This window comes from Sarcophilus harrisii, chromosome 2, assembly GCF_902635505.1.
Source record: "Sarcophilus harrisii chromosome 2, mSarHar1.11, whole genome shotgun sequence".
NCBI classification, from domain to species: Eukaryota; Metazoa; Chordata; class Mammalia; order Dasyuromorphia; family Dasyuridae; genus Sarcophilus; species Sarcophilus harrisii.
This window is the reverse complement of record NC_045427.1, coordinates 536,338,433-536,626,790: the sequence shown is the minus strand read 5'-3', so window position 1 is coordinate 536,626,790 and position 288,358 is coordinate 536,338,433. Positions and strand designations below refer to the sequence as shown.

At 34.0% G+C, this 288,358-nt stretch overlaps 1 protein-coding gene and 1 long non-coding RNA gene across 16 annotated transcripts; one reads left to right on the top strand and one right to left on the bottom strand.

Annotated features, from left to right (window-relative positions):
* Positions 1-81,768: 81,768 nt before the first annotated feature.
* LOC111719314 lies at positions 81,769-259,116 on the bottom strand. Of its 12 annotated transcripts, none has more exons than XR_004232418.1 (15): positions 258,968-259,116; positions 243,803-243,937; positions 237,344-237,512; positions 213,965-214,113; positions 205,267-205,350; positions 201,459-201,561; positions 180,395-180,430; positions 178,384-178,425; positions 169,059-169,143; positions 160,325-160,514; positions 156,373-156,474; positions 146,916-152,038; positions 83,657-83,821; positions 83,249-83,337; positions 81,769-82,168 (listed from the first exon to the last, which is right to left on the bottom strand). It is a non-coding gene; the product is annotated as an uncharacterized LOC111719314 (long non-coding RNA). The 12 variants fall into 12 exon arrangements; XR_004232423.1 differs by lacking the exon at positions 258,968-259,116 and adding an exon at positions 244,490-244,994; XR_004232422.1 differs by lacking the exon at positions 258,968-259,116 and having other exon boundaries at positions 146,916-146,978; positions 151,895-152,038; positions 243,803-244,993.
* Positions 257,986-269,938, top strand: NR2F2 (nuclear receptor subfamily 2 group F member 2). 4 transcript variants are annotated; one of them, XM_003755568.4, is made up of 3 exons: positions 257,986-258,401; positions 266,109-266,636; positions 269,644-269,938. In XM_003755568.4, exons 1-3 carry the CDS (start codon positions 258,359-258,361, stop codon positions 269,916-269,918), a joined length of 846 nt encoding a protein of 281 aa, XP_003755616.1. In that variant the 5' UTR covers positions 257,986-258,358; the 3' UTR covers positions 269,919-269,938. The 4 variants fall into 4 exon arrangements, with proteins under 4 accessions (XP_003755616.1, XP_031811387.1, XP_003755615.1 ...); XM_031955527.1 differs by lacking the exon at positions 257,986-258,401 and adding an exon at positions 263,972-264,507 and having other exon boundaries at positions 266,088-266,636; XM_003755567.4 differs by lacking the exon at positions 257,986-258,401 and adding an exon at positions 263,973-264,507.
* Positions 269,939-288,358: the final 18,420 nt, after the last annotated feature.

Below are 288,358 nucleotides of genomic sequence, written 5' to 3'. Positions count from 1 at the left end.
TGAAGATTTAGAAGGAAGCCAAAGGGACAATGGAAACAGTCAATCTCAGGGAACTAGCCACAAGAGAAATCAAACACAAGTCAAGCCAAACAGGATTGGACACTATGACCAGCAGACCCTGCTAATGGACAAAAAAAAAAAAACAAAAAAACAAAAACAAAAACAAAAAAACAGGACAAAACCCTAAAGTCAAAAAGCAGAAAGAAAAATAAACATAATTCTGTCATGGTGGTTAAAAGCTGTTGCATGTAAAGGAATATCATTCATGGCATTTAATTTTTATTTTTTTAATAAATTTTAAAAGTGTTGGGTCATGGCAGCCACACCAAGTCTGATGATTTAAAGTGTTTAACATTTAAAATTAAGTTTAAAAACTTCTATAGTGTTTCATTTTTGCCCTGTGATTCCTGATGCCCAAAAGTATAGAGTGTTTCCAAATTCCTTCTCCATTTAAATCGAAAGTCTTCTGCCTAGTGTCCAAGGTTGTCCATAATCTGTACCTATTACATCTGTATTATCATGTTCCTAGAATGAATTCTTCACTTAAGTTAGGCTTGGTATGTGTACATGATGCATGTCATGTGAATTCATATTTCCATGAATTTGCTTAAGTCCTTGTCCTAAATATCCCTAAATTGTTGTTTCATTGCACCCGATTCTTTATGACCCCATTTGGAGTTTTCTCAGCAAAGTACTGCAATGGTTCACCATTTCCCTCTCCAGATCATTTTACAAATGAAAAAACTGAGGCAAACAAGGTTAAATGACTTGCCCAGTGTCACACAGCTAGTAATTGTCTAAAACTAGGTGTAAACTCCTAGAATATGGGTGTTCCTAACCCCAGGCCAAAGGCTCTATTTACTACACTACCTAACTGCCCAATCTTTAAATTCCAATCTAAAATATCCCTAGGGCATCTTCCATACTCTAAATACAAATCCTCTCTCTCCTTCAAACTTCAAATAAAATTCAAAAACCCTTGACCTGCATTAACCACTCCATTTTCCGATCTCGCATTGACTTATATCTTCTGTAGAGAACTAAGCCAAAAGGTTAGTACATTAGGGAGAGTTCTGGATTTGAAGTCAATTCAAATTCTTAATTCTGTTTATCTTCTACATCTTCTTAGAACCTCTTATAAAATGAGGAGGTACCCTCCAGTTATAGACTGAATGATTCTATGACTTATGAACTATGTACTTTGTATTCTGGCCAAAGGGTGGTCTCTCTGTGACTTAGGCTTGTCCATTCATTCACCTGCTCAGGACATCAACTTCTTAGTTACAAATAGAGGATCTGGAGGACAGAACTGTCCTCATCTAAACATGATGATTAATATTTTAAAATAAGCTCTTCGTTGAGTTTTAAGGACTAGCAGCACTTCAGTGATGGATGATAAAGTAATTTCGGCAGTGCTCCCAGATGCTACTTATGCCAGAGATTAGACTTATCATATTGATTATTTGTTCAGTAACTACATTAGAAAGTTGTTGTGTGTGACTGAACTCATAGATGAAATAACAGAACAACAAAGTGTTGGGTTTTCCTTTCATGGGATTCATGGGACAAATACATCTTGCATGTTTCCTGGGCAAGAGGAGCTTGGTGGCACAGTGGATACAGGTCTGGAGTTAGGAAAATCTTAGTTTAAATTCAACTTCAGACATTTATTAGCTGTGTGGATCTCACCAAGTTACTCATCCCTGTTTGCCTCAGTTTCCTCACCTGTAAAAATGAGCTAGAGAAGGAAAGGGTAAACTACTCCAGGATCTTTGCCAAGAAAATACCAAAGGGGGCCATGGAAATACATCCTAGAGCAATTAGAGTGATTTTGATGGGATTAGATGCATTGTTCCAGGCCCTATGATTTTATGATTTGAGGACATATGCATTTAAAAATAATTAATTTTAATGACTTATTTGATAATACAAGCTAATTTTAAAAATTATACTAAAATATTTGAAGAAGTTTCTCATTCCAGCTTTATAGGTTCTTCCAATAAACAACTTTTGATGAGAAAGAAAAATGACATGTCTGGAGCATCATATTGTATTATTACAAATACTTTTTACATAAAAACATTTTTAATTTGGATGAACATCTCACTGTGAATTCTTGACATCTGAAAAATGTTATCCTATCTAGATTTGTGACATAAACCTAGTATATTTCTCTGAAATCTAACTTTACTTAGGTATTAGTACAACTACTCCTTTAATAAATCTGCTTTGAAACTCAAAAGATTTGTGCTGTTTAAAAGCTGGTGAAAGGTGATTGCTAGTCTTAAAATAAAAAGATCCTCATTTCATTTTGAAAAACAAGATTTTCCTCAGTTTGACTGAAATATATTAAACAGTACAGAATGACTATATCTTGTAATTGTCAGCAGATTGGCAATCTGACATATAATTCTGGCAAACCTGTACTTGATTGCTAAAATATGACTTCCTAGCAACTACAAGTATGTTCTGGCAATGTCAAGTTATCCCAAACCACATGACTTGACTTCTGCTTTAGAATTAAAAATGAAGATTTATCCCAGGTTGAAGCTATGCTCCTCCCACACTGCAAAAACTCTATAGAAAGCCAGCAGGAAAACGGGATATCGTTAAAGCATAGCAGTGCCCCAGGGGTCAATGTCAGATACAATCTAATTTAACATCTTTATTAAGGATCTCGAAGAGGGAGTAAGCCGCATATTAATGAAATGTGCAAATGATATTAAACTGGGAGCTAGTGCAACTACCAGTGAGGACAAAGAAATAATAGAAATGGACCAAAAGAGGTTAAAAATATGAGCAGAAAATTGCTAAATGAAAACCAGATTCTTAGGGGGCATCAATGATAGAGATAAGTGCTGGGAGACCAAAAACTCTTACAGGATGAGAACAACATTCATATGAGAAAAAAGTGTGGGGAAAAAAAGAACAATTATTGACCTGCATTTATCACATAGGCCAAAATGAGGGTTTTTTAAATTACTACATTTTACTATATGGATTTGTAGCTAACTTTAGTAATGAGAGATAACTTTAAAAAATATATAACATTTTGTAATGAAAAAAAACAACACTGAATTATGAATCAGAAGAACTTGGATACAAGTACTGATTACATTATTTACTATCTCTACTTTGGATGTCACATCAACTCTTTAGGCAGCTGAGTTTCTTGATCTATACCAGGAGAAAATTGTACTAATAGATCTCAAAGGTTCCTCCAGATCTAAATCTTATGATTTAATGGAAAATGTTATTGCTATAAAAAAAGATATAAGGATGTGAATAAATGCTAATATGTTGAGATTTTATATGCATGGTATTAAATAAAAATGCAAAATACAGTATAATAAGTACACACTGATTATAATCATAAGACTCATAAGTTATGACAACAAAGATCACAAGAGGTTTAGTAAGTCATTAATAGTATAGTTTAATGTTATTAGATTTCCCCCCCTAAAATTACATATATGGATAAGCTATAGAGAGAGATTTTAAATATAGATAGCACAGGGCTGGAGACAGGCAGACACAGATAGATACATAGATAGACACTATATAACTACAATAGAAGCTAATGATGTATATAACAGTGTAATTGGAAGCACAAATGACTGCCCTAAGAGCTGCTGACTGAAAATCAGAATCATTTTTTAAAAATTTATCATATTGTTATAGTAGGAACATTAGTTTGTTTCCATCACCTTACCCATCATCCTCTTCACCCTGCCCCAACTCCTACCTCACTTCTTACCAAAATTCACTGAATTAATAAGAAAATAGATTGTAGTCTCTTCTACACCTCCCTCACAAGTCTCATTTTCATTTTTTTATTAATGTTTCTAAGTTTTTTTCATTTTTCATTTTTATTGATATAATTTGCTTTTTCATCACTTTAATGTCTCCAAAGTATCTTTCTCCCCAAGCCAAAGAGTTAGCTCTCATAACAAAGAACATCAGAAAACAGTCCCAAGGAAAAGAGTAAAAAATGTATCCTTTAATGAACATTTAAAGAAAAAAATCAGTTGAGATAAAGGAAAGAAAAAGGTAGGAGAAATACTTACAAACCAAGACATGACCCACTAATGGAGAAACTCTGCAATGTGGGAGAGGGAAGGAAAAAACCCAAAACATCAATCTATAGGTATTGCTGAGGAGATTTCCTTTATGAGAGGGAACAGAGATGGGTCAGGCTAGAGAGATTGCCTAGTGTATAGTCACAGGTGAGGGCAATGAGGATTCACTGTTTCCTGGCCAAAAAAGTGCCACATCTAACTTTAGCTTAAACTATTTTTTCTTGCTAACTGGGTGCTAAATTCATTATTGTTTTCTCTTTCAAAATACAGTTTTTATCAGTGATCTCAACTTTTAGCACACTGGAACAAAGTTCCACTTGCTCTGTCTTAGAAAGACCTGTAACTGGGGTGAAAGCTCCATAACTGATTAGACCAATCCTAAAATAACACACTAGAATGTTGACTGTCTTGGTATTAAAATGATGGGGACAGATTAGAGTGGGTGTATAACAAAAAGGATTAGGGAAATGAAGAGATTGAAGTATGAAGAAAGATTAAAGGATCTAAGTATATATAAATGTGGTTAAATCATAGTTACTGGGGATAGGTAGGCATGATAAAAAAAAAAACAAACTTTCAAGGAGTACAGTTGGCAGAGAGGGAGAGGAATTACTTTAATATAAAAAGAAGATAAAACTTAGAATAATGGAATGAAATTCATGGAGAAAACACTTTGGATTAAAGTGTAAGAATTAGATTATACCCAATTCTTCTATAGGACTTGGGACACCCAAGGATGAATTCTAAGGGATATTGGTTGCCAGTACTGGATAATTATTTCTCCTTGTAATTTCTAAGCCAAAACAATTTAGAACCCTTCAGGAATAAGAAATGAAATAAGGTGGTTTCTAGCTGTTTTCATATACAGTCCCTGTACTCCCCTCTATCCTTGCACTTTCTAAAGAAAATGTTTTTAAACAATGGAATAAGAATTCTTTAGTAAAGCAATTAAGTTGTTTGGAATATTTAGAGAGTTAAGGTGGTGTTACCAGTAATTTTTGATGTTGCTCTTTCTATATAATTTTCTAGTAAGAACAAACAAACAAAAAAAAAATAACAAAAAAAAAAAAAAAAAAAAAAAAGAAGCTTCCCCACTTCTACCACCAGCAGCATCAAGAGGAAGAATTTATAGAGTATGGATTAGGTATTTATGTTCAAGATTTATGTTCAAATTTTGACTCTGTTACTACCTGACTTTAGGAAAGTTCTCTGGGTCTGTTTCCTCATCTGTAAAATAAAGAGAGATCCCTAAAATTTTTTGCAACTCTAAATTCTATGATCCATTCTTACTTTTACTAGCATCGAAATCAATTCTGTTCCCTTTGTCCAGATAACCTTGAAAATTTATATTAAAAACCATTAACTTTATGTAAAATTATAAATGCTTTTTATTTATTGAATTTAATATACTTAATTCTTCACCAGATTAAAAGTTTTATTTAAATTTTCATTCATTTCTTTTTACCACTGAAATAAAAGTTATCTATGTAATTATATTCTAAGATGGAAACATTAATTTTATGAAAAACATCTGCAAAAATTTTTATACAGAGGAGTTGAATAGGATAAGAACCACATCAGATATATTTTTTTTTTACATGACCAAAACATTATTTTGCTGTACAAAAAGAATCAGACTCTGAATTATTGTACAATTAGCTTGTGAAGGAAATCAAAAATGCAGGTGTGCATAAATATAGGGATTGGGAATTCAATGTAATGGTTTTTAGTCATCTCCCAGAGTTCTTTTTCTGGGTATAGCTAGTTCAGTTCATTACTGCTCCATTAGAAATGATTTGGTTGATCTTGTTGCTGAGGATGGCCTGATCCATCAGAACTGGTCATCATCTAGTATTGTTGTTGAAGTATATAATGATCTCCTGGTCCTGCTCATTTCACTCAGCATCAGTTCGTGTAAGTCTCTCCAGGCCTTTCTGAAATCATCCTGTTGGTCATTTCTTACAGAACAGTAATATTCCATAATTTTCATATACCACAATTTATTCAGCCATTCTCCAACTGATGGACATCCATTCAGTTTCCAGTTTCTAGCCACTACAAAAAGGGCTGCCACAAACATTCGTGCACATACAGGTCCCTTTCCCTTCTTTATAATCTCTTTGGGATATAATCCCAGTAGTAACACTGCTGGATCAAAGGGTATGCACAGTTTGATAACTTTTTGAGCATAGTTCCAAACTACTCTCCAAAATGGTTGGATTCGTTCACAACTCCACCAACAATGAATCAATGTCCCAGTTTTCCCACATCCCCTCCAACAATCATCATTATTTTTTCCTGTCATCTTAGCCAATCTGACAGGAGAACCACATCAGATATTACAAAAGAAATATATGACTTGATAAAAAGATAGTCCAGTTGTGGCAAGAATGAAAAATAATTGATGAACTTTCTACCTACAGGAAGGTTCGTTCCCAGTACATTGACTGGAAATAGCATGGTTTAATACAGAGAGCACTGATTCTCAATTGTAAGGTCCTGGGTTCAAATTTTACCCATGAGATTTATTATTAATTTAACTTTAAGCCTCAGCTTCTTCAGATTTAAAATGTGGAGGTTGGACTAGAAGATTTCTTAGGGTAGTCTATGCAGGGGTCCTCAAACTTTTCAAATAGGGGGCCAGTTCACTGTCCCTCAGACTGTTGGAGGGCCAGACTATAGTAAAAACAAAAACTTTGTTTTGTGGGTCTTTAAATAAAGACACTTCATAGCCCTGGGTGAGGGGGATAATCATCCTCAGCTGCCGCATCTGGCCCGCGGGCCATAGTTTGAGCACCCCTGCTAGAGCTATGATACTAAGATCCCATCACTCTCTACAATTAACTTATTGGTCAGGGATGGTTGACATAAAAGAGTTGTGATTTCTTCATTGAAGAGAATAAATACAAAAGAATAAATAATCATGTGATTCAAACACAGACTCATCAAACTACAAGTTCTGAGGCTGTGATTTCACTGGTGTAAGCCAGAAGTGTGTAACATTCAAGCCAGGAGTTGCATGCAGCCCAAAAGTATTCGAACAATAGCCTGAACAAGATTAAAATATAGTTCCTATATGATTTTAACATATTAATTTTTTGAAAAGAAATATATAAACGTGCTGCTCTCTAAGTCAACATGTGATCTGCAAGAGTCATTATGAAAGTTTAGAGGGCCCTATTTCTTTTTTTTTTTTTTTTCGGATTTTTTTTTCTTTTTCTTATTTATTTATTTTTATTTAATAGCCTTTTATTGACAGGTTATATGCATGGATAACTTTACAGCGTTAACAATTACCAAACCTCTTGTTCCAATTTTTCACCTCTTACCCCCCACCCCCTCCCCTAGATGGCAGGATGACCAGTAGATGTTAAATACATTAAAATATAAATTAGATACACAATAAGTATACATGATCAAAACATTATTTTGCTGTATAAAAAGAATCAGACTGTAATATTGTACAATTAGCTTGTGAAGTAGAGGGCCCTATTTCTACTGAGTTTGATACCACTGCTATAGAGAATTGTAAACTCTTTTCAGTGCAGATGAGCAAATGTTCTGTAATTTATACTCTTAACTGTTGCCTGGGGAATAGATATTCAACAGTTTGCTCAGGGTCACACACAACCAATATATGTCAGAGATAGGACTTAAATTCAAGTCATCTTTCCTGAAAACAGCTGTCTATCCTCTATGCCACAATGTCTCTTCTTAAAGTATGTATATGTCAAAGTATGAATAATAATAATAAATTGGAGATCATCCATATGATTTTTGTGTTCCTTTTCACTCACTCTTTTTTCTTGGAGCTAAAAATGTAGCTGCCACATAAAGTTACAAAGCCAGAAAATAACTAATTTGATTTGATATTATTTCATAATGGTTTCTTGCTAACAATTATTTGAAAACAATCAAATACTTACAAATGATTTTTTCAACTCATAATAAATATTATTTTCAAAAACTTTTTTGGCATTTTATTTCAAGAGATATACATTAGAAAAAAATCAATTGACTTACTGTCTAATATTTGTTTTCAAATGCCCCAAAACATGTTTGTTTTTATGCTTTTGTAGTCTAAAACATCAATAAAAGTGAAATACTATAATCTTTGGGAAGTTTCCTTAGATCCATGCCAAACAATGAATCCAAATTTATAATAACAACTATTTTAACTCTAGGTAAAACCTTATTTTTTCTTCAAAGATGGCCAATCACAATGAACATGTTTCTTCTACAGCAAGATATAGGCAAATCTGAGATACATGACTGTTTGTTAATTTTTGAAAACAAAACCAAGATATTCCCATTATATTTTTCTCCTATTTGCTTAAAAATTCCCATCATATTTAGTATTTATTTATTCTGAGAATACACGAAAACACTGAATAAATCTTTAACACCCCCCCCAAAAAAACTTTACAATATTAATTGGCTGAATAAACATTTATTAAGCTGGATGCTGAAGATTTAAAAAAAAGAGAGAGACAAAGGACAGTTTGTAATCTAAAGGGAAAGAAGGATCGCAGGTAAACAAATATATATGCACCAAACTATATACAGGAAACAGAAAATAATGGGCAGAGGGAACACACTGGACTTCTATGGAGGATGGAATTTTAGTTAATTAAAGGAAGCCAGGAAGTTCACTAGTTGGAGCAGAGGAGGAACATGACAGACATGGGATGAACAGAGAAAATACCTGGACTCAAGAGATGAAGTCTCTTCTTCCTGGAACAGTCAAAAGACCAGTGCCACTAGATTAAGCAGCACTAAAAAAATTGTATCACCTATAAGTCTATACCTATACATACGCATAAGGAGGTATGTATTCCAGTACTTTTCAACTAGTAAGCTTCTGAGGTGGAAGTGGTGCCCAATTAATTCTTGAATCTAGGATTAGCATTCTGTCTTACACTAGGCTCCCTCAGTTAAAAGTTAATAGACATAACTAGTATATAGTCTTTCAAGGTTTGCAAATAATTGGTTTTTTTTCCTGAGGCAATTGGGGTTAAGTGATTTGCCCAGGATCACACAGCTAGTTAGTGTTTAGTGTCTGAGATCACATTTGAACTCAGGTCCTCCTGAGTTCAGGGCTGGTGCACTATCCACTGAGCCTCCTAGTTGCTCCAACAAAGAATAAGTATTCAACAGACTCGAGGCTGAAGGATTCACAGACCCAAATGATCCCTTATGGAGAATTATGGTGGTTGTTTCCTTCCACCCAAGAAATTAGGAAGCTGAGCCTATTCACATTAGCCACATGGAGCTGTGCTATCATTTATCTGTTAAGAGTCAATTTTCTTTAAAGCTTACAAATTTTAAGAATTGAGACACAACAGTAAAAGTTTTACTGGCTAGTGAAAATTTGCAACGACCAAAACCAGTTAGGATAGAACTGTCATTGGACTATCATTGGTTTTAGATAATCTGCTCTGGGTCAAGAGGAAGGCAAACTGAAAGCAATCTTGGGAAATGAGGCTTTGTCTTTCAGTGTTTTATTTTCTTCATTTATAAAGTGGAAGTGAGAATTCCAATGGGTCTTCCTGGGATGCTAGGAAGAATAAATTACTGTGATTTTCAAGTACTAAATAAATGCTTGTTCATTAAATGAAAAACAGTGATTGCACTATTCAAGGATGGAACAAAGTGTCTTACTTGGGAAAAGCATAAGAGCAGGACTCTTGACAATTAAAGATAGAGATCAATTTCCTTGTGGAGAGAGGGTTGCCTGAATAATGACACAGCTTCCAAAGGCATTTCCAGTAAAGTCAGTCAGTTGCGTATTTAAGGGGTACTCAGAGAATATAGAATAATGTACCAAGTGATGGCAATTTCACAGTGTGAAAGAAATGACAATTCTGCATTTTACTTCTGTTTCTCTTGCAAACTTTCTACTTAATGGTAAATCAAGTCTTAGGCAGGGTAGCTTGGTAGGGTACTCAGAAAACAAGCAAAAAAAATCCCAACAAAAACCCAAACATAGCTACCTACTCTCATTTCCCAAAGCAGAGTGAACAGATGTCCAGTGATATTTTGTACAACATTTTGAGATGCTCAGATTAAAGCAAAGCAGTTCCACTGAGGCTTCTCATTCTTTGAAACTTATAAAAGTTTTTTGACAAGGAAAAATATTGTAAGAAATTTAGAAAAAACCTAAAATTGAATATATGGTTATAAGGGTGTATTTTGTGTGAAAATAAAAATAAATATTCCTAACCACAAAATAATTTATCATGTGAAATAAAAATGAACACTTACTGCATTGAAACTCATTCTTTTGTATGTAATTTGAAGAGATAGTTAACAAATAGTTTTACAAAGACTCCATTTCTATTATAATAAGTAATTGATGTAGACCTAACCATTTTGCCTGATGGATTTCAGAAACAAGAGTGACAGTTGCTCACTGTACCATTATTGAAAAGCTGTAGTCTAGATGATTTGTTTTTTGTAGTGTATTTTTTTTAAAGGCATTTGTGTGCTGCATGAAATGAGAAAACAATCTGCCCATAAAAGAGCATTGTTACAGCTATTTTCCCAAAGCACTGTGTGCAGTATTTTAAAAATAAGATGAGAGCTATGGCTCATCAAGATATTCTATTGGCAACATGGCCTAGGAAATAATCATGGTCAAGGGCACAGAAATCCAGGAGTCACATGAGTCCTCCTTCATCAGTGACCTACCATGTGACCCTGGGCAGGTCTTTTCACCTCTCTGTCCTAGTTTCCTAATTTAGGAAAAAGAAATAATAATTGCCACCTGCTTCAAAGGGATGTTGTGAGGATTAATGAAATAATTTTTGAAAAGTAGCTTGAGCTCCTTGGAAGGAAAGCACTATGTAAGAACAAAGCTTTATTGTAATTATTATGTAGTACCTTTCAGCAAAGAATCTCAGAGCACTTCACAAAACATTAACTCATTAATCTTCCCAACACTCCTGTGAGAGGATACCATTATCCTCATTTTACAAAAGAACTACAGGCCAGAAGAAGGTTAAATGATTTGCCTAAGATAACGCCAGTGATAAACATTTAAGTCTAGAACAGGTTTCCAGAGTCGTTGTGCACAGTCTATTCTCTGCACCACTAGTTGATATTTTCCTCTTCATACATGCATAGTCATTTGAACGGCCAAATAGGATGGCAAAGGACCAAGAGAACCAAGGGCTGAAAAGATGGCCAAGTTCATATTGAATAAAGAGGGGAAGATCACAACCTTCTTAGCTGCCCTATTGTAGAGGGAAAGAGGAAGAAATAACTGCAGTGTCTAACCCCTTTCATTTTCTAAAGGCTTTGCTCAAGTATTTTTCAACCCTCTTTTAACCTGACACCTTTTGGGATGTTCTGTCTCTTTGCCAAAAAAAACAACTCATCACTTTTGAATACAAAGGTAGCAGTTTAGTAACCAAAAGAATAATCTTAAAATACTTTATTCAAAGGAGCTTTCCCTTCCTAATACCATTTTTCCTGCTGAATCAAGTGAATATGTAGCTGAGACAGGTGGTACTAATCCATCTCCCAAAGAGGAAAAGGAAGAATGTTAACTATTTTACATATACTTAAGGAGGTGGGGGGGAACATTTGGAAGTATATATATACATATATATATATATATATATATATATATATATATTACCCAATGAAAATATTTATCACATCCGAAACCATTTCTACTTATATCTGGTGTGTTAAGGTTAGATTTGTACTTAATGCATGCTTCATTGAGATTATGGTTAACATATAGAGATGTTATACAAACTAGAAAAGAAGGCACAGTATTAAGTTTTGCAAATATTACCTCATTTGATCCTCACAACAACTCTAAATGTTATCACCATTTTCCAGTTGAGAAACTAAAGTAAATAAAGGTTAAATGACTTGTCTAGAGTCATACAACCAGTAAATGAATGAGATTAGATTTGAACTTACAACTTCTGATTCTAGGCCCAAAGTTCTATCCACTGTGCTACCAGCACAGGGATCCGTTAATCATGTTTAAGCATTCATGAATCAATTATTAAATATACTATTTATCTTAATCTGGAAGTCATCCCAAATTAGTGACTAATTTCTTCAGTGGCAACACAATTACTATGTACTTTAAGCAAGTTATACTATATATATAGTAGTACATACTTCAATATAGAAGACAGGAGCTAGAACTGTGAATTTATTGGTATGGAATATTTTCAGATTAGGAAATTTCTTCTACCCATTCAGGTCACTATTCACTCACTATTCACTCTACAACATTTGTATTAGAGAATAGCCTGGGACACGATGGAGTTAAATGATTGAATTATCCAGAATTCCACAGCCAGGACTTAACTCAGGTTTTCCTAACTCAAAAGATAGTTCTCTATCCACTCTACCATTTGGCCTCCCATTTTATTTATTAACTGTACAAAAAGTCTTTTTACTCTTGAGAACAATATTATTGTTGATTATTTGCAAAAAGAAAAAAAAATTCCCTGTATGTGTCCTCGGAAGTAAAATGAACTTTTAAATAAATAACTGTATTAGTAATTAATTATTCAATTAATATATTAATGTAGGTTGTCAAGCAGGAAGATTTTTATTAGATAATTCTTTGAAAAATACAATACAAAAATCAAATAATAAAACATGATTAATAAGAACAACAGCTTGTTTTCCTATATACCTATATACAAATAAACAAAAGTGAATTATCTTTGATTTCAATGTGCCAGAAAGTTTTCCACTACAAATCCATTTTTCTTCACATAATTTTGCTTAATGGATGGCATTATATCTTTACTTCCTATTCATGTTTAGATATTCAATAATGTTTTTGCCCGAGTGTGAAGAACAGCAAGAAAGCAAGTTTGTCTGGACCATAGAGTTAGGAAGGAATGCTATATGATGTTGGTTGAAATAGATTGGGGTCTGATGTGAAAGGCTTTAAAAATTAATCATTATTTTTTTTCCTTCCTTGCTTCCTTCCTTCATCAAAGGAAATGAAAGGTGAAAATAACTTGTTGGTCATTACCTTGAAGCACAGAGTCCAGTCCACTCTCCAAACAATTAATTTACTAATTAACTGACCTGAAGTCAGTTCCCAACCTAGGTTGGGGTTTAACAGCCCTATGGAGATCAAATACAAGAAAGAAGATGAAAGGTTGAGAGCTTATTCAAGCAAAAGATGGGAAGTGATAAGACAGAGTGGGGACAAGAATTAGACAGTAATCAGTATGTTATTATTTTGAAGATAAGATCCTTGTGAGGAGGGTGGGAAGTGACATTTTCTTGCCTTTCAAATGGTTGATCACACCCTACTGGATCATGCCATGGCCCCTTTAGCTTTGAAGCAGATGTTAAAATGGATAAACTACCAGACAAGTAGTTTTAAACTTTCTTCTTTCTATCCATGTGATCTTGGGAAAATTATTTTTAAAAAACCCTCTATTTGCCTCAGTTTCCTCATGTGTAAAATTAATATAATAACATTACCTTCCTTACAATGTCGTTGTGAAGATCAAATAAGGTAATATTTGTAAAGTGCCTAATTGAATGTCTAGTCACTATTCATAAGAATAGTGCGCAAGTTTGTTATGGGGAAGGGAGATATATCCTAGTCATGCATATCAACTCATTGATGAGGGACTTACAATGAAATATGATGAAGAGGAGTCAGCTTAATTGTAGAGCCAGAAGAGCTGATTACAAAAGAAACTAGTTTATTCCTTCTTCTATTTCTTTCCAGCTTCTAGGTAAGGGAACTTTTTCAAGTTGCACTCTGAGCTCAAAAGGACAATTAGCCCTTTCCCTGTTTAGCCTCCATGTTCCTTTCTGTCCCAAGCTTCCACAAGGTTAACTGTGGGAATGATAGGAATATTGCATAGGACAAAGGAAGGGACCCTATTACATGTGCTAAATTAGATAGTTATGGAGTAAAACTTTATCAACCATTAAATGACAGTCACTTGAAGCCCTGTTACTTTTACCAGTTTGGGTAGTATAATCAAAAGGCATCATGGTATAGACTAGAGTATATTGAGCTGGCCTCAGAGTCAAGATAATCTAGGGTCAAGTCTTGTCTCTGACAAGTACTGGTATGTAAGCAGAAACAAGTCACTTAACCTCTCAATATCCCAGGTAATTCTCTAGTCAATTAGTCAGCAAGCATTTATTAAGCTTACTTATTGACTTAGGGCAACTAGATGGCACAGTAGGTAGAGCATGGGGCTGGAGTGAGAAAGACCTGATTTCCTCAGATCTTCCTACCTCTGTGATCCTGAGCAAGTTACTTAAACTTTGTTTGCCTCAGTTTCTTAATCTGTAAAAGGAACTGGAGAAGGAAATGGCAAATCACTACATTATCTTTGCCAAATGAGGTCACAAGTTGAACAAGACTGAACAAAAACAATAATTATTTATTTAATATAAGCATTATTGTTGGCAAAAGAGAAAAAGAAGTAAAGTTGGCCTGGAGTTGGTTAGTTGTAAGACTCCTTCATTTCTTCCTTCCTTCTTTTTTTCCCTCCTTACCTCCCTCCTCTCCTTTTCTTCCTCTGTCCACATAGGGTATCATACCCTTACCTACAGATGTTCTTAAAAGCATTTTCTCCTCTTTTGCACCTCTGAACTCTCCTCCCAAGATATCTTGAGGGTTACTGGCTAGATTTCTTTCTTAAAGACTATAAGCATTACAGATACAAAGAAAGGTAAATGTAGTTCTTATTCTTAAAGAACTTATATTCAAATAAGGGAGATAACCTGTGATGACAATGTTGTAGCTGTTGTTTTTACAAATGAGGAAACTAAGACAAATAGTTAAGTGACTTGCCCGGGGTCACACAGGTAGTGTTTGATGCCAGATTTAAACTTAAGTGTTCCTGGATCCAGGCCCAGGATTATAGCTATGCTGTGATGACAATAATAGCTCATTTTTATATAGCACTTACTACATTCCTGGACTCTGTTAAGTGCTATATAATTATTATCTCATTTGTTCATTACAAAAGGTACTGTTATAATCCCTACTTTGTAGATGAGGAAACTGAGGCAAATAGAAATTAAGTAATTTGTCTGTGTTCACATAGGTCATTACCTATGTAATTAGTATCCGAGGCTATTGAACTCAGATCTTCCTGATTCCAGACCTAGTATATAGCCACTTTTGCCACCTAACTGCTATATAAATAACCAGGTTTGTTTTAGGAGAAGGCATCTGCATCTGAAGGGACTAAGAAAGGCTTCCTATTAAAAAGTTATAATTTGACAGGAAGGCAGAGAACTCAAGACAAAATAATGAAGAGGCATAGGGTACAACCAAAGTGATGGCAAAGAGATGGGACATGAAGTATCATGTTCATGGAATTTTGAGGAGATCATTGCAGCTAGATTATAGAGTAATGGGTAATAAAATATAAGAATAGAAAGATAGGAAGGGAAAAAAATTATCAAAAGCTTTAAATAACAGGGGAGCTTATATTTGAATCAAAAAGTAATAAAGAACCACTAGAGCTCACTGAGGTGATTTTGAAAAAAAAAATCATCTTGTAACCAGTGTGCTCTCAGAAAAACTTGGAACTGAAGAAAAGTGAAATATACTATGTACAAAATAATAACAATGTTGTGGAATCATCAGCTGTGAATGACTTTGCTCTTCTCAATAATACAATGATCCAAGATTACTCTGAAAGACAGCATGAAAAATGCTGCGCATATCTAGAAAAAGCACTGATTGTATCTGAATACACATTGAAGCCCGCTGTTTTTTTTTTTTTTTTTTTGAGAGGTTTTTTTTGGTTGGGGGGGGAATATATGCTTTCTTTTGCAATATGGCTTTTATGTAAATATTTTTTGCATAACTTGACATATGCCTTCTCAGTGGGACAGGGGAGAATATGGAACTCCATTTTTTTAAAAAAAATGTGAAATTGTAATGAGAAAATAAAAATATTAAATAAAACATACACAATAAAGAAAAAATCATCTTGACTGCTAAATGGGAGTTGGAATGGAACAGAGAGAAACTTGAGAGCAGGAGATTACTTGAAAAGTTATTGGAATAATTCAGGTGAGAGGCAATGAGATTCTGAACTAGGGTAGTGATTATGTAACTAGAGGGAAAAAAAAAAGATCATATGTATGCAATATGTTAAAGTAAAAAAAGATATAACAAATGATTGATTACATGGAAAGAATGAGAGATAGGAATAGAAGAGAACACCAAGTTTGTGGGTCTGGATAACCTAAAGGGTATATGCTCCCTCAACAGTAATGAGGAAATTCATTAAAGAAAAGTTTGGAGGAACAATATTTGTTCATGTTGAGGTTAAGATGCCTAGGTGGCTTCCTCTTTGATGGCAATTGGTGATATGTGACTAGTTCAGGAGAGTTTAGGGCTAAATATATAAATCTGAGAATTAAGCACTTAGTGATGATAATGGAACCCATTGGAAACTACTCAAAGCACCAAGTGAAATAACATAAAACAAAAAGATAAAAGAGACTCGGACAAAGCTTTCCTAGCAATGTACTAAAGGCAGCCTATACTGACTTATGAGAACCAATTAATAAATTTTCAGAGTGATCTCCTCAGAAATCAGTCAAATGTTATAAATCCAGTTTGATTTATTGTTTTGCTGGTTGTATAAACTTAAGAAAATAATGGAGAAAATATTTATAAATCAAATTAAACTTAAAAGTGTATCATATGTAAATTTTTATTTCTTAGAGCTTGTTGCTAAATATTTGTCAATGTATCCCTGGGAGATACTTACAGTTAATGGAAGTGAAACAAATGAAGAACCAGCAAGACTGAGAAATCATCCTCCTTCATCCTCCTTCAGAAATCATCCTTCCATCTCTCTTGAGGGTGAAGAGGGTGATCAAATGTATCAAATGCTTCAAAGAGGTCAGGAAAGTCAAGATTTGAGAAAAAGACAGTAGATTTGGCAATTTGAAAATGACTGGTAACTTTAGAAAGGACATTTTCAGTTGAAGGATGAGGTCAATAGCCAGATCTCAGAAGTTTAGGAGAGAGTGAGATAAAGTTAGAAGAACTGAGTATAAATGTTTTTTCCTTAAGGAATTTAACTATGAAATGGAGGGGAGATCTGGAATAACAGCTAGCAAAGAAGGAGGTATCTCTCAAACTATAAATTGAAGAACAGCTGCTTATTTACATTAGTATTGAGTGTTTCACTGAAAGTTCCCTAAGTCAGGTGTCAATAAATTACAGTTTTGAATCCCCACCTGTTTTTACATAGTTCAATGGTTTAGAAATCAAAATAAGAATGATATTTTGTCATATGAATATTATATGAAATTCAAATTTTATTCTTCAAAAGTAAAGTTTCTTTTACAGTCATGCTCTTTCATTTATATATTGTCTCTGACTGGTTTTGAAATATTCTAGTTCAGTTAAGTAGGTAGTGACAGAGACCATATTAGATACTGCCATATCTTTCCACTGCTATAACTAAAGAGCTTTTCCAAAGTATTGACAGACCATAACTTTTTTTTGTTATTATTAACGCATATCCATCATGTTAAAACAAAAAAGGGGGAGAAAAGTATTATGTTTTTTTTTTTTTTTTAGTTTAGGGTCCAGACTGAATTTTTCCTGAATGAGAATGGTCTTTAACTATTATTATTAAATACCACATGACTTTTGAAATTCCTTTTTGCTGATGATTTGATGCTATTTTTAATGAATACACCCTAAAATTACAAGGCAAAACAGTTCTTAAATATGACATATAATTCAATAAAGTTAAGCCTGTTACTTAAATCACAAATGATTTCAAACTGCTTTGGGAATTTCCTTTGTTCCCAAAAATTAAAACAAGAAGTGGTATTCTCCATTCTTCCACAAATTTGAAAGAGATATATTTCCTGAACTCAAACTACAGTTCCAGCTGCATATTTTTTTTCAAAATGAAAATTAAATTTTTGAATTTAAAAATTCATTTAATTGTTCCATTGAAGAGCTTCATTTGAAAGTGATTCATATCCAATATAATGACAGGCTAAAAGACAAATATGAATGAAAAAAACTAATAGAATGCTAAAAATGCCTTCAAACAGCCCTTTTTGTAGTGGCTAGAAACTGGAAACTGAATGGATGCCCATCAGTTGGAGAATGGCTGAATAAATTGTGGTATATGAATATTATGGAATATTATTGTTCTGTAAGAAATGACCAACAGGATGATTTCAGAAAGGCCTGGAGAGACTTACACGAACTGATGCTGAGTGAAATGAGCAGGACCAGGAGATCATTATATACTTCAACAACAATACTATATGATGACCAGTTCTGATGGACCTGGCCATCCTCAGCAACAAGATCAACCAAATCATTTCCAATGGAGCAATAATGAACTGAACAAGCTACGCCCAGAGAAAGAACTCTGGGAGATGACTAAAAACCATTACATTGAACTCCAATCCCTATATTTATGCCTACCTGCATTTTTGATTTCCTTCACAAGCTAATTGTACAATATTTCAGAGTCTGATTCTTTTTGTACAGCAAAATAACGGTTTGGTCATGTATACTTATTGTGTATCTAATTTATATTTTAATATATTTAACATCTACTGGTCATCCTGCCATCTGGGGGAGGAGGTGAGGGGTAAGAGGTGAAAAATTGGAACAAGAGGTTTGGCAACTGTTAATGCTGTAAAGTTACCCATGCATATAACCTGTAAATAAAAGGCTATTAAATAAAAAAAAAATAAAAATGAAAATGCCTTTCAAGCAATAAATATGCTTAGTTAAAATAATTTTTTGTGTACTGATGTCAGTATTTGACAATACATATCTGTATCAAAAGATCTTTTCATAGATGAAATATATAAAATCTCACTAAAGATCAGATGAATTTTTAACAGATGAATTTTTCAAATGAATATTAATAGATGAATATTTCAATTAATATTTATGATAGAGAATACTAACTTTGGTCCTTAGTTAACTGCAGTATAATTTCTCCAAAAAATTGCTACCTTTCTTCTTATAATTAAGCCCATATTACAAAAATGATATTATTATATTTTGAATTCTATCAGCAAAAATTTGTATAAATTTATTTTCTCTCTTGTTATATAAGCACCTACATAAGCTCCTTAATTTCACTGGCTTCTCAGCTTGCAAAACTTATAGTTTTTACTATCTAACCCTTTGAAGAAAAAGTTTGTCAATCCCTGCTCTACATCATTTATTTAACAAGTCTGGAAAAACCATAACAAAACAAACAAAAAAAAGCAATCATAAAATATTTTCATTTTTAAAGTTTTGTTTTTTTTTTTAAAGATACACTTTGTATAAAAAAGGTAGATAAAGCTTTGGACTATAGCTCTAATTACATCTGGATCCTTACATTTTCATTTCTAATTCTACCTCAGAAGTAAAATTGAATTTACTGGTAAAATTCACAGAATAAAAATTAGAAATGTGAGCTACCAAAAGATAAGTGTATAAGCATCTTTTTTCCTAGCTGTATATATTCAGCGAAGTAATGCAGTTTCTGTAACCTGATTGTTTTCTTAAATATTTTCCTGAACCAGAATGAACAGATCAATGACAAAAAAAAAAATGCGGTATTTTAGGGAAGAGCAAAATGTCATTGAAAATCAAGCTGATTTTGCATGAAACAATTCCTTTATATCTAACAGCCATAAGAATATATGAAGATAAATAATGCAAATTAACTATACTTAGAAGATGAAAAGTTTTAGGATTCTATGGAAACCATGATAGGATAGGAACTGAAGTAATAATATTGCTTCTTCTAGACAATTAACTTTGGATGAAAGACTAAATAAAAGACTAAAAGACTAACTTTCCCACCCCTCAGAAAAAAAGTATTCTAGATGTTTCTGAAGTGCTATAAACATCTTACTTTAAAGTATAATATTATGTAATATATCTGTATTAACAATTACCAATTTGGATGAGGGGTTATATCCCGGTCATCTACTACAAGGAAAACTCTGTGAATTCTGTGAATGCACAGGAGAGACAAGTTCCAAATCCAAAAGATCTGAATAAAGTGGGTAGATAGAAAGCAATATCCAAGAGAGTAGGCCAGGTTCGGAATCTAGGAAATGAGGAATGAACCAAGTAGCTAACAGGTTTCCTAGTAAGTAGAAAGAAAGTTTCATTTTGAAGTCTAGTAGAAGTGAATAGCAAAGAATAATTATGATCATTAAGCTGAAGTCTGTTCTCTGCTCTGGTTTTATGCACTTTGCTTAGTATGAAGAGAATTAGGCTAGCAAATATATTTATATACAAAAGGAGACAAGACATTGCCAATATCTGTAGCCATTCATTGGAGCATCAAAAAATGGAAAAGTCTACTGGAATGTTCTGAAAGCAAACTAGCCCTATCTTAGCCAATGTCAAACTAGCTTTTTTCTTAGTTTAACAATTATATTATTCTTACAAAAGGTACTGTTGGAAACATGGTTGCTATTTCAAGGAAGAACCAAGTGGAAAAAGTTTTTCTTTCCTCTAATGTTTTGAAAATTAGAAGAGGGAAAATGTGAATAAATAGATGATTTCTTAATATCTGAACTTAGAGGAATTTATACTCAACTAAAACCTTTTGTTCATAAATTTCATACTGTTATGGCTACCATGTACCAAAATGGTGCAGATTCAGGATTTATATATGTCAGTCTAGGCATTTGCTGGTGTTAGTGCATTAACTCAATCTATACATGTTGCTGAAAGAACACATACCTTAGAGGGCAGAATTTGTCTCTTCCTTCCTCCATCTGTAGCTCTGGTCTAAAAATACAAACCTGGGGCAAATACATATCAATGACATATGGCTCATAAAAAGAAAAAAAAAACCCATCTATGTAAACTCTTTCTGATGCTACTAAGTTTCTTTAACAGAGTAATAAAGTGGCACAGCAACAAACATATAGACATTTTGGTGTTGAATGGAGCCAGAAATCACAGCAACCAAGTATAATATATGTTCATCTATCATTGACATGTCACAGATTTCCTTTTAAATGTCATAATGAGATAGATTATTTTTTTAATTTTGAGAAAATCAGGATATTATTTAATTAAAGACAAATAGTTTATATTATAAAAAATAGTTTAGTAAAATCTATGTCTCTTTTAAATTAGTTTAGTACCAAGCACTCTGATACCATATGCAGAGACAGCTAAGTAACACAGTTAATACAATATTGGGTCTAGAATCAGGAAAACTGAATTCAAATTTGGCCTCAGATACTTATCTGGGTGAATCACTTAACCTTTTTTTGCATCATTTTCCTCAACTATATAAGGAAGATAATAATAGCATCTACCTCTCAGAGTTGTTATGAAATTCAAATAGAATAACATTTCTTCAAAGAACTTACCACAATGCTTGGCTTATGGTAAATACTATATAAATGCTTATCCCTTCCCTCCAGTTTCAGCAGAGGTTTAATCTCAATGTAGGAACAATCTCCAATGATGTAAACAACACCCCATCTGTACCTTATCCTTCAGTGTAAGAAACTCTTAATGATATCTTCCTGGAAACCTTCTTCAAAGGTCCCTCTGATTTATTAGAATGTAATAAGATAATAGATTTGTATCTAGAAGGGACCTTAGAAGTCATCATCTATCTCACTTAATTTTACTGACTAGATAACAAATTCATGTTAAATGATTTGTGTGGGTCACACAGATAGTAAACTTTGGAAACTAGATTTGAACTCAGATCCTCCCAACTCCAGGTTTAGTGCTATATTTTTTCATACTATGTGAATTCTCAAAACTCACTTGAAGACCCTCTTCTAAGTCTTTGTAACAAGAAGAATTTATCACATGCCAAGCACTGTGCTAATTTTAGTAGTTCAATAACAAAAGGGAAACAATTATTGCCTTCAAGGAGGTTATATTTTAACATAAGATGTATTTAGCTATATATGTACATATATAACATATGTATACCTATGTACAATATACATACACACATAATAAATAACAAATTATTATGGCTTACTTAGTATTGGGGAGTTGACTAGAGAGGTAAGAAAAGATTTTTTTGTAGAAGATGTTTCTTAAGATGATTCTAAAAGAAAACTTATGTTTCTAAGATGCTAGGATGAGATGGAAATGTTTTCCAGGCATGGGGGACAATCAGCACAAAACCAAAGAGATAAGTACTGGAGCATTGCATGGAAGAAATAGCAGTAGGCCGGGGTGCCTATGTAAGTGAGTGAATGCAAGGGATTGATATATAAGACTCAAAAGATGAAAAGTAGTCAAGTTATAAAAAGATTTAAATGCCAGATCTTAGCGATAAACACAAAGTCACAGGAGAGTGTTGAAAAAGAAATAACATGATCAGATCTTCATTTCAAGAAAATCTCTGACAGCAGTATGGAATGAAAGATGTATTGGAGTAGGAAGACACTTGGGGCAAGGATTCCAAATAGGAATCTTTTGTAATGGTCCAGACAAGAGATAATAAAGACTCAATTAAGAGTTGATCTATGGGAAAGATGTTTTGAAAGTAGAAAAAAGATGTTACAACTGACTAAATATGTGGAGTGAAAGTGAGGATTCTAGTGTGATGGTTTGTGAACCTGGGTAACTAAACGAATAAAGGTGCCACTAATATTATCAGGGAAATTTGAAAGTTTAGTAAGAAAGATAACAAATTCTGTTTTGAACAGGTTGAATTTGAGATGCCTATTAAATATCCAGTTTAAATGTCCAGTAAGCAATTCATGATCCAAGTCTCTCAAGGGAGAGACAACACTAAATTTGTCAGTGTGGAAATCATCTGCATAGAACTGATAATTGAGCTCATGGGAGCGGATAAATTCATCAAGTAAAAAAAGGAACCCAAACAGAGCCTTAGGGTACACTACCATTTAGTTAGTATGACATGATGAATTAGCAAAGACTCTGAAAAGGAGCAATCAAGTAGTAAAAGAACAAGAAGAGAAGGGTGTCATGAAGACCCAGAGAAGAAAGAATATCCAGGAGTATAGGGTATCCAACACTGTCAAATACAGCAAAGAGATCAAGCCAGATGAAGATTCAGAAGAGGTTATTTATATATATCTCAGTAACTTGGAAGAACCCATTTCAGATAAATGATGAGATCAGAAATCAGATTATAAGCAGTAGGAAGTGATAACAGAGGGAAAGTGAAAGAACTTAGGATAAGATTTTTCAATAATTTTGGTGGATAAAGAGGAGATATTGATGACAATAATTGTGATGGTGGGATGAATGAGAATTTTTTGGAAGGATGTGGGAGACTTGGGATGTTTATAGGCAGCAAAGCAGGCACTAGTAAATAAGATTCCAATGCATCATGTAGACTATCTGTTATCTCTCTCAATTTTCCAGTCATACAATTATCTGATGCTACCTCACATCTCTTGTATACAATTCTTCCTTGGTTATATGTCACATCCTATTTAGTACAGCATGCAATGCTCTATTGTCCTCTCTTTCTGAGTTAAATTATAATCACTGTAGAAAAAGAAAATAGGAGTAGTTAGGTGATACAGCTGGTCTATAGTCAGGAAGAACTGATTCAAATCTGGTCTCAGATGCTTACTATCTACATGATCTGGGCAAGTCACTTAAACTGTTTGCTTCAGTTTGCCTGTTATCTAAAATGGGGATAATAGTATATAAACTATGTCCCAGGGTTGTTGTGAGAATCAAATGAGATAACAATTGTGAAATGCTTAGCACAGTACCTGGTACATGGTAAGCATTGTATACATGTTAGATTATTATTATTTAAAAGATATTCACCTTCTGAGAGGAATGTATTGCAGTAAATGCAGTGCTAGACTTGAAATCAGGAAGAAAAGACCTGAATTTGACCCTGGGTAAATCAGTTTTCCTTTCTGAGTTTCAATTTCTTTATCAGTAAAATTAAGATACTGGTGGTACATAACTTCACGGGTTGTTTTGAAGCTGAATTTAAATGGTATTTTTGAAAATAACTATGATGTGCTTGACTCTATGCTAGGCTTTAAAGATGCAAGGACCAAACTGAAACATTCCCTGACTCCAAGTAGTTTGCAGTTTTCTTGAATGCCAAAATGAGATTGTGCATATAAAATGCTTTATACACTTTCAAGGTTCTGTTATTCATTTTTTTTATTTCCTCTTCTACATAGTTTGTATATAAGAGGGAAAGGAAAAGAAAGGAGACAAATGGGGAGAGAGAGAGAAAGAGAGAGAGAGAGAGAGAGAGAGAGAGAGAGAGAGAAACACAGAGAGAGAGAGAGAGACAGAGAGAGAGACAGAGAGAGATTAGGACCATCCAAATAGGATAGTCAAGAAACATATACCCTGGAGCAAAACTATATTCTAATTATCATTTCACCTGTGAATTATATGAGAATCATTCCAATTTAAAGGAGAAAAAAAAAAACCTTGCTGACTACAGTGATACAAATAACTTCTCTATCACTCATAATACAAGAAACTTGAGAATGAACTCTAAGTAACAATTTTAAGCTTTATTAAAAACCAAAAAGCCATGAATGTTCCTGTGGAACAATGTTCCTATGTTCTCAGTTACTGCAATTTGAAAAAAAAATTAAGCCCAATGTAGAATTTCAAAATATACTTCCTCTTATTAAAATATATTGGGCCATAAACTTACCACATTGGGGTAACACAAAAAAATCAAGCCAGTATAGGTATAAGCATATGTATTACAAAGTTCTGATGATATAATAAATCATTCCAGCTTTTATCTCAAGTGAATCATCTTGGAATGAACCTTAGATCAAATATAGGCACCTGCCAGTTCATTTCATTTATTTACAATATAAGACAACTCCAGTTATGACTGAGCAGTTTAAAATTGTTTCAATGTCCAAAAACCATTATAAAAGCCCTTCTAGCTGACAAAATCAGCTGGATGAGCAAATCCATTGGAAATATGCCGACTAAGTCAACTGATGCTAATGTCACTAATTCAACAGGTGCTAATGTGAAAATAATGATTAAACAGCTGGTCCTGGCCTTCACATTTTTCCTTAATGTGAATATAAACAGTTCTGCAGTATGGATAGATTAATATCTAATATCAAGAGGACCAAAGAAAACTTCTTTTTTGAGTACCTACCTATTCTTTAGCATTTACAACTAATACTGAGTTTCAATGACCTTTTACATCTACCTCTCACAAATCTAGCATTATTTTTCCTTGTAATCTAAGAATATGCTTTTTAAAAAATGGAAATACCCCCAAATTGATTTTAAAATAAATTAATCAGTGATATATTACCTGATATTTTTAGTGAAGTAAACAATTATTTTTACATACTATAAACCTGGCCTTATCCGAAGTCACTTTTGCTTCAAAAAATAAACCAAAAAACCCCCCACACTTTGGACTATATCACAATATCACATTTTGCTTTCCTTTTGTTGAATCAAAATACATGCCTAATTTAGAATATAAGCTACTTGAGGGCAGAAATTTTGTTTTTTTTAACACAAAGACTATTTGTCTTTATATCTGCAAGGAGTAATTTATTAAATATTTGTTGGGCTAAAAAGATAATTTCATGGGCAAACATTATCCAACTTGCACAAATATTACAAAAACCAACTTGGATTAAAGTGAGGAACTTTCCTCATGGAGTTTTAGGAATTAATCACTTAGATACTTAGTACAATTGACCTGAAGCAAGTGAGGATATGGATCTTGGCTTATCCTAAAAACTAGATTTGTACAAAGAACTTCTTAATAGTAATAAAGATCAATGGTACTCACTGAATGGAACATTTATTTAAGCTTCATATAGACAAAATGAATTAACAGTTCAATTTAATCAGAATGATCAGATTAGACATTCCATTCAGAATTTAGCCTTACTGGGGGTGGGGGGGGGGGAACACCTCTTAATTTATTCAGTTTAAAAAAATCTGGTAACTTTCTTAAGAAATGTTTAGCTAGAGGATTTTTTTTTAATGCTCATTTTTAGAACAATAGCAAAATACTGTCAAGAATTATCTTTTAAGGAGGTCTGGAATTTTTAGGAAGAGAATCCTATGCTAGAGAAGCTATCCATTTGGCAAAAGTGTTATGTTTATCCTTGTAGTGTATGATGCTTCCATATCTTTGCTTTAGAAGAATTAGTGTATTTCCCAAGATTTTTTTTCCCTGTTAACTTTATTCTTTTTAATGGAATGTTAAAGTTTCTGCACATTCTAATTGTAAATTTCTGGGTTTTAGGATGTTCCTTTCAAAACCATAACTTTGGAGTTGGCCAGAAATGCTTCCTTGACACAATGTTTGCTATCACTGCTTAATGACTGACTCTAGTCTTTGTTGTATGAACAAGGTGTTAATCTCTTTATAATAGCCTAGGATCTAAGTTGGCTGCAATTAAGTATTTGCTCTTATCATTTAGTGATACCATTTATTACAGTAATGTTCCCATCTCTTAAAGATTCTGGAATGAACTTAGAAGTAGTGTGTGGCTGTATGTTCACATACTCAGATACGGAAGTGAACATGTGTGAAGCACAAAAATGTCCACAAAAGCAAAGTGGGATTTCAAAGAAAACAATAAAGCTGGAAAATTTTGGAAGGAAAATGTGTGTGTGTGTGTGTGTGTGTGTGTGTGTGTGTGTTTATTTGTACTTTAAACCTGGATTGAGTTCACAGAAAACTCCAGACTTGAGAAATACTTTTGAGATCATATAATCCAACTTTTTACCTAATGCAAGAATTCTCTCTAAAATTTCTTTCACAAATAGTCATGCAAATCTCTCGCTTAAGCACTTCCAATGATAGAAAACTCACTACTTCTGAAGGTAAAGCAACCACCATTTTTGAATCTTAATTATTAGAAAGTTTTTCCTCATATTGAACTGAACTGTTTCCCTGTATCTTCTCCCTTTAGTTAGCAATCTCCTAGGTTTCCAAAGAGGGTACTTCATGATATAATTTCTAGTCTCTTTACCCATGGTCATTTCTAATCTTTGAGTTGTCGATTAAGAAAATTTAATGCAAAATAGGTGAACACATTCTGTTCTAGATATCTTCTAATTCGTGTTGAATATAGGGGGGCTAAGACCTCCACTGTTTTAGATAGTGATAAAGTAATTTCCTACTTTGTTATGACAACTCAATATAAGGTTAATCCACATACACTTACACTTTCAACATTGGTATTTTTAATGGTCAAAAATGTAGACATTTTACTTGTCCACAGGGCATGTGTGTGTGTGTGTGTGTGTGTGTGTGTGTGTGTGTGAGAGAGAGAGAGAGAGAGAGAGAGAGAGAGAGAGAGAGAGACTGAGAATTAGTTTAAAAGTATGTTAAGATAAGACAGGGTGTTAACTTGACCTGGAGCTCAGTTAACACCTATCTTATCTATAACATCCAGGACCAGTGATGTCTTTTGTCTTCAATCTGTCACTTTAATCATCATTTATACACAGGCTCAGCTGTCAATCATGTGTAAATCCAGGGGTCATCCTGATTAGCTGCTAATTAACAATTTTGGCTGGAAACATAACACATCAGTTAGAAGCAATTGTTTTTGATGAAACATTTTGTAGGGCAAAAGCAGTTATCTTGATAAGAATTTAATGCCCAAGTCTTATGCAAATGTTTGTGCTGACAGTCATTGCTATAGCCATGACCAAAAAGGACAATAAATAACTACCCTGCCTTGCAGCTGAAATAGCCACAATTTGCTAAGCTGAACTATTAATTGGGGTTCTGTCAGCCTAAAATCTTTGCTCAAATTTGATCTTCTTACCTCTTATTGATGTTCATAAGCATGTTTTATTTGCTTGTACATTTTCCCATTTCTCCCCTGTAATGTCATGATGTCCACAATTCTTTGAAGCATTGTTGTTTTTTGTCTACCTTGCTTATGGACACTCACTTGAATGACAACTTGTTGGAAATTCTATTATCATCCATTTTTTCCAAAATGTAGATAATAGAACTTTATTGCTGGTGATTTCACTTTACTATTCTACATTCATTTTAACTTATTATTGTGAAGGAGTCAAATATGACAATGGAAAATTAGATACCATGTTTAGTTTACTTAAGTTTGTAGTGATGCACATACCAAATTGGCTAAAAAAAAGTCCCAAATGGCATTCCATTCTTAATTTGCTTGACTTGTCCTATGTATATCAGTGCACCATCAAATATTCTTAAAAGTTCATAGGATTTAGAGAAAGAAAAGGATCTTTAATTTTCTAAAATCTGTCCCCATCATTTTAAAAAGAGGAAACTGAAGAACAGAGTCTGATTTGGCCAGAACTTGGTAACTAAGTAGTGTAATGGAGAGGACATTGGATTTATATTTAGGAAGATCTAACTTCAACACTTATTAGATAAGTAATTCTAGGAAAGTTGTTTAACCTCTTTCAGTGTAAGTTTCTTCATCTGTAAAATGCAGATAGAAATTACTTTATAGTTTTTTAATGATTAAATAAGAAGTATAAAGTGCTTTCAAACTTTTAAGCACTATAGACAATGTCCCTAATGTCTTATACAGTTTTAAGTTATTAGATTTATTAATGATTTAAAATTGCACTAAGGCTTTTGGGATACCATGTATAAAAATGAAGGCTAGCTTTATCTATTGCACTACACATCACAAATAGCACAATTAAATCATAGTTATTAGTGACAGAGGGACGATCTAAAAGTCACAGTGGGGAACAAGGACTATGATGATTTTCCTCCCTGTCTTAGTATAGTTTATGTGTGTCCATATGCTGACAGATGAACATATGAAAAGGAATAGCCAATGATGGAGAAGATGGCAAGTGATTAGGTCTCTTCAGAATAGTACTCAAATTTCTGAGAGTTCTAGAATATGAAAAGTGTTTGAGAAGGAGTTTTGAACAGTAAAATGGGACATCTATGGACCACATTGGAAAGGGAAGGCAGATGATAAGAACTAGGGAGAAACAGGAGGAAGAATTTACAGGGAGATAGTAGGGAATATTCACTTCTGAATCACAAATTTTATTTTTATTTCTTATTTTAAGGTTTTTATTTTCAAAGCTTGATAGTTTTCAACATTTACCCTTGCAAAACCTTGTGTTCCAATTTTTTTCTTCCCTCTTTCCCCTCACCTCTTCCCCTAGATGGAAAGTAACCCGATATATGTTAAACGTGCATTTCTTCTATACATATTTCCATAATTATCATGCTGCACAATAAAAATTAGATCAAAAAGGAAAAAAATATAAGCAAACAACAACAAAAAGGTGAAAATACTATGATATGATTCACATTCAGTCCCCACAGTCCTCTTTCTGAGTGCAGATGGCTCTCTCTATCACAAGACCACTGGAGCTGGCCTGCATCACCTCGCTGTTGAAATGAGCCTCGTCCATCAGAAATGATCATCATATAATCTTGTTGCTGTGTCAATGTTCTCTTGATTCTACTTGCTTCAATTACCACCAGTCCATGTAAGTCTTTCCAGGACTTTCCGAAACCCTCCTGCTGATCATTTCTTATAGAACAATAATATTCCATAACATTCATTTACCTTAACATATCCAATCATTCTCCAACTGATGGGCATCTACTCAGTTTCCAGTTCTTTGCCACTACAAAAAGAGCTGCTACAAACATTTTTGAACATGAGGATCCTTTACACTCTTTTTAAAAATCTCTTTGGGATACAGACCTAGTAGAGACACTGCTGGATCAAAAGGTATGCACAGCTTTATAGCTCTTTGGATATAGTTTCACTTTGCACTCCAGAATGATTGGATTAGTTCAGAACTCTACCAGCAATCCCAGTTTTCTCACATCCCCTCCAACATTTATTGTTATCTTTTACTGTCATTTTAGCTAATCTGAGAGGATGTAGTGGTACTTCAGCTGTCTTAATTGGCATTTCTTTGATCAATAGTATGAATCACAGATTTTAAGGAAAGGAAATAGACATTTTCTTGTTATATGACAAGAGAAGTATTAAGCATGGTTAGGAGGGAGTAGAAGCCAAGAATTCAAGATGAGAGGAGATCATGGATCATAGGTATAAAGTTAATTGAGAACTTGTAAAGGATCTAGTGTAGCCCTTTATTATATAAATGAGGGAATTGAAATTCTAAGAGTTTAAATTATTTCCCAAGGTCATGCAGGTGGGATAGACACAGCTAAAAATTTAACCCAGGAATTGTGTTTCTAAATCCAACCTTGTTTCCATTAAATTGACTTTAAGGTTTTAATTATAATTCTGATATAAAGCTATCTCACTTGATGAGGTCTCTTAAATGGCATTTCTTTGACTGATAAAAGCAAGGATGGGAAAGTTAATAATCATGATTGCTGCAAAAGCTGTTTGGCAAAGGAAACTAATGCAATTGCTATTCCTGCACTTTACATCACCAAACTTTCTGATTTTTACCTTCAAAATATCTAATAAAACAGAGTTATTTCAAATGGCATATCCTCTCATATTAAGGAAGGGATTTGTAGTCAAAACATCTCATGACTGGTTGTCAGTAGAATATATGTAAATGATACATGAAGCAACAATTTGAATTTCAAAACCCTAAACAGAATAAGCTCAGTGTTTGACTTGTGTTTTAAGCAAAGAATTAAGAAGTTTCATGGATTGAATTTTTCTTATATCTTTTTTTACAAGATAACAAAGAGTAAGATGCCAAAAGAATGGGGATGGGATGGGAATCACAGCTATTAATACTCCCCAAAATGCAGCAGGGAGAACATCAGTGGCTATGGAACTATATCAAAAATAAGACAGGAAATGAATTTTTAAATCTTTTCAAGTTCCTACAAATACCCATCCCTATAAGGTAGGTTAATAGCCTGCTTTGTCTAACCCCTTTTAATCTGTAATATTGAGCACTCCCATGTATATAAACACATGTACATGGGGCAAAATGTTTTGGACCAAAAGATTCAGTTCATTTGGAAATTCTGGAGTCATTACAAATTCCAGATCATCCATGAGCTTCTATGAGATTCATTATATATATAAAGATTAATAGTTAATCTCCTTACTTTAGAGAATGTTATAAGTAAAGTACTATGTCAAACCAAATGAATTATATAAAAGAATATACAAATGAATTAGTTTTATTCCTTTTGTGAATTCATTAGGTGCTTAACATGTACCAAGTACATGTGAGACCATCTGTATTGGCTTACAATTTTAAATGGCCTCTCTACTTGCTCTCTGTGTTTTAAAAATTCTTATCATTAGAATTCTGGGAAATTAAATTTGAAGTTTTAACAAAAACATTATTTTTCACAAAACATATTAACAAATTATTAATTTGTTAACAAAAATATTAATTTGTGCATTTGAAGAGTGTGTTAATTATTATCATCATGGGTAACTTTTAATCCTGAAAATTGGGCATAAATTATGTGGTCAAATCAGTAGCAAAATGGTTGATGAATATTTAACTGTACCTAGTATACAAAGTACAATTATAAAAAATCCTGATATAAATAAGTAAAAATCTTGATTTTGTTAAATTAAGATTGGTTATGTTATGTATGAAAAGAAGCATAGAGAATTAAGTTAAGGAAAGAATACTGATTGCTGAAAACCAAGGTCAATCTCTAAGAACTATTTCATAAGGAAAAAATGACCTACGTCTCTCATTTCTTAAATCTCTGCCCACAACTTTTCATACTATCTCTACTTCTATTACTATTACATAGTCAATGTCTGGAGAAGGTGAGGAAAAGTAAACAAAAAGATGAGGAGGAGGAGCTGAGTCATCAAGCAAAGAATTATAAAAAAAAAAAAAATCTCTTTTCTTATGACTGTCTAATACTATGACAACTTAGTAGTTGAAAATAAGATCTATAATGTTAAGAATAAAAGGAAAACTGAAAGAATGTAGGCTTGTCCCTACAATTGAATCTTCTTAAAAAAAATAGAATAAAAAATAGCTAGCTCATAGATTTAGAGCAAAAAAGGAAACTTGAGAACATTTATTCCAATTCCCTCAGTTTGAAATCAAAAGTCTGGAGATGGAAGGGTATAGGAAGTGAAATGATTTATCCAAGCTCACATAGATGATAACTTGTAGAATTTTCATTCATACTCTGGTCTTCTAATGCCAAATTGGACATTGTTTCCACTATCACTACAAAGAATAATGTATCTGATATTCTACAAGTGGCTTCATAATTCAGTAGTAGATACAGTAGAATGACTTTTGTATTTAACATAAGGAAATGCTTTTGTTACATTTATAATTGTGATGTCATCATGGTGCTTTGCATATCTCCCTGTTTTCCATTAACAGATCTATAAGCAGTAATGTAAAGTAATAAAGTCTATTATCTTCAAAGTGTTATAAAACAGATATAAAACATTAACCTAAGAGAGATCCTCATGGCAGATAGAGAACCAGGCTTGAAGTCAGAAAGACTTGGATTCAAATTTCATATCAGACACATAACAGTTATGTGATCCTAGGCAAGTTGTCATACCTCTTAGTTAGCTAGAAGATTTCTAAGAGTCTCTTTTGTAGAGCTATATGATAGAGAAAAATGTCTTACCTTGGAGTTTTCTATATTAATTAAGCCACAGCTATAAACCAAATTAAGGACAAAAAAAACTACTATAAAATAATATATTTGGAGCTTATACCTCCTCACCCCAATTTAAAATAATATTTGACTCATACTGTCAGAGTAAGGTCAACAGTAATAGCCCCAAAGCTCTTTTCCTGAAGAGTTGTTTTTATATTACTTAGCTTTCCATTTTCCAAGGATCTTTCTCCTGCTAGCATGAATCAGCACCAGTGTGTCAGTCCAGATTTCTTACTCTCAATCCCCACTCCCAATGTCTGGTCCTGCTAGACTCAAATAAAAGCCTTATAAAAATCTAGAATTTACCAGCTTGAGAGAAAGCCCCATATCCACCAGCCCAACCAGATTTTGTCTCTATTCCAGAAGATCTGAACTTTTTCCACGATCTTCCTTGACCATCCCTCATAAGAATATCCCTCAATTAAGCTGTATTGTTTTAAAATGTCTGTTTTGTACTCTGTATTTCTTAGCATAGGATTTTGTTATTCTAAGCATTCCTAAATCTGCATTAAGATAAAGCTTCAAGGGAATAAAATGACAAACCAGTACCCAATTTGGGGACATTCTCTATGTTCTTTCTAACAATGATGTAAATCTTTGGAATCCTAATTCTTGCTGGTGCTGATATTCTGTTGTTTTGCCCCTATCGACATTTAAATGAGAATTCACTTGAAATACATCATTTGATTTTCTCAACAACTATCAATACACATTTAAAAAATAAAACATATTGTATATCAAATACTTTGAGGATTTTTAATGAAATATTTTATTTCAGGAATAATTCAAATTATAATTAGCCTTTAATCTTTCTCAGGACCTTACAGGTTAACTTTGCCCACCGAAGAATTAATAGGCTCAGCAAACTGTAAGTATTTAGCTAATTTACTTATTTAAAACATTAAAAGCTTTTGACTTTTTGACACCCAAACAAAAGGCAAAGCAATCAAGTGACTTTTGACCTCAGCTTATCAGATGACTGGTGTAATGCTGTCAAACTCTCATAGAAGAGTAGGCAAGTAAGGTCGAATTTTATAGGTGTTTATGACAGTTTAAGGTTCATACTGCCTATCTTTGTCAACACCAGAATGACGCAGGTCAATTGGCCAGGTTAATGAGACTGAGCAAGAAGGAAAAATCACTGGAGAGACTGAAAGGACTATCATATCTCTATTAAGCATCAGACTTTTACATTTGTAAAACAAACACAATACAAACAAAACCTATGGAAGCATTAGTCCCTTATATTATTTCCTCTGGGGCAATGAATATTTTTCACTTAATTGCTTTCAATATTTAAGCACCATAGAGGTTTCCAGCTAATAAACTTGGACTCTATGATGCTCAAATGCCCCCTTTTCCCCTTGAGAAGTTCAGTACTATCTACTAAATCAATGAGTCTTTTTTTTTTTTTTTTTTTCAGTTTGAAGGTTGTGGGTATTTTTTGAGGAAAAGATTATTGCTTTGTTACAGTAAATGGCTCAAGGGCTTTTGTTGGACTAGTTTTTATAGTTGTGTATAAATGTGTGTGTGTGTATTTTTCTATTCTTGTCAGTACTCATGGAATGTGTGTGTGTGCTAACTAAATTACATACAAAGCACCATCTTATATAATTGTTCAGTGACAAGAAATCACTTACATTGACTCTAATTTTCAATGGAAAGAGGGGAAAAATTCCTTGCCTGTTTCAATATTCATAATATTAAAATAATGTCCGAATATGGTTTTCATTTATACAGACTGTCTTAATCAACTTTAAAGAGATATTCAAGGTTTGTTTGAGGCTCTAGAGATTTTAGATTTTGTTACGATGATAAAAAGTAAAAGGTGAAGCATGTGAACACTGTTTTCATGTATTCTAGGTTTATATATTATATGTCTGAAAGAAAGGACAACAAGGAGTTTAGAAAACTGTTTATTGCCCATCAGTTCCTTCTTTTCAGTAAAGATATTGAAATGAATACTAAATACAGTTCTTGACATATTTAAAAGTCTTTAAGAGCTATAGATTAGAGAGGTAACTGAGGCATTATGGAAAGAATGCTAGTTTTGAAGTCAGAAATATCTAGATTTCTATCCTGCCTCTGATAATATCTGTATAACCACTGGCAAATTGTTTAAACTCCCTGAACTCAGCCTCCTCTTTTATTAAGTGGGGTAATGATGCCAGCTTTATTTATTTTAATGGATGGATTTTAAGGCTAAAATGAAATAATACAGGAAAACCAGTGCAAATTTAAGGCACTAGAGAAATACAGATAGTATTATTATTTTCAGGGGCTGTGTTAATATGTAATTTCATTTTGGGGAACTCCTATTATAGAAACTCCTTCTATCAATACAGACCAGCAACTCATTTTTAACTTTTCTTGAAGAGCTGCCTAGAACAATGCGAAAACAAATCATATGTCCATGGCACTATATGTATCAAGAGAGAATCTGAATCCAGAACTTGAATTTTCTCTGACCACTTTGCCACACACTGCCCCTCACTGTGATTATTCATAGGATCATAGAATTTTGAATAATTAGTTCAATTGTAGTAACTCCTTTAGCAAACTCCTTCCCTGGTTTATTCCTACCTTATCATTTGCTTCCTCTGTTCCTACTTACATGCCTTTGAGTATTGCTGCTAGAAGTCACACATCAGTTCTAATTGGGCACATTACAAATTATAATTGCAATTACTTAATTACTTAACAATTGTTGCAAATATCTCATTTTATAGATGGGGAGACTGAAGGCCAGAGAAACTTCAAGACTCATCTATTTATTCCATCATGCTATTTGTTTAAAATGGCTATATCTCACTCTCATGAACTCTCACTTTACTCCTTATCTAGACCCCCTGTTACTTATCCTATCTCTAAACTATTATCAGCTTTTACTTTCATTCCCTATTCCCTCATTTTTGTTCCTCTCAATCCTAAACTTTCCAGGTCTTACTCTAACTCTGTCTACTCCTTCCCCAATGACCTCAAGAATTCCAGCACCATAATGAACAAACTTTCCTTCATTATGGACCTATTTCTTTCCAAGTCCTTCCATTCATTTCCACTGAGAGACTTGGCTTCAACTAAATGACACTGAATCCCTGGTCATGCTTCCTAGTACTGTCTGTATATTCTCTCACACCTTTTTTCCTATCCAATCACACTAGTCCTAAAGCAGGAATCAGAATATTCCTTGTTCTCCACAGCCACTTTTAAATTCTCCTTTTGCTACCTTCATTCAGAGAATGTTCTTCCTTTGAAATAAATTCCATTGACATTTTTTTTTATCCTATACAGATTGCGATTTACTAATGTTTAGGTTAATCTCTCTCTCTCTTTTTAGGACTTTAATATCTGGTTTATTGTTCCTTTCCTCCCCAGTTTCCTAAAGTCCCATATATAAGGGATTATTAACATTTGTGTTTATGTTCTCTCAGACACACTAACTCCCGATTCCTCAATTTCAAATGCATTACTCAGTACCTCTCCATTCTGTCTCAATCATGGAACAGGGATGACTGTGCTCTACTACTACCCACAAGTATTCTACTTCCATGATTAAAAAAAAAAAATGACTTTCTTCTATCTGTCCAATTACTTCTTTCATTTATTTTTCTATATGAGAGATCACAGAGATGAAAGAGGGGGAGAATCCTTCCAATTTTTTTTTTCTTTTTCATCATTGTGACTTAGTCTTTTATCCCTCAATATTTTCTAAGGCTATATCCCTGCTTCAACTTCACTTTTCTCCCTTCCCAATTTCAGTCTTATAGTTAATCAGTTCAATACCATACAAAACTCTATTCTTAAACCCTTGTACTATTACTGCTTTCCTTTGCCAAATCCCCATCCTGGTTTATTCCTACTTGCATGCCATTGAATGGCACTAGCAGACAACACACACCAGTTTTAATTGGCACATTACAAATTTATATATAATCTCAACTAAACCTTCATTGTTGCAAAACAATCTTTTTACTCACTCCTACTTGACTTCCTAGGGCAGCTAGCTAACAGAGTGAATAGAGTGTCAGACCTGGAGTCAGAAAAATCTGAATTCAAATTTGGCCTCAGATACTTACTATGTGTATAATGCTGAACAAATTATTTAACCCTGTTTGTCTCAGTTTCCTCATCTGTAAAATAATCTGGAGAAAGAAATGGCAAACTGCTCCAGTATCTTTGCCAAGAAAACTCTTAATGAGTTTACAAAGATTTATATATAACTGAAAATGACTGAATAACAACAGCAACAACAAAATTGACTCATCTCACTACCCACAGAAGCTATTCCAAACCTATTCTATCCTCAAGCTACCTGCACATCCTGCTTGCTTCCACCCTTTCAGTTTAGACTTTCTCTTTTGTTCCTATGAAAAGTGAGACTTCTCCCCTTTTCTTCATCTCAAAACCATTTGACATCATCCATCATTCTCTCCTTTACTCTAATCTTTGACCAGGAGGTGACCTTTCTCTTTGCTAAAGCCAGTCCCTTTACATGTGCTCTTAATCCCATCCCCTCAAGTAGATCGCTGTGAGTTGAGGGAAAGTGTCAGAAGCAAAAGATGTTGTAAAGGTCAAAATGGCAGATTTGGCAATTTTGTGGATATATTTGAGGGAAGGGAAGGTATAAGAGAAAACATTGTGGTTCCAAACGTGCTGGCAGAATGGACTCTTCTACTACGTTGCCCTACTTCTATGACCTATGTATGCATAGACTTATCTACTTAATCAGATATATTTCATGATTATATATTCCTTCTACCAAAGTGGATCACAACTACTTTAAGCAAGAGTATGAGACTTTTGTTAGTTACTATAACCCAAACCTAACAATAAGCCTGTTCAAGTTTTATTAGGGTTATTCTCAAAAGACTTCAAAATCTATCTCTAAACCTATATTTAATGGGTTTACAGCTTAGTAGGACCTATTTCAATTTACACTTCTCTGATATAATTTTCAAGAATTCCAAGTCATTTTCACATCACAAGGAGACATTGGGAAAAAAAAAAAAACAGACTTACTTGCCACAGATTTATACAGAGCTTAGAAATAATGTATAAATATTGTATTGTTGTTCAGTCATCTTTCAATTGTGTCTGAACTTCATGAGCCCATTTGGGTTTTTCTTGGCAAAGATATTAGGATAGCTTGTCATTTGCTTTTCTAGCTTATTTTGTAAAAGAAGAAACTGAGGCAAAAGGTTTTAAGTGATTTTCCCAGGATTACACAGTAAGTATCTGAAGTCAAATTTGAACCCAGTTCTTCTTAACTCCAGGCTTGGCATTGTGCCACCTACCTGCATGAATATTGCTAGTGAATATTGCTAATAACAATAATAACTTAATATTTACATAGAACTTTAAAATTGGCAAGGTCTTTTATATATATTACCTAGTTTGAAGTTCATAATCCTGTAAATTAGTAAACTTCCTATCTTCAAGGTGAGATGGGCAATTCGTATGAAATCATAAAATATCATTGCTGTAAAGGGCATTAGACATCATTAGTTTAATGTTCTCATTTTACAAATGAGGAGGATGAAGCTCAAAAAATGATATGCTGAGGCAGCTAGATGGTGCAGTGGATAGAATGCTGACCCTGAAGTCAGAAGGACCTGAGTTCAAATCTGGCCTCAGATATTTAATACTTCCTACCTATGTGACTCTGGGCAAGTCACTTAACCCCAATTGCCTCAGCAAAAAATAAAATTAAATTAAAAATGATATGCTATTTTGTTTTGACTTAAACCCCGATGGATCCATTTTTCACTCACTTAGGTCCTCTTTTCTGATGCAAATCACTTACCTTCAATGTAGTCTCATTTTTTTTTTTTTTGCATTTTTGCCATTTCCTTTCATATTGTCTCATCTTTTATATTTTTTGTTTTTTTTTCCTTTAAAACTTTCAATACAAATTCCAAGCAAAGCACTGGAAACTTTCTAATTCTATTGATAGTCTGGGGTCACCAATTTACCAGCAGCTAGGTGGTGCAATGCACAGTGCTGGACCTGGCATTAGGAAAACAAACGTTCAAATCCAACCTCAGACACTAAGTAGCTACATGACACTGGGCAAGTCATTTAACTCTGTTTGTTTCATTTTCCCTCATCTGTAAAATGAGCTGAAGAGCAAACTACTCCAATGTCTTTGCCAAGAAAGCTCCAAATGGGGGTCACAAAGAATCAGGCACAAATGAACAAAACAACAATCAACTTATCAACATTTATCTGTTATCTCACATTCACATGTGAGATGTGGGTCATGTGATCAAATTATCTTTTCTAATCACACAGTTCATTGATGATGTTCTCTATTCCACTTCTCATGTATATGTTGTTGCTGATAACATGATACAACTTACTCATGATAGCTATGTGTCTTACTTCAGACATCATGAAGTTTCATGATTCAATTATATACTATCATTGGGATAATGTTGATGTTAAAAAAAATGAAAATTTTTTAACAGTAAGCAGATTAAGATGATTGAAAGCATTGTACAATTTTCTAAATGCAATACAGCTCAATTTCTTCCTCTTTTTCAAATCATTTTCTTTCTACAATACCTATCTTGTTTACATATTGTAAAATGACAATAAATATGCATATGGCAGATGAAGTTGTATGTGGCTGGGGAACAGCTGACAGATGGACAGAGATGGTTCCTAATTCAACAGGCTAACCAGTTCTATATCAGAATCTGAATTAAGAATTTTGCATCTATTTTATTTTTGTATTTTGAAGGGTTAGACTACTTCCTTATCAATGGCATGGAGATTTTGAATGTTTCAAGGTTTGACAGTCATTACCATGTCATCCCTGAGTAGAGCTTTTGAGAGAATCCAACCCTACCTTTCAGTCTTAGCTCATATAACACCCTTTCATGCAACTTTTGTTCTAGTCCAACTGTACTGTTCTATGACCTCTGAGCAATGTTTGTTATTTTCTATGCCTGGAATATTTTCGTCCTTTTTTATGTTAAATTCTTTCTCCTCCTCCTCCTCTTCCTCATCTTTCTCCTCCTCCTCCTCTTTCTCTTCCTCTTTCTCCTCCTCCTCCTCCTCCTGCTCCTCCTCTTCCTCTTTCTCCTCCTCCTCCTCCTCCTCCTCCTCCTCCTCCTCCTCTTTCTTCTTCTTCTTCTTCTTCTTCTTCTTCTTCTTCTTCTTCTTCTTCTTCTTCTTCTTCTTCTTCTTCTTCTTCTTCTTCTTCTTCTTCTTCTTCTTCTTCTTCTTCTTCTCCTCCTCCTCCTCCTCCTCCTCCTCCTTCTCCTCCTCCTCCTCCATTAAGCCTTCCTTGATCATTCATTGGTAATAACTTTCCTCCCAAAATGTCATTACAAAATCCTAATGCACTTCTGTATTACTGCATATTATAGTTAACTATGTTTGTGCCTTCCCTTTATGCTAAAAGCTCCATGAGGGCAAGGGAAAATATACTACCTAACCTGCGTATTTCACCAAAAACTGTGTGCTATACACACTATAGATTCCTCATAAATATTTGCTGGATAAATAAATATTGACTATCATTATATCTAACCAATATTAAAATATGTGATTAATTCAGATAGTTCCAGACTATGGTGACTTATTGGATAATAGATTAGAATATCCAGAAGATAGCATAGTATCATTGAACAAATTTACCAATTTCAACTCTAACTTACCTGTATAAAAATGGGGGCTATGAATATGCCTACCCTACAATCCAGGTAACATAGTTGCAAGATTTAGTCACAGATGTGAAGAATTTGAATGTGGTAACAAGGTGCTAAACTAACTGTAAAATTTCAGCCACACCCTCTACAAATATGAACTGTCTCTGATTGAGACATAATGGCATAGCTGAGCAAACAAATTAACCAAGCTCATGGGGGTTTTAAATAGCTAAACTCTAGGGGTGTTGAGAGAGTTTAGAGTCTGCGAGCACACTCTGGAAATTGTTCTGAAGAAGGGAAAAGAAAAAAATTTTTCTTCTCCCTCCTTTATAACCCTTGGGTTCTAGCATAGTCTTGCATGAAAGAAGATACTCTAATAGTTGCAAAATTCCCTAGTGCCAGGGAGCATAAGTTAGGGGCATAATTTAGGAAGCAGAAATACATACTCCAGATATTCAGGAATACATAGAGATAATCTTCTAGGGAAAGGCAGAATTTTAAGGAAAGGGATCTCTAGCAATAAAGAAGATACTGGGCTCTGGCCTCAAGAGAGAACTAAACCTCATTTTGCCAATAAGAAAACTGATTATCAGGGAGGTTGTGACACAGTTAAACAGTTTACAAGTGTCAGAATTGGGATTTAGTAGCAAGATTCAAAACTGGGATTTGAACCTAGATCTCTTGATTTCAATTTCTATGCACTTTCTACCATACCATATTGCCTAGTTGCATGTAGCTCCCAGACAGTGAAAATTTCTTTCCTTTTTATGGTCTACCTTTAATACATAGAGATAACTGGAGTGATATATTTGTTTCAAAAAAAGACAAGTTCCAAATTTCATATTATCTGAAAGAAAATTAATATTTAAATCAAATATTCTGTTTTATAATTTTCTATTTTGAGAGCAAAATTCCATTTTTTATTATATTCCATTTCACTTCAAAAAATTCAGTGTGGAAACAACTTTTTAAAAATTTCTAACTTAGAATCACAGAATAACAGAATTCCATATAAACTCTACCTCAAAACTCACCCCATCCAACCCATACCTGAAGTCTTAACATTTTCTATAACAATCTTGACTCTATTTTAGTACCTTCTAGCAAAAGGAAGTTCATTCCTTCCTTAAACAATCCACTCCATTTTTTTGTTTTTTCAAGAGAATAATCCTTTTAATTATTCATTAAAACTACTAAAAAGCATGGCAATTTAAGAATACAAAGAATGAAAAAAACTACATAAAATTGTAAACTTCGGTTTACAGTTTATTAAATATATATTAATTTATATAGTACTAAAAATTCAATGTATTTTCTTTTGTTTTCTTTTTAAAATTTTTGAATAAAGAAAAAACAAACAGAAAAGGAATACAAAACAAAAGAGAACATTGTCATGTGCCCCGCATAACATTAGGGAGGATTCAAACTATATAATAAGGAATTAACAATTCAAGAAAATATATCTATGTAAAAGAAATTATGTTCATGAGTGTCCATCTTTTCTTTACTTCCTTTTAAATTGTTATTTTATTCTCTGCTACTCAACTTTTTTACTTTATTCATTTTCCTCCCTTTCATCCCCTCACCTCCCTCAAGCAAGCTATAGTTAAAAAAGGATATATTTATGTATACATATGTAGATATACATGTTATATATACACACACATATACTCCATCCACACACATATATGCACACACACACATATCTTTCCTATCTCTGCTAACTCTTCTGCTTTAATTCTGCTTCTTTACTTACTTTGCTATTTAATCTCCCCTTGTTTTTGCCCTTCTATTACTAAATCTCCCTCTACCAGTGGATCTCTCCCTTCTCTTCTTCCCATACCTTTTGCTTTCCTATCCTCCCACCCCTCCCCTCTTATTTCTTTATAGATTTTGGAGAATGCTATATCATTCATGGTATATATGTAGTGTTGCCTATTTAATCCATTTTTCATGACTCATTCCATCTTTGAATGGTTTTAACATTTTTTTTTTAAATAGTTCTATGTATTGAATCAAAATTTTTCCAATTACTTCTACTCATTGGCCCCATCTGTTCTCAGGAGACAAAAAGAGTAAGTCTAATTCTTCTTCCACATAATTAATTTATTCAAATATTTTATCTATAGTTCTAGTTTTTAAACAAAAACTGGACTAAAATATAAGACAGAAAATAAGGCTATCTAGATTTTAGAAGTTTACCTCTTAAAATCTAACAAAAATCATGGCCTTGACACTTATTGGGAATCATCCACAATTCTTTCCCTCATTTAGTTTATTTTTTAAAAGTCAGTGATTGTTGTCCTTAAAAATTATGACTGCAGGAAATAATAAAATCAAGAAAGAATAAAGATAAGGAAGAAATATACCATATGTCACCTGGCACCTAAGCTCAATGTAATGGTTCTTACGAGCTTCCTTAATGCATCTTATTATATCTGGGTTTGGGAATGACATGTGGTATAGTTCCCCCCTTAATTTTTTTTTCATTCCATTTGCAACTTGTGTGATCTCATAATGAAAACATTTTAATGACTATTAGGACAAAATTAAAGTTAATTATTTTAAATCTAGATGAAATATACTACAAATACAGTACTTACTAATATTTAAGAATTGAGAGGGGGAAGCCCTAGGTCTTACTATAATTTAACAAGCAAATATCATATATACAAAGAAGAGATCCTTCCCCCCCTCCCACTTTTCTTAACTCTAAGAAGGCTCAAAAGATTATAATTACAGTAAATTTAGATTTAGACAGAAATTTCTCCACCAGGAACTTAAGTCTGATAACTACTGGGATCAAATCCTTTGGTATGATTTTTTTTGTTATTTCAAGTGAATTTATAAATTAATAATGATACTGTTATATTGTGATACTTCTAATAGAAATATATTTGTTCTCTTTATATTTATACTGTATATAGATAATTTATATTATGAAAATATATTAATATAATACAATTTTAATATTAATATAATATAACATATAATATATATTGTATTTGTACTATTTCATGATTAAATGTATATATAGTATATAATTAATATGTAATACAAATATGTAATCAAGATAATGTAAAACATACAATGTACATATATGTTGTACACTAGAAGATGTATATATGTAGTATATAATATAGAAAATATATGCATATGCTTGTCTCCTCTATTAGAATATAAGCTTCTTGTCAGTAGGGATTGTTTATTTATTGTATTTTTGTGCCTTGTGCTTAGCACAGTGTCTCACATGTAGTAGTACTTAAATAAATACTTAATCATTTGATTTACAGTTCTAACTACTACACAGTAATATAGAGTTCTTGCCTCTGACTAAAACAAATAGACCACACAAGTAATTCAATGGATGAGTTTAGCTTGCAACCATCACTGTCTGAATTCTCTTTATCCAGAACAGTCATGCTAAGCATGCTAAGTCATGAATGGTTAAAGAGTTGTGCTTGCTATTGTACAATTACTTTGTTGTGTACAAAAATCTTGGATCAGTGGGAGTTTTCACAAGTAGCCAATATTTAACACAATGTGTATTACATAAGCAAAAATTAGATAAAATATTTTCATTTTTGTTATTAGTTTTAGATTTTGCCTAAAAAGTCATCAAACCTACTAAGTGTCCTGTGCTTTTATTAGATTTTTCTATAGTAAAAATGGCAAACAGTGGTGAACAAATAAACAAACAAAAACAATAACAGGAGAATTAAGTCATTGGTATGAATAATCCAGAAAACAAGTAATTAAATAATAATGACTTCACAATTGATTTGATTTCCTTAAAGAATTGTAAAATCAATTGGATTTCTGATGAGCATTGAATACATGAGTCTATACAAGTTCATCTAAATAGAAAGGATCAAAATAGTTGCTTCTCCTTATTTGTGACGTTTCTATAATAGGCAGTCCCTAATAGCATGCATACTGCTATATGAATGTCACTGACAGTCTCCTTGTAATCAGAAAGGTCTCATGCTTTAGACTCTCAATAAATTCAGCATATAGATAGATATGTACTATTAACACTGTGAGTCTCAGGACAGTTTCCTAAAAATACTTGTTGTTGTTGTTGTTGTTGATTGTTTTATGAGCCAATTTCTATAGTCAGTCAAACTGTCACATAATATTTCATATGATAAGGGGTCCTTATTTTTTCAAATACATGTAAAAACAGTTTTCAATATCCACCTTTGCAAAACCTTATGATCCAAATTTCCCCCACCTTTCCTTCTTTCTCCCCTCCCCAACATAGCAAGCAATTCACTATAGGTTTAATAAGTGCAATTTTTCTAAGCATATTTCCACATTCATCATGCTGCACAAGAAAAATCAGATCAAAAAGGGAAAAAACATGAGAAAGAAAAAAAATCCAAGCAAACAACACCACCAGCAAAAAAAAAAAAAAAAAAAAAAAAAAAAAAAAAGGTGAAAACATCATACTTCGAATCACATTCTATTTTCATAATTCTTTTTCTGGTTGTGAATGGCTCTTTCATAACAAATATGTTGGAACTGCTTTGAATCACCTCATTGTTGAAAAGAGCCAAGTTATCATAATTGATCATCACATAATCTTGTTGCTGTGTATCAATATTCTCTTGGTTCTGCTCGCTTCACAGCATCAGTTCATGTAAGTCTTTCCTGATATCAGCCTGCTTGTTATTTCTTATAAAACAATAAAATTCCATTACATTCATATACCATACCTTGTTCAGCCATTCCCCAACTGATGAGCATCCACTCAGTTTTCAGTTCCTCACCACTACAAAAAGGGCTGTTAGAAACATTTTTGCACATGTGGATCCTTTTCCTTTTTTTGGATTACAAGCCCAGTAGAAACACTGCTGGATCAAGGAGTATGTAGAGCTCAATAGTCCTTTGGATATAATTCCATATTGTTCTTCAGAATGGTTGAATCAGTTCACAACTCCACTAACAACATATTAATATTCCAGTTTTCCCACATCCCCTCCAACATTTATCATTATCTTTCCTTGCCGTCTTAGCCAATCTGAAAGTTGTGAAGTGAACTGTCCTTACTTCTTACCAAAGCCAAATCCTCTCTCTGCTAAAGTAATCCCTTTTCATCTCATCTCTTCCAACCAATTGTTTCCTCTATTTATCACCACTTTATTTCTCATTTTCAATCACTTCTGGGCTGTTGGTTTCCTCTTCATCGCCGCCAAACATGCCTATGTTTCCTTGTTCTCAAAAAAGTTCTTAATCCTTCCACTCTGCTAACTTTCATCCTATATCTCTTTCACCCTTTGTGATTAAATTCCTTGAAAAGGCAGTCTACAATAGGTGCACCCACTTTCTCTTCTCTCAAATTTTTCTTCCTTTCTTAAAATCTGAATTCTGATCACCTCATTCCACTGAGATTGCTCTCTCCAAAATTACCAGTGATCTTTTAAAGGCCAAAGTAGATGATTTTTCTCAGTCTCCATTTTTCATCTCTCTCAGCCTTTAACACAGTCAATCATACTCCATTATTTGATAGTCTTTTCCCTCTACATTTTCAGGATACCAGTGTTCCTTAGTTCTTCTTGTACCTATCTGATTGCTCTTCTCAATCTCATTTGCTGTATCCTCCTCCAGATCTAGCTCTTTAACTGTAGGTGACCTTTAATTATGGGGTACTGCCCATGCTCTTTTCATGATGATCTCATGATATCACCAACTTTCATGGATTTAATTACCATCTCTATATGCTGAAGAATCTCATATATACTAATCCTGCCCTAACCTCTCTGCTAATTTCTAGCTTGCATCTCCAACTGTCTTTCAGACATCTGGAACTGGATGTCCAGTAGACATCTTAAATTCAACATTTGCGAGACCAAATTCATTGTCCTTCCACCTAAATTCTTCCTACCTCCTATTTTTCTTATTGCTATAGAGAGCAATACCATTTTCCCAGTCCCTCAGTCATCCTTGACTCCTCACTTTCTCTCACTCCCTCCTTCTTTAATCTATCATCAGTACTTATCAGTTTCATCTGTGCAACATTTCTCAAATATTGTAGTTTATCATGTAGAATTCTGCACTTTCCTCCTTTTAAATATATAACCCATTATGTCCTTTTAAAGTAAAGCTTTCTAAGATAACAAAATTAAATGTAAAAACACCTGCAAAGAGAAGACAAAGTTATCTGCTTGAAAATAAAATGATATACTTAGAAAAACTTAGAATCAGTGAAGAAACTAATTAAGACTATTAATAACTTCAGTTAAGTATCAAGATACAAAATAACCCCCCCCAAAATAATTGCTGTTTCAATACAGTACTAAAAAAAATCACAGATAGAAGAAACTTAATTCAAAATAATTTTTAAAACATAAAATATGTTAGACTCATTTTACTAAGACACATAAAAGACTTACATAAATATGACTCTAAAACACTCTTTACAGAAATTGTTAGATTTCACTATCTAAAAAGATATTTATTGCTCATGGTTGGGTTATGTTAATATAACTTCTAAAATAATGATGCTATCTAAATTAATTCACAATTTCAGTGTTATGCCAATAAAATTACCAGGGGAATATTCTATAGAACTTATCAAAAGAATAACAAAGTCATTTGGAGAAAGAAGAGGTCTAGAATATTAAAGAAAATGGAGGGATAGAATAAAAAGAACATTTTTTTTAAATGAGGGAAATGCTCCTTCAAATTACCAGTAATTTCTTCCTAGTTCAGCCCTGCTATTATCTCCAAATCTCTCTGTAAGGGTAAGTATGGTCTTTCAGTGTTCTCATGTTCCTGAGTCTAATGCTTTCAGCCTCAGTAACATCATCAGGAAGGGGTTTCTAGAAGAGGAGAGGAGAAAGGAACATTAATGTATTTTACCATACACTTCATCTAGAAATAGTGAGGGTGCCAAAGGCCATCTCAGAGGGATAATAGGATTACAAGATTGTGATACCTGATAACTACAGGAATCTGGTCTCCTTGGGGCTTTGGGATCTCAAACAAGACCTTATCTCCTGGTTAGGAAAGGGAAAAGAGTCATAGATATGAGTCCAGTACTACCCTTTCATCTGAAATCTAGAGTTGTCCCAAACAGCCAAGAGCCTTAGTGATTGGAGTAACCCAGCAAATCAGTTAGCCTGGGTTATTAAACTTAAGAATTTGAAAGTCAGCTCAAAAGCAAGAGAGAAAAGTTTCAAGAATATTAGTGGAAAGACACAGTGAAGATGTTACAAGAGAAACTGACCACAGGATTTGATGTTTAAAAGAAAAGTAAGAAATCTTACAGGAATAAATCTAAGAAAATTCTCTTATTAAGAAAGAGATATTAGGAATGATATTGTCCTTCATAAGAAAACTTTCACTGAGAAACATCAGTAAGAGTATACATAAATGTAGGTAATAGAATTATAATGAGCATGGAAATCTCTTCTACTACTACACTTTTATTCAATATCAGAATCTACAGAGGGGGAAAAAACTACGAATATGAAAAATGTGGAAAGTCTTTCACATGACCTATATACCTATTTAATATCAGAGAATTCACAACCAGAGAGAAACCCTCTGATTTTAAAGAGGATAGAAAGATTTTCAGGGGCCTGTATACTTTACTCAACATCAGAAAATTCACAATGGAGAGAAACCTAACAAATGTCAAGATTGTGGAAAATGTTTCACCAACTCTTCATTCTTTATTCATAATAAAAGAATTCATAGTATAGAGAAACTCTGTGAATGTAAAGAATTTGAGATACCCTTTTGCCATCATTCACAACTTATTCAATATAAAGAAGATCACACTGGTGAGAAATCTTTTAAATATAAGGAAAGTGGGAAAACCTTTAGCCATAATTAAATTTTATTTTATACTAGGTAATTCACACTGGAGAGAAACTTTTCAAAGCATAGGAAATATCAGGTAGTCTTCTAAAAGAACATAGCTGTTATTCCACATCAGAAAATCCACATTGGAGAAAAATTTATAAATGTAAAGGATGTGGAAAAGCTTTCAGTAAGCATCTATGCCATATTAATTACAAAGGAATGCACACTGAAGACACATTCCATGAATAAGGCCCCAGTAAGAGCCTGGCCCATAATAAACATCACAAAGTTCAGAATATAGATACCTTATAATGTAAAGAATAAGAGATTTTCAATGCTTGCTCCTCCTAAATGAAGCATAAAATATTTCATATTGAAGAGAAATACTATGAAACTAAGGAATATGAGAAGATCTTAAGGTATTATTCAGCTCTTATTTAACATCAGACAAATAAAGCTTATAACTATCCTAAAACTTGAACTAAAGTTCAGCTTTTACTAAGCACCAGATAATTTATCCTGGAGAGAAATGAAAGTGGAAGTCAGGTGGATCAAGCCACCATCACTACCTTCACCACGGTCTCCCATTGGTGAAGACCTAAAACCTTGAGCCCAGGACTCTATGGAATAGCAGTGTTCTTTAAAAAACACAGATCTTGAAGCTTAGTTCTTCCTCACCCCCTAAACCTGTCATTGTGAGGAAGGGAGCAATTATTAACCACCTGCTATCAATAGACAGATGGACACAGGTGCCTTGGGAGTAGCATCATCACCCAATCTACCAGTCTTATTTTTTGTAAAAGTCTCATTGCTGTCATCTACAAAAGAAATTCCTGTGTTTAGGATAGCTATCCCCACCAACTGCTGGTTAGCTTCCACTCCCACAGCAAGCCATCCTGTCTGATATAATAAAACACCTTGAAGAATTGATAGGAAGCAGCATGTACCAGCCCAAATTACATCACCACTGTCTTTCTACTATGTCCCTTCAGACCATTATGGAAACATCCCAGGATTATAAACCTAAAAGGCTTGAGAAAATTAATTCTTCCAGCCTTCTGCCCATAGCCACCATCCTGGGAATCTACCCCTGAAAAGCTTAGCAATTGCTTCTACAGGTACTATGATCACATCTGTTGAAGATTCATGAAAAAGAGAGTTCTTGGTACCAAAGTCCTTGGTACTGTCAAATAGTTATATATTGGAAAATGAAATATCATTGGAAATGGAATTAAAGAAGACATTACCATCTGCTTTGCTGCTATATCATAAGAAATATGATACCTTTCCATTTGACCTAAAACTGAAACCTTCATTATATTATCTACCTTAGAAGACTGTGAGCTCCTTAAGAATAAGGACTTTCTACTTACATTTATGCTACATAGAACAATTCTTGCACATACTAAATGCTTCAAAAATAGTTCATTCATTCACACTCAAAAAACTGGTTGAGAAGCTTCTTGAACTAAAGGAAATGTGTGTTGTGAGAAAGAGAAGTTATGCTTGTTTAGTGCTGAACTCATCATTTCAGAGGCATAGGGAAAATCCCAATGTCAACAAGGAGGTCAGCATCTCATATGTAAGCTATAGTCTTAAATTGTTGTCCAGGACACTGAGGAATAAAATGACTTGTCCATGGTCAAACAGCAAATAGGTATCAGAGGTGAGAACAACCCAAATCTTCTTGTCTCAAAGGCTAGTAAGCCATCCATTTGTACCATGTCTCTCAAAGAAAGTTTAAGGAAGAAAATTCAAGCCTTTAAGAAATTAAAAACTCCTATTCCAACATGACTCATATGGAAATATGTTAAAAATGTTTGTACATCTATAACCTATAGCAGAATGCTTTCTGTTTTGGGGAGGGGAGTGGTAAAGGAAAGAGGTAGGAAAAAATGGAACTCAAAAATCTTACAAAAATAAATGTTAAAACTATCTTTACATGTAATTGGAAAAATAATATACTATCAAAATAAAATTGAAAAGGATGAACATGGAAAGGATATATACATATACATGAATACATACATGTATACAATACATATGTGTATATTTGTGTATATGCACATAAATACATACATATAAAATCAATCAATAATGGAAAGACAGTCCTAAAGAGTAACAAAATTCAAATCAGATTCAATGGAGGAGGAGGAGGAGGAGGAAGAGGAAGAAGATACTAGTTTAAAAGTATATATCCGTTCTATCAATAATTAGAATGCTTCAAAAACAAAAACAGTAATTGCTATCATTCAAAATTATATCATTAGGAAATTAACCTAATTGTTTTTGAGATGTATGATTTATGCAAAATTTCTTGGGAAATATCTATTGTATTAAGCCAATAAGCATTCATTAAGTCCTTACTAGGAACCAGGACCAGTGCTAATATGGACAATGCTAATAAAAGCAGAAAAAAATCAGTTTTGCCCTCAAGGAGCATACATTTTAATGGGGGAAGACTATATATTTATATATATAAAGTTTTATAAATGATAGATAAATAGATAGATAGATGAGTGGGTGGGTGGGTGGGTAGGTAGGGAGGTAGGTAAATAGGTAGATAGGTAGTTAGATAATGGGGAAAAGGACAAAACCTGTTTTGAGTCTATTCCTTATTGTGGAAGCTCTAGGAAGAACTAGTCCATTGGCGGGAAGGTCTATGAGTATAGATTACTTCCCATGTATGCTATCCAGAGTCAAATGAAATGAACTTTCAGAATGAAGAGGTTTCTGGGACATTATAGAGAAAGGCCAAGAAAGTCAAGAGTGCAGCATGAAGATTTTGTGTCAAAACAAATTCAACTTTGATGAAAGAGTCTCTAGAGGAAGATTTCTAATACCAAGTGAAGCATATGTGAAAAGATAGAGCCAAGAGTCACATTGGATTCAGATTTAGGTGGGTTGTAATCTGCATTACTTGAAGAAGTAACCACATCAATGAAATCACAAATTCACTGAAGTATTAAAGTACATATCTATTGATGTTTCAGTGAATCCTTGATCTCATTGGTATGGTAATTGTTATACTGCATACCTTCCTATCCTGTGCAATTTTTGTACATGCCCCTACACAGAATCAAGAGACTAGACAGGGCAAACAGGAGGAAGAAGATATACCTGTGAAGGATCTTTATACACACACATAAATCTTTATTTCTAGTTTCTTGAATGTTTTCATTTGTAAAAATTCTATCCTGTCATTACATTACCTACAGATTTCTATTTAATCCCTCATCCCTACTATTAATTCCTATGTATTCAGTGGATGACAAGATGAATTGTGCTTTGACTTTTGAGGGCATTTTTGTAACTGAATTTTCAAGAGATTTATATGAACTTGATATTTTGTCCATTCTCAATTTTATAGAAAACACAAAATTACATTAAGTATAATTATCATTTTCTGGACTAGTAAAAATAAAACTAAACTTTTCAAATATTAACCATCTTTTCTTAATGATATGATTGAAAGATAAAGAATTATTTTCTTTTGTTCTATATCATCTTCTTGTTCAAAAACTTTATTTTATAGATTCCTTTATTGCCCCGATGGGATGGGAAGGGGAAAGATGTGTCCATTTTATAGATTTTCCTGAGACCCCAAAAGGTGGAGTCATCAGATCATAAATGTATCCAAAGGAGACTTTTGCAACCAGAATTCTTACCACCATGTAACTGTGAAAACTTTTAGAATAGATTGTTATTACATATATTAGTGCAAATTACATAAAAGATATATTCATTAAATGGGTTTTACTTTTGTTTTTACCAGTTTCCATGTATTCCTGATGAGTAAACTTTCATGTTAAAAATGGATAGAATTAAATTCATTTCAGTTACAAATTTATTGCCTCTTCTCTTAGTTCAAATCATTCATGCCAGATGCATACAACTTGGAAAGGGGAACATATTTGATTCAGTTACAGGCATGAAGAAACACATTGTTCTCATATTATAATGTGCACATACAAATACTTACCTATGTCTGAAAAAGGATTTTCACATCTCTTATATAAGGAAGTTATTTGAAGAAAAGACCAAGAGAAAATATGATGCTCTGGGGCAGGAGTGGGAGGAGAGTTGATTGGTTTTGCTCTGTTTTGAGAAATAAGAGTCTCCACTACTAGAAACTAAGAAGCCTTTTCCTTTAGTAGAGTATTGTCATATTCAGCCAAATCAGACCACAACTAAGGAAAGTTTGAATTATATTCCAAAACTGAATCTTTAAAATTGATTTACACATACTCTTGTAAAAATTTTTCTCTGGGGAATAGTTTTCATATTCAGCAAAAAAAAAGTTTTTCTTTTCTTATTTTTTAATTTAGTTCAGTTTATATCAATGTCACAAGTATATTGTGTGGCTTCCTACTGAAATTTAAAATATTCTAATATATAAAGTGGTGCCACTAGAAGTTGCAAGAAGACTAACAATGGAAAAGAAGGAAACATAGAGGAATTATAAAGTTATTATCTTTACATACATTACATAGATGATTCCAAGAGGTAATGAGGAGCATTTAAAAGCACTTGTTATCTATTCTATTTGTTCATGTTACTTATGCTACTTTGGTCTCATTTTTTTAAGTCTCCATCTTTTCTCTCAACCACATTAATTTATATAGAAACAATTAAATCAATGATTAAGGTGAGGATACCATAAATACTCCAGTGTTTATACATGTCATTGCCAATTTGTAAAAATATTTTAAAATATTATTTCACTATTATTTTATTTGTTTTGGAAATTATACATGTTGTTAAGACATTGAGAGCTATTTGCTAGAGAGTTGCATACAAACAACTCAAAGCAATGTAAAGTATCTTTTAAATGTCTATATGGTTTGGACATAAGAAATAGACTTTAGACAAGGCTTATTGACTTCTGAAATTTAAATTTACTACTTTCATTTCTCTTTATCTTTATTTACCAAGTTTCTGTTCTAATTTTTTTTAGGCTTTTGTGAATTAAATGAGAAATACTCTTGATCTACTTTAGCAAGTTCCCATTAGATCATAATATTACTAAGCTAAAATCTATTTCACGTGACATATGATATGTCATCATCAAGAAATGGAGAGTATAACAATCCAATAATGATAAGACAAGAAGTGGAAGATTGGAGTAAAGGAAGGTCTGATCAATGTAGACAGTTGGTAAGAATATGAGCTTCATTGCCCTTCATCTTTCATTCACAAAATCAAAGTAAAGTACCATAAGTTATAACTATCCCCATTATTTTATCTATACAGACACAATATAAGCATTTGTGTATGACTTTTATTACTGAATAACCAATCCTCATTTTAAAAAAATAGTTGGAACTACTAATAATTGCTGGATTTCATCTAAGGGGGAAATGAAAAGCTATGCAATTGTGGTGAATAAGAGAGTGACATTAATCGTTATGATAAAGGATGATTAATCTGGCATTGATGTATAGGATTTTCAAATACTATTATCTCCATTTTACAAAGAAAAATAAGACTCAAAGCAATTAAGTGTCTTACCCAGGGTCATGCCAACAGGAAGTAGATGAACTGAGAATATGGAACTCTGCCAATTGACTTTGCAGTTTATACACATAATTCTGAAAAGTCACAAAAATTCCATAAAACTTAGGACAGATGGCAAGTGATTCTAGTGTCTGGACATAGATAAGTTTAATTTTTAAATTCTTTTTGGTAATATTTTAATTGATAATTTTGCGACAACTTATCTTAATGTATAGTAACGTTATACAAATCACAAAGTAAATACTAGATTTTGTTACTGCATGAGGAGTTTTAAAAAGATGTTTTTATGCTAATTGGATAATATGCTACTGATAAAGATGGGTTATTTTTCTTCAAGGCATGTTAAGCTGGTTGTGTGCCCCAGCACAAAATTAGAATCATTATCCTTCCAATTCATTAGTACTATATATTATGATACAACATTTGGATTTTTCTCTTATAATTAATTTTAATGCAATTCAGATTATTTTTTATTGTTATTACATGTAGGTAATCATACTGGTTTCCATGCACCTTGAAATGGTGACATAAAATGAAACACAATAAATAAAAATGTTTTGTCTATCATAATTAGAAATATATTATAGGCTTATTAGCAGCAGTAGATGTACTTTTTGTTTTTTAGAAGCAGGGATAATATCAACTGAACCATTTTGATTTTTTAGAATTTCTCTTGTGACCAAGGACTTAAATTTTTAGAGAAAACTAAAGAGGATTGAGGACACTATACATAATCTTGTTATTAACATGTGTTCTTTATGAAGTTAAAATGTCTTAGAGAATTAAATATTTTATTTTGGCCTCAATAGTAACATTTTTCTAACCAGCTGGGTTAACTGGCCCAGATATATCATCCAAATAAATATTGCTGTGGTCTGGCTTGTTGTTTATTTCTAAAGTCATCCTAGCTATGATGTGAATGACTTTTTTCATGGGAAAGGAAGTGAAGATATGATGTTATGTTTTTGATGAACTGTCATTCGAAAAGTTATTCTAAACGCACTATCTGCTTGACATCTACCAATACATTCCTTCATTTAAATAAGTATTTATTAAACACCTCCTGTGTTCAAGGACACTGTGCTAAGCATTATGGAAGACATAGGTATAATTTTTGTCTTCAAGAAACTTTCAATTTATAGGAGACATAAAAATGCATATGAGTACAAAGCAGAGTGTATTAAGTACTATTAGAGAGGTACAAAATAGTTTGGTGGCTCAGAGGAGGAGAGAAGGCTTTTGAACTAGATTTTGAAAAATGACTAGGATTTTTATGGGCAAATGAAGAGTAGTTATTTCCAGAAGAGAAATCCTGGATAAACATTCAAAAGTGGGCAAGTACAAAACAATATTCATATGAAATTAAATGATTCAATCCTTCTAGATAGATGGCCAGATATGGAGAGTACAGTAGAAGATGTGACTTAAAAAGTAGGTGAAAGTCATATTAAGAGTCTAGGGTTCATCCAGTGGGGAATGGGAAGAAGCTATGTGATATCTTTTTGAGCAAGAGATTTATGCGAATGGGACTGTGATATAGGAACATTACTCTGGTATTATATATTATTATAATCATATTATTATGTCCATTTTACAAATGGGAAAACTGCAAGTCAAAAAAGATAAATGATGTATACAACTTTATACAGATGAAAAAAATATATTCATATGATAAAGGAATGTTTAATGAAATTATAAGAAATGTAGAGCCATGACTAAGATGGAGAGCATCAAAATTTAGTACATGCTGGTAGTGCTCATACTCCCTGGATAGAATTAGAAACCAGGTGCATTTAGCATCAGGTAGCAAGAATAATTAGTTAAACTAGAAAGCAACTCAGTGGCTTGCTTCTCGCTCATAGCAATAGTACTTAAGATGAACTCATCTCTGACCCTGCCTTTCTTTTCTTCTACTCCATTCCTATCTCAAAAACATGAGGAAGCCTCTTGCTGTCCTAGGGTCCCTGCCCAAGAGTTCAGCATCCTAGGGTTTCTGTCTTTCTCTCTCCTCTGCCCATTTCCACTTATTTTTTTTTTCTTGAAAACTTTATATGAAGACTTGTTTGAGAGTTCTTGCTCCTGGGTGCCAAAACTTCTAATTATGGCTGTAGATAAGAAAACAGGAAGGCATTTTAAAGAGTTTTCTATTACAAAGCGAATCTTCACAGTCACACAATTTAGAGAATACTGATCCCACTGCGTTTATAGTTTGTTGACTATCAAAAGACATTTGACCTAGAAAAATAAAATGTTGACTTTAAAACTTTTCAAAAATAAAGAGGCTTCTATACCTATGTTAATATCATATAAGATCTCTTATTATATGCAGTCACAAATCTAATTTTGTTTAGTCATCTTAGATGATGAAGCATAAAAAAAAGCTGACAAAGGCACACCAAGGTGTTTGCCACTATCACAAAGAATATTCAAATGGAGTAGTGATTCATTATAAATGGTAAGATCCTCCAGATATACAGATCCAGATATATGGAGGGTCATTATAAATGACATTGTGCTGAGAGTATCAAGCCCAAAATATGGTAGGGCCTCTTCACAGAGATTCAAACTGTGTAAATTATAGGTCAGCCTAATAATTTGCAGATAACAAATCAGATGAAGAATGCCTATTGAAAAACAGTATGGCATATTTCTAGCTTTGAAGTCATGAGACTTTACTTTTAATCTCCCTCAGACACTTTATTCAGAGACTTTTTACTACTTACTTGTATTATTTCTATAGTTTCCTATTTGAGCTGATATTTCTCACAGATAATGTGTTTTGCACAAATTGAAGATTTGTGACAACCTGTGTCATTTTTCTAACAGCATGTGTTCACATCATGTCTCTGAGTCATATTTTGGTAATTCTTACAACATTTCAATTTTTTTCATTATTATTATATCTTTTATGGTGATCTATGGTCAGTGATCTTTGATATTACTATTATAATTGTTTTGGGGCACCATGAACTCACTCATATAAGATGGTGCTCTTAACCAATACATGCTTTGTATACTCTGATTGTTCTACTCACTAGTTTTTTTTTTTTCTGTCTCTCTCTTCCTCTCCTCAAGAATTCCTGTTCCATGAGACATAATTAATCACCCTAAAATGGTTTCTAATTGTTCAAATGAAAGAACTAGTCAATGTGGCAAAATTCATTATTATCCTATTTTAAGAAATTTCCAGGGGCATCTATGTGGCGCGGTGGATAGAGCATCAGCCCTGAAGTCAGGAGGACCTGTGTTCAAATGTGACCTCAGACACTCAACACTTCCTAGCTGGGTGCCCTGGGCAAGTCACTTAACCCCAATTTCCTCAGCGAAAAAAAGAAATTGCAGCCACTCCAACCTTCTATAACCTTCACCCTGTACAACCAGCAGCCATCAACAACAATAAAAACTATTTTTACATTTGTTTTTAAAACTTTGAATTCCAAATTCTCTCCCTTTCTCCCCCTACCTCATTGACAAGGCGCATATGATGTTAAACAAAATATTTCCATAAAAGTCATGTTGCAAAAGGAAATATAGATCCCCCCAAAAAAATCTCAAGAAAAATAAAGTTTTAAAAAAGTGTGCTTCAATCTGTATTCAGACACAAGTTTTTCTTTCTCAGGGTATGGATAGCATTTTTTATCTTAAGTCCTTCTCAGCTGTCTTGGATCAATGTATTGCTGAGAATAGCAAAGTCATTCATAGTTTATCATCCCACATTTCTATTACTTTGTACATAGTACATTTCATATTTGTTTAGTTCCTGGAGGACTTTCCAGGTTTTTCTGAAAACATCCTGCTCATCATTTCTCAAATAATCACATGGGATTAGCATTTTTAAGCAAAAAAAAAAAAAAGCATTTTAATTAGGCATTTAATTAATACATTTTAGGCATAACATTATTACATATTTAATGGGCTAAAGTATAATGTAGCACATCTTTTATATACACTTAGAAATCTTCTGACTTACTTTATTGTGATATTTACTCTATTATGGTGGTCTGGAATGGAACTTGCAACATTTCCAAGATATGTCTGTACATCAATACTTGTGAAGAGGTGATCTCATTGAAACAAGTCTATCTTGCAAAAATACAGATTTTAATCTGTCCACATATTCTTATCTATTTAACTCTTGCCACATACTTTATAGGATAGCTGAGAAAAGCACATTGGTATATAGTAATAGTAGTTGTAGTAGTGGGCCCATAAAGGCTATACAATGGACAATGGCTTGGATGGGAAGTCCTTTGATTTTTTATATATATATATATATATTTGACAGTCACTCCAGATGGAAAAGGAGGAAAAGTGAAGATTTGCTCATAGTAATGATTCTCTATGTGATTTCATCTCTGGCCTATCTGAGAAATTATGAGGTGTTTTTTATAATCTCTAGCTACTCCAACACACACACACACACGCACACACATGCACACACACACACCTCTTTTTTTTTTATTTAATAGCCTTTTATTTACAGGATATATACATGGGTAACTTTACAGCATTAACAATTGCCAAACCTCTTGTTCCAATTTTTCACCTCTTACCCCCCCACCCCCTCCCCTAGATGGCAGGATGACCAGTAGATGTTAAATATATTCAAATATAAATTAGATACACAATAAGTATACCTGACCAAAACGTTATTTTGCTGTAGAAAAAGAATCAGACTCTGAAATATTGTACAATTAGCTTGTGAAGGAAATAAAAAATGCAGGTGTGCATAAATATAGGGATTGGGAATTCAATGTAATGGTTTTTAGTCATCTCCCAGAGTTCTTTTTCTGGGCATAGCTAGTTCAGTTCATTACTGCTCCATTAGAAATGATTTGGTTGATCTCGTTGCTGAGGATGGCCTGATCCATCAGAACTGGTCATCATATAGTATTGTTGTTGAAGTATATAATGATCTCCTGGTCCTGCTCATTTCACTCAGCCACACACCTCTTTTGAACATTGATGCCCTATTGATTTATATCATACAAGTCCATAATTTGAAAAAGAAAAATTGTTATTAACCCAAGTGTACACTAAGGAAGACATGATGAACAGAATTGGATTGACTATATTACTAATTAAATTTTGTCCTCAAATTCTGGCATACAAGGTATCATCTAGAAAATGCATGCTTGGAAAGTGAGATGAGACAATCATATAAATCAAGAGCTGCCCAGGTATTTCTCCTATGTGCACAGAATGTTAAAAGGATCAAAGGAAGGCCTTCTGTACATTGGGCAGAATTTTTATGGGGTACTTATGAAGGGATAGAGAAAAACTTACCCAGGATGAGAGGACATTGATATGTTCCAATTTGCCCTTTCAAAGAAGAGTCTCCAGATCAATGAGATCATAAATTATTGTAGCATTCACATTTAGGATGGCTTTAATGAGAAAAAGAGATTGGAAACAAAGATACCCCATAAGATGCTATTGAAATAACTCAGGAAAGTGGTGATGAGGATCTAAATAAAGGTAGTTGAGTGAGAAAAGAATGAGTGGCATAAGGTATATTATGGAACTAGAATAAACAGATTTTAATAACTGATTGGATTAATGCATGAGAAATATGTTTTTAAAATGGCTGAGGTTTCAAATCTTGATGAATGGGGAACGGTGTTTGTTATTAACAGAACAGCAAAGTCAAGTGAATGATATGGTTTAAGAGGATAAAACAAGGAATTTTGTTATAGACACATTAAATTTGAAGTGTGACCAGTAGATCTACTCTTGATTCTATAAATTGAGTTCTATAAATAGACTACTTGAAATAAAGTCTAAAAAGTCCATTATTGACTAGCTTTGTGACTTTATATAAATCCTGTCATTTCTTGAGATATTAAAGTCATTCTCTGTGGAGACTGCACTATACATTGTCTTTAGATGCCCTTCTTGTTCTAACATTTTTATGAATCTGTGACTAATAATGACCACTATATTTATTAATAAGAAGATCTTTTGGATTAAATGTTGGCAAGGGAGTCAAGAAAATCTGTTTGAATTCTCTCTCAGATACTAACTATGCAGCCCTGGGCAAATCATTTAACTTTTCATCTTCAGTTTCCACAACTGCAAAATGAAGAAAATAACAGTACCTACTTGCCAGGGTTGATGTGAAGCTCTGATAGCATAATGTAAACCTCTTTCTAAATCTTTATGCACTATACAAACAAACTATCCTTGTTATTATAATTATAATTACCATTATATGTAATAGTAATCGTCATGGTCTCATCATCATTGTCATCATTGTTGTTATAGTATCTTCAGTGACTGAAAGAGAATAGTTTTTTGATTTAATGATGGTGTTTGCATATCAAATTGCAATGGTTAGAAAAAGTCAGACAGTTTAGATTACTATGGAGTAAAAAGATTGATATTGAAAGAGAATGATAACTAAAATAGAAGCAAACAGAATCAATAATCCAATTTCTTTCCTTACTCTGGAATAGACATAGACAGTATCAATGTCTTCCTGCCCCCACAATTATTTTGGAGTTAAAGAATAGTGGGAAGGAAATTTTTTTTCAATTTCCTCAAATGCAATTAAATACTATATATATATATATATAATTTAAGTACTTCTCATTCTTAAAATTATATACTAGAGTTCAACTTAAAAAGGTAGTTTAATGTCATAACTATCATGTTTTCAATATTAAAGATTCCATGCAATACTGTGCATCTTAATCACTTCCTATTCCTCAAAAGTTTTTTTCTGGAAGAAGCATATAGAAAGTCATGAGACCCGAGTTTGGTTTCTTACTGCACCACCGGCCTTATCATATTTTCTTACATTATTTTTATGTCCATCTCTCTTCTAGTAAAAGATAGACACCAGAATTTGTAAAGACCTGTGGAGTCTCATATCTGGAGTTTGCATAGTGGAATAGACACTTCAGTACCTTTCCCCAGGTCCTTCCATAATGCACAGCATATATTTACCTATGCATCTGACTGAATAAGCTGACACAGTAGGGTCCCTCTGGACCCAGAGAACAGAGCCTAAGGAGATGTTGCTATGTTAGTTCACACAGTTAAATATGTGGCATGTAAATTCCCGAGAAAAATCCTAAAGCATGTCTCTATACTATCCAAATTTTCACATATCCAGATTATATTCAGTCCTTAACAATCTGATCTGAGGTTGTGAAGTATGAAAATGTTATAATATAGCATTTGATACTAGCTGATTTCCATTGTTATGAATATACTATTTCATTACAACTATTTTCATCGTGAATTTTCTTTCCTTTTAGATATTTATTACCAATAATCTTCCTTTGGGTCTGTCAAACCAGTTTCTCTTTCATTATACATTGGAAAAAGATGAACTAGCTCATTTAGAAATGAGTTTCTGAACTTGTTCATTTTTAGAACCAAATTCATACCAAACCTTTTTTAGTTTACTATTTTGAGGTTCTGAAATGTTCAGTTATGTTTTGTTCACTTTGGTTTCCAGCCAGGAACAGAACCAGAAGGGCTCAAATACCAAAGGAAAGGGTGTTCTCACAGTATTTCTGGCCAGGACCAGAAGTGGAAATATCGAAAAACTCACAAGTAAAGCTGTTCTTCTGAGATTTTTATCCCAACTTTGAAAAACCAAGGACTTTGAAAAAGATTACTTTGAATAATAATCTGAACCAAACTCTTACTGTTAACAATTCAGAGCTGCTTTCAGTCCTCTAATCTCAGATTGTTCTCTTCATCTCAGACATACTTTAATAGTTCATTCCATCATGGATATATCTCAACCTGGGAACTTTTAACACCTTTTGCTTTCATTCATCCTCTGAGATGATATCACTATCCTATTCTTTTAGCTGCCAAATATTCCACTTTCTCTAGGCTAGGACAATGAATGGAGCCAACAAATGCACATCATTATATTCTCTTTCACAAAAGTGTTTAATTTTCTGGCTTGAGGAAAAGGACATTATTCTCCAAAGCTGTTAGGGCTACCATGGTCGTTGATTTCCATCCTTCCACCATTCTGGTGCAAAGAGGAAAGACAGTTTCTAAGATAATCAGGAAATAAAGAAAATAGAACTTTAGAAATAAAAGTCAATAAACTAAATTGCACATTGACTTCTCCCACAGCCAGTGAAAGATTGATGCTTTGTAAACAATTTATAAGGTATTGTTGAAAATGAATGAGATCCTTTCTCTTGCTTAATAGATCCATTGTTCCTCTTCTCCAAACTAATGTGGAGGAACTTTGAATGTTTGATCAGTGTGTCTCTAAAATGAAATTAAACTCATGTCTTCAAACACAAAACAAGCTCTTTTCTTCAGTCTTTCTGTACTTTCTCTAAAGTCCCTGATCTTACACCAATTTGAAAAACTTCCCTTTTCACATACATTAGTGAGTTTTCCAGACCTTCTCTCCTGCCTTAAAAAAAACAAAACAAAACATTGTGAGCTTTCCATTCCAACTCCCATTTCTGTAATAAAGTTTCATTTCTTTACAAAAAAAAGACCCTAACAGTTACTAACCTTTCTGCTGCAGCTTTTCACTAACAATAGTGAGAGAAAACCACAGGCTGGCATTCCCACTTGGATGAACATCAACTGTTAACCTTGGATGCCTAGAAATTTCTGAATGATTTTTTAAGAAGAGTCTCCTTTTTTTCATTATCTTTCCCAGATTATTTCTATGGTTTCTGGAACTCTTAAACAGAATGGTTCTGCCATAAGGTCCAGCAGGAGAAAATCTACCAGGTCCCAACCATCTGGGAAGCCCCATCATTTAGACTAACAGCAGGTTTAACATATTTTCCAGTTATAACCATGAACTTTTGAACAGAACAAGCAAACACTCAAAGCCTTGGGGAAAAAAATACCTCTCCACTTTGTTAATAACAGTCTTGGGCTAAAAGAATACTTAGCAAAGAGAAGTAAAAGGGAATTCAATAAAAGAAAAGTACCTTGTCACATTGTATTTACTAGGTCAAATGCATATTTTGGTACAAGTGCTATACATATTTTGGTAATGCATATTATTTACTCAGTTGAGCCTAATGGCTCCTTCAAAAGCCATTAAGGTATATTAAGTAAATACATTTTTGGTATGTGTGTTAATTTTGAAAACACATTGTTTTATTTACAATGCATTTTTTTCGATCAAAACCTACTTCTCTAGAAGAGGTTCCACTGTTTGAATTGAATAATTTACAGAGTGGGGAAATGGAAGCAAAGTCTTTGTAGATGAGCTCTTATATTGCACCTGGAAAAGCTTTGGTTAATGGCTAATACTTGTTACAGATGCATTTGAGAAGTGGGAAAAAAAGAAAAGAAATGCTCTTTGGATTCTCAATGTCACATAAAGACTGAATAAGAAATCCTGGCTATCAAAGAGTTTAGCAATATTCATAAGAGGTAAGGAAGTCTCCTTTCATCAGTGTATATTTAAATGTCTCAAAAATGAATCTAAAACTTGTTTTCTATTGGAGAACTTGAGAAAAGGAGTCATGTTCTATCTAAACTTTGTATGTCTACTAAGTCCTATTACAACAACCTATATACTATATGAACTTAATAAATGTTTATTGCATATTTGTACCTATAAGTTTAAAAGTATAGAGAACCATAATCCTATTTAGCATTATGGAATTTTAGAGCTAAAAAGAATCTCAGAAATCATCTAATCCAATTTGCCAATTTTATAGATGAAGAAACTGAAGTCCAAAAAGGTCATGTGACATACTACCTAAATTCATTCAATCCAGTTTTCCTCTCTTTAATCCATTTCTTTACATACTATGTCACAGCACTGTTCATTGGTGTATCAACCTGAAAAGTCAATAGTTAGAATGCCTCTACATTGTCTTAGACAGCTGGTATGATTATTAGAAGCATAGGTATACCCATAAGATGTTTCAGTTTGACAGAATTTCAACTAACATTATATCATTCTATTACAAAGAAATTTGAAACCTTATCATGAAATATGATATTGCTTCAAATTATGTTTAAATCCTAAAAACAAACCAATATTTTAAACAAGTTACTAGTTATTTTGGTTCTTCTACTATGACTAATAATAGTAATGACATTTGCCCTGATTTGAAAAAAAATTAAGCTAAGCATAGAATCATGTGGGATAGATAGCTAAGCTAATATTGATATTTGTGTGTTTATATGACCTTTATCCCCACAATAGTTCATTTCACACTTATGAATTAAGATATTTTAAATCAAACTACTACTACAAACTACATAATAATATTAGTGATAATAATAATTACAAATATATTTATTTAGATTGCCCATATACCCAAATACCACCGGAGATTTAAATTTTTCAACGCATATGTTAAAGCTACAAGCATGTTGATAATATATTTTCACTTATTAGGTAGGGATCTGAAAATGGGTTTCTTTATATTGAATGGCTTATATTTGATTTTTTTAGGTAAAATAAGAAAATAACAGAAAAATAAAGCCATAAAATCCTATTAACTTTAAGCATTGCTCAACTTTTTAAAGCATATGGTGCATAACTGTTGAATTTCATATAATGCCCTAAGTGATGTTTTTTTTTTCTGCCTTACATAGCAAAGCAAAGCAAAGCATTATAATCCAGTTTTTCCATTAAGTATCATTTGTTTCTTTTACCAACCATCTCATTTTAAAACAACATTTTTTTATGAAGGCTAATATCATATAGTAAAAAACTAAAAAAAAAATTAATGGATAGTCTTGATATTGAGAAAATGCATTATTTCAGTAGTTTTATTACTTTTGTCCATTACACATTTATAGGTTTTGCTGCTGTATATAAATATGTAGATGTTTTATAAATTATAGAAAAGGTATTACTTTAACACTTATCACTGAGAAATTTTGATCACTTACTGCTTGCCTTTTCACAAGAATAATAGTCATTTACATGTATCTATAGACAGTATCCTAGGTTGTTGTTAGTATTCTAATGTCTTATAATTAAGTTAATGAAATATCTTTACAATTGATTGAAAAATAATTTCAAAATTTGAGCATGTCGTCTGTATGTTAATAGAATTTTTGAAAATTCCACTTACTACATTCAGAAGTTTTTTGTACCTGATACTACCAGAGAACAGAAACTACCTTGCTAACATTATAGTTGGTTAGTTGTTGAGCTAGGTCTGATTCTTTGTGACTCCATTTGAGATTTTCTTGGCAAAGATACTGGAGTGGTTTTTCATTTCCTTCTCCAGTGGACTAAAGCAAACAGAGGGGAAGTAATTTGCCTAGGATGATACAGCAAGTAAGTGTCTGAGACTGGATTCAAACTCAGGTTTTTCTGACTACAGGTATAATGTTCTTTACACTGAGCCATCTAGTTGCCCCTAAATACTTTGTTGTTGAGTCATTTCAGTCATATCCAGCTCTCCATGACCTTTTTTTGTGGTTTTCTTGGCAGACACTAGAATGGTTTGCTCATTTTTTAGCTCATTTTACAGATGAGGAAACTGAGGTAAACAAAATTACTTTACTCACTTAAAGTCATGAAGCTAGTAAGTGTGTGAAGTCATAATTGAACATAGGTACTCCAGACTCTAAGGCCAGCACCCTATCTACTACTTCACTTACCTGCCCCATATGGATTATTTTAGTTTGAATTCAAGTGAAAAGATATTTTGCTTCTCTTTAAGAACCAATAGAATTATTTTAAAAATTCTTTCATTTTAAAGTACCAGGTATTCTGATGAGCAGGCAGAATACAAAGACAAATATGAAAGCTCCTGACTCAAGGATCTTTTCATTCTAAGGGGAAAGTGGTACAAAACAGACAAAACAAAGACAGACACAAATAAAAAATAACTGGGCAGAGGGATGCAGGCATTAATTGTTGTAAGAATCAAGAACTGTCTCAAGTAGAAGGGCATCCCTGAGCTTGACTTTGAAGGAAATTAGAGATTTAAAGAGATAGAGATAAGGAGGGAATGCATCTCAAGAATGAGGGACAACCTATGAAAAGGCAAAAGGGGGGGAGGGGAATGGAGTATTCTATAGGAGGAATAGCAAGAAGGCCAATTAAACTTGATTATAGTCTGCATGAAAAGGATTAATATATAATAAAGTATCAATGAGATTGAAGTCAATTTACAGAAAAACCTAAAGTGCCCAACTAAGAAATATAGAATTGAGATAGACAAAGCCTAGAACCATTAGTGCTTATTAAGCAAGACAGTGTGACCTTGTCAGAACTATGCTTTGGGAAATCATTTTAGCATTCAGATAGCTAGAAGGAAACTTGGGGAAAATTCAGCACAAATCCTTCATTTTACAGAAGAAGAAACTGAAGCTCAGAGGGATTAAATTAATTTGCTTATCTTACCAAAAGTGACAGAACCAAGATCCTAAACCAAGTGTCTCTATTTGACCATTGTTACCTCTAGAACCCATTGATTCATTATAATTCTACCTTTTAAAGACAACTTTTAATATTCTAATATAATAATTTTAAGTCCTAATAATTCATAAGATTCAAAGCTAGAAAGGAGTTTCTAATGTAATCCCCTTGTGACTGACAGATGAGGAAACTGAGGACCAAAGAGAAGCTTCCTCAAATAGCTAGTATCTATCAGTCATGGTTCAAATTGCTATCTCTCAATCCAAGAATAAGGTTTTGTCCATTCTTATGGTTTTATGGAAACTGTACTGTAAGTGAAGAAATCAACTCTTAGGTTCCCCCCCCCCCACTGTCACTATTACTTTCATTATATACTTCACAAGCTTTCTTTATTATTTTTATTGTATTCTTTATTATTTTATTTGTCTATTTTTTAAAATGTAGAATAGTTTAAATCTATACTTCTCAGAGTTAGAACTCTTATCCTCTACTCTTGTATAAACTAGGCATAATTTAACATTGGTACTTCCTGTTCAGGACAGTTTTTCCTCAGAAAAATTGCTGAGCTTTTCAACCAATGATTTTAGGTTTCCTTTGGGAAGATGTTATCCCTACCTTCATTACAAAACTAGTGAGGAAGCCTTACTTCATATTTTGCTATAATGACCAGAAAAATTAAGGGTTTTGCCAATAAGTTATTAATATTGAAAATTAGATGTTCAATCCAATAAATTTTATTTGAGGTTTTTATATGAATTTTAAAAATATCTCTGCCAATTACATTTTCCCCTAGATTTAAATTTTCACTAATACTTTCTCTTTCTTCTCCCACTCAAAAATGAGACACCTCCATTCCAATGGTAGGGTTCTTATGCCTAACAGTGTCAATGGTGACATGTAGTAAAACTGCTTATCTTTCAACTTAATAACTCTTTATGCCAGGTAGTAGCAGATGGCTTGAGTCTTGATGTGTTAATGGCAGTGATTATTTTATGAATAGTGACAGCTGATCAAAGATATAAGGCAACAATGGTGGCTTACCATCCTGGGAAAGGTGTTAAATGTGAGTGTGATAGGATCTTCCTCTCCTGTGCCTCATTATCAATTTCAAAGAAATCTTTATAAATTACAGATTGATGGTTTATAAAACAGACGTGAAGAACCAATAAGAAAAAAAATGTTCTTGTTTCTTATTTCTGTTTTGTGTTTTTGATTTTGCTTTTTTTAATTTGGACAATCTATTTTTTGATGTGCAATATATTTTGGAAAATAATTAGGAGCCTTCTCAGTTATGTCTCAGATTTACCATTTTCTCATTTTCCAGATTAAGAATAATCACATTCAGCAGTCTTGGTTCCTTGCCTTTCTATCTCATGAGGCACTTATTATAAATATAAATAGTATTACCATAACAGAAAGTGTGGAGAACCTTACATTCATAGTCATTGAAACTAAATATATAAGTATCAGCAAAGTTCTGAACAAAACATCTCTTCATGCTAAAACCACCGTGATTAGGAGAAAACAGATTGTTGACATGTTGAGTTAATTCTTTTTAAATATGGTATTTTACTTTGGATTTTTAACAATGTACCCTATAGTCAAGTTAATAAACATTTATTATGTACCTTCTATCCTCTGAACAAAATGTTAAGTCTTCAGGCCATATTAAAGGAAAATATTGTAAATGATGCCTTATAAAACAGAAATTAAGCTCCAAAGAATTTATTTTATTTTATCTTGGGATATTAGGGGAAGGGAAGGAAACATTTATTAAGGACCTATATGCTAGGCACTATGCTTAATCACTTTGCAAATATTACCTCCTCTGATGGTCTGCTGTGGATTGCTCTTCTACCATCACCACCACTATCCCTTTTTGAAATGTGTATTATATAGAAGTAAAGTTCTCTATATTTTAAATAATCTTGGTGTATGTGGGTCTAAATATGTGTGTTTCCCTTATAAGGCAAATGTACAGAGTCTAAGATAGAGGTATCAAATTGAGACAAAAGTCCCCAAAATAGCCAGAATCAAAAAAAAAATGTAACCAGGAAATGTTTAACTAACTAAATAAATGTATAATACAACATGTGTGGTGTTGATTTATGGTTTTCTAAGTCAATGTATAACTACCAAGAGTTATTTCTATTTGAATTTGATACGCTATTCTGAAAGATACCCCAAAGCATCAACATAAGTGAACATTAAAGGTAATGTAATACGAAGTATTTTGTGCTCCTACTGAGGGGAATGGAAACATTCTGATAGACTTATAGGTATAGAATCACAAGTATTCTTAATTTTCTGAGTGGTTTTAATGATAGAGCTCTTTTCATTCGTCTGGCATCTCCAAGTGCCTTCTAGTTTGTAGTTTCAAAACATAGGTCCTTCACCATTCAAGATAGTAAAGAATCTATTATCTGTGCAGAGGCACAACTTCTATTCTCTTTATAAGACAAGAGGAAGTAGTGCTGTTACAAATACTTCATTCTGTCTATTATAATACCTCTCCAGGTTGTCTATTAGAAAATTAGCCTATTATGTTTGCCCTAGGGACATCTAAAGTCCAGAAATTTCACATTAACTAGTAATTAGTTTATACTATTTAATGGAGAGTGAGGGGTATTACTACTTTAGATATGACAGTCTTCTTCCTCTTTTCTCCTCAGAAGAAATTACTTCTGATATTGGGTCATTTCATCTCATGATTTATGTAGGTTTTGATGTAATTAGTTCATCAGGCTTCATTCAAGAAAGACCAATAAAAATCATTCTCTTCCAGAATAGAATAGAACTTTTTTGCATTTCTCCTTTTTTGGTTAAGTTCTATATTCATCCCATACACACAGAATTGTTTTTTCCAAAACAAAGCTTTTAGATATATGTTATTTAATTGTTTCAGTCATGTCCAATTCCACGTGACCCCTTTTTGAAGTTTTCTTGGCAAAGATCCTGGAGTGGTTTGCCATTTCTTTCTCCAGCTCACTTTACAGGTAAGGAAACTGAGGCAAACAAGATTAAATTATTTGCACAGAGACACATAGCTAATAAATATCTAAAGTTAGGTTTGAACTCAGGAAGATAAATCTTCCTGACTCCAGACCCATTAATTTGTCTACTGTACAATCTGGCTGTATGACTGAATTTTGTAATAAAAGTCTATAGGAACCACACTAATAAAACTCAATGCAACACTCTGAAAATTCAATTTCTAAGCTAGAAATATAGATCAATAATTAATAAAAAAAAGAATAGCTAGAAGTATCTCACTATTGCTTCAGAATCTGATTATCACTTACTTGCATAGCAAATAAAAGAACTTAGCAATAACTAATCAAAATTCCCAGCTGTACAAATTTCTGAATGTCCTGAATACTCTAGAAGTTTTTTCCATATAGATGAAAGGGGGGGGGGGAAGTGTCCCTGAAATAGGACTAAAGGAAATACAAAGTTAATAAGAGGTTCCGTTGACTCAAATACAATTATCTGAGTATACAGCTTCCTTGATACGCTTCAGAATTTATACTATCAACTTTTATGGCAATAAATTGCTACCTTAGTGATAATTCATTTATATAGACCTGACATGCCTGTGTTCTTATGCAGATGACTCCCAAAAACACATTTTTAGCCCTGTCCCCCAGAATTCTAGCCTATGTTTTCAGCTATCTGCTACCCTTAAGTATACTGCAGAATCCTCAAATTCATCTTCTCACAATATGTCTCTTCCCCTAACTTTTCTCTTCACATAATCTCCTAGTTGGAAGAAACCTGATGATGGTTTAGGAATCCAATCCACCAACTCTGTCAGTATCTTTGATGTAATTCATCTTGGCAGGGTGACTGATTTTAAGCTCACTATAAGTGGGAATTGTTTCAAGGGCCTGTTAGAAGAATGAAGAGATCACTGTAGATTCAAGCAGGCTGTCCCATGGTTCTGATGATTACAAAGACTTTAAAAGTGGCGTAAGACATAATTGAGAAAATTATGATCAGAAAAGGAAAAGAAACAATCATATGATAAAAGTCAGGAATATCATACAATGTGCTCTTCTGGATCTTGGTAAATGTAAAATGTTTAGAGCAAGTTCTCAAGCACACTAGATTGGTCCTTTTTGGGGTCTGTGGAAAAACATATGTAGGAATTGCCCAAACTGAGAAAGTGTGGTGGGGGTTGTAATCTGCACTAATGAAATTACCCATATTGCATATTGATAAGAATGAAAATCTATTGAGTAAAACAACCGAGTAAAGAGTGAATAGATCTCTGATTTTATTGGAATTGGTCACTCCCTCTAAACAATGCAGATTGGAATTTTCCTTTCAATTATAGTATCAGAGGACTTCTTAGAGTATTGAGAGGCTTCATGATTGCTCAGGATCATGCAAGGAGTGTAACTATTTCAGAGCTGGAACATGAACTTGGGTATTTCTGCCTTCAAAACCTTTTTGTTACCTATACCATGGTGAATGAAGTCTCAAATAGCTATTCCAATTATGTGGCCCAGTGGTCATATGAACTTTCCTTTGCTCCCCATTTTGATCTTTGAGTTTTCCTTCTTTTTAACCATCAGTTTCTTGGAACTCTTATTTGTGGCAAGGAAGGAAGGAAATATTGAGAAGAAATATATTCCAAGATGGATTTGTTTCCCTCCAACCCCCCAAGGAAATACTTTTATACATGGTATTCAAGTCCTCTTCATACAATGTCCTTGGAAATGCCAAGTAGGCTTCCTTTAAAAATATGAAATATCTGATAAGGTGTGAACTCATCTTTGTCTTAGGATTTTGTCATGAAATAAATCAATATTTTTATGGATCACAGCAGAAGTCATGGAAGTTATTGTGAGACTCTTAAGATTTTACTTTACTAAGTGAGTTAAAGATTCAAGGATATAGGTCACAACTATTAATACAAAATTGTACATCAGATACATTATGGGTTAAGCAGGATTTTAGGGATTCATTGGATAACATAGATGCCATTTAAAGGAAAAAAATGCTTCTATGGAAAATATTTTCCTAATTCCATACAACCAAACTTTTTGAATATAACCTATTCAAGCACAGAATTGTCATTAATAAAAATCTATTTAGCTTTCTGTACTTCTTTCTCTCTCCAATTCCACCAAGTAAAGAAAAATAAATATTAGTGAAGAGTTAATATTTTGGGTCAGTGATACCCACTTCCTACTTTTTGTAGGAATATTGAGCATGCTCATGAAAGGTTTTTGTTTTTTTTTTTTTTTTCCTGCCAAGTAACTACCTTTAGGAAAGCAGGAGATATATGTGTGTGTGTGTGTGAATGTAGTTGTATTTGTATGTGTTTATATATCTAACTTTCCAGGATGGAAGGTAGCCCTTTAGAATTACAAATCTATACATATATTTAAAGTAGTTGCATTATTGTGAGCCAACAGAAAATTGGCCCTAAGATGACTTATAAAGGGTTTTTGTAAGACATGAGCAGAACAGCATGGGCTCTGACTAGGCAAGGAATTCAGAGTTGTAATAGAAAACATTTATTTGGCTACGGCCAAACATCCTAACACATGTTAGCATTTGCTGCCAATATGCTTCCTAATTAAGAACAACATAAAATCATAGGAAATCCTGTATCCCGTCTTCATGCATTTTTCTTGTATCTTTTGTGTCCTGGCTTTACTTCTCAAGCATAGCTACCTCAAGAGAAAGGTTAATTCAAAAGTAATGTTTTGCCAACCATTAACTATGTTGTCATTAACAAGATTAATGTACATTCCAGTATGCATCAGCAAGCTAATTTTTCCCCCTTAAACAACTGTTCCTATTAAAAGCTAATGAATACTACTGTATTTTTACAGAGCACCATTTCTTTTAGTAAGGTGTCATCTACAAACTAGTTAAAGTTCCAGTATTACTTGGATTTGGTAGCAGGGTAGTTTAAACAACAACAACAACACTTGTTCTGCTTTGAATTATATGGAGTTTGGCCTCATTTGTATATTTTATCACAATGAGCAGATTTCAAGACAAAGGACAGACTAGGATCTGTTTTTCGTCTAAGCCCCTCCTTCTATCCACTCTTACTTCATCAGAAACTGTTTAGAGAAAGACTAGTGAGTTTGTAAACCACTCTTTCTCATTACTTACAAACTTACATTAAGTGTCTAAGTAAAATTTTATTAAGTACTTCTAAACAATCATAGGGTACATGCTTTATGAGATACTCTTACGGAACTCTGATTCACCAGATTGGAAATGACCTAGATCCTCTTTTGTCAAACTAATCACTTCCTCTCCCTACCATCAGGAAAGGAACTTAAAAAAAAAAAAAAAAAAAAAAAAAAAGCCCAAACTGGTTACATTATACACTGATACACACTGACTTTAATCTTAAGCTTATTTGATTCTTTTCCTCCTCCAAGCATTTGAATAGATTCTGAAATGACATAAAGAAATAAAACCTACATCTAAAAGGTTATCTTTTCACTTTTTTCCACTGGGCTTTTAATAATTTTCAGAATTATTAAATTTTTTAAAATGAAATGCATATGCTCTCTTCACTGCCTCTTTCCTGTCGTCCTGCTTTCTATTTCTTTTCCTCTTTTCCCCCCTTTTTCAAATCTATTTATTGCTTGTTTTTCTTGGCTCTTTCTCACTTTCCATTTTTCATTATTAGTTCTTTATGATCTTCTGTTTCCTTTTTTTCTTTCTGTCATGGCTGCTATCCCAGTTGTTCTCTCTGGGGCCCCTAAGTTTCCCTTAGCTAATGAAACAAGAGCTGCCTACCTCCCTTGCTTTTGCCATCCAGCTGTTTCCTTTTTAAAATATAAACTCATCTTTATTCAGTGAAGTTCCTGGTCAAACTGTACTTTCACAGAAGAATGCATTAGTGACATTGTGACAGTTTTTGTTGTTATTTATTTGTTTTTCAGGAAAATTTTTAAAAGAACTGCTAGGAAGATATTTTGGACATAAATCCAAATTTTTGAAAATATTATCCAAAAATAGAAAAGGGCCATTGCTTTGCTTAGAATATCTTGGCACCTTGATATTGAAAGATTCTCCCTGACAGTTTGCCCTCCCCTTAACCAGACTTTTAAACCTCCCACCTTGAAAGCTTAACATTTCCTGGCTGTTGTGAAAGTATAGTCTAACTAACACCACAAACCTGGATTTTATATGATTAGTTAGTGAAAACTTGCCAACTTTAGGTGCAGCTTGCCAAGTCAAGTCAATTTACTGTGATGCTTTGACTGTGCAAGTAGGCCTTAATCCCCCTTTAATCTCCAGTGTGCCCTTGACATCATGGAAATTACTTACAAAGCTAATGTCATCAGATGAGCCATGTTAACTATTTCGGAGATGGTTCCCCTGAATATAATAATCTGTTTATCTTATAAACTCCAGATCCCAAAATATTTCACTGAAACTAATGAGCCCAGTGGATATCATCTTACAAGGGAATGAGAAATCCTTTTTCTGTATTATAAGTCATAAAACCTCATGTGACTGGGAATTTATATTCTACCAAGGCATCAGTTCAGTGTATTTTATTTCAGGACTGATTGATTGGATAAAGAGATTTACATAGTAGTCACAGCGTCCATGAGTTATTAGAAAGACAGTTTCTCTTTCATATCCTAGAAATCCTTCCTTCACTGAAAACATTTTATTGATATAACATACTAAGTAGATTATTTTTAACAGCCTATTTGGACCTATAAACTATCTTTCTGTCTATACATCTCTATGTACCTATCCATCTATGTATCTATCAATCTATCTATCTTATAGATATTATTGGACATGATAGAAGAATCACATGAAACAGAATCATGACAGACACTGTAATTACACTACTAACAGCTCAGTATGTTTTAGAACAGTGACATTCTTTCACTCGAGCTACATGTGACTCCTATAAGTGCAAATTTTGGCTCTTCAAAAACTCTAAATTCTGTATTAGGATATTTATATGACTGTTCTGGTTAATAGTGATTGCAAATGTTGTTCCAGAGTCATATAAGTAAGAGAGCCACACACCTAGAGTCAGAAGTACAGAATTCTGGGCTTGCTTTCACTATTGATTTGCCATGTGACTATAGCTGTAAACAAGTGTGACTCAATTTTCTCATTTAAGTAGCATGACAATGCTACTTAATGTGCCAATAAAAGTGCTATGATGTTAAAATCAGGAAAACTAATAATTTCAATGATTGGAATAAAAGGTCACATTCATATCTTCAAATATTCAAATCTTTTAAAAATTATAATAAAGTAATGATTTTAGCCAGTAGAGAAAGGTGATGAAATGAAATGAGGCAGATACAGCATAGAACATAGTATTTTAATTTGAGAGGGGGAAATTAAGAAGGTTCAAAGACTCATAATTTTTAAACCAGAAGATGCCTTAGAAATTGTTGATTCCAATTTCCATGTATTAGAGGTGAGGAAATTGTGTCTGTGAGAGATATAATTCTCTACTAAGGATCATATGGGGAATTAGTTAGTAGTAGGAAAGATTAGGATACATGTTTTTTCATTCCATCACCACTGTTATCTACAGGATTTCATATCTTCATTGTCATGTCTTGACCAAATTGATGCTTTGCCAAGTTTCTTGGAAATATGAGGAACCTCATATTAAAAAAAAAATATGTTTGTGTGTATGTGAGAGTATATGTATATACATGCAACATGCATGCTTATATATGTATTTATGTGTTAATGTGGGTGTATATATATACATATACATGTGTGTGCATACATGTATATGTGTATATGAACTTTTTTTCAGCTATTCTTGGAAAACTTTTATACATTATTGTCCAGTGAGAATTTTGTATATACCATAAAAAAATAAAACAACTACAAACAAACAAAACAAAACAAAACAAAACAAACCTCAATGAAATGGAAGGGCCCTTTTTATCCCAAAGAGATACTAAAGAAGGGAAAGGGACCGGTATGTGCCAAAATGTTTGTGGCAGCCCTGTTTGTAGTAACTAGAAACTGGAAAATGAATGGATGCCCATCAATTGGAGAATGGTTGGGTAAATTGTGGCATATGAATGTTATGGAATATTATTGTTCTGTAAGAAATGACCAGCAGGATGAATACAGAGAGTCTTGGAGAGACTTTCATGAACTAATGCTAAATGAAATGAGCAGAACCAGGAGATCATTATATTCTTCAACAACGATACTGTATGAGAACGTATTCTGATGGAAGTGGATTTCTTCGACAAAGAGAAGATCTAACTCAGTTTCAATTGATCAATGATGGACAGAAGCAGCTACACCCAAAGAAAGAAGACTGGGAAATGAATGTAAATTGCTTGCATTTTTGTTTTTTTTCCTGGGTTATTTTTACCTTCTGAATTCAACTCTTCCTGTACAACAAGAGAACTGTTTGGTTCTGCACAATATATTGTATCTAGGATATACTGTGACATATTTAACATGTATAAGACTGCTTGCCATCTGGGGGAGGGAATAGAGGGAGGGAAAGGAAAGTCAGAACAGAAGTGAGTGCAAGGGATAATGTTGTAAAAAATTACCCAGGCATGGGTTCTGTCAATACAAAGTTATAATTATTTTAAAAAAAAGAAAGATAGTGGTTTTATGTATTATGTAGCAGGTAAAACCTGCTATCTGGGGGAAGAGGTGGGACGAAGGGAGAAATTGGATGATTTTTTTATATATACTCAGTACTAAGTATATGTCTTGTACATAGAAAGCAATGTTTCAGTCCACCACCAATGAGGTGGATTGAATTGAACTGAACTGTTTGACCATTTGGTATCCATTGCTTTATATTCTTTGTCTTTTAAATATGAGTTTCCCCTCAATTTTCAACTGTCTTTTAGACACAAATGCCATGATGACACCTCAGATTCAGCATATCCAAAGCCTGTCTCATTACTTTATTCTATTAATGATGTCACTATATTCTACACTTGAAACAACATAAAAATCATCTTTAGCTCTTTCCACTGTTTTAGTGATGACTGTTCTTTTCTCTGATTCAAAAGTTGCCAAATTCTGAGGGAGAATTTTGTGTAAATACCTTTCACTTCATTTCCTTTCCTCATACTTTTTACCTCCCCAAGACAAGCCCTTATGATCTCTGACCTGGATTATTGTCATATTCTCCTAACTGGCCCCCTTGCCACTTAGTCTCTCCCTTAATCAGACCATCTCCCACATAACTGCCAAAATAATTTTTGAGACATAGAAATGATATGGTGGAAAGGGAACCGATTTTGGTTTCAAGTTACCTGAATTTGACTTTGGGATCCATTACTTACTAGCTGTGAGACCATGAACAAATCACTTAAACTTTCTGAGCTTCAGTTTGCTTGCCTATAAATGAAAGTGATTTATATTTGTCCTACTTATTGTGGCTGTATTGTCAGGTATAAGTGGGCTACGTGGCTCCTCATTCTTCCTGGTTCTGTGATAAGTATTCTAAGTTTTAAAGCACTTTGTAAAAGGTTCATTAGTACTATTGTTTGGTATTTTCTTTGTATCATGTTATTCCCCTGTTCAAAAACTTTCCATCTTGGGATAAAGAAAAAATGAATTTTTAAATTCTATTATTTAATAAGGCCTGTCATGATGGGTCCCCAACTACCTTTTCAACATTCTTTCACTCTACTTTCATTTATGCACTCTGTAATCCAGACAAACTGGCTTCATCTCCATTCTTGTCCTGCCTGCTCTTACCTTCAAAGATTCAAATAAGCCCACTCCCATGATTAGAATGTATTCCCTTCATTTCACCTGCTAAAATGTTCCCCCACCATGAAATCCTTCCTCATTACTCCAGCTGACAATGATCTCTCTCTTCTCAGATTTTCTTATATCACTTTTTCTGTATCTTTCTTTTGCTTTTATCATATTCTACTTTATCAGCATTTAGTTTATATATATTTCTGACACCCTCTGTTAGATTGTAAGCTCCTTGGAGGATAAAGATGGTGTTGTTTTTCATCTTGGTATTATCAGTGCTTAACATATGGTCTTTTTTTCTATATGAGGTACTTTATAAAAATCCATCGAGTTAAATGGAAAGGGCACATTTAATTAGGTAAGAATATTCAAATGTATTTTTCTTTTAAAAACCTCAGCACCTTAGATATTTTAATATTTACAAAATGATCAAATAAATATGAATTAAAATAATTTTAGCTTACCTACATTGAGTAGTTCATTAATAAATAATTGAGTAGTTCGATTTTATATATGTGTGTGTATCTATATTTATTTCTAAAAGAAAGTTGCTGCTTTTTAAATTGAAGGCACTCTACAAGTTTGAGGAAAAACTGAATTTCTCATTGAGGATGATTGTTTCTAAAAGGTACCAGGCTGAATCCAGGCTAAGTCCTACCAGGACTTAGTCTTAAGCATCTTTAGGCTCTCTTTAAAAGTAGCAAATTTCAAAAAGATGAAATTCCTAATGTTTGCTTATAAATACGAGATCAAAAAGGAGAAATTCTTACTCCAATAAATCTTTTAAGTTTACACAAACTCTTAGGACAAGAATTCAGTGTCTAGGTTAAGTGTGCACTCATGTACCCTTTTGTCACTTAATACTTTCCTTTTAGATTATCTGGATTCTCTCTTTTTATCTGTTCATTGAAAGGTTTGCTGATACTATGCCGGGATTTTGATCTAAATACTAGAAGATACTGCATTCAATAGGCTTTAGCTTTGTAACAAGAGATATAATTGGACTTCCAAAATGGAGTTGAATGGTCATTGATAAGTTTATATGTCACAGGGGTGAGACTTTGGATTCTTTTTTTTTTTAATATATATTTTTTTCTAGCTCTCTTTCCTGAACAATTTTTTTTTTCTCTTCCCTTCTTTACTCTCTTCTTCTCTACTCTGTGTCCTCCTCTGTCTAGGTCTCTCCATTTCTTATCTGCTGACCTATCTCTCCTTTCCTTCCCCTTCCCATATTCAGAAGATGATTGTCATGATTCATTGAAATCACAAGGAATAAAGCAAGGAACGAAATTAGAGAAAAGACAGGAAACAGAAAGGCCTTAAATTTTGGTTTCAGCACATTTAAACTTGAATTAAATATAAATGAGCACAGATTCTGTCTACATTTTTAAGACATATATTTTTTTTCATTTTAGAAATAGCATCATTCTATATTTCCAAGTGCATTCCAGATATTATCTAATTTACAATTATGGTATAGATCAATAAGGTATACATATATATATATATATATATATACATATATATATATATATATATATATATATATATATATACATCACTAAACTTATTGGTTAGGTGGGGAAACTGAGACACAGATACATGAATTATCATGGAATTATTCTAATTTTAAGTAGATGATGTCAGGATAAATAGTGAAAACTGAGAAATGTCAATCACCTAATTATTTTGTCTTCATCACATCAACCAATTTGAATGATTTTTTTCCCCCTCTCAACTAAAATGGCATTATGCAAAAAAAAACTACAGGCAACAGAAGTTGGATAACACCTTGTCACTGATGAATATAATGTCTTTAAATGAGCTAAATTACTTCATTTTTGAATCCCTATTAAAACAGTCTTAAACCTTTTAAAGGAGAAAGAATGAGAGCCTTCCACCAAAGACTGTATAGGAATTGGCAGGACTATCTATGGACCTTTGAGAGGTTTTGCATATTGGCACTTAATCCTTATTGAATTACAACTCCTGCAAAGAAATTTGAGTCCTGTACACGAGTTCTTCATTTATTTCTGAGCCAAGATAATTCTAGGATTACCACTTAGAAAATTGGGAGAATAGACTTTTGCACAGTTACCAGGCAGCCAGTATTGAAAATAACCATCTAAAGGTGTCCATGTATACTACATTTTTGTGTTTGTGTGGGTGACAGGGTTAGGGATAGGTATTGTGATTAAATCCCATTAGGAAGAACATTACATTTATTAAGTGAACCATAGAATGTTAACAAAAAACAGCCCTACTTCTCCTATTTCACCATCACCACTCCCTTCCCCAAAGTGGCATGTCCCTTAAATACAGGAGATTCCTTGCTGAGAAATGCTTCTCAGAAGTAAAGCATAGAACACTATGATCCTGAGCAGTTTTAAAGCCAGGACACTCAAGTAATGTCACTGGTCATTTTCAGCATGTCTACAATTTGGTTTTGTTCATAAACAACATGTTTTATTTCTTATGTGACCTTTATGTTTGAGAGGGTATTCCTTTAATGCTAATGCAAACACAAACTCATGCATCCTTCGAGAATTTTAAAAGGCTATTAATTTAATATCCTAATTTTTGAAATTTAAAAAATAACTTTGCCTTTTCCCCCCAGGATGACCATGAGCTTTTAAAAAAGTGTCCCATAGTATTTGAATTTGTATCATATATTGTTGATGACTACAAATAGTTCCACTTTAGACATTAAAAGGATAAAGAAATTACAGGAGACTAGGTCATCACTGTACAAGCAGTGCCCTAAAATCTTTTCATCCCTAGTACAAATTGCATTAGTTTGTTTCTCATTGAATCGTAGGTCATTATAATTTCATGTAGAGTTTCTCTAGAGTCTTAAGTGTTCTACAATGTTCTAACTATACCAGGCTTTGTGTTCTAGAGAGTAGAGTTTTGAAATACAGGTTATAAAATGCTTCTAGAAAGTTTTAAGTATCAAATGAACTAATAGCAAAAATTTAATTTTGTTGTAATATTTCACATAAGACTTGGCTACCTGCTTGATTTTGGGGCTACTCATACTGTCATGCTGACAGATGTGGGTTCCCCTAAAAAGGCTACTACTTTACTGCAAACCAGATACTCTCAGGATCCCCAGGATAACTTTATTGGCATAACAAGGGTTGGAATATCCCTTCTATTCACCACTGTAGTTCATGACCCCTCACTGTTATGATTCCCATCCATACGAAATCAGTCACAATGATGACACAATTAATTCTTAGGCAGAAAGATTTATTTAATTATGAGGTGAAAGCAATAGCTAATCACAAATACAATCAGTCAATATTAATCCAAATGTAATCATAATAAATATATCAAAGTTCACACGTAAACTTTCTCATCATTTCACCTATTCATATAGGATTCATGGGGTTGAATTGGCAAATAATTATAGAAATCTAGAGAAGAGGCACATGAATAAGGACAACCCATATATTCAAGGTAACTTACAACTCCGAACTTAGCAGCTCAGAGCTCTTCGAGAACAAACTATATTCCATAAAGCCATTTCTCCACCAAATGCTCATCTTTCTGTACATTAGCATTTCACTGCAGTGCAAACTTGCTTGTTTCCTACTCATAAAGTGGTTAAGAAGAAATAGGCTTTGGAAATTCACAATAACCCTTTAGGGTGCTGAGGAAATATTACTTTATTATAATGACAAAAAGTTCCCTTTGAACCAGTGAACTGCAAAGGTCTCAGACTGATCCTCTGGGTAAGACAGACTAGCCCAGCCAGGCTCTCAATTAGGAGGATTCTGTATCATTCTATTAACTATCTGCATCATCCTATCAGCTTGTTATAACAAGCAGAATTGACCATTAAACCTGTCTTTCCCTATTTGTTTTTCTTGCTTCCCTTGTTGGGGCAAAAGAGAACAACCAGACACTTCTGACAGATTTTGGCTCTCTCCAAAACTAATAAGTAATACAGAAAACCAGCAGTGTTTGGCTGTTCAAGAATCAGAAGACTTCTAGCCTTCTTTTCACCTGGTCCACAAAACAATTTTTTCCCTCCAGTTAGCAACTTCCCTAATGTTAAGGTTTTTAAAAGCCTTCCTATCAATTGGCTATTCCTGCTATTGCCTTCTCATTCAGCCTCTACTTTCTTAACTGTCCCATTATTTTCTCTTTTCCTAGATTCTTCAACTTATCTGATGGCTCAAACCATCATCTCCAGGGCAAAACTGACTTATTTTTTCTTTGTGATTGTCTTTTTGATTGTATGGATATATGATTTTATGAATGTATTTTTAATCCTTCTCCCCAAATCTCCAAACTATTATTTAATTCATGTCTTTGTTAGTTTCAATGATGCAAACACTATAAATAAATGACCTGAGTGGCCACAATGCCCTTTACCTCAATCATCTTCTTATTCTCAAAGAGATCGTTCAAGATCTTTGGTTGACACTACAAGTTCTCTATTTGGCCTTCTTAGCCATCTGTGTTTCCTCACATTTTATCCCAAAACTATCTTAATTCTTGAATTTCATTTCTTTCAGATAAACAAAAGTTCTTTTTCTATCATATTCATATGCAAACTATTCATACATGAAAGGAACAATATTTTCTTTCCTTCAGAAGTTGATTTAATTATTTTTCTTTATGCAAAAGTTTATTTGTGATCCTAAAAGTTCATTTATTTTGCCCCTTTCAGTAGCCAAATTACTCACTTGATAGGACAATAACTCAGATAAGAGGGAAAAAATATACCTGCATGGCAAAATGAAAACAGAAAAGAAAAATAATAACTTTGAAGAGTTTAAATTTTTTAAAAAAGAAAAATTATAATTATTCAGTCTCTCATAACTAAAAGAATCCCAGAAAACAAAACTACCCAAATAAGTCTAAATGTTAAGCATGAAAATAACATTTTGGTCATGTATACTTATTGTGTATCTAATTTATATTTTAATATATTTAACATCTACTGGTCATCCTGCCATCTAGGGGAGGGGGTGGGGGGGGTAAGAGGTGAAAAATTGGAACAAGAGGTTTGGCAATTGTTAATGCTGTAAAGTTACCCATGCATATATCCTGTAAATAAAAGGCTATTAAATAAAAAAATAAAATAAAATAAATAAATAAATAAATAAATGTTAAGCATGGTTCCACCATCCTTCATTTAGGATGACATAGTTTTTTGACATATTTTGAGAATTTGTGAACATTTTCTTGCTATTGATTTCCTTGTAGAATTCCCAAATGATAGGTGCATTTATGAGGCTGTATTGAATATATCACTGAATGGAAAACTTGACATATTTTACCTAATGTTCAATCACTACCTGTTTAAAGTTTACCCATATCAAACATATGTCTGTGTGTACATCTTGGATACCCCATCTAGATTTATAGATTAGCAGCCTTAGTACCCATTTCTTTTTATCTTTGACAGACAACATTTCCATCCAGCTGTCGTTCAACAAAGTGCTCTTGCATTTTAAAAGTTGCCTGAAAGAAAAAGAGAAATAATTTTTAGTATTTGACAGGAATGCAAGTCCTTTCTAATCTTCTCTCAACATATGAAAGTTACTAAATTCTATACAAGAGTTAATATTACTAATCTTTGTCTACTTCCTAGTAAATCAAGGCAGCTCTGTGAATTTTATAAGGTAGGGTAAAAGACTCAAAATTTGTGATTCAGTAACCTCACCTTTTCCCAGGTTATTGGGGGAAGAGGTGACTGGGTGGAAACTTTTTTTTTTTCCACTGGGAATGCATATAAGCTTATTTACCGAGTCAATTAACAAAAGATAACCTCCCATTGTGCAATCATCAATAAATCAATTGTGTTAATACTATCTTGGAATGTCTTCCACTATTTACTTTCATATTGTTTACTTTAGACAGTTGACAAAGCCAGCACCCTTGAGACAGCTTGATTAAAGGCAAATGGATTTTGTAGTATTGACTGTATAATATATGTGTACATATACATCTCTCTATATACACATGCATACATATATATGTGTATTATATACATAATAGATACATCATATATACATTTTACAGAATGTTTAAGTTTAGTTATAGTTTACCTACTTCTTAAATACTTCTTATTCCTTCTGTGTAAGGATTATGTTGAATGAATACATGGGAAGACAAACATTTATGAACAGTGATAGAATGGTCACTTAATACACCACCTACTTTGTCATTTGAATAATCTATTCACATTGACCTCAACCTCCCACTCATAGCCACCCTCCACAATCTGGGGAATCAAATTAATCTTCAATTATGTAGAAGAATTTCAGGAACGAACTAAGCTCAAGTTACTGTGTTGTTTACTGCTATGAAGAGATTTACATTGCAATCAGCCAGAATTCTGTGTGTTTGTGTGATTTTTCAGCAACATAAGTGAAATCTGCTTCTCAGATTCCTCTTCCTGTGTGAACTTCAACCATATGAAAATTTACCTTTGATTTGGAGGCAGACAATCTTCTTTTAACTGTCAATTACCTGTTCTATAAAACTGAATTCAAACTATTGAAAAAGTAGAATTTTTTTTTTAATCTGAGCACTTCTTACTTTCAATAAAGCCAGAGACAGTCTAAGAATAGGTTTCCTTTGCATAGACCAACTTCTCAGTTTCTGCCCAGAGGTAGATCCCAATGACACTGGATACACAGAAAGTAAAAATAGAAAAAAGAAACATGTTCTTAAAGGTTCTGACTTCAGGTTTGGCTGTAGACTTGGGCAAAGTTCACCCCTCCCTTTTCATGACAGGCTGCATATTTTTCAAGTTTCTACTTGCTTCTTAGAGAATAAAAATGTGTCCTGTGAGTTCCAATTGCTTAAGCCAAACTGGGCCCATTTAAGATTAGATTTTTGTTATAAATATTGTTTTTTTTTATTGCAACGCAGAATAAATGCCTAAGAGACACAGTTTCCCACCCCCATACACATATACTCACTGTAACTTTGAAGCAATCTTACCTTCAAGGTAGGAAATTAATTATTCCACTTATTCTCCTTTTTCTTCCTAAATCAGTAGCCTTGGAAATAAATTGAATATTATGCTGCTTCAGAGCACATCTTCTTGTCAGGCGTTGAGTTTCATTCTTTTCTTGATAATGATTGGTGGCTCTAAAACTCACATGACTATTGGATAATAAATGGAAACTGTCATTGTTCTAAGGCTGTTCTAAGGCTTTTTTTTTTTTTCCTTTTTTGCTTTGACCTCATTGTGATATATGTCTACTTCAGGGTGTTTTGAAAAGACTGAGGGAAACAGACAAGGACTTTTAAAGGGAAAACAGACCTCTAATTGGATGTCTCTTGCAGACCCTTCCATGACCCTTTACAATCCTAATGGATTGGTTCTCATATGAGATCTTGGAACTTCCTATGTTGCTATTATGTTCTATACTTCTAAATTATTTCAACAATGGATTTTTTAAAAAATCAATAATAATGGCATCAATATGCAAGAAAAGAAAGATAGAGCTTCCAATTTTTATAAGCAAATGTCAGAAAATGATAAAAATAACCTTCTTTAAAAATTTTTAATTGCATAAGAGTGTATGCTTTGAGTTGATATAAAAAACCACAGAACTTTCTCTCATATACTTCTGAAGTTAGAAATTCATAACATTGTTATGAGTAACCTTTGAATATATTGTATTGTGAATTTTCTTTTTGGTCAAACTGAAAAAAAAAATGGAATCACCCTCAATACAAAACTTTGAATAACACTCTGTTATAAAATTGGACATATCTGAAAAATGCCTAAACAACAAAAAATAGTTTCTGTATCTCTAAATGGACATAAGGCAAATGAAAAGTATGCATTAAGAGATATTTAAAGATTATGATATGAAACCTAAAAGCCCTCCTGTTTTTTCAATATAATTAAGGAGCTTTGTCCTTTCAAACTCTTTTTCTATTGCCTCCATGCTTTTTTTCTATAAAGACTGACATGTCCATCATTTTTGTTTTTTTCCTGCCTTTTGATAGTATTTTATATTATACTTCTTTGTCTTCCATTCTGCCATTTTTACATTACTTTTATATTTTTGTCCAAGTTATCATGTTGCATATATTTCTTCACTGATTATATGTACTTCAACATATAGTTTAAATTGCTCTTTTTTATTTTTTATCTTTATGTATAATAGAGGTCGCATAGTAGAGAAAATAATGGATAAGAATAAAGAGATATGGGATGAGGGTTCTTCTTAACTTTTGATTGCCCACTATAAAATAAGTGGGTTGGAATGAATACTCTTTCAGGTCCTTCCCAGGTTTAAAAATTATAGATAGCCTAAGAGAAAAATATGGCATTTAAAACTTAAAAAAAATTGGGGGGAAACAAAAAACAGGAGAAGAAAGAAGAAATATATATTATTAGTTAACTGGCATTTATTAAATACCTACTATGTACTAAAGACCACAAAGCAAATCAAAAGTCAACAACGAAGTATTAAACAAAGACCACAGGTATCAGTGTCTAAATCAAAAGGCACAAATTTGTACAAATTAAAGTCAGTCCAAATCCACTTCAAATTAGGGAATCCACTTTCTTCTCAAAAAACAGCAAGCAATCTTCTCTGGGCTTAAATTAGCAGTCATACAAAATTACATCATACGCAAAAATTAAATCAGGAAAAAAGTCCATATAGCTGCAGTATATGTAATATATTAATATTATTTTAAGAGTAACAAATTGTGTATATTTCTGCTATTTGAACAATATTTTACATCTATAGATTACGCCTATTGTACTTGGAAAAAAAAACACAGAAGTTTGTAGATGAAAGGGACCTTTAAGGCCTTTTATTCAATGTTCAATGACAGAATGGGCCTTATAATAAATAGTGTTAAACTCAAGGGAGTAGGCCACAAGCTTCCTCCAAAACTCCTGAGTGTATAAGGAACCAGATTAAAACATAACTGGAAAATGTTTAACAAAATAAATAAAATCATAATACAACAGAGGTGCTATTAATTTGTGGGTTTCTAAGTCAATATGCAGTCACAGTTGGCTATCTAAGTTTGACTTAAAACATTTCTGACATTTGGTTATTTAATTTCTTCCTGAATACTTTCATTGATGGAGAATATACTATCTTACAAATTAATATTCTTTCTATAACTCTATAACTTTATAAAATTATTCTTCTTTGTACTGAACCAAAAACTTATATCCTTCAATTTCCATTGATTCTAAATCTATTTCTATATTAATATTTTCCCTTCCACATGACATTTCTTCAATTATTTGAGGACAACCATCTTATGGCCCCTAAGTCTTTTCTTCTTTAAACTTAACTATTCCTATGTACCTTAACTATTCCACATATGGCATTGTTTCTAAATGCCTTTGATCCTAGTTGCCTTCCTCTGATCATGACCATTTATTAATGTCTCTTTAAATGTGCAATGCCTAGACCTAAGGACAACAAATCTCCCAAATGATCAGACCAATACAAAATACTTCCTCTATCTGAAAAGTATTTTTCTTTAGAGTCTATTAATGTATTATGAGAAGCAGTGTTGTCTTTTCATTAGAGAGCTGGCCTTAGAGCCAGGAAGATCTGAGTTCAGTTTTATCTGTGACACTGGCTCTGTTGCTCTTGTTAGACTACTTCATATCTCATTGCCCCAGGCAACTCTTGGAAACTTAGACTCAACAAGTCTTAAGGACCATAAATTGTAGACCATAAAGTGAAGAGCTGCATTTTCCAGAAACTTTCCAACTCTCTTGGTAATCAAATTTCAAAATCCTTCCAATTCATGTTTTAACCAATTTTTTTAGACAACTAAGGAAACAATATAATATTGTCTGACCAAGTTTTCTGAAAAAGTCTTCAGTGGTAGAAGGATTTATTGAATCATATATGGAGTTACATTAATTAAACATTGTAGCAAAAAAAAAACCCTCTCATTTTCTTTCTCCTTTTTTGGGGGGTGAGGGGTTCAAAGGTGTTTAAATTTCTGTCACTGTAGTTTATTATGGAAAGAGGCATAAAATGAAAGCCATGGAAAGATTCCCAAAGAGGCTCAGTTCAGTAGAGTGTAAATTCCACAAGTAAGTTTACACTCCTGCCTTGTACAGTTATAGAAGGAAAAGGAATGTGTTTGGTCATAGTTTAAATTCCTGACCTTTTACCCTTGCCAGCATGTTGTCATGTATTTTTCATACTACAGTTCACAATTGTTTGCTAAACAATATGCTCTCCATTGTTAAAGGACATGAGATAATGATACATACATAAATAAAAATTCACTAGAATTTCTCCAATTTGGACTTTAGATTATCTTTATCTTTGAAGAGTTCTTTCACAGCAAGCAATGCTGTATGCCTAATCATGCTCAGTAATGATGATGACAGTGAAAATAATAACAGCAATATAAATAATGCCTCTTCAGACATCAAATTTCACTTATCAGATCTGGTAGAATTAAAGTTCTTGAGGACAAGGATATTTTAGTTTTGTCTTGTCATTAGCATCTACTACATTACTTTTCCTAGTATTTAATAAATATATCTTGAATCAAATAGAAGGGAAAAGATAAAGATTTTGCATGCAAAATAGCTATCATAAAGTTTCTGCAAAATAGATCTTATACTTTCTTCATAGTTGAACCCTACTAACTCTAATTTTAGACAAAAATCTAACAATCAATTTCTTACAGATGATTAAATAGAACCAGTTAAAAGTAAATGGGCAGGTTGTTAACAATAGGCATACTAACAGCTTCAAGAAGTAATCACAGACATATTGATAAGGGCACTTATCATAAGAGATAAACTACATATTTCCATTAGGAGTACAAAGCAATTAAAAGAGTTAAGTGCCTTTTATATGCATAGTCCTTGTAGGCAATAGAATCAGGTATATGAAAAATTAAAAAATTTTAAAATAGCCTATTACTTTCATAAAAACAAATACTGATTTTTGAAAGAATGAACCAAACTCTTTAACAGAAATATGTAAAGTAGCATGAGAGAAGGATATTTTTTTGAGCGAGGGATAAAGAAAAGAAAATAACTAGAAGAGTTGTTGAGTTGTGTCGAACTGTGACTCCATTTGAGTTTGGTTTGGAGGGAGGGTTGTATTTTTTTTTTTTTTTTGCAAAGATATTGGAGTGGTTTTCTATTTCATTTTCCTGCTCGTTTTACAGATGAGGAAACTAAAGCAAACAGGGTTCAGTGACTTGCTCAGGTTACCCAGATAGTAAATGTTTGAAGCAAGATTTGAACACAAGAATCTTCCTGACTCCAAACCCAACTCTCTATCCAATGTATCATTTAACTGTCCAACTACAAGAGTAACTGAAGTCCACAGAGATTCTATTTTAGGAAAATTTCCAAGAAAAATAAATCTTTTTAATTTTGTTATTTTAAAGGGAATGGGTTTCTTTTATTATGAAAGCTCACTTCTCTACTACATAGCCAATACTACAAATGAATATATAAGGTTTTACTATTCTGCTACTTTTTATAATACTTTTAACTTTTAAAAGTTATTGCACTTTTTTGCATCTTATTCCACAGTATTGTTGCTGTTTTTTAAAATCATATTATTATGCATATATGAACAAACCAATCTAATTTTCTTTTTCAAAACTTATTTATTTATTTAATATTTTCACCATTACATTCAAAACAATTTTTCTACATTTGTTTTTAAAATTTTTGAGTTTTAGGTTCTCTCCCTTATTCCCACCCATAATTAAAAAACCACATGTGAAGTTATGCAAAACATTTCCATAAAAGACAAATTATGAAAGAAAACATAGATCTCCCACCCTAATGAAAAAACCCTCAAGAAAAATTAAGTTTAAAAGAGAGAGGTAGAGAAATAGAGAATGCTTCAATTTGTGTTGAGACACAATCAGCTCCTTCTCTGGATATGGATAGGATTTTTCATCATAAGTCCTTCAAAGTAGTTGTGGATGATTGTACTACTGAGAATAACAAAATCATTTATAGCTGGTCATACCAGAATATTGCTATTACTTTGCATATAGTATATTTCACTTTATTCATGTTTGCTCATGGAAGACTTTTCAGGGTTTTTTTCCTGAGAGCTTTCTGCTCATCATTTTCCAGAGGACAATTATATTCCATGAGAAAAACCTGCTTCAATTTTTTTTTACAATTATTATTGCTAATTGTATTTCCCCCCATTTATCATCTCTCTCCTTTCACCTTTTCCCTCCTCGAAAGTGTTCTGCTACTGAGCACTACCACCTCCAATATGTCCTCTCTTTTATCATCCTCTCTCCCTTTTTCTTCCCCTCTTATTTTCCTGCAGGGAAAGATAGATTTCTATACACCTATTGAGTATGTATGTTATTTCCTATTTGAGTAAATTCTGATGAGAGAAGATTCACTTACTCCCCTTTTCCTCCCCTGTAAAAGCTTTTTCTTGCCTCTTTTTTTTTTAAATGGCAGATAATTTATACCATTCCACTCTTCCCTTTCCCTTTCTTCTCTTAATTTCATCATTAAAAAAAAAAAAAAGATAATATCCCTTCATATTCAACTCACATCCATGCTCTCTTTCTACATATATTTCTAACTGCTGTAAGGAGTATGTTCTACTGAGCTACAAGTATCATCCTCCCATGTAGGAATGTAAACAGATAAACCTTGTTAAGTCCCTTATGATATCATTTTTCTGATTATCTCCTTATGCTTCTCCAGAGCTCTATATTTGAAAATCAAATTTTCCATTCAGCATTCACCATGAATGCTTGAAAATCCTCTGTTTCATTGAATGACTACCTTTTCCTCTGAAGGATTATACTAAATTTTGCTGTGATTCTTGATTTCAATCCTAACTCCATTGCTTTTTGGAATATTCCAAACCCTCCAGACCTTTAATGTAGAAGTTGCTAAATCTTGTGTTATCCTGACTGTGGCTCCACTATAGTTGAATTGTTTCTTTCTAGATGTTTGCAATATTTTCTTCCTGACTTGGGAGTTGTAGAATTTGTGATATTCCTGGGAGTTTTCATTTTGGGTTCTCTTTCAGGAAGTGATCAAAGGATTTTTTTCAATTTATATGTTACCTTCTGGTTCTACACTATCTGTACAATTTTACTTGATAATTATGATGATCATGACTTTCAGGTAGAGCAATAATTTTTAAATTATCTTTCCTGGATCTATTTTCCAGATCAGTTGTTTTTCTAATGAGATATTTCACATCTTTTTCTATTTTTTCTTTTTGGTTTTCCTTTATTGTATCTTGATTTCTCATAAAGTTATTAGCTTTCATTTGCTTAATTTTATTTTTTAAGGAATTATTTTCCTTAGACAATTTTGTTTTTTAAGGCATTCTTTTTCTCATTAGCTTTCTGTATTTCCTTTTGCTCCTCTCTCAGTTCTTTCCTAATTTTTCCTTTATCTCTCTTAATTGATTTTCAAAGTCCTTTTTGAGCTCTTCCATGGCCTGAACCCAATTCTTATTTTTCTTGGAGGCTTTAGATGTAAAGCTTTGTTTTCGTTATCATCTTCTGAGTGTGTGTTTTGATCTTCCTTGTCATCATTATAACTTTCAGTGTTCAGAAACTTTTTTTTTTGTTTTCTGCTTATTTACTCTGCTTTTAACTCTTTGTTAAAGTAGGGTTCTGTTTCCAGGGTGGAGGATACATTGTCCCAGGCTTTAACAGATAATTTTTTTGTCCAATTTTGTGCAGTTGTTTTCAGAAATCCTTCTAGAAATCTGACCATAAGCACTATTTGCTGCCCTGGAGCTGTTAGATGTGTCCCCACCCCACTATAGCAGTAAGACCTAGTGTGCTGGCTGGGGCTGGAGCTCTGCTGACAGGAACTGTGCTGGTAATGCACACCAGATTCTCACCCATCATCACAGACCCTCTCCATTGACCTGAGTCCTTCATGGTTTTCCTAGGCTGAGAGGTCCAGAAGTCTCCAGCACTGCTGCTGATTCAGAGGTCCCACCTCACTGACACTATAGGTGAGGCTGGAGTTGTAGCTGGGGATGGGCCTGCAGCAATACTGTATGCTGGGGTCCCACTCTGGTTCCACAGACCTTTTCTGCTGACCTTCCAAGTCCCTTATGGTGTCTCTGGGCTGAGAGGTCTAGAAACCACCAGTACTGCCGCTGATTTAGAGGCTGGCCCCAGGCTGGGGCTCCCCTAGCATGTTCCGCATCAGGACTGCACACTGCTATTACTTTGGTGTCATAGACCTTTTCGGCTGGAAAATGTTCTATCCATCTTTTTGGGTGTTCTGATGCTCTAGAATTTGTTTAGAGTCATTATTTAAAAGAATTTGGAGCATTTTGAGGGAGAAGTTGGGTAAGTTTCAGCTTTTACTCCATCATCTTAATAAAATTTTCATAAATATATGTAGACTAAGTTTCTTATAAATATCTTAACATGAAATTTCTCTTGAATTATTTTCTATATTTCCTTATATTTTATTTCAGAGATTCTCCAAGACCATATATTCTTTTGTTTCTACCTTCTTCTTAATTAGATCCTGTAAATTCTTTTTTTTTTTTGTCTGTAACTTAACCTATAATGTCTTTCCCTTTCCTCCTATAAATCCCTCTCTCCACCATCCCTTGTAACCTTGGACAACTATATCCAAGTCTTTTGCTATGTTACATTTAGAGAATAGGTCTTGCAGTAGTTCCTCATTCCCATTCCTGTATGTTATGTTAGTGCCATCCCTCTTGACTCACAATTTTAAATTCATTTTATCCAGAAAATTGTTTTTAAATTTTACATGTTTTCTTTTTCCTAATGCATCTGCTTGTTTATTCCAACTCAGCCACACATAAGAATAATCTACATCTTTAGATTATTTCTAGGTGTTCTACTTTTCTAATTAGAGATTCTTATGTTCCTCTATCTGATCATAAATCTTACTATTTTATCTTTCCTTATACCTCATCTTTCCTAAATTTATTCTCCATCCTTATGGAAACCTACACTGGTCAATATCTTCAGACCATTACCTCATACTCTCATTTCACTGTTTTCCCCCTCTATAATCTTAACCCAGCAATTGCCACCCATCTCTCACCAAGCCTTACTTTAAATTATTTCTACCATCTGTCCATGTCTCTTCTGTTTCTGCTCAGAGATGCATACCAACTAGATAAAGTCTCATAACCATTCTGAATACATTACAAATTTATTTTGTCCAATCCTATCTAGGCTTTCACTATAGCAAAACATTCTTTTTAATCCTTCTTTAATTGGCTCCTTTGCTTCCAATAGAAGCTGTTCTAAATATTCTTTTCCCTCTTTCAACTTTTTACATAGTCCCCCACCCTCCTCAGCTGAGGACATTGATTCTTCTTTTGCTGAAATGATTATGATCATTTGATGAAAGATATCTCTAATCTTACTTGCCAAAGCCAACCCTTTTTTACATGTCCACTTGGTCATGGCTAATTATTTCCTCTAGTACCTTCTCTGTCTCTGTCTCTTTCTGTGTCTGTCTCTATCTCTCTGCATCTCTGGGTTTCTGTTTGTCTCTCTTGATCTCTGTGCTCTGTCTCTGTGTCTGATTTTGTTTCTCCGTCTCTGTTTCTATGTCTATGTCTGCCTCTCTGTCTGTCTCCTGCTCCCTCTTTTTAATAGTTCTGCATCATTTTCTGATCTTTTCACTTATAAATGTAGCCATCACCTCCCATCCTTAAAAACTCTTCAGAAGACCTTACCATATCCTCCTCCCTTTCTCAGCCAACCTCCTCAAAAAGGCTGCCTATATTTGATGTCTCCAATTTGGTTTCCTCTACCTTTTCAATGTAGTCTTTAACCTCGAGACATAACTGAAACTTCTCTTTCCAAAGTTAACAATAAAAATGAATTATCAATTTGATGGTCTTTCCCTAAGCCTCATCCTTTCCATATCATCTATTCTATTTGACACTGTTGACTGCTTTTTCCTCCTGGATACTCTCCTGTATGGGTTTGTGACATTTCTTCTGATTCACCTTCCCTCTCTCTCTCTTTTTAAACTGGTTCATCATCCATAACACACACCCTGACTGTGGATATTTACTAAGGCTTTGTTTGTAGATTTCTATTCTCTTCTATTCTTTCTCTTCTTAACCTTATCAGTTTCCAAGGGGACCAGTAACTATTTGCATATCAATTAGTTACCCAAGGACCACTCTGAGCAGATAGACTTTATCACCAGAAGATTGACCATCAACTAAAATATTCTGCAAGTCATTGATAATTACTCATGAAACTATCTCCTAAGGAGTATAAAGCTTAAAGTCTACCACCTTAAGAAATAGCACTCATACCGACAACATCATAAATCTTTGAAGAATGAAAAAAAAACAATAATCAAACTGAAACAGAGAATACTACAAACATTTGTGATTGCCAAGAGAGGAACATTACCACAAAATGTGGTATAACAAGCCCTGCTGTTTTTGCAATTTAGCTAAGTTTTCTACCTATGTCAAAAAACGTGTCATGGAACAACACTTTTAATTTTACATCCAGTGTAACAGTGTAATTACCTCCCTCCCTCTCCCTCTCTCTCTCTCTCTCTCTCTCTCTCTCTCTCTCTCTCTCTTCTTTCTCTGTATGTCTCTATCTCTTTCTCTGTCTCTACTCCTCTTCCTCCTCCTCCTCTTTCCCTTTCTCTCCCTTTCCTTCTCTCTCTCTCTTTCTCTCTGTCCATCTGTCTGTCTCTCTTTCTATATGTGTATATATATATATATATATATATATATATACACATATATATATATGTGTGCATTTCCATTTCTACTATGGTATGCATTTTATTTTCCTTTTTCCAGATATCCCCAGCGCTGTAACACCTGCTAAATCTTATTTAGTTTATAGTAATAGTATCTTTGGACAGGTGGCAAAGCATGGGATAAAAATGACCAAATCCTGTTTAATAATATCAATGAAGGAAGATATTAGGCTCCCAATACTTTCATTTGAAGCAAGAAAAACCCTGAACAAAGGTAGGACAAAAAGCTTTCATCATCCTTCTATTTCCCAGGGCTCTCAATAAAGTTGTTGTTTTTGTCCTTAATTAAATTAAATTTTAAAGAAAGTCTGAGGCATAGCAGGGGACTCCAATAAAAGGATTGCCTTACTCCCCCTCATCATGAATTACAACTTCAGTCCAGGCATGTTAGACATTATGCTCAAGAAGTTAATTTGAAAAGTTTTGAGGTATTCATGTCAACAGCAGCTTGCAATTGCAGCTGAGGTTCATCAAGTTGTAAAGTGAGAATATTAGAACTCTAGACCCCAACTCAAAAGGATAGCTCATGTAGCCACCAGTCAAGTGAATGTTTATGGAATATAGTGCAAAACTCAGTAAATGCTGCTCTTTGATCCTGTTTCAGTTTTCTCTGTTATTGACATAATATTTCCATCAGACCCTGATTTAATGTCAAAGTTTCTCTAGTGTTGCTTGATGACTCATTATAAGTCACCTGCTCCCAATGGACTATATTTTATAATACTGAAAGAACTAGCAGATGAAAACGTCCTGCTCAGTCTCAACCTTGTATCACTCCCCAACCATTGTTTTCATGCTTATATAAGTGCTGCTGAATGAGAAACTGTAGTGACTTTGTCCATTATAAATTGATCTTATATAACCTTAACTAGGTTCTTGCTATTGCAAGGCATCTTTTTATATCTCCCAAATTATCTTTTTTAAAATTAATATTATTTTATTTTTCCAAATACATGCAAAGATAATTTTCAGCATTCACCTTTGCAAAACCTTGTTTTTTTCTTCCTTTCTTCCCCCCACTTTCCTCCAAAACAGCAAGCATGTACATTTCTTCTAAATATATTTCTATATTTGCCATGACACACAAGAAAAATCATATCAAAAGAGAAAAAAATATGAGAAAGGAAAAAAAAACAAGCAAAAACAACAACAAAAGGTAAAAATACTATGTTTTGATCTACATTCAGTTTGCATAGTCCTCTCTCTGGAAGTGTATGGCACTTTCCATCACAAGTCTATTGAAATTGCCTTGAATCACCTCATTATTGAAAAGATCCAAGTACATCACGGTTGATCATCATATAATCTTGTTGTTAGTTTTTACATTGTTATCTTGGTTCTGCTCATTTCCCTCGGCATCAGTTCATGTAAGTCTTTTCAGGCTTTTCTGAAATCAGTCTCCTCATCATTTTTTATAGAGCAATAATATTCCATTATATTCCCATACCATGACTTATTCAGTCATTCCCCAACTGATGGGCATCCATGAAATTTCCAGTTCTTTGCCATTACAAAAAGGACTACTACCAACATTTTTATATATGTGGGACCTTTTCCTTCTTTTATGATTTCTTTGGGATACAGACCTAGTAAAAGCACTGCTGGATGAAGCAGTTAGTACAATTTAACAAAAGAGTTGGAACATTATATAACTCCACAAACAATGCATTAGTGTTCTCAAATCCCTTCCAACATTCATCATAATCTTTTCCAGTCATGTCAGCCAATTTGAGAGGTATGAAGTGGCACCTCAGAGATTTCTTAATTTCTCTAATCAATGTGATTTAGAAAACTTTTTTCATATGACTAAACAAATGACTTTTATTTCTTCATCTGAAAATTGTGTTCATATCCTTTGACTATTTATCAATTGTCTCCCAAATTATTTTTCAAACCTCACCTACAATGGGTCTTCCAAAACTTTTCATCCTTCCTCTAATTTCCCATGACATCTCTTTCTACCTTGCCTATCAACTTGCCTTTTACTGAGAAAAAAATTGTAGTCATTTCACTGTGAGCTTTTTTTTAACTCCCTACCTCACATTAAGATGCCTTTTACCATAATTTCCTCTTTCATATTTATCTCACAAAAAGAGGTGATCCTTCTTCCATCCCCACTGTCATTCTTTATTTCTTCTGCCTTTGTAGCTAAACTCCTTGAAAAAGGCATTGACAATAGATAACTCCATTTTCTCTCCTCTAACAATCTTCCAAACCCCTACAATATAGTTTCCAACCACAATATTCCAACAAAACAGTTTTTAAATTATCATGATCTCTTAATTGCCTAACCCATTGGCCTTTTCTCAAGACCCATCCTTCTTGGATCTCTCTACAACCTTTGATACTGTTGATCATCTTCATTTCCTTAATACTCTTTTCTTTCTAGGTTTTTGTGACTATCCTCTCTCCTGGTTTACTTCCTTTTTTATATTTTATTTTTCCCAGTTACATGCAAAACAATTTTTTACATTTGTTTTTAAAACGTTGAGTTCCAGATTCTCTCTCTTCTTCCCTCTCCATGTTCCCCCACCCACTGAGAAAGCACATGTGAATTTATGCAAAACATTTCTATAAAAATCATATGAAAAAACAACATAGATTTCTCCCAACCAAAAAAACCCTCAGGAAAAATATTTTTTATAAAATATGCTTCAGTTTGAATTCAGGAACATTCAGTTCTTTCTCTGGGTATGAATACCATTTTTCATCATAAATCTTTCAAAGTAGTCTTGGATCATTATATTGCTGAGAATAGCAGTCATTCATATCCGATTATCCCGTAATATTGCTATTACTTTGTAAACAGTACATTTTACTTTTCATGAGTTCATGGAGGATTTTTCAGGTTTTCTGAGAACCTTCTTCTCATCATTTCTTATAGAGAATAATAATCCATCATAATCACATACCACAATTTATTCAGTAATTCCCCAACTGATTGGCATTCCCTCAATTTCCAATTATTTTCCCTTGGAAAAGAACTACTATAACTATTTTTGTACATATAGATTCTTTTCCTTTTAAAAAAATCTACTTTAGCATACATGGCTTAGAAATGATATTGTTACGTCAAAGGGTATGCATGATTTTATAGCTCTTTGAGCATATATCATATCGTTTGATTTTATCAATTAAGGAGTGGGTTATTTTTTTTAATAAATTTGACTCAGTTCCCTGTACATTTGAGAAATTAGGCCTTCATTAGAGAAACATGATTCAATATACTTTTCATTACTATTGCCAACTGTATTTCCCACCCATCTATTTTTTCTCTCTTTTCACCCTGTCCCTCCTCAAAAGTGCTTTTCTTCTGACCACTTCCTCCCTTCTTTCTTCTATTACCCACTCTCCTTCACACATCCCCCTCACCTCCTATTTTCCTGAAGGATAAGATAGATTTCTATAGTCATATTGAGTGTGTATAGTATTTCTTCTTTGAGCCAGTTGTCATGAAAATAAGATTCACTCACTCCCTCTCTCTTTCCTGTCCTCAGTTTCATTATAAAAACTTCTGCTTGACTTTTTTGTGGCAAATAATTTTTGCCCTTCCACTTCTCCCTTTCCCTTTCACCCAGAACATTCCTCTCTTCCTCTTAATTTTATTTTTAAACATATTTCCCTTCATATCAACTCTCAATTATGCCCTTTGTCTACATGTCTTCCTTCTAATTAATCTAATAATGAGAAAGTTCATGTGATTTATAAGTATCATTCTCCTATGTAGGAATATAAACAGATTATCCAGTATTAAGTTCCTCATGATTTTTCTTTTCTAATTACCCCTTTATGCTTCTTCTGAGATCTGCATTTGAAAATCATATTTTCTATTCAGCTCTGGTCTTTTCCTCATGAATGCTTGAAAGTCCTCTATTTCATCGAATTTCTATCTTTTTCCCTGAAGGATTACAGTTTTTTTGATTAGATGATTTTTTAGTTGTAATCCTAGATCCATTGCTTTCCAGAATATTCCATGCCTTCTAATCCTTTAATGTAGAGACTGCTAAATCTTGTATAATCCTGATTGTGGCTCCACTCTAGTTGAATTGTTTGTTTCTGGATGCAGACACTATTTTCTCTTTGACCTGGGAGTTCTGGAACTTGAATATTATATTCTTGAGAATTTTCATCTTGACATCTTGTTCAAAAGATGATTGGTATATTCTTTCAGTTTCTAATTTACCTTCTGGTTCTAGAATATTAGAACAGTTTTGCTTGGTAATTTCTTTAAAGATGATGCTTAGGCTCTTTTTTTGGTCACAATTTCTAGGTAAACCAATAATTTTTAAATTATCTCTCCTGGATTTATTTTTCAGGTCAGTTATTTTTATAGTGAAATAATTCACATTGTTTTCTTTTTTTCATTGATTTGGTCTTGTTTTATTGTTTCTTGATTTCTCATAAAAGCTTTAGGTTCCATTTGCTCAATTCTAATTTTTAAGGAATTATTTTTCTCAGTGAACTTTTGAACCTCTTTTCCCATTTGACCAAGTTTGCTTTTTAAGGCATACTTTTCTCCCCATTAGCTTTTTGTATTCCTTTTTGCATCATTCTCATTTCTCTTCTCAGTTTTCTCTCTACTATCTTACTTGATTTTCAAAATCTCTTTCGAGTTCTTCCTTGACCTGAGACCAATTCTTATTTTTCTTGGAGGCTTTGAATGTAGGAGTTTTGATTTTATCTTTTTCTGAGTGTGTTTTGATCTTCCTTGTCTTCCCAATAATTTTCGTTGATTATAATGATTTTTTCTGTTTGCTTATTTTCTTAGCCTATTACTCTGCTTTTAACTCTTTGTTAAAGTAGGGCTCTGATTCCAGCATGGAGGATGCAATGTCTCAAGCTTCAGGGGTTTTGCGCATCTACTTTCAGAGATCCTTCTAGGAACTTATACTGTGAGCCGGCACTTCAATCCAGATCTTAGTATGGACAAAGTAATAAGAGTCCTACCTCAGTGCTATCAAAGGGACCTCTGTTATCTCCTTCTGACCAGCTATATGGCCCCTTATCTATGGACTGAGACCTCTGGAAGCTGCTACTGCCACCACTATTGATTCAGTGGCACCCAAAACCCTAACCCTTCTTCAAGTTCATTGAAGGTCCATTTTTTTCTCACTTAAAATTATAGATAATTTTGCTGGATATGCTATTTTTGATTGTCAGTAGATAAAATTCCAGAATATGCAGTCTTTTATTGTAGGTACAGATAAATTTTGTATAATTCTAATTGTAGCTCCAGCATATATTAATTATTTTTCTCTTATTTCTTGCAAAATTTTCTCTTTGATATGGGGGGAGGGGTTCTCAAAATTTGGCAATGATATTCCTGTGTGTTTTCCACAAAGGATCTCTTTGAGGTGGTGATTGGTGGATTTTTTTTTTTCTATTTTTACTTTCCCCTCATGTTTTATAACTCCAGGATAATTTTCTTGGATTATTTCTGCATTACTGTGTCAAGGTTCTCTTTTTAGGCACAAAATAATGGCAATCCAATTATTCTTATATTTCCTCTTCTTGATCTGTTTTCCAAATCTGTCATTTTTCTTATGTTTCACAATATGTTCTATTTTCTCATTTTTTATAATGTCTTTTGTTATTTCTTTGTCTCTTCTAACTTCCCCTTGCCCAATTCTAATTTTCAAAAAAATAATTTCATCTTTGAGACTTTGTACCTCCTTTTATAGTTGATTAACTCTTTTTGCATAAATCTTGGATGGTTTGGGGGTTTTTGGGTTTGTTTGTTTTTAGTTTTTCCTCAATGTCTCTCATTTGATTTTTAAATGCTTTTTTTATCTCTTACATAAATTTTCTCTGGGAGGGAAGCCATTTCACTTTATTCTTTGGGGTAGAAACTTTTTTTTTTTTTTTTACCAAAATGTCCTCCTCTGAAGATGAACCCTGGTCTTCCATGTTCCCATAAATGTTTCAATGGTTGGGATATTTCTTCTTTGCTGGTTCTTTCTTTTTTTTTAATGAGAGGTATAGTCTAAGCATTTCCAATCATGGGGAGTGCGGATAATCCCTCAAGTTCCCCTTCAGCTCTTCACTCTAACTAGGAACTCCAAACAAAGAGCCCCACCTTCTTTCAAGTGCCCACATTCAGCAGCATCTCTGTCCTACTGCTTCTGCGCCCATGCATGGGGGTGCAGGGCTGCATCTCAGCAGCATAGCTGGGTTTGGAATTTCCAATCAGCAGAAGTTCACTTGGTCTTCCCTTACTTAAACCCTGAATCTACAAACAGTCTGAGAAATCAAAGTCTCTGTGGTTCCTCCTGCCAACTCAAGGGTAACAACTTGATGTTTTGTGGTGCTAGCCCAGAGGTGTTTGTACTTCAGACAAGTTAAATCCCCAGCCCAGGTCTTCAGATCTTAGGTGTAGAAGAAGGACCCCTGTTCTTCTCCAAATCTTCTTGATTTTTCACTGGTCTATGTTTGCCTTAAAGTGCAAAATTGTCCTATTTGTGAGGTAATCAGAAAGGCTTGAAGTTTACCAACCTATTCTGCCATCTTCCCAGAATCCTCCCTCCAAATGTCCTGATTTTCATTCCATTCAAGAGAAGGAAATATGCACACTTGACTAGTGAACTTACTTACAAGTCGCAGAAAAGTTCTATAACATTTTATTAGAAAGATGATTATCAATCTTCTGGAAAAAGATTGATTAATCAAAAAAAAAAACAGCATGGGTTCTTTAAGAACAACATGCAAGATTAATTTTATTTCCTTTTTTAACAAAGTTATTAGATTGATCAAGAGGTCTCTAGTAAAATGCCCAGAATTATGGATTTGGATCTTTGCTGTTAAACATTTTTATCAATGAGTTTCATTAAGGCATAGTTAGTGTGCTTTTCAGATCTTCAGGTGACACAAAATTGGAACACCTGATACACTATGACAATTAAAATTTAAAATGATAATCATAAGCTAAAACATCACAAGCTAGAATTTAATAAGAAATTTGAATAGGTACAAATGTTAAGTTTTATATTTAATAATAATAACCAGAATTTACATAACATTTTATGATTTACAAAATACTTTACAAATATCATCTCATCTCCTTATAACAACATTGAAAGATAGATGCTGTTGTTATTCCTGTTTTACTAAAATTAAATGACTTGCTCAAGGTCATAAAATAATGAATGTCTAAAGATAGATCTGAATCCAGGTCTTCCTAACTCCAAGGCTCTATCCAATGTGCCACCTAAATGTCTCTAAATATTTGCAAACAAAAAATTTACTTCAAAAGTGCAACATGAAGGAAGCACCATTAGGTAGCACTTCTCTGAGAATCTTGGAGGTTCATTGTACTATAAAGGCAGTTTTGTAGGCAATAAGAATTAAATGACTTACCCAGAGTCACAAGTTACTAACTGAGGTCAAATTTGAACTCCGAGTCTCCTGAATCCAGTGCTAGTACTCTATCCACTGTGCTATTTAACCTTTTCTTTAAGAAGCAATGAGATCAAGAATGAGCTTATATTACTGCTTTACTCTCTCTGCTCTGAAATTATACCTGGAATATGGGCACTATGCTTTAGAAAATATATTGGTAATTGAAAAGTGTCCATAGGAGAAAAATAAAGGAAATGAAGAACTTTGAGTTAATGTCATATGACTGAACTTCATATGATCTCATTCAGTACCTTGCCCCATATTTCATGCTATTCTCAGTGAGGCTATACAGGCAGACACAAGAATTAGATATGTGACTTACAACAAAACTCTGGTCCCATCCCCTTCGTTTTTCCACTTCTGTGTATACCCTAGCTCCAGGCTATGAAGTTTACCCCTGCCCACAACAGACAATTAATACTGATAAAACCCATCAAGAGTTAAAAAATTTCCTTGTTGAGACCTCAATATTATAGTGCCAGCAGACTAAAATTATGAATGAGCAGACAATATCATGGTACCAGCCCAAAAAAGCTCTGAAAGAATAGACAATACCATGACAATTACTCTCTAAACTGATGATGCAAAGTCAGAGAAGTGAGGAACAGAGAGCAGGACAGGGCATTATGTATGTATGAAAGGAGGTAGTATAGAAGGGATGCTATGCAGCATTTCACTAAGCATGAGAGAAAGCATAAGCATCCAATTGAAACTAGTTCTGACCCAACCCCCAAAGTTACTTGGGACGCAGACTTAAGATGGTGAAACATGAATTGCCTAGCATTGGAGAAGGTTTTGATATTTAGTTCTCAGGGAAATCATCATTAAGAAAATAAATAAGGGAAAAACAGGATGGGAAAAAAGACTGAAATTACCAGATATCTCAGGGGAAAAAAAGCATTCAGACACCTTGGATATAAGCAGATAAATCAATCAGGAAAACATTAACAACAGAAGGAAAGATCTAGTTAATGAGTTCAGGCATGTATGAATAAATACCATGAAACAAAGGAAAATGATCCAACACTTGATGAGCAGAGGACTCTATGGAATGTGAGGAGGACATGAAACCATAAAACACTGTTCCTGAGAAGTTAAAAAGAGAAATGAGAATTCTGAGAGCAGAATTTATGATGTGCACAGCAAAAATAATGGGCACAACAGAAAAACTGGATTCTGTGATGTTGTCTCACCATAACTAAATAAAAGAGAAAACAACAGATTTGAAATGCAAATATACAGAAGTGAAGGATAATCATGAAGAAGAGAAGCAGAAAATAATAATATTAAAAGACAATATGTTCACCATGATAACAAAACATCTTATCCTGAAAACATGATGTATTGAGATGACCTAAGAATTATACATCTCCCAGAAGAACAAAACCTTAAAAACCTCAACATCAAAATGCAAAAAATTATAGAATTTCCCAGAACTTTTAAAAACATAAAATGAAATATCAGATGAAAGAATTCACAGGTCGCATTCAGGAAAAAAATGAACCAAGATTGCAAACTCCAAGATATACAGTGGTGAAACTGAACAATTCAATTCAGAAACAACAAATTCTGCAAGAACTAAGAGAAAGACTTTCAAACACAAAGGAAAAGAAATTCAAATAACACAAAACTCTATGAAAATACACAAGGGAATGAAATAATATGTTCCAAAGATAAGTGGAACTCAGGATACAGCCTAGAGTGACCTATCCTGAAAATCTGAGCTTAACTATAGATGAAAAAAGATGGAAATTCAATAATAAGGAAATATTTGAAGTATTTTTGGAAAGAAAATCAGAATGAAGAAAGCATTTACTTCTTAAACACACCAAACAACAAAAATGCAAGAGGGATGAATAAATTCATCAGCCAATGATAGCAATAGCAAAAATGACAGCAAAGACATCAATATGAAACTTCTTTCTAAATCTACACTAGAAGACAAGGCTAAAGGCAGAAATCTAGTGGAGGTAACAATAGAGAGGCAGGCCTGGGGCATTATGGATAGAATGTGGCACCACCCTGCCTATAGGACATTGTGTGTGTGTGTGTGTGTGTGTGTGTGTGCTTTATTACATGGGAGAGTACATGAAAAGATGATAGGGCAGCAAGAGGATGGAGAGGTATGTATATGCCAGAGTCAAATCAAAAGCTATGAGGCAAAGGTAACTCCTCTGATGTTGGGAGTGGTGTATACAGGAGTATGGATAAAGAGGAGAAGGGAAGGATTGGAAGTGGGGAAAGGAAGGCAACCTTGTTTTGGTGCTGGGAGACTGTTCCAGGATAAATGCTCCCATTAACAAAAGAAAATGGTCTCTGAAGGGAGGTGGGAACTGTTTTAGGTATGGCTTGGGAGATTTGGTGCTTAGATTATTTACTTAATCTTTTCTCAAAAGGTACAAAGTTAGAACTCCTGGGAGAGTAGGAAAGCAAGAATCTAGGGGAAAATTTTTTGAGGTAAATGGGGGCAGGGGAAGGAAAGTTAACTTCAGGAGAATCAGTGATAGGCTGCAAAGTCAGGGACCTGCCACGAGGTCTTTCTGATACTACCTATAATTGACACAATGCAAAGAGAGACACAATGGGAAAAAAATAATCCATGTTCTACGAGGCAGTGGCAGAAAGTTCCTAGAGTGGAAGAACAAAAAATGAACACATTAGAAGTTTTGATTACATGAGGAATATAGAGAAAAAATATGTAACAGTTAATTCTAGTAATCATGAATCAAAAAATGAGGGCATCAAGTAAGAATAGAAAAAGGATGGATAATGAAGACAATAAGGGAAATTTGGAAAGAGGTGCCAAAATGAATATTTAAAAACTAATGAAAAAGACTAATTGAAGGGGAAAAGAGGGAGTAGAAATGTACTTGACTAAAAGGAAAAAAGGGAGGGGAAGAAATACGTAATCAGTTGAAAGTAGGAGAAAAAAAGGAAGTAATGATCAAAATCCCAAAGTGTAAGGGATAATAAATGAGAGGGGGGATCAGGAGTGAGGGAAAGAATGCAATAGGAACAAGGCCAGCTTAAATAAATTAATGTAAAAGTTACTGAAGGAACATGTTACTAGACTTGCAGTAGAAGATGGAAAAACAAAATTGGGGGGGGGGAATATTAGACAGATGGGAAGAAATTTAAACCTAACTCTCATGCCTTTAAATTGAAATGGATTAAACAATACAATAAAATGAATAAGCAAAAAAACAATAACAAATTGGAATAGAAAACAAAGTCCTACAATTTGTTGCTTATAAGAAACACCTTTTTAAAAATAAAATTGAGAAAATGGGGAAAAAATTAATTATGCATCAAGAAAATCTTCTTCCCCCCAAAAAAACAGAAAATACAATTATGTTATTTGACAAAATAAAAATAAACATTAAAAAATAAAAATGAATAAGCAAGGAAACTTATTATGCTTAAAGGAGAAATAGACAACAAATCAAATCAGAAGTAGATTTGTATGCGCCAAACATCTTAACATGCAAATTCCTAAAGGAAACATTATTTGAGCTATCAGAAAACATAGTCTGTAATACAATAATAATTGTAGATGCAATATACCTTTATAAGTTTTGAATAAATCTAATAGATAAACAAGAAGGAAAATATGGAACTGAAAAAATTGCTAGAAAAATTTGAGTTAAAAGATTAATATTTTCTGCTAAATGGGACACTAAAAGAATATACATATTCTCAGTACCACATAGAAACATTATAAAAATTATTGGAAATACATTTTAAAGAGAAAATTAATTAGTACATACTTTATAGACTAAAATGCAATAAAAATAGTAATTGGTTCAGTAACCATGAACAAAAGATATAGACCCAAATAAGGATGGCAATCATATTCTAAATAATTAATTGATCAAAGGTTAAATCAAAAAAAATTAATAATTATGGAAAAGAAAATATTAATGATGAAGAATCATTTGAATTGTTCTGCTTATTCCTAAAGAAAAGAAATACGAGCAATGAACTTAGATGGCAAATAGGCAAATTCAGGCTTCATTTAATAGAAAACTTACTAACAACTAGAGTTTTCCAAAAGACAAATGAACTGCCTCAAGGCAGCTTTCCCACTGGAAGATAAATAATCATTTGTGGGATATGTTGGTCAGGAATATGTTGGTTTATTCTAATTCTATAATTCTAATCAAGTCCCTCAGGAATCACAGGATTCCTTGTGAAGAGGAACTGACTGACTCAAAGAAGTATATTCCAATTTTGGAATTTTGCTATGTTTGGGAAGCTTTTTCTTAAATCAAGCAAGAATCTAATTTCTCCCTTTTTTGGCCCTTTGGAACCAAATAAAACAAATTATATCCTTTCTCCATGTGAGAGCCCCTCAGATACTTGAATGCGATCATCATTTGTTGGACTCTGAATGTTGTAATCCACGGTTCTGTGTATTGCTATCTCTTGTGCCTCTCTCTGAGAGATTCTCCCCAGACTTTTGTTCCTCTCTTCAATATTCCAAGTTGGAGAAGGAGTAAATTGAATAGGAAAATCATATCATGTATTGGGAGTAGGCTGCTGAAGGCATCAAAATAACACAAAAATGCTGACAAATCCTTCAAGTCCACTGTAATGTCTGGATTAGCTCTCTAGAGGATCTCAGTACCAGCCCAAGTCCTTGATCTTAGGAGAGGAGTGAAGAGGTGGGACCCACATGGATGGTCAAACATGGAGTCCATTTATTTCAAGTTCTCTCAGCTTTAAATACCCTAGTACACTCACATCACTCTAGCACACTGCACATATGCTAACCTTAGTAGGCATGCATCAACTGTAGAATCCTGCACATGCAGGGCCACATAAGTAACTTGCTATTATTATGTAGATGCCTCCTTGCTGCAAGTATCTCTGCTTCAAGTAGAACACAGTTTGTCAAACCCCCTGACTTCTCAGAAAGGCTGAGATGCCCCTCAGGGGAGATCGGGAACTGAACCAGACATTGTCAGCAGGTTCCCTCTGGGCTGAAAGGGTCTTATACCTCACCCAGAGTTACCCCCACTGTCTGTGGCCCTCTACTATAGAGAGCTGGAACTCTGAAAAGTTGTATTTGAATCTAAGACTGCAGAGCACTTAAGACTAATTACTTACTCAAGATGTGATAATGGTTCTATAAACATATGATGATGTGATGGCTCTCCTTACAATTGGTGCTTCCTGAATGTATTGTGATGAGGTAATCAGAGTTAAGGATTGGAGAGTGGAAGGAAAGGGTTAGAACTTCTCTGCCACAGCACACTGAGGAGAAAGGACTTCAGGCTCCAGACTTGAGAGTCTAGCAATCATCTTTGGCAAGCCATGTAGCAGCTTGCCTGCCTCCTTCACTTCTCCTAAAGACCAAGGACTTTGATCCTGACTGACTGATCCTGAGGCCCTCCATAGAGCTAGCCCAGACATTATACTATACAATCCATTTTTTTAGTTTTTCCATATAGAAAGAGAATAAATGAAAATGTTCATCTACCTATCAGTTAAAGAGCTAAACCTACTTCTCATAAAGTGCCATATAGGATACTTGTTGTGATACAAGAGCCACCTGCCAGTGGCTGCTGGAGGTCTAACTCAGACTTGTAGAACGGATCTCTTCATGTGAGAGGATGATGATGATGATGATGAAGATGTAAAAAGACTGAGAGGCAGTTGTGTTCTCTGACCTCTCTTCTCTTCCCTCTGCTTTCAATTTATTTTATTCCCAACCCACAAGCAACACTTGTGTTGTAATGTTCGGGCTAGCTTTCTGGAGGTCCTCTAGATGGGCCTTGGTCTCAGCAGGATAGTCACCATGAGGATAGTCAGGAATAGAGTCCAAAGTCTTTATTCTCACAGTCTTTCCTTCACAGTCTGTGTCTGTTACAATCTGAACCAGTCTTGATCTTAATGGAGGAGTGCAGGAGTCAGGAGAGCCACCAGAAGGATGGTCAAAGATGGAATGTCTCTATTTCCAGTCCTCTCAGTCCTTAAATACCTCAGCATGATTACGTTATTACAGCACACTAAATATGTGTGAACTAGAGAACCATTATATCACCATGCTAAATACTAAGTATATATGTGAACTAAAGAACCATCATCTCATCAATTCTACTGACTTAACACCTTGTTGTAAGTATCCTTGTTTCAAGTATACTTCTCTGGAGCTCCAGCCCTCTACAGATACTGTTGTGTAAAAGACAAGCCTATGTTAAAGAAAAACATATACAGATATACAGACATATATGGGAGAATCTATTCTAATCAATAATTTAAAAGCATATTTTTCAGATTAAGAAAGTTAGTTATGACAAAGAAAATTTCATGGAAGCTGAATATTTCAGACATTGATATGTTTAAAAATGATACTTGAAATGTAAACTTTTTGAGAGGTAAATTGTTTCATCCTTTTTTGTTTGTATTCATCAACACCCAGCCTACTGACTGACACAGTCAGTATTTAATAACTATTTGATTAATTGAATTAGAATGACTTCCTCACACAGAAGTTGTAGGGGGAAGGAATAAAAGTATTATGATACTATTTTTATTTCAATAAATGAAAAAAAATGAAGCACAGAGAAGGTGAAGTTCTTTCCAAAGTCCCACAGTTAGAGTGACAGTCAAGAATTAATTGCAGATCTATTACTCTTTCAACTATTCCATATTGCTACTCTTGATAAACAGAAAGTCATGGAAAATATAGTCATTTTTTTTTAAAGTAGCTGCTCATTGAGTCTAGGGACACTCAGAAAAACTCTTGCTTTCCTTTGTTTTTTTCATAATACATATTCATATTTTCAAAGATAGTATAAATCTCAAGGAATCTTTTCTCTCCTTAGACACACTAGAATTAGGTTATGATCCTAACTCTAACTCAGAATTCCCCTTCAGGTCTTGTTATCACAAAGAAGAATAAGCTCAGATTTTAATATTTAATTTGAAAATCTTCATATTGCTGCTTTGGCAGGGTGATTGAGGCTACTTCTCTTTTTACAAAGCACCAGACATTCTAAGTCAAGAATCACACATTTATCCCATATGTATTTATTATGAACCTCACTAGGAAAGACAAGTTGAGTTATCATTCAGCATAGAAAACCCGAGAGGCATTTATATTGTTGAAGTACCTTATAACCATCTCCAGCCAAAGTGCTGTTTAAGGAAATGCATTAGATTCTAAGAAAATCCCCTTACCACAGAAGCTATGGAGCCCAAGTGGTCTACGAGTCTAAGAATAGAGATCTAGAAAGTTTATCTTCTACCCAGACTCAATTCAAACCCTCAAAGATTATAAATATAATGAGTTGTGACAGATCGTTCCCTAGTCTTATACCTTAAAGTCTATATGATAAATTCAACATGAAGTGACACTCACAGCAAGTGTTCAAAGCTCCATGTAAATAAATACTAATTTTACTGAAGTTGAAACTCAATGAACAAGAAAATCTGAATGAACACCTAGAGGGTATCTCAAAATTTTAATCTCTATAAATGCCATAATTGCTATTTTAAGTCTGAAATGATAATAGTATTTTAAATATTTCAGTGAAAGGACACTCTGAGATGCTACAGTTGTATTTTTATGCAAAAATAATAATATTTTGATAGGTCTTTCCTTGTGTTAGTATGTTAATAGACCAAGAAAAGCTTCCTGACTTTGCTATTACAGAAGCATTGAGAACAAGAGTGTTGTATGCTCAATTTCCAAGAAAAAAACTTTAGCTACTTTCTTTTCATTGAAACTTTCTTTTTGGAGGGGGGATTATCTATTGTCCAGCATTGTCACAATTCTCTTGGATTGTGTGTGTGTGTGTGTGTGTGTGTGTGTGTGTGTGTGTGTGTTTCCCCTGTTGGTTATTTCTTACAGGTTTTTATACTTTCATACTCATGCCAGTGTGATAAACCTCTTGTTTATTCCACGGAGGAAAACTGTGTATACTAATTTTCTTAAAGTCATAGTACTTGTGTCTGTATATACATATATATGCATATATATCTGTATTTTTATGTTGTATATATATATATATATATATTTACTAATATGTATGTAGTATTTAATAAGTTTTCTATCAAATCTTAAGTAAATGACTTTGATAATCACAGGCTATGAAGAGCACTTTGGATGTATGAAGAAAATGTTGAAATTTATAGTTAGGAGCTTGGTACGCAACTGCAAAGGTCATCAATGAGTAAACAGATATTAATGGTTAGCTGGATAACTGGTACATAAACAGGTCACATTAATAATTAACACAGGAGAAAAACTAGGAGTTTGAATTCAGTTGAAATCAGGAAACTATGTGCTCTAAGTAATTCATAAGGAAGCAAGAACAAAAGAAGCAAACTTACAGTGTTATCTAGTTGATTATTTTTTTTTTTATTTCTCCACTTTGCTCACTAACAAATAACAGTGACATTTGATGAAAGCTGGTTAATCTATTGACAAATGTTGTTGGATAACTTCTGAAATTGATACTTTGCCCAAACAAGAGTTCAAGTTTCTGGATGCAAAATATTTGAAGAGTTTATTCATTCCCAGTGCTTAAAAAATAGTGTCTCCCTCTTGTCATTGTTATAAAAAGTACTTTTTAAAATTTGTAATTGCATAGATTATGCTGAAACTTATTGGCTATAATTCTTACCAGAATGATATTTGATAGTCATGAAATTTAGCAAGTCAAAATTTTATAACAATTCTCTGTATTATTGCAGTGTATAATGTTGTTAAGCAGCTTATTTGATCCTTTCTGTTCTCATTTCTGTTAGAAACAAAACTTCCCTAAATCTTGCCAATCTCCTCCAAGAGTGGGGACTAGACTGGGGGAAAACATGATTTAGAGTGTGGTCTTTTCTTTGGGAACTACTCTTTACTTCTTAGCTCTTTCTCTCTGGGTAGTTGATCAACCACACTTTGTTAAAATAGTTAATTCAGTCTTTAACCTAAGGGACATATGATGGTCCTCAGGCACATTTAGTCTCCTGTTGTTTTGTAGATCTCATAGCAGACAAAAATTAATAGTATAATCACAATTGTTCAAAGCCCCCCAGTTGGAAAATTCAGACAGAGATTTAGATCTCTGCCTTAATTTAAATGTTTGTCTTCTTCCACTATATGAGAAAATTTCAATTAAAATAAGTCAGAAAATTATGTTTTAGCATCTTTTATTGGACAGTCATGAGAAGGGAGAAGTTAAGGAAAGAGTAGACTTTTTAAACTTCCTTCAGTCTTTAAAAGGGTATATAAAACTGATCATCTCAGCCTGAGTCTTGTTATCAAGATATCTACAGAGACCCCATGTTCCACCTTGATCTCCATCTTCATTTTAGTTTTCCCTTTTTAGTTATTTTCCTGTCAGCTGCTGTTCCTATGTCAATGATATATTTTAGTTCAACTTGTTGAATTAAGAACTAGAGACTTAACAACTCCTCCTTAGTCTTTCCTCTACCCATCTAGGTAGAGATTGTCTATGTCCTTAAACTCTCAGGAATGAGTCAAGTCCCTCCTCTGACTCAAAGACCATGATAATCTAAATTCTTCTCAACACTAAAAAAAATTACTTGTCTTGCTGCACCATAAATCTCAGTATATCACTCAGTTCTCACATCCCGATTACAAATAAACACCTAAAAGTTAGAAATTGTCTTGTAACCTTGGAAAGCAAGAATTTTGTGTTGAGCAATTTTACATTTGATTATAAAGCTTAGCACTATCTATAATGTTCAATACAAAGAGTTTCACAGAAATACTGGATGAAAGAAAAAATATGTTAAGTAGCCCAATTAAAAAGGAAAAAAAAAGAACTTTAGGTATATGAAATTATACTTGCAATTATCTGAAATGTTTTAAGTTCACAAATAAAAGTACACATATATTTATATATATAATAAATATAAATATAAATAAACTTATATTTTAGATAGTATACTATATTTCTTAAATAGTATTTCTTTGGATATAATACGAAAAAAACCAACTTTTAAATAAGCATGGAGTTTAAATGTCAAGTTCATAGGAGACATTAAGATGTATCCAACATGAAAATCAAATCATTTAAGGTTAGTTATATTTGTAATAATATATAACTAGCTTTTTAAAGAAATGTAAAATTAGAGAACAGATTAATAAGCAAAATAAGAACTACAACCTGCCAGTGGGATAGGCTAAGGAAATAGAGAGGGGATGTTAATAGAGAACTTCAGATGCAAGTGAAAATGTAATAATTTCAAATAAATATAATATAGAGAGAATAAAATAAATTGTTTCTGATATGTAAGTTTCTAAATGTTATCTTAAGCTTTTTTTGTTTGATTGTTTGTTTTTTTAATATGGTAGATATTAGAGTTAGCCATGAGTTTTTGTTGTTTTGTTTTATTGAAGCAACTGGGACTAAGTGACTTGCCCAAAGTCCCACAGCCAGGAAGTGTTAAGTGTCTGAGGTCAAATTTGAACTCAGGTCTGCCTGACTTCCAGGCTACTGCTCTATCTACCCCACTAACTAAATGTTCTTAGCCATGAGCTTATTTGTTTGCTTTGTTTTGTTTTTGTTTTAGTCATGAGTTTTTAAGAGTAGTGTTTAAAATAAATGCTAAGATGAATAAAAAATATCAAGTAAGAAGTATTACAATAGATGTCCAGATCTAAAATTAATTTGCATTGGAATATTTATTTATATCATATTATATTCAACAAAAAAAACTTGCTTGTGTGGCCATGTCTGCTAATGCAGTAAAAATTTCTCCAACCAAAAATTTTGTTCAGGACAGTTTCTGTCATTCTGTGAATAAATATGATTTTATTTTTTTATACCTGTGAAGGGCACATTTCCTTCTAATCCATTATTGGAGTGATCTCTAAATGGGCAATCATGGAGCATCCTAATTGGGCTTCCTATTCTACTGAATGCTGAAGTTTAGGTTAAATTTTCAGTACTGATACACAAAGATAAGAAGTCAAAGACAACTCTTGTTAATTTTTCTTGTCCAGGAGTACACTTTCTTCTTAGCTCCTGGAAATTTGGGCTATGATTCTTAAGCAGAATTCTACCTACTCCTGATTTCTAATCTGAGCCCAAACTCTTTACGATGGCCTCCTTTGTACCTTTGGAAAAGCAAAGTTTCTGTTTAGTTATGTACCTGATAATAAATCTCCTTTGCTTTCTCTCTCCTGCCAATATCTTTTCCAGCTCAACTGGTGTTCTCTTACATACAAAGATCCTATACTCCTCTCTAACATTTGCCCTTCAGCCCATCTTATATTAGAAAAGTCCACATTTCTTAGTCAGACACTCAAGATCTACAATCTGGTCTCAACCTCTCTTTCCAACTTCATCTCCTTTTAGTGTCCTACACTAACTTTCCATCACAGATAAATAATCTAGTCAATGTCTTCCACATACCTAGCATCATCCTAACTTTATTACATGACTTTTCTCAAAGTACCATGGTTCCCATAATATATTAGGATCATACGACTTAAAACTAGAAGGGATATAACAGAACTTTACTTGTTCCTTAATGCCCAGATAAAATTTTATTTACTGTTTGAAACATTCTCTGATCATTCTTGTCTAGAACTTTCTCCCTATATGACACATCAATGAATTTGTTTATTAGAATATTAAAAATCAAAAGCATCTCCTATTAAAAATCTATACAGATATAATTCTGCTACTTTCCTATTAGTTGCCATTTTACCAAAAAATAAAATTAAGTTGATAGTTCTAATATTGATTTGATTGGTATAAAATTGATAGCTCTAATCTACATAGCATTAGTGTTCTCTATCTTCTTATTTTCAGTGTATCATTAGATATTGTTGAAAAAAGGAGGGAAACAAAAATTTATATAGTAGCTACTATGTGCTAAATACTGTGCTAAGCAGTGCTACTACTGGGCTTATACCCAAGGAGATACTAAAGAAGGGAAAGGGACCTGTATGTGCCAAAATGTTTGTGGCAGCCCTGTTTGTAGTGGCTAGAAACTGGAAAATGAATGGATGCCCTTCAATTGGAGAATGGTTGGGTAAATTGTGGTATATGAATGTTATGGAATATTATTGTTCTGTAAGAAATGAGCAGCAGGATGAATACAGAGAGGCTTGGAGAGACTTACATGAACTGATGCTGAGTGAAATGAGCAGAACCAGGAGATCATTATATACCTCAACAATGAGACTGTATGAAGATGTATTCTGATGGAAGTGGATTTCTTTGACAAAGAGACCTAATTCAGTTTCAATTGATCAATGATGGACAGAAACAGCTACCCCCAAAGAAAGAACACTGGGAAATGAATGTAAACTGTTTGCATTTTTGTTTTTCTTCCCAGGTTATTTTTACTTTCTGAATCTAATTCTCCCTGTGCAACAAAAGAACTGTTTGGTTCTGCACACATATATTGTATCTAGGATATACTGCGACATATTCAACATATATAGGACTGCTCGCCATCTAGGGGAGGGGGTGAAGGCAGAGAGGGGAAAAATCGGAACAGAAGTGAGTGCAAGCAATAATGTTGTAAAAAAAATTATCCTGGCATGGGTTCTGTCAATAAAAAGTTATTATAATAAATAAATGAATGAATGAATGAATGAATGAAAATACTGTGCTAAGAGCTTTTTACAATAATTATCTTGTTTTTATCTTCATAACCCTGGGAGGTGGTTCCTATTATTTATAGTTGAGGACATTGAGGCAAAGCGAGGTTAAGTGTCTTGACTATGGTCACACAACTGGTAAGTATTTGAGGTAAAATTTTAATTCATGTCTTCCTATTTCCAGATCCAGGACTTTCTAACTTTTATCATCAATTTTAAAAAATTATTAAGTATTGATTGTCATGAATTGTGCTTAGCTCTGGAGATATAAAAACAAAAAATTCCCTCAAGAAGCTTTTATTCTAATTGAGAAAGACAATATGTAAATTTACAAATCTATCCATAAAATTAAGTAAAGTTGGTCTTGGTCACAAGTCATTATAGATGATAAGAAAAGGCTTCATGAAGAAGGACTCACCTGAACTGAATCTTGAAGAAAACCAAGAATTAGAAAAGGAGGTGTCAAAGAGGGAATATATATATCTTTGTACATTCATTTGGGTTTTTTTTTATCTTATTTAGGTAGAAATAGTTTATTTCTTTGCCCTTAATTATCTGGTATAATTTCTAACTTTTATGATTTTTCTATTGGATTTTGTGATTCTCTATATAGTTTGACCTTTGGCTGATTTACCAATTGATAATCGTCTTTCTAAATATAAGGTACTTAAAAATGTTGAATTGAACTTGATGTATTGATAGTTTGTTTTTGCTTTTTGCTTTGTTTTTTCCCATATCTTAGACTTTTGCCTTCCTCATTAGTAAATCATTTTGTTAGTGGTCTAAACAGTTAAAATTTAGCTTCATTTTCTTTAATTTTATGAACTTAGATCCAATCTACCTTTCAAGATTTATTATACATTATTCTTTTGTGCACAGTGCAGTCTAGCCAAACTGGCCTTTTTGTGGTGTGAGCTCACATGAGTCTTTCCAGTTAATAACTTTATTCCTCTGAATAGGCTACCTCCATTACTGAAATATGTTCTCTTATTTTCCTGTCTTAGATTGGAAAACTTCCTTCAAAGCTCAGCTTAAACACATGGGTTTAGGAAAGACATGGGAAAGGCCTTTCCTAAATCCTCAGATAATAAGGTCTCCCCCTTGTGCCTAGAGAAATTATATTCTATTTGCTGTATGTGCATATATACACACCTATACATATAAATGTGTATTTACATACATGCATGTGTACATATACATACACACATATCTACACATATATATGTGCATTTATACATAAGTATATTTATATTTTCACTATAGCATAAGCCCCTTGAAAAGAGGAACTGTTTCATTTTTATATTTATTTTCTTAGTGCCTCTCTCATAGTAGGTACTTAAATACTTCTTGATTTATTTATTCATTAATATGTATCATAGCTACACTAGCTATGGTATCTTAGTTTCTAAATTTTTTTGTGTATTGCTGGGGTTTTTTAATGAAATAAGGGGATTATATTAGATAACCTCTAAAATTCCTTCCAGCTCAAGACATTTGATCTTATGATTGTAGTATTCTTTTTCTTAGAATACTATATCCATTATAATTTGGTTACTTGATTTCTTGATATTGTCCTTGATTAGCCTATAAGCAAGAAATAAATTTTTAAAAGTGTCTGCCCCATACCAGAAATTGTCCCAGACATATTCCCAAAATGGAGTTTATTTTCATATTAAATTGTAATGTAATATGAATTGTTATTTTCATTAATACCATCATTAAAAGTGATAATAGCAAAAAAAAAAAAAAAAAGGTTTTTTTGGCCTCAAAGAAGAGACTTCAGAAAGTACATCCTCCTTTCTTCTTTGAAGCAGTAGGGGACTATGGGCTTAAAACATTAACTACAATGTTAAGTTTTTCAATTAATTGATTAGTTTTGTTGATTTTATTTTCTTTCTCTTTTTTGTTTTAAGGGATAGTCTATAGGAAAGTGAGGAGAGATATTAGAAAATATAGAGAATGTAAAAACAAAATGTGTCCAGAAAATAACTTTTAAAGTTTTTGAAAGTAATTAATGAAAACACATTTAAGGAAGTGTTTAATAGGTTTCAGGAACTGTGATAAGTGATGGAGATAAAAAAGATAAAAGTAAAACAGTCCTCCTGCTCTAGAACATTCCTAATGGACACAAATATACAAGACCCAGCAAAAACAGAAACAAGGTAGTTAAAAGGCCTGCCTGTGAAGAGATTTAAAGATCAGAGGACATTTATTGATGACTTTTTTGTTTTACATTGTAAATCATTTTTATCCCCCCTTACTCAAATGAACTCTCTTATAAGCCTTATAATAAAGAAAAACAATCAAGAAAAAAACAACTTCAACTAATAGTACATACAGTACACTGCACCAGTAGTCCCCTCTTTTTGTCAAAAGAGTCCTCTATTTCCTTAATTCTCTTGCAGAGTCTTTGGCTTTGTCATAAACCATTATAACTTAAGAAAATATATCATATTCAAGTAATTCAAGTACTGAGTACATTGTACTCAGTATTGTGTCATTAAAAAAAGAGATAATATAAAATGTGTGCCTTCAGGAAGCTTCCAACTACAAGACTATCCTTGACATCCATAATATAGGTAATACTTGTAAACCACTTTATTAACTTTAAATGTTTACTTTAATCTTATAAAATTGTTTGAGCCAATAGTATTCCTCATCCTCTTCAAAACCATTTTACTTTATTTTCATGAAATACACTTTCGTGAAACTTGAACAAATAGTTGAGGGCTAAGAAAATATTTTCAGTTATTCACATTAGGGATATGCTTCACAACTAAATGAATTTTTCTTTACTAGGGAAATATTCAATAGTGCCTGTGTTACAGCAATAATCTGATACTATTTGATGATTCCTCATATCAAAAAAATCATAATTCAAAAAAGGTCAGAGAAGCAATAATTAGAAATAAAAAAGAAATCATAAAAGTGCAAAGGCATTTACTCATGTAAACTTATGAAAGAAAAAAAGTGTTCCATTGAAAATTGTTCCTGTCATATTTAAAAGCTTCCCTTTGGTCCAAATGGCCTTGTTATTAGTGATTCTTAATGCATGAGGTAGTCGTTTAAGAATAAATCTTTAAGTAATTCAAAACAAGGACTCTTCAGTAAATAGTTGAAATTAAGGGGGGAGTTAGAGTCATCTGGTTTCCATTAGGATGATAAAATAGTTCACTTGAAACCTTTTACAAGATGCTTTGTTACTGGGAGGTGTCTGTGCATCTCACTCCATCACTAGCCATTTGACACAACATAAAAGGCTTCAAAAGCCATGCTAGGCCTCTTAATCAAAAACTAATTGTAATAGATATTGGGGAGTGTTAACACGATGACCGCTAGGTTGTATCTGTGGTATATAAGCAGCAGTGAACATTAAACACAACCCCGAGTTGATAGGGCTTATCTGAATTTCAGAGCTAAGTGCTAAGTACTATAGGCCAGTATCTCTGTGCTCTTGCTTTGTACCACTTTTGGAGTTAATTGCACTATAAGACTCCATCTTCCCAATGAAATTTATAGCATTGTCAGAGAACTTAGAAGCTTCATATAAGATATTGCTGTAGTTTAGAAGACTTTACAGAAACAGAACATAAACATTAAGGAAAGGAAAATATATCCATAGAATTCAGCCACTTCCTTCAAGTATATGCATTTAGACTCTCTCAGAAGAATATTAACTCTTTCAAGCCTGTTCTGGATCATTTATTTACTGTAAATGATGCCATCATAGGACTAGTAAATATAAAATAAACCCACTACACTAGATTAATCATTCATTCATTTATCTAAGATTCATTCATTAAGCATGTGTGAAGCTCTGTGCTTAAAACTGATGATAAATGCAAGAAGTGACATAATATCTATCCTCCAGGAATTTACTTTCTAATTTGGGTGAGAAGGTGTGATATATAACCTGTACATAGATAAGGTGGATTCACTTAGGAGCAAAATATATTCTCCAAAGTGTTGGAGGAAAATTTGAAAAAGACACATTCATTTGGGGGGCATCAAGGGTAAGATTTAGAGAAGGCTGCACTTGGAGTGAACCCTGAGGGAAGAGATAGTGTTTGAAATACTGAGATTAAAAGGGAATGCATTTTAGGCACAGGAATGGTCTGTGCCCCAGAAGCAAAAGAGACCAAACAGAAAATACCAAATAAGTAGCTAGTCTAGTTTGGCAGGAGCAAATAGTGAGTGAAGAGGATAGTTACAGTCAGCATATTTAGAATTATAAAAGAATTGTCAAAGTCATCTAGTCCAAGTTCATCCTTTCTTCATATTTATGACTACAAAGAGAAACAATTCTAATGAGGAAGGAAAGGGAACTCATTGCTTAGATTTTGAAAAAGGGTAGAAGCTAAAGCGGGCAGGGAGATAAATACAAAAGCAGGACATGGTCTTGAAGGATGCAATGTAAGATTGAATTAACACTGTCTTATAAGAGTTTCAGAACTCTAAAATTCAGGACTTTCAGAAGCTGGAAAGAAAATATAAGGACAAGAACAAAATAAAGGTTTATTTTTTATTTTTAAAACTACATGGGGGGAGAGGAAACAAAAGCAGAATAGGAGCACCATGTGGGGTGCATAGGATAATCATTAAAGTGATAGAATGAAAGAAGTATAAAGGCTTATTTTTCAAGGAATATGATCTTTGGATTGAAAAAATACAGATACAAAATAAATAATATATTAATAACTAGGAAAAGAGAGTAAAAAAAGAAACTCTGAGTACCATTGATGAGTTAACATAAACTAGCTTAAGTGAATTACATCTCAGTGTCCTGAAAGATTCAGTAATATCATAAGGGTGATTTATAAGAGGCAAGCTTTGGGCCGGTATCTTCCTGGCTCCAGATTCAGCTCAATTAGCTTCTGTACCAAATTGTTGGTATAGGGATGAGCTAAACATAAGATCTATTGAGATTTTTCACAGTAAACTTGAAATGGGAATAATTCAGCCAAAGAGAAAAGCAATCAATATATAGTTATTAAGAACCCACTATGAGCCAGATACCATAGCCAGGACTAGAGATGCAAAAACAAAAGTGAAAAAGTCCCTTTCCTCAAACACCTAATATTATTTCGGAGGAGAAAAAAGTGTGAATATATCTATTCACATATACACATACATGCACATATAAACACATATATCATATGTACCTAATTTTGTAGAAAACTAAATATTATATAAAAACTATAATATTTAAATAATGTATATTCCTCTGTCATTTCTTTATGTATGCCTTCAAATATAGGAGTGTATGCTACATATATTTAGTTTATATGCATATACATAAATATATGTTAAATAAAAATAAAGTTAAATAAAAACAAAACATCTTTGTAATGCACTAACATCTGGGGATGGGTTAGGGATAAAAACCTTATATAGAATAGCTGGTGTCCACTGTTCACAGCTCTGAAAAAAACTAGGGATTCTAAAGTAGAGAAGAGAAGAAGAAATAGAATCCAGACATGAAAGATAGTCGATGCAAAAGCATGAAGACAAGAAATGGATGTGAGGAACAGCAAGATGGTCAATTTGGTTGGACATGAAGAAGAGTAGTGAATGATAAATCTGGAAAGAAAAATTGGAACCAGGTTGTAAAAGACTTAACATGCCCCAAAGGGTCTTTTTTTGTTGTTGTTTTCAGTATTACAGGCAATAGAGAAACCTGAGAGTTTATTGAGCATGGGAGTACCATGGTAAGATCTGTGTTTTCAAAATAGTATTTTGATTTCTTAGGGTCAAGCCCCAGTTTTAAACCTGGACTGTGTGAGCCTAGAGTGAGGGAAACCTTGGACTATGAGTTGTACTGATAATATGTGGATATGATAGATTTCAAAAAAAGGAAAAAAGTTGAAATGATGGAAGAAACAGCAGTCTGGAATTGGTGTAACAGTTTTCAAGGTACTTTAAATATATCATCTCATTTGATCCTCTTGACAGCCCATAGTTAAATAACAAACTAACTTTTATCTTAAACTTTTTTCCTTTCTCATTCCTTGCATTTTTGGTACTCACTAAGACTTGGCTCCCTCCTAATGACACAGGTTACCTAGCTACTCTTTCTAACTCTGGTGGTCTTTTTAGTCATAGCCTCATTCTCCAGCTATGTTTTATAGCCCCACAGCGTCAATTCTTTGTTACTCTATTTTTATCAGAGTCACTCAGTAATCTTTCTTCCTTGAAGTATGTCTCTTTGACCTATGTAAATAGGCAAGGAAACAGTTAATGCCTCAAAGCTCAGAGACTACGTGTTTTGGAGGAACCCACTTATAATAAGCATAAAAAATAAGATGAAAATGAAATGTGCAGAATAAATCACTATAATAATGAATTTTCTGCAAGCAAATGTTATCTTATTTATATGGGATGCAATGCATGGGATATGGAAATTTCTGAATACATCTAAATTAATCCAGCTAGTTTTCCTGATGGACAATATGATAGTTCCAGATTCCAATATCCTTGGATTCCCATATAATGAAGAATCACAGAAAATGTTTCATATTTGCACGTGATATTTTATTTGCCTCAAATTTTCCCCAAATCATTTATTCTCATGTATGCATTTCTCATTGTTGACTGTCATGAGTCACTTAAGAATAATAATACATACCATGAATATAGTCATGGATGATAAATTTAATAATAATATAAATGGACATCAATGTATACAGCAATAAACAACTTTATACATTTTACAAGATGCTACTTTATAAGAAAAATGAGAAGCAGCCATTGATATTATGTTAAGCAGTCAAAAACATTTAGCATGGCAACATTCATAGTAATATTCTGGCTTTGTGGCCCAAAATATATACCAAAACATTGTTGCTGCATTTAAGAATTTTCCTTTGTACATTTCAGGTTTATGACATGAAAATATGTTGCATTGCAGTTTGACAAAATTAATCTTTAAATATTTATGCTAGTTGCATGGTATGTTCTGATCAGTTAACGGCTTTTGTTGTGTTATCATAAGTTCACTTTTTCTTCAACTTTCTTTTAAGCATATTTCATATTCATGCAGTTATGATCATAACTGTGATTAACTTAATTAAAAAATCCTTCCATCTAAAGAAGATCCAAATTGATAGCTATCATCAAATTGTGCATGTATGCTAGCTGTTCAAATTGTGTAGGAAAGTATTTTCTGTTATGAAACGTTATATTTAAAGTTAGTTTGTGTATAGAACAGAATATTTTAATTTTGCATTTCTTATATTTGTATGTATTTTAATTGACTTAACCAATAGTGAAAAAAAGTTGTAATATAATTTTAATATGAAAATATTAGTGATAAGTTTCTATCAACAATTGAAATGTAAAATGCTCTTGATTTAATTTTTAGTTATAATTTTGATATCCTTTGTACACTATTTTAATTCTGAGAAAGTTGTTATATCTGAGATTTCAAAAAACAGGGTACTATGAAATGTATCAATTTTCCATTTCCTGGTTTATTTGTACTAACCAATATATCAAATAATAGTAAAGAATTATAATTTAAAATTTGGCATAAGGCACAAAAATTCTCATTAAATTTCTCTTTTTCATAAAAAGGAATATCATCATCACAACTTCAGTGAAATTCTTTTTTGCATTTGAAATGTACTAAAACATTTTCAATCTATGAAAAAGTTTTTAATTCACTGTCTTATTCTTTGATACATACTATTACCAAAAGAGGTGGAGAGGGCAATAGTTTAAGTTTTTCTTGGAATATATTATTGAAGAGTGATAGTGGACTGTTAGATGCGTTCTAACTTTTGAGTATCCATATATTGAAGAAAAATATCTTGAAAAAATGAATCTATGGAAAATTGTAATATGTTAAGGGATTGTGGATCACATAGGAATGAGGTAAGCCATCATGTTATAACCATTTTTTTAAAATATGATGATACTTTTGCAAATGATTGAGACGATAGAGAGATTCATTCTTTAATGCAATCTGGTTTGCATTACAAAGAATTATAATGAGAATGATTGTGTGAATTATAATAGTAATCCAAATTTAGAAAGCCAATCTGAACTATAGAGTTCACAATTATAAATCACAATAATTCTTATGAAAAAGTAAAAATGTTAAAGCTATTCTAATTTCCATTAGTAAATCAGTATACTTCACATGAACTCAAGAAATTTATAATACATTTTTAAATCAAATTGTTTATATAAACAGGTGCTTCACACACACACACACACACACACACACACACACACACACACACACAAATTGCCCAATCTCCACTCCCCACAGCACAATCTATAAATAACTCTACTTATTTTGAGGTTCATTCAATCTATATTTATCACCCAACCTAAATTCTGGTGGCTGTTGTCTACTAAACTAAGAGATACTTTCCTGCTTCCTCAATGAGCCAGTGTCTAACTTGCAGTTTTTCTCCTTGCTCTAACTCTTGCTCTCATCTTATGGAACTTCAATATACAAATTGAACTTTTCTCAAACATTTCAACCTCCCACTTTCTTGATGTAATCATTTCTCATTACTTATTCTTCTATCCCACTACAACTACACACAAAAATGACCTTCCCCTTGATCTTGTCATTACCCACAAATGTATCTCTTCCATGTTCTCAAATTCTGACATTTTTAAACTAATCATCTGTTATTCTATCTCCCCCACTGCCTTGTGATGCCACAGTCTATTATTATTCACCTTCACCAGGACATCTAGTCCTTCCACCTCTCAATCCTTTCTCAGCCATTGCTCCATTATCTTTTTTACTCCTATCCCTTTCCTTTTTTGTTGCTATTATTTTTGAGTCATTTCAGTTTATCTTGACTCTCTTATGACCACATATGGAGTTTTCTTGGCAAAGATACAGGAATAGTTTGCCATTTCCTTCTCTAGCTCATTTTACAGATGAGGAACTGAGGCAAACAGAGTTAAGTGACTTGCCTAAGGACGCACACCTAGTATCTGAGACTAAAATGGAATTCAGATCTTCCTGAATCCAGGCCTGGTACTCTACTTACTGTGCCACCTAGCTTTCTCGACTCTCTAAAACCAATTCATCTAAACATTATCCTCATTTCTCAATGCCTTTACCACTTTTTCATTTGAGAATCTTATCTTGTCAAGCTTCAACTTTGGATTACTCTCACAATCTGCTATCTTCATTCCTTCTTATTTGTTGATGAATGTAAATGAAAAGCATTATGAAACTGTGCTGAATGAGCACATTACAAACTTTTGTTACATAATCTCAACTGAGCCCACACTATAACAGGCAATCCTTTTATATCCTACTAATTGACTCACTATCCTATTCATGATAGCAGCTTTTTATCCCACTGCAAACCTCTTAAACTTCTCCTGAATCTCTCTCCCTCTAGTTGAGAATCTTGCCTTATATTTTAATGAAAAAGGGGGGTAGTTATTCACTGAGAATAATTGTCTTTCTTCCCCTTCCCATTCATCTCACACCACTCAAATGTCTTCTGCCACTACCTCGTTCTTCAGCCCTATCTCATAATAAGTTGATCTTTCTCCTTGCTGAAGAGAAACCACTGTCTATGCCAAGTGATCTCATTCCATCTCATCTTTGTCAAGACTGCCTCCCTTTATCATTTCTTTTATGTCATATATCTCCAATCCTTCTGTGTACTGAATGCTTCCTACTTCCACATATGCTCATATTTTCCCCATCTTCAAAAAACCCTCACTTAAGTCATCCATCCCTGCTAACTATTATATATTTCTTTTGATTTTTGTGGCTAAACTCCTTGAGAAAGCTATCTAAATGAATAATTACATTTCCTTTTGTCTTTCTCTTAACTCTATAAACTATTTTAAACTTATTTTTCAACTTAAACTGCTCTTTTCAAAGTTTCCAGCCATCTCAATCATTAAATATTATGATCTTTGCAAAGTCTTTATCCTTCTATCCTTCTCTCAGAAGGCTTTGATAATATCACGGACATTCTTGTTCTTGATCCACTTCTCTCTCAAATTCCATGACCCTGCTCTCTTCTTTTTTTCTTCTGACCTGTTGATTGTGCTGTTTCAGCCTTCTTTGCGAGATCTTCATATGAGTTGCACTCACTAAACATTGATGCTCTCCAGGCACCTGTCCTAAAGCCCTCTTCTTTTCTTCCTCTATTTTTTTTTGCTTATTGATCTCTTTAGTGTCCATGGGTTTGATTTTCATCTCAGTGAAGATTTGTTTATTTCTAACCTTTATCCTGACCTCCAATCTAGAACCTCCATTGCCTTTTGGACATCTGGGATTAGATTTGACTTGGACATCTTCAATTCAACATGTCTAAAACTTTCCCAAAAGAACTCCCTCTCTTTTTAGTTTCCAGTACTGTGTAAAAGCAAAACTTCTTAAACTGTGGGCCACAACCCCACCTGAGGTTACATAATCAAATGTGGTAGTCACAAAAAAATTAGTAACAGTAAAAGGCTTCTGAATGTAATGACCAATAATTGATTCAAAATCAAAATGCATAATGAATCTGAGAACAGTGCTTGACCATGTTGCATCATGCAACTTCACTGCAGCCTTGTTTCTGAGTGCACGCAACCTGTGTATACATCAACTCAGATTTGAGATGGGGTCACATAAAAATTTCTTGGGAAAAAAGTGGTAGTGAGTGGAAAAAGTTTAAGAAGCCCTGGTGTAGAGCATCACCAGCCTTCCATTTACCCAGACTCATATCCTAGGTCTCATCTTTGACTGCTCACTTTTTCTTACCACCATCACTTTTACCCCATATTCAATCTGTTACCAAATCTTATTGTATCTTTTCTAGAGCAAATATATGTCCCATCTCTTCCATGGCACTGACACCACCCCAAAGAAGGCACTTCATCACCTTATGTCTGGATTATTTCAGTAGCTTGCCTCTACTTCAACTTCAATTCTACTTCCTTTTCCAATCCAGCCTCCATTCAGCTATCAGATTGACCTTCCCAAAGTACAAGTCTATGTCACTCACTATTTAATCAACCCCTATGTCTCTCTTTTGTTTCCAGAATCATATATAATGTTCTCTCTTTAACGTTAAGTAGTCTATGACAATAGTTTCCTTCCTAACTTTCTAGTCTTCTTATACCATACATTTCTCTTCTTCCAACATACCTGGGACATCCATGCAGTTCTTTCCACACTTGTTTCAACTGGGGGGGGGGGGAGATGAAATACACACTGAGATAATGTTTCATTATTTTTTGATAAATATTATTTTAACTAAGTCTGAGTTTCTCGCATGGCCTTTTTCTGGAAAATATATAAGACAGTAATAGTTGAATGTATTTTTGAAAACTCACTTTGCCATATAGGTTTTAAAGTCAATGAATGAAAATATACTTTAAAAGTGTGAAAACATCATTTTAATATATACACTTGAATTAGATATTATTTTCACTTAAAACATAAGCCCATAACTTCTGGAACTATTAGAATAAAAATGTGTATCTAAATTAAATAAATCATATTATACACTCCAGTCAAGCATATCTTCACATCACGAGTCTAGAAATATACTGAGACAGGTGGATCTTGTTCCATTTCCAAGTCAAGAGATTTGTACTTTTTCATACTAGGATTTTTCTCCTGAGTCTTTACTGAAATTCCCAGACCTCCAGAAATCCATGTAAAGTTTAGTCAAAATGTTTGCAGATAATTCCTAAAAACTATAGATCTTTATTTAATAACAACAAAATTTATCAGACATGTAATATACTAGTCTATGATCTAAGGGACATAAAAGAAGTTAAAGTATAGTTCTTTCCCTAATAACATACATATATAATATATGCATATACATATTATATACATGTACACATATATCACAGTGTATGATTTAATTCATATATTATTGTAATGGAGGCTAGAGTGGAAATAGAGTATGATATGTAGTATAAAGTACAATGGATTAGAAATGAGACAACATACATTTTAGTCCCAATTCTGCTACTAAAATAAGAAGGAATGTAATATGGTGCAGAGAACACTAGATTTGGGGTTTGAATTTCATTTCAGTGACTTCCTAATTTTGTAACCATGGTCAATATACTTAACATCTCTCAATTTCAATATCCTCATTTATAAAATTGAGAATTAATAATAGAACCTACTGCACCAGATTGTTGTAAGGATCAAATGAGATGTATATAAAGTACCTTTCAAGAGCTAATGCACTATAAAAATATGGGCTATTATAGTACTTGGTACAAGTAATTTAATCAATGTACTTCAGTTTCTTCATTTGTTTCTTTTTTTAAAGCGAGGTTAAGACTAAGTGATTTCTGGAATTATTTCCAGCTTTGAAATTCAACCAATTTATTGGGGGACTTAAGTTGGGATTTAGAATTTTCATGAAACATTTCCCTTTTTTTGTCTGAAAAAAACTTTTTGTCCTCATTGAATTTTGTATTGCACTTTGGATCCACATCTGCACTCCTGTCATATTTAGCTGTAAATTTTCCTATGTGTTTTATTACTTTGCAAGATCTTAAGATTATAGATTTAGAGCTCAAATGAAACTTATAGGTCATCTAGTCAATAAAAAAACATTTATTGAACACCTAGAATGTGCTAGGCACTATGTTAGATCCAATCTGCTTATTTTATAGATGAGGAAACTGAGGCCCAGAAAGACTAAATAGCCTGTTTCTTTCTTTGTATTTGTATCCTTGATAACTAGAATAGTGCCTAGAACATAGCTGATACCTAATAAATGCTTGGTGGTTCATTGTCTCAGGTCATACAGTTAATAGTTCACTGTTCTGTTTGCCTCTGATAGTGTTTTCCAATACCATTTCTAAAATGTTGCTCCTCAAAAGAACATAATACTTCAGATACATTCTAACCTATGCAGTCTATTGGCACACTATCACTTTCCTCATTTGGTATATAAAAATCTATTAATATATTCTAGAATCATGTGAGCACTTTGTCTGCCTGTTCATTAGTTCCTTGAGAGTAGGAACTGTATCCCTATCCAAAGTAGGCACTTAATGAATGTTTTCTTAATTGAATCACATTGCATTTGAGTAATATTCAGAGTGTTTTAAGATTCCAAAAGTTTACAAGATCATAAATTTTCTGTGATTTCATAGTTATAGGTTTTCCCATATCCAGTAGTTCATTGCCACTTCACATCTTAGAAAATTCATGAGTTGTTGAGTAAAAAAAAAAAAAAAAAAAGTAATAATAATCAATTGAGTGTCCAGCTTCTCCGTGATAGATCCTGTTCAGCTAGGCTTCATGCTCAAAGTGACGTATTACAATAGTACTTGAGTATAGATTAAGTTTAAAAGAAATATAATTTTTTCACATCAGGTTTTCTTAAAGTGAGAGAAAGAGAGGGCATTTCCATTTAGTGTCCAGGTCATAGTTTCAATTAAAAATTTTATGTATTTCTCTTATAGCACTAATCACACAAAACCTTAAAATATCAGTTATATTTGCATTTATCTGCGTGTTAGGTTTCCCATTAGATTGTAAGGAGTCCTGTCTTATACCTCACTGGATTCTTCCTCACCACCTATCATGCTTTTTATATAAAAGTTACTCAAGATTTGGGGAATGAATGAATATAATAGGAGATGAAGTTTTATTTAGTTTTGTAAATTTTGACTGGGCATTCCAAAATACACTTTTTGTGAAATCCTACATTTAAAAGTCATCTGCTAGTGAATTTGAAAATCTTTTCTATGAAATCTCTGGCCTATGGTCATCTGTCCTCTATTTGTACGCCTTCAGCCCAATCCATTGTTGGACAGTTCTGGTGACATAAATTCTACCGTTAAATTGAACAATATAACTTATTTCTTCTTCCATGTGATAGTACCTCAACTATGTGAAAATAGATGATTTTCATGAGTTTTCTATATGCTAACTAGTATAAATATATAATATAAAATTACCAAGCAATACTAAAATTTGAAAGTATGGTATTCTGTTTCTTATGACTCACTGCATTATAAATGTTCTAACCTGTATGGCATAAAAATCTTCAGACAGCTGTGTGCCTTTCCTCTTGTTTCAAACAATATAATTAAAATAGGATTCACTGAAATGTAGACACTTCTACCATTTACATTGGAATGTTGGCACTATCCAAAATAGCCCAGTCTGTAAATACAAGATTAGTATCTGTGAAGGAAAAGCTCTTATTCTATAAAACTGCATTCAAAAGAAAATCTCTGCCTTTTTTGCTGTAGAAGCTTTATTTGTAAGACCCATAATTACCTTAAATGTTCTGAGAGGATGTGAGAGCTGAAAATGTTAAAACAAAATCTACAGAAATATTTTGGACTCCAAATTGATCCAAAGAAAGATGATGTCTTTTTTCCCCACTATTAGTTTACTATATAAATGAGAAGACATAAAATAGTTTTAGATTTAATTAAAGTAATTGATTGAATTGAATTCTGTGGTAGTGATTGTCATTAACATTCTTAACCCCACTGTCACAGGGATGTTCCAGAGATTTTTTCCAGTGTATATTTATTATGAATATTATCATCAATAAACATCATCAACATATTAAAATTAATTTTACTCTCTTTATGGGAGACTGAAGGTGCAACCAACTGCTGAAAACCAACTATTCTAAATCATTCTTTATCGATTCAACAAGGCTAGATTTGAAGTATAATTAATAGCAAATATCTGTGTATATGTGTATGTATTTGAAATCTATTTTATATTACATTTAGCCCAAACTAGTTGAATTTATTGTATATAATTAAATATTTAGACACCCATTAAATTAAATAGCATATAGTGAAATAGCAAACACGTTCCTGTTTCACATAACACAGCATTTCTTTGCTACCAAAAAAAGACAATAAAAGAAGAGTGATTTTGCATTTAAAAATGTGGTTCACAGGTGTTCTTAGCTGGATTTCTTGTCCTCAGAACAAACAGTCAAGATGTGGAATTTGATACTCTCAATTGTATCAGTTGAGCACCTGTCCCAAAGGAGGGAAAACATCTTTTCATTACATTACCAATAAGTGTGATAGGTCTTGGGCTGTGTAAAATTATATCATATGCCATTAAATTATAGCATTTGAGATAATGCAGCTCCTTCTCCCTGAGACTCCAAATTTTTAAGATTTGGGGCTAGAGAAAAGCAGTGGAGACAAAAAAATTATGTAGATGACAGAGTAGGAGAAGTGAGGGAGTAAGCAAGAACAAGTTTTCAGCTCCTCTTTAAAGTTACTTTGCAGTAGATACATGCTAGAGATAACATGTTAGAGTTATCAGCATGGCAGAATTTTGAGATATCACCTCTTTGTCTGAAGCCAAGTTCACATAGTGCAAAGTATAGGATTGGCAAATGTCTAATGAATGGGCTTGCTATATAATTCAGGAATAAACCTGGGCTTTATATTCAATAATAGAAATAAAATTAAGGTAGAGGAAGATTTTTTAAAAAGGAATTATCCATGTATCTGCACCTGTGTAAACCTGGCCAGATAGCTCATATTCCCACAGCAGGTGGTAACTCACCAACAGTTACCTGTTTTTTTTGTTTGTTTGTTTGCTTGTTTGTTTCATTCCCTTTTCCATTCTATCTCCTTCTGTTTTAAGCAGCATTTTTCTTTTAGAAATAAGACTGTCAGTCATGCTAAATAGAATATATATTTAAATCTAAATATTGACTCAGGATACATTAAGAAAGGCAACCTTCTAGTTTTCTTAAAGCTATAACATACTTTTTGTGGTCTATTAAATTATCAGCTTCTTATCTCATTAAATAGTAATGTAATAATGCCCCCATAATTTCCCTCACTATAGAAGCATTTAAAGTAACATTCTTCAAGTGTTTCTCAATGCTTGCATGCTGTATTGTACATATACAAAAGATAAAGTCAAATTACACATTTATCTGTGTATGTACTCTTTATTACATTTGGATTTTGATTTTGTCAAGGTGGGAAATTTGTGACGAGGAAATTCATTACATGGAGATTGCTTCACCAATGATGGGAGCAGTTCTTTGGGGCCCTAAGAGTTTAGGTGATTCAGCTATAACATGAAGTAGGACTTGAAACCAATTCTTTCTAATTACAAGGCCTGCTTTCCATGTACTATACAAGGTACACAGTACACATATATAACACACATATGCACATAAATATACATAGATATGTGCACATGTGATATATATATGTGTGCACATATAGAAACACATTATGACCATGTGTATATGGAGTAAAAACAAACAAACAAAACTAGCTAGATCCACTCTCTTTTTTTTCTTTTTCTTTTTCTTTTTTTTTTTGATGAGACAATTGGGGTTAAGTGACTTGCCCAGGGTCACACAACTAGGAAGTGTGAAGTGTCTGAGGTCAGATTTGAGCTCAGGTCTTCCTGATTTTAGGAATGGTATACTATTGACTGCGTCACCTAGCTACCCTGTCCACTCACTTTCTTGCTCAGCAACTTCCAAAGTTTTCCCATTATATAAAGAAAAAATCAATAATATTAGCAATCTCTCTCTCTCTCTCTCTCTCTCTCTCTCTCTCTCTCTCTCTCTCTCTCTCACACACACACACACACACACACACACACACACACACACACACACACACACACACACACATTGAAGCTTTGTCCTGATTCCTAATAGCATAAGTGGGTGGAATTCCCAGAGGGTAGCTGGGTATTTCTTTCTTCAGAGTTTTAGGGGTAATAAAGTAGTTTTTCTCCTATCATAGTTCAGGAGTCCCCAGTGTTGTGTTTTCCCTTTTGGTTATCAGCATATTGATTATCTGAACTTATTTAGTTTTAAGAAATAGGGACTTAATAAGTTATTATAGTAAGAATATTTGGTACAAAAGATCCCTCCCCCCAAAAAAATCAGGGCTCACTCTCCACAAGGGAATATAAAAGCCAAGGGAAAAGTGAGATCAATCTTAAAGATTGTCAAAGTTATATTCCAAAGAGCCTCAAAGTCATTTTGCTGCAAGTTCCCTTTGCTTCTTTGTGGAGTTCTCATAAAATCCCTCTTGATTATGGTATAGTTTTCTTTTGGGCTTCTTGTAAAGTTCTAAAAAATACCTTTTTATAGTGTGCCTAGCTTTTCCTTTTTTCAGTGAAGATGTCACAATCATTTTGCCTAAGATTCAAATGAGAAATTTAAATTGTTCAACCAGTCAAACTTTATAGAATACTTCTCTTTTTTATCAAATTGGAGAGTGCTTATCCTGATTGTCTCCTTGCACTTTCTCCAAATGATTTCCACTTGGGGATTTAGCTGGAGCTGCTCTCTCCTCCAGTGTAATCAGATATGTAATTGCTCAGGTCAAAACTGACTTGCTACTTTATATCCATGACTCACAGGACATGACTGATTCTCTTCAGCCAATCTGAATATACCACCTGTGCAACATCTTTTTATTTCATGCAATGCACCTCTTCCAAATTGATTATGAACTTTGGAGTATTTGATTGAAATGCCCTTCATTCAATCATTCATTCATTCATTTAAGCTATTATGAACTGATAAAAGCTATCAAGGATAGAGAAATTTGGAAGTTATTTTATTGGATGAAGAATGATTTCTTAATTCAATCAACTCCCACCCTTCTTTCTAACCAAATATTTATCTTCAAATCTCAGTTTGATTTGACATACACACACGCACACACACACACATACATACATACATACATATGATGTTCTTGCTCTGTTTTCTGGAGGTAATCACCAGGAGAATAGCCAGATGTTAAAGTCCAAATCCTTTATTATCTCTTTCACAATCTAGTTTTCTTGCCTGAGCCCCGAGCCAGATTTCTAGAGAGCCCTTCAGATTGGCCTTGGTCTCAGTGGGAGAAGTACAGGAGGCTAGTCCACGGTGTTGTGAGATGAAATGAATGAATCTGTCTCTAAGTCCCTGGGCTTATGCTTCAGCCTCCAGCCACAACAAAGGTGGATGATGGAATGAATCGGCCTCTGGGTCCCTTCTGAGTCTGTGTCTGGCCCTTCTGAGTCTCTCTCCAAGCCCTTCTGAGTCCAGCTCTGGCTCTGACTCTGGCTGAGTTTGTTGCAGCTTTATATGCTCTATTTTGAGTATAAACCAATCATTATATCACTAGTAAACCATTATTTGTTGTAAGATTAAATCAATCATACTGAACTTAGAGAACTATTAATCACCATGCTAAACTAGATAACCATTATCTCATCAATCTACATTCCACTGAATAAGCACCTTGTAAGAATCCTTGTTTTAAATACAGCTCTTTGGCCCATAACATCTCCTGCTTTTTTTTTTTGTTTTTGTTTTTAGAACATAGGAGGTCACACCCTCCCTGACTTCTCAAGGAGGTGAGAACCCCAAAAAGGAGGTGATCATGCCCTTCCTGACTTCTCAGGGGAAAAAAAAAGGCAGTGAAAACCATAAAAGGAGCTGATCACTCCCTCCCTCATGTCTCAGGAAGGGAGATGAAAACCAAAGGAAAATGGGGACTCAAACCAGATTAGCGGGTTTCTGAAGGGTCTCACTTGAAACAGGTATTCATAAATCCACCAACAGGGAGATATTACATAACAAACAACATGAATCAACATGAGGAATTATACAAGTCCATAAGTCCTAGAAATAGTCCAAAACCAATCTATTGTCCATTACTTCATGTGTCAGGAATCCAACAATTCCTGCAAGTTCTGAAGTCCTGCAATAGTCTCATCTTGTGTTATGGAATCCAATGATTCCTTTCAATTTTGAAGTCCTGTATCAGTCTTATCATGTCTCAGGGAATCCAATGATTCCTGCTAGTTTTGAAGTTCTGCAACAGTGTTATCAACAATTTTTCATCTTAGGGAATCCAATGATTCCTGCTAGTTTTGAAGTTCTGCAACAGTGTTATCAACAATTTTTCATCTTAGGGAATCCAATGATTCCTGCGGGTTTTGAAGTTCTGTAACAGTCTTATTATCAGCTATGCTCTTTCAATGTCAGAAGTTTCTTAGGTCTTCTCCTTTGTTTCAAGTTTTTTTTCTCTTTTTCTGTCTCTTTCAAGGTGCTCGTTGGCACCATCTGATTCCTTCTCCATCTGTAGAGAGACAAGCAAACCCTTCTCTCCCAAGCAGTTAATCTATCTAGTTCCTTCCATTCACCACTTTCTGGATCTCTCCTCATCACCTGGTGATTATATTGGAGCTGCTTGCATTGGATACTGTCCTTCTGTTGGGTTAAAAAGCCTGTATTCTCCCCAATTGTAATCCCATTCTCCTATCTGATTGCTTTTCGACCGATTGATCATCTAATGCCTTTCTTCCATCAGATTGTTTCTCTGCTGATTGATCATATCAGGGTACTGCACTTATAAAGACTCTCTGAGTGTAACTTCAGCTGCCATCATGCCCCACCTGTTTTTTGTTTGAGGTCTTGGAGCTGAGCCCCACCTCTCATTCTGAGGCCCAGTGGAAGCCTCTGTTGCATTTTGAACATAGGGTTTTGGGTCTTCTCTCACGCTGTCTTCTCACTCTATCTCTGTGCCTACAATGAGCTTTCAGATGCCCTACTTTACCACACTGAAAGTATTGACGAGTCTCTCTGGAAGTCCCTTGCCAAGAGGGACCCTGTCTTCTCATGTTCTGCATCATAACCTGGGTATGAAAGGCATTTGTGCACACTGTTGCACAGCATCTTATGATCTCCTCTAAAGGAGCATCCTTGTGTAGTCCAAGAATAATTCTTCTACAAACCTCATTAACATTTTCCTTAGCAAGTTGTTTGATCATTATTCCTGTAGTTGAATTTTCTCCAATAGTTTGTATGACAGATGTTTGCAGACATCCAAAAAAATCAGTAAAGGCTTCATTTGGAACTTGCTCCATTTTCATGAAGGCTTCCCCTTTATTTTGTTTTCCTGGAAAGGAGTCCCATGCTTTTATAGCAGCAGAAGCAATTTGCTCATATGCTATCAAAGGGTAATTAATCTGTGCTGAATTGTCTCCATACTTTACCTGCTAGTTGATCAAAAGTAACTTGTATATTAACTCCAGTTTGCCTATTTCACTGGGCTTGTATCCTACATAGTTCACTACATTTTGAAAGCCACAACCAATTTTGTCCATGTTGTAAACATGTCTAAATATTTCTAATCATTAGAGGTTAAAATTTCGTAAGCCAAATTCTCTAGTACCATCTTAAGATAAGATAATGTAGCCCCATAAAGAGTGCAACCCTTTTTCAAATCTTTAATTTTTTCCAGATCAAAAGGAGTGTATCTTCTCCATTATTGATCTGAAGAGTCAAACTCTTCAATAACACGGTATGCATTTATCAAATCAGATATATCCCTGTTCTTTTGTAGCTTTAACTAGTGCCTTTTGTAATCTTGTTATAGGCTGATTCATAGGTGGTGCTAATTGTGTTACTGCCCCTCCCCCTCCTTCTCCCTCCACCTGTGAAGGGTTAATTTAGGGAGGTTAGGTCAGGGGTTGGGGAATACCCTAATGGCTCCTGCTGTGAAGCACCATACTCCTTAATTTCATCAGTCTTGTACTTAACTCCATTCTTCTATAATTCTTCATACTTTTCACCTAATTTGTTAGTATCCTCTCCCTCCTGTTCTTTCTTCTTTTTTCTTATCTTAATACTTATATAATTCCTTAAAGCCAATTGTATTGTTATATGTATAAAATATTTCTTTAGGAATTGAATCAGTGCCATTATCATTGTAATATTCACATAGTTGCCTTTCTACAAATTTCCACTCCTTTGGATCTAATTCTTTTTCCTTTGAGAATCAAAGAGATGTGTATTGTAATATTTCTAAAAATAGAATGATCTGCTCCCAAGTTACAATCAAACTGTGGCTTTTTATGAGTCTAACGATGTTCTCTACATATTTTCCTTTCAGTGGAAAAGGTTCCTTTCTAAACATTTGTCCCATTTGTCCCATTGGAATACTACTTTAGCCTTAACAAATAAGTCTATTTTTGTACTTATCCTAATTTCTGCGTCATGGAGACTTTTCCACTGAAATCAGGATTGGAGACTTTTCTACTAAAATCAGGATCAAAGGCTTTCTCATTGAACTCAGGATCGTGTCAGCCCCACAATGGGTGCCAAAATGTAGTGTTCTTGGTTGGTTTTCTGGAGGTCTTGGTTTCAGTGGGGGGAACAGGAGGACAGCCACCATGATGTTGTGAGAGGAAGTGAGTGAATCTGGCTCTGAGTCTGAGGTCTTGGCTTCAGACTCCAGCCACCACAAAGGTGGAATGAATCTGCCTCTGGGTCCCTTCTGAGTCTGTGTCTGGCCCTTCTGAGTCTCTCTCCAAGCCCTTCTGAGTCTGGCTCTGGCTCTGATTCTGGCTGAGTTTGTTGCAGCTTTATATGTTCTATTTTGAGTATAAACCAATCATTATATCACTAGTAAACCATTATTTGTTGCAAGATTAAATCAATCATACTGAACTTGGAGAACTATTAATCACCATGCTAAACTAGATAACCATTGTCTCATCAATTCCACTGAATAAGCACCTGTAAGAATCCTTGTTTTAAGTACAGAGTTCTGGCCCATAATTTATATATATATATATATATAACTTTTTATGTTTTTGTTTTTACATTTATTTTTTATTAAGATTTTATTAATCACATATTGATCTTGAATATGATTATAAACCATACACATATTAATGCTCACTTCAATATTTTTAATTTTATAGGTATATGCACTACAATGAAACACATCATGATACATATAACATAATAGACATTCTTAGAGAATTACCACAGCCAAAAAAACTTCCTCAAACTACAGATAATATGGTTATGGGTCTCTCTCAGAATAGTTAGGCTAGTCATCAACATCATTAGTATCATCAAGAACAGCTAGCATTTATTAAGCATTTGTTCTATGACAGGCAATCTTCTAAGCACTGGAAATAAAAATTTTAAAAATCTGTCATCTCTACTCTCAAGTAGCTCATATTCCAATGGAAATTCTAATGGGAAAGACAACATGCAAACTACTATGAATGCATAAGATATATACAATATAAGTAGGAGGTAGTCTTAGAGGAATAGAACTAGCAATGAGGGAGAGTAGGGAAGACATCTTACAGAAGAAGGACTTAAACTGGGACTTGAAAGAAGCCAGGGAAGGGAAAGAAGAATACTTCATGGATGCAGTGAGCCAGCAAAGAGACATAGAGTGAAGAGATAGTCATGTTCTGACATCTATGTCCTGAATTTAGGAAGACTTGAGTTCAAACCCTACCTCAGACATTTAATAGCTATGTAATTCTGGGTAAGTTGCTGAACCTTAGTTTCCTTACATATAAAATGGGGATAATAATAGCACTTACTAAATAATAGGGATTAGGGAGGGTGAGCAAAGATGGTAAAGTGAGCAATTATTTCAAGCTCTCCTAACATGAACCTCTAAATAACTGTTAAAAGGCACATCAGATTGAACTCTGAGTAAATAACCAATAAAAAGTCAGCTAAGGAGAATTTGCTGAAGAAAGTAGGACAGAAAGGCATGAAAATAAGAAGTTTATATTCCAATCTTTTGCAGCTTGATGGTTATTCTAGGTCCTATGTTTTGTTGACATTATGTAGGAACTAAGCATGATCTATCTGCCACTATGAGATATCAGAATAGAATTTTAATAGATTATTTTAATATACATCTATATTTATTTTTCTTATATAGCTAATAAGAATGTCATAGTGATGGGAAGTGTGGAGGAATCTTAGAGAAGATTCCACCCAAATCATCAGTATAACACCATCCTTTGGCAATAATCACAACAATAAAGTTATTGGAAATGAAGGAAATTGGAACCACTAAACCATTAAACCAATTACTTCCTAGTAGTCACAAACTCATGAAAAGAAAAAGTGTCAAAATCCTTAAACGTGTTAAAGTGCAAGATACTGTGACATCTTCATTATTTTTACTCCTGCATTCAGGTATAATACTTTCCTGGGAAAGATATAATCAATTAAAAGCAAATATTCATTAAGTGCCTCTGATTCAGGGCAATATACTCCAGAAAACTGGGTAAACAGACCTATTTCCCCTATAACACCAAACAAATGCCTTGTTCCTTATAAGTGAATAATATAAATCAAGGTTTTATTGTGTTTTCATTTTTCCTTTATTTCCAAACTGCTAACCAGAGAATGAGTTCAATAATATATAATAAAATAATATACAAATCTCCCAGCCATTTCATTCATTGAACCAATTCACTATCTTTCAGTTACCACATCTCCAGAGTCAACTTAATGGAAAAGTAGAATAAGAGGAAAATTCCATAGCTCTTCCATGCTTATTGTCAGCAAGTTACAAGCCAATTAGAAAAATAAATCATAACCATTTTTGAGTACCTATTTTGTTCAAAGCTCTGTGTTGATATAAGCAACTGAACTGGTATCACTATGGATACTTTGGAACAGTAGTAAGTAGAAGTATTTTCATGGAGTGCAATTTTATATAGAAGAGTGATGGGAAATAGATTGGAAAATACTTGAAATGATAAGACTTGAAAACTATGCTAAGGAATTCTCTCTTTCTTATAAATAATAGGAAACCATTGGGTGGTTTTGATTGGACAAATGATAGGACTAAAGCAATATTCAAGAATAAAATCTGGTATGTGTGTGTGTCTCTGTGTTTGTGAATACATATATACATATTTTATGTATGTATCCATATGTATATGATAGATAATGAGGATGAAGGTGTGAAGCAGAGACTGGAAGGTAGGAGGCCAGTTAGGAAGCTGGGCTATTGTAATAGTCTAGATATAAGATTATAAGGGTCCAAATTTGGGCAAAAAGCCATAAATAATCTTTACAAATTTTCACCTCATCAGTGCTTTTTTAAAAATTTGCTACAGTGTTTTTCAAAAGTTTGTAAAGGTAACCAGGATATTTCGCCCACCAAAGCAGTGAACAACTCTAAATATGCGACCAGGTCATTGAAAAAGGAAAAAGTGAGAGGAAGAATCAGACCTATAACCTGCTATGAAAGGAGAATCAAGCTACTACAGGGACTTTGACATGGCCTGTCAGAGTCAAGTTTTGCAGGGAACTACATAAAAAAAGAAAACAGAAGTCCCACATATGCCTATATTTTAAGGGTTATGCAACTCTGGCAAAAATTAATCTTCCTCATTGACAGTGTCCTGAATAGCCTTACTTTGTCTGAAGGTCGTGGACAAAATTGCTTTTCTATGTTCTATGCTCTATTGATGATATGATGCCCATTGACTCCATTTTGGAAATGGGGCAATACATTTTTTATTGGATAGATCAATTTTGAATCATAAGTCACACTTTATAAAAATAAGTCACATCATTGATTAGTTAAGTGGTCTATTGGGATTTCCTTCCATGAGACTTTTGTTGATGTTGTTTTGTTTTGTTTTGTTTTGTTTTCTGGGTACCTAGGAAATAAGGTTGGTGTGAAGATAGATATGCATTGCATTATGGCTAAATCCAAACACATAGTTGAATAGGTTACAATCTACAAAAATATTACCCAAAACAGCTAAGCTGGCAATTTCCTAATACATGTGAATTCATACATTTCTCACAACCAAATTCTCCAGCTGATTAGGACTCTACTATTCATTCTGCATATATTCTCAGAAAGAGATAATATAAATCAATAATGTGTTACTTGGGCACCATATAGGTTGTTCATATACTCTCTTGTGGGGAAGCTGCTTAGTTGCAGAGTAGGTGATTATCATTCAAACTTAATTATTGAAAGGAGAGGGAATGTGTGAACAGAGAGGTAGGGATGGACACTGGCCACCCTTCCTCTGTCCCATCATATGGCAATTGTTCCCATGTGACAGCTGGAGAAGTAAGACTCAATGAATGAACTTCAGCCTAGACTTCTGTATCTATTCTCTCTCCTTCACTGATGAAATTCAATTTGACAAACATTTAAGTGCTTACTATGTTCAAGAAAGTGAAAATACAAAACTAAATATACAAAGACTAAAACAAAACAATCCCTGCCCTCAATAACTTTATATTATAATATGAAGAGGGAAGAAGAGAATACAACATTAGCCCACATAAGTAAATATTAAGAAGATATAAAGTGCTCTCAAAATGCCAGCAAATTTGCATATGTATATGATAGATGATGATCTAGTGACCACTGGATTAGAAAAGATCAGTTTACAACCCAATTCTAAAGAAGGGCAATATCCAAGAAAGTTCTGATTACCAAATAATTATGCTCTCTTCACATACAGGCAAGGTTATGCTTAAGATTTTGCAAGCTAGGCTTCAGCAACATGTGAACCAAGAATTTCCAAAAGTGTGGACTAGTTTTTGAAGATGCAGAAGAACTACAGACCAAAGTGTCAACATTTATTGGATTATGAATGGAAAGGAGGTCTAATCAATCACTACTTAAAGAAATTTATTCAGACCATTCTCTGGAAAGTCAAATACTTAAGCTGAAGCTTAAATGCTTTGTCCACATAATAAAAAGACTGGACTCATTGGAAAAGACTCTGATGCTGGGAAAGATTGAAGGCAAGAGGAAAATGAGACAGCAAAGGATGAGATGGATTCATAGCATCATGGAAACAACAAACATTAACTCAGAAAAATTTCCAGAGATAGTGGAGAAAATAAAGGCCTGGTGTGCTATGATCAATGAGGTAATGAAAAGTCAGATGTGAATGAACAGTAACAACCAAAACAATGAATATGTGCCCAAAGGGCTGGAGCACTTCAAACTATTCTATCTCTGCCTATCTACTCTAGGATCCACCTTCACAGTTCAGGCTATATTCACTGATACATGTAAAAAAATGTTACTGATAACATTTTTAGAGTTCTTTAAGGTTTTCAAAATGCTTTACACATGTCCAATTCTCATAACAACCCTGAGAGATAGGCCTTGTTATTATCCGAGGCACTGAGGCACAGAGACATTGAGTGATTCTCTTATGGTCACAAAGCTAGTAAGTATCTGAGATGGGATTTGAACACAGGTCTTTTTCTGAATCCAAGACCAGTATCCTATATACTAGCAGCAACACTAGGGAAGTACCTTGAGAAAAACTGCTTAAGTTTTGGCTCTTATCTCTGGACAATTGTGTAAATAGAATGGTATTCAATATACAATATGAACTAGGTATAAGTCAGGTATTTATTTCACAAATACACACTTCCAAAATGTCAAACACAAAAATTCATAAAAACACATTGACAGACTTCAAACAATTCAAAAGCAACTTTTAACTACTGTTATATACTCTTGGGAGGATAAGACTTCAACATCATAACATGAATCAGTTTGAGATACTCTAGAATAACCAGAACTGTCCAAACAACTCTAGATTTTCTAAAATGATAGGGCAGGGCTTGGGCTGACTCTTGTCTATGATTATCTTCTCCATTTCAGAAAGTCCCTTTCAATTAGGCAGTTCCTACTGATGGATCTAGAATCTTGAATATCGCAAATTCAAGATAATGTTAAATTCAAGACAATACATAGCTCTCTAGGGATTGCTACTCCATCACCTACAATCAGATACAGAAACACAAAACAGAAAATAGATATAGAAGTCTAGGCTGAAGTTCATTCATTGAGCCTTGCTTCTCCAGCTGCCACATGGGAACAATTGCCATATGATGGGACAGAGGAAGGGTGGCCAATGTCCATCCCCACCTCTCTATTCACACATTCTCTCTCCTTTCAATAAGAAGTTTGAATGATAATCACCTACTTTGCAGCTAAGAAGAAAAAGAGAAATGATAGAAGGCAGGTATTTCTTTTTTAAATGTCTACTGAGTCATTAGTTCTCCTTACTCAATGGTCAATACAGAAATTGCTTTGTCACCCTCAAGTGTCCTTCAAGGCAGAGTTATAAGAGACCTATTGAAATTAACCAGGAGCTACCTGGAAGCTAATATAATACTGAACTAGTATATGTCATTAGCCATCATTAGGCAGAAAAGTTCTGAAAATGCTCTGTATATTCCTCAGTTACATTGCATTTTTATAAGATAAATATAATCTTTTGAGTTGAACCCTAAGACATGAAGAGGTAAAAGAATGAAAAGTTCATGTAAGGCAAGAATCCTCAATCCTTTTTGTGTTATAGATTCCTCTGAATAGATGAAACCTATGGATTCCTTTTCAGAAAAAAAAAATTCTTTCCTGTATTCATAATAGAAGAAAATGCTAAATTTCAATTAGAGGTTAGTGAAAATAAGGAAAAACTTTTTTCCCTAAACCAAATTTATAAACTATCCCCCAACCCTTCCCCATAAGAAGCCTTAATACAAAGAAATATTGGCACCTGAGATGAGTCTAGAATTGTTAGAGGTCCCAAATGTTGTAGGTGATGGGCAGAGCATTCCAGGCATCTACTTATACAAGTTGGATTATTTTACTAATTTCTCTTGAAGGATCATCTCCTACTATATAAATAATGCTATCTTGCTTCTATAAGGCATATGCTTAGGTTTATTCCTAAAGATCCTTTGGAACTCTTTCCCAAATATATAATTAACTTTTTATGCTAAATAATTCTTGACATATTTATGACCTCTCATTCTAGAGTTGTGTGCATTTCTGTTAATTTCCCACTTTTGAGGTTCAGCTACAGCACACTAAGTTCAAATGCAAAACTCTAAAGCTCTGGTCTGGCTCTCATGTCAGAATGATAGCTCTTGGAAGTAGGAAAATATAACTAACAAATACCTGGAACTCCAATGACTTGGTAAGATTTTTCAGAATATCCTCTCTTCCAGATAAGCAATTCAAAAACAATGACTTAATTAGTCACTCCTATCACCAATACCCACCCACCCATTCTCTCAAAAATATCCATTGGTCCTATTAGATCTAAATGCTACTTTAAGCTCATTTCTGGAAGCTACCAAGTAACCAAGAATGAGTATATTCTGTACAGTTTTTATTTGACCTGGTGACCTAGAGGTGAATTGTAAGTGAATTAATTACACTCCAGTGTCAAGTGTAAAGTAACTAGCAAACTTTTCTATTTCATTCTGAAATATACTAGAAACCCTTAGGGGAGTCTAGTGATTATACCATTGAGGTTTGTATGAACCAACTAGGGTAAATAATTAGACTATATTTTTAATTAATACATCCATGCCTTCTAGCACAACTATATTTAAGATTATTAAAGTATAGAAGATGATAAAAAAAAAACACTTTTACTAATGATAAAACTGGTAAGAACAATGAATGACAGCTTTTTTCTGATTTACAAAAATGCTCCATAAATTTGGTATTTCTGAACCAAAAGTCTCTTGGCATCTTCAAAGGAAGTTTTCACTTCAGCAAATACTTTTGGTTGTGCCAATGTGAAAGTCTGACTTTACCAGGAAAAATAAACACCATGCAAATTGAAATCAGGTGCCATGCATTTTGAGTTGGCAAAACTGCAAAACTTCAAAAAAACTGATGTGAATTTTATGGGAAAGATGACAATTAACACAGATTTTATAATGGGCAAAGTTTCATTTTTTTCATTAAGCTTCATAAAATATAGACTCATGCAAAAGCCAGTTCAATTAAAATATGAACTTTTCATTATTTTTTAAACATATTTTAGCTGCTTTTAAATGATGGAAGTGCTAAGTGTTTTACCAACCCAAGAATTTTTCACACCTTCCTAATTTAAACCAGCTTTGCTTTTATAATTTAGTCAAACAGGGTATTATTCATATTTGCTAGTTCTTCCAAAAAATTTAAAGATATATTTAACTAGCTACCATATAAGCAATTAAGTGTTTCCTAAACTATATTTCTTTACTTTTAGAACTTCAACTTACAATAAACTCACTGGTAATTAGCTCAGGCAAGGCCTGAGAGAGGATATCATGGTTTATGTTTTGTTTTGCTTTGTTTTTTAGTACTTAAAATCTTGGTGCTAAATAGATAATAGAATGTTGATATATACACGTTGGTTTATTTTGTTTTTATTCTATTAAACAATTTTCTGTACATGTACAAAAATGATAGAGAAATAATTGATGCTTATAAGGTCCCAAGATATTGTAAAATGATAAAGAACTATGAATAATAAAAGAAAAATTAAATGATATTCCATAGTTTTAGCATTAAATATTAGCATTTAGCATTAAATATTTTCTAGTTTCTTGTGCACCATGGGCAATGAAAAATAAAAAGTATATATAATAAATCAATGAATGATTCTATTTAAAATGTTAAACTATGTATAGAATTTAATATTTTAGAACTATCAAGGATTTATCATCAGGTGCATCAAGATGAGAAAACTGAGGTCCATGAAAGTCCAATGAATACTAATAATCTCACTTTTCCTCATCATTGAATCATAACTTTTGTGGAAAAGGGGACCTTAGTAGTTGAATCCAACTCATTCATTTTACAAATGAAGTGGCACAAAGAAACTAAATGATTTGACTAAGATCAAACAGTAAATATCTAAAGTAGGACTTGAATCCAGGTCTTCCTGACTCTAAGTCTAATGTCCCCTGTTTGTACTAATAGAATATGTGAACAATAATTGCTACTATTCTAGAACTTAGTTAAGCCTTCCAGTGTGTTAGATAATCCTCCATGGAATATGTGAGTCTACAGACAGGATTCACATAGGATAAGAAGGAATTAAGGTGTTATTATCTAAATCAGAGGAGAGATACCAATATTATGAAATTTCAGCTCTATCAAAGTGTCAAAAAGAAAATTAAAAATTTTAATTGAACTTTCGTACAATGCCTGAAATATGACTATAATTTAATAAATGTTCTGTCATTCTCTCTAGATAATAGATATAGACATGTATATTTATATGTAGATAGATAGACATTCATAGATGTATCTTCTAAGATGTTTTTATACTCTCTCTTCTCATTCTTCTCATTCCAATTGCCCAATATGAGGCCATGTGTAAAACTGATGAATAAGCTTTCTATCCTATCACCATCATCATCACTCATGGAAATATTAAACGGCAGATCCAAAACTTATCTTTGTGGAAACTTTGCTTAATGATGACTAACAATAATTCTCCTCCAATTATCTGTTCATCTAAACATTACTTTTTCTTGTTCACACATGATCATGTGACATAGTATCAACTCAAAGGTCTTGCCTAAATCAAACTTGGTTGCACTTGTTTCCTCCTTTTAAACTAAAAGACTTTTCATGCTGCCATACTCATTCCCAATAGGGAAAAAAATCATGTTGTATGGAATTGGATGAACTCTTTAAGGCCTTAAGTAAATTTAATTAATAACCTCCCCTAGAATATTAATAAATACCCCAGTGGCTAGAAGGATAATAGTTCCAAAAAATTATTGAGTCTCTTTACTACTCACCGATAAATCTATTAAAAACAACTCACTAATTCTAAATAGTTTTGAAAAAGCTAGCACTTTGTAATGGGTATGTACAATATTTTTTAATCGTATATTCATCTCTATGACTTAAAACTAAACAGAGAAGTAACTGTTTCAATTAATAACCAAGATCAAAAATAACTTTGGAAAGATACTGAGGAAACAATCTGTCCATGCCATTTATTCCTGTAGAGCTATAGATAATAGGGTGAAGTGACAGAGCTTTATTCCCAGAGCATGGCATTTGGAGGACACTGAGAACACTCACAGGCCTTCAGTAGTATAGAAACTATGTGATCAAGAAAAATTAGTTAAATACTAAATAGGTGGCAACCGGATAGCAATCTTCCTACCACAAGCCACTGCAACCTATGCAACCTTGAATTTATGGCCAACAGAACATTGTCATCCCACTTTTACTCCTCTTCCCCACCACCAAAGTAACCTCATGGTATTGGGGAAAAGGATAGTAGAGTAGACAGAGTGCTGAACTTTAAGTTGGGAAGACTTGCATTCAAATCACACCTCTGACACTTATTAGCTTTAACCTCTTTAAATCTTAGTTTCCTTGCCTATAAAATGACATCAGATCTGATTATCTTTAAGTTTCCTATCAGCTTTAAACAATTAATGCTATAATCCTAGCACACAGGGTCATCAAGAGACTGTTTTTTCTTTTGCATTTAATTTAAATTGCATTTAAATTGCTTTTTAAAACTTAAGAGTAATATATAAGTGCCAACTGTTCATATTATTGTTGGGCCTATATTCAGAGCTTTCTATCTTAATTGGACTTGGAAACCCAGTAACCTCCATATCAAAATGACAGTAGACTTCAGAGGAAGACTTTAGTAGAGATAATATAGTATAGGAAAAACAATTGTATTATTTACAAAAATCAGTTTTGTGGTATGTATGTGGATATAGACACATACATAATGTACACTATGCAGTTTTAAGCTTTGGCAAATTAAATATCAGGAATTTATCCTGATACTGCATTGTGTGTGTGTGTGTGTATATATATGTTCATATGTATATGTGTGTATATATACATGCAAACTCATACATGTAATGTTCTTCTCTAAAATAAAATATTCTCTGGGAGATTTCTTGAGGGACTTTTGGAGGCAGCCTTAGTTGCAGCTCAGTGTAATAATCACCTCAAATGCAGCCAGGACTTAAAAAGTCCAAATTCTTTATTGTCTCTTCCAAAATCTTATCTCCTTCACTTGAGGCTCGGCTACTTTTCTGGAAGCCTTCCAGATCTTGGTTTCAATGTTCTCCACAGGGCAGCCTGCCATCACTTCTCTGTCTTCCTTCATTCTGCCCGACTGACGTTTCTGGCTTGTATCCTGGCTTCTGAATCTCCGAGAATCCATCGTTTTTGAGGCTCCTAGCTTATATATGCTCTCTTAAAGGTGTGAATCTTGTGGAACTCTAGTAAGTACTAAGTACATTAGTGAACTAGAGAACTGTTAAGTATCCTGCTAAATTAGATAATTATTGTCTCTATCAATTCCAGTGACTTAGCACCTTGTAAGAATTCTAACACATACATGTACTTACATACACACATAAATATATGTATATGTAACATAAAACATAAATGTATTTATCTTTTAGAGAGATATACATATATGTGTGTGTATTTATTATTATAATCAATTCTTCAGTAAATGATAGAATAAGGTTATTTTTTTCCTCTAAAGTCAAAAAACATATACATATATCATGAATTTCACTTTAAAAAAGCTTAATCTCTGAAATGTGTTTTTTTCCTTCTTTTATTTTCAATCAATATAAATTTTCCTTTTCATAAAGAGCATGTATTATTTAACAAAAATCAGAGAAAAATAAAGTAGGATGGTATTTCAAGAGAATACAAAAACTATATAAATCTGTAAAAATGCTTGCTTATTAGTATATTTACTCTTACCTCAGACTACTACTACAAGATTGCAAATTTTCCAAAGTCAAATTTCCTATTTTTTTTTTACCTCTGTTACTCAGAACTGCTTTAAAAGATAACTTGTACATAATAACCAGTCTGCTCCCAAAAGGAATAACTAATCCTCAAGATCTCAGTAAAAGCCAGAGCCTGTTAAAAAAGCAATTCCTTTTTTGGTTCATATTTCAAACACACCCTTTTGTATAAAAACAGGTCCCTTATTTTTTCCTTTTAGGGACACCTGCACTTACTCTCTCACAGAAGCAGCATTTAACCACCTAAGCTGCTGTTTAAGACCACTGAACCTAGGAAAACATTTCACATCCCATTTCCGTTTTCTGAAGGCAGGTCCTCTCTGTGAGTACAAAAATACTGTAGAGCTAGGGCAGAAAGATTTGCTGGCCTAATAGAAGTAAACAGGCTTTGAATGACAAAGGTGAGTCCTTTCCTTCATACCCTTACTTCCAAAGGGAATTTGACACAGATAAGCAAAAAGAGAGAGAGCAGATAAAGGCAAACTAGACATCTTTTCCACTTTTGAAGCATTTTTTAAAGGTTCTCAAACTTTCTGCAAAAGTAATCAAAGGGAAAGAAATTTTAAAAGAAAAAAATCAAAATCTGTTCCCTACTGTTGCTAATTCTCCCTGAAAATAATTCTGGAAAAAGTATTTTCCCTCTCTTTTTTATCCTAATCTTTTTCATAAAAGCTCTCATAAAAAGGAATCCTTGCGCTTCCTTAGTCATATAGATTTCCTTTAGCAAATGCCATTGTCCTGAACTGTATTTTCATCTTGTTCTCTGGAAATATACATTATCTTGGGTTCTGCTTATTTTTTAAACAGTTTATGTCTGTCATAAACCATAGAATGAATGAATTCCTATGAGTCTTTTCATTGAAAAGTGAAAGGAAGAAAGGCTTTAGTTTTGAAAGAGATATTTGTACAAGAGTGAATCCTTTATTAGAACCCTCTAAATTATTAGAACCCAAAGTGATTACTTTGGGAGAAAAAAAGTTCCACTATTCTATTATGAAACCTGTGACACTCATGGAAAAATCTTGATATAGGTAAAGAAGCATCCTAGTTTTCCCTGTTCCCACTTTACCAGTCTCTGCTTTTGGGGGTTATTTTTCAAACCCACAGAGAAATGTGACTTTTATAGTAACTGAGAGTATTTACCTATGTTTTCACTTCCAAATTACCATCAGCCCAAAGCAGAGAACCTTATATTTACTCTAACACCTGCAGAAAGAAACAAGAAACAACAGGAATCAGAGTTAACATTAATCTTTCCAGTGGTCTTTCATTACTTTGCCAATAAGACGATCTTCTTCACACCACACTTCGATATATTTGACATCTGTCATAAAACTCAGGTCAGGCATATCTGTCTTGTGTTAAAATAAGTCATTCTATAGAGACCCTTACCCTGCTGTTAGGGTCCTGCCAGATATAATTATTGACGTATTGTCAACACATCCAGCCTACCATATTAATAGGAGTCATAAATTACTAGTCCTGTTTCCCCTGTTCCTAGCAAAGAAATAAGGTAACACTTAACAGGACCAGAAAAAGAAATAGAGATGTTAAAAACTAAAGTGGCAGCTGTAGTCAAAGTGATGACTTACAGCTAAAATCTCCCTCTTTTTAATATGTTTGGAAGGTTAGTAGACATGTTAATACATGTGTTTCCAAGTGTGGAGGCCCTCACATTCTTATCAAATTTTGCTTGCGGGAATATTGTGCTTTTGTTGAGCTTATAGCCTGGGGGAAGAGCATGGAGGTACAATGTGCCAATCTGGATTTCCTAAAAACTTGTGACTCATTCTCCTCACAGGTATCTTTCTGACTCTCAAGAGGATGTTCACAGATGCCTGTCCACATAAGCTATTGCAAAGGAAAATAGTTTTAAGTGAGCATAACTGTTTCCTACAGAGGAGATTTAAAAAGGAAAATCTCTGTTTCTCAAGATTGGGATGGGATGGGGAAAATACTCCAATTTTTCTCACAATGGCTTTTGAAATCAAAGAAGCTAAATCTTCCTTTCTCCCCCCACCCACATCATATCACAATCTGTGTAATCTTCTACATATTAGTGCTGTATGAGGAGAGGCTATGCACATATATACCTATCATTATATTAGTCTTCTTTTTCCATTCAAGCAGGGGAAATCTGGGCACATCTATTTTAAAAAAAATTCTGGAATATTGTTGACATCTTTGCAGCCACCTTGTTTTTTCCCCATAAGTTTGCAAATGTCTCCTTTTGGAAACATTTGCCGCTGAAATTACATGTTCATAGTTAAAATTATACCAAATAAAACATTTGCTGAATAAATGTATTGTTCAGACAGGCTTTTTGGTATTGATAAAGCCAGTAACTCATTTCTGTAGGTAGCATAATTATTTAGGCAGTCCAAGCAATTTCATGGGCAGATGGGAAACAATTCTGAGGATTCTGGACGAATGAGCTCAGAAATGAAATGCTAGAACTTAAGTACAACTTTCAGGGTGACCCACATCATTAGAAGAGGCTGGGCAATAGCTTGCTTGTTCAATAACTCAGTTATCAGGAGCAAACTTAAGCAAAACCCAGAAGTGTCAACAATTTAGTTTCTTAATGGTTGGCAGGTGGGGGAAGGGCAAGGTGGAGATAAGTGCCCAGAATGTTGAACAAAGGGTAAGGAGCCTGGTATGTCAAGTTGACCTTGGCTAAGTTCTACCTAACATTCAGTACCTTATTACCTACCTGATAGCTTTGTTTGTGTGCACACACACACAATCTTCTTGTCAACCATATGGATCAGAAATAGATTATGTTAGCTGGTGAAACTGAATAACATCTAGAGAAAAATTAAGCCTCTTCTAACCCAGGAAAACATTTCTTACTTTATCTTTTGATAGAACATTCTAAAAACAAAACTTAAAACATCTTTGTTGGTGGTATTCTTGTAATTAGAAATAAAGACTTCTTTGGAAGAGATGATGTAGCAGTTTTTAGAATGGGAGATTAACTGTATGGGAGGCAAAGGAAATGGCCCATTTCCCCTTGTCCAATCCACTAAACTCAAACTACCCCAAGACTGTCAGTGGATTTGAAGTCAGCGGAAGTGGCTAATTTTATGACCAATAACATCATTGGTGGTTATGGATGTTAAGATAAGGGTAATGAAATTCATGCTTTTAACAATAAGCAGATCATTTGCAGGGTTTAAGAGTACCACATAGCATATGGATTTTTGAATATTACTCCCCATCACAATCAGGATAAAAATCTGCATTCATCATCAGATTTCCAAATCCCATGCTCTTATGAGTAGTATATTTTGTTTTAATTCATTTAAATCAGCTTCAAAAATTTTAGATATAACTAATTCCAAAATCTGGACCACAAACAAACAAATTTTTTTTTTCATTAGTATTACTTCTGAGTCTTCCCAGAAATGGAGAAATTTGTTTTTCTCAATTGAGTGAAGATTCAATTGACTAGCCAGTGATGTTAGCAGTGTAACATGGTTCCATGTGTAATGGACTGCTAAAGAGTGCATCACTGCTAACTGTCCAAGATATGCCACAAGGAAGAACTTGTGTTCACTTTCTCTTTCATGTGTAAAGCACCTAAACAGGAATATTTCCCTAGATTTTGGTGCCAGTAATAATGGAAGCCATCCCATGAAGAATGTTCATTTTGCACTGGCAACCATCAAGTGATTGACATACTATAGAACATTAAGTACTTTTCACATCAAGACTTTGGCATGTGGCTTGCTAGAGAAAAAAAAAATCTATTCTATTAAGTGCCTTCCACACATAGCAGATGTGCTGTAGAAGCATTATGCAACTGCCTTGCCATATTTCAACATGATCTCTGATGCCCATCATTGGTAGGAACTAATTGGTGGCTCTTTTAATATGAATGAATACAAGACCACACATTGTTTCTCCGATAGAAATACCTTGCCTTTATTACATAGGCAAAGGAACTGTGTTCAGATCCCAGATCTCAGGATGGGCATTAGTGGTAGTTTGTATCAGTGTACCAGTGTCTAGAAATGGTGACTTTTTCTCCTCCCCCTCCCTTTTCTTTGAAGCAACAGGATTGCTTTTACACAAATGTTTTTAGGGAAGGCTTGGAATTTTTTAATGTCACATTCATTATTAGTATTAGTGAGATTCTGTTTTAGTTTTTATTACACTCAGTCTTCCAACCAGGTGGCTAATGTTTAGATTATATGCAAAAAACAAATCATTTCACCTGAGTTGGAAATGTTTAAATGCTCTTAGGACCACACACTTCCAGAAAGTTGTTTGTACCTTCTTAAGCCTAAATCAAGTCTGCCTGCATGAGTGCCTGTGGGTGGGGAAAGACTGGATACTATTACCCTGATGGAGGATGATAATATTTCTACCAATTGTTAAGCTGCTTAAATCTCCTCTCCACTTCAGGAGTGTTTAGCATATCGTTTTCTAAAAATCGTACTCAATATGCCTTAGGAAAAGTAAGATTCAATACTGTGTTCATGTGAGATTATCTAGGACTAAGCTGCCAGGCAAGATTCTCTGTCTCACTCAGTAAGTCTCTGTATAAATGCTTCTTTATAAATCTCTTGGGGGGAAGTGGGTCACTTGATGTTGTTTCAGTGCATCTGGAAAATAGTTATTGGGAAGAAAGTCAGAGCTCTTTGTGCAGGGTTTCAAGGGACTGAATGAAAACACGGATGTAACATAGCAAATTGTATAGAAACATCCACTTGTTTGTAACCACCCAAACTAGTCATTATCTACTCTTAGTTCAAGGAAGAAGTGTCTGGCAAAGATACTGGGATCAAATATATTTCATTGCTCTTCTTAAAGCTGAAAATTAATTTTTTCTGATGTTTTGGAAAAAGCAGAAAAGCTAGTTGGGCCTAAAGTGAATATGTACTTAATGTCCCAAATTAATTCAAGAACTGAGAATTTAATGTCAAGAGAATTGGGAAAGGCAGCAACTGATTGTGAGAAGCTCCCTACATTAAGAGGGTAAGGAAGAAATAGAGTCAACCAAAGAATATAGCAAGACAGAGATAGATATGTCAACTACTTTACAAGATAATCAAAATCAACCAGTAGAAGAGCTCTTCATAAATTATTTTTTAAACATTTAAATCAGCCTTCTCCTAAAAAGTCTCTGGTAGGAAAAATTCAAGATTTTAAGTTGGGCAGTACCATTGCTCTGAACCTGAAACAGTAGAATCTCCTAAATGCTTTGGCTAATGCTGTGTGGTTCATACTTTTCATAAAATATTAATTAAAAGAACACATGAGCACTTTTCATTACAGGATACATAGAGACTTAAAATAACTGGTTGTTGATGGTAGTCAGATTGCTTTTTACTTCTTCCTTAGCACAAGATGCCAGGCTGTTCCTTCAAATTAAGACAATATGCTTATAGTGATGAACCTTATTGGCCATCTATCTTCCTTTTGTAATCTGGCTCTCATCAAGCTGAAATGAAGCCATTTCTTCTGACTGTGGCTGATTAAACACAGAGTAAACCTAGATCTCTGAGGAGGCTCTAATGATTCTCCACAGAGCTAATGTCAGCCCAGCACCTGCAGCATTCGACTTCCCCACTTCCATCATAAAATGAAGCATCTGTTACAGTAAAGTGTTACCTTTTTATCATTCACTGTATCTTTCCATTTGCTTTTTCCCTTGCCCGTTTGGTATAAATTGTTGCTGTTTTGTGGGTAACAAATAGTCAGTAAAGAAATTCTGTAGTTACTGGGGCTTATATGGAATACACAAAGTTTAAGTTATTTGTGACTTGCATAAATGACTCATGTTCAAGGTTCTCTTCTTTAAATAAAAATAGGTTAGGCAGAAAGAAATTAAGGTAATTTCTTTCCAAATTTATTAATAAAAACATACTTCCTTTTTGAATCAACATATCATTCCTGATTCTTTTGTATTAGGCATTATTTTTCCCTCTTTTATTCATTTCATCAAAAGCTTGATGCTGTCTAAGTAAACTTCTGAAGGATTTAATTTCCACTTTTTGATGTTTTAGGTTAAGGTCACCATTTGAAAAGCTCATGGAAAAAATATAATAAAATGTATTATTAGTTCTCAAAACCAGCTGCAATCATTCATAAACCTAAGAATAGTCTCATCTTACCAGTCTGAGAAGAGGCCCTTCCACTATGCTTGTAAGATTAGTAAAACAGGTTACTAGACAAGGAAGACAAGGTTCCTATCTTTTCCCCCAGGGGTGTAAATTTGGACTATTCAAACACAAAATTGATCATTATCATTCCCAAAACTGTAAATGAAAAGAGAGAAAAGTTAGTCTCAGAGATTTTTACAAAGACTAAAGGCAGTTCTGCTTATAAAATAAAAGCTTTGTAGGAACCGGCAGAGAACAAACTGGCAATTGAAAATGATCCAAAGTTGTGTTGCAAAAGCTTAGAGACCTTTGAATGTGGAGCTGTTTTATGGATAAAGTAGAGAATGTGATCGTTCAGGGCTTAATGAACTCTGGGTTAGTTTAACATTTTTTTTATTTCTAATGAATATAATGTAGATAGGAAGATTAATCCTACTTCAGGACTTATTGTTTCCTTTCCTTTACAAATATTCTCTTATTTGCTATTAATTTCCTAAGCTTCCATTGACAGTCAAGTATATAATATAATATAATATAATATAAACAAAAAAACTTAGTCATTCAAAGGATTCTTCTATAGTTTGCTTCAGAAAAAATTACTAAATGATCTTAGGCAAATCACTTAACTTTTTCCTTCTGATTCTTCATGTGTAAAATAGAGATGAAGATGATAATAGCTTCTGTCTCAGAGGAAACTTATAAAGACCAAGTGATAAAATATGGATGAAACCCTTTGAAAGCGTTAAATAACTATATTGTAAATTATTGTTAGATTATTAGACAGAAAGATTTCATTCTAGCCATTGAAAAAGTCCATCATTCCTCTGTCACTGGGAAGATATCAACACCATCTCGTATGTAAAATTAAATTATTTCAATGAGCACAGTGCTAGACATGTAGAATGGATACTTGATAATCTAATATATACTATTATTATTATGTCTTTGGGCAGGGAAGTAGAAAGTTAGTCAAACAACTAAGATTTATTAAATGTCTGCTATATACCTAGCATTGTGCTAAGCCCTGAGAATAAAAAAAAATTAAAAGGCAAAAAATAATATGTTCTAAAGGAGATCTAGTGAGGGAGAAATATATAAGTATATACAAAAAGATCTATAACAGATAAATTTAGGAGCAGAGTAGAGGTGGGTTGAGTAGTCTTAGAAAGAAAATATAAACATTAAGGAGGTCTGGAAACAGTTTCTCATAGAAGGTGGGATTGTGGCTGAGACTTGAAGCTAGGGAAGCTGTACAATGGAGATGACACCAAAGAGGATTTCAAGCATGGAGACAATCAGTGAAAATGCTTGAAGTGGGAAGATGGAGTATCCTGTGAGAGGAATAGCAAGAAGACCAGTTTCACAGAATTGCAAAGAACATAGAGGAGGAGTAAGAGTTCTTAACCTGGAGTTTGTGACCTTTAAACCTGTGGTTCAATATAATTGGTTCTTTTAAAACCTTTGTATTTTGTTTTATGCTTTTTAAAATATTATTCTGAATAGGCTTCGCCAGACTGCCAACACAATCCATGATAGAAAAAAATATTTTAAGAAACTATTCTTTGGAAGGATGAATCAGCTCACTATGTAAGGTCCATTATCTGACCAATAGCACTTAGTGTTGTGAGGTCTGAAGCTATATTCATATTTACAGAGACAGAACATTTCAAAGTAACTTTTTTTTGTTGAATTGATCAGTTAGTCTAGATATTTAGCAGCACTGGTGAAGTGACTAATAGTTTGAAATCTCTGCATACTTCAGCTATTTAGTGTTGTTTTTTTCTTACTTTGTGTTTCTCCTGCTTTCTCATTCTATACTGTTATGATTATGTACACACTATCTCATACTATTTTTCCTTCTTATTAGAATGTCAGCTAAATGGAATTGATGTCTTCCCCTTAATACCTAGCACAATGACTTACACAGAACAAGTGCTCAATAAAAATCTGTGGAATTAAATAGTATCGAAACTGAACTACTTGGACTGAAAGTTATGAAAATTTCCTCTGAGCAGAATAATATTCTCAGAATCACATAGTAATTGTCTGAGATGAGATTTGAACGCAGGTCTTTCTGATTTCAAGCACAGTAATCTATCTTCTATGTCAAGCTACCCCAAAGTTTATGGTGGGGAAAAAAAGTCATTTACATGGAATGGTTTGTGGTCTTCTCTACCTTATCACATTAAAAAAAAACTTTCTGCTAAATATATATCCAAAATACAACTATTAATTAATTTGTTAGTTTTTTTCTTTTCTTCCACCATTTTCCCCCAAGTTCAATATTAAAAAAAAATACTAAGTGCAAAAAATAGAGAGAGAAAAATGGAGAGATAACAATTCTTCCTTTATATGAAAGTTCCATATAAGCTAACTTAATATTAGACATGCTGAGGATGAATCTGGGAGATGTCTCAGATTATATATATCTGCCTGTATAATTCACACTCCATTGGCCAAGACTAGTATTTCATAAATCTACCAGATCATAGCCTTGACTGACAGAAGTCATATATCTTTAACACAAAGTAAAGAACCTGTGTTATTGACTAAAGGTTTTTATCAAGAACCAGGACCATTTGACATTTCCTCACCACTACTTAAATGATACTTACAGCACAGTCAGAAATGCATTTAATCCAAAAAGGTAAAAATCTCTGGAATTAGGAAACAGAACTTCCCTCTCTTTCTTGAGAGTTGTGATAGAAAACAAGCCTCACTCTATCCAAGGCAAGTTGAAGCTTTAATGGTAAGAGAAGATGAAAATGCATTTATTGCTGCTGTAGTTCAAAATTTCCATCTTACTACATTTGAACATGGATTTGGAGTTTACTAAAATAGCATCAGCTCTGCTGCCAACAAGATCATATAACCTTAACGCAAAGTAAATATGAAAGTAAAAAAGAAATGTAACCTTTTTTAAAGTTCTCTCTATGCAAATATCATGCAGAAGTCAGTGACTGTAAAACATTCCTATAGTTCTTCAATATCGGAACCACCTCAACAAGTTATTATTGTGGGTCTATCCTTAGGATTTTTAAAAAAATATATACATTGTAGAGTTTGTATGACTGTGTGATCTCAGTGAAGTTCTGTAGTCTAATGCCACAGGATAATAGCAAAGTCTCCAAATATCAAAATACAAAGAAAAGATATGATGTCCCCAACTACTTCCAGGTCTTTCTGCCTTAGAAACTTTGAACCAAATTCTCACTCTGACCTCAAGGCATTTTTCAAAACAATGAAAGAAACTAAATAAGAGTTGTGCCTGGGATGTGGGTAGGAAGATATTCAGTTATCCTAGTCATAGTAAGTATTTCCTAAACATAAATAGTTCATTAATTTTTGTTTTGATTTGAATCTTTCTTTGGTATGGTACATGGAAAATCAGTCCTTTATGTAATAACATAGTTATTGACTATAGTCATGTTGAACGCTATATTTGACCTGGGTTACCATTTATTAGGGGGGAAAAACAATTGAAAGATAATACTATAAGTAAGTTATGTTTTCAGTATATTTTCAAATAATATCATGTCCTGCTTTAATGCAGCTTCCAATAGTACTTAATTTTATAATAAGAAAACAACTATTTTACTAGAAATAATCAGGTTCACTGGTAAGTTAAAATGTATTTGAAACTTATTATAAAGCCTCAACGTTATGGCTCACCTTAATGTGAGTTAATTAACTATTAACTGATTTTTAAGTCCAGAATGTGGCAGGTGTTTTGTGATCATTCAAAGGACTCAGAACTAAGTACCATTAATAAGGAAATTCAGAAGTGATGGTAAACCAAAGATACAGAAATCATAAAAATTCCTTGACCATTTCTATGCATTGTAATATCAGAAAACATCTAATGTCATTCACTCAACTAATCAAGTAAAAGAAGAGAAATTCTATCTAAATTAAACTTCCCCAAAAGTATATGGTATCTCTTTTATATAAATATATTGAGATCTTAATTTGACAATAATAATAATAATAATAATGATAAGCTAATATTTACATAGTACTTACTATGTACCAGGCACTGTGCTAAGGACTTCATAGATATTACCTCATTTCATTTTTACAAGAACCCTATAAAGCAAATACTTTTATTACCCCTATTTTATGGATGAAAAAAAACTAAGGCAAATAGAGCATAAGTGACATACCCAGGGTCATGCAGGCAATAAATTATCTGAGGTACTAGTTAATCCTGGACAAACAGAGTTGTAAATATGCATATTTTCCTATTCCTAGCTTCAACAATTTTTAATGTATATTATTTATGAAACCATAATCCTTTGGGATTTTTTTTAATTCTAAGAAATATGATAATAATCAAATTGTTTGTGGGCTGGGTGATAGACTTGAAGTGAGAAAGACCTGGGTTCAAAACTAATCTCAGACACTTTGGCCTTGTGACCCTAAGCAAGTCACTTAATCTCTGCATGACCCAATTTCCTTAATGATAAAATAGGAATAGTAACAGCACTTACCTCACAGGGTTGCTATAAGGTTTAAAGGAGATAATTAGTTCACTGCCTGGCATAGAGTAGGCACTTCATCAATACTTATCCTCATTACCTCTTCCCTTGGCCCTAAAGAAGAGAAAAATTTTTCTCTCTTATTTGCAGAAATGTGATATTCTGGGTGTGAACATTATATATACTTTCAGTGTTTGTTGTTAAATTGCTTAGTTTTACTACTTTTGTTTCATTCTTTCTATTTTTGTTATTCTTTCTGATAAAAAATAGAGGATCTACTCACAAATGAAAGTGATATAAAATTAAAGGATTTTGATTTAAAAATAGAGAATGGCAATAGAAATTAATTTTAAAAGAAAAATCTACACACATATAAAACATTTGACTATATTAAGGTCTATTATTAGACGTATATACAAATAAATATCAGGAATACCAAATTTACTGAATCATTTCAAAGATCCATTTTGAGAATATTGTTAATGGCTAGAAATAAATTTGTTAGGGAATGCTTCAGAGTATTCTTCAGGTAAATATCAGTGACATATGAAGGGGAAAAAAATCAAATCATTATTCTCAACACAATTTTCAATCTTGTGCAAAGGTCTGTTTATGAGGATCATAACCATAACTACAGCTTTATTGCATAGTCAAGATGCCATTCATGTATGGCATTGTTCAGGGCATACCTAATAAATATGAGATCTTTCCTTTTGTTACCTTCCAGGAAAAACATATCTCATCCAATCGTTCAGTACAATCAATATGGAGATCCAGTACCAACTTCAGTTTGTTTCATCAGTGACATCACCATACTCTAAAAAGCTTTGATTTTGTTGGTGTAAGTACTCTTTCCAAAGATACAAATCACAACATATGACCTGTTAGCTAATCAGTAAGAGTCACTGAGGCTGAAATTTCCATTACTCTGCAACCAACCTAATGATGATCTTCTCTGATGTTAACTAGTTGATCCTCCATGATAGGCATACAGTTAGCCACTAGGCTCATATTTAAAGTCTTTACATCTTGATAGAACCAGTAAATGCGTCTGTTCTGCCAGCATTACCTTCAAGATCCTTAAAGCACATTACCACAGAGCCATCCAATTAATACATTAATAGGGATTGGTTTCATGACACATCACTTCAATTAAAAAAAAAAGTTTTTCAAAAAAGCTACATAAGAGAGAGAAAAGCAATCCTCTATACTATTATTGGTTCATTATATCAGTAAATAAGTCTGAAATATTGGCACAGTTTTGTTTGGATAAACACAAATTGCTTTTGCTATGACTAAGTAGCACACAAAGTATTCTTCGGCCTGAGCAAAGCCCATAAAAGAGGAAGGAAGTTATAAATAATTCATAACTAGGGTGATGTAACTGAGGATTTGTCACAAAGCACCAAAATTTAGAGAAGACAGACAGCACTAATACTCTTTTAGCCATGAAGATGTATATATTATTGCATAATAATCAAGAATAATTTGTTAATAGTAAGTCTGTTTAGTCATGTCCAATTCTTTATCACCCCATTTTGGGATTTTTTTGGCAAAGAGACTGAAATGGTTTTCTATTTCCTTCTCCAACTCATTTTACTGATGGGAAACTGAGGCAAACAGAGTTAAGTGACTTGCCCAGGCTCTCACAACTCCTAAATATCTCAGGCTGAATTTTAATTCATGACAGTGAGTTTTCCTGATTCCAAATGCAGTGCTTTATCTACTGTGCCACCTTGCTAACCAATCAAATAGAATAAGCTACTTCCCACCCCTTAGTTCACAATAGCTGAACTTCTCTTCCTCTATTTGCAGCAGGATGGCTTCATAGGTCCTTCTGAAAAGGACTGAAAATTCTTTTTTTTTATGTTCTTCCCACAAATTAATTTGTCTTACTACATTGATTTAAGGATAACTTTCATGCTGTTTATCTCAGATACAAAAGAATACTATTTATAGTTCTACTCTGGAGTTGCTGCTATTGACTCAGTAGCAATTGAATTCCCTCAAAAGTTAAGAAACGAATTAAAATAAATTTTATGAGTGTAAAATCAAAGATAACATATTAAATATGAAATATTCATTGAATTGTAGATGGTGATGACATAATCAATCAACCAAAAAATATTTACTAAACATGTACTATGTGCCAAATATTGTATTAGTAAAGAACGATTGGATGGATACAATGACAAAAAAATTGAAATTGTCCATGGCATTTTGGTGCATATTATATTTATTATTCAAAAATGTAAAAAAATAGTATAAAACAAAAATAAAAGACAATCAATGGCAATATAGACTTCTTCAGTGCATTATATCTGCCAAGTTAATGGAGTTGGATTAAATAAAATACTTTTTCATGCTACTTCAAAAAATGTGTATGTGGACTTCTTGTAAAACTCAACATCAACAAAGAAATAAGACAATAAACTATTGCAGTTATTTCAGATAATTTTATTCTATACCTATTTTATAGAGTTTCATGCTGAAACTGTAATTTAAAGAATTGGGCCCAAAGTTTTCAGGAATATAATTCCAAAGATATTACTAGATTTTTTTTTTGTGTGTGTGTGTGTGGGGGGGTTGAGGATATTACTGGATTTGATACCCAGTGACATTCTTGTCATTATCAGAACACTGGTTATTTTTTTCTCCAAAATACCAAAATTCTTTGATTTGGCTAAATACTGCTTATGTAGAATCTACAATGTGTGCAGTGCTTCATATATAATGTTTTCTCATTCAACCTCTAGAAAAATGAAGGGAGTTTCCCTGCAGTCCTCTGTAATACAAAAATTTCCTTCTGCCCTTTTGCACACAAAAGTCCCATTGATTAGTATAGTAGTTACACTCATGTACAGGGACTAAGAGTTGGGGCTCCAGTCAACTTTGAACTGGTTTAACAAGAATGATTACCACACCTTCTGAGAGTTCCACAATGCCTTAACCACTAAATATTGTATCTGCAAAGTAAGTTGCAAAAAAATTCGAGAAGATCCCTTAGGTTATTGCAGTGTGAAAAGTTTGGGCATAAAAATAAGAACAACTGAACCATCCTATTTCATTCAAGTTTCACATTCTTTTGAGTACCCTGAAATGCAATCAATAAAAATAAATCTACTCTTCACATATATTATAAAAAGGGGGAAATGAATATGATTGATTATTCCCACTGATGGAGTATGAGAAAGGCAAAAGATATATTGGGAAAAACACTGACCTGGGAGTCAGTTAAAAGTTTTTAGTCCTAGAACTGTAATTTTAAAATTGTATGACTTTGGGTCTCAGTTTCCTCATCTACAAAAAGAGGGTATTATACTAGATGATTTATTAAATAATCATTTGCTAAGTCACTATGCTCAAAGCACTATGATCTCTATGGTCCTTTCTAGTTCTAAAATTTTTAATTAGATGATTCTAAGAATGTCATCATCATCATTTGCTTAGTTTAAATTATGCCTATGTCATGAAGGTTAGCTAATGAAAATTAAAAAAAAGAGTTCCTCATCTATTAGAAAAGGAAGAAAGTATATATTTGTAATTTTTGTTCTTTTTAAAGGAAGTAGATGAATCCCTTCTTCCCTCTGGTTTTAAGGTGCCCAAATCCCAAAAGGCAAGCTTATTAGATATAATAAGGCAAATGGACACTAAAGAATGAGGATATTCCCATGGACCCAGAATTCTCTTCTTAGTCCTTGCAGCAGGATATAATCAGAGGTGAGGGAAAAGAGACATTTATCTAGGTGCCAGTGGATATTAACCTCTACTCTCTCCTCTTATGCAGACTGCTTAACAGCTGCCATCTGGCTGCAAATATTCTTTGAACAAACCCCAACTCAGAGTAAATCACTAGGGGTGCCTGATATCTGGCCTGGGGTTGTTTATGTGGATATGAGAACAAAGATAAAAACTTGAAATATGCCAAATAAAGATTAAAAGCATATATTGATAACATGCTTACCACCAAAATACATAGTTGTGGTATAAAGAAGACTGCCAATTGACTAATCCAAGAAACCAGGGACTTCTGAAAGACCATTCATTCTTACAGGTCTCTAAGCCATCATTTATTCATCAGAGTAATTTATTAAATGTTATTCCAGCAAGTAGCTTACTCAGAAGGATCAGACCTACAGATTCTTTCTTCTTGCCTATGGATAGAACATCAACATTTTTATTTTAAGATAAAATTCTAACTTTGAGAAATTTTTTAAAAGGCTGAAAAGTAGCAAAAAATATTTTAAGTAGGCACAGGCACTAAATCCTTTCATTTTTTTTGTTATATTAAGAAGAATGATATCACTTTCTCCTTTCCTAGTTAAAAGGGAAGAAATATTTACAAAATACGAAAAATGTACTGTAGGAATGCATCTTATAGCATCTAACAGAAATGGTGAACACATAATAGCAGCAGAAATATTAATTGCTACATATGGCATTTTTGCTAACAAGGAAAAGTCATTCTGAGATATATAAAGCAAAAGAATGTACAATTTTGAATCGTCAGTTTTAGAAGAATATGGAGAATTTGGAAAATGTTCAAAGAAGTGCTTCCAAAATAAATGGATGGTTAGAAAATAGGCCCTTAAAATAATAGATGAATTAATGGAGTTTCTTCTGTTTGAATGAAATAGAATTGATGGATAACATTCTCCATTTGAGAACTTTTTGATTGAGATACCTTCAAATTACTTTAAAATATTTAAGTGAACCTAACTAAAAACAGTGGAATGGACTAGAACAGAGGTGTCAAACTTAATCTCTGAAGTATGGCCTGAACCAAAATAAAATATAATTGGAGCATGTTTGACACAATAAAATTACCATATGACAAAGATAATGTTAATTTATGGTTTTCTAAGTCAATATACAACCCACAGGAATCAATTTCTACTTAATTTTGATACCACTAGATTAAAGGATGCCTAGAGCTGGCATTAAGACCTAAATTTGTCTGATTCTAGTCATCTGTTAATTAAATGAGAGAAAACAAGAATAATGGCATGAAATTCGGTCAGAATATTTTATTCCATGAGAGTTAAACACATTTTTCAAAGTCCAGCACAACCTTTTTCTCCCAAAGTACATTTTGAAATATGCTGGGCACACAAAAGGAAATTTTGGCTTTTTAAGACTTTATTTCCATCAAGTAATGATTATTTTAGCGAAGGGGAAAGGATTTCTGGTTTGAAACTCCCTATCGTCTTCCATCCAGCAATAGATTAGTCACAAGATTCCTTCATTTTTGGCTGTTAGGAAGAATGAGATCACATTCTTTATTCATATAGTTAACAGTGGCATTATCATTCCACATACCCTCAAACAATAAAGGAAATTTCATTGCAAATTGGAAACTATTCTTTTTTCTTTGTAATACATTCAAAAATTTATTCAGTATTGTGTTTTTGCAATTTTATGTGAACCATCATAAAAAGATGCATAATAGCATATAGTTTTAAAAGATACATGGACAAATGAATGTTCTTTTTTGTTTCCATATTTCCTAAATATTCTCTGGTTTTATTCTTTGAAATACCTTCTGAATCTACCTTTGGTCAAGATAGTTGTTGGCCATTTGCCATTTTGAAATGTCCTACAAAATGAATTGCCTCTTTTGTAAATAAAAAAAATTTAGGTGATTATTGGAATCAGTGTTTCAAAATACTGTATTTGAATTATAGTGAGTCAGTAGCACTCCCGTTAGGGGCAAAGAAACAGAGTGAATTTATTGTCTGTTGAACATATTTAAATCACGGGCAAGGTGATAGTTTGTTTGACTTCAAATCTTCCAATATATGTACAGAAGAAAGCACTGCAAAACTTTCAAGTTCCTATTGTAAGAATGGTCTTTCACTTTATTTTAACTTTGTTAGCTTTCTTTTCTTACAATCATACACAAATATTACAGATTATGCTTATATTCACAATAATTAACCCCTAATTCCTGCCAAAGGAGGTAGTGTATTCTAATAGAGTGTGTGTGGACTCATAAAAGTCTAAGTTTAAGACCTAACTTTGCCACCTCTTAACTAGACTCAATTCTATTCCTATCTTCTGTCCTGGGCAGATAATATATCTTCAGATAAAGTGAAAATAATAACAATTATGCCACTTATTCTAAAAAGTTATAGTGAGGATCAGATGAGACATAAAGTACTCTAAGCCTCTATAAAAAATAAAAACTATTAAAAGAGACAAACTACTGAGTTGTTATTTCTCATGAATGAAGTCCATTTTATTGGATTTACTTGTCTTATTTTTAACTTTGTAGAGTTAATTTATTCTTATTGCCATCTAAATGCCAGCCTGACTCTCACATTTTTATAATTTAATTTCTGATTTACCTACTCTTCATCTTCACTCCTTTGTTACCTCATGTTTCTCAAAAAAAAAAGAGAGAGAGACATTTGGAACTAAAATTAAACATGTTATCTCACCTTTCAACTGAAGCTCTTTTCAGAATTAACTATATGATACATTATAATACAATCCATTTATAAAGGCATATTATCATATAAATAATATTTTATAATTTTAAGGAGCTAAAAATGGCTTTACAGCACTCAAAGGGAGACTTTAAAATTCATTTTTGAAAACAGAAATCATCCTTTTCTCCCCCTGAAACACTGAGGAATTCTTGCAAGAAATTACCACTTGTGTCAGAGAAGTATTACACACATAAATACCTATGAATCACTGTTTAGGATTATTAAGAAGACATTTCCTACCAATACCAAATACTTTGCATTAGAATAATATTCCAAAACACAAGAATAACATAGGAAAGGCCCATTGAAAATTAGCCATAGGTTTGTCATAAAGTAAATCTTCATTTCCCCAGTTCTGTTCAGAGTGTGGATTCTTTTTCACGCCTCTGTGAATTAATTGGAATAAGATGTATTCTATGTAGATCAGAAATGTCAATTCCCATCAGGTAAAGAACAAAGCTTGTTGATCACATTATTGCCAATCAGAAATAAAACCAGATGTATTGAAATAGAAAGGAAATAGTAAAAAAGCCAACAAATCAAATATTCAAATTAACCAAAAAATTAATTAAAGATATATGCATTCCATCCTCTAATTAAATTAAAACTTGGTCATTTCTGTTCCTCCTATGACTCCCTTATGATAGATAGAAAGATATAGATATAGATATAGTTTGTATATATGTGTGTTTATATGGATGCATGTATATAAAATCTCCCTTCCCTTCTTTCAATTGTCATCCTGAGGTAGGCCTTTATCCACTCATGTTTGCAATTACTACAATAGATTATTGATAGGTTTCTCTGCCACAAATCTCTATCCATTCCAGTCTATTCTCTACTCAAATGTCAAAGTGATCTTCCTGAAGCATAGAACTGACCATGTTACCTTTCCATTCAATAAATTCCAATGATTCTCAATTACTTCTAGGATCAAATACAAAATCCACTGTTTGGTTTTTAAAATTCTTTATAATTTGAGCATTTCTCTACCTTCTAGCCTTTTTAAACTTTACTATTCTCCATGTTTTTTTACAATTCAGTAACCCTGACTGCCTTACTGTTCCTCAGTTAGGATACGCCATCACCCAAATTAAGACTTTTTATACAGATTTTCACCTCCTCTTTTCTCTGGCTTTCCTCAAAACTCGTATCATAATTCAATTTCTATTGGACATCTTCCTATTTTCCTCTAATCTCTTCCCTCTGAAATTGCTTTTTATCTACTCTGTATTTTTTTGTATATATTTAATTTTTTGCTTGTTATTTCTCCCCATTAAAGTGTTAGCTCCTTAAGGGCAAGGACAAAGTTTTTGCTTTTCTTTGTATCTTCAATGCCTAAATCAGTGCCTGGTAGAGTAGATACATAATATGTATTTGTTGACTGATGTTTTTCAATGAAGTTTACATAATTTTGATGTCTGCATGGGAAATCCCTTGTGGATAAGATATTTGATGGTACTATATTACTCTAATGAATATCATGTTTTTTTATAGATTACCCAACAAATGTATAGTATGATAAGATATTCTCCATGTACTACAATCAATTTGGGAGGTCTACTGTAAAGTGTTACTCTTGAAAACATTCTTGTTTTTTCCTATTACCCTCATATATCTTCAATTCATAGGCAGATCATTTTCTGTTCTTTTTTACATTTTTCTGATAATAATTTGGTTTAAGATTCCCTCCATGCCTTTAACAGATTCCTCACATTCATAGATGTCAAGAATCAATCTCTCAGCTCCCTCAAAATTGCATTGCCTCTTTGATAAGTTCTTGGTACAAACCTCTTTGGTATATTCTTGATCTAATCAAACTGTTTCCATCTTGTATCATGTATCTGTATATCTTTAATCTGTTGTCTTCCAAGTGTCGCCTTTAAATGCCCTTAGTTGGATTACTTGCCAAGCTTTCTTTATACTTCTTCCCCTCCCCTTAATTCTCCTTATTTTATGAAGAGATACTGATCATGAATTTCTACCATCCTTCTCTATAAGATTATGCAAATTAGTTCATATTTGAAAATGCTTCTATTGGTTACCATTTTTCTTCACTTGGCAATTAAATAAAATATCTATTGACTGAAATGAGTTTTAGGCACTTTTAATTTCATAATTATGTCAATTAACTGTACTGGGGACCTGGACCTCAGTTTTAATTGTTGTAGGTAAATCCCCATCAGAAAATAAGATGACATATATAAAATGTTATATAAATCTTCAAATGTTATATAAATGCTAGCTACTATTATCATTATTTTATAAGTAGGAACTGCCTCTACCAATGTAGCAATTTAAACTCTTATAGAATCACTTGCAATACTGGGAAGTTATAACTTTCCAGGAGACAAACTACTGTCATATGTTAAATATGGTATTGCAACACATGTTTTATTGATGCTGAGGCCATCTTTCAGCTATTAAACTTCTGTAAGAATTTGTCATAATTGCTGTCAATGTCTTTTTTTCAACTATTTCCCATTTTTTCAGTACATGTGATATATAAATAGTTCGGGTCATAGTTGTTTCAAATGTATATTATATATTTAATATGTTTATTCCTACTTCTATCTCTGTGTTACTGTTGATCTTTGCTCTAATAAGTTGATTACCTAACTGAATATGAATAGCTGAATCAGAAATCATTCCAACATCATTAATAAGTTATTTCCTATCCGTTAAAACCATTTTTGTAATGTTGTTTGGTATTTATTATGTACATATGATTCTTTTCTTGAAAAAAAATCAATAATATATAAGTATGACACTTCTTTGAGATTCTTGGCCTCTCTTATTCCTGATTCTTGACCTGATTTTCCAATTTTTGCCACAGTTACCTATATCTATATGAAGTCTGGCTTAGCTCCCTGTTGACTCCAGGATCAGCCAGAGTCAGGAACAGCAAAAGTCCTTGGTCTTTAAGGGGAGAAGTAAAGGAGATGGACTAAGCCGCCACAAGCTCTCTGCCTCCCGACCTCCCTTCTCCTCATTCTTCTGCAAAGTGACTCTGGCTTGTCTTCCTCCACCCCCTAATCCCTCCTATAATTATCTATATATACCAAAAGATCCAGCCAGCACAGACTAGTGGCAAGGGCCATTTTCCAAGCATATGCTAATAGAGTATTGTCTAATAGGTAATTAGCCTTAAGTGCTCAGTTGTCTGATTCCAGTGCACCTAATTCAGAGTTTCAGCCCTTTACATATCTACCTTTGCATTGACGTTTATTTAGTATCAAAATATCCTTCAAAATGGCACTGTACTTACAAGATCAGTACCTCTTTACAATTTATATTCTTGGAGAATTGCCTAAGGTACTTAGAGATTAGGTGACCTGTCTAAACTGACAGTGTGAATATCAGAGTTGGGATTTGAACTCGGGTCTTCTAGATTACAAGTCAAGCTCTCTATCATACCATGCTGTCCCTTATCATACTATGTATCAAAGGGCATAGATTAATTGAATTTGCTAGGTTTTATTAAATTCTTTGTAAATCCTAATTTTATTATCCTCTATAATGGATGTTGCTACATAAACTTCTATTATTTTCATGCTGGTCTTTTTGTAGAAACTTATCATGGATACTACAATTTAAGGTGATGAGATGTTCCATGAAATAGTTCTTGTTGCTAATAGACCCACAATGAAACCCACTCCAGTTGCCTCTCCAAAGAGAATTTGCGAATTATTCTTCCAGTTATTGGCAAGTTCCCAAATATTTGTCTCCCATTTTAATTTTTATAATGAAAATATCAAGATTTTTATAATTCAGTTTCTCTACTAGCATATCTATTCCATATTTTTAAAGAGTTACTTCTCTGAGGAGTAAGCTGGTTAATCATTGAATAAGGATGTCACAAATAAAATATATAGAGTTAATATTTATATGTGGCTTTAAAACTTCATGATTCTAAACACCCTTTATGCTCAATTCTGATACTTTGTCACTATCTCTGCAAAGGTGGAAGGATTTTTCAAAATAGAGAAGGTGATTTTTTTGGAGGGAGGGGTTACCAAGGCCAAAAAATTGATACATCACCAAGTGGCAAATGAATTTATTTAATTGGTGTTGAGCCTCTATCTTTATGACTAGACTAACCTTAGGAAAATAAATGTAGTATGGATATGTACCCAGAGCCCTTCCAGAATGATAAAATCTGCTTGTATTCCAAGGGAATGCACTCTGAACAGCAAGGCATTAGAGTAGGACTCTATAGAAGGAAATAGATATAAGAATAAAATACTCAAGAATTTGACCTAGAATCACACAGATCTAGAATTATCTACAATTTAGAATCACACAGAAAAGTGTGAGCCAGTGAACTCATGAACATATTATGAACAAAAGAGTACAGAACTGTGAGCTTTAAGACTGTTCTCTCACTGACTTGCTCACTTGAGTGCTCTGGGAGTGGGGGGAACATAGAATAGGTATGTGTTTCAACTAAAACATTTTTTTTTTCAAAAAAAAGAAGGTGAGAGAACAATTAACCTCATCCCTCTTTGGCATAGTTTCAAAACAAAACTAAGAATTATAAATCATTTTGCAGATTTGTAAGATAATCTAAATGCATAATAATTATAAGCATAATTATAATGATGACAAAAATATATTTAAAATAGTGAACCTCTCCAAAAAAAAAAAAAGTATGAGAACTGATTTTAGTAGTTGCACTTGGTTATTCTTTACCTTTATGCATTAGCTAAACCAATTTCTTTGCAAACAAAGTTTTATCTTGGAAGCAATTATTTGTAAATGACAAAGTTGTAAAAATTTGTAAAAGCAGCAGTTAAAAGGATTTAAGATAGTACTGGGAGGTAGGAAGTTTGGACTATTATTTTCATCAATGTAGAGAACTCTGGAAGAGAAATTTCTTTAACCAATACAGATCTGCACCTTTTCTGCAAATGGTATTTTTTTTCTTGAAACAATTAGAGGTTAAACAACTTATTTAGGATCAGAAAGCCAATATATCATAGGAAGGACTTGAACCCATGTCTGCCTGCCTCCAAAGACAACTCTTTGTCCTCCCCAAGATGGGGTTTCTAAATAGTAAGAAGGATGGAAATTCAGACTGGCCCTGGATTTTACTAATGATATTCCTAATATTGGAATTATCAAATGGGCTTGACTTTAGACCCTACTCTGTCTCCTTTGAATGGATTCTCTTTGAAAAGGAAAAAAAATATATATATATATACATATATATAATAACACCAGTTATAAGGCATGCTAAAATTTACATAAGCTAGATTTGGGGAAATATAGCCTATATTAGGATGTCTATGATATATCAAAGTCTAGCAAAGCATATATGCCTTTAGAGTTTTCTGCACTGTTAATTTCTCATGAATATAGATATACTTCTTTACAAGTATATATTCCAAATAAATTAATTCAAAAATCATCCTTTTTTTGAGGTCAGAGTTTTTTTTCCATCTGTAAAACTGTAAGCAATGCTGTAGTTGTGAACAACTACATTTGATTAAAATCTGTCAGATTTATCTTTTTAGCAGGAGAGAAGAAATATGTGTTTCTCCAGAAAGGAAATCAATGTGTCTTTATGATAGATGCAGACTGGAAAACTGGATGCTGTTGCTTTAAGTGATGAAGCAGAAAGACAGGATAGCTCAACAGATATTACCATTAGCTGCTGACATAATTGTTGTGAAGCAAAGCCTGTTTAAATCTTATAATCCATGTTTATAGGATTGTCTTACAGCCACTGACCTAATAGTCATTACTCCAACTTCTTAAGTGACAAAGTCTTGAGTGTATGTATAGCTGCCATCATTTATTGTGTTTAGATTTCTTCCACCATATCCTTTAGCCAGAATTCTGGAGTGTTTTTCTTGTACTCCTTGTCCCAGATTTTCTCCTTTTGCACATAGGAAGCTTGTAGAAATCTTTGACTTATTTATATCCCTTTTCTCTTTCCCTTTATAGCTACTAGTGATACCCTCTATGTAGTCTTCAACTTACATGGAAGAGATCATAAAAAAGGATAAAATAAAAGTCTACCTTTACAGAGATTTTACCAGAATCCTCTAATTATGGAAAATTCTGGTTATGACTGTACACTACCAACTGGCCCCTAGATTTTCTAATAGCTTGGAGGTATTTTAAATTAGGTAGAAGCTTCTGGCCTTAAGCATAGTAATATTGAAATTTTCAATGAGATTAAGAGTAAATGAACTGTTTTACCTGTCCCTTAACAAGTACAGGCTGAAGTAATCAGGTTTATCAAGGGCATCTTTGCACAATCAGCAATTAGAATCACACTGGCCACCTAAAAACAGGAAAAATTATGGCAAATCACTTTATTGCTCAGTTGGAAGTGCTAGGAAATTAGATGGTGGTTAAAATTGTGTTATTCTTTGTCTTATGAGATCAATAAAGCAATTTTACGATATTATTTCTAGCCAATTTTAATTTGGAGAATACAGAATACATTTTCCGTATGCGAACCCCTTTTAATTCTGAGATCTTTATTCTTTGCTATTTCTTATCCTTCGGTAAGGTTAAGTGGTTAAATTTTCACTTGTTCTGCCATATACTAATTCACCAATGTTCCTTGGCAATTTCATTCTTCAGATTAAGAAACTGAGACATTTGCTACGGCTTTTTGACTTTCCCCAAACCATTTAGCAAGCAAATGACAGACAAATCCATATCCTTTTATATAAATCAAACATGTACTAATGAAAAATCATAATTTTGTGACCCCCACATTCAGTTATGAGATGCCATATGGGATCATGAACCACAATTTAAAAAGCTAGATCTATACTAATGATATATGTAAATAATATATATCTGTATATCCATTTGTGTATATATACACACATGCACATGTCTGTATATCTATATTAGGTATTTTAGACAAATATGCAGGCATAAATGTATACAGAATAACTATAAGACAATTAAATGAATAGTAGTTAAGAAGGGAGCAGGTGGGACAATTATATAGGTGATTTTAAGTTGTATCTTGAAGGAAGTGAGAGGATTCCATAAGATAGAAGTGAGGAGGTAATGGATGTCAGGTAATTGGTGCTACTATTGCAAAGGCATACTGATAAGAAGTGAATCTCCATGGGTAAGGAAAATAAGAGAAAATCTCTTTGGCTAGATAGTAGAATATAGAAAAGTGAGTAATATATAGCAATGCTAAAAAGTTAAGTTGGAACCAAAGTATGAAGGGATTTACAATCCAAACAGAAAAATTTATATTTTATCTTAGAGGCAATAAGAAGCCACTGGAATTTATTAAATAAAAACATGATTTGATCAAGTCTATGTTTAAGGGAAATCACTTCATTAGTTGTGTGGCATGGAATGGAGAAAAGTTCAAAGTACAAAACAAATTGGTATGTCTCCGCAATAGTCTAGGCTAGAGTTAGTGATAACCTGAACCAAAATGGCAACTTTATGAATGATAACAAAGATTCCGGTGGGAGAGGAATTCTGTACTGACAGAAATGGCAAGCTTGGCAACTGCTTAACTATGTGAGGTGTGGGAGACTAAACAACTGAAGTTAATGCTGAGGTTATCAATAATAATGGTATCTTTAGCTAAAATAAGAAATGTGACAGAGGAAAGGGTTTGGAGAAACAGTCAATGGAAGTTTTAAATTGGAAATGCCTCTAAGACATCCAATTTGAAATGTTATGTATGATAAGTCCAAGGGAGAAACTGGATCTGGCTGGATGTGTCAATCTCTGTGTCTTCTTCATAGAGATAATAATTATGTCTTTAGAAGTCAAGTTTTCTGAGAGAGGGAATGTAGAGAGAAAAGAGGGTCGAGGACTAAGCCTTGAGATACCAAAAGTTAGGGATGTTCAGTGGATACTTTTCCAGCAAAGGAAAAAGAAAAACAGGAGAAGGAACAAGAGAGTAATGTTATCAAAACTGAGAGGAAAAATTACAAGGATGAGAAAATGCTCAATAATGCCAAATGAAGCAGAGAGGTCAAAAAGAATAAAGGCAGAAAAAGCTACATTAAATTTGACTATTAGAAAATTGTTGATAACTTTGAAGACAAAAACTTTAGGTGAGTCCAAAAAAATAGAAATCAGATCTCAAAGGACTGAGGAAGGGGAAGAAAATGGAAGGCAAAATGTAAGCAGCTTTCTAAAGAGACTAAGAAAGATAGGTATGATATAGAATAATAACTTGTGGAGATGGTAGCATATAGCAAATATTTTTAGAGTGTTTCTCTCACAAACCTTTATTTCACACACAAAAAACCTTGGAACATGAGTTACTTGACATTAACTCTATAAGATAATTCTATTGTATTAAAAAAACACATGATTTTAGTCTGTTGTTCAGTAATCTTGAGGCTTTTATATTTTTATCTTTATTGTTGTTTGTTTAAAGTTGTAAACATCTAGAGCTAGAATCCATGGCTGTTTAAAATTCTTTATTCTATATTAAGGATTTCTGTTCATGATGAAATCAAAGAAAATCCATACATCCATCTATACCTAAACCAAAACCTACACCATAGCTTTGTGAAATGAATAGAAATAATGGTTGATACAGTTCATCTCATTCTGTTTTCTTTTTATTATAACATTAAATTATTCAATTAAAGTACTAATGGGAGGCAGAATGTCATAGTGGAAAAAGCATTTGATTTGGAGTAAAGAAGACCTGAGTTTCAACCCTACTTCATATACTGTATGAAACTGACCAAGTCACTTAAATCCTCTTAGCCTGAGTTTCCTCAAATATAAGATAGGGATAATGATAGTACTTACTTCACAGGGTTGGCATGAGGATCAAATAAAATATCTAACTGTCTTACAAAGCTCTATATAAATATTACCTGTAAAGTGTATTAAGTTGTACATTTATTTTGAATATATGTGTGTGTACATACACACACATACACACATATCAGAGCTACAATAAATGAACATCTTTCAATCTTTCTACTCAACTTTCTGCTTCCCCCATATTTCTGAAACTACATATTTAGTTTGTTCATTAAAAAAGCATTTTAACTATTACTTTCAGCCTTATTACCCAAAGCACAAAATAAGTATTTCAGAACAACAGAATAACAGAACAATAAGCATATTGATAAAAAAAAACTAAATTTGTTTGATACTTTATAAATCATAATTTCCCTTATAAGTTAAAAATGGATAAGTGACTTCTATTCTATGGGAGCAAGAATCCTGAGAAAGTGATTAGTTATATTAGACATCAAAATCTAGGTATTAAAATGAAAATTAATTAAACATCAAGATAACTTATCAACATGAGGCCAAATATATGGATGAAAATTTTTACTTCTTATCTTAATATTTGATATTCCATAGATACAATCAGATAGAAGTATAGAAATCTTTTTTATCAAAAAAAGAATTAGAATCAAGTACTTAGAATCTTTCAGAGTATATTAAAATTGTTTTTTAAAGATTTTAGAAAAATTATGTAGCAAGATCATAATTATTTTAAAATGTATTGAGTAAATAATCATTGTGATAAGAAATATAACTGATAAGAAAAAAGGCTGAAAATAGTTGCTATTATTTACTCTGGAGAAGTAAAAACCAAGGGATGATGTCATAATTGTATTAAAATATATGAAAGAAGGGACAGCAAAGTAGCATAGTGGATAGAGTGCCAGACTTGGAGTCAAGAAGACTCTTCCTCTGGAGTTCAAAATAGCAGTGTCATCCTGAGCAAGTTACTTAAGTCTGCTTGCCTCAATTTCCTCATCTGTAAAATGAGTTGTAAAGGAAATGGCAACTTCAAAAGGGTTCATGAAGAGTTGGATACAATTGAAAAAAATACTAAAGATGAAAGAATTTTATATGAACAAATAGAAATAACTATTCAACAATTCCACTAAAAACTAAAAAACTATGGAAATAGTTTATAGTACTGAATAATTGTCTTCTCACATGTAGATCATTATAAAAAAATATTCTCAAATTTTATTCCCCAATTACCAAAACTGCCATACCCTGCAATATATGGTCAACATCAGGAGAATGACAACCTCTTTGTAACACAGAATCTCAGAGGATTTGACTAGAATGAGATAGACATAGACAGCAGCAAAGATGTGGACTTATTTCTTTTGCAAGAAAATGCATTAGCAATGCAAGTTAATGAGCTGTGCATGCCCAGTGCTAAAGAAATCCATACACATGATTGAGATGAGAGCTGTTGCTATAGCTCTTTATTTTGGGGAGAAGACATAGAGATGGCAATTGGCACCCTATCACTACATCCTAAAGAACAATACGCTAGAAACAGTGTGTTCCTCTATTCCACCCAGAAAAGCTCTATGCTACATATGATGTGACCCTTAAGTCCCTCTAAAAAACACTGGGGATTTTTGACCTTAAGTGATATCTTTATGCTTCAAACCTGATTGTGAAAATCTCCCAATACTAGGACTCCAAGAATTGCTTCATCATGCATCTTTCTTATAAAAGGGTGGAAGAAATCATGAAAGAGTACTCCCACAGGATCCTGTGCTTGGAATTTTTTAAATGCCCTGTCGTCTTACATTTGAGCCTAGAAGAATACAACATACTCTGCTCACAACCAGAGAATATAGACAGTGGAATGATCAGATGGTACTCTTGTAAGAGGGCTGTTTTTTTAAATAAAAGCCTTTTTACACATACACACACACACACACACACACACACACACACACACACACCTCACTTAAAACCACACTGCATTTCCCCATTGTTCTTTGGGGCAACATAACATTTTAGTTCTTTAGAAATTGTGGTATTCTATGATCACTAAAATACAATTGTTAAAGTGACATAATCCTAAATCATGTGCATATCAAAAACTTGAAAAGGAATTGTTCTATTCCATACCACTTTACAATTTAGACCTCTATAATGAAAAGCTGAAGTAGTAGTCTAAAATGTACTCTTTTATTTAAAGAAAAAAAAATTACAACACAGAAGGTGATAGAAATCTTTAGAGCCTACATTTGCAAAAGAATCTTGAATTACCTGTCTATCCCTTTAAGCATTTCATCTACAAATCAAACACAGATGGCCCATTATGTTTATGACCTCACTGTCAATTGCTCTAGATGGAGCATGCATTAATTATTGAAATATTTTCATAGTATACAACTTTTTAGTGTGTACATTGTTACAGATAATTTCAACTTTTTGATTAGAAGGTGGTATAAACAATTTTATTTATGAGAATTAATCTCTCAAATGTATAAAAGCTACCAATACAGTAATTTTTTTTAATATAACAAAACCAACCAAAAGTCCCTGGCCCTAGTCTTGGAAGTCAACATTATGTTAACATTGCCAACAATATATAAACGTTGCCAAAATCTATTACAATTGTAGTAAATTTCGATTACTGGAGTTGTTTGTTATTTATGTCTAGAAGATAAAGATAATATTGGGAATAGCTTTCTTCTATTCAACGTATAAATTACATCCATAAAATATCTTGCTTTGTAAACAGCAAGAGAAAAAAAAAAGCAGAACTTGATTGAAGCTTTCAAATTATTTCATCTACTTTAGTTTCAAGTAAACAAATCATACTATTTGGATAAAAAAAGACTCCCTAAAAATTTGATTTCTTAAATCTTTCTTTAAATTTTCTTAAAGTTATTTTAGTTAGAAAACTACACACACACACACACACACACACACACACAACATAGATGTTATTTAGAGGTGAAAGTACCTTATAGCTGTCAGGTCCTTTATGGATTACAAAACATTTTCACAGAAGTCTCATTGTACTCTTTTAACAATCCCAGGGTGAATGCAAAGAAAACATTCCAAAGAAAAGTGTCTCTTTGCTTTTGTACTCGTCATTCCTTATGCCTGGACTGCACTCATTCTCTATCTCTGTCTCATAGCATCCCTTTCTTATTTTAAGATGCATCTCAGGCACCAATTTTTTTTCATAACACCTTTCCTGATTCCCCCAAATTATATTGTCCTCCCTCCCAAGCTACTTTGTATTAAACTGCTAGGTATGTATAGATATATTTGTGTTTATTAACTTTATGCCATATATATTTTATATGTACTCATCTCCTCCTTTAGAAGATAATCTGATTGAAAGTAGGGATCATTTCATTCTTTATATTTATGTGCCAATACCAGTACTCAGTACCCAACATAGTGACTGCCATTTTTTGATTGAAAAAGATAAAGAAACAGGCAGAGACAGAGAGATGATTAAAAAGACAGCTATATCAAAGAATATGCTTATTTACAATGAGTTCATAAACATAATGAACTCTCTGTGTTTGATTTGTATAGACAAATAAATATAGATATAAATATTATAGTTATTTTGCAGATGAGAAAACTGAAGTTTAGTTTCTTATTAAGTGAGGTGCTCAAAGTTGCAAAGCTAGTAAATGCCAATCTAATTTAGAATCTAAATTTAGAACATCAATCTTTCTAATACAACCCTGACTCAAGCTACCTAAATCTACTCAATAAAACTGGTTGCACAGAATCATTGATATAGAACAGAATTGGACTTAGGACTCTATTGCAACCCTTTCATTTTACAAGTAAGGAGAGATGCCATGGAGAAAAAGTAGGAAATCATTCAGCTTTATCCAAATCTCAACTTAGCTATCTTTTCCATATATTGATTTTCCCCATCAAGGTTTGACATAAGCCTAAGATCCATATTAGTATAAAAAAATCAAATGAGATTTGGGGGGAATTTTGTGGAAGTCATAGCACAAAAAAGTTTTGAAACTCAGAAATATATAAAATATTTGTATAGTATTATATAATATCAACATAGTTTATCTCATAATACTATAAAAACTCATACTTCTTTCCTAGTACAAAGGGAAGCCCAAAAAGTTTTATTGAATTTTCCAGATTTCAGGATATTAATTGTATTTGTGGACAGGAGTATTCACTTCTCTAAATTTTGAATGCATCATCTTCCAAATCCATCTTTTACCTTCATGTCCTGTTAAACTTAGTTCCTGAAAAGAGATTCCAAAATGAGGTCACAAAGCATATTCTTTGTCATACAGATCTTCAGCTGGGAAGACTTTTAAAAAATACACCCACTTTCTTGTACTCATTCATGTTGGAGCTGGAACTAACTACCAAAAAATGTGCAGAGATTGGGACTCAAAATGATTCAGAAGAGCAAAGAATCATTTGAAGTGTTTGTTTCCTGATGGGTAGTTTAAGAAGACAAAGAAATCCTGGTAAGAAAAAAGCAAAGTAATTGTGTAGTCACTGATGTGTATGTCTGGCCAAAACAAGGGCCATGTTTCATGAAAGGTTTTTTTTCCTCTAGAGAGAACATAAATGGAGAACAATAGGAGGTACCATATTTTCCCAGTTGGATGAAGTGATATAGAAGATAGATCCTGAATACCTTTAGGAAAAAATGAGGCTGAATTCTAGTGGACTTGTGATAGAAAGAGTCATATGTATCCAGGGGAAGAAGTATGAGAACTGGGTGTGGATCACAGCATAGTGTTTTCATCTTTTTGTTGTTGTTGTTGTTTTCCCATATTTTTCCTTTTAGACCTGGTTTTTCTTGCACAGTATGGTGGATGTGAGGGTATTTGTGGAAGAGTTGCACATATTTTAACATTGCTATCTGGGGAAGGGGATTCAGGGAAGGAGGGAGAAAAGTTTGAAGCACATGATTTTGCAGGGGTAGGTGTTGAGGGCTATCTTTGCACGTGTTTTAAAGATAGGGAACTATTACTTTTAGAAAAAGAAAAGAAAAAAGAAAAATTAAGGCTGGAACAATATTTTTTCTTCAACTAGAGAAGTGATAGAGGAAAAAAAAGAAAGAAGATAGAAGTTTAGCACAATATTATTTGGAAATCCCTGACTTTTTTTCTAGTGAGGAACCCTGATGTAAGTGAAATCTAGAAAACTTCATCTTCATAACGAGATTGAAATATAATTAATAAGGATACTAGCTAAATATTTAAACATCAAATTTTTATTTTCCCAAAGGAAAAACAAAATATTCTTGCTTCACTTGAAGTTCTGTCTTTATTTCTACACTTTTCAAAAGACATTTTATAATTAATAGATCTTTTGATCCTTAAAACACTTCTGAGGGGAGTTGATACAGATATTTTTATCTTCTTTGAACAGAAGAATAAATTGAGTCTTAAAACCACTAATGGAACTTACCTAACATCACAGTACAAGTTTGTGGCCAAGTTGGAACTCTGAGATCACTTTCAACTTTCATTTTTAGAAACTAATATTATACATTCAGTACCTGGACTGGACTAACTTTGTACAGGAGAGAGTGAAGGTGGGGAAGAATTACAACACATTGATTTATCCACCAAGTGTCAAACCAAGCATCTTGTGCCAATGGTACTAGCTGTATGACCCTGGAGAAGTCACTTAATCCTGTTTGTCTCAGTTTCCTCTTGTGTGAAATGAACTGGAGAAGAAAATGACAAGCCATTCTAGTAACTTTTGGCAAGGAAAGTCCAAAGGGGGTCATGAAGAGTCAGAAACAGCTGAAATGACTGAACAACAACAACAACAACAACAACAAACCATTGGTCACTAGGGAACTTGGACAGGAAATGTGGAAAGATCTGCATAAACTCAAGTCCGCTTTTGTAAAAACAATTCAAAGCACATGTCTAATTATTTTCCAAAACATCATTTTAATATAAAGTACCATACACTATTTTTGCTCAGATAAATGATTATTGCAACACTTAGAATTATGGACAATGAAACTACATTTCACAGTATTGATTAGCTCTCAGTTTCTGTCATATTCCATTTCCTTTCTTTTTTTTGTACCAGTACTAAGAAAACTTGAGCTTAAATATGGCTTCAGATTTAGGCAAATCACTTAACTTCAATTTGCCTCTATTTTCTCAATTATAAAATGGGAATAATAATAGCACCTATCTTCCATCAGGATTGTTGTCAGGATCAAATAAAATAATATTTTTAAAGCACTTAGCACAGGGCCTGACACATAATAAACATTATATAAATGCTAATTGTTGTTGTCATGATGATGATTATTATTGTTGCTGCTGCTACACCTATCACTACTACCATTACTGTTTCTACTACCACCACTACTACTACATTGGACCTGACTAGAATCTTGCATTGACTCTGAGGCTTCTGGATACATCCATAATTTGATAAGATCCTCATATATATTATTGCTCATTATTAAGAAGCTGACTAATATATTGGAAAATGCTGATATCCTTGCCCCCTGCTTTTACTAGATATAAGATTATATATATTACTTAGACTTTCTGAGACTCAGTTATAAAATAGGTATAAGATTCTCTGAAGAAAATACGTCTTAAGTTGGTTGTAAGGATGAGAATGAAATATATATATATATATGAAACATTTGACACATCTTTATAGCATTATATTTATGGCAATCATATAATTGCCAACTTTTACATAAACCACACTGATATTTTTGTAGAATGTACTCTGTCCAGTCAATTCTCAATAAGCTACTATCAACAACCAAAATAAAAACAAAACCTACCTCTTGTCTTCTATTCCCATTCTATGGCCTTTTATAGTGGCCCTAGTTGTGAAGAAAAGGAGAAATGTATAAGAAAAAGAGAACACTTTGATTATTAAAGCACTAGTTCTTCATCTTCTTTTTAACTATCAAGGAAAAATTTCATCTTCACTCAAACCCACAAAGATAAGAATCCTATGTCCAGGCCCACCTCCCACCATGGTTAATGGAGTGGAGTGGGGATGTAAGGAGTTTGAAGCAGCTTGAGAAAAGAGAGAAGTTATTCTGCTTTATATCCTTCATATCCTATGAATATAGAAAAGGACTTAAAAATCATTATTTTTAAAATTCCTTGACCACTACAGCCAGGCTGAGCACAACATATGAGAAAGTAAATATGTATATTTAAAAGATTTTGACTATACATGCTAAACTTAGGTTATGATAACTAACTACATCTCTTAAAATAGCTGCTGCAAAGAAGGCATTATTTTTGGTGGTGATGACAACCAAAGTTTACGTTGAGATTTACAATAAACATTTCTTTAGCCTAAGGATTTTTTCTTTAGTACTAGATGAGAAATATGATTGTGCCAAAGTCCTTTCTCCAAATTGACTTTTTGTGAAATTAATTTTTTTGAAAAGGTTTTGCTACCAATACTTTTAGGAAAAACAGATGAGTCTTAGTACTTTGAGTTATTGGCCTCTACCAAGCAACATAGCTATAACTACAACTGATAAATAAAAATAAATTTCACATAAGTTATTGACTGTGTACCAGATCGCCAAAGCAGATCTACCAAATTATATATGGTTGCGATTTCTAGTTGTGACTTAATTTGGTATTTTAAAGAAATGTCACCTATTGGCCCACTGAAGTGCTTATGTAGACAAAACCTTATATATTTTGGCTAGAACCTTCTTCCTCCCTCAAATGATAAAAGGAATGCAAGAATATCAGTGTCTTCCAAAATAACATTCATCTAGTACTTTAAAGTTCACACAGCCCTCTACGAGCAATACTCCATTTGATTCTTAACAACAATAATGTGAGGCTGGTAATATAGGCATTATGCTCCTTGTTTTGTAGCTGTGGAAATTAAGGTTCAGAGAAGTTATTTGACTTTTTCATGGTCACACACCACATGATAGAAGTAGCTTTGGAACCTATGACTTTCTGTTTTCAATCCATTGGTCTCACCACTATGCTTTGCTGCCTCAGTCATAATCTCCTACAACACTGTGGTCTACAAATAAACTTGACATTCAAATCTGAACTGAATAATCTAGGCAGGAATTTATTCACTGGAGTTTTTCTAGTTTCAGAAATAAGTGGAAGCAAATTATTTCTAAATTAGAAACTATGTCTACAGTACCATTATATCAGCTCTAATTTTAGAGGGCAAGGTGCAGCTCTGGCACTAGACTAATGTAATTTTAATATAGTTTAGCAGATGATGATTATGATAGAGATTGTCTTTTGCTCCCTTAGGAGTTTTTCACTTAAGAACTTGATAGTGTTTTGGGTAAAGTGTTATAAAAGGGGCTACGGTACATGACAGAAAAGAAAACATTAATCTCCTATGTAGCCAAGAGCTGCATTAATCTTTTAAGCAATTCAAGAGCAAATCAGAATATGAACTCTTAAAGACTGTTCAAGTATACTAAAATATTCCTATTAGTAATAAGGCAATTTGGGTGGATTTTCACTTTTTTTGTCCAGATAAATAAGATTCACTGAATCCATAGATACATTTTAGTGTAGATTTTTAAAATGCATTTGCTGATAACTGCTGATATATCTTTAAGCACAGAAAGGCAATGGAATCTGCATATCACCATTGGTCTCTAAGAGTCAATCTAAGAAAAGATTCCTTAATGGATAACCTGATGGTCATACTTGTAAACGTTCTCAAATTATTAGACTCCTGTTTTCTTTCTGAAAAATATTAACAACCCAAGAAGTATTAACAACTTTCAGAAGTTCCTGACATTTCATGGACACTATAAAGTTTTCACACATTTTTCCCACCTTGAGTATTTGGAGATCCCGATGACTGGAGTTGTGCTGAAAAGATTGATAAAGCAAAGCAATCAGAGTTATTTCCTATGCATGAAATTGATTAAATGCTTCACTAAATGGCTTATAAATTTGCTTCTCATATTTCTGTCACCCACTGAAAAGATTACAGAAACTCTGCCTATAACCATGTTGTATACAATACCAAATTACAAAAGGTTGTAAAAACTAATGTTTTGTTTAAAGTTTTGAGCAGGACCATATGCCTTCAGTGACCTTGAGTAAGCTATTTTAATTCAAAACATTTCAAAGACTATAAGGGGAGAAAAATCCATCTACATAACAAGCCAAACCAAAGTGGTTAGACCTCAGTATTATTATACTGAGCTTATTTTCGCCTGTAAAAATTAGAATGATTCTCCTTATACAAATGAATGTAATGTGTCTTTAAAGCCATGAAGCATATGTAGTGTCAATAAGGACAGTTTTACAAAAGGAGCTGAAAACATATCTTTAAAACCTCCCCAAGTTGAGTTAAATTTTGTTATTTTTAGAACTGATGATCATCAAATAAGCTTAAAGTCTTGCATAGACTTGTAATCTAGGTCTTTGATTTATTTAGAAAGCATAGCAGATATGAGTATTTTTTTAAAATCTCTCTACATATTTTCAAAATGTACTTTTTGGTCAATTTTATCCTTCCTGTGTTCTAATTTCTAGCTGTTGTGAAACAGTTGAGAGCGCTTTCAAGCATAAAGCCATTTTATTGGCCAAATGCATGACCTACAGATGTGACATGGGAAAACAATCCCTTTCTTAACATGGCCTTAAAAATCCCTTAACTTCTACAGGAAAAATGATATTCTTTCATAACATTTACAAGACATCATGTCCTCAGCAAGAATTAGCATTTGGCATTAACACACAGCTCTGGCAAGAAATCTCAGGAAAATAGATTTTACAACCAATGATCTACCCTGATTCTTGACTAGTTTGACCTCTGCAAATCCTAAGCCTTCCATCATTTTCAAAAATGGCCAGTGTCATGACAAAAATGACTGCCACAACTGGGGACATCACATAACAATCCATCAGTCAACTTCCAAGATGAAAAGATACTCTTCAAAAAATATCAAGTGGAAAGCTTAGGAAGAGATGTAAGAAAAAAAAGAGCTAAATAATGCACAACTACTAGCTAATAATCTTCCAATTCTCATAAATTTCTGTAAAGTTTATGTGTATGTGTCACGAGATAAATAAGATGCTGTGGAATTACTCCAGTTCCTGAGGGGAGGGAGGGAGCAGGAAGAAAAGTGCTATAATCACTATAGAAAAATGAAAAATGCTAGGTGGTGGTGGTGGTAGTAGTAACAGTAGGAGTAGTAACAGTAACAGTAGCAGCAGCAAGAGTAGCTATAGTAGTAGCAGCAGGAGTAGCAATAGAAGATGTAGCAATAGTAATGTAAGTAGTAACAGCAGCAGTAATAGCTGTAATCTTAGGATTGCAGCAGTAGTAGTTGTAGTTATTCATCCTTTGTACTTGAAGAGAACCAGTGATATCATCACCACATTAGGGTCAAAGTACAGTGTGTTCAACTATGACTGATTGGTCTAATATAAGCTCTACTACAGAGCAGGCATAAATAATTAGTTTGGACATATGGGATGGAAGTGTCTCTAGTTTTGTCTCATTTCTTTCGAGCTACTGTGATTCTCCTTTGTTTATAGAGCCCAGCACCTTCTTTGATTCCAGTATATCATGCTGTCCAGTCCTGTGCCAATATCTCCCATGTTTCACAGTTAAAATAAAGTTCTTTAAACAAAAAAGAGTGTTCTTGCACTACCTATTTCTGACCTTCATTGGAGTATATGCCTTCTGTGAGTTCTCTATAAAATAGTAAGTAAACCTATGTTTGGTATTTGGTCTGTTTGGCTAGTTGGAATGTTTAACAATTAGGCTGGAGAGTGGGTGGTAGTAGTAATAGTGGGAGGAGGAGGAGGAGTGGTGGTGGTGATGGTAGTGGTGGTGGTGGTGGTGATGGTAATAGTGGTGGTGGTGGTGGTGGTGGTAGTCGTAGTAGTAGTAGTAATAAAGTAGCAATCATCATTTTCATGGTACTTGTTCTCCGCTTCCTCTTTTTCTTTTTCTTTCTCTTCCTCAACTTCTCTTCTTCCTTTACCTTCTCCTTCTTGCCCTATTCCTTATTCTCCTCTTCTTCTTTATTTCCTTTATCCTGTTCCTCTTCCTCCTTTTCCTCATCAATACTATTATCAATAATAACATTTGTGCCTATCTGGACTAGAAAATATGTCAATTATTCGGGAATTATATAGCTAGTTTATTTTCCCACACCATCAGCAGTTGGACAGTTATTTAACTACTTGCTGGAAGGGGTCTGCTTCTTCTTTATTGACAGAAAGAGTCAGGATACATAAAACCTGACTGAGTATTAAAAATTTCATTATTTAAAACAAAAAAGCAAAGAGTTTAGTTCTAAATCATAAGAGAACCTGACTCCAAACTCAGATGACTATCACCACAAAATATCTACCAGTTGCCTATTTACACATAAGTTTTTAGAGGTAAAAAGCTAAAATCTAGAATTAAGAAGAGTCTGGCAGGGACTTGAAAAACATACTTCTTAGAATAATTGTGTCAATGCTAGGATGTTTTAATGAAGCCATCTTAAATGTGCTTTGCAATCAAAAGAAATTCCACATGCTATACTGTCAATAAAATCATACAGAGATAGAAGATCATGAAAATTGAATTGATAGGACAGTGCTTATAATGGTCAGTCTTGTTTTCCCCTAGTTATGTAGCATGTCTTCTCCTTGCAGGGATGATATGTTTACACTTAGTCATCCATATTCTTCCCACCTGATTCTGGGTTTAAAAGGTGTGTTTTGTGGGTTTGAACCAGAATCAAATAAGCTGACCTACACAGAGAAGTGTGGATCTATTAGCCCCATACTCTTACCAACCAAAAACTATTTATTCTTGCTAATTCAAGGTCTAACTATCCAGTGTTTGGATTATTTAGACTCTTCAATTCTCTTCTCTGACTCTGTTGTCTTCCTGTTGAACTATTCATTTCAATGACAAAATTCAAATAAGTCAAGGATTCTGTATTTTAGCAACTGAAGGTAAAGATTTTATGAGAGAGGCAATAGAGATTATTCAAATGAAAGGGATTTTTAATCTATTTATTCTACTTCTCTTTATACAGAATCAAAATAACTGACTTATTTAGAGCTTTAGGATCTGCAAAACACTTTTATTCTCATTTGCTCCTTAGAACAATCCTCTACTCTACTTGCTCTTAGTATCCCCATTTTACAGTCAAGAAAACTAAAACTAAAAGGAAAAAAATCACATTGACTAGGGTCACACTGGAATGTCTGAAATGGGCTATAAAACCAGGGTTTCTGGCTTCCAAGTCCAGTGATCAATCTATTATACCAGACTGCCTTTCAGAAGAATAATGTCATATAACATTTATTATTGTTACTTAATTTTTTATCATACTTGAAAAAAATTTAGAAATACTTTGTGATTATATGTAGGTATTTCAACATTATTTAAATCTTATTTTAATCAGATTTTGTGATGTTAAGACACTAAAGGATTAGTGGCCTAATAAACTGGAAATACCTAATTTTTTCAATGTAACTAACATATCATATTAGGGTATTCAAATATAAGTATGATCTTAGTTATAAATATACTTGGACATCATGCTTCTTTATTCTTTAAAATGATAGAATAACTATTCAGTTCATACACTTCTAAAATATATTGAACTATTCTCTCTGTCACTTTTTACAAAATTCTGACTCTAAGAATCTTGTCCATGTTCATTATATGTTCATTTCTTCTTCATTTACAAAGGCTCATGAGACTTCAACTCCAGGAAAAAAAAAAATAGCAGGACAGAAAGCTCTAGAAATGGCAAGAAGCCATATACTACTAAAAAGCCTTTTCTGTTTAGAAAAGATAGTTTGTGCTATCATTCCAGAAAAATATAAAATAATATTGTCTAAGTTTTAGAATATTTAGAATATTAGTATATTGTGACCTTTTCTAGTGATGTAATCAAGCTTCTCTTTAAGGTTATTTATAACATTATTTTATAAACAGACAAAAGATATCTTTATTCTTGGTCATTGTGACCAAATAATCATTCATTCAACATCACATAGCTTCTGATTTTTAAGGAAACACCTTAATATGTTTTAAACTAGTCTCTTTGAAAAAGACAAGATACAAAGAATCAATGTTTTCTCTTTATATCTGAGTTGCAGGTACCTGGACATGTAAAAGTGGATTTTACACCTTAGGATCACAAGGAGTTAATCTACATTATAAGTAAGGGTTTTTCCAATGCTAGTGACCTGTTCAAAGAGTTCCAGAGCTCAAGACATATACATTCTTCATTCAATAACTTGTCTCGTAATTGGTATATTGATTGCTAATGTCATCATGATTTAGTATATATAACTCCCCCCAACATGCACACAGCAGCCAACAATCCAAAAAGTCATTGTTTATTCATTGTGATTCCCAAACTGGCCCATGTCAGCTCCTGCTTGAGGCCTGCCTGATAGAAATCAGCAAATGATTGGACGCACACATTCTTAACATGACTGACCCATGACATCTTGGAGGGCAGCAAGGGAGCCTGTTATTACATGTACAATACTCTTCTTTCTTCCTCCTTATCTATCCCCAGATGACTTGGAGATTTTTATTAACTCATTAATGACTGAAGATGTCATTAGAAGCAGTGGGGAAGGGTTAGAGTTGTGTTTTTTTTTTCCCTCTAAGTGGGCATAAGCAAATGATTGGCTTCAGGAAAAAGAAGAAATGGGTTCATTGATGATACAGCTAAAGCAGATCAAGTGTGCAGGCTAATTTATTTCATTAGAATTTGAAATTTGATTGACAAGCTCTGGGTATTAAAAAAAAAATGGCAGGAAAAATGCCTGGAGGTTTTCAAAGAGGACAAGACAAAAAGCTATATGACAAAAGATATAGCATTAGATAGAATTCTCTCATTTCCACTGTATTATGAAATAGATCTTGTCATTAAAACAGCCAATTTTTCTTAGTCTAGATATTTAGAAGGTTTCTTAAATATTATCATCTCTATATTTGCATAGATTCCTGGGTTTAATTCTTTCCATCTGAATTATGTATGCAAGTCATGGCCTCTCAAGGAAACACTCCTCACTTTAAAACTTTAGAATATTAGAAGTTGGTTGGTAATTTTCACTATAAACTTCCTTATACAGAGAATAAGCTGTAGAAAACAAATTTCGATTAGTAAAATAACCTTTTTAGAAAGACTCAGAAAAATTGACTACAACAAGGTGCCTTTCATTAAGTATAAAGACTTTGAAGTGGAATTTCAGCTGATTTTCCTCTAGGGTTCAGCCTGGGGCATATCAGGAGACTGCTTAGAGAAAAGGTTTACATTGATTTGATCAGCCTGGATAATTCTCTTTGCAAAGAGCATGTGTCCCATAGTTCATATCCTCAAATACATCACAAATTAATGAATCCTCATAAGTACCCTAGAGGAACAATTCCCATATTAAAGAGTAGTAGATTGAGGCATCTCCAAAAAATTCTGCTTGAGGAAGTTGATGCTTCCATTGAGATTCAAATTTTCTTGATATCTAGCTTTATCTTCAGGGAACCAAAGCACACCTTTCTTTTTTGCAGTTTTACTAGGCAAGGATTTAAGCTGTTCTATATTGTATTTATTATTTTATTACTACTTATTAGTACTATAGCTGTAATAATTATAACTAACATTTACAATCTACAAATTTATTTTTATTTTTGAAAATATATCAGGGTAGTCTCCAAGATAATCCTCTGATGCAATAATTTTTAATTATTTTATAATCAGAATTTAGTTTTCCATCTATTTTATCATACCAAACATCCAGATAAAAATGGTAAGGCAGATGTGTATGTAGATGTGTTTCTATATGTATGTAAAGCAATCAAAAAATCCAAATGTTTGGTGACAGAGAGATTTAGCTTTAATCTGTTCATTTAGAACCACGCTGTAATTTGGTATCCTTTAACCAAGCCTTGACCCTTTATTAAATAGGACTTAAAAATTTTCCTGACTCCCACTTTTATTCCCTTTGAGAAAAATATAAACATACCTATTATCCATAGTATACTCTAACATACCTTGATTCAGTTGTTAATTCTTTTAGTCCTGAAAATATTACCTCTTCTAAATCTTTAATTTCCTTATTCCAAGTAACATTTCATGACTATAGATTTTTGCATTTGCTTGCTTGCACATGAAGAAGAATAATTCATTTCTTTTAGGAGTTTACATATCTCAAATGGAATGATATGATTTTAGAACTGGATTGTGGCAACATTCATTCTAATGGACATATAGGGATGAGGGTGATGAATGAGGTGGTCAAGTGGGACTAACACTTCTGGCGTGAGGACTTCCCAACCTCTTTTGAGGGCTATTCATCCACCTTTGTTGTGACCACACCACACACACACACACACACACACACACACACAACCTATCTCAGACAAGCTAACCCAAATTGAAGATAACCAAAAGTCTTTAAACCCATCTGAGTTAGGGAGATATCCACTGTAAGCATATGAATTCTTCCCTTGGTAGAGTGAGTGGATGAGACAATTTGTTACAATGGCCATGAAGGCAGATAAAGTTTGGTCAAACGCTGAAGTTATTAAGATCATCTACTTTATCCTGAGCCATTCACTGCCAAGCATCGTAACTTTTGTTCTGCTACTAGACTTGGAGTAGTACTCTGAAAGAGAGAGTGAGGGTGACAACTTTGTACAACTCTACTGTACTAAATTCAAATTATGCTAAAGTCAAGATGTTACCTGTGATGTCATTTGTCCTCTTCAAAAAACAAAGGATAAACAAAAAACATAGGGTTAGGAATCAGAACTATGATTTTCCTGATATAGAGAATTCCTTGTCAATATTGTACTTTAGGAAAGAGAAATCACCTCACATTTTTAATAATACTAAGTTAATTCATACTTAGAGGTAAGAATTGGATCTGTGATTTGACTGGTAGAGGAAACTCCCAGATGAGGAAACAATACAGGTTGGCACCTTCTCTGAATCTTACAGTCTTAAAGAGTTGCTTAGAACAGCACTTATCAAAGCACTTATCTAAAGACCTTTACAAAGGACCCACAAATTCATTACCATATCATCATAATAATAAGATTTTTCATTTCTAATGTAGAAAATATTTATAATAAAACCCACGTAAGCTAAGACTCTTTGAAGAGGGCCTTGTTAATTTTCAATAAGGCAAAGGTTTGAGACTAAAATTTTTGAGAATAGCTAGACTAAAGCATTAAAAGATTATGACTTGGCCAAGGTAACATAATCAGTAGATCAGAAGCAGAAATTAAATACAAGTCATCCTAGCTCTGAAGCTCACTTTTTTTGACTACATCATCATGAATTTCATGATTTATATGTAGAATAGTATATAACAATAATTCTAGACTCTGTGACAAATCTAACCTTATCCTGAAAATTATCAAGCTAGGTATCCAGTCTGTCTCTTCTAATGAGGGTTCTCTCTCTCTTTCTCTCTCTCTCTCTCTCTCTCTCTCTCTCTCTCTCTCTCTCTCTTCTCTCTCTCTCTGTTATATATATATATATATATATATATATATATATATATACATATATATATATACATTTATATACACAAGTCTAATAAATATCCTCATTTCTTTTTTCTTTATTTATTCAACTCTTATAAATAAATTTCTTTATTTATATTCAGCTCTATAGCTTCCCAAATAATAAAACAGATTATATTTTTTAAACTTTTTGTTGTTATCAAATGATAGATTACTGTTTTAACTCATTTTTTCTTTCCTCAAAAGCTGATGTCTAGGAAGCTCTCACCAAAATATGAACTGTTAGGTAGTTTGGAATTATGGAGATAAAAGAAAAATATTGTGAATAAGAACAAGTCAGTAATTCATAAAATACCTAGCATTAAAAGCATTTCTTAATCCAGGATCCACAATTCATAGGTAAATTTCAGGGAGTCTGTAAATTTGGGTTGAAAAAAATACAGTTTTATTTCAATTTAATTGCTTTTCTTTGTAACTCTATATATTTTATTCATTTTAAAACATTGTTTTGAGAAGGGGTTCATTGGTTTCACTAGACTGTGAAAGAGGATCCATCACACACATGCACATGCACACACATACACACACACCCAAAGTTAAGATTCTAGATTTCTGTTCTAGATTTTCAAATCTACACTTCATAGATAGATAGTAGATAGTAGATATTCCAAGATACTCTCAAAATAAAACTTTTGAAATACTCTACAAGAGACTTGATACATGAGGGAAAAATTCCACCCAGAAAAAAGGGAATACAATTCAACAAATTTATTTAACCACAATCTAGTTGAGGAATACTGTGGCAGAAGGTGTGAGTGGTGGTTCAGTTTAGAGAAGACATGACCCTTCATTTATAGAGCTTAAATTTTAATAGAATGATAAGATGCATACATCCCTCTGTATGTGTGGAAGAAAAATAAAAGGCAGAATTAAGAAGTGGATTGAGAGCTAGCCTTAGACTTGGGAAACCTGAGTTCATGTCTTTCCTCTTACACATACTGAATCTGAAAGAGAGAGAAGAGAAAAAGAAAGAAAGAAAGAAAGAAAGAAAGAAAGAAAGAAAGAAAGAAAGAAAGAAAGAAAGAAAGAAAGAAAGAAAGAAAGAAGAAAGAAAGAAAGAAAGGAAGGAAGGAAGGAAGGAAGGAAGGAAGGAAGGAAGGAAGGAAGGAAGGAAGGAAGGAAGGAAGGAAGGAAGAGAAAGAAAGAAAGAAAGAAAGAAAGAAAGGAAAGAAAGAAAGGAAGGAAGGAAGGAAGAGAGAGAGAGAAAGAAAGAAAGAAAGGAAGGAAGAAAGAAAAAAAGAGAGAGAGAAAGAAAGAAAGAAAGGAAGGAAGGAAGAAAAAGAAAGAGAGAGAGAGAGAAAGAAAGAAGGAAGGAAGGAAGGAAGGAAGGAAGGAAGGAAGGAAGGAAGGAAGGAAGGAAGGAAGGAAAGAAAGAAAGAAAGAAAGAAAGAAAGAAAGAAAGAAAGAAAGAAAGAAAGAAAGAAAGAAAAGAAAGAAAGAAAGAAAGAAAAGAAAGAAAAGAAAGAAAGAAAAGAAAAAAAAGAAATTCAATGAGAATTTAAAAATCAATCTTAATACCTTAGCTCCCCATAAAAGTTCAATGGAACAAAAACACAGACTAACACAGAGCTAGAAACATCACCCCATTATACTTTTTTGACTTTGAACTCAACAATTACTCATTAGTGTGCTCCTGTTTATTAATGTTTACTTCTGGAGAGATGGAAATCAATATGAAATGAAACAATCATAATAAAAGGACAGGATTTGCCAGCAATAATGGGGAAAGGTGTGTGAGCTGGAAGAAAGTACAGTAGAGGAGCCCGTGACAAGTCATGATAAATGGGTCGTTATAAAATTCATGTTTAGGCAGCACCAGGCTGGGGATAATGCCATTCGTCATGGCAACACTGGGCCGCTAATGAGCCCTCATTGCATATTCATGTCAGTGGCGTTTCTTCTCTCCCTCCCACCCTGAACCAGTGCCTGGTAAATATCCCCACCTCAAGCCGAAGCTCAGCCTAGATCCACACCCCCCAACTTTTTTTTTATTTGTTATGTTGCAGCAATTACACTGTAAAAGTGCTGCACAAGATTGATTGCTCTGATCTGTAGTTCAATTGTAAATTAGAATACACATCCCCCTAGGGACACACGGCCCCTATTTGTGATTAAGAAAAAAGCCCCATAATAGACTAATAGCTAAAGTTCTCTCTCTTTTACTTTCAGGCAATTAGCTTGATGAAATGGCCTCTTTTTGTGTACCCTGGAAGTGTAAACCGATATCATAATGAAGTATATGATGTTTATTCTATTATTTTCACCTTGCCATGTATGCAGGAATGCATAAATAATAGCTGCTTTGTCTAGTCCATTTACTGATTCACAAGTAAACTATTTCTTAAAGATGCAGTCTGTGCTTTTTAAGCTTGAAGTTAAGCAGTTGCCTGTGAGTTAACCCGGATACAAAGAATAGGTGTGCTGAGAAAAGGGAGGGAAAAGTACTTTGTCACTGAACAGGTAGTCAGTCTTGTGGTTATCTGGGTAAAAGGAAGTATTTGTGTGGCTTGGAAGGGCTATCCTGGGGATTGAGATCACAAACCCAAATCTCATGCCCTTGGGGTCTGGGATGATCCCATGGTACTTTCAAAAGGCATTGTGTTGGTTTTCTGGTCTGGCCAGGTTCCAGCTTTTGATATAGAATCCTTCATCTATTCTCCTCTGTTGGGATAAGGGCCTCTGTTTTTGTTAGACATCTGCCTTGGTATAGATCTCTGAGAGGGGCAAAGTAATCCCGATATATTCTGTACTTTGCACCTAGGAATTTTAAATTTGGAAATTTTCTAGGGAAAAAAATATTTCATCTTTCTAAAATGCAATCGTTTTATCACTTGAGTAGGCCAATATAGAACTATTAGAATGCCTAATTTAGTTTTATATTGGTTTAACTGAGTTAAATGTGAAAATAAAATTTTATATAATAATTTGTGATTTGAAAAGTGTTTTAAATATATTTGATCTTTAAAACAATCCTGTGAAGTTAGATACTATAGGAATTATCTCCCCTCTTTAGAGGCGAGGTATGTATTCCAGGATTTTTCAACTAGTAAGCTTCTGAGGTGGAAGTTGAACTCAACTAATTCTTGAATCTAAGATTATCATTTTGTCTTACACTAGGCTCCCTCAGTTAAAAGTTAATAGAAATAACTAGTATATAGTCCTTCAAGGTTTGCAAAGACTTTTATATGTTATTCCCTGAGTCTTAAAACAAACCAGTGAGATATTATTCTCTCACATATTATTCTTCCCATTTTAGAAAGATAGAAATTGAAGCTAGGAAAAATAAACAATTTGACCATAATCACATTGCCAGTAAGTAACTGAGAATATATTTGAACCCAGAGCTTTCTGTCCTCAAATTCAATCTCCTACAATAAAGTATCTAATCAATTAAGATAGGGGTACAAAATATGTGGCTCACAATTTATACCATATAAAAATATAATCATTGCTGCTGGGTAGTGTTGGTCACGGCTGTCTCTTCATGATCCCATTTGGGGTTTTCTTAGCAAAAATACTGGAGAGGTTTACCATTTCCTTTTCTAGTTCATTTTACAGCTCAGAAAACTGAGGCAAATGAGGTTAAGTGACTTGCTTGAGGTCACATAGCTAATGAGTGCCTGAGACTAGATTAGAACTCAAGATGAATCTTTCTGATCTGGGGCTATAACTCTCTACTTTATACTATCTTACTGTCCTTAAAAATGTAATTGGTAGATATTCAACAAAATAACATACAATAAATCACAGATAATATTGTATTTTAAAATAAAGTCGTTATGTCACCAGCAGGGATCCTCATTTGTGGATTAGCACTACCAATTCTGTTTGAGTTTGACCTTATTGGTTTAAGTGATTTCCTTACTCCTGTGAAATCATGTGGTTTTTGTATCCCTTTCATTCATTAGTTAAGTTTCACTGTGTCTCCCCGCACAAAATAATATCCTGGTGTCAAGAATAAAACAGAAGTGATTGAGGGGAGTTTGAGGAAGGGAGAATAAAAACAAACAACAACAACAACAACAAAATACTCAAATATCCAAAAATTGTTTCACAAGGGTTTATTTACTAGGCTAGTTAACTCCATGACAGAGTTTTACTATCTATGTTCCAATCCTCTTTCACTCATCAATAATGCAATTTAGATTACATATCAAATCCTTCCTGGACAAATGCTATCTGAGTAAAAGGTTCCCCATCCCTCTTTAATATTTAACTCTGTTGGATTTGCTGACAAGTCTATGGCAGCCATTTCAGTGACTATCTCAGAACATCTGATAAAAAAAATTATAGTAAATATGTTTAAAACAAACAAAATATCCACCATCCCCAAACAACGCTATTCCAATGATCTTATTTTTTGACATTAATTTTTAAAATGATTTTCCTTTAGGAATATATTATTCTTAAAAGAAATCAGAAAATTTCCCAGAACCAACACAACTCTTTTCCCACATTGAACACTTTGAGTAAAGTTCAGCATTATATTTTTAAATTGTATTTTATTTTTCCAAATATATATAGATAGTTTTCAGCATTCATCTTTGCAAAACCTTGTGTTCCAAATTTTTCTCCCCCTTCTCTCCCTTCTCCCCTCTCCTAGACAGCAAGCAATCTAAGTTAAACATGTGCAATTCTTCTAAACATATTTTCATATTAGTCATCAGCATTATATTCTAACCATTTAAGTATATATTTTTTATCTCCCAAAGTACTATAGTCTAATCACCAGGTGAGTTTTCAAGAACACCTAGCCATTTTCTTTTAAGTCCCTGTGACAAAAATATCAGATTTTACTATTCTCGAATGCTTTTACCAACACTCTCTTTAATTTTCACTATATTAAAGTAATATCTAAGTCATAAATTTACAATAAATATAAATTTCTATTCCTAATGAAAATTTCTGAATAGTCTAGCTCCATTGTAGCTATATTTCAAATACTCTCGTTCTCTTAGTTGTATCTTGCTTATCTTTTATCAAAGTAAAATTCAGTTCAGCAGATCTAATTGTCAGGTTAAAAAAGAAGCTTTCAAGATTTAAAAAAAATTATAATAATAAATAATTTTATTAGAAACACTTCCCCTAACATTTTCAGAGCAGGAAGGACAAGTATTAATTATAGTCTCTATTTTACACATGAGGACCTGAGAGAACCTTTGAAAGGTTCTAACGTCACATAGTGGTAGGCCCAGTTTTAGATCTCTTATCTTTCATCTACACCCTGAGTTCTGAACTCATTGTAGCTAATCACAACTATAATGTAATTTTAACATACCCTAATAACCTAAAATATTTTCTATATTTTTCAAAATGTCAAGAAATTTGAAAGAAATGTCTACACTGAAAGAATTAGTGAAATATAGCAGAAAAAGCCTTGAGTTTGGAGTCAGAAGTCCTGTTTTTAAACTACTACTCAGTCTCTTACTTCCTATGCTTCCTTCAGAAAGTCCCTTCAGTTCTTTTCACCTCCCTTTTCTCACCAAGCAAATAGGAGGTTGGAGTAATTGATCTGTAAGATGCCATTCTAAAAATCCTATGATCCTTGCACATGTTCAAGTCTACTGAAAAATGCTTGTTTTCCTTAGTAATAGGGTAAGAAAGATGAAAAATGACATAAGCCCCACCATCAGGGAGGAAGTTTTCAATTTGCACTTACTATATAAGTTGTAAAAACAAGTAAACAACAGCAACAACAACAACAACAACAAAGGTTTATAGGTAATAATAAATGAATGTAAATACAATTCTTTTTGTCCCATCCAAATTTGTCCCAAGTTTCCTCATCGTTGACAAGTAGGAAAACAAAATTACAAATTTCCAAGCCAAAAAGTTAAGCTATCCTTCTTTGCTTAGATCTCATGACTCACTAAAACAACTGAGGATTATAAAAAGAAAGCATTTACTCTCTCTTTTTGGTTCTCTAAGACCTAGCAAATGAGAGAGCACTGATTTTAGTTAGTGATAATGAGTTCTCTGCCCAGTTCTGCCATTTAACTAACAATGGCAACTTAGGCAACTTAACCACTCTAAACTTCAGTTTCCATATCTATAAAAACAAAGGCAGTTATACTTGAATTATCCACTTCCCAGTTGGATATGGGAAATGATATTGTAATTACTGTTTTATTTTATTTTTAAGAGTCACAAGTTTCAGAGGTTCGAACAATAAAGGATAAACTTTCATTATGATGGAAAGAAAAAAGGATGAAATAAAGATGCTCTTATTAAGAAAATAAGAAAAAAATCATTGCATAATACAGTTAGGTACTATCTACTTGGTTAGGCATCCTTCTTAATTGTAGAAATTCCAAATCAACATCCCAAACATTCCCTACATTATAGGGATTGGGATGGAGGTGAGAGAGTGGTAAGGGAACTAAAAGAAACAAAGAAGAGAAATCCTCTCAAAGTTTTGGATTCTTTTAAACATTTTGCTTGGTTTCTTAGAATTTAAACTGACACTCCTGCCCCCCAAATAAATTGGAGGTGTAATCAGAGGATCTGGTGCCAAATACTTTTTATTTTATGCAAGTCACATAAATTTCTTGAGCCTCAGTTTTGTTTTTGCTTTTTTTTTTTTAAGATGAGGTTAGACTAGATAATCACTAATAGGTCTTCTAGCTCTAAATTCATACACAAAGCTTTACATGTTCCTATATTCTTAAGCTCCCTTATTAAAACAAAAATCAAGAAGGCATAAAAAAATCCTATTCAATATCTAAAATAAATGAGAGATAACATTCATGCTTGCCTCACTCTAAGAAAAATAACACACACACACATATTGGTTAGGATACAGAAACAAAATTTGTCACTGATTAATGCTGTGACTACTGAAAGTAGAAAATTGAGAAAATTATCTTTGACAATTAGTGAGCTTAAAAGAAACTCGCTACTTTTGCCTCAATTGTTTGATTTTGTGGGGAGGGGAAATCCATTCCTAATTTGGATAATTGTGTCATTTCTCACTCTGTATGCTTGTAGAAGGCGTGGTTATGACAATACCCAAAGAACTTTAAAACTCTCAGGAAAGAATAACTTCTAGATGAAACTAGAAAGAAATATAGGAAACTTTTATAAAAAACTACAAAGACCATAATTGCAATTAATGATTCAAATATCATCTCCTCTTCAACCAATGATTAGGTGAATAAAATTGTAGTACCTAAAATTCTTATCCTATTTGCACTGCCAAAGAAATCGGCATAAAAAAAGATGGTATCTTATGCGATTATGTTTAAAGATCAGGAAAGAATATAACAAGAAAAAAATACATATCATCATGCAGCACAGAAGCCTACATAGAGTTTATGAATTAAATCTGTGGATCATTATCTTTTTGCGTAAGAGTTATAGCATTTATAATATGATTCAAGAAGAGGGAGAATAATTACTTTACCTGATTCAGGTAACTATTTAATTGGATATTTCTATAACCAAAGTACTTTTAGATATCATCTTGTCTTTTTTCTTTCATACTCTAGGTAATACAAAATATTTATGTTCTGTGATTTGAACATAAAAATAGAAATCACATACCTTAACATAATTTAGGGAAATGTGTGGGGAATCAACTTTCTGTAAATTCAATTCTAGCAATTCCATAAATTAAAAAAAACTTTTTATAATATGGATAGAAATATCAAATACTAGAAAAAATGTGAATATCTAAAGCATACTCACAACGATGTCTTCCTTTTCTAGTTTAAGTGTTAAGGGCCATAACTTGTTTATGTGAATGGATTTGAGATCATTTTTTGAAAAAGTAGGAAGGGGAGATCAGTTTTTCTTCAATCTAGAACATCAGCATGCCAATAACTAGGGATGTAAAAAAATTGGGTTTAAAGTGTATGTTTCCATTTTAAGAGCATAACATATATAAATGTGTAGATTTCAGCACAGATTCCACCATGAAAATGGCTATAACTTGCCATTCATTCTCTTATAATCCACAAAAAGTTGCTATATTGAGAAAGTCTATGGGCATTAAAAGTTTGAAATCAAAATAAAAACTTTTTTAATGGAATATCACTTCCTTAAATTTTACCCTCCACCTGCTTTTCTTCTGGAAACCTTAAATGCTGTTGTTTATAATGGACAGAGCAACATCATTATTTTTCTTTCTTTCTTTTTTTGCTGAGGCAATTAGAGTTAAGTGACTTGTCTATGGTCACACAATTAGGAAGTTAGGAAGTGTTAAGTGTCTGAAGTCAAATTTGACTCAGGTCCTCCTGACTTTAGGGCATGCTCTATCCACTGCACCACCTAGCTACCCCAACATCATTATTTTTCAAAGAAATTGCTACCTAGCAAAATTTCAGTACAATGCCTTGTTTTGTCATCAGCCTGGATATTCCCTCAACAGAGGCCGATCACAATTCTTCTAAAACTGAACAGATGGTCTTTGAAAATTGTCATGGCCAAAAAATTCATCACCCTTTGACATAGCTGTACTGGAGATAACTCTAAAAGGCCAGTAAACCAATTGTTAGTTTCACCTCAGAAATTTGTCATCTCTAAAAATCAGGAAATAATTTGTTGATTATCTGGATTATCTGAAAAAGCAAGCATTAAGAATGCAAATAAAATTTGAAAATGTACATATATATTTGTTTTTTCCATAACATTATCATTAATCATTTAATAGCTAATATCTCTCTATTATTCTATCAACATTATAATAATGATAACAATAATAACTAGGATTTATATAATACTTTTAGGTTTGCAAAATGCTTTATAGTTATTGTTTATTTGATCTTCAAAGACTCCCATTGTAAAGCCAACTGAATGGAGCTTTCTGAAACTGACCTAGGATAGTGCTCTGACTAGAGATTGTAACTAGACCTACAATTTCATGGTAAATTCATGAAATTTCTTTGATACACTGAAAATTATTTCTGTATGGTAATGAAGTTTCATGTCAAACATACTCTAGCATTTGCCTTTATTTTGCCCTGACTCAGTCCTCCACATCATCTCTTAGCCTTTTTGAGAACTAAGCCTCAACTACATATTTCTCCTTGCCTTTTTTGTCCTCTTTAGGTTGCACAATATTTAGAAGAGGCCTGGATGTGGTGTCAATAAGCTCTAAGTTCAAATACAGCCTCAGATATCTGTTAGTTGTGTAACCCTTGTCTTCTTTCTGTCCTAGTTTCCTCGTCTTAGAGATGAGAATAATAATAGTTCTTCTTGTCTAGGGTTGCTGTCATTTAAAAAAATGAAAGTGCTTTGCAAGCCTTAACATTATAAATGTGACTACTATTATTGTTATTATTGTTGTTGTTATTTTCTCCCATTAAAACATAAATTTCTTGAGAGTGCAGACTATCCCAATTACTTGTCTTTGAATTTTCATCCCTTACTACAGTACTTGGCACATAAAAAAGGGTAAAGAAATATTTTATTACTGCAAGGAGTTACAGGGCAACAAAAAAAGCAAAATATATGAAAATACCATATTAATTGCTAGTGAAACTCATTACAGATGAATTTTCCTGCAGTATCTTCTAGACAACTTCTATAAGTTCTGCACACAGGCTCCAAATAGTTTCATTGTTAAGAAAAATAAGGGGTAATTAATATACAGAAGTTTTAGATGCTTAACTTCTTGGTTCATGAATCAAATAAAAAAAAATAACAAAAACTCTGACACTTTTTTCTTCCTTCAACCAGAAAATGTTTGTTTCTCCTATTGTTTCTTATGAAAGAAACAAAGCTTCCCCTTCACACACTACTCAACCCAAAATAAATCTGCTTTTAGCCATCTTAAAGTGATAAAATACTCTCCATATCAAATCATTCTTGACTTTTTGCCAAAGGCCTAATCATACAATTAAAATCAGTCATTGTAAGTGCTAAAGTAATATAATGTTAATAGATCATTTTATACTATGAACAGTTTTTAAAAGTCCTTCCTAAATTGTTATTATTACCATACTGAATACTGGCATTTCTACTAATTCTATGTTCTTAAGCCTGAGAACACCATAAAGTAACATTTGCTACTTGTTTGAAAGGCTTAGCATATTCAATAAAACACACTAACTCAAGTCAGAGGATTTGAATTCAAATTTTTACTTAGATATAATGTGACTGAGCTAATCAATTAATCTCATTGAGCATCAGTCTCCTCTTCTATAAAGTTATGATAACAATATTATCAATTGTTCAGGGCTTTTGTGAGGAAGCAATGACATAATCTGAGAATGTATTATAATTTGTTTTTGCAAATCGTAAATATATGTTAATATAAGAGCCTTCATTTTAATTTTCTGAGTCTTGAATTAGGGTTCATTTGGACTATATTTCACATTTCTTCCCCAAAGTGTTAGCTTTGCTTTGCAGAGAGAAATGAGTGCTTCCTTTTTGTTACATAATTATTTTGTTTTAAATATATAGGACAACAGATATTGAGCTATATATATGTGTGTGGTTTTTAGGGTATGTGTGTGTGTGTGTGTATGTATGTGTGTGTGTGTATGTGTATTTTAAAAAAGAAAATTAAATGAACCATAAAATAAGCTCTTAATAGTAGCCTAAAAAATAAAACAAAATCATTTACAACACATAGGATTGTTGCAGGATATGTCAAAGATTAGATGGTTTAGGAAGGGCACTATCCTAAATATGGAAACAATTACAATGAAATTCATGACTCATTAGCAAACATTCCATATTGCCTTTCTCATTTCTGGGTCAACATTAATAGAAAATATTCACTTCAGCTTTCTTATAGCTTGCTCATTTTTTTGTTTTTATTTCAACCCAGTTTTTCCCTAATAAACACATGAAAGAAAAATTCTTTGTAAAGTTCTTCATTTCTTAGTTTTAAGCAACTTACTCCTTGAGATGAATAGTATAGTCAAATTAATTTTTCTATTGTGTATATTCAGGGTTCAAGTTGCTAATAGATGACTTGCCTGTAAACCTTTGTCAAATAAAATGACTTGGTGAACACTTGTACCAATTGATACCAATGAGAATTTTGGTAGCAACTATTTTGTATGCAAAATGGCTAGTGAACTGAAGTACCCAATACTATACATAATGGGAACCAGATGTCTAAGAGAGAGAGAGAAATATTTTATAGCAATAAATGTGACATTGAATATTAAGGGCTTTTCGATTTTTTTTAAACAACTGCCTAGTCTTGCTTTCTTCATATTTTGAAATTAAATTCCTCCACACCTGAAAGAAATTTCAAGAGAAATTCCCCTTTCATTCTATAAAAGTGGAATTGACTAATTCACTGCTACATAATGTTCAATAACAAAAAAAGTACCTACTCTGAAAAAGTAAAGCAAAAACTTTAAGAGAAATAATCCACAAAAAAGATCCTTTTGGAATTAGCTAATTGAAGTTTCTTGGTATTTTTTGTAGCATTTGAAGATGAAATAAAGTCTAATTCATTTTTTCAAGTTTTCTTCTCCTCCATGTATATGCACCCGTACACATGCATTATAAACTAAACCCCATATTTGACTTTTCAGGAATTGAATAGGACACTACCTACTGAGATTACTAAACTAATATCAAACTAGCAGCTTTTATGATTAGCATTATTTCTGTGTTCACTAATGAAAGGGCCTCAAAATATAGGAAAGCCTTGAATATTTTTTCATGATGGAGTATATAAAAAAAAAATTTTGAAAACATTTTTTCTAAAAACCATGATAGCACAAAAAGATGAAATAACTGATGCTTGGAAGTTTAGATTTTAAGAAAGTTGAGGAGAGTCAAAGGCATATAGGATGATGGTGAAGGTAGGACTAAAGTAATTATAATTCAGGAATTCAATATAAAGAGGGAATACAAAAAGGCAAAGAATTGACATCTCTGGTATGCAGGGCTAACAAGTTAAGAGTACTAGTGAGAAAACAGTACATTCAGAGTGAGTAGAATATAGAAAAGGTTACAGGCAAGGAGACAGTATGTAATGCAGAAGCCCACAGTAGAGTATTCAAAGGTAAAATCATGCTTGCTAATGATAACAGTAAAGGTGTATTTGGTAACATATGGTCACAAGATTGAAATAGTTCAGGAAATCGATGTATTATAAAGGTGAGGTATCTTGTGGGTAGATAGTAGAGATATTAGTTACCAAGAAAAAACAAGTGGTGAAATAAGGGACTGCTAAAGGCATTTAAAAAGATGGATTTGCTTTTTCAGGATTGTGGACCCATCAATAAAAAAGACTACATTCAAGGTGATATGATGAATAAAAGAAAGATGATAAAATTCCAAATTCAAAAAGCTAAAAGACAGGGGCAATTAGTAAAGGCAGAATAGAAGAAAGTAGGATTTCCTCAAGGAAAAAGTTGTATTATATAAACAGAATAGTTGTTGAATTTTGTTTTTGTTTTGCATTAACAAGGAACTAGAATATCTATGAATGCAGCTATTGAATTAAGTAACTGAGGGAAAGGATTGAAGGAAAAGAGGAGAAGGAAAATTGAAGGAAGCCTTAGGTTGAGAAAACAGATCTGTATGTATGAATTTAGACAATTGTAGCAAGTGAAAATGATTTGAAATTCAGAGATCATGGCCCGAGATCTTTACTTTTCATGAAACTTGAAAAGTTGAAGAGCTTCCATGATAGTAATAAATCAGCATAGCCCATCTAGAGATGGACACCAGACAAAGTTGAGGCTGTCCCTGAACATTTTTGAGTCCCTCTCCAAACTCCTAGAACACTTATTATCTTTGTTGTTCATTTACTCATTGTGTATTTGTATGGTATAGCCTTTCTATTGTTGTCTGAAGTTCTTTCTTCATTTTTTATTATATAACTTTAGAGATTCAGATAATCTCCCCAGGTAGACCATAAAGTTTTTAAGTAAAGAAAAATGTGTTTTACTCTTCTTTGTTTTCCCCATAGCAATATAGCATGGTGCCTTACACTCCAAAGATGTCAATAAATATCTGTTGATTTCATTCTAGATATATAAAGTAGGGCAAAGAAAAGCTAATCTCTTTTTCTCCAGCTATTCATGTCATCTTTATAACTAATCTCTCTTTCTAGACTATTTGCTTTCCTTTCTTTTTTTTAATTTCAAAACAGATGTAAAACAGCTAGTCAATATCCTATAATCAATCAATAATTCTACAAATACCTAAAGATTATTTCAAAATTTAATTCTAAATTTTCTCTTTTTTTTTTTTTTAAAGAATCTCAGATCCATAAACTTCCATGATATTATGCAATGGGATTAGACAGGAAATATAGATTCAAATCCTGTTTCCAACACCAACATGGTGATTCTTTTTCACCATGTTGGGAAGGTTGAACAAACAGTCTTGAAAAAGCAAATGACTGCCTACCTGCTGTTGACAATTATTTTCATTACTTGGCCCAGATGAATTGTATCCTCAGGTACAGAAAAATCTCACAGATAGATGTGAATTCTGAGTCTCATTTGCTTGACTGTGAAGATTAGGAGAGGTAATTCAGGATGGATAAAGAACAAATGTTATCCTAATTTTCAAAAATAGCAAAAAGAATAGAGTCTACAAACTATAGGCCAATGAATTTTATTTTAATTCCTGGGAAAATTCTAGGATATATTTTCAAAGGATAGTTAGTGAATCCAGAAAAGGAAACAGTTATTATAAAAAGTCACCATGGCTTCATCAAGAATAGATCAAGCCAGGGGAAAACAACAAAGAAACAGATGATAATTAAAAATAAAAATAACAAAGAATAATTATGCTAGACTAATCTTATCATACTTTTTTTCTAGGTTATTAACGTGATAAATCAAGGAATGAGTAGATGTAGTTTTCTTTGATTTTAGCAAGACATTAGAAAAATGTTTTGTGGTTTGCCAGTAGAGATATAGGTTACCATGTTCTTGTGGAAAAGATAGATGTGGATAGGATAATAATATAACCAGATAGATTCAGAATTAAGAATGTTTTCTGTCAGCTTGTCTGGAGCTTCCATCAGAAGTCCCCAGAAATCTTTGATGGTTTTTAAAATTTTTTTCAATGATTTGACTTCAGGTATAGAAGACATACTTATCAAATTTGCAGATTACACAAAGGTGAAGGTTATAACTAACATATAGGATAAAGTCAGAATCCAATAAGATATTGGTCTGCTGAACCTTTTGAATGAGTCTAATAAGTTGGAATGTTGAAATTCAGTAGGGATTTATGTTGTTCTAGATAGATAGATAGATAGATAGATGTTTTTTAAATCAATGTGACAAGTTACAAGATAGGGGCAGCTTGGTTAGTTTGCAGTCTACCCCTCAAAAGAGGGGGGGGGTTAGTAGATCACTAACTAAATATGTGTCAGAAGCATAATGAGAAAGTCAAAAAAGAAAATCTGTTCTTGGGCTCTATTGAAGACATAGGTTCCAAAAATAATGAGGTGATAGCTCGTGGGACTCTGCTCTTATCAGACCATACATTATATTCAATTCTGTGTGCCACAATCTAGAAAAAACTGAAAATTTGTTAAATTTCCAAAGAAAGATAATCAGAATGGTGAAGTCTTTGTCATATGTGTATCTATTGAGGTACTAGGGATATTTAATCTGAAAAAAAGAAAATTCAGTGGAGACATGATAGCTGTCATCAAGAATTTGAAGGATTGTCATTTGGAAAGGGAATTAATTTGTTCTGTTTTGTCTCAGAGGATAGAAGTAGGAACAAGGGTTTGTGGTTGTAGATTTTTTTTCCATTCAGGTATTCAGTTATGTCTGATTCTTCATGATTTCACAGACCACACAGGCCCTTTCTATCCTCCACTATCTCCCAAAGAATGTCCAAGCTCATGTTCATTGCTTCTATGTCACTATCTATCCATCTCATCCTCTGCTGTCCCCTTCTCTTTTTGTCCTCAAACTCTCCTCGTATCAGGGTCTTTCAATGAGTCTGTCTTCTCATTATATGGCATAAATATTTAAGCTTCATCTTTAGTATTTGTCCTTCCAATGATCACCCTGAATTAATGTTGGTAATGGAGCCAGGATTTGATCTCCTTAATTGAGTTAGAGACTCTCAAAAGTCTTCTTCAGCATCATAATTCAAAATTGTAGTTCTCAGCTTTCATTATAATGGTCTAACTCTCCCAACCCCATATTACTAGTGGGAAAACCATAACTTTGACCATACAGACCTTTGTTGATAAGGTAAAGTCTCAAGTTTCTAGTATGCTATACAAATTTGTCATAGCTTTCTTTTCAAGGAGCAAGTATCTTTAGATTTCATAGATACAGTCACCATCTGCAGTGATCTTTGAGCCCAAAATTATAAAATCTGAAAATTCTTCCATTTCTTTTCCTTCTATTTCCCAGGAAATGATGGGACCAGTTGTCAAGATCTTAGGAGTTTTATGTTCAAACCAGCTTTGGCTTCTCTCCTCTTTCATCCTCATCAAAAGGCTTCTCAATTCTTCTTTACTTTCTGCATCAAAGTGTTATCATCTGTATAACTGAGATTGCTGATATTTCCCCTTAATTCTTTAGAGTTAGAATATTTTAGAATTTTAATCCTAGCTTTTACTTCGTCCAGCTTGGGATTTTGTATAAGGTGCTTTACATATGAGTTAAATTAATAAGGTGACAATACAATATTATCTTATTCTTTTTTTTACTCTTAAAGCAATGAACTGTTCCATGTTCACTTTTGTTATTTCTTGAATTGTGTAGAGGACAGAAACTCTGAAGAGGTATACTTGAATCAAGAACAGTGCTTATAGTGATGTAATGGTGCTCAGTGTGCCGTAGGGATGTAATCCTACTGAAGTATTTAAGGGAGTCTCAGACACAGAAGGCTCTCTCAGCTACAGACACAGAGAAGACTCCAGACTCCAGACTCCATCTTTGACCAGCTTCGTGGTGGCTGTCCTGCCTCCTTCACTCCTCCACTAAGATCAATAACTGGAGCTGATCCAAGGTCCTCCACAGAGTTAGTCCAGACATTACAGATTTGCACAAAGGTTCCTTAGGAGAAAACTTCTTTGAGAACTTGTGACCCACATTCAAAGACTTTAGTATAGTCAGGGAAGCAGAAACAGAATATTTTTTTTTTACTGGAATTCCCTTGTTTTCACCATAATCTACTGAATGTTGATGGTTTAGTCTTTAGTTCCTCTGCTTCTTCAAAAACCATCCAGTCTTTTTGGTAATTGCAGAATTTTAAGCATAACCTTGCTGACATGTGAAGAAAGCACAATTGTTTGGTAATTTGTTAACTGTTGAATTTAATGAATTTGTTGGCATCCTGAGTCAGAACAAAGGTTAGAAGTTTCAAGTGGTGGTAATTTCTTCTTCATTGGAGGTCTTCAAATACTTATTAAATATGTTGTAGTAGGGATTCTTTTTGGGGTATGAACTAGATTCCTAAGGTCTGGTCCAACTACAAAATTGTGTGACTCTATGAACCTGTTACTTATTGCCTTAGATAAATATGAACAAGTCACTTAAATGTATCTAAACCTCAGTTTACTTATTTTCAAAATGAGGATTATATTTCATTCAAAAATCATTAAGCGTAAATCTTTCATACCTGTGCTTAGGAAGTTTTTGTGGCTATTTTTTTTGGCAGCTATTCAGAGAATAGATAGAAAAGAAAAAAAGAGATTGGAAGTAGGGGCTCCAATTAAGTCTAGGCAAGAAGGCATGAGGACCCCAACAGAGGTACTGGCTATGTAAATAGAAAGGGATGGTGCAAGAGATTTAGAAATAAAATTGACAAGGCTTGACAAATAATTGAGTATGGAAAATGAGAGGGAGAGAGGAATTGAGAATTATTCCTAGTTGGCAAAACTGAATGACTGAAAGGAAGGTAGTACTTTTTAGAGAAATAAGAAAATTTAAAGAAGGGGTAAAGTTAATAGGAAAAAATGGAGAAAACAATCATCACATTTGGTATTATTTACATCGCAAGTTGTTTTTAGGAAAACATTTTGTAAACTTTTAAGTTTCTTTGTAAATGTATTGTTAGTATAATTCCTCCTTCATATCCTTTATCTGATTTCATTACTCCTTCCAGAATTTCTACAATTTCTTTTTTTTTTTTTTCAGTATAAAACTAAAAACAGGATACAATGATCTAGTAATGATCTTGGCTGTGTAACTAGATTCATCTGTAAAGCATTGTTATTTTTGGTTATACTTACATCTTCTTGAAGCACTTCAGTACATCTGTTTTTAGAGCTCCAATTTACTTCATCATGACTTACAGTGGGATACGCAGGCAGCTGCTATATTGGGAATTCAAGTGGGACAAAAACAAGCAGGGTGGTCAGAAGAAATGTTGCAAGATGTACTTCAGTACAATTTCAAATGATCCAGCATAGTTGTGGACAGCTTAGAAACAGTAGCAAAAGGAAGAGCCAATGCTAAGAAATAGAAAGATACATTTTGAACAGAAGTAGACCCAGAATGATGTACAACCACAGGTCTACCAGTAGCCTCAAAGAAACTCAAAGGTTTGGCTTCATGCAAAGAAAATACATAAAAAAGACATGGAACTGTGTTTCAACAATAAATAATAATGCAATACACTTGGCCATAGTATCTTTGGATAGGATGGGAAGGAAAAGGAATAAGTATTTATTAAGCATCTATTATGTACAAGACACTACTGACTGCTTTAGAAATATTTTCTCATGTGATCTTGACATAAAAAGAGAAATAGGCATGTATATTTATATGTACATTTATATTTTATGTACATAGCTATATATAAATGTTCAAAGTAGGTCTAAAAGAATATATGAGAACTCAGGGGAAATTATGGAGCATATTATTCCCAGGAGTGGCAAATTCAGATATGTCAATGGATCCATGATCTCATGTATTCCTCTTATGAGTGCAGATGTAATACATTCTGCATCCTCATGCTATATAAACTCTGTCCAAATCTTCCCCTAATTTCACCACAGGAGAACTATCTAATATTCCTTGATGTCTTCTCCAAATTTTCTTAACATCACACATACTTGCTATTTGAGCAACCCAGATTTTTCAATCAAATACATCTTAGATACTGTCATCCTTTCTGATCTATAAAGTCCTACCTTCAAGTTCATCTCAGGATGGAATTAAGTTATTAAATGATATGCCAGTGGAGCATGAGCTTTGGCAGACTCTACCTTCCTAAAAAGACTCTGAGTACAATCCTCCCCCCCAAATACATATACATACACACACACATACACACAAACTTATACAAAACAAAACCTTTGCTTTCTGAGGACCATTCTAGCTAAAATAGAGAGGGTCATAATCAAGCATAATCAAATACCCACCAATTGGTGGTAAATTATTTGATTATTACAACTTCATAAAACAAAGAGTGGTGAATATAGTGGCTTTTAAGTTAAAAAAAAAAAAAAAAAAACTTCAATTACACCCTCAAAAGTATGCCTGGAGTCAACCTCAGGCAGAGTGCTTTAGATAGCACAGTTAGAGTATATTCTTGGAGGTTCCTTTCTTTATCTTTAAAATTCAAATCTTCTGAGGAGAAATATGAGGACCTAGATTTTATACACAATATATAAGTAACATGTATACTCCTTATTGCGATTAGAATTTTAAAATATTCTACTGTATAAGCTTGGACATAGTATACTTTAAAATACTTTTAATCAGTGAATTACCATTATAGTGTCAATGACTAATTAGGAGTACTTTGTATAAAAATGAGAGACCTGGAAATCATAGCTAGGTGTTTAGGGATGAAGGAAAGAAAGTGAAAGTAAGGAAAAGGGACACAGAGGAAGGTAAATGGGAAAGAGATTAAATTCACCTATTTCACAAATTTTCCTAGTGTCAGGCCAGCCTGCAGTTCCTCAGATAAAAGAAAATATAGTATAGTTAGGGAAAGGATACTAGTTGAGTTATTTACTCATGAATTTGCATCCTGTAATTTAACGATCTATATTCTTGATATCCCTAAACTTCAAAAGAAAAAAAAATTGTGCTTCAATCCTCCTTTTCGATTTACTTGAATAAACAAAACTGTATGTAAACTATCAATGAAAAAGAATCCAGGGGAAAACTTACGTTGTCGTTTCTATTTGTATCATTCCAAGAGACTGGATTGTCAAAGAAGAAAACTGTGAGAAGAGATCATCATATTTGGTGATTAAGATGAGGCTGACAACCAAATTGCAGAGGATTTAGAAGAAACTGAGAACAGGCAAAGTGGAGTACTGACTATAAGTGACTTTTTCCAGGAGTTTGTTGAGAAAAGAAGAAATATATGAAATGATAGCTAGTGGAATGATGGAATCTTGAAAGGATTTTATTTTTAAGGATGGGGAAAAGTTGTGTGTGCTTGTTGATAGCAAGGAAGGAAATTAGTTATTTGGGAGATATTAAAAGAAAAAGAGAAAGTGAAAGAAAGGAAAGGAGGAAGCTAGAGCCAGAAAGTCTAGGAAAGAAACAAAAAAGGATGATAATGCTAGCGATATTCTAGAAATGTGGTAGGTTTGTTTAACAACTGCTTCTCTAGGGGGAAATACTATGTACACATGATACTTTTGAGTTTAATCTGTGTTGATAATATCTTTATCCATCACTGTCTTAAGACAATCACCAAAATAATAACCCAAGCAAAGCCTGGTTTGTACCTTTTACTCATTTGTTGAAGTTAAATGCTCACACTGAAAATTTAACATTTGATTCTTAGAAGTCCCTGAGAGCTTCCTCCAACACACTTTTTGCCAACAAAAGCTATAGGGGTGGTGAGCAAAAGTCATCTCTTCATCAGAGGTTAGAGGAAAGGATTGACATATAGGATGATAAAGTGAATGGATTACCATATAAAAATCAGGAATCTGATTAGGAGAAGGAGAGAGAGGGGAAATGGAATAGATTAAGGAACTAGAAAGTTAGGGCATTTGAGGGAAGAGCAAAATGGCAGAATGAAAACAATAATTCTCTTAAGAGGAATTGATAAATTGCTGTGTGACCATGGACAAGTCATTTGATAGCTCATTCTTTGTTTTGTCACAAACAAAATGGGAATAATAATAACAATAGGGATGTTGCAAGGATATTAGCCAAGACTGGTGGATGATTTTTGAGCCATTTTGAAGATAAATGATACAAAGTATTCTTAATGTTGCTGGGATTCAAAATGGATTTAGCCAGAGTAAAAATTTAAAGGATAGATTTTAATAGAAATATGGAAAATGATTGGGTAAATAAAAACCAATTCCAACTGCCTGTGCCCCATAATGCAAGAACAAGGACCATCTGATGAAGTTAAAAGGCAACAAATTTAAAACGGATAAAAGGAAATACTTTTTTAAGCAGCGTATAATCAACCTATGGAATTTGTGGCCGCAGGATATTATTGAGACCAATAGTCTTGCAAGATTCAAAAAAGGATTAGAAATTTATATGAATAGGAATAACATTGGCAGCTACACTAACTAGGTTAAAAAGTTACAAGGCATATCAATCCCCATGCTTCAGGGCATAAACCGATCACCAGCTGGGGTTAGGAAGGAATTTTCCCCCCTATGGTGTAGCAATGCATAATTGACCAGGTGCATTATGGTTTTTATTTTTGCCTTCCTCTGTAACATTAGGCATAGACCATTGCCAAAGGCAAGTTACCAAAGTAGATGGCCCAATGATCTCTTAACAGAGGATTTCTATGTTCTTACACCGCAATTCTGCAAAGAAAAACACTAATGGATATATAATCTGCTGGTCTGAGAATTTTAAAACTTCTATTATATAATACAAAATGGCAAAATAACTTTATTCTTTAGAATTATATAATTCTTATCACATTAAATTGTGCTCTCATTATAATGTTACAAACTATTAGAGAGGCAGAATGCTATTATAGAATGAATTCTAAATTTGGAACCAATAGACCAGGGCTCTTATTCTAGCTCCACCATTACTAGATATGAAATCTTTTTGCATTTCAATTTCCCCATCTGTCAAATGGGGATAATAGCTATTTGTACTATCTTCCTCACAGAATATGAAAACCAAATGAGATTTCAGTTATAAAATACTAACTGGTCAATAACTAATATTTATTAAACTACTACATGCCCAGTATTCACAAGACAAACACAAAAGTAAGTCCTATTTCTGCCCTGTAGAAACTTATATGCTATTATTGGGGAAAAGTGAATTTTTGTTTGTCATTAACTGGATAATACCTTGTATGAAGAAGTATGGCAAGCAGCATCTTATAATCTATAAAATGCTAACCTTGAAGTCATGAAGACCTCAGCTGAATCCTGTCTTATAATACATGCCAGCTGTGTGATTATGGATAAGTCAATTAACCTCTCTGTGCCCCAGTTAAAGCTCTAAGATAATAAATTAAAGTCAAGTTGCTAAACCACATCAATGGAGAGCATTTCTATAGCAGCTAATAGAAAGAACATTAGATTGGTCATCAGAAGACCTAGCTATGTTATTCACTAATTGTGAGACTTTGAGCAAGTCACTCAGTGATTTCTACCTCAGGTCATGTAAAATAAGAAGGTAAGATTTGATAAGCTCTTGTATTTCCTATAGTTTGAGTTTAAGAATTTAACAGAACTTAAGGTGGATATAAACAGCCAATTTAAGAAGATTCTATCTCTTTGGTCTAGTAACATGGGTATTTCTTACATTGGGGAAAATCATTATTAAGATTAGGAAATGCAATATGTACATTTTTCTGAGAACTTCTATAAAGAGAAGGCACTAAATATCTCACATGTTTTATTGTTTTATTCCTACCACAAATATTCTATAGGCAATACTTTCAAACACCATCTACTTTCCTTTTACCTTGTTTACTTACATAATAATGAGCAATAGTATAGTCACTTAAAGTTTGCATACTGCTTTATACAAATTATGTCATTTATGCCTCCCAATGTGATGGAATAGATTTTGCAGGTATTGTTATCCCCATATCATAGATGAGGAAACTAAGATTTAGCAATGACTCTAGTAAGTGTCATAGGCTTTCCTATGCCCTGCCGCCCCTCACTTGTTTTAGTACCCTTTTCACCCAAGAAATTTTTAGGTGATCCCAGGTATAAAGATATATATCATAGATATAAAAATCAAATATTTCTTAATAATAAATCATAATTTCACAACCCTCACATTTAGTTATGAGACCCCATAACTGGTTGCAACCCATAGTTTAAGAAGCTTAGTTTTAGTAGATTTGCTATTTAAATAAGTTTCTATGATTATAATGGATCTATAATGATCTAGAAGGGAGAAGTTAATTACTGGTAGATTGTATTAACAGGGATTCTTTCCATTCCCTCTATATCAATTAGTTTTTCTTAGTATCTAACAAGTAGCTCCCAAGAAATCTCATGATTTCTAATCTAATGTCTTATAATGTTGCTTTCAGTCACAAATGGAAATGAGCAGTTTCGTCCCTTTCATCCAGCTGGCCAAAGATCACATGATGGAGAATAATTCCACCTGCCCACAATTGTGGAGCAGACAAGGCATATAAGACTAGTCCCAGAGGAAATGAAATGGTGAGTCAATTATACAGGTGTTTTGAAAGGTGGAGTAATGTGGAATGGCATTGCCCACATGTGAACACAAAGCAAGGCAGGTGTAACGCAATGAGGGCTACACCTGAGCCGGGAAGAGGATAATCATAGCAGGAACAATTGGTTTGGGGAAAATTTTAAGACTCCTACAGAATACCTGGTTTTGTGAGAATATTTTAGCTTTTCAAAATGAATGTAGTGCTTGAGAAAGGTTTGGGACTGACAACAAAGAAAAAAAATTCTATCCCATAAGTTATGAAGGAAAGCTTTCTTTACACTTCTTTATATCTTGTATGTTTATCACATAATAGGCACTTAATAAATGTGTGTTGATTGATTGATTGACTTTCTTTGTCATTGTTTAGTTCAATAAATGTTTATTTATGACCAACTCTGCCAATCTACTAAGCACTTGGGAAACAAAGACAAAATGAATTAGTCCCTGTGCTCAGGGAGCTTATATTCTGTACATGGAGCTAACACATACATATATCAGTAAGTAAAAAAAAAAAAAAAAAAAAAAAAAATCCTTCTTTTTAAAAAATGAAGTCTTTATAATCTGGAAATGTACTCCTCAGTCTACTAAAAGATTATCTGATAGCTACAATCCTTTTTACAGGACAATAGTAACATTTTCCATTAAAAAATATTAGAGGAAGAAAAATCAGAGTAATGGCTTTAAGAATCCAATAACTTCTCCAGAGGAGAGGATTAATTACTTGCTATTTTCTTCTGAATATACATGCACATGCTCTTGTACATGCAAACACACACTATATTACATTACACACTACATAATGAAAAAAATTAATTGCTTCACTATTTCTGTTAAAGATTAATTTTGTAGTCATACATTTATATACTGTAAATCATCAGCGAGCATATATTAAGTGTTTACTGTGTGTCAGTCACTGTACTAAGAACTAGGAATACATTTACAAGGAAAGACAAAGACAATCCTAGATCTTAAGGAGCTTATATTCTAATAGAGGCAGCTGCTGGTGTAGTAGAGTTCCTAAACTGAAATCAGAAAGACTTGCGTTCAAATATGACCACTAATACTGATTAGCTGTGTGATCCTGGTTAAAACACACCCTCCATCTGTTTTGATTCTCTCAGCTGTTAAATAGGAAAAATAACAACATCTATATTGCAGGCTGCTTGCAAGGATAAACTGAAGTAATATTTGTTTGAGAGAGAGAGACAGAGAAAGAGACACAGACAAACGGAGACAGAGACCTTTAGCATAGCAAATGGTACATAGTAGTGTAAGGGGATGGGTCGGGTGCAAGACCCCCTTCACAACCAATTAACTAATCAGAGATATCATCAGGTACAAAGAGAAAACATTTATTTAATCCTTTCAGGGAGAGACCCAGTCACACCTGGGAGCCATCCTAACTCCTGCCATGTGCACCTGGAACCTGACCTGTTTCCGGTTTGTCCAGGGTTTAAAAGCTAAAGATTCTAGCCTTCTCATTGGATAAACTAACATGATGTAACCATCCTTGACCAGTGATCACTAATGCTGGCTGCCTCCCACAGGTCATGTCACTTCCTGCAACTTCCTGCATCTCAGGTTCAAAGTTCATTCTTCCAGAGAATAAATGACCTCCCCAAGGTCTCAGTTCTGGAAATGGGGAACATGTGACTCAATACTGAGAAATACTCCATCCAATCAGTCCCATTCAATAGGCATCATATAAATGCTTATACTCTTCCCCACAAGGAGGGAAGACATCACATAAAAGAGAGCTGGATATCTTGAGGGGAAGGGGAGAGAAAGAAGGTACCACTAAGGTCCACAATAGAGAAGTTTAGAGTCAGGAATAGAGCCAGAAGAGGAGTGAAAGAATGAGCATGACTGGTCTGAGCACTTCCTCAAAATGGAGGTTCTAAGAGTAACTCACCACAATTAGAAGCTGCACCAAGAAGACAGGAAGACATTCCAGTGTGAAGAGCCTGCTGGGATATGGTTGAGAACTTGGGAAATTCAGAAGCAGAGCTAAGAGTGAAAGAATAGGATGGAAAGAGTCTTATAGATCATTTTTCCCAACTCCTTTCTTTTATATTTGAAGAAACTGAACCCAGCAAACTGAATGACTTACTCATAGTATCACACAACCAAAAGTGACAAAAGTAGTACTAGAACCTAGGACTCCTAAATTCTAGTAGATTCCCAGTTCATTGCACTTTCTACTATATCATGCTGCCTTTCAAAACAGCTTCCACAATGAGGTGATATGTAATTCCCAGCGGCTTGCTATTCAAGTACTGACCAACCAACAAGCATTTCTTAAGCACCTATTATGTCCTAGGCATCTGGGTCCCCAGTACTTAACACACTATAAGTCAAAGAGCTTATTATCTATTAAGAGAAGAAACATGTATGCATGTAAATACATATAAAATATATATAAGGTAACTAATTTCAGTAGTAGGGAAAAACATTAGCAACTGAGGGAGGAGAAAACACCTCATGTTGGAGCTGAACTTTGAAGGGAACTAAAGATTTTAAGAAGTTTAAGTGAGGAGGGAGTGCATTCCAGGCATATGGAACAAAGGGGAAAAAAAACCCAAAGGGGAATTGGAATGTCATTTATGAAAAAAAACAAAAAGAGTAGTTTAGTTAGAAAATAAAGTGTGAGATCCTGACAAAGAAATGTATTGATGAAAAAGTTGTCCCCTTCCTTTATCTCTTCTCCTCTTCCCCATAATCATGCGGTGGGAGTGAGAGATAACCATGGCCATCTTAGGTGTTTGATTATTATCTGCAAAATATCTATGAGAAACAAACAAACAAACAAACCACACCTAATTATGGGTGGAGTCCCTATGGTGAATTTACTGAAGGTAATGGAAGAGATATTTTTACAGGAATAACCAAATCACTGAGCTCAGAGATCCATTTAAGTATTAGAATAAACTCACTCAATAACTTCTCAAAAAAAGTATAACTGCTTTAAGATTTTAAGTTTCACTTAAAAGTTTTAAACAGTTCTTAATAAAAGTCATTAAAGATACACTGAAGAGTCAGTTTTTTTAATATCCTTTCATCTACACACATATTACCTAGATATTGTACCTAGATAAGAATTTACCCAACTCTTAGAACAGAAAGTTCTATAAATTCACTTGGGAATGCATCATAATATTCAACAATTGCTCTCTCAAAAATTTCTTTCTGATGGGATAGATGTAGCATATGTGATTTCATAATTATGAAAAGCTTTCTGGTGTAGAAATTTTTCTTTTTTTATGCAAGTTAGCAACTTCCTTGAGACTTATAGAGTTGGCTAGATCATTAAGAAGTTAAATGACTTACCTAAACTCATACAGTAGTCTATGTCAGTCAGGACTTGAATTCAGGTCTTTCCTGTATTTGAGGCCAGTTCTCTATCCACTAAGTTACATTTGACTCTTCTTTGTATCTTGCCTAAACTGAATCACACCTTAAGGTTATTTTATCTTGTTCTGTCTCAGGGAAAAGAGAATAAAGTTAGTTAAACTTCACAAAATATTTTGGATATTAAAGATCATTTCTAAGTCTTTTCTCAATCTTCTCTTCTCTAGATTGAACATTTTCATATTTGACTTTCCTGAACTTTGCTGTCCAAATCTTTATTTGTTCCAGTGACTTTTTTTTTCTAATCCCTACTCTGTAGTTGACTTTGTGATGGAGCATAATTAATTGGAATCTAGTCAAGCTATATGTAGAAGAAGAAAGCCCAGGAATGATCATGATCAAGTGTTTGTGTAACATGTATTATTGTTTTACAGCCACAAGACAGTTTGTATAAACATTCCTGCTTTCTGCTGCATGACCACCTCTCAGCTAATTTTATTGGTGCAATTGACTGGATTAGTTTTTGTCTGATTATTGCAATAAAGTCTCTCTGAAGAACTTTGGAGTTGATTTCATGATATAGAAGACATTGGTGCTATACTCGATGAAGTATGCAAGTAAAGAATCAATATTATAGTTTGGCTCTTTCCACATTTTCAAAGCCATATGATTTATTTGTCAGAAGTCCAAAAGATTGCCATTGCTGTGTAGGTGGATAATTTGGTCAGATACTAGAGAATAACTGGCATAATCAGACATTCCTATGATACCAGCTTTTGGAAGATTAATGCTCACAATGTTTTGAGCCAGGGAGTTCTGAGCTACAGTAGCTGCAGCTCTATGAGCAAAGCAGAACTAAAGTAGTTCAAAAAGAAATGAGATGTACAGATTTAGAATCCAACACAAATGTTCACATGACTTATTTGTGCCCAATCTGTGGTAGAGCATTTTGAATTTGTACTGTTGTTATCAGCCACAGTCAGATAGTAACTTGAGTCTAATATAATCATATTATTTTGGTAGGACAACAACCAAGGGCTAAATAAGAAAAGTGACAAAAGACAACCTAGTTTATCATCACAAAAGTATCAATTTGAAAAGGAAAGACCTTTAGAATTTCTGGTCAGAACAGAAAACAATTGCCATTTATACTCCTAAGCCATCAAAATCTAAAGATTGAGCAACAGAGGTTTGGGATGGAGGCTGTTATTGGCCATTTTTAAAAAAGCCAGGATGATTTGGGTTTAAAGACACAACAAAGTATGTCCATTTGAATAATGATGGGAAAAACCTGTTTTTTCAGAGCTATATTTTAAGAAATCATGAATGAAAATTGCACAGGACAAAAAAGTAACTTGCCCCAACTTTTCAAAAAAATAAAAAAAATTAATCCAGCCATTAAACTCCAAAATGTCTTACAAAATATGTGACTAAAAAAATTATATTCTTATGGATAGAATATTAATTTATTTCCTTTTTTAATTAAAACTTTTTAATTTTCAAAAGATATGCATGGATAATTTTTCAACATTAACCCTTGCAAAACTCTGTGTTCCCATTCCCCCCCTTCTCCCCACCCCTCCCCTAGAGAGCAAGTAATCCAATATATGTTAAATATGATTAAAATATATGTTAAATCTAATATATGCATACATATTTATACAATTATCTTGCTGCACAAGAAAAATCAAATCAAAAAGGGGGAAAAAAAAGAAGAAAGAAAATAAAATGCAAGCAAACAAAAATAAAAATAATGTGAATACTATGTTGTGATCCACACTCATTTCCCACAGTTCTCTCTCTGGGTGTAGATGGCTCTCTTCATCACAAGATCATGGGAACTAGTCTGAATCGTCTCATTGTTGAGAAGTGCCACATCCATCAAAATTTCTCATCAGACAATTTTGCTGTTGCTGTGTACAATGATCTCCTGGTTCTTCTCATCTCACTTAGCATCAGTTCATGTAAGTCTCTCCAGGCCTTTCTGAAATCGTCCTGCTGAGCATTTCTTATAGAATAACAATGTTCCATAACAGAATGTTAATTTCTTTAAAGCAGAGACTTGTTTTTCCTTGTCTCTGGTTCCCCAGTGTCCAGTATGTACCTTGAATATAATATGCCTTTAGTAAATGTTTTTGACTTGAATTTCCTCAAATAACCACTAGACAGCATAGAAAGCACTATATTCACATTACTAATGCAGCAATATATTGAGTCCAAAAGGTCAAAGAAGGGAGTAAAAATAAGACTTTATTCCCAATGAGTAGAAGCAATAACTATAAGTTTGAATTTTTCCTAAGAACAGTATTTTTTTTATTTAAATGCAATACCATGGGCATAAATATTTGTAACAATTTCCAAGAAAGAACTGGATGTTTATAGAATCGAAGCTATTGTGTAAAATAGCTGAATTTGACTAGAAGCTAAAAAGGATTTTCTATCTATCTTCAGAAGCTTTCCAATTGCATCATTCCTTTTAAGGGGCATGATTTGTTTAACAGCACTTTAAGAACTTCTTATGTGGAAAGAACTGATTTATGATAGGACTGATTAAAGCAATGGTATCTTAAGCAATAATGATTTAAATTGTAGACTTTCACTTATATAATTATTCTGATTTGATCTCCATTTTCCCCACATTTTTACTCACTAAGTAAAGGAATAGAGTTAGGTGATGTAATTTTGAAAAGTCCCAAGACAAATATAATATTGGAAAGGAATGTATAGACAGATGGAATGATGTGCCCTTTTTTATTATGTGAATGTATTGTATTTTAATGTGCTCTGACAAACTCTCAAACAACTCCCTGGTGAGCTTCTTCCTAGTGTCATTAGGGTTATTTAGTGTTTCAAATCTTGCTCTAATTCCCTCTGGATCAACACTAAGGTAGTGATAACATTACTGATTTAATACAAGGACTAGTTTTTCATTTCTTCAGTCTCTTTTCTAAAGACATTAGAAACATAACAATTGATATAGTCATTAATTCAGTTACTTGAGAACATTTAGGAATACCTAAGAAGACCACTGAAACTGCACCCAATCACATTAGACTTCCCAACATCAACAATTCCAGCCTTTATGATTCTTAATGGTAGACAAATGGTTAATTGTTCACATTGCTGTTGCTGAGGAGACATGCCAAGAGATTACAATCTACGCAGCTAGTACAATTACAATTCAACACATTCAGTGCAATAACTTAAGTAAATGACAAAGTATTCCATATCTCACTACATATGAATGCCAATTGATCTGAAGTTTTAAGAAGTGAAGAAAAAAGTAAAAGCTTAACTTTGAAGTCCAATTCTAGTAGTCTTTTTCAAATTAAATCTTCAAGAATTGTTACTTCTTTTTGTTTATAAAGCCTACCCTCCAGAATAGTTAATGTCTACATTAGGTCCTGATTTTAATTCCTAAATTGTGAATACAAAAGACTATGTAAGAGACATAGCCATTAAAAGTCTGCAAAGGCAATTGAAATGGAAAATTCCAATAGAGCACTATTAGAGTTTTTCTCCATCAAATCAACATTACAGACTTCTTATGCATTTCTTAATTAGACATTGATATTAACTGGACTGTTTGTTGCATGATTTAAATCTAGCTCTTAATCTCAGCTATTCTATGCTGCTGTAGTTTTATGACAGCCAACCAGTAAATGCTTTATGCATTAATCTATCTGAAAAGCCACCTTAATTTTTTTTGTCTTTTTTTTTTTTTTTTTTTTTTTAGAGGAATGAAAGCCCTGAGAAGCAAATGAAAGCTTTTGGGTTCAGCCATTAGTAATTTTCTGCTTAGTATTTGAAAAATTGCTTATTTTAATTGCTTTACAGAAGAAAGGCAGATCAAAGCTAAGATTCTTTCTTTCCAAACTTTGTAATTATTTCTCTCCAATTCTTATTTGAAATGCCTTGAAAGTATTTTCATTGAAATGTAGATTTTTTTTTCTCTCCATTTCAAATATACTTTTACTATCTAACACCTCCCTTCCCTTGCCCTCTATGGCAATAGTACCTGAAACTATGAAACTGAAATCTGGAAGACTATTGCCACCCTGTGTAAGGTATACAAACAAGACAGACTTGGTAGCATAACCATTCTAAAGACAGTAAGTTCAAAGGTCTTGAGAAAAATACTTGATAAAAAATGCTTCACAGAAACAGGAATTATAAGGGATCTAATTTTATTCTTACATAAGGTTCCAGCCCAACAAGTAACTCACACATTGTCTATTTTACATTATTCCCATTTTCATTACATGACAAACTCAGGTATTCTGTCCTAGAAACTTTTTGATGATATTGCAATCTTGTTTTCTTAGACATCCTTTTTCTAGGAAAAAGTACAAACATAGCATAAGAGAGGTTAAAAAAAAAGGAACAAAGCTTTACTTTTGTTATATTTCCAGTCCAAAAATAAATTTTAAGTCATCTCAGCTAAAATCACTTCACATGTTTCCTGTTTGTGTGATTTTTGGTCAAGGAATTTAACCTCTGTGAGCCTTAGTCTTCTCTGAGGATCCAAAAAAGTTAGACAATGATTTTTAAGATCCCTTCTAGTTCTAATTCTATGATTCTATAAAATAAAAAGCAATATGGTTAAATGGATATGGGTGTATCCTTGGAGTCAGGAATTAAATGCTGGTTCTGGCATGTGATGGTCATGGTGTTCTTGTTTGTCCTTTGTTCTCAAAGAGAACCATGATATGAGGGAGATGACACAGGGACATGTGGATGGATTGGATTGAAGAGACACTGTGCAAAGCCACTAGCCTCACTTTTTTCTTCCAGAGTCATCTGAATCAGTGGCAAGACATTTCTAGGGACAACTGCAGATGGCCTTACATGCAGTGGGAGATTTTGCCTTTTTAAGTTTTAGCAGGTCTCATTGTGACTGAGACAATTTCCAATCCGTGCTTACAGCTAGGTAAGAAATTAAACATAGAATGACCTCTTTTACCTAGTTAAAAAAAAATTAATAATCTTGGAGGAGAAGATCCTCAGGGTCTCTGGAGAAACAGAAAAAAAAATGCTATTTACATTCATTTTGAGTCAATCAAGGCTCAAAGAGTGAACAAGTAGGGCTTGCTGTGGGAACTATTGTTAGCCAATCAATGAGAGCCAAAAGTGATTTGGTCTTAAGGTATGATCTTTAAGGTAGAATCAGTGATCAAAGGCACATTCCTTTAGACAGAGCACCCATAAGTAAGGGTATAATATTTTATGTGGACTGAAGAAAGGGGAGAGAAAGAAGAAAAGAAAAAAGGGAAATGGAAGGGAAAGGGAAAAGGAAAAGGAAAGGGAAAAGGGGAGAAAGAAAACAAAAGAAGATATGTTGCTTAACTGGACAGTTCCAAGTTGGGTACCCAATGAGGCAGCTCCTCCTACTACTCACAGACATTATTGTTTGTCCTTTGTTCCTGAAGAAGACCATGACATCAGGGAAATGATGTCATGACATACAAGTGAATTGGATTTAAGTGGGACGGGACTCGGTAATGTCACCAGTCTCACTGTCTCCTCTAGAACCATCTGGATCATAGCAAAATATTGATAGCCCTGTAACCACAAGTTAATCATTTAATTTCTCAATGCCTCAGACAACTTATAAGACTTTATGTTTCAGATGTGTTCCTGGTTTAAATCAGTGGATAGAGTTTGCACACAGAATTTTCAGAATCAACGAAATCACAAATCCTCACCATTTCTTCCCCCTATAGCCAAAAACACTAGAAAAACCTGATACTATTGAGACTAGATCTATATTTAGAGAACCTACATTCCATGAAATTTAAAGTCACTACCTACTGCTTATAAGTAACTAAAAATGGGTCTAAATATGCAAACATTACTAGATTAACAGAATGTTAAATCTGATAGAAACCATAGCAATCATCTATATCATTTTTATGAGGCAATTGGGGTTAATTGACTTGCCTAAAATCACCCACCTAACCTATAAATGTTAAGTGTCTGAGGCTGAATTTGAATTCCAATCCACCTGACTTGAGAGCCAATGCTGTATCCACTATATCATCTAGTTACCCTTGAGTCTAGAAAGTTCAAGTGATGATGTTAAGGTATGAGAAATGAGGGTTGAGATCCCCTGACAGCAAAGGGTCCTCTGGCCGGTGTCAGCAGGCTTTGTTTTTTTTTTGTTTTGTTTTTTTTTAAACATGACCAAACTGTTATTTTGCTATACAAAAAGAATCAGACTCTGAAATATTGTACAATTAGCTTGTGAAGGAAATCAAAAATGCAGGTGGGCAAAAATATAGAGATTGGGAATTCAATGTAATGGTTTTTAGTTATCTCCCAGAGTTCTATCTCTGGGCGTAGCTGGTTCAATTCATTACTGCTCCATTGGAAATGATTTGGTTGATCTCATTGCTGAGGATGGCCAGGGCCATCAGAACTGGTCATCATATAGTATTGTTGTTGAAGTATATAATGATCTCCTGGTCCTGCTTGTTTCACTCGGCATCAGTTTGTGTAAGTCTCTCCAGGCCTTTCTGAAATCATCCTGTTGGTCATTTCTTACAGAACAATAATATTTCATAATATTCATATACCACAATTTATTCAGCCATTCTCCAACTGATGGGCATCCACTCAGTTTCCAGTTTCTAGCCACTACAAAGAGGTCAGCAGGCTTTGTGAAAGAATTCACAAACCCAAATGAATACAGGCAAGGTTTGTGGAAGAAAAAAAAGGGTTTATTACACTGAGCAAACAACTTTCTCAGCAGGCAAAATTCTGTTAGAATTTTTTGCAGAGATGGGTTTACAGGCTTTTGGTTATATTGGATTTTTATGGCCCCAAGCTAGGGAGCAATTTGAAGGACTAATTTTCAACCCAATAGAGGGTGGTGATTATGCCCCAGGCCAAAATCTCCAATTGAATTGTAGGTGCAGATCGCTTGGGGAGTTTTCCCTATAAACAGGTGGTTGGAGCCCCTCCAAGAGGTCTGGGCATCTTTGAGATCTTTAGGACTTCTCCAACCCAGGACCATCCTTCCTCCAACATCAATTTGTTTAAGATTACATAGCTGATTGGTGGCAGAGCTAGAGTGAAAAACAACTTTAAGTCTCAGGGACTTTCCTCCATGGCAAACATTAACTGCTCCAATGTTAGGCAAAATTACAGATGATAACTCATTTGTGATTTAACAGATAATAAGAAGTTTTCTGAAACATGGAGAGGTTTAGATGACTTTTCCAGATTCACATAGAAAGTATCATGGGTGAGATTTGAACACAAGTCTTTGGACTTCACATCCAGCATCAGATCCACAATATCACAATGCCTCTAATCACCAAAAGTTATAGAATGATTGCATAATCATAAGATTGTATAGACCACTGAAGAGAAAAAGGATCACAATGCTGACATTGGATCATATATTTAGAACTAAAGAAGAAATTAGGAACCTATAAGTCTAAATTCTTCATTTTGCTAAGAAAGAAACTAAGACACATGTTGAATAACTTATTTAGATAAGTAATAGCTATGTCTGAACCAGGTTTTGAATCTACATCTGACACCAATTCTGACACTCCTTTCACTGTACCATAAGAGAAACTTGGGAATATATATTTCTATCTACTTTTTCTATTTATGGAAAGGAACCTGAATCTAGCATTAATGGATGTGTGCTGTTTGTGCCACAAATAATGAGAGATACTACACAGTATTGTGGGGGAAATCTTGGTCAGAAGAGTTGTTTTTGAGACCTAGCCATTTAATAGCTATGTTGACTTAACCAAGTCATTTAACTTCTCTGAGTCTCAGGTTTTTAATTTCCAAAATAGCCAAAATCATTTACTTCTAATCTCAGAGGTGTCATAGGGGAGAAAAGTTTAAATTTATATATGTGTGTGTGTGTTTGTGTGTGTGTATGTGTGTGTGTGTATTTATATAAACATGTATCCATACATATATACAAATAATGATGTTTATATATTGTGTCACATATAAGTTTACAATTATATGATATATAATTATATATTAAAATACATTTCTGCATCATATTATATAACATAAATTTCTACATTAAAATATATTTTATATTATGTTGTATGATATATGAAATTATGTATGCATAAATATTTATGTATATATACATATATAGGCTAGCATACTGAAAATATGAACTTCAACTTATAAATATTTTCAAAGAAATTATAAATTTAACATGTTTAATACCATCAGATGAAAACTGATAATATTAAATGCAAAGATAACCCCTTTAAAGAAGAAATTAATTAATTTTACTATTCTTAAATTATAATTTTTCATGACTACTCCTAGATACAAATACAGAAAACTGTCATAAGTAAAACATTATAAAATAAGAAATAGCTATTAATTGATTTTACAAATAAAAATCAAATTGTGGCCAAAGTAATTCTCTACTGGGTCATGCTAGATAAAATAAACTACAGAAAAGAAATATAAATACAAATCAAGCTGGAGAGAATTGGCACAAGGAAGATAGGAATAGAGGAAAGAAAAGAAAGAATTATAAGATGTCTACCACTTATATGAATATTATGGAATATTATTGTTCTGTAAGAAATGACCAACAGGATGATTTCAGAAAGGCCTGGAGAGACTTACACGAACTGATGCTGAGTGAAATGAGCAGGACCAGGAGATCATTATATACTTCAACAACAATACTACATGATGACCAGTTCTGATGGACCTGGCCATCCTCAGCAATGAGATCAACCAAATTATTTCCAATGGAGCAGTAATGAACTGAACCAGCTACGCCCAGAGAAAGAACTCTGGGTGATGACTAAAAACCATTACATTGAATTCCCAATCCTTATATTTATGCCCACCTGCATTTTTGATTTCCTTCACAAGCTAATTGTACAATATTTCAGAGTCTGATTCTTTTTGTACAGCAAAATAACAGTTTGGTCATGTATATTTATTGTGTATCTAATTTATATTTTAATATATTTAACATCTACTGGTCATCCTGCCATCTGGGGGAGGGGGTGGGGGGTAAGAGGTGAAAAATTGGAACAAGAGGTTTGGCAATTGTTAATGCTGTAAAGTTACTCATACATATAACCTGTAAATAAAAGGCTATTAAATTAAAAAAAAAAATAAAGATGTCTACCACTGGATTAAAGAAAGGTCTAGTAAGGTCATCTGAATATATTATCAGCATTTTTGACATTGACTCTCAGTAAATTCTAAATACTTGTGAGGTAATAAAACACAATGTAATCTACCTACCAATATACATGTAAGCACCATTCTACAGAAATTTTATTAACTATTTTTTATTATTATTTTAGACTCCATTTCAGTCCCACAATTGTTTCATGAGACATTGAAATAGATTCTCTAATTTTTTTTTAGTATTTGGAAATTCTAGTGCTCCTTGATTTATACTCACAAAATCTATCTGAGAATATTGATGTTTAAATGTAGTTGTTCACATCACAATGATATTTTGAATGTTTTAAAGTACAATATAATTTTCCAAATCCATCAAGCCTACTACTTCCTCCTGTTCAGTTCATCATCTATAATTATCCAAAATCAATGTCCTGCTGATCTAATTCAATGAATTACATATCACAAACTTAGCAAAAGGCATTCTTAATTTTTTTTTCTTTATGAATTGTTAGATTACTCTTTTGAATAGTAATAAATAGTAAATAAAGATCCTGGAGATCTAGGACTTGATCAGTCAACACAGTGTCATCCACAAACAGGAACAGCAAGAGGGTTTCATTACCTATAAAGAATACTAGAGTCTAAATTTATCAGTTCTGTTTTCATTAATGATAAGAATACATCACTATAGAAATATTGGCAAACCTGTTTCATTTTCCATATAGCTGTTCTCCTATTTCTAGTTTCATCTATAAAGATTCTTAGCTTTGATGAATCTCATATGATACAGACTTATTTTTACCTCCCTATCTTTTTCTATTCTGTAAGCCAATATGGCTTAAAACTTTGGTGTTTCTCCTCTATAATGTTTTGCAAATTAAAGTTATCCTTTATTTCTAAACCTCTCTACTCAGTAAAGATAGCAAGTATTTATTGACTATAATGGTTTCTAGGCTATTTTGGCCTCTTTGTGGTATTGAATATTTCAAATAACATAATTGTTAAATTAAAAAATGGTTGCAATCGTTGTCAAAGTCTTTACTTCTATACATTTCTCATTTTTACAGCCTTATTGTACAGATTGAAATTGTGGTACTTTTCATTCTGTGTTTTCTTCTCATTTCTATTTTTTCTATGGTGTTTGGCTTGACCTTTGATCAATGTACTCAAAAGTCTTGCGATATACAGACAAACAATGCAGAAATCATTCTCACATTAGTAACTAGTATTTACCTATTTATAAAATTATTTTTATTTTGTGTTCTTTAGTGAAGAGTTGCAATTTGGGCTAAGCTATTTAAAATCTTTAAATATTAAGTCATTAAAGTGCTGCACTTGATTTGCTAGCAAATTTGAAAAACTCAATAGTGGTCACCGGATCAATTTATATCCCAATTCTAAAGAACAATGCCAAGAAATGTTCAAATTATCAAAATATTGTGCTCTTTTCACACATCAAGAAGATTATACTTAATATTCTGCAATCTAGGCTTCAGCAATATATGAACCAAGAATTACCAGAAATGCAAGCTGCTTTTTGAAAATTCAGGCAGAGAAACTTGAGACCAAATTGCCAGCACTCATTGGATTATGGAGAAAGTAATGGAGTTCAAGGAAAACAAAATCTACTTATGCTTTATTGGCTACACTAAAGCCTTAGGCTGGGTAGATCACAGCAAAATGTGGCAAGTTCTCAAAGAGTTGGGAATACCACATCATCTTGCTTGTCTCCAGAGAAACTTGTACACAGGTCAAAAGGAAATAGAACTGAACATTTGGTCTAAGATTGGGAAAGGGATATGACAATACTTTATATTGTCATCTTATTTATTTAACCCATGTCCACAGTATATCATGGGAAAGGTCAGGCCGACAAATAAAAAGCTGAAATTAAGGTGACTGGGAGAAGTATCTACAATCTCAGATATGCAGATAGTATGGCAAAAAAATGAAAAAGAATTAAGAAGCCTTTTGATGAGGTGAAAGAGAAGAGTGTAAAAGCTGGCTTGAAGCTAACATAAAAAATATGGCACCTGGCCCCATCACTTCCTGACAAACAGAAAAGAAATGGAAAGAGTGTCAAATTTTACATTCTTGGACTCAAAGATCACTGCAGATGGTGACTACAGTCATGAAATCAAAAGACAAGTACTCTTTAAAGGACAATGATGGCAAATTTTCAAATAGACACAAATGGACAGCATACTAAAAAACAGAAACATGATTTTCCCAAAACAAACAAACAAACAAACAAACTTCATATAGTCAGAGCTTTGGTTTTTCCAGTAATAATGTATGATTGGGAAAGTGTGGACTAGAAAGAAAGCTGAATGCTATAGAATTGATGCTTTTGAATTTTGGTGCTGGAGATTTTTGAGAGTCTGTTGAACAGCAAGATCAAATCAGTCAATACTTAAAAAAATTAAAAATCAGCTATTCATTGAAAGAATGAAATGCTAAAGCTAAAGTGTAAATACTTTGACCAAATAATGAGAAGACAGCACTCATTGGAAAAGACTGATTTGGGGAGAAATTAAAGTCAAAAGGAGAAAGGGACAGCAGAGGATGAGAGGAGTAGATAGTATCATGGAAGCAATAAATACAATCTTGGACAAGCTGTGGGAGACACTAGAGGATGGAAGGCTTGACATAGGATGGGTTCAGAAAGAGTTAGACATGACTCAATAACAACATGCCTATTATGTTCCTATTCTCTTCTTGTAGAATATATTCATACTGGGCATTTGGCTTCTAAGTAGTCTATAGACCTTTAGTTTCTTTCATTTCTCAATCCCAAACAATATTTTTCAAAAAAAAATTGAAGATTTTCACTGAAATTTCCAAAAATTAAATAATTTATTGGTTTGTTGGTTTCATTTGGAGGTTTTAATAAAGTTATTTGCCAAATTTCTTGACTTCTTTATCCTCTGCAACAGTTGCTGGTTCACAAACTACAATGATTTTCATGGTAGCCTTTTTAGTTGTTCCTCATTAGAACAAGATGAACTGATAAAATGTTCCCTTTGAGATTGCTTCCAAATGATCATGTTTGTGTTTGTGTATATATGTGTGTGGATGTGTATCTTGTATATGTAGTTGTTCATAGTTATTTGAATGTAGTATTTTCCACTAGAACATGAATATCTTGGTGACAGGAAACATTTTTACTTTCTACCTGTGCTTTCTACAGTACCTGGCACATATTAAATGCTTAATAAATCCACTAAATATTATTGTTTATTGCTTTGGAGAAAATGATGCAACTAAATCTGGCAATCCCTTTATTTCTCTTTTCATAGAGATTCCATAAGTTATCCTCCTATAAAACTACAACTTCACTCTCACTATATATATATATATATATATATATATATATATATATATATATATATGTATATACATATATATGTATATACACATGTGTATATATGTATTTGGTTTCATGGTTTGCCATGACAAAAGAATGCCTCATCTAGTAATGAACCTACTGATGCTGAGCCTCTATCTCAAATTAGGGTGGTCCTTGGACAATAGAGTCATTGTATTCTTAGTATCAAACTCAAGTTTTTCATTTTTAAAAGAACTTGAAAGAATTTGTCCTTAGCCAGCATTTTCTTTGAAAATTCAGAGTCAATTTCTCACCTCAATTAGAAATACATTAGGAGATATATTCATGGTACTTACTTTTAAATATAATTTAATATAGATTTTTGTTCAATGATCAAAAATAATGAAAAGTGATTTGGGTTTTTAAAAGTTTGTGCTGCTTATATAAAAAATTAATATATATATATACATTATATATCTATATATATGACATGCCAATATAATTTTAGGTAATAGAGTAAAAACAGATAATTTATCACTTTTCAATATGATTAGAAAATATTGCCTCAGTAGTATTCATTAAGTAGAACAACACGACCAGTTCTAAAGTGAAATATTTTTAAAATACCTTGTAAACCTTAAAGTGTTATATAAATGTAAGTTCTCATTATTGTTACCACAATTTAAGATTATTATTATCTTTAAAATCTTCTGGTTCTATAATAATCTTGATTTCTGCTACGATCCCTTCTTTCATTTTCTTCCTTCCTTTCTTTTTCAGTCTCCCTAAACCAGCCAGACTGAAAGTGCAGTGGCCATTCATGGCCTAATCCCATTGGTTATCAATACTAAGGCTTTCACCTGCTCCAAATTCGTGACTGGGCCCTTTAGGCAGCCTGATATCTTTCTGCCTGACACTCCCATTGACTCACCATAGTGGTGCCAGACCCAGTATGGCTGTCCATATGTCCAATATGTTTTGCCCACTGCAGTCCAGTATGCTCAAGCTCAGATAATCCATCATGATGGTTTAGATATGAGGCATAATTCCCAGTACCTATTACTTTTCACAGAAATGGATGAGCAAAGAATCTCCAATGATTTGACAAAGGTCTTTTTGTTGCTTATGCTGTTTCATATTCTTTTCTAACTAATCCAATCACTGCAGTCAATCCTTATATAAAGCATACAAAAATATTTTCTGTTATTTTTATATCTCACTGGCATAAACTCAAAACTTTCAAATGAAATTATAATTTTCAAGTGAGAAAATGCTTTTAGCATACTGTTAAAAATCACAAAAAAGATTTCACTGCCTTTAAAAATATTCAAAACATACAAAAACAGACATTTTGTTTATATTTTGCAGAAACACAACCTCCATAAAAAACTAAATATTAAGTTGGCGATTGGTTGTCTTTTAATCTCACTCATATCACTCATTAAATGAATAAAGGTTCAAAATAGAGCCTTAATTTACTTAGAAAGTACTTGTTAAGGAAGTACTCTTTCAGTAAGAAACATGTAATTGACAAATGGATTTAGAGCACAACATATTGGATTTGTCCATGCATTTTCTTATTGTAAATGAAACATTTTAACCATGAATTTTCTCTCAAAATCCTTATGAAATCCTAATGAAAGATACAAAATGGGAAGAGATACTTGTCAGTAAGACTAAATGTACATGCATCTTGAAACAAATAGAAAGAATGGGGAGAAACAGCAAAAAATGAGTACAAATTTGGAAAACAACCTGTAACCCAATATAAAGACTATCAGCCTATGAATTTTGTTTAAATCTATCGAGGTATCTATGGAATTCATCCCTGTCCCTAGACAGTTCTTTTTAGTTCTTCACTAAAAACCCTGGACTAACTCTGAGTTTGATTACAATAGATCACCTTTTTGACTTCTTATTGATGATCAAGGACTGTTACAAATTTTAGGTAAGCTTCCATTACTATCCAGACCATGACAAGGAGTAGAACCTCATCTTATAATCTGGATCCTTTTCTGTTTCAACATCCTCTCTGTACAGCTATCCTCTCTCCACATATTTTCTTTCCTTTGATATTAAAGATACATAGTTTGGTTTCTTTGGGAGGTTTTTTAGTCTAAACTTGTGATTATATGTATGTGGGAAATTTCACTGATCTCTGACTTTTTAGTAACTTTGATTCTCCAGAGAATTTCGGGGGACACTAAGCAATTGTGACTTTCCCCAAGTCCAACATTAGTATGTATCAGCACTGCACTTTGAACCCAGATCTTGAATGGGTACTACTGATCTTCTGGGTACTACACCAAAGATGTTAAACTCAAACAGAAATGGTAAACACCAATCCATATATAAGGATTCAATAGGCAGCATATTAACTTAGAAAAGCAGATATTAATATTATCTATCTTCTATTGTATTTTTATTTTGTTAAATATTTCCCAATTATGTGGACAAATACCTCTCTATTATACAGTGCTGTTTCTATTTCGATAAAAGTTGCTTTTTTAGTTTTAGTATCTTTTTTTATCATTTTTCTTGGGATACTTTTGTGAATAAACAATAAATGTTCAAATAAACTAGTTGGGGGCAGCTAGATGATGCAGTGGATAAAGTACTGGCCTTGAAGTCAGGAGGACTTAAGATCAACTCTAGCCTCAAACTCTTAACACTTATTAGCTGTATGACTATATATATATATATATATATATATATATATATATATATCTCACAAAGTCTAAATTCTCTCTCTCTCTCTCTCTCTCACACACACACACACACACACACACACTCAAAATCAAATCCACTAGTTATAAACTGGTGTTTGAGTTAGAGAACTTTAGGAGAAATATACATAAATATAAAGTGAGTGTGATGTGGTTCTACTTGTCATAGATGAACTGGGGAAAATGTTTCTAGTATCAAGTTTTTGTTCATCTTTTGTCAGGCCAAATTAGTAAGTAATATTAATTAGTTAATATATTTGGCAATACAGGAATTTGTTGTGATTGACTATCCATTTTTGTTACAAAGATTTTGTTTTTCTTTTCTTTTATTTTTTTTAATGGTAGAAGGGAGGAAGAAAAAGGAAATCTATTTTTGTTTATTTAAAAATAAAATTTAATTTTAAAAAACCAACCAAAAATTCTGAGGCTATTGGGTTAATTATAAGGAACTGAGTTGCAAAGCAAATTTTAATTCTGCTAATTTTCTAAAGCTTAAAAAAATGGTAATTGAAATGACATGTGCATATAAATTTTATTTTCTTTTTCCTCAGCTTGGTTTATTGTTTCTTCTTGCATTGTGATTAATCACACATTTTTCCTATTTATAATATTTGTATTACACAAGAAATCAGGGAATTAATTTCTCTCTCTCTCTTTCTTTATCTCTTTCTCTCTTTCTCTCAAGCACACAAACACACACATACTAAAATAAAGATGGATTTCTGATCTCTAAATCAATCACTTTTAAAAGGCATCTTCTTATTTTGATGTTAGCTAAAATATCTACTTTCACTGAATTCAATAAATTATAATCATCAAAAGAAAGTAATGTAACTCAAAAATTCTAAATATATATTTTATAATGGGAAGTCCATACTTAAATGAACTATTCATATTTTCTGCATATTAACCTGTTGCACTAGCATTTTCAAGAAAGCAAATTTTTTAGAACCCAAACTGATACTGTCTTTTAAAAGAAAGATAGAAAGAAATACAGCAAAAAAAAATCTTTTTGATTTTTAAATTAATATAATTTTTAAAACTATAATATTGATTTTTGAAAAAAATAATTCTAGTCTGTACATTGTATTAAGTGGCAGTAACTAAAGTGAAATGAGCATTGAGATAGGAGTGAGAAAGACTGAGTTCAACTCTTGCTTATGATATATACTGTTGCCTAATCCTGGGCAAGCTTCAGCTCTCTAAATAACTCTTTAAGATATTAAGTTGAAGAGAAGATCCTGGTTTGCAGTGGTAAAAGAAGATTACTCATCAGAGAGTTGGCTATACCAGTGAAATCGCAGGTCCAGTTCCTTTTCCCAAAACTAATACATAATTGATTAATTAGTCAATATGATTTAGTCAGTAAACAAGCTTTTATTAAATATGCTTACTATATGACAGGCTCTCTGTTAAGCATTTTGGATCCAAAGACAGGCCAGCTAAGTGGTACAGTGGATAGAGTACTGGGTCTAAAGTAAGAAAGACTCAAGTTCTAATCCAGCCTCACACACTTGTCTCAGTTCCTTATCTATAAAATGAGCTGGAAGAAGAAATGGCATATTATTCCAGCATATTAACAAAAAACTCCACCTCACAAAGAATCAGATACAACTGAAAAACAACTAAAGAAAAGCCAAAAAAAAAAAGGAGAAAGGTCTTATTCAAAGATTCAATACTCAAATACTTCAAAATTGCATGGAGAAAATTACAAGAGAGCTGAACTTGGAGTTAGGAAAATCCTGGGCTCAAATTTTGCCTCCCAGACTTATGGTTTGCTTACTAACAGCTACTTCCATAAATATACATATATATCAAATGTTTATATATGTGTTCATGTATGTATGCACATACATATGTGTATACACACATATGTAAGCTATTATTAGCACAACTTTTAGAAAACAGTTTTAAAACTTGCTATAACCAAAAATTGCATTACTTTTTTTGTCAATTTTGTGATAATGAATGAATGAAAGAAAAAAAGTGTTTTAAGTGCATATTCTATACAGGGCATTATGATAAGCATTGAAGATATTTTTTTTTTTAAAAAGCACTGTGGTCCTTACCCTCAAAGGACTTATGGTCTAATCAGAGGAGATAACATATTATCAAAGGTCTATGGATGATGGGCCTAAAATCTATCACCAAGCCTATTCTCAGAGGCTTTACTGATAAGTAGAAACCACCAGAACTCACACATAGCCATTGAGAGCCCAGGGCTGCCACTATATCATGATGAATCTATAGAGTAGAACTAAAAAACTTAAATAAATTAAAATAAAAAAATAAACATTTTAGCATGCAGTTGGATAGTCAACCTTTTGGGTTAGTAGATCATATTATCTTCTCAGTTTCAATATAATACATGGAATTTTGAGGAAATTTCTTCAAGTCATATCATCACAGAGGACTGATAATATGGGGTGAACAAGAATTTTCCATTTTGCTTCAGATTCATAAGAACTGGCAATGAAATCAGAATTTAATTCAAATGTAGTAGGAAGGACATGATTCTCCTTTGGCCCTTTTTATACTCTTCCCTGTTAGAATGAGGATCATTATTATGAACTCTCACACTTGAGAGGGGCAGTGAGACCTATCTCCCACATTTATGATGTGTCTGTAATCTTGTGAGGCTTGTGTTTCTTTTGTTTCATTTATGTTTATTCTAATCTTAGGTGGCTGTGTATCTGGAATGGACAAGGTTACAATCTTGTAAGCTTCAAAAGTCAAAAAAAAAAAAAAAAGAAAAGAAAATAGAGATTTTCAACTGCTATTTAGTAGGGGAGATCTCAGGAGCCTATTGTAGCACTGAATCCAGAGAACAGCTAATCCTGAGGAGAAATATGACTGATCCAAATGAACCGTGGAGCAAGTTGAAAGCAGAAAATGCCTTGCAAAGAGCCAACCTAGCTAAGCCACACCTAGAAAATAATTGTATAGAGAATTTCACAAGGGATAAGATTCTTCTTGCTTAAGTGACAGTGAATCATCCTTTGTTTGTTATAAGTGACCATGGGATGTATGAATTCAATTGTAAATAACCCTGTGTTATTTGGCATACTTAAATGAGAATATGGCAACTTAAAATGAGAACCCCAAACCCTCAGATTTACATTTAGTTACCTATCAGGTCCCAACCCACTAGACCTAAAATAGCTCTTCCTTCTTTCCTTGTTTTTGAGGAGTTGGGAAAATGAACCCTGACAGAGGGGGACATACAAATACATACCAAACACAAGTGAAAGATAGACAAAGAGCTGGACCAGGAATTGAGAAAAACAGATAAAGTTGCATCACATCTGAGAAAGTACACATAATTTCCCTAATTCCAAACTCCTCAAGAATGCAAAATCCAAACTATTTAACAATACTATTTTTTCAGGTGTTGCCATATGGGTTTACATTAAGGAAAGTGATAACCCAAAGGGCAAAAGAAAGAAAAATGAGAGCCACAAGTAGACTTTAACAGTTATCAACAATACCTTGTCTGTTAAGAAACAATGTTAAAAGCAGTGGTGTCAAACTCCATCAGAAGCTAGGGTCACTAAACTGTATATAAAGATCCCTGAGAGCTACATATTGACTTAGAAAACCATATAGTAACATTACGTATGTTACATTGTAGTACTATTTATTTTATTAAATATTTCCCAATTACATTTTAATCTGGCTTCAGTACATATGAAGTGATTGGGCAAGACCTATGTGTGTATGACTCTACTACAAAATATATATATAATCTAGGAAAAACATTATCACTATTCTTAGAAGTAAAAACTTCCCAATTTGGTAAAACCAACCAGTGCTTGTTCTCAATTGCTTCAAATGGCAAGAGTCACCTATTCCTAAAATCCAAAAAGGTCTATGCTTATGTATAGCTTTTAAAAGTGGTTAGAAAATGCTTATTTATTGGGAAAACAAGTAGACCACATATTTTGAGAAAATGAGAGATAACTGATCCATAGCCCGAATAGTATGTGAGTACCATTGATCCAGAGAGGAAGTTATCTAATTAATTAGGAACATACTCTACAGGTTTAATTTTTAAAATGGATAAGAATTTCAAGAGATAGTTTACAAATAATTTTGAGTATCTCACCTTCAAGATTCCCTAAAAACCTTTTTTAAATTAAATTTAACAATGTCTTTCAAGTGTATGAATCGATAAGTATATATCCTGCTACTCAAATCAACTGTATAATTATTATAATATATGTAATTACTACATAGTATTATTAACATATCTTAAAACTCTGGAATCTCCATTTGTTCCTAAGATGTTTAGCTTGTTAGAACACCATTCATTTTTTGCTTTTCAAAAAAAAAATTTATTCTAAACTTTTTTTTAACATGCTTTATCATTTTTTTAAGTTTAAGGATAGTTAAAGGGGGATTTCTCATACAAATGTTATTGAAAATGTATTATAGCTTTACACCTTATTACAGACCTTTGTCTAACCTCAGTCATAGCATAGTTTTATGCTGGTAGTGGGCAAAGATTGAAAAATGATGTGTGTATCAGTGTACAAACCTGAATGCTCTTGGGATAGGATTTCTTGTGGAAACTGGCAGCTATTTTTGTTCTTCCTCAACCTTTTAACATACAGCCAGGTCTTTCTGTTTAACTACACCTGCTGTGGTTGTGACTATAGTGTACTAAATTTATGTTCAGACAACTCCCATTGAAGTGCCTCAGTGGCACAAAGTCAGTGGGAGTTGTGTGTATATAAGCAGGGGCTGAACTTGGCCCGCTGAGTGTAATAACATATCTGCCTTGGGAGATTATGGGTATAATATGGGAGACAGGTAATGGATAGGGCAGTCTGTGTACAAATTTCAAATGACTAACTATGCCCTTTTATTCAGGCCTATTTCTATCACAATACACACACACACACACACACACACACACACACACAAAACACATTTCACTATTATATTGCCACTTAACCGTCTCTAACAAAATAGTTCCTCCCATGTCTAGCAGTAGGCATTTCCTTGGAAGTCTTCTATTAAAAATATACAAAGAAAAAATATAGATATGGTTGAACTTATTTCCTCAGTTGGGGTGGAGGTGGGGATTTCAAATAATTTTCTAGACAAAAATAGAGGCAAAACTAACAAAATTACATTTAATAGAGTAAAAGATATATAGTCAATGAAATTAGGAAAATTCAAAAGATTACATCTGATAATTAATATTTACAACAGAACTTTTTATCCTGTTCTCAACCCAAGCCAAAAGAGCTTTATACTAAACTACAAACTAGACCTGCATTATCAACTCTCGATTAACAGTGCTAATGGAGATGACCAGATATGACCATTATTCCAATGGAAAGATCATCAAAAAGTAGTATATATTTTCTTTATATTTGAATTCTTGTGTTCTCAATGGTGTGAGAATTCAGAGCATTTGAACAATAAACATAAATAACATTGTCAAATTGTGACTCAGCAAAGCTAGACTGTTTTCTATTAACCTATTTTCCCTCTTTTCCAGAATTAAGATCCAAGAAACAAGCTGTGCCTTCATCTTGGCATGCCAACAATCCTTAGCGCTCACTTTCTTGGTGATCTCAACAGCAAAATTCCATAATTGTTTCACGGTTATTGTATTTTTTTGACCAGCATAAGGTGTTTCCAGAGGTTGGACAAGCACTGGAAAAGATTGGGCAAGTTCTAATAATGAAGCTCTGCTATGAATCAAACTTGTCACATTGTTGCTATTACCTCTCATTGTCAGGGTACAGGTTATTGATTAGCCACTGGTGTATATATTGAGGTTTAGTTACACTAAATTATGTCCTCCCAATAGGGATGAGATCCCAGCACATGATATCCATTTGCCTCCTTGTTTACAAGCTGCTTCCTTTACTTTGAACTTAAAAATTAGATTACTGACTCTCCTTTCTCTAGTCTTCTCTGTTCAACTCCAGTTGTCCAAGCTGGTCCAGATGACAAAAGCATCATTTCTCAGGTTGAGGCAAAATACCAAACTAAGTTGAATTTTGTAGGTTGAGGAGATTAAGAGTTTAATTTCTCCCTCCATGTTGAACTGCTAGATACACATAAATAAATATAAATGGTTTCTAATTTTATCCTTGAAAATAAGAATTGTGTAGATTAATCACCATGTAAATAATATTGACATAGCACTTTATATTTTAATAGCATATAAAGTTTATAAAACACTTTACATAATTTCATTCAATCATCTGAGTCAAGTACTATAGATATTTTCTTCATTTTGCAGATAATGAAGTTGAGTCTCAAAAAAGGTTAAGTGAATTCCATATGATTATATAACTGATAAATTGTAAAAATGGGATTTGAACCCAAGCCCTTTCTAGTTTCAAGTCTAACATTATACCCACTATACTAATATAAAATTAGCTGTCCATGACTACCATGTACACATCATTACATATCATGTGTAATAATACTCAAGTTAAATAGTCAAATAGATGCCATCCTGTTCTGGGCTGGGTCTCAGGCTAGTCCCCTGATAGTTTATGTTCAATACTGAAACAAAATGAGACATTTGTAGGTCATTCAATAGTTAACAAAAGGAATTTTACTTAGCCATGGCAGGCAAAGGATATTTCACAGAGATAGGAATTGAGGACATGTCAGATTGATTCAGCTAAGTGAAACTCCTTTGCCTGAATTCCCCATTGTTTCCAACAAGTCAAGCATCAGAGAAGGGCTATAGATCCTCCTTGTTCTTTTATTACCAGGCAACAAGGAAGTGATGTCATTAGCTTGAACTTTAAGTCCCCATGAGCTAATCAACCTCAAGGATAGTTTTAATTCCTTTTAAGGAAAATTTAGTGTAACTTAAACGGGGGTAGGGGTTAGGATATTATGTAATAAATAACAAATATAATATTATATAATATATATAATAGAAGCAAATACTTCTATTATTTGATCCTATTACTATTACTATTACTATTACTATTGAAAACTGTAAAAGAATTGATCATCCTGTCTGACATTTTTAGCAGTTTTGAATGAAGACAAAAAAGCATGCTTGTCAATTTTCCACAAAGTTGGATAACAGGCTACAGACTCAAAAATATCTCAAACAAGTAGAATGAGAGCCGAAAACCAACACAATAATAGAAGAGAATAGAAAGTATATCATATAAAGAATAGTTTGAAGGAACTAGAGATTTTTAACCGGGGAGGGGGAAAAAAACAGTATTATAGGGAGATGTGATAACTACCTTTAAGTTTTTGATGGATTTCACTTAGAAGAAAGGAGGTTCAATTTACTTCATATTGTTATGAGGACCAGTGTAGAAAGTTGTTGGACTCAGTGTGAGGAAGAACTTGCTAAAATTGAAAACTATTGCATATTAGGTTGGTCCTATCCTCATTCTATAAAATGAATGGGGTCATCAAATCATTACCTTTCTATAGTTAATATATAGCATTTAGCCTATAGTTTAATAGCATATGCTAGTTAATTCTGTATTTATACAAAACATTTTTTTTATATTTTGAAGATATAGAATGAAGTGGAGTAATCACTATATAATATTTAGTTTATATCGCATATGCTAATTAATTCCCAGTATTTGTGTTATGGTTAAGAAAAATCTTAACCTATTTTATTGATTTTCTTTTCTATCTTTTAAATTATGATCAATAAAAGCATTTGGATACGTAAAAGGTATAGAGATGTTTGGCACTAATAGTATATTAGAGCAGGCTACACCACATGACTTCTAAATTCTCTTCCAGCTCTAAGATTCTGGGAGTCTAAGATTGAGTCAATCCATAGATTAAGTAAATAATTCTCTATCACCTGTTGGTAACGAATATGATCTTCCTCCTGAAATTCACACAGCACTATATTGTGACTCTTTGTTGTAGTATTTTTATCAAAGCTACTTATATTTGGTGTCTTCTCTTTTCACTAGATTACAAACTCTCAAAAGATTTTATCTGATCTTGTCTAAATGTTGCATCCCCCCTCCACACCCAGTAATTCAAACAAACAGGCTATAGCCTTCATATAACCATGAATACTTCATACATTGATGTGGATTTCAATGCACTTGATTTTAATTTGATGACTGTATCTCAATATTGTTTTCAAATATTCAATTCAAAGAGTACCTATTACATATCTTCTCCTCTTACCTACATTTAGTTTGAGTTAGATGACTTCAAATAGGTCCTGAAGGGATTAACTTTGTCAGCAGGGTGCAGTAGGATTGGATCTGGAGTAACAAAAGACTTGGGTTCCAACCTTTGATAATGCCTAGCTGCATGACCTTGAACAAGTCCCTTAACTTCTCAGATTTATCATCTGTAAAAGAGAGATAATAATACTTGCTTTAAAGTATTAACTGTTAAAAGACTCAAATTTGATAATGGATGTAAATTACTTCACAAACCTTAAAGTAATACCTGAATGACAAGTAATATCATCATTTGAATATATATGGATAATGAATATATATGGATAAAGTTCATGTCTTTTTTTCAAATATAGTTTAATTTATTTTATTAAGTATCAACAGGCAGTATCTTTTTTAAAAATTGATGCAGGTCAGAAATAACCTTGTTATAACAAGATAAGATAAGATCTTTTGAGAGCTTTAGAGAGTAATCTAGTGGAAAGAGAAAACATTAAATATAGTTAGCTATATATATAGATATAGATATAGACAAAAATACTACAATAAAGAGTTACAACATGGTGCTGCGTGAATTTGCGGAGGAATATCACATTCATTACTAACAGGTTATCAAGAATTATTTATTTGATCTATGGATTGAATCATTCTTAGACTCCCAGAATCTTAGAGCTGGAAGAGGCTTAGAAGTCTTCTGATGTAGCCTGCCTTAATGTATACTATCAATGCCATATGACTTTCCCCCCAAAGTCAGACCATTAGCACCAGAAATATGTTTAAAAAAAAATTTAATAGTTTCAAAAGCTTTTGAAATTTTTAGCATAAACTACAACTGTGGCCAGCAAATCTTAGGGACTAAGAGTGCTAAATCTCAGTTTCAAACTCACTTAACCTGGCATTAGCCTTTGAGTTGCAACTAAGGATCCTACAAGTTGGTTCTTGTCCACAATAGCAATACTCATCAAAATCAATCCTTAATGATTCTCAGCAGCAGCACTCATGGTAAGAGTTTAATTGTCAACCTTTAGTTACTGGTTAATCCATAATACCATGATAAAATGGAGTTAAATGGGAGTATTTTTGTTAATTAACAAGAAGATAGGAGTGACTCCTTTCATTTTCTAAATTCTTTTGTAGAGATAAGATTCCTTGGGCTCCACAGCTGAAAACCCAAATCTTGGTATATCATACATAGTATAAAGGCTATACAGAAAAGGTCATTTTCTCCAAGTCATAAAAACCATATTTTCTTTGTGTCTATGGTGTGTTTTATGTGTGCCCTTGTTGATTTGTGTCCACAAATAGTTTTCTCCAGATTTTAGATGTTTAGTACAAATTACGGCAATGTTCCTCCTTTTAGGAAAATATATAAATGTATATTTTTATACCAGTAACATATGTTAATAATATAATAATTAATAATTTAATATAATAAATGTACATTCAGACAGAGGTGTGAAGGGAGTATGTAATATTGGACCAAAACTTTTAAAATGCATTAATCTTAAGCTCCTCTTCTCTATAAAGCATAAACATAACACTCTTTCCCTCTCCTACAATACACTTCATGTGGGTAATTGCTCCCAAATGTTGTCACTTTCAGATTGTATGTTCTATAATTCTCTTTTAAAGAACTTGGAACTTTTTTTTTTTTGACAGGGTCTAACTTGTAGAGTATATAATTTAATCTTTTCATCAGTGCTAATGCTGCAGTTAACAACCAGGTAATTTCATTTGGGGGTCTGTAAATCTATAGGATGGAATATTCTTTTTTTAAAAAGTCCTGTGAATTTTTAGATTCTTCATCAATCTATCATTTCTGTTGACATTATTTCTGAGTGCTTTGTATTTAATTTACATACACAGTTGCTATAAGAATTGAGCAAACTGAACAACTATCAGCGGATGACTGCCAGATACTCGTGAGTGTTGCTATGTCTTATTTCAATATGATATTTGGGTAACAGTAAATTACAATCAGATAAATTTGCTTTCTTCTATTTTGTATAAAAATAAATTCAGTTTAGGTTATAAATTAGTCTGTATGTGTGTTTCTGTGTTGTACAGATATATAGATGCAGGTATTCCATACTATTAGTCTTTCAATAAAGTTGTAAGAAAGTTTCATTGTAGAAAATATTATAGGCTTTACAAATATATCTATCTTCTCTCGGTGTGTGACTTTCCTAGTTGGGGATTTAATAACCAGAAAAAATGGAACTTCAAAGAAAAAAAAAAAAGAACGAAAGAAAAAAGAAAATGGAGGTTCCATTATGGGACTTAAAAAATGAATTCCCAATCTAATAGAGTTCACTTACTTTCCCTTATATTCCTTTCAATTTCTTCTGATTATACTCTTGTACTAATTTTTTTACTCCTTCTTCCCTCCCTTAAATATTTGTAGAATGTTATCAATTTCTCCATTAATTATCGCTTAGTCAAGCTCTGAATTTTTAGTTCTTTTAATCTTCTTTCATAAGTCAAACTTTAAAATGCTTTTTGTCATATTTGTGGTTCTTCTTTGAATTCCATTCACTTGGCCTACATATTTCTGACATTGACATCCCATTTTTAAATATAGACTTTTAAATGAAATCTCATCATAAAAAATATTTGCCCATCTTTTCCCTTCAAGAAACTTTCTCTTGTTAATTCAATTCAACAAATATTTATTAAACATTAAGGAAAAATAATGGTATTAGATGATATAGGATCGAAAGATCAAATAATTTTGTCTCCAGAATGACCAAATTAGTGGAAGATGTAAAAGAAAGATAATCAATATTTGTTCTTGTAAGTTCTCTGATTTTAGCATCACAACAAAACAGGTTCATTATGAGCCTTAGAAGATTATATCAGAACCTAACAGTTATAAAATTTTCTTCCCATTACCTTGCATTTGACATCTTTTCCCTCTTAACCTATTTAGCCTATCATCACTCTTCCCCTACATGGATATCTTTTCAAAAGAAATAGGTAGCTCACATGAATTGATGATGCCCCATGCTGTCTCACATCTGCATCTTTGCTTATATTCTCTCTGTTACCTGGAAAGACTGAATTAAAATTTTTTCATTCAAAACTCAGCTAACATGGTAGCACTGGCAAATATATATACATACATATTTGTATGTATGTAATGTATGTATGTATACAATTTTAGGTTTTGCAGATAACTATATACATTAGCTGATTTTATCCTCTCACAAGCACCATGAAATAAAATATGAAAGATATTAATATCATCATTTAACAATTGGAAAACTAAGGCACAGAAAAGTTAAATGATACATAGCTAATATATCAAAGGCAAAATATAAAACCAGATAATCCTGACTCAAAAATTTACTACTCTAACCACTAAACTATGATTCTATTCTGAAGAATATTCTAGCTCCAGCTTCTGAAGTTACTATGACACAGATGGCAATTTTGTTATTATTATCAACTTGTGGTAAAGTAAATAGAGAGCTGGTTACAGTATGAGGAAAACCTGAGCTCAAATTTGGTTTCAGACACATTCTAACTGTGTGATCCTGAGCAACTCATTCAATCTCTATTTACCTCAGATACTTCATCTACAAAATGGCTATTAAAAGTATAAATACTGATTTCTATCAATATTGCATTTTTACATATGATTATTATTTCCCATAAAACCTTTCTTTATTCATGAAGGATATAAGATATTTTCTTCCTCTTACCTTCCATAGAACTTTCTTTTATTTCCCTCTCATGACCTTAATTAAAGTATATATTATATGATAGTGATTTATCCACCCTACTCCATCCTTCAATGAAACTCTCTGAAGACAAGAATTGAGTTACTGATTTTTTATTGTTGTCATATTGGATTTCAAGGGATTATCTGACTATCATCCTGAGATTCCTAACAAAGTGACTATTTCCCAAGAGTATTTTAGAAGCTTCAATGTCTGAATAGCAATGCATTCCCCCTACCTCACTCCACATGTTGCAATTTGCCTTTATGTTGTATGACACTAACTTTAATTTGTATACTTCACCACTGAAGTTTACTTACAGTATTTTCTTTTTCTAATGTATACTATATCTCTCCATTTAGGTTCCCAGCTAAATTAGTTAATTTACTATACATTTCCTTTTCCAGATTATTACTGAAAATATGAAATAAGAGGAGACAGAATAGCAATTCTAGAGATTGCCTTCTCTACATCTCCCACCAAACCATCATTCATTCACCATTAGCTAATGATGGATGAAAGTTTTATTATTAATTCAAAATTTAATTAGTGATTCATCCTAAAGTTAGGGAATCTGGGTTAGGTTTAAAGAAACCTGGTTTGAATTTTAGGTAAATGTTCTTCCTCCATTCAAGTGTCAAGAGAGAATTTATAGTCTCAGGTGGATACTAAATGAAATTTGGTAAGTTCATCTAAGACTTGCTTTGAGTTTATGGTTTGAGTGAGCTCAAATTTCATATAGCTCTAATCCTTTAATTTATAGTTATGCTGCCATTTTCATCTCATGAAAAAGGAATTTTTAAAATAAAATTTGGTATCCCAATTTGATAGCAAAGTCAATCTACTACAACTGCTATATTCCTTTGATTCATAATAATGATAATACTTTGATGTTTGCATGGATTTGTATTACTGTAATATCAGAAAAGATCATTAGTGTCCCTTGACCTCTTTGAAATGGCATAAGCAAAAGCAGTCTCACTAAAGTTTTTCCAAACATTTATGACTTTGATATATGAATGTTGACTGTTGGGCTTACCAAATGATAATTTTCAAGATAATTCTGGCATCTTTGTAGATCAACTCTATCATTTCTTTTTCTCCTTTGAGCTAGTATAAACATAATGTTATGTATATTCTGTTTCTTTCAATATCTACTTCCTCAGATAGAAATCCAGGGTCCAAATTTTGGAATTACTGAATCTCCTCAAATTATTTTATATGAGCTCTGAAAGATCTAATAATGGGTCTCTAGACCCCAAAATGATAGCTTCACAGTTCATGACTAATGTTACTATATATGCAAATGATAACATGAATATTAAATTAAAGGAACTAAAAGCAAAGAAAGATAAAACTGAAGTGAATTTAGAGAAGTTGTAAAAGCCCATGTTTCTGCAGATCTAAATATGTTTTGATAAGAAGTCATATGTAAAATGTAGACATAATATTGGTACCTAAAATATAGATAGGTAGAACAAGCAAATATTAATTATTGATTTAAATTCATCAACTCTTTACTCATATACTTATCATAGCTATAAGATTAATATTGCATTTATAGTGTCTATGTTTTTCATATGATTAAACTAAGCTTTCTTGTTTCTTTTCTTTTCTTTTGCATATGGACACTAAATTTAATTCATATTCATGTTAAAGGAAAATGACTTCTAAAAGGGACTGTGTTCCAGCTTATTAAGTGAATAATCAAAATCTGGAAAAGTGCTGTTTTTTTCTTCCAACTTGTAGTCACAAAACCACTACTTGTAAAACCAGAATTTTACTACACTAAAAAGCCTAGTCAATTTTTTTTTTTTTTTTTTTTTTTTTGGCCAGAAAAGAAAGCAGGTTTGATATTTAGGACTCCTGGCCCTTCTTGGTCTATCCCCAGAGATGAAAATGTAGCTTAACTTACAAAGATGTTAGATGTAAATGGTTGAGTAATATAACAGAATCATCAGCAGGATTTAAAAATTATGATTCTACTGTAATGGTTGGGAAAAGACATAGATAGTTAAAAGTAATAACCAAGCTGGAGTCTTAAAAATAACACACACAATTTACAGCCACAAAATAGAAAAAGCAAGATTTCCCTTTTCTATTAAGGAAAAAAAAAGAAGAGTGCGTTTTTCCTCTTAATTTGATTATAAATGATATGTAACTTGAAAATAGCAGCAAAGTTTGTTCTGGTAGTTTCTGGCTTTGTTGAGGAGCAAATGATGCCACAGAAAACAATCTTTCATTAGATCATTTAATTCATTATTAAACTTCAATCTTTTGATGATCAAGTATAATATAGCACTTTCAGGTGTTCTTTCATTAAGGAAACCTATTTTCAGACACTTAAATGCACATGCACACTTACTATAACTTTTAATTCTTTAGTAGAGGAATAAACACTGACTAATTTCTGCTCTAGGTGCCTTTATAACTCTGACATATTGCAAGCCCTAGAAAGAATTTTAATCTACATGGTTTGAAAATAGAGGCCTTTTAAATATGCTGCATACAATTTGTGATGGTCATCTCTAAAATGCTGCTCCATTATCCTTTTCCATTTGGAATGAATGAGGCTAATTAATTTCAGGCCATACTTGATGAGGTCAGCACCATACGAGGGGTGCGTGCTAGACATTGCTAATCTCTTTCAGCTGAGAGTGATGAATTAAAGATGAAGCATGCCTTTGCAGGCCTAATTTAGAATGTATATCAAAAACCTACAGCAAATAATACTATACCCTACAACAAAGGAAAACTTGTTCTCTCAGGCTCCCGTGTAGTGTTGATTTTAAAGGCATTTTCATTTCACTTTGGAATTCCAGCTGTGGATGGGTGAACCATTTCAGAAAAATCAAGCCATCTCTCTTACATGCCTGTGTGGACAAAAAGTGGAATAAAAAAAGAGAAAAACACCACGATCAGGGTTTGATTTTATCTATATCAAAATTCTGATCATATATCCAGTATTTTATCAAAACTTCCCTGCCTCATATGGATCCCATATCGATGATACCTGTCTCCAAGTAATGGCCAAAGAGCCTTGCCAGGAAATTTCAAAGTACATCCTAAATGAGACAATCCTTTGTTTTTAAAACAGATATACTTATTAAGCTTTCTATGTTTCTGTTAGGAAAGCCAATGTAGATTGACCAGGTAGATAACACAATATCTTTCATTAGGCCAAGAAATAAATTGTAATACAGATGCCTTCAGGTCAAAATATTCTTTGGAAAATGAATGCTAAGCCAATTCTGGAACTAAAGTAGGCAGGTATTCATTGGCTTAAACTCGGAATAAGAAGAAGAATTAATAATAATTTATCAAATACAGTTGTTCAAATTTCTAGGAATAAAGAAATAGATGAGATTAGCCCAGTCACTAGAGAACTCACTAAAATTCTCACCAGTGGCTGCATTTTGACACACCTGAGAAAAGAAATTCTGACAGGTTATTGTAATAAGTAAGAATTTCCAACTGGTAGTCACAAGCAGCTTCTGTCTTTGTATCCCAGTAGTCCTCATTAGAACAAAGCTGCTTCGAATTAGGTCCAATCTACATGCCGAATCAATCTTTCATCCCTTTGATTGCTTCTGAAAATATTTATATTTCTTAATAATGCACATTTTGTCTTGCAGCCTCTGATTAAACCCAGACAGGGGTTCCTAGAAAAACAGAGACTGTATATGGAAGGGTTATTTGGGACAGGAAAAGAAAGATAAAAACACACACACAGGTTTTTCCTATTGTGCAACCATTAGCGAATATAAATCTAGTAATTTTGGTTATGTAGCCATCAGAATTGGCTTATAATAAATACATATTGGAATATCATAGTAACCAACTGGTATTTAAAGATTTTGCTTTCTGATGCCAAATCCTATGCTGCTGGATCATTTTTTTTTTTTTACTTTATTGAATTTTATTCAATTCTTACCTCTTTTTTTTTTTTTTTTTTTTGGCTGAGGCAATTGGGGTTAAGTGACTTGCCCAGAGCTAGGGTCCCACAGTTAGGAAGTGTTAAGTGTCTAAGGTCACATTTGAACTCAGGGTCTCCTGACTTCAGGGCTGGTGCTCAGTCCACTATGCTATCTAGCTGCCCTGCATTTTTTTAAATTCTTAATGGGAATTTATAGTAAAGTTTCAAATTATGATGAATAATATCCCAACCAAAATTATCACGTAATAAAATAGAAAAATGTCTTATCCTTGCCACATCAAAAATGTTATTTAAAATAAGGTTTTTATAACTAAGAAGTTTGTGACATATGGGAAAGATGATGGGACTGGGATTCAAGAGAATTGGATTCTAGTTCTGTCTAAAGCACCAATCAACTTGTGACCTAAGGTAGGTCATTTCTCTCCTTCATTTGTAAAACAATTCTGATCAAACTCTAATATCCTTCCCCTCTCCCCTCCTAAAATTATATTAATGAAAGTCATCATCTTAGGTGATTTAATACATCATAGAATCAGCAAGCTGAAAGAAATCTTAGAAACCATCTCATCTAAAACTTCATTTTGGGAATGGGAAAACTGAAGCAGAGAAAGTTGTTCAAGATCACAGAGCTATGTTTAGTAATAAAGCTTGGATGAGAACCCAGGTGTTCTCACTTTCAATTCTATGTTTTCTCTTCTATAGTATACTTCTTTATATTGTAAGGATTGCTTAAATTGTGAAAAGAAGTAGATTGAAAATGACTAGTGGCCTTTTTATTCAGTTCCTAGATATATAAGCTTGATTAATGGTAAAGATGTATCAATACGTGTCTGTGTGTATTGTGTATGTGTGTATGGGGATTGTATACATATATATGTATATGTACACACATATGTACATCCAGTATATACATATATGTATTTAAGTATATATACACATGTGTATATATGCTGTGTGTGTTTATCTACATATAGGTATATTTACCCAGTGACTTTTCCAAACAACTAAAAAATTTTCCTGATTGGGAAGATACTAGATGTTTGGAGTGGTTAAACAATTCAAAAGAGATAATTTCCCTGTTTCATTCCCTAAAAAGAAGTCACACATACAAATTAAGTACATGAACAAATACATTAATATTACATAAAAATAAAAGCACAAAATTTTCAAAAATCAAAATTATCCTTTCAATCCTATCAAATAATGGTGTCACTAAATTTCTATTTTTACTGTGCATGTATTTAACACAGTTCTATCTTTTATAATTCCATGATTGGGCAACAAAGTACTGAATTGGAAAATGATGGATTTTCCCTCCAACCAACACCCTATCCAACCTTCATCTAGAAATAGAAGGGGAAGAAATACTTACCTATACAATAAGACAAGAAAACTTATGTTTTACAAAACATAAATGATAACCACAAATAAACTTTTCTACTTCAGGTAAAATAATCCAAAATTTTGCTACCAACATAATGCCTCTTGTGTGACAACTTGAAAAAAAAATCACAAACATACTTTGCTGAAATGTTAAATAAGCGGGAAAAAGACATGAATTTTTTAAAGGGTTATTAAAGAGTTGAGGCCTAAAGGTGTATGTCTATTTTAAAAAGAAATTTTCTGATTGCAGATAACTTCTCAATTTGATTTAGTGTCGAATGATAGTGATGGGGTTGATAACTGAGCATTCATCGGTAATTCATCTTGTGCTGGTAGAAATTTACAGCAAAGCAGTGCTTTCCCAACACTGACAAGCCCTATTAATCTTTTTCAGACACATTTCAATAGGTGTCTCCATCTGTGCCCAACATCTAAACACTCTGGCATCACCAGGGACTTGAAGACACCTCCATTTCAGGTTATACTAGTAAAAATGTGAAACTACATCATGCTTGATTTTTTAACCCCATTCTCTCTTCATTCAATTAGCTTTTTTCCCCCTGAATTTTCTACTTATATGTAACATCATTTTCCCAATGAGAATATTAAAAGATTTGTTTTTTTGATAATTTACAATCTTCTAAGGAGTAAACAACCAATAACTTTTTTTATAAAGTAAAACAGTCAAGAGTCTATTGTTTAGTGCCCTAGGAATCTTATTGAACAACTCCTTTTGTTAGATTTGGGCTTGCCAAAATGAAACCTACTTTCACTTTTTTTAGATAGCTGTTATAAGTAAAAAATCCTAAGATATATTTGACTTACATTTTTAATGCAATGCATTATACGCGATAATAACTTTAATTTTTAAATGGTGAAAAGAGAAATAAGACCAAAAAAGTCTTGTTCTACTAATAGTCATATTTTTTTTCAGCATATTCAGATCCTAGGATGCAACTCTTCTTTCCATTTGTACCAAATATAAGTTTTGTATATGTATACTATATTTATGTGTGTGCGTATATATATATATATATATGTATATATGTATGTATGTATATATGTATACTACAAAGAAGTTAGAAAGAACCACATTACATAACACAAAATAAATCTTATATTTAAATTTTCTTTGCTATTAAACAAACATAATTTGTAAACTGACTATGAATTCATTCTATGTAATAAATTTGATTAGTCTTATTTGGAACAGCTTAGCATCAAGTGTTTTCTGCTATTTTCATGGGCCTGGTTGAGCACAGAAATTTAATTTGGAAAGTGCTTTCCCTTTGTTCTTTGTGAGGGAAAATAAACAGAGAGAGACAGAGAGAGAGAGAGACAGACAGAGAGAGAGAGAGACAGAGAGAGAGAGAGACAGAGAGAGAGAGAGAGACAGACAGAGAGAGAGAGACAGACAGAGAGAGAGACAGACAGAGAGAGAGACAGACAGAGACAGAAAGAGACAGAGTAGACAGACAGACAGAGACAGAAAGAGATAGAGTAGACAGACAGAGAGAAAGAGAAGAAGAAAGAAGAAGAAAGAAGAAGAAAGAAGAAGAAAGAAGAAGAAAGAAGAAGAAAGAAGAAGAAAGAAGAAGAAAGAAGAAGAAGAAGAGGAGGAAGAGGAAGAAGAGGAGGAGGAGGAGGAGGAGGAGGAGGAGGAGGAGGAAGGAAGGAAGGAAGGAAGGAAGGAAGGAAGGAAGGAAGGAAGGAAGGAAGGAAGGAAGGAAAAAAATAAAGTGAAATAAAATGAAATGAACTCTGACACATTTTCATTTTTAATAAAGGTCAAAGTTTTCTTCATGGTTGATTGAATATTCAAAAATCTCCATTGAATTTTCATTATATGTGATCTGTCACTGATAAGTGTCTACAGAGAAAGATAAGAAAAAAAAAGTATAGATCCTTAAAATGTATTTCTTTCTTATGGACTACTTTAAAACATGAGTCATCTCATAGATCTAATGACCTTATTGTAGGTGGCAAGTTTAAATGTGCCATATTAATAACTTGTTATCCAAGATAAATTAAGTCCTTATGTGTCAAAAGCACTCTGAACTGGATTACCTACAAGACAAGTATTTATTGAATAAATGTTAACTCCAATTTCATTCTAATTTGACTGACTGTATGCTGCATACTCCTTGAATGAGATAAAAATACTCAAATCTATAACTGATACATTACAACATTATACATAACTTGTCTATTTCTATTAATTTTGTTCTTAAAGTAGGAGAGAGAAAGCGCTCTCTCTCTCTCTCTCTCTCTCTCTGTGTGTGTGTGTGTGTGTGTGTGTGTGTGTGTGTGTGTGTTTTGTTCTGAAGAGCAAGGAGAGAGATAGAAAAAAGGGCTGGCATTCAGCCTAAAGAGAAATCATTGAAACAAATTAATCCTATGCCGTTTAAATTGACATGGTAATCCATCATCAGGGAAGGCGAACTCTGAAAGCAATCTAGGATCTGCAGTGTTCTTTCACTGGCCCTGGAGGCACAAAGACAGATAGTAGAGGAGGGGAAAACATCATAAAAGTTAGTAATGCCTTCGAAAAAAAGAAAATGACTATATCCAGTTTTCCTTTTCCTTACCTCCAAGGCCTGTTTCAGAAGGGAACTTAGGTTAACTTTCAACAAAGTTTACTTGTAAATGTTGTCATCTTCACTCTCAGCTCCAAAGGTCTCTAACTGACATAGTGTAAAATTTTAACCATTATTTGACTCATTTTCAACATAGACTAAATATGATCCTTGACATCATAGAGATATAAACAATAACTTTCCTTAAAGCCATTTTTAAAATTTTTCACATTTTTCTTAATCACTTTCTCATTTAAATCAATCCCATTAATATATTATGAAAATATATTTTATTATTAGGTTTTACTTTATACATTAATGCCTTAGTAGCATCACAAAAATTTGACATAAGAAGGTTGTTGTCACTACCCCTGCTGGGTATATTTATAATTAATGCAGAGCATTTTTTTAAATACCTGGTTGAGTTTCACATGCCTTAGAAGGAGTCCTTTAATTTTTTAACTTGGAAATATATCCCATTAAAATATTTTCTGCTAAAACAATGTTATGATGAAAACCCTTATAAAATAAGTTACACTATAAAAGTCTCTTTTTTAAAATACAGTGTCTTAAAAAGTGTTTTACATTTTTTAAACTAATAAATGTCTTGGTAAGTGGTCACTGTTGCCTGAGTTTACTAACGAAATCAGGTAACTTATTATTTATTGTTTTAATAATGAATTTCTATGGACAAAGTAATACATATATATAAGTAAGTATATAGGAATATATGTATCTATACATATTCAATCCCTTTGTTAGCAGCAGACAGTTTGAAGAAAAAACTTTAAATACTTTTGTGCCCAAGGCAGAGGGGCTACCTAATATGAACCATACCCAACATCTGCCCTATTTTAATTTAGAGAGGACAGGATTTCTTCTATTTTATTAAGAAAACTTTATATGGTACAGTAACTTCAGAATACACATTACTACCATCTTTTTCCTTTGTAATTAGATTTTACTTGTTCTCTAAGAAAGAAATCAGAAGGTGAAAAATAATCACAGAAACTAACTGATTTTTTTTAAGAAGTATCAAAAACAGATTAAAGATATTCATGGGTAAATAGGGAAAGACTATCTAAGGATTTTAAATGAAATGTTAATTCAAAGTCATGCCAATTGAAATTGTAACAGAGTAAAGTGAGTTCACAAAATAAATGAAATGTAAATCATAGTTCCTCATTTCTTGCACATTAAATTTCATTTGCTAATATATGGCTTATATTCCTTGAATGAGTTTATTTTTCATTCATATAGAATATATTTTAAGTAAGAACACTATATTCAAAAGGCCATTGAATAGTGAAAGAAGAGTACTGGCTAAAGATAATTCATAATCATTCACAGAAGAGTGCCCCCCCAAAGCCCTAATATGTTTACTTTTTTTCATTTCTGACAAATATTTTTAAAGTAGCTAAATGTCACATGTAGAAATGAACATTTCTAAGAAACTTTAGAAATAAAATGCTACAAAACTATTTTTATTAACATAGAAGCTGGAATAAAAATTACCTGGCCTATTTTTTAAAATTTACTCTCCCTGATTTGTGATATAATGTGACCTTGTCAAGAAATAGCATCTTTACCATTTTTCACTTAAGTGAATATCCTCTCTTCTTTATGTTTTCAGTTTAGCTTTAACTATTTTAAGTGATATAATCTCATCCAATTTATTTCAACCAAACCCAGAGAATTCTTCTGGATAAGACTGATTAATTTCTTACAAATTGCAACAGACTGATGAAAAAAGAACTATTCTCAAACATGTGTTTAAAATCTTTAAAAGCTGTCTAAAGATTGTTAAAAGATAACATATTTAAGCTGTAAAGCTAATAATTTAATGGACAGGGGCTTAAATGTATTGTGAAACAGCCCATCTTAATTCAGCAAAAGAAATTCATCTAACATTTTTTTTTTAAAAAAAGCAGCCACTTTCCAAGTAAATCAGATTTTTATGTGGAAAAGACATAATTAGATATATAATTGATTAATATAATCTCTATCCACATAGTGTCTCTCCTATTGTCTGTGAATCTATATTTTCCTGTCTATTCTGAGCCTCTTACTATATGCCTTATTGTGATATATGGATCTGTATTTATAAAAAGTCTTCTGTAGGCCATAATAGGAAGGAAATTCTTTTTAAAGTTATTTTTAACATCTAAAATTTATCTTGAGTTTTTTGCTAAGTGAAATTAATTCAGATAAATTTTCTTTGATATTCTTGTTTAATACATTGACATTCAACCAATTAGCAATATTATTTGTTTTATTAGCAACTTCATTTTTTAAGTACCAGCACTCAATAGGTTGATTAATAATTTTTAGACATTATATAGAAAGACATCTTTATAAAGATTTAATCATTAACATCTTGAAAAGAAGGAAAATATTTGTTATGAATATTCAAGTAATATTTCAGTTAAGCCTCCTTGAAGCAGAAATTAATGTCAAAAAGGTGTCCCTCTTTTTTAAAAAGTTATCTAGAAATTTTAATATTTTAAGTCATTTTTGTCAGAGGCATATTTTGTTCAATGTTCAGGTGGCCACTTAATGCCAGCATTTTTGATGGCCTGGGCTTGAACATTCTTCAATTCATTAGAAAGTAAAGTACAAAAAAAAAAAAAAAGAGGGGGGGGAGACATTTTAAGATAATTTACTTGCTAAAATATCTCACCGAAGAAAATTTTCATTTTCTATTTTTAAAGTGCTTTTCAAAAAAATGTACAACATATATTTAACTTTATCAATAATGAAGCGATTCAACTTGCATTTTAACCCTAACAAAAAATGTCTCTGAGAATATCCAAAATATTTTCATATCGCCTCACTATTGATTTATGAAGACAGGCACTTTTATATACTCTCCATACAAATGTATGGACAATAATATACAGGGCATTGATGTGTAAATATTGCTTCAAAAAACTTTTTCATATAAAATGTCTATGTCCATGTATGTGTAATTAAACATGTGCTTACATAGATGTGTGTATTAATCTTTTTGAATGTGGGCTTCTATACGTTCATATAACTATAACTACCTATTGTGAGGTCATCAGGCTTGATGTCAGTATAACATGTTTTCATAATCACATTCAATTCAAATATAATTTGGCTATTGACAAGATGCTAAATTAATCTAACTTAAAAGAAAGAGGGTAAATGTATCTTGCTTTTAAACTAACTCCCCCCAATAAAAACATAATCCAAATTTAATATTACATACATTTTGGAAACATGAAAAACATGAATATGTCACTCAGTTTAAGAAAATTAAATGTTTTACTAATTAATATTTTCTGATTCCTAAAATGCATTTCAAGTATTTTTAATGGGGAAAAACTTAGCTTGTTTTTTTGGAGATTTATGTTCACACTTGGGGGTAGGGGGAGAAAAGCAGGGAAGAAAACAAAACAAAACAAAAAATCTTGCAAAAGAACTGAGTTCACTGCTGCTTGCTGACCTCTCCTTTCTTTTTCAGCAGTCCCTTTTTGCAGATTAGTATGGTTAACCTTAGTTCTGTTTTGGACTAGGAAGGGTTAATGAGACCAAGCTCCTTACAACCTCAAGGTCAGAGTTTCCTATCTCCAATCTAAGGAATTAGGTAAAGAGGTTATACGATTATAGTGAAAGGAGTTATAGGCACTCGTTGCCTCATACCTGAACATACTGCTCTAAATCCACTGGGATTTTTGGGGGGTGGAGAGACAAGGAAACTTTAGCTATAGAAAACTGTTAATTGGGTCTGTACCTCTCTTTTCTGGTCCTCTGATGATCCAACCAGGACAATTTACCTTGGTTCCTCAGGCTTAATGATAATCATAATTATAATAAATCAACCAAAAAAAAACATTTAAAAATAAAATTAAAATACCCACAATAATGTCTTTGGGGAAAACAGAATGGGGGGTCCGAAGGAGAAAAATGAAAAGGCAATACTTCCCTCTCTTTTTACTCCCATCCCCCTCCCTTTCCCCAGAAATTAGTGGCCAGTTGATTATTTGCAGCTGCTTCTAACTTCAAGGTTTGTTTACAGTAGCCACACTAGCACTTAGAGAAGTGAAAAGCCATTTTCACATCAGTCCTGCTGCTTTCTTTTTCGGATAAGGGTTTTTTCTCCTTACCACAAAAAACATTCAAGAAGCTTTCCTAAGTTCAGTAAGCAGTCTTTTTCCTTAAAATTTGCTGTGCCTCCATCAATTTGCCCTCTCTGCATCTCAACCTTATGGCAAGAAAAGGCTTTTCATCACTAGGATTTAGGTTAATTACCCAAACCTGGTTTCCTGCCCTGTGGACTGGCCCGGGCTTCGCTGCCTGCTGCCATTTCACTATCTAGACTCAGAAAACTAGTCCCTGACTTAAGCGATTTCCCCTCCATCACTCCTAACACCTGGAAACCGAGTGGGTATTCTGCTTTGATCCCACCCAGAGGAGTTCCCTCGCTCTCAGTCTGCTACTGCGCTTGAAGACTTCCGAAGGGAGACAATCGCAGCCGGGCAGAGGTGTTTGTTCATATTAGGAAATATTGACTGAGCTGTCATTGGAAATGAGGTGGGGGGGGGGGGGGCGTAGGAAAGAAGGAGAGGTTGAAGGGAAGGAATCTGTCAATAAGAAAGGTGACAAAAATTTAGATCTGCTGGTTGCAATGGATTGTAATTAACGTACCCTTTTAGTCGAAATTGGGAGTGGGAAGAATGCTATACCTGTTTTATGAGACCCATTTGTTTTGTGGGGTGAGTGGGAACAGAATTACTTCTCGGTTGCTTATTTAAAACAAACAAACAAATTAAAAAAAAATAAGGTATGATTCTGGGATCATTCCTTTCAACTTCTGTTGTTCATTTCAATGTCGAGTCATTTGCAAGTTACTTTCAAAATGTTCCAGGCATTTATTCCAAGGCTTTGTTATCATTTTACACCTCCACCTCCCATCACAATGCTTCCAGACTCTATAGCAAACCGTAGATTTTATAAGACTTCTCTCCTTATCCTAGCCACTCTGCCTTTCTGACGCTTTTGTATCCTTGCGTCCACAACTAATTCTTAGTTGGCTAGAGATTTTAGGATTCTCTTTCCCGGCGCCTTCCTAACCCTCTTTTGCTGTCCGGGGGAGGGAAATGGGAGGCTAATGATATTTTTCCTTGGCAGGGGGAGGGAGGTGGTGAAAGAATTCCTCCTCTTCCTTTCTTGTTTTTTCCCCCTCTGGTATAGCCAAATCCATGAAACTCCCTGCCCCTTTGTCACTATGGGGGCTTCTAATCACTTCATATCGATTTTCTAACTCTTTTCATCCCGTTGAAGACACATCTTAAAACACTCCAACCCAGAGTGTGCTCTTTGCTTTATACACACTAATAAAATGATTTACCCTTCTCTCTGCGCTCTCCTCACAGGAGAAAATCGTTCAAGTCCCGGCTATTTGTGTGTGATCAGTAAATATTTAGTGTGGTGACATCTTCAGCTCCTCTCCTGATCAATACCCAGCCCAACAGGAGGTTCCCATTGTCCAGGAGGAGACTTGCTGAGCTCTGTTTAGATGAGTTCTTCTCTTCCTCTTCTGGGCTCTGATTTATGTTAGAATAGAACCAGCAAAGGGGAGAACTTGCTTTTTAAAATGTCTTCTAAACCTTTTTATTTTTGACATTAAACCACCTATGCAACTGCTAAATTATTCCATGAGAAGGGAGGTCTCAAACTCTCCTCCTGCTGCCTTTTCCCCTTTTCTTCCTCTCTGATCTTCTAACACTTTAAAAGCCTTGGTATGAAATGCATATCTTCGGAAGCACCTTTCAAAACCGTTAATTTCCTTTTTGCAGGAACTACCCCCTCAACCCCTTAACACTCCCCACTCAATCTAATTTATGGGAAGTGAGAAACAAGGGAGGAGAGAGGAAGAATGGGTGAGAAATCAAGAGGTCCAAGAATCCAACCCCAGGGCTGCTTCAGCTTTAAAAACTCTTCCATACCCCTACTTTTGTCACTAATCTTTCTGTCCCACCCATCCCTATCCCTAGCAAACAGCTCCTGAATCAAGTAACAAGATGGAAAGGGGTAGGTGTTTTAATTCCTAACTCAGAGATCATCTCCATCCTCAGCAGAGAAGCTAAGATTCTCTCCAAGATGTTCCATCCATCAACACTTTTTTGTAAGGAGTGGGAAAACAAGGCTATAGTCTTGGTAGGCGATAAAAAGGCTAAATCACACACACACACACATACACGCACGCTCGCGCGCGCGCGCACACGCACACATACACAAACACACACACACTTCCCTCTCTCCTCATCCTAAACTACTTCGTGCCCTCCAACCCCCCCCCCCCCCCCCAAAAAAAAGATCCTCCTGCCAAGAAAGTCATTGTTGGATTAATGATCTAGTTGCTCCCACACACAAACCCCCCGCCGCCCACAGGTCCTTAGCCTCATTGAAAATAGTGCACAGGACTATAACCTCTCCAAAGCTCTTCGGGGATACTAACTATGACGAGTAAAAGGTCTGAGATGTGATTCTGGAAGGAAATGAATCGTTATCTGTATACCTCAGAGTCTGGGGATTCAGTATAGGGGAAGAGGGACCAAGACCCTGAAAAGCAGAAAGACCTCCACCATCCTCTCCACCTGTTAGCTGGCAGGACAACCGGCTTAGCCTCTATAACAGCACATTCATTCACCTTCTGCAGGTCTGAAAATAAATAAATAAAAGGAGACTAAGGGGAAGGGGAAAGGTGAGAGTCTTCAAGGAGTAAGACTTATCCCATTACAATTCCACCTTTTGTTCTAGAAATGTTTTCTAAAGCTCCCTTATCTCAAGAATATATCTTTATACTAATGCATACTTAATTGGTCTGTCTTGACTGTCCATATAAAACAATTTAATTAGGGGGCTTTCTTGCTTTGGAGAAAAAAAAAATCTGCCCAGCGTTTATTGTATTTAGCACCAATACAGGCAGAAAATGTCGCACAAGTTTTTGGTTGAAAGAGCACCTCTGTGTCCATTGAAGGGCGTTGATCCGAAAAGACAGAAAGGACAAGTAAAATCGATTTGAAGCGACCCTCTCTGTCCCTTTCACACCATTCAGAAACTCCATTCCTTCTAAGACAAAGACCAGCGCCTTGGGAATTCTCAGGAAAAAGGAGAATCCAATCCCACAATCATACAGCACTTTTTAAAAAAATCCTTAATATTGCTTTTATTAAAAAAAAAAAAATTTAAACCCATTCTATTGTTTAGTGACCACTACCCTTCAACCCCCCTCACTTTCCCCTCCATATTTCACAAGCCTTCTCTTCTCAATCACTGGATCATTATGGTTATTAAGATTGCAGCCCTGGTTTCCAACTTGGTCATTCGCAGGCTTTTAGAGTTAGGGTAGTCCTCACCTTTGACCCCAAAGATCAGAGTGGCAGCTATCATTGCAAGTTGGGCCAAAATTTAAAAAATAAAAAAGAGGGAATTTAGCTGGTTTTGGGGAGGCTTACCACTTTACCTTTTTTTTTCTTTGGAAATGAACTACTAACTCCACCTTTGATGGGGAATCTAAAGCTCCCCAAGGTTCCTTCGCTGTGCCTCAGTGAATTCCCTTGTAAAACTTGTCCAACTAAACATCAGGTTATCTCAGAGAATGACCGATTTAATAGACCTAGATGAAAAAGCGATGCTCAGCTTCAGGGAAGGAACCTTATGGAGATGATTGGGGGAGGAAGAGGGAACTGAAGAAAGCAGGGGATGACATCATTTCGACCTGAACTGTAACCTTAAGGCTTGTCATCACACCTTCATAATTCTCCCCCGACCTCCGGGAGGAAAGGGGGGGAGGGGCAGAGGTGCGACTGGGAGCCAGGGGAGGAAGGGTAAGTGTGGGAGTGGGAGTGGGAAGACGGTAGAGTTACAGAAGTGTACTCCATTGGAAATAGTTCACCACCTTTTCAGAACCCACCCCCCCCCCCCATCCGTTTCCTACACTGATTATGCAAACCACAAAGAAAACTTTTGTAGACCATATTTATGGTATTAATGAATAGTTTAAAAAAAGATTTACACTTCTTATGATCAATATTCTGAGTTATTTTCCTCAAAGTATATAATTACAGTGTCTTCATAGTTTTCATCATTGTTTGAGGTGGCAAAACCATTTGTAATTTTCATTAGCCAGTAAACATGTAATTAACATTCAGCACTGTGTTTAACTTAATTCCTGTTTAAGACAAGGACAAGAAACAGTGGAGGAACGTTTGTTCCATTTGTCAAGTCTGACATACATCTTACCATAACAGTTTCCTAAAATAAAAGATCCATGTTTCACCATTATTCTTCTCTTAAAACAAAACAAAACAAAAATCCATTAGTTAAAAATGTATTAGACTGCCAAACGCAATATAATTTAGTCTGAATTTTCTTGATCTACTGTATTAGTGATTCCACATGAGTGTTGTTTTTTTTGGGGGGGAGGGGGGTGATAGGATTATTGGGTATTCATTTTATGTTCATGAAATGGGTATCCTTCTATGTCTCTCAAATGAGCCATCAAAAAATAAATATTTCCTATTTTTTGAAGTTATAAAATGGAGGCAAGGAGGAAATTTATCCAAAGGAGGGGGGATCTCTTTGGGGGCTTGAGTTAAGAGTAGAAATTAGTGTTCAAACGGATTCCTCTGAAAAATGTTGACCCCCATTTAAAGTTCTATCTTTGATCGAGGGAGAGGGGGGATCTGCCACTCTGCTGTGATGTGTTCTCCCCCCCCCCACCTCAGTTTTTTTCCAACTTGCTTTAGGATTAGGCTACATCCCTCCCGACCCCAAACAGTGTAATTTTGCTGTGCTTGTGTTCATTTTTCTTTACAATATCGCCTATGTTGTTTGCGGTTTTCTGCTGAGGCTCGAAATCATTTCATACATCCTACGACTAAACTCATTAAGTTGGGAGATATTTTCAATTGGACGGGTGTTTTTAAAGTCTCGTCTTTCCAGCCCCAAACAAGGTGTAGCAACGTACTCTTCCTTCTATGGAATGAGATGAGAGACAAGGATCACTCAAGGCATCTCCTACCTTGGGTTTGGGGGATTTTTCTTAAAGGCGAGGCGTGCATTCCTCAGCAGCTATGTACAAAGCTCCCTGAAACCTTGTCTGTGTAAAGTTAGTGTTCAGTATTTTCCAAGGCTGAAAGCTAATAATACATGGAAAGCACTTCCCTTAGGTTGAAGATCTTTTCTTTCACCTTTCCTCTTTTTCCCTGAAGGCTATAGCCTACTTTTTATCAGTTTGCACAATCGCTTAGATAAATACCAAGAAGGAGATTCTCTTTAATTACCAAAGACACATCTTTTCAGGGGGCAAACAAAGCGTTTATTTCACCTGCCAAACTAAAGGAGAGTTATTCCAGTTTAGAAGGAAGATGCAAGCGGTTTGGGACCTTGAACAAGGCAAATATGGTTTTGGTATGTTTACTTATAGTTTTTTCTTCTTCTTCTTTTGTACTTTCTTATTGTATTGTGTGTGATTTTATATTACTTCGTGCTTTTTAAAAACCTGTTTGCTAACATGTGTGATATAGCTATTAATGGGTTTGAGGGGGGTGGGGAAGGAGAAAAGAAGTACATTCAATACATTGCATTGCTTTATTTTATTATATATGTCCTGAGGTGTGTGTGTGTATGGGGGACGACAAAATTATAAAGCTTCCAAAATATGATTGAGTCTAATAGTAAGTACTGTGCTGTATAAACTCATTTCCTACAATAATGCAAAAATAAGAGCCAGTCCCCTAAGCTTGTATTTCTAGACATCAGACTACTCGGTTTATATAGCAAACGACGTGCCAGGCTTGAACTAAGTATCAAAATTTACAGTTACATTTTAAACTGCACTTAATTTTGCAACCTTGTGCAGCTGACAGAAATGCTAGAAAAAGTCAAGCCTGGCTGGGTGCTATCCGCAACGCCAGTTCGAAAGGAAAGCTTTCTGTTCCAGCTAGTAGTACAATTGCAAGAAGAAGGGTACTCACCATCGGGAGGTGTGGTGAAGTTTGCTTGCAGCTTTAAAGCAAATATTTATCTTTTTGCTCTTTATTGCAACCGCGCGGTTCTGACTTAAGAAGCAATGTTCTGCTCTGACCAAAACAATCAAGGAACGGCTCCTCATTTTTAAAGAGAAAGAGAGAGAGAGGAATGAGAGAGAGAGAGAGAGAGGAATGAGAGAGAGAGAGAGAGAGAGAGAGAGAGAGAGAGAGAGAGAGAGTGTGTCTCCCCCCCCAAAAAAAAATACCTATTCAGCATTGGCGTGGTGAAGCCGAGGCTAAAATCGTATGCTCCAGTTCAGCAATGCCCAAGCCAATTAATTTTAAATCCTTAAGAATTAATCAGATTAAAACGTACAGAAAGTTTCATTCTCGTATGCATATGTGAGCCAAAAGTCGTTTCCCTTTAAGAGATCCTTTTCTTTTAAAGTTGAATTTTAGGCAGATAAGAGCCTTACACTAGGGGGCAGACAGATACTGTACTTGCTCCAATCTTAAGCAATTTTTTCCCTCACAGCATATGCTCTGATTTAGCACTGTAAATTTTTCAGAGGACCCAACTCTGACAGCCCCTGGTGATTTTCAAAGTACCACAAGCCAGTGGTTAAAAATTGCATTGACTTGGAAGTTCAGAGGGACACAATAGGAGCCACTTTCCCTATTCATGGTGCTTCAGTGTGGTGGAAGAGAAAAACACACACATCCTATATTCAGGGAGAAGAGGAATTCAATGAATTCTGTTAGACGTAACTGGTTTCCACTGAGTTCAGAGTGAAACTCGGTGTTTGTTCGATGTTGTCTTCATATTGCGATTTAATCTGCAAAGAATTACAGCACTGTTAAATAACTTTCAAGCAGGAAAATGCATTCCTTCTTTTAGAATTACAGATTTATCCCAACTTTCTTCAAATTAAGGCTCACTATTCTTCTCATTAAAATAAATTTATATCTGCAATAAAAAGGGCAAAGAAGGGGTTAGAAAATAACAATGATATCACTTTCAAAATTTAGTTTTTGGAGATGTCTTTTCTAAACTGTTATTCCCCTAATGAAGACGTTTCAAACTCCAGCCCTCTCTTCCTTACCTTGGTTCCTCTCATATTTTTTTTTATTCTGTAAAATTAGCTATAGTTCATAAACATATTCTTCTATGCTCTAAAGAAACCCAAAACTGATTTTAAAAAAATAAATTTTAAAACAATATTGATTAGTAAAATGTATGTAAGCTTTATCGTCTGATGAACAGGTAGTTAATAAATGAGATGGATGGATGGATGGATGACTTTATTTTAAGACAAGCAATCAGATTATATACTTCGGTTTTCAAAAATTTCTATGTGGAATTAAAAGGCGATTTACCATTCAACCTGTTATTCTTGTGCATGCTTTTAAAGACTCATCGTGCTGTGAAGATATCTATAGTTGTGAGGAAGGAATTAAGATCTCCCTGTAATCAATTATTCTGATCCTTTATTGAGTTGAAATGGGAATCCCCTTCATCTTTTCCTATCTAAACTACAGCCCAATTACAAGCCTGCATTAGGAGTAATAGACAAAAGCTCTTTCCCTAATATTTCGAAATGTGTAGATACCATCAGTGACTCTTGACATTATAAAGATTTTTTGGGGAAAAAGTTTCCCTATTCTGATTTTGTTTCTTTTCTACCTACCGTGTCATTTTTTTTAAGTGAAAGTTATATTGTTTCTCTAATCAACTGGAATTTCCCAACTTGTCTTTGGCTGTGACCGTCCGCACCTCTCAGTATGGGCAATCTCATTACCTACAAGGTTTATGATAGTTTAGCGTCCACAATAGTGGATTTTTTTTTTTTTTTTTTTTTTTTTTTTACAACTTTCAAATAATCTGAACACCTGGAGCTTTGGTGAAATACGTGATAGCGGCAAGAGCGTATGGGTTAAGGGAAGACTCGACAGACAGAGGGAGGGGAATTTTCAACACGTAGCCCCTCATCTTTATATAGCTTTACTTTTTTAACCTTTCTGTTATTCTGTTAGTATGTAAGGGAATAAGGTATTTAATGTAAAATGCACGTAGATCCATGTTTGTGAGCATTGGAAGGATAGGAGAAATAAGAGTATGAGATGGTAGTAGTAGAAAGGCTAGCTAGCCTAAACCTCCTCAATCCCTGCGGCTGTCTATATAGCAAAAAATGCTTCCTTTTTAGTCACTGATTTGTTTATATGATGAATTCATCTCTTTTGGTGCTCCATGTTTTTAATCGCTCCCATTTTAAATGTATATACTTAGTTGGCTTACCTGTTTAGTGTTTCTCATGAGTAAAGAATCTGTGCTCCTGAATCATAACCTTAACCTAATAAACATGTAATAATGATGAACCACTACCTCGCCGAAAGCTAACAGACAAGTTAATAAATTGAAATGTATTGTGTTCTGCGAAAATCTTGTAAGATATATTTTACCTATAAATAAAAATTTTAAAAACCGCTCACACTGGCACACAGAAACAACTATCTTGAATTAATTTTGCACAACAGAACTGAAGGTGATGGTATATGCTTCCATTAAATTGCTTTTACTGACATTAATCCTCTTTTTCTTAATTTTGCTTGTGTGTGTGTCCAGAAAGATATGTGTGTTGATATTATTTCCAATTCCGCTTAGGATCTCTTCTTACAGGGGTTTAAAGGTTATTTGAAGGCAAGAGAAAAATCGAGAAACAATGACATATTTAGACAACTATTCTGTTATCTAGAAGTATTTTTATGAAGCCTTTGTCCTTATATATTGACAGGTGTATGTAAGATACATGGATATTTCAGATATGCATGCACATGCATGTATACATACATTATGTATGGTATGAGAAAAAGTGGATGGTTTAGAAATGATAACCTTTATGCCAGTCAGTCAGAAAGCCTTTTTTTCCTCTCTCCAAAATAGACTTGACTACTTTAATTTACCATGTGTCCTTTATAATTATTTAAAACAAATGATAGTAGGAAAAGTTCAGGATAATGTATTTTAACTTTAGTATGGCAGTAAAATGTGGTTACCTTTTAGAGGATCAGAATCTTATATATACTTTATTTGAACAATTAAAAGTTCTTTCTGTATGCCTGTGAAACTTTAATTAAAAAAAAAACCCAAAACTGAATATCAGAATCTTTTTTAAACCACAATAGCCACTGATTAGTTATTTTTTAAAAGGCTGACCAATCACCTGGTGTAGCTATCGTCATTTTCATTCCCTTCTTATCTAACTCCCTTTATCAGCCCCCCCCCTTCCCCGAACTTAAAAAAAAAAATCCCAAATAACTTTTCCTCCCTAACACTCTCAACATAAAAATGTGAGAGCTCCAGGTTCTTTCTGAGATTGGTTTCGTGGCGTCTGTTAAGTTGAGGGGAAAAGTCCTAGTTCCAATGCTTCATAAATAGCTTTTTAGTATTATTTTGCATATATGTTTAGCTGTTTCTCTCATCTTTGATTAAATATCCGATGCAAGCTTTGGTGGTGAAAGGAGGGGGGGGGGTGCAAAAAATCCTTTTAGCCGTGGTTTCTCCCTCCCCCCCCTTCGCCTTTCTTTCCCCCTGTGCTCTTCCCCCACCCCCCTAGGTTGCAAGCCGGAGGAGGCAAGGCTGAAGCGAATTGCCTGAGATTCATCTCCCTTTAGGACCGGGCAGCTCTCTCTGGCAGCCATACCAGGCAGCACAAGGCTCATTTGGCCAATGAGGGGGAAGGGGCGGTCCGGGAGCTTTTGACCAGTCAAACACAGTCTGTTGCCTTATAAGGCGAGTGGTCGCCATGGTAACGTGTGCTAAGTTGCAGCAGTCGTGTCAAAGTTCACTATATAGAGAGCTCAGTGAGCTGATCGCAGAGAAACCACTTCTGCCAGCCCCGGCGCCTATAAATCGCATTCACTCCCTAACCCCCCTTTTTAGCATATTTGATCACTTTGATTCTCTGTTCTTTTCTCTCCCCCCCTCCCTCCTTTTTTTTTTCCCTCCCTCCCCGAGTTGCCTTCTCTGTGCTGTGTTGTGTGGCTTTTTTTTTTTTTTTTTTTTTTTTTTTGCGCATGAAGGATGTTCTTCTAGGTTGTGATCTTCCCTCCTCTCTCTCTTTTATCATTATCCCCGCTGCTGCTGGAGAGTTGACTCTTTCCCTATGTGTCTGAACCAGCGGCGCTAGAACCACTCGCTAGAAGGAGCAAGGAGGAGGAGGAGGAGGAGGAGCGGCGGCGGCGGCGACGGCGGCGGCGGCGGCAGCAGCAGCAGCAGCAGCAGCAACAACAAGCGAGCAGGGGGAAGCAGCAGAACGAGCGGCGGCGACGGCGGCTGCGGCGGCGGCGGCGGCGGCGGCAGCAGCAGCAGCAGCACCGGGAGCCGCAGGACTAACCCACCGCGTAGAAGCCGAAGCCAACGCAAGAATTTGATCAGTTTCATGTTTATACCCCTGGACTTGAAAAAAGCTTCGGCGAGACCGTCCGCTCCCTGCACGGAACGAAGTCTTGTAGTTGTGTCTTTTTTCGCCCCTGTGTGTGTAATCTTTAATCTTTTATTCATTCTTATTTTGATGGCTTTCCTGAATGGCTGACTGTGAGCTGCCCTGGACTTGGCCCCCAGACAGTCGCCTCTCCTCCTCCAACTCCTCTGCTACAGAATAGCTTTGAGAGAGAGAGAGAGAGAGAGAGAGAGAGAGAGAGAGAGAGAGAGAGAGAGAGAGAGAGAGAGAGAGAGAGAGAGAGATCTTTGAAGAGATTTTTTTTCTACTTCTGTCTTGAAGCCAGACAATCGACTTCCATCTCCCCCCTCCCCTCCCTTGCTCTCCACATTTTGCCGATATTTGCGCTCCCCTTTCCCTCCCCCTCCCTTCCTCCTTTTTAAAGCTCCCCGAAAACCGCCAAAGCTGATCCGAAAGCAAGAAAAGCAACAAACTTTCAAAAAAAAAAAAAAAAACCACATACACACACACACACAAAAGAAAGAGAGAGAGAGAAAGAGAGAGAGAGAGAGAGAGAGAGAGAGAGAGAGAGAGAGCGAGAGAGAGAGAGACCGACCAGAGAGCCCGAGAGAAAGAAAGGGGAACAGGAAGTTTGGAAACGGTGTCCGATAGATATGGCAATGGTAGTTGGTGCGTGGCGAGACCCCCAAGACGATGTACCAGGAAACCAGGGAACTCAACCTTCGCAAGCACCTCCAGTACAAGGACCACCAGCCGGGGCCCCTCACACCCCGCAAACTCCGGGCCAAGGGGGCCCCCCCAGCACTCCAGCCCAGACCAACCAGCCCAGCCAGCAGAGCCAAGCCGGGGACAAGCAGCAGCAACAGCAGCACATTGAGTGTGTGGTTTGTGGGGACAAATCTAGTGGCAAACATTATGGCCAGTTTACCTGCGAGGGTTGCAAGAGTTTCTTCAAGAGGAGTGTAAGGAGGAACCTGAGTTACACTTGTCGTGCCAACAGGAACTGTCCTATAGACCAGCACCACCGCAATCAGTGTCAGTACTGCCGCCTCAAAAAATGCCTCAAAGTTGGCATGAGACGGGAAGGTATTGGGATTTCATTTGTTTTCCAATTTACAATTCACTGCCTTTTGTATTTTTTTTTTTAATCGGTCTTTAAGTAATTAAACCGAGAGAGAGAAAAAAACTCAAATGAAAAAAAAAAAAAACAACCCTGCATGCTTTTTCCAGCATTCCAACTGATTTCTCTCCTCCCCCCCCCCCCCCCCTTTGTTTTGATTTTGTTTTCATTGATTGGAACTGAATTTCAATTCGTCTCTGTGAAAGGGATATGATGGGGTGTTTTGTTTGGGGATTTTTTTTTTTAAAGTATGGTTTACTTTTTTTTCCTGTTGGCTTGTTTTCCTGCATGTTCAACATATATTCCTCCCCTTCCCTCCCCCAGATTAAAAAAAACAAAAACAAAAAACAAAAACCTGAGATTGTACTTTTGTACAGGAGGTTCAAATTACAATGACAATTTTATGCACTTCGCTGTATTAACAGTGTACAACTCTCGTTTGATCCTCCGTGGATTAATATTCTGCTTTTTAAAAATACCTATGTTGTTTTCTTTTTCTTTCACTTTTGAAGGAGAGAGAACATATTAGGATGGGGGAGGTGGGGGGTGGGAGGGGAAAGGCCATCCGTGGCTGCTTTCGCTCTGGGCAAGTTGGGTCTTTGTGATATAAAATTAGAAGAGAAATGTGAGCTCTAGTTTTCCAATGGCGTTCTTAGAGCCTGGGCGCTGTTATGTAGGTTAAGGGTTAGGGATCGCCTTGTTTTCTTTGTGTTTCTGCAAGAGTAACTAACCTTGTAATACGTTAAATAACAAATATAAATCAAAAACATTTTAGCAACACTCTCTCGCTCCCTCTCGCCCTCTCCGTGTCTGCCTCTCTCAGGCGATCCTTTCTAATCTCTCTCGTGTCTCGTTCGCTCGCTCCCTCCCTTCTGTTTCCCTCTCTTCCCCCTCTCTTTCTCTCTCTCCCACTCTCCATGTAAATTTATTAACCAAAAGAAAAGCCCTCAATTCACTGATCAGCTGATAGACGTGGTTTTAAATAATAATGCATTTCTCTTGCAGTGGTCTGGTTGGGGTGTGTTTTTTGGAAGGATTATTCGAAAGTCAATAAAGGCCGTTTGGGGCGAGCACTGTGTATTTTGAAATAACGTCTCCCCCTCCTCCCTCGACCCCTCCCGCTCTCCCCTCCCCCAATCAATAAGAAATATCAGATGTTTAGCTGTAAAGAAGAAAAATGCCCCCAAAATGACACATTTCTCTCATAAGAGAGAAAACACAAAAGCAGCCGGGTGTGTTTAGGAAGTGAACAGTCTGGGTTCTTATCCCAGCTCCAAGCAGGAGCATTTTAGGCAAGTATACAACATTACGTAGCCTCTGTGTTGGTTTGACTTTAAATCAGTCAGAAAGCAAGCAGATTCCCAGATCTCTCTCTCTCACGTGTTTGCAAGCAGAGAAATCTGTCTGGAAATAACAGGGTACTCTGATCTGACTTTTAAAGTGGTGGGGGTAGGGAGTGGAGAATACAATACAAAACAAACGCAACAAAAACTTACTCTTGAATCTTTTGAGATAACCCAACCAATTCAGGTATTAATTGCTGTAGTTTCTTCTTTATTCACTGCAGCCGTCCAAAGGGGAAGAATGCCACCCACACAGCCAACTCATGGTCAGTTCGCCTTGACAAATGGAGACCCACTCAACTGCCATTCCTACCTATCCGGATATATATCCCTGCTTCTTCGAGCTGAGCCCTACCCAACGTCCCGCTTTGGCAGCCAGTGCATGCAACCCAACAACATCATGGGCATCGAGAACATTTGTGAACTGGCAGCTCGGATGCTCTTCAGCGCAGTGGAGTGGGCCAGGAATATTCCCTTCTTCCCAGACCTCCAGATCACAGATCAGGTGGCCCTGCTCCGGCTGACCTGGAGCGAGTTGTTTGTGCTCAATGCTGCCCAGTGCTCCATGCCCCTTCACGTTGCCCCGCTCCTGGCAGCGGCGGGCCTTCATGCCTCGCCAATGTCTGCTGATCGAGTGGTTGCCTTTATGGACCACATACGAATCTTCCAGGAGCAAGTGGAAAAACTGAAGGCATTACACGTTGATTCAGCAGAATACAGCTGTTTAAAGGCCATAGTCCTCTTCACCTCAGGTAGGAATCAAAAGGAAAACAAATAAACATAAAAGCCACTGCCTAGCGCCCAATGTGTTGGCCACACTTTGAATGTTTCCTTGCCTTGTGTTTAGATGAGGAGGGGGGAGGGGAATTGATGGGAGGAGATGAAGCTGGGAGTCTGTTGGGGTCATGAGTCCAATCACTAGCCCTTCCCCCTCCTCTTGGGGTGAGGGGGGAGGAAGAGAAGTTGTGAGTAGAATCCCGTAGAAAACTTTGTTTAGCATGTAGTCTCTTAGAGTAATGGCAGCCTGGGGAAATAAGATTGGAAGAACAATGGCATTGTAGAATGCTTTGCTTCAGGCAAGCCACCCAGGCTCTTGCAGAGGGCTAAGTTAAGTTGACCCTTGAGTCTAGGATCTCTCTTATTGGACTAGGAAGGGCGACTACATCAAATAAGCGGTGGGAATGAAATGCATTTCTCTGTCCTCTCCTCATTCTATTTTCTCTATCTTTTTTCCCCTTCCCCCACCCCCAGTCTTAAGAGGCCAGAGGGCCTTTTACAAGATGCTTCCAGTCCTCATAGACAGTGACTGCATCCCCATTTCCAGTCCTGCCTTGTCGTGGCAAATAAATATGGGCACTTCAGTAGCCTGTCTCCTTTTATGTCAGGAGAAAAGTTTGCATGTTAATGTGGCAGTAGTCCTTGTTGGAGCCCCATCCAAGCTGATCTGTTGATTTTCAAAATAATATTCTTATAGCATGTGAATGCACACACACACACACATATATATAATACAATATATATGTGATAATAGTTCAGGGTTACAGATTGAACTTAGTATTAGTTGGAAGAGAGAAAGAGCAATTATGTGGTTACATATCTCTGTCTCTTTTCCTAAATTGTCAAACAAGCACAGTATTTTCAGATAATTCAAAGGGGAAAGTATGAGCCTACTTGAACTGTGTATAAATAGTGCACGAGTTATAAAACAATAATGAATGCATTATGAAATCTAATTAGTTTGCATGTAGTTTAACCTGTGTGAGTAATGTAGTTGATATTAATTAACTCTTGAAGCCAAATTATTTTTGAGATATATAGAGCTTTGCAATTTATGCAATACCTGGGCTAAATATGCTAACTCTAGGCTATATATAATGGCACTGTGCAGTGCATGTACCCCCTTGAAATTCTGTCAAGTTTTCAACCAATTCTTTTGTCAGAGCTGAGAGAAGAAAGTGTCTCCTAACTCAGGATGATAAACATTCAAATTGAGGTAGGACTTGAACAATAATTACTAATCACAGTTTTTAAATCTGAAATCAGGAAACAGGGAGGGAAATACAATTTATGTGGGGGAAGGACTCACAATCCTTTCCTTGTTGTGTTTAAGGGGGTCTAGAGAACCAAGTCATTTGTTGGATCTCTTCCAAGTTCTGGGTCCTGACCCAAGCTTCCTTTTATATATTATTGCTTTATACATAAAAACTCCCCCACTCTGCCCCTACCCATTTCATCTTCTAAGGTCTTAAGGTAATCAGTTTAAAAAAAAAAAAACTATACTAGCACAAAGTAAGAGCTAAATGGAGACTTTTTCATCTAAGAATTTTTTATATTGACCTGTCATTTTAGGGTACTTTCCCTATTCAACTATACAGAAATGAGCATCCCATCACACATAAACACTTCCCATATTCCCACATCCAATTCCCTCTTCATTTCTGACCATGGGAGTGGAGCGACTTCAATTTTTGGATTTGATATTTAACTTCTTAGCTTTGCTCTTAGTCTTTCTAGGAAAAAAAAATCTGATATTGTTGTAACTGTTTAATTTATTACTATTTGCAAAATGTGAGGCCTGGTGTGGAGAATGCAAATTGCTTCCCAACTAGATAAAGGTTTCTCTTATATTATTCAGGAACAGACACAATACAGATGCAAAAAGAAGTCTTATGTGAGTAATTTTCAAAAATTCCTGACTACAGAAACACATGCATTCCATGTAAATGCAATGTATCCACAAAAATATGAGTATATACATATATTACACATGTTCTCTCTTTTAAAACCTCAATTTTAATGACGTATAATATGCATGTGTTAGTCTTAGCAATGCCTAGTAAGCCATAGAAAGGTCAGGTCACAACCTGTGCTCTCTTAGCAAAGAAGCTTCTTATTTGAAGGGAATTTATTATGTTTTCCCCTATCTGAAAGGGAAAAGTAGCCAGTTGATATTGGAAATATTGGAAGGGGGTGCTTTTTTATGAGTTTGGGTTTTTTTAAGGGGGAGATACAGACAGACAAAGACAGAGAGAGAGAGAGAGACAGAGAGAGAGAGAGAGAGACAGAGAGAGAGAGAGAGAGAGAGAGAGAGAGAGAGAGAGAGAGAAGAAAAGAGGGGGAAAAAAGAAACAGCTCAAATGAACAGAGAGATCACAGTTTGCATGGCTGCCTCTGAATAGACTAAACTGACAAGATCAGTTTTAAAGGGCCACTTAAATCAGTTTCAAAGACTGGAGAAAAACGAGTTGTCTTCTTTGGGGAGAATCTGTTGCTGAATCCTGGCGGCCATTACTTTTTACTGGGCCAGGTTGTCAGCTCCCCTATTCCTTTCCCTCACCCATCTTCCCCAGTTCTTAACTCTGTGATTCTAAGCTAAACAATTATTTTCTAGCAAAAATGGTAAGGGAGCCAGTGGACAGTAGGGTGTTCGGAACTCTTTTCACCCCCAGATTCATCAAGTATATTTTTCAGTGCCCCTTTATGGTCTAGAAACCTCAAGATCCTGGGTTAGGGAACAGTAAAACCCTTCATTTTACTGAATTATATTTGATTTTAAAATCCACCAGAGCCACCATCCAAAGCTCTTTCTCGATCTTCTCGCTCTCTTCCATTACTTGTTTTTTCATCAAATGCTAGTTTTTTTGTTCTAACATCTAATTTGAAGGATGCTCAACCAAACAAGCACTCTACATACACTTTATATGATCCATTTCAAACCTCTTAACTTAACTGTATTCTTTTTATTTTATTTTATTTTAGATGCCTGTGGTCTCTCTGATGTAGCCCATGTGGAAAGCCTGCAGGAAAAGTCACAGTGTGCTTTGGAAGAGTATGTTAGGAGCCAGTACCCCAACCAGCCAACACGATTTGGAAAGCTCTTGCTTCGCCTTCCTTCCCTTCGCACTGTCTCCTCTTCTGTCATAGAGCAATTGTTTTTCGTCCGTTTGGTAGGTAAAACCCCCATAGAAACCCTAATCAGGGATATGTTACTATCTGGCAGCAGTTTTAACTGGCCTTATATGGCAATTCAATAAAAAAAAAAAAAAAAAAAAAAGAAGGGGAATGAAACAGAGAGAAAGAAAAGGCAAAAGACTGATTTGTTTGCTTAAATTCTTTCTGTTAAGAAAGGATATAAAAGGATGTTACAAGTTTGCTAAAAAGAAGAGAGGGGAAGAATTTAATGGACTGTGAACTAAAAAAAAAAAAGACTGTCAAATGAACTTTTACAGAATGCATTAAAAAAAAAAAAAAACTCCTGTGTTGGTCAGAACAACTTGCTACTTATCATTTTTTTTTAAAAAAAAAAAAGAAATTATTTTTTTTTTTTTTTTTTTTTTTTTTTTTTTTTGGTAAACTTTTAAAATAACTAAAAGTGCATTTAAGGAGATTTGGAGAAAATTAGCAGAATGGAGAAAGTAAGTCTTTTTTTTTTTTTTTCCAAATTATTAATTGTCCTGTGTCTATGTACCTATAGCTGTTCTTTTTTGTATTTTTCTGGTTCCAAACCAGTTTATTCTGTGGTTCTATAATAATTTTTGATATAATCTTGGCTTCTTAAAAACTGTGTATCCTTAAAATATATGTTCTGCAAGAATTAAAACTGAGTCCACGAAAATATCATAGGAAGACATAAAACTTTAAAAGGCTACTTTATGATGGAAACGCACTTATAAGTGGTGACCAAAATTTAGCTGAAGCTGAGAGCTCTAATTACATACCCAAAGGAACCACACATAACACTTAAGTACCCCCCCAAAAAAACCCCCCCACAAATCCTTCCCCATAACAAATCTAGCTTTTTTTTTCTTAATATTTTAAGAAAGAATGAACTGTGGAATTTTATTGGCGGTCAAGGGATGTGTCCAAGACACAAGCTGAAGTTTTGAATAAAAAGTGAACTTTTGTAATTTGAATTGGGTCCGGCATAGATCTTGAATTGTTATGAGACTCCTATATCTGTTTGTATATTTGCAAACCCTTTGTATTATAATAATTGTTGATATTTTCCCTTTTTAAAAAAAATACCATTGAAATCAGCATGACAAAATAACGCTGTTGGCACTTATAGGTAACGTGATTGATTCAGTATCTTAGAGTTTACAGTTTGTGTTAAAAAAACTGAAGGTTTTTTTTAAGTGCAACATTTCTGTATACTGTAAAAGTTATAATAACTGAATTGTTTGGTCGAGTCTTTGTGTGTTATATTCCAAGGAAAATTGAAAGTATTCAGAAATTAAAATATTATTTGATATCTGAAACTTGTTTGGCTGTCACCACTGTCTTTGCATCTGAGAAAAGTCCACCTCACCTTTCTTAGAGTTTGCCCTAGGTGTTTGATTTATTTACTTCTCACAGTAAGTTTGTTCAAACATGAAGTAGTGTATTTGCCTGTTTAATTTGGGGTTGGGAGGGTAAAGATGAAGTTCATGGTTTATCTCTGCTTTAGGAAGTGCTGGTCTGATATGGTAAACCACCCCTATTCACGTAATCCTCCTTTTAATTAAAAATGGATTTTCCAGAGAAGGCCCTTATATTTGTCACACTTAAGTGCCTATATAGGAAAGGTATTGTTGTAAAAAGTATTAAGAATCTTGAGATCAGTATCTATTTTATGATCAGAAAAATCTTTTGTACATTTCTGACATTCACGAACAAGATCATTCAAGCAAACTAATAGCGGCATTGTAAATATAGGGCAGTTGTTTGCAATGAGTTTTCTTTAAGTGTGTGTGAGATTATCAAAATATTCTGTGGTTCCTATTTATTGTGGAGAGGGCTTCAAATTGAGTGATTTTAGCTTCAGCATGAAGAGTCTTTTTAAAATGTATATACGATGGTATACAATGGGATTGCTTTAAAAATTAGACTGTGAGAACATGACAATCAGTATATTTTATATTGCAGCTAAGTACATATTAACATTCATACACTTCTGGTTATGTAGCTGTTGTATCTGTACTCAGAGTAGTTCTTAACCTTAAAAAATTCTTTTTTGAAAGAAAAAGAGAAATTAATTGGAAGGAAAAAGTATTTTGGTTTTAAGTCTTTTTCTTTTCTTTTTCTTTTTTCCTTTGGTTTGGTGCAGATGCTGTGTGTGTGTGTGTGTATGAGAGAAAGAGAGAGAGAGAGAGAGAGAGAGAGAGAGAGAGAGAGAGAGAGAGCGAGCTTGCAATTTTGCTCTTGTTTGAAGCTCCCCCAACCATTCGATACCATACTCTGTGGAAGGAAGGAAAGAAGGAAGGAAGGAAGGAAGGAAGGAAGGAAGGAAGGAAGGAAGGAAGGAAGGAAGGAAGGAAGGAAGGAAGGAAGGAAGGAAGGAAGGAGGGAAATTTTATAGTTTATTAAATATTGATCTTCAGTTTCAGTAGATACATCTGTACCAGAAAATGTTGTATTATTTGTGTATTCCGGCAGTTTTAATATGACCCATCGCATATTATTATTATTGGTAGTAGTAGTGATAGTAGTAGTAGTAGTAGTACTATATCATCATCATTATTATTAAAGGGTATTGCTGACCTTTTAGATCTAGTCCCCCCCCCCCCATAATGAAGAGGCATTCTTGTGAGTATGAAGTTTTTTAATAATACTAAAACAGAATCTTTTTCTTGTTTGTTTTGTGTTAGGTTTTTTTTTTTTTTGTAAAGAGCCATTTGTTGTAAATTATCATTGGCATTAAATTATAATTTATGAATTTCAAAGCAAAGACATTCCCTGTTTTCTTATGTTTTAAGCATGCATTGTAAGATCAGATATTTCTTCTATTGCTACACCTTCTCTAAGTTTCTGCTGTAAGCTTGGGCTCTGAGAGGCTAACAGTGAATAGAATATTCATATGGTTAAAACAAAACCCCTTGTATATGTTTAGATTGCCCAGAGGAGGATTTGTTTAGAGACTTGAGTTAGGTTTAAGTTTATTGCGTTTAAAGAAAGTTTTTCTTTTCATGCTGCGTTAGAACAAAAGATCTTTGCAGCGACTGAATTGGACAAAAGAGGAGGGCTGGGACTGAAGAGCGCGTTCTATGTGAAATTGACGAGATCTTAAAAAAAAAAAAAAAAGCTGCTAAACATGGCGACTCTTTCCCTTTAAGTGTCTCTTTTTCCTTGCGGGTTTTTTTTTTTTTAATCTGATCTGAGCTCGCTCTATTTCTTTCCTCTCCCTCTACTCCCCCTCCCCTCTCTCTGTGCACGGGATGTGAGGGACACAGGCAGACGCAATCTGCAACAATAGTTCAAGGAAAGGAGAGATCGCAGTTTCTCGCTACTTTCAAAACAAACCTGGGGGAAGATTTAAAAGAGAGAAAAAATTCTGGATTGGTTGATGTAATTCCTTTTCAGCTTTGAGTTCCCTATTAGTTTTTCTTCCTGGGGCAAGGGGCTGGATCTCAAAGTTAGAACCAGTTTCAAGACTCACTTGAAAGAATGATCTGTACTCTCCAGCCAGCTGCACAAGTGGGGGACTTGAGTTCGCAGAGGGTCTTGTAAACTGTCTGCTCCCCCTTTCCTCATCCCTGCCCCCACTTATGTGCAACGGAATTCTGCCTGAGCCCGAGAAAAGTAAGGGGTGCTTGTTGCATTGAGGTTCTATGCCTCGGCTCCGCATTAAGTGGTAAAGGGGCGGGGGGGCTGGAGTGGGGGTTGGGGCGTTCTGGGAGAGATCGAGCGTGTGAAACTATGCCTTTAAGCTTGCTTTTGACTTGGTCCTATTAGCTGAGCCAACATGGCGTCTCCCAATGCAACGCAAGAGCTGAGCTGCTAAGCAAAGGCAGCGCTTAGTAATAGAAAACACATTGGTTAGCGGGAGGGGGGGGGGGGAGGGAGGGTGTGAGGGGGGTAGAAGCTAAAGGCCATTCCATCTGTAACCAGAAAACCGTCTTTAAAACTCTTAGCCAGCAAGTAAGTGCATGTCCTCGATTATTCTGTAATTAAATCAGCAGAATTCCTAGGAAAAACATTTGTAGCAAAGCACCCCCCTCTTCCCCTGTTCACCCTATACCGCCAACTTGAAATAATGCCTATTTCCCCCTTCAGAACCAGATTTCTAAAAAAAAAAAAAAAAAAGGAGGGGGAGTGGGGAACTCCATCTGAAATGACCTTTTTCTTTGAATAGTAAAATGAAACAAGAAAAGGAAGAAGGAAAAGGATAGAGAGTAGAAGGAAGAGATGAGAAGAGAGAGAGAGAGAGAGATGAAAAGAGAAGAGAAGAGAATTTAGAGACCTCCCTCCCTCACTTCTTATCCCTATTAATGAAATCCTTGAATTTGGTGTTTTATTGTAGGTAGTAATTTGTATGCCGGCCGTTTCGTGGGAAGGGCTCAATACTTGAATGTCAAAGTTACAGAAAATGCTTTATTTCTGATATAGAACTGATGAATGCCAGGATATGGATGTAGAGATGGGTTGTTTTCAGTCAGTGAGTGCAAGCATCTGGGTAGATGTGCAGGAATATGTAGTGGGTTTCAACCTATAAACACATTGGTACCATTCAATTTTGTATAATCACTAAACAGAATTTTTTAAAAGTGTAATCTAGCTGTGATTTCTTTTTTAAAAAGTCATCAGGTATTTTTTGAGGGGTGTTTTCTCTCTCTCTCTCTCTCTCTCGCTCTCGCTCTCTCTCTCTTTATTTCAAGGCAGAAGGACTTGATTTAAACCCAGCACCAAGGCCCTCAACAGAAAATGAGATTGCCCATTAAGAAAAGGGATTTTTTTTTTCTCCACCTCGAACCCAGTGCCCAGTCCTACAAATCCTTCTCTCCTTCGCTTGCCTTCAGAGAGGAAAGATACTTCGGGAATTCCAGGCCTTGTCAAGATTTATTGAAGTTAAGTTTAAAAAACGTGCTTCAGATGATTTTTCCCATTTTCTCAGATTTCAAAGGCTCCCCGCAGTGCGGCTGCCTAATTAATGGTGAAATTCAACTAAATCTAATTATGCAGTAATTTTAAAGCAGTTAGTCCTGGGCGTTGGTTTGTAATAGGACCCCAGTTTTTTAAAGTTTGCTTAATGTGTTGGTTTAGGGGAAAGCAGCCTTTTGTACCGCAAAGAAAGACAGGGAAATAGTTTTGCTGCATAAACCAAGAGAGAAAGGGCCTCCCCCTTCCCTCCTATCTTTTTTTTTTTTCCATGCTGGAGCTAAAATGCGAGAGAGGTGCTAACCCAGCAAGGAGACTAGTTTCTATAGCCAAAGGGGAAAGAGAAAATCTAGTTAATATGGAAACACAAAGGGGTCCATGGTATTCTCCCGCCTGGATGCATCTGTAAATACCCGAATGCTCAAGGATGGCCATCCTCTGCTGTCTAATAGAAAACAGATTTCTTCTCTATTGTCATTAAGGCGAAAAGCTGGCTCTTGGAGTTATAAATCTTATCGTTCTTCTGATAACACTCTTGTAATAAGTTAGGATCCTATTCAAAGTGAATTGTAAAACTGCCTTATTTAATATGGCATCTGTGTCATTAAAACTTTATTTTTTTTTTCCCCTTCCATGTCTTACAGGCCAGAAGGGCAAGCAAAAGGTTGAGGGTTCTTACTTGAAGACTGGGCTCTGATGGTATAGGTAGGGAGTGGGATAGTGATAGATATCCCCATTAGGATCTTTTAATAGGGTGGAGATACCCTATCAACAAAGAGGGGGGTGTTTGTACCCCTTTCTAGTCTCCCTCACCCATGGCCACCTCAAGATGAAGCTCCTTAAAAGAAACATTCCTATGATTAGCTAAGCAAACACATCTGCTTTCCTAGTTTGGCCTTCGTTAATTAGCCAAACAAAGAACCGTTTTGCTTTTTACCTTTTGCTGGAGAGAATATGTTTTTTCAGGAGTGTCTCCGGCCCTCCTCTTTTCAATTGCAGCCACGTTAATTTTATTGGGATTACTGATGGGAAATGAGGTGGCACAGGCTTCCGAAAGGAAAGGCTTGATCATTACCCCCTCTGGAACCATATTTTTCCACCCCACCTCCTTCTTTGGGAGGGAGGTGGGAGTTGGGGAAGGGGGTGGAGAATAGCGGAGCAAGTTAGCAGCAATTTGAATCAAGCTCGAACTGGGCTGATTTTAGTTGACAGAGCGTGTGTTCAAGTTGAACTCTATAATTTGCACTCCTGTTCCTTTATTAGGGTTGGAAAACGAACTAATGAGCTTTTCTCTAGCACAATGTCACTTGTATTTATTTTCTTATGGAAACTTTTAGATAGTCGAAGTTCTGTTTAAAGGGAGAGGGGGAGAGAAGAGGATTGCTGAAAGTATTCCCTACTTATTTTTTAACACAGATACCGGGGATTGTGTTCTCCTGAGAGTACCTGGAGGACGAAAAGAAAGGGGGTGAAGTGAGAGAAGGAAGGCAAGAGATAGAAAGGTTTCGCTTTTTGATAGGGTCATTTGGGGATGAGTGAGAGCCCAGGAAGGCCTTAAGAGGCAAGACAGGCTGCAGACCCCTGGGAATTGGAAGAACCAGGCAATCCTCAAAGTCAAACTCCTAGTGAGAGAAGTGTAGAAGTCTTGGTGATAGCTGATTACAAGGTCCTTAATCTGATCAGAGCCTAACTGAGAAGAGATAACTTGCTTGGTATCCAAAGGTGACATTAAATCTACAGAGTGTAACTGGAGGGGAGGAGGACAGATGCCCTTTCCCTCCCGGCTCTCCGGCTTGGGTGGAGACATTAGTTCTGTGGGTCTTCGGGTAAAAAGATCCCCACGATGCAAACAAGGCATCTCCTTCCTTAATAAATGAGGACTCTGCAAAGGAGGTGAGGGCCTCCTGCATCTTGCTCCCGGATGGGGTGAGAATTGGGGGATCAAATAACCCATTTCTATCTCACTGCCAGGAGAACGATATTGTGTATCTGTGTGTCTGTCTTGAAGTTGTAAATATTTTTATTCCCTTGCCGGGGAGGTTGTGTGTGTTTTGAAGTGACTCTTTCGAGGTATTCTAGTAGGGAAAGGGGCTTTGCTGCCCAAGTTGAACCCTGCTTCTTTTCGTTCTCTTTCCTCAAATTTGGCTGGTCCCTTGAGAATCCTCAGTTGGAAACTACTTAAGTTAAGAGTTAAAAGCGGAGGTGGGGGTGGGGCTGGGGGCTGAAGTAGGAAGCAGTCTGATGAGACTATTGTCCCAGATCCCATGCGCCCTAACCAGCAGGGTGTTTACAATAAAATAAGGTTTACTTGGTCTCAGAAAGGAAAGGGAGACGCTCCAAAAGTGGGAGAAAATTGGAGGATTTAGGTTCACTTTCCTCCTGCTCGCACTGTCAGTCAGACCACCTCAACTTATCTCCATTCTTTGTTTCTTTCTCCGTATCTTCTTTTCTGGCTTTTTCTCTTTGCCTTCTGCCTGTCCCACCCCACCCCCTTTTCCTTCCTTCCTGCAAATGGGTGTTAACATGAGTCTTTATGTTCTGTCTATAACTAGGATGTAATCACGCGCCCCATGCCTCTCTCTAAAAGCATTTAATAAATGTCTATTAAAGCGCTACAAATGTAAGATAAATTTAGTGGCGCGGCTCCTTCCCTTTATCCAAACCGTAATGATGGATTTATCAACAGGGATTCGCCTTCAGCGAGGGGAGAGAGATTTACTCAATGTCGGAGAGCACCCACCCAAATATAATCTTTTATACCTAAACTGACGTCTTTCCAGCCTCACAGATTCTCAACTTTACTCGAAGGTTTTTGAATTTATATTGTGTCTTTGCTGTAAAACAACATACTTATGTATCCCGGGAGATTTGTTCTTTCCCCCACTCCCTTCTCTTATTTGGGGAATAGGAGTTGAAACATTTACTGTTGCAAGGCGATTGTATTTTCCAGGTTAGAGTATTTACACCGCTGAAATGCATCCTGGCTTGGCACTCTTTGGAGTGGAATACGTGGAGTATATATAATATATATGTATATATATATTTTTTTCTTTATGGTTTTGATGAAGTCTTAGGTTTTCATTGTTGCTTAGTTTTGTTTATTTAGAATCTGGTAGTTTCTTTAGTGGGAGCTAAATTATCTAATCCTTTTAACAACAATCTTGCGTGATTTTGGAGAAGGGCAGTTTCCAAATGTTTCCGTGAATGCTCTCTACTTAGGTTCAGGGTACAAATTTCCCTACGAACTTGGGCTAAACCTAGTGACCAGCTTTTAATCTTTGAATTGAATCTCTGGCTTGCCTTCAGAATTCCAGAATGGTAGGACAGAAAAGCTTTAGAAAGGGAGCGTCAGGCGTAGATTTGCCTTTGTCCGGGTTTTGGCAAATATACAAGGGTCTGGCTTTTGAATTAGCTTAGAAACTGGGACTTTACATACTCAATCTAGGCTCAGGTCTACAGGTATTACCTGTCATCTATCCCACATTGGCCTTCCTGCTTAAACCAACTTAGCTTGAAGAAAGCAGGAGGTGTCCTTAATGGAGTTTTCCAAGTGTTCCCTCTCTTAGATACCATTGTTCTATAAACCTAGAATCCATTTCAAAAAACTGCCTCTCAAACATGTGGGGTACACACACCCCCATTTTCTCGGGATGCTTATCTCCATTAAATCATAAGTAATGATTTCGAAATATGGATAATATGTGAGCTTTGTTTTTTTAATCTTTTTTTTTTTTTTTTTTTTTTTTTTGCCTGGGATATAGCTTTCTTTTCCCTCCTTTTCAAGGGGAAGGGTACTGGACTTTTAAGTGAAACCTAGTTGGTATTTTCTTTGGCCCCTCGTTTTTCTTTCTTCTCTCGAATTTTCATTGAGATGTCTCTGTACTTTGCTTGTCAGTTATCTTTGTTCCTTTTAAATAAAGGGCTTTTAAATGGACTTATTGCTCCCAGCGTGGGCTCCTCTCTCTAAATGTTAGAAAATTGTGCCATCTACCCGCTATTCTAAGTACTGTCACACTCAGAGACCTCCAAAGACCTTCAGTCCCGACTTCAATCCTGCTGTGTCAAAGGGCGGGCTGCAAGTAAGAGGCAAAGGGGTGACGTGGATTTTTGCAGATTTCAAACTGGAATCACGCTCTGGAACGCAAAAGCAATATACAAGTTGCGCTGGAACTGTGCCTTTGATGGTTATCCCTAACTTGTTCAAAATACAGAATTCCTTACAATCACTAATGAATTCTCAGAGCTTTTCGTAGCTTCTTTTTCTAGGTAATACCAACTGCCGACTAAAGCCACAGTGCCAATTCTAAACACTGACAAGTGTACATGAGATGACAATGGAAAAAGATCTTACTATCACGGGAGAACTTAGAGTTTGTCGTGTTCGGATTTTGTTTTGTTGTTGTTGTTGTTTGTTTTTAATGACTTGCAGCATTTTCAGGTTTCCCTGGGAAAGTTCAGATCTGATGAACTGGTTAGCAGATGACAGTCAGTGTTGGTTTTCTAGTGGGGAAAAGACACACAGGAAAAAAAAATAATGCCATCTTCCTTTATCTAGGTATGTCTCTCCACTTTGGAGAGGAAGGGAACACATCTACTTAGTTCAATTTTCAGCATGTTACATATACAAAACAGGAATCCTCTAACTGAAGAACAGAAAGGGTAGCAGAAAAAAAAAAATCCTGCCTTCTTTTTGAATGACCTAATATGAATTAGCAGTTTAGATTTTATTGTGATTCTACAATTCTTCTCTCCCCCTCCATATTTGCAAAGATTTTCAAGTATCAATTTGTACTTAGTGGGAGGGGGGAGAAGTAAGTTTATGGGTTTACAGTTTATGATTTTTATTACATTTCACACTATCCCAGAAATAATTTTAAGCAACATACAATTAAATCTATATTGCTCTTTGGATAAATTCCAAATAATCCAACAATCAATTAATTTAGATCTTTCAATACTTGTTGCTAAAATAAAAGTGTAAAATTGTAACCCTAAACCCTATCAACTCTCTTTCTAAATTGTTACAGTAGATAGCTTGTATCTACTTTGTGCCAGTGCTTCGGCTAACATTAGCTTATTTCTTTTCTATATCAAATGAGACAATATATGTAAATCACTCTGCAAATCTTAAAGCCCTATACAAATGTTAGCTATTCTCTCCCCCCAGCCCCAGTCAACTGTGACTTACTTTATTGTGATTATCCTACTGGTTTTTATTTATTAATTTCATTTCTATTGAGTTTTATTATTCTGCTCAGCATCTTTCTGTTCCCACTTTTTTTTAGTTTGTTTGGTATTAATATGATAAATGATTGTTTAATATCCATGGTAATGCAGTAGCTTTTAAAGGTAAAAACTCATGTTTTTCATAATTAGCAGTATTTTTTTTTTTTTTTTTTTTTTTTACTTTCTGCTGTGTCAGTCTCTTTCCCTCCTCTTCTTTCTTCCTACTTCTGAGGAATTTAGGATATAATTTCTCTTGAACAGAAATTGATCCCCAGTCAAAAATAGCTTCTTTCCATTTTTCCTGGATGTCTCTAGGCAAAATTTCTGTACTTTAGTCTGAATTTGACCAAAGTTGTAGAGGTAGAATACATAAAAAATTTCTAGGAACTAACAGAAGTACTGATACTATTTTCCCCGTGTGATCAGGAGAGAACCCGGCCATGGAGCCATTGAAGGAGGAAGCCCTGATGTGAGTGTTCCAAAAAGGAATTCCCTTATTAATTAATATAATCTGCCTTCCCCTTCAACATATTTCTCTCTCAAACTAGAGAGGTGTTTTCAACTAAGGTCGACAGAGACTCTTCACATACCAGATTTTTCTTTCCTCCTACACCATTCAGTCCCAGACAAATTATTGCCTCACTTCCAGCCACATTGCTAATTAAAAGTCCCATGACTTGGGAAATGAAGAGTATCAAAACCTAAAATATTGTGGACTTCATGAAACAGGGAAGGAAGGAAGGAAGGAAGGGAGGGAGGGAAGGAGGGAGAAAGGGAAGGAGGGAGAAAGGGAGGAAGGAAGAAAAGAAAGGAGGGAAGGAAGGAAGGAAAGGAGGAAGAGAGGGAGGGAGGGAGAGACGAAGGAAGGAAAGATGAAGGAAAACAAGCAGAAATGGAGTTAGGGAAGGGAATGGGGGTGGGGAGGTACACTAATTTTCTTGCAAAGCAATATCCTTTCTCAAGAAACAAGTCTTACTTTCAAAGCGTTATAACTCACAAGACAGGAGAAAAGGGCAATACAAGGTAGAAAAGTTTTCTTAGATTTTATTTATTTCTCATTGCATCAATGAAACATTACAAAGAAAAATACTATCATATGCATCCAATGTTTCTTTAATTGTGATGAATGACTGGCAAAAGTTTTCTATTCACTAATTTCATATTTTTCCCTTTTCCTCAAAACGTTAAAAAAATAATTTTGTTCTGTCAATGTCACTAATATTGTGGTTTGCTGATGTGTTACTTGAAACACAACTTCACTAGGAGTAGCATTAGCCTCTATCAACCAAACTACTTCAGGCAATCTCTCTCTCTGGCTCCATTTGTCTCTCTGATTTTTCTCCATATGTTTGATTTCTAGTTTCAATGAAAACATTTAAAAAAAAAAAAAAAAAAAAAAAAAGGACCAATGCCTTGCTTAGCCCAACTGCCTTTTTATGTCAAACCCAGAACTCTGTCAAGTCAATCCTCCTTCCTTTTTGTTGCATCAGAGACTAATGTTCCTTCAGTGGACATTTAAAGAAAACATGAAACCACTTCTTATTTCTCTCCTCTTTCTTGGAAGATGCAATTTATGAATATGCTTAGAATCATGAATTTAAAAATATATTTTAAAAATCTTTCTCATATCTTTTTTCCTTTTTTCCTCTTTTTGTCCTTGTACCTTAAAAAAAAAAAAAAAAATTCTTGCTAAGCAATACTATTTCCAGAGATAAAATCAATTTATCACCATTTCTTGCTTAATTGAGGCCCAGTTGTCCTGTATATATTTGATGACAAACTGGAGAAAGTGAGATTAAGATATAGTATAATATTTTATGTACTGCCTCTCCTTTCCTAAATGCTTCAACCTAGATGTGCCTCCTACATTACAGCAAATGTAAACATTTCTGCTTATTTGTTCTTAGGCCTCCAAGGCTTTCTTTAAATGGTTCCTTTAAAATTAGCTCCCTCTCTCCATATTTTTCCTTACTTATTTGTATTAAAAAGGGTGGGTCTCAAACCGATTATCTCATATCTTCTTTGCAAAAGTATGCTCTCTCTTCAGCCTTTGGGTCAGGCATTGATCTTTAAGCAATGTAACAAATAGGAGGGTTAATTTTCCCTCATTAGCATCTCCATAGCATGGGCTCCTCACACTGGATCTTGCCCCTTGCCTTTGCTTTAGCTCCCAAGCGTCTGTCTCCTCTTTCTCTGGCTCCTGTATTATTTTATTCTCCCTCTCCCAGTCTACCCACCCTGCATACACACGGAATACACACATGTTACACAATCCCATAATGACATGAGACACTCCACTATTTCTATTGGATCTCCATCTTCTCACCGGTTTTGGCTCACTATGTCCATCTCTTCTCTGCACCCTCTCTCATCTCACTTTTTGTCCCTGTCCCTGTCCCTCTCCTCCCCTTCCCGCCCTCCCCCCCCCAATCCATCTCTTGTTTTCCATCTCATTTGAAAATGTGTTGTTGTGCTGTCTATGAATTAGTTTATTTTTTCTTCTTTTTGTACTTCGTTTACTTCTTAATCTTTTTTCTTCCCCCTGAGTCTTTCATTCAGTTGTAGGAAAAGAAAAAGAGGTTAGTCGGCACCGAGATGGCAAAGTTCAGCATGGAAAAAAACAACAACAACAACAACAACAAAAAAAAACCTTCCAACTACCTACAACAGGGCTCAGTGCTTTGTGATAGCGAAAAGAAACAAAAATGAAAAGCAAATTGCATTTGAAGCTAAACTGTGAGAGTGTCTTGGCGTGTATGTATATCTGTGTGTATTTTTAAAGATTTCTTTGAACTGCTTTTGTGCTGACTTGGCAGAGACGCTTGCCAATGCTAGTCACGGTTTTAGGAACTTGGAGTTAACCTCTTATATCGAATGAATCTTTTCATTTAGAGACCAATAAATCTCAATCTCTAGCTACCTTTTGTAGGATAGGCTAGGCTTATGAAGGCAAGACTGAAGCTTATAATAAAGAAGAGATAAAGTTTGCCAAAGTTTTTTTTTTTTTTTTCCTTGCCCTTCTAGCATAGTATACTCTCTAGTAAATAAAAGTTTGGGGAGATGGTAGTCTTTGGGAAGCTGGGAATCTTTGCATTGTTTCTAATAAGCCTAGTTACTGAAACAGAGTCTTAAGATTTCAGGCACTAAAATTATTTATTGTTTTCCAACAAGTCATTATTTTGTCTAGTTGATGAGTTGGGTTGGGGACAATCAAGTCACCAATATGGAGCTTTATCAGAGGTTCGGAGAGTATGAAGTGTAAGAGGAGGTAATACTATAAACAGGAAAGATCATAGCGTCTAGAGGAATGAATTTGGGGGGAAACTTTCACATGTTTGTGTTTAGTCAATGAAGGACATACATGTTAACAATCCGAACAAAATGAGGGTAGCTAGATAGCACAGTGAAATATAGCCCTGAAATCAGGAGGACCTGAGTTCAGATCCTGTGTCAGACACTTAATACTTCCTAGTTTCATGACCCTAAGCAAACAACCCCAATTACCTCACTAAAGTAAAAAATAAACTATTTAAAAAAAAAACCCAATGACAACAAAAGCAAATATACTTTGGCTCTTGTCTGAAATCAGGTAGGGTTACTTTAAAAAAATGTTTTAACTGCACTGTTAATTTTGATGGGCTTCTTGACTATTTGAAATTCAACCTTTACCCAATCTTTTCATGGAGTTTTGATTACCAAATTAAGTTTCTGATTTATTGTCTCTTTTCACATTTTTAGTTTATTTCCTGATGATCTTTCATTGAGTCTAACTCCCTTCCTTTCTATCCCCCTATCATATTTTTAGGTATTTACTACCTGGACACAAGGCTTAATTTCTTCCTGTTCTTAGTAGTGATTCATTTATTCTCTTTACCTTTCCTTCTGTTTAACATAAGAGCTATTCGATGGTCTCTATGTAGTTCCTTTTTAAAAGTTATTAATTACTGCTACAAGGCAAAATATTCTTAACTAATAACAAAGTTGTAAATTAACAACTTTCAAATATTTCTCTTGTCAACTGTGATTGATTTGATTAATATTCCACTCGAAATAATTTCAGCTGCACTTTAATCAGCCATACCCTATGCTCCAGAGTGTATAGCAATGCTCCTTGGAAGACATGGTTCTCCTCACCAAAGTATTCCAACTGAACTATATATACTTTTGTCACCTAGAGTTCAAGCTCGAAGCAAAAGACAGAGAATATGACAGCAATAAGACTTCGAGAATATAGTGGGAAAAGAAATAATTAAGCCGGAAATGTAGTTGGCCGTTTATGGGGAGGGGGAGGAGGAGGATGGTGATGATGATGATGATGGATGATAATTATCATTATTATTATTATTATTGTAAACTTTCTTGAGGGTTCTGTATTAGACTGAAGAAAATGAACCTCATTTTTCTCTCAGACTGGGGAAGATTATGTAAAGAAAAATTTCAGAAACAAAAAGAATACTTCAGTACCTTAAATATTTCTCTTTTTCCTATGTGTGCTTCCCAGTCATCTTTTCTAAGAAATAACCTGCCAGCTTCCTGCTTAGGTCATTCGGCAGTGGGTCTGGAGAACAGAGGGAAAAGGTGGTGTGTGAGTATGGGGAAGGAAAGGTACTGGAAAAGGAAGGGTAGGGGTGGAGTATAGAACGAGGGCCGTGGATAAAATATTTTAAAGGATCCTCTTTGCATTCCATCATCGCATCCAGAATTCAGGTCTTGAAGTCATCAATACCCGCTGCCTCCCAACACTTCTTGAGTTTTAATCTTAATTATATTATTAAGTGAAGTACTGCACTGTCAAAGAATTGAACATGATTTATGATGTCTGACTATTAAACGATCGATTGTGAATATCGCTACTATCATCTATCAATATTCACAGTCCGAGGCTATTTCTCGCTGCAGACGAGTGTTATTGGTAATGAAGAAATGATAGACTACAGGAAGAGAATATTTATTCTCCATAGGACATTCTTCCAGGTGCTTCGGAAAACGAATGCAGGGGTCCCGGCACACCTCCGTGGTGATAGTCCAGTCGTCCTATAGTTGCAGTTAGTTATCACATGAGTGATAGGACCAACAGATTGTCTGACTGGGGCGGAAGGGGAGTGGAGAGGAGGCACACCAGCTTTTAGGAGAAAGCTCGAAGTTATCTCTGCATGTCGACAACAGAAAGGATGGCAGTAGCGAGATTTTTCTACCTCTTTAGGTAGATACTCCTTATGCCTGGAATGGGGCGGGGGGGGGGAACATAACGAGGGTCGTCCTTTTTAATTTGGGGACAGCAAACCAAACGGTAAGGTGGCGGCGGAGTTAGGCTTTATACTCCTCGAACAGTTATGCAGACTATGCCTGTATACTTGGGCTCTGATGGTTCATTTCTGGAATAAAGTTCTCTATTCCATACCCCGCCCCCCAGTCTCTGCCCCCGAAAGTGGAGCTTTAAAGTGCTTCGGGTTTCATCGCATACGGTGGACTCGGATGCCATAGCTGCGCTGCGTTTAGGCCTGGATGACAGTATATTCGTGCGCGTGAAACCTTTTGTCTGAGCTTTCGGAGACAGTTTTTTTCAAACATAGCGGAGAACAGTTCAGGGTCACTGACGATTGCCAGCATCCGTGGAATAAAGGGGATGGGGGTGGAGGCGTGGGGGCGGGAGCAAGCAGAAAGCTCAGAGACAAAAATCTCTTCTTACCTAGCATAAGTGCGTGGTAGCTGTAATATCGAAATCGCATCCCCCCCCCCCCCCCCCCCCCCCCCCCCCCCCCCCCCCCCCCCCCCCCCCCCCCCCCCCCCCCCCCCCCCCCCCCCAAAACCAAGCGGAAAAAAATAATGCCGTCGACACCCTATCCCCTTCACACCCACCCAAGAGCTCTTGCTCTTTTCCCGGGAATCGCGGCGTAAAGGAAAGGATTGGAGCAGGAGCAGTGGATCCAGCCTGACTAGGCTGCTCCTGCTCTAAAACCGAAGCTAGCCGTTGGGTGAATTAACAACCGATCTTGGCTAGGAGAGAATCGGCACAAATCTCCCACATTTAGTCCCTTCCCCTCTTACTCCAGTCACCCTGGTCTCTTCTCTTCTCCTTTCTTCCCCTCCCCTCGCTTCCAGTCCACCGCCCCCGCCTTTCTCCCAACAGAACTGACCAGTCAGTCCTAGTGAAATCAGTCACTCTCCTCCCCCTCTCCTGCATAATCAAGATGCCACAAGGACCAGAGCATTGTGATCCCAGTCCTGGTACACTGACAATTAGGCGGAGGCAACGGGAGCCCACACGGAGAGAACAGACTACTCAGCTGCCATTTGAACTCTGACGTCAGGCAATACTTTGAGGGCCCGGGGCCCCCTCCGCGGCGTTTAGGACAGATTTTTAAAAGTCTGATTGAGAGAGAGTTGAATGAAGCGAAGCCCCTTCCTCTCGCTTTGGTGTCCCGATTCGCCTAGAAGCGGAACTTAACCCCAGACAGACTGAAGATACAATTGGTCTGGAGATTCTCAGGACATTTCACTGTAGCTGATCGCGGCCTGAATGACAGATACTTTTTTTCCTTGGAGCTTTGGATATTTCTAGAACAGCAAAGATGATTCCCATACTTGCCACAGTCACTTTACTGATCAAGTCTCCCCTCCCCCAAAGTACTACTTTTTTTTTCTCTTCCTTACCACTCCCTACCCTCACCCCAAGCGCGCGCACACACACACACACACACACACACACCAAGTGTAGATATATGTCTTTATATATATATATATATATACATTTGTCTTTATAACCTATTTCCCCTCTCAGGTTTTAGCCAGGACTCCTATCCAGTCTCCCTAGCCCACCCTTCACATATCCACTTGCATGCACCTGGAGTGGACCTGTTAAGATACTCTGACCCATGGGGGTACTTTGGAATACTCTCAGCTTGTGTTTGGAAGTGAAGAATGGACTGTGTGTATTTGTATGTGTGTGTGTGTGATATTTTCTTGGTGAAAAAAAGACTCCCTCCCCCCCCTTTTTTTTTTGCAGCCAAAGCAATAAAAGCTGAAGCAAGTGGGAAGATTAGAATGGATGCGTCCTCAGCATCCTTAGCCTGAGGCTCTCAATGACAAGAAAAGAGCATTTTATCTGTACCTTCCCTCCTCCTTCATCCACCAAATTTGAGAGTTGGGTGCCTAGGATAGGAAAAGATGGCCACTAAAGACCATAGAAATTCTTCACTGCTTGATTTCTTGGGGAAGGAGAGACAACAGAAAACAGTGAATAGCAGAAAATGAACAGGCCAAAGTTTCAGTCCAGAGCCACTTACAGTCTCAAATCAGTCTTAAGAAGGGAAAGCAAAGGAGCTCCGTAGAAGCCTGAATGTCCATTCCACCCACCTAGCTTTGTCACTATTTACTGGAGCAATTCTGAGAATGGCCCATACTGATTCACACCCACTCTCCTCAGGGTCTCTTTGTCTCTCACAGGTTTGTGTCTCTGGTTAATAAACCCAACACTGATTTTGCTGCTTACACCATCCTTGCTAGTCTTTTACTCTCTCTCTCTCTCTCTCTCTCTCTCTCTCTCTCTCTCTCTCTCTCTCTCTCTCTCTCACAGACACACATACACACACACACACATACATATAGATTTTATTCACAATCTAATTCATTACAGCCTTACAGTCCTATTGCCTCAGCCTCGACTTAAATCCTTCTTTTCCAGGAATCCTGGTCTGAACCAGCAAGATCAGTGTAACCAGAAAGTCCATTTATTATACTAAAAGATGTAACAAAAACAAGCAAGATCCGGGAAAAGAGAATTGAAAACCAGATGAATCCAAAGACACTTCTGCAGTGGCATTCCCTGGAGGATGGAAGCAATAGTTATTAGAAAACATTACATGAGTGTTAATAAAGTTCTCCTTGAATAAATGTTCGAAGAGTTAGTTTCAGGGAAGACCAACCAAAGTGGTTAAATAAAGATATACCTGCAGTGAAATAATTTAATAATTAAAAAGAAATCACTTATCAGTGAGAATTTGTAGTGTGTAAGGAAAAAGTGAGAGAGGAGAATGGGTTTCAAACACCTAAATCAGCCTACTCAAAATGAAATACATTTTTCTTCTAGTGATTTATTCTTGGGTTAACCATCTGAACCGTCTGTGTTAAGAATTGAATTAACCACAATAATGTCATCAAATAAACTCAGAACTTCTATATAATTGGATTTCAATAATCACTTGTTTATGACTTAAATCTTCCTTCCTTTCTTCCATCTTCCCTCCCTCCTTCTCTCTTTGTATCTCCTCCCTCCCTCCCTTGTTCCTTCCTCCTCCTTCCTTCCTCCCTTCCTTCCTTCCTTCCTTCCTCCCTCCCTCCCTCCCTCCCTCCCTCCCTTCCTTCCTTTCCCTGTAGCAGCTGTCTTAAATAGTCC

Coding starts and splice junctions, on each gene's coding strand:
- NR2F2 (XM_031955527.1), top strand. CDS start 264,075: ATGGCAATGGTAGTTGGTGCGTGGCGAGACCCCCAAGACGATGTACCA. Junction 264,508..266,087: donor AGTTGGCATGAGACGGGAAG/GTATTGGGATTT, acceptor TAATTGCTGTAG/TTTCTTCTTTATTCACTGCA. Junction 266,637..269,643: donor CATAGTCCTCTTCACCTCAG/GTAGGAATCAAA, acceptor ATTTTATTTTAG/ATGCCTGTGGTCTCTCTGAT.